General features: G+C 39.8%; 8 protein-coding genes, 2 long non-coding RNA genes and 1 pseudogene across 15 annotated transcripts in view; 5 read left to right on the top strand and 6 right to left on the bottom strand.

Moving 5' to 3' along the window:
- Positions 1–37,671, bottom strand: part of GSL10 (glucan synthase-like 10) — a 110,914-nt gene extending 73,243 nt beyond the window's left edge. The window contains exons 1-14 of the mRNA XM_088717641.1: positions 37,474–37,671; positions 36,788–37,081; positions 32,834–32,931; positions 32,453–32,616; positions 31,958–32,081; positions 31,683–31,793; positions 31,476–31,601; positions 16,238–16,327; positions 11,149–11,246; positions 10,924–11,041; positions 10,209–10,334; positions 7,075–7,151; positions 6,887–6,965; positions 1,073–1,195 (exon numbers count right to left, since the gene is read on the bottom strand). Coding sequence (XP_088573767.1) covers positions 1,073–1,195; positions 6,887–6,965; positions 7,075–7,151; positions 10,209–10,334; positions 10,924–11,041; positions 11,149–11,246; positions 16,238–16,327; positions 31,476–31,601; positions 31,683–31,793; positions 31,958–32,081; positions 32,453–32,616; positions 32,834–32,931; positions 36,788–36,989 — 1,536 coding nt within the window. The 5' untranslated portion in view covers positions 36,990–37,081; positions 37,474–37,671. The remainder of the gene's footprint in view (positions 1–1,072; positions 1,196–6,886; positions 6,966–7,074; positions 7,152–10,208; positions 10,335–10,923; positions 11,042–11,148; positions 11,247–16,237; positions 16,328–31,475; positions 31,602–31,682; positions 31,794–31,957; positions 32,082–32,452; positions 32,617–32,833; positions 32,932–36,787; positions 37,082–37,473) is intronic.
- A 13,101-nt stretch (positions 37,672–50,772) lies between these two features.
- LOC103710536 (axoneme-associated protein MST101(2) protein) lies at positions 50,773–64,918 on the top strand. The gene is made up of 6 exons (XM_008796292.4): positions 50,773–50,950; positions 54,894–55,011; positions 62,239–62,356; positions 64,049–64,119; positions 64,207–64,293; positions 64,377–64,918. Exons 2-6 carry the CDS (start codon positions 54,907–54,909, stop codon positions 64,620–64,622), a joined length of 627 nt encoding a protein of 208 aa, XP_008794514.3. The 5' UTR covers positions 50,773–50,950; positions 54,894–54,906; the 3' UTR covers positions 64,623–64,918.
- Positions 64,919–76,185: 11,267 nt separating this feature from the next.
- LOC103710535 (callose synthase 3-like) lies at positions 76,186–192,349 on the bottom strand. Its single transcript, XM_088717639.1, has 43 exons — positions 192,141–192,349; positions 191,830–192,042; positions 178,788–178,888; positions 166,807–166,931; positions 166,623–166,716; positions 166,299–166,409; positions 166,090–166,206; positions 165,853–165,945; positions 165,661–165,752; positions 165,336–165,462; positions 152,290–152,427; positions 152,120–152,196; positions 151,952–152,039; positions 149,755–149,877; positions 149,535–149,649; positions 141,509–141,843; positions 141,304–141,356; positions 141,139–141,199; positions 131,382–131,463; positions 131,257–131,306; positions 131,083–131,169; positions 129,600–129,737; positions 129,371–129,468; positions 129,176–129,260; positions 128,936–129,096; positions 128,648–128,771; positions 128,454–128,551; positions 123,405–123,546; positions 123,177–123,328; positions 121,772–121,881; positions 121,108–121,230; positions 120,890–120,958; positions 120,589–120,778; positions 119,403–119,550; positions 110,706–110,825; positions 110,522–110,637; positions 110,328–110,411; positions 81,639–81,751; positions 81,284–81,513; positions 80,396–81,193; positions 80,240–80,290; positions 76,817–77,002; positions 76,186–76,712 (listed from the first exon to the last, which is right to left on the bottom strand). Exons 2-43 carry the CDS (start codon positions 192,020–192,022, stop codon positions 76,464–76,466), a joined length of 5,847 nt encoding a protein of 1,948 aa, XP_088573765.1. The 5' UTR covers positions 192,023–192,042; positions 192,141–192,349; the 3' UTR covers positions 76,186–76,463.
- Positions 192,350–206,233: 13,884 nt separating this feature from the next.
- On the bottom strand, positions 206,234–210,284 carry LOC103704959 (uncharacterized). Of its 2 annotated transcripts, none has more exons than XM_008788502.6 (2): positions 209,444–210,274; positions 206,234–206,637 (listed from the first exon to the last, which is right to left on the bottom strand). In XM_008788502.6, exons 1-2 carry the CDS (start codon positions 209,831–209,833, stop codon positions 206,548–206,550), a joined length of 480 nt encoding a protein of 159 aa, XP_008786724.1. In that variant the 5' UTR covers positions 209,834–210,274; the 3' UTR covers positions 206,234–206,547. The 2 variants fall into 2 exon arrangements, with proteins under 2 accessions (XP_008786724.1, XP_088573764.1); XM_088717638.2 differs by lacking the exon at positions 206,234–206,637 and adding an exon at positions 209,236–209,380 and having other exon boundaries at positions 209,444–210,284.
- Positions 210,285–215,380: 5,096 nt separating this feature from the next.
- LOC103704981 (putative E3 ubiquitin-protein ligase LIN) lies at positions 215,381–222,577 on the top strand. The gene is made up of 8 exons (XM_088717635.1): positions 215,381–217,275; positions 217,702–217,902; positions 218,087–218,178; positions 218,360–219,013; positions 219,497–219,641; positions 220,357–220,596; positions 221,533–221,842; positions 222,258–222,577. The coding sequence occupies exons 1-8, from the start codon at positions 215,713–215,715 to the stop codon at positions 222,371–222,373; spliced, it is 3,321 nt and encodes a 1,106-aa protein (XP_088573761.1). The 5' UTR covers positions 215,381–215,712; the 3' UTR covers positions 222,374–222,577.
- On the bottom strand, positions 216,972–248,379 carry LOC103704958 (uncharacterized). 3 transcript variants are annotated; one of them, XM_088717637.1, is made up of 4 exons: positions 248,215–248,379; positions 228,762–228,779; positions 223,787–223,938; positions 216,972–217,072 (listed from the first exon to the last, which is right to left on the bottom strand). In XM_088717637.1, the coding sequence occupies exons 1-4, from the start codon at positions 248,346–248,348 to the stop codon at positions 217,041–217,043; spliced, it is 336 nt and encodes a 111-aa protein (XP_088573763.1). In that variant the 5' UTR covers positions 248,349–248,379; the 3' UTR covers positions 216,972–217,040. The 3 variants fall into 3 exon arrangements, 2 of the variants coding, with proteins under 2 accessions (XP_088573763.1, XP_088573762.1); XM_088717636.1 differs by lacking the exon at positions 216,972–217,072 and having other exon boundaries at positions 223,666–223,938; XR_015976088.1 differs by lacking the exons at positions 216,972–217,072; positions 223,787–223,938 and having other exon boundaries at positions 228,679–229,685; positions 248,215–248,350.
- LOC148714221 (uncharacterized) lies at positions 232,969–244,708 on the top strand. The gene is made up of 4 exons (XR_016399746.1): positions 232,969–233,143; positions 233,264–233,339; positions 244,194–244,367; positions 244,456–244,708. It is a non-coding gene; the product is annotated as an uncharacterized LOC148714221 (long non-coding RNA).
- LOC149767879 (uncharacterized) lies at positions 245,099–246,038 on the top strand. Its single transcript, XR_016399747.1, has 3 exons — positions 245,099–245,177; positions 245,264–245,772; positions 245,887–246,038. It is a non-coding gene; the product is annotated as an uncharacterized LOC149767879 (long non-coding RNA).
- A 6,053-nt stretch (positions 248,380–254,432) lies between the features above and the next one.
- LOC103704957 (calcium-dependent protein kinase 26-like) lies at positions 254,433–264,901 on the top strand. 3 transcript variants are annotated; one of them, XM_008788500.5, is made up of 7 exons: positions 254,433–255,810; positions 257,879–258,022; positions 258,110–258,262; positions 258,881–258,996; positions 261,601–261,768; positions 263,603–263,827; positions 264,601–264,901. In XM_008788500.5, exons 1-7 carry the CDS (start codon positions 255,066–255,068, stop codon positions 264,721–264,723), a joined length of 1,674 nt encoding a protein of 557 aa, XP_008786722.3. In that variant the 5' UTR covers positions 254,433–255,065; the 3' UTR covers positions 264,724–264,901. The 3 variants fall into 3 exon arrangements, with proteins under 3 accessions (XP_008786722.3, XP_088573759.1, XP_026659623.3); XM_026803822.4 differs by having other exon boundaries at positions 254,546–255,810; positions 257,879–258,262; XM_088717633.1 differs by lacking the exon at positions 264,601–264,901 and having other exon boundaries at positions 254,522–255,810; positions 257,879–258,262; positions 263,587–263,713.
- Positions 264,902–274,553: 9,652 nt separating this feature from the next.
- Positions 274,554–276,523, bottom strand: LOC103704956 (putative UDP-glucosyl transferase 73B6). Its single transcript, XM_017842226.3, has one exon. It carries the CDS (start codon positions 276,270–276,272, stop codon positions 274,797–274,799), a length of 1,476 nt encoding a protein of 491 aa, XP_017697715.3. The 5' UTR covers positions 276,273–276,523; the 3' UTR covers positions 274,554–274,796.
- Positions 276,524–285,173: 8,650 nt separating this feature from the next.
- LOC120104770 (putative UDP-glucosyl transferase 73B6 pseudogene) lies at positions 285,174–286,986 on the bottom strand (annotated as a pseudogene).
- Between the last annotated feature and the right edge of the window lie 1,372 nt (positions 286,987–288,358).

Genomic DNA, 288,358 nt, shown 5'->3' with positions numbered 1-288,358 from the left:
TCAAAGGTAAATCTTATTATTTAACATGTCATGGCAAAGAGGTTCCATTATCAATTACATTTGTTATCATGGAAACCACATCAGTCAGCAATGAAAGATCAATAGATCTATAAATTCTATCGAAGCATATCATTAACACGATTATGGAGCCATTATGTCTAGAATGCATTTTCTTAACTAGCAAAAGTAGAATGTCCATGACATTGTTAAACAATGTACAATCCTGAAACATATGGTAGGCACAGAAATTGTTTAAATGAGGGCTGCAAATGTCTGACTGGAATCAAGCATCATTCAGAAAACAGGAAATGGATCTAGAGTTTGTACACAGCCAATTCAGATCCAGCAGAATGGTTTTGCAGTGCCTTTATAGTTTAGTTGAGCAGGACCAGGCCAGGATTAGTTTAACCTAATGCTGCCAACCTAACAGGCTAACACAAATATATCCGATCTTATTTACTGGTTTTGTAGCTTGCTGCTTAACTCTTTCTGTCACCCCAATACATTGTGGCAGTAATCAATTTTGAAGTTTGAACATGTTCCAGAAACAGAATCAGAGGCAAGCTTGGGCATGTGTTACTTGCATTGGCGGTTTAAGTTTAGGTTTAGATAAAAATGGTCCCAACAAACAAGTCCACCACTAGAATTCACAAGTCCAGATTCATTCTGGGTAGGGGCATTCTCACGTTTGTCCTTTTCCTTTTTTACCTTTCTGTTTTGCTGCTAAGAAGACACGAGTTACATAGTTTCAAGTATAGAACAAACAAAAGCAGCATACCTAAACCAGTTCTATTGTTATTCTTAACTTCAGAATCAGATTAAGTTGATCAAGATGCAATACTAACTCATGTTCATTATTATGATATTCACAAAGAAAACCTTGGTGATCAATTGAAAATATAGAACTTTGTAAGTGTCAAGAAGATTATGAAGGAGAACTATGCATATCTAATTGTTTTCTACGCATTACTGAACTTCTATCCTAATGGAAAATGAAGGTGGTTGGCTCATGCAACTTCCAAAGAAAAAAAATGAAATAAGAAGAATACTGCAACCATTAATCATTACTGACCTGGAACATCATAAAAAGAAACATCCACAGGCGATGAAAACTATGGTAAAGGTGAAGAAAAGTTCGGTGCTCCACGAAAGATGTTTTACCATAATGGTTACTTCTACCAACAGATGACAAATTCTGCATAGCAAGCAGCAACAACAAATATAAACCAATAAACATAGAAAAGATTATCATATAAAGCACCGACAGAAAAACTGCCGCTAGTACATCCTACACAGTAAAATGCAAGAGAATCTAAATGGCAACAAGCAAGGTCAATGATCTCACATAGAATTCCACAAACAGCTTATTAGAGGTTTTAGTCATACTCTATTGTCATCCATACTATTATAAGGCATCCCAACAATAAAAATGTAGCAAAATTTAGCAGGCTATTAATTTAATGAGGATTTACTTGTAACGGTGGTAAAAAATAAAAGTGTATCATTTCTGCTTGTCTGCATAGCCCTGACTAGTTTGTTAGTCCAAGGATATCCAGTAGTTGGTAAATCGACACAGGAGACATTTAAATTTTGAACATACACATTTCAAGTTCTGTGAACTTCAAACACTTCAACACATCTGAAGTGCCCCAATTACATGACAAGAGACTTGTTAACACAACAAAAAGCCATTCTATGAATGATACATTGTGTCGCCAAGAACATTTCATTGAGAGCACAAGTCTTAATCAGCTGATTTGTCTTCAGTTAACAAAACTTCATTAATATTTTACTCCAGTAAAAAAAGGATTTAAAAACTAACATCCAACTGCTAAAACAGAGTTGAATTACGTATAGGCCTTATAAATGCTTTGCATAGTGCCATCATTCTTCCTGTTATGCTAACTTATCAGTTCATTTTATAGATTTCTTGAAACACCAGTTGCTTTTTTTACTGAACTAGCATTGAGCATGTGTGATTCACATGAAAGAGATGAATATTTGAGAATAAAAAAGATGTCACACATGCAATGCATGTGAGATGGAGGATGGACAGCTCCAATCCCACCATTGTTTAGAAGATTATTTCTTGGTATATTGAAATTCCAGTATCTAAATAACGCAAATGGTTTTTCCTTGGCTTCTCATCTAGAGTGGAGACATTTAATAGGAGACAGGATCCTTGCTCCTAAACAGTAAGGACTAAAGAACTGCTGAGCTCATTATATAGCCCTTAATCTACATGAAACTGAGCCTAACTCAGTACAAGTAGGGCTAGTGCAGGCAAGAACTGCTTGACCCACATTTGAACCATTTGAACCAAGGTTTGCCATTCTGGTACCCAACCTCATACCAATACCATTCTATTACAGTGTTGGTACACCCCCATACTGTGTACCGGTTCGATCCCGGCACATTATGGTCAGTACACAACGGTATCTTCAGTATGCCTCTTAGCCTGAACCAACTTGGATCAAACAGGTTGAGTGCAGATCAAGGTCGATTTGCCTTGAATCAGCTTCAAACGACTTCCATACCCAGCAATATGCTCAAGTATCACTCCCAAAGCCATTTTGCCATGCTTCTTATTGCCTTCCACCATTTTAAGATGGAAACAAGAGGAACAGCAAAGAAGTAATTAGTTGCACATTGATCATAAAGACTTCAAAAATAAGAGTAAAAATCGATCACAATCTCAATTGATTACACACCATTCTGAAATCAGGCATCAATTCAAAGACATTATTATTGTTGCTTGAACAATATAGTGGTAACAAATACAAGTTCTCTTGAAGATCAAAAAAAAGAAAGAGAAAATAAAATCTAGAGATTAAATAAATGATGCACAATTATAATGAGAAACTTGAAGTCAATTCTAAGTCTCCAAGAGAGAGAATGAGGGGGAAGGAGAAAGAGGGAGGGACAACCAGACCTTGACAATAGAATTTAACATCATAGAGTAAGAGACTAGTTAAAAAAATTTATAGCAAATCAATAAGGTTCCCATAATCTAGCAATGAGTTCAGCACAAGCACAAAATGGAAAAAATTAAAAAACCAATGTTTTGATCCATTTTGATCTATACTGACCAACTCGATCCATCTCAAGTGTCAAGACACAATTGGGAAGATCATGATAGACCAAGAAGGTCGGGGCATCCCGGACCATCAAAGGGTCGTTTCCCCTTAGTGTCCCACTAGTGTCCCAGGGTGCCAACTTGTTAGAATGATACAGTAGCAATGATAATTTCCCATTCTTCAGGACCTATATGGCTAAATCCTAGTTACGAATTCAAATACCGGCACCAACAATACTAGTAATAGTAAGCAAGCAGAAGAGGGGGCTTTGATACACTACTTGCCACAATCGGATTTCAGTGGGATATAACCAAAGGATCTGTGCATACTAAAAGGTTTGTACTTGAATCCTTAATGGAATCTAGTTGAATATACAAATGGACACTGGTATCAAGCTAAAGTTGGAAAGGGAACTGGATCCGGTCAAATAAAATTTGGACCGCTCCCAGCCTTGTAGAATAGTCAAGATCTCACCCAACTAGCCTCGAGCTATACGGGCAATCAGTATAGGAGGGTCACCACAAGGCTATAAGATCATGCAAAAGGAAATTCTGAAAGTTCTGAGGAGCATATCCACTATAACTGATGCTAAAACGATATAGATAAATCAACAGAAGATTTATGCCATAAAAAACAAAAGAAAAGAGAGAGAGGGGGGGGGGGTGGTGGACACTAAAAAAGACAATAAGCAACTAGATGAATGACTATAATCAAACGCAAACTAATCCTCCAAGGACTCCTAATTTTGCCTGGAATACAATAAATGGATTAGTGTAGCTAGAAAAATAAAGGCCCAATTTCATAATGGTTATTTTTGAATGAGATATATGTGCAGCATTATTTTGCAAAAGGAAAAGATAAAACATAACTTTGTATCCCCACTTCAAGCTGTTATCTTAGAAGTTTAACAAAATTTAACAGATAATTTTTAGACAAAAGAACTACAAAGGGAGAGGATGATACTAAAATAATTGATTATATTTGTCAAAATTGCTTAATTAGATCAAAAATCAGACTACAAAAACTTAAATAGTGTAATCTTAATACTTTTCTTCAATCGCTTGTATGAATTTTGTACTTCTACAAAAACATTATTGAATAAACAACTAAGATCGAAAGAATATAAAAAGCTGTCATGTTCTTCCCTCCTATAGAATAGGCTGCACAAACCACATTCAAATTAGAGATCCACCAAGAAATTAAAAGGTTTCACATGCATTCATTAAGCAATATACCAAAAAATATTCAAATCATTGTTGAATAAACTATTAATTCAAACTAACAACAAAAAAATGAGCATATTTATTTTATCCAATATGGTTCTGTTGAACTTATATCCCTAATATGTAACTCTGTAATCCATATGATACTTAAATTTTGTGGAAGACATCCAACGATCTCACAGTTTCAATGTCATTAATGAATTTAGTTGGTAGTTATAAAGCTAAATCCAAATAACATAGAAATCTTGCCCTGGGATGAGGATTACAACATGGTCCTATCACCCCACATGTACTGCACTTTGTAGGTTGACTTGCACAGAGGTATTCCAATCTTTTGCCAATGCATCAGAAATGACAAAGGAAAAGGTTCATCAATTGCATGTCAAATGACATAAATACCCCATGTGAGAAAATCCATAGTACAACAACGGAACATCAATTTGTCATTTTCCAATAGACAAACTAATAAACTTGGTCTGGCTGGAGCAATATATCTCCACCCATATATATAAATATGCAGGAGAGGATGCTTACAAAATTACTTTTATTTTTCATGCCAAAGCCCATGGTTCACTATATCGCCCCAAACCAGCTGATTCGGGGCATATAGAGCCAAACCGACGGGAACCAGAATAGTTCTCCCAGTCGACTCGGAAAATTGGCTGAACTAGCTCTAATTGATTAGAAACCCTCCAGCCATGCTTGGTTTGAATAAACAATCGCACCCCCCCCCCCCCCCCCGGGCCCCTATTCAACTAAGCCACCTACCACCCTGGCTCGCTAAAAACCTCCCTCGCCCCCTTCGACTCATGATGCTAGACCCCTCCTCCCACACCACTCGCGATCGTGGAATAGTTCCCACTAGCACTCGCGACATCTCGTCACCTCATTGAGACTCGACGCTCATCCTCTTTCCCTCCCCGGCATCATAGGTACGCCTCATCCCGCTCTCTCTTGGCCCTAATGCCATAGGGTCTACAATTCCATCCCTCCGACGATGACAAGGGATCCTTCGAGCCCTCTTTCTCTCAACCTCTCCCCCTCTCCCCCTCCCTCTCCCTCCCTTCCTCTTCCTCTCCCTCTCTGACTCTCTCTCTCTCTCTCTCCCCTCCCTCTCCTCCTCCCCCTCCGACTCTCCCTGTGTCGGTATGCCCTAGAATGGCACTACGAACCGGTTGCCGGCCGATACCCCCTCCACTACCGATTCAACGAACATTGCCATAGCCCTTGTCCATACTTGCCCCACCCTCCCCCTTCCACACGCACACCCCCCCCCCCCTCCCCCAAGAAAAAAAAAACCTTAAAATATCCCTGAGGCAATTTTAGTTTTGATCCCTAAATACCACAGTCCCCAACTCCAATCTTCAAAATCCAAACAACTTTCCATAACAGGTTCATAACAATGCCTCTTTAGAATCCTCTTTGGGGCAATATATATTCTTTCCAAAGAAAACATGAAACTAACAGACAGCACAAAATCCCATTCTTGCTATGAATAAATATAAAAACATTATTCAAAGAACCATCAAAATCGAACCAGTTTGCCCTAAGTTCTTTGCTTATATGCCCGCCTCTAATCTTCTCTTTGAAAGAAAAAATTTGCTCCATACCTATTTGTTTTGTTTCTGGGAAGCATTTTTTGGCTGCAATTTTTTTGATGAAAAAGAATGGGATTAAATCAGCAATTATTACTTTTTCTTCTACAAACACAACATAATCGACATTGTAGACTTTTGCAATCTCATCATAAGAATCATGGTTTATTACACCAGTAGATTAATTTTAAGTTAAAAAACGATATCCAAAGTAAAGTAAGTCTACCTCGAAAAAATATTTATGTAAACATGTTGCATGGAATTTTTTGGATCTTATTATATAAATTAGTATTGGTCATTTAGTTCTTAATTTCTGATCCAAATATCCATCTTATTATTCATTTGAAACTATTACACTCGCCTTCAACTTCAACCATGTTAAAGAATATCCAGAAAACCATAATGAAATCTTATGCACTTATGTATTCTTTAACTTTCAACTTTATTATTATTTTATGGGAAAGCTTTATAATCTTTAAGATACTGCTTTCTGGTTTTTGGCAACCCTAGCCAGCAATTTTGGCTCTTCCCTTGCATGTGCAAACATATAGACAACAAATACATATATATATTACACACATACTTGTTTATTTAAAACCTATGAACTGTTAGCCATAACTTCCATAGATGTTTACTCATAAAAAATATATATTAACAAATTTAGCTACCACTCAAGTCCTACCAAGCTTCCCGTCATCAATATCATCATCATGTATTTACCAGTCTTTATTCTTTTTTAAGGTACTTGCTGCAAAAGAACACCCATGAAGGTTTCCACTGAAGTATTTACAAATATGTCACATTTTCTTGGGTCAAGAAAATCTCACATTTTCTCCAAGAAAAGGCAGCGAAGTCTTGGTAAATAAAAAAACTTTAGCATTAAGAGAATGGAAAAAAAATAATTGGAGATACACTGATCAAGAATCAAATGAAAAAGTGGTATGAACCACAAACATACAACAATGCCAGATAAACTACACCAGCCACCAACCTTGGTCCTTTTATTGAACTTGGAAAAAAATGGTGAATTAAGTCGCCAAGGCCAGCTAAGTTGAAAACAGTTAAGAGACCTGTGAAGGGGAAGATTAATCATGACAAACCATAGGAAAAAGGGAAATCCTTTTTTGAGATAAAAAGAAAAATCATTTCAAAACTGAAGAGTTTATCCTTTTAACTTACCAGAAGAACTCATTGAAATCATCATAGTTTCTCCAAGCCGAATGCGGTGCTCGCCCATTGTCATTATTTGCAGCTTCCTGCATTATCAAAAGTTGATCCAATATTGGATTACTGAAACAGATAAAGTAGATGACAACAAATATACAAAGAAAATTGTTACAAGTTATGGTAGCCACATATAGAGACTATTTCAAGTCCTTAAAACTGAAAAAAAGTGAGAGCAAACAGTAACTTCTGTCCAGTATGCGAAGATATGTTGAAATTGCTGCAAGTTCCAATTATATTTTCGGTGAACCATTTAATGTTTCAAAACAGGACATCACTGGTCCATACAGGTGATAGCAATGATGCAGCCAAATACTCCCCTCAGGCTCATCCTTGATGCTGAAAGAAAGGCCAGTCCAAAGAGGTTATATCAGCCGTTCTGCTGCGCCCTAAGAAGATGGAACCAAAATCCTTTAGGGTAATTAGAGAGACATCCCTTCAAATTTAGACGAGGAACACTTTGACCCCAAATTTTTAATTTTTTTCAATTAGACACCATAAGATTTTTTTGGGTTGCAATAATAGCCCAGCCGTCTATTTGTGCCCTAACACTATTGACAGAATATTAAAAACGACAAAAATCCCCATCTTCCATGGAGATTACTGACGGAAGGAAACTGTTTCGGGCTTTCGGCTATGATTTTTTTTGAGAAGGATAGGAGGTGAGGATTTGTGGGAGGGCGGAGAGGAGTCGGAGAGTTTGCAACTCTGGCGGACGGAGACGGTCACAAGAGAGAGAAAATGGGAGAAGGAAAGGGAGAAGAAGAGAGGAATTGAGAGAAATCAGAGAGAAAAGGAAGGGGCTCTTCGTGCGGCTTAGTCAAGGGAAGAAGAGGGAGAGGGAATGGAAGAAAGGAGGGTTCCCGAGAACCATGGTGCAACAGGTGGCAGCAGGTGGCCGTTGGAGGACCGGTGGTCAATGGCAGCGACATGCAATGGTGGGCGGCCGGCAAAAGGAAATAAAACAAAGACGGGACATCAAAGCAAGGGATGGGAGAAGGCTCGATGTTGGTTTAAGCTTCAACACCAGCGGCAGAGCTCCGACATCAGTTCCATAGGACCATCGAGTCAGGGGCATGACTGTTGAGGGAAAAGGGAGGCCGATATTCAGGAATAGACTTAGGAGACCTCTGTTAAGCCTAGTGTAGGCAAAGGGGCAGAAGGAAGAGGTCAAGGATTATTTTATCTCTTAACAACGATCTCACCAAAAGCATAAGAAAACAGCTGATATGTTAGAGTAATCCCAGTCCAAGGTACTTGTAAAAAAAATGATTTGTAAATTGAGATAAATAAAGAAATTGAGAAGGAAGAAGAGAGTCACGTGAGTGCCACGTGATCTCCTTCCAACAAAGTGGGAAGGAAGAAGAGAGTCGCGTAAGTGCCATATGACCTCCTTCCCCTCTCCTTCACTTCCTGTCAAAACTAGAAAGCCCACTACTAATTTAGTGGGAAGGGCATTTATAGAATTGTAGCCCTGTTTTGTTGTCACATGACCATCACATGAACGACATTGCAACGAAAAAATAAGTTATGATATCTAATTGAAACTTTTTAAAAATTTGGGATCGAAGTGTTTCTTGCCCAAACTTAAAGGAGTGTCCCTATACTTTTCCCATTCTATTAATTATTATATTTCCAGTTAGAAATCAGATATTTTATAAGTGATTTTGGGGGCTTTTACATGCCCAACAGTAGGTGGCAATACTTGCTTTCAATTGATATATTTTTCTGTTGTAATACACAGAAAGTGGCCGGCTCTTCCTTGGACAAAGCCACCATTTTGCGTAGGATTTGAAATTACATAAGAAACTTTAGCACAATAATAGGCCCCAGGCCTATTTTCTTCTCCTCTTCCCATTCTTCCTCTATTTTTTCTTGCTCCTCCATTTTCTGTCAATTGGTTCTCATTGTTTTCTAACAGCATTATACGGAACATTTTTCCCTGCCACATGTCGCAATTAAGCTGCCAGAGTAAACTTTTTTACATTTATTTTAGGCATCAAATTTTTTGTTAAGCTGCATATGGGCAAGCTTATTCTGCTGCTTATCCCATAAAAGAGTGAAAAAAGCAAAAAAATTCAAAGAAACTCATATCTGAATCAAGTCCGCTGTCAAAAAGGCCCGAGCAGCCTCCAAAAATATGTGGCCACATCAATCACAGATTCACTAGATCAAAGAAATTAAAGTTAATGGATTCCAAATGCATAGACTAAGCCTGCATCCCCCATAACTTAGACAACTTTACAAATAACATAACAAAATAAAAAAAAGTATATCTCTTACCGGACTAAGTTTGGGTTCAGCTAAGTAATATTAGCAGGAAATTTAACAAGGGAAACTGTGGAGTCAGAATAAAGAGGGTTAGAGGGTTCTTCAAACCTAGGTAGAGCAGCATTAGAGGGACTTCGGACATCTTCTACCAATAAAACCAGGAATTCAAAAGAAGTAGACTTATTTCCCTCTGATTTTAATGTAGGCACGGCCACTTTTGACCCACTGAAGACAACCTTTACTAAGTCATGCGAGAGAATTAAATTACTGAAAACAAAATTAGCTTGAGAATCTGAAGATTAGAACTTGCTTGCAGCAAAATTACTCTATCTCCAAAATATTTAACTGCCACATCTAATGCTACAGGCCTACGGCCGATTTATTTATATGCTCTCTCAAAATATTGAAGGATGAGACCATAAATTGAAAGCAGAGCAATGTAATTGATCTGAAACTGCCTCGGTTTCAGATATCTAGCAAAAATTGAATTATGAAAGCCCAATTTTCTGTTTTATATAGCAGAAATATGCACCATGTTTTTGTCCTTTCTTCGTTTCTTTATGTTTTGAGATGTTTTTACTCAAAATTAAGAATAATATTGGTTTCAAAAGAAATTTTCCAAAAAAAATGTGATACATTGACTGTGTATATTGCGTGTGCTGGGTTAATCCAAAGAAAACAAAAATAATATGCAATAGTCTCTCATATATACAATATATGAATGCTCCAGGTTTGTGTACATATATAATAAAGCTACAGACAGTCCATAACTTCAAAAGCAAACAAAAAAAAAAGTTATTCTGAACAGAGATACTTACAGATGCTATAGCTTCATATAGAGGAGAAATAACTTGATCGAGAAATGATACTCCATTAGGAGAAACACAGCTTTTGGCTGATTGCACAACCTGTTGACGCAATATTTCCTCTAACTCTCTTGCCATCTGGAAAAATATTGAATGACAATAAGCAAATATTAAGCAACTAATATTAAGGGAGGGAATCTAAGCGAGTAGCAGTATAGAGTACAAATGTTATTTAAACAATTCACTTGGATGCACATAATAAGCAGAAGAACTTAATCAGCGCAAATGTGCTGTACAAAGTAAATTGGATCAGTGAAGCTAAACCAGAAAAGAAAAAAGAAAGGGAAAAAAATAAACTTGGACGCTGTAGCAACCTCACCAACAAAATCTAATGAAAATGCAATAAAATTTTTGTATCGAAGGAAACAAAATGAATCGAAGTTGTCACTGACCACATATACACTGACAGTCCTACTATGAGAATCTCCTATAACCAAGAAAACATGAGAATGCCAGTTGGCACCCCTCTCCTTAGTTTTGAACCTAGAAGGTGGCATTCCCATTGATGACATTCAGAAAATATATACAAGGTCTATATTATCTCAATTAGAACATATAAATCTTAAAAATTATTACAAAAAAAAAATTGAAATAATTCATCTCCTTTCTCAAGCACTGAAACACACGTATATATAAAAGTAGAATAAATTTTATCCCGGCAACTTACATGATGAAATATGTAACATAAGCATTCGGGAAGAAATCTAACATTCGCAGCCTCTCCCCATATCAGATAGTATAGACAAACAAACAACAACTTCTTTTCTTTGCTTGCTGATTCCGCACTGTGCCCAATACAATGTGAGTTCTTAGGTGACAGGAAATTCACAAGGAAAACAAGCAAAACTAAAGAAAATGCATATACATACAAAAAACAAAAGAAAATCCATACTTGCTCCAAACTGGGTGGAGAGGAAGATAGTTGCACCACTTTATATAGTTCTCGAGAGACTTCAAAAATACAACATGAACAGCACCTTCATCTATTTTCTGCTTAGAAATAAAGAAAGAGTCATAATTAAAGCATAAAATAACTAGTGTCTTTAAATTTTTGTCAACTCAGGGAAATAGTACATAAAAAAAATACACTAAGAACATAGCATTATATTACACTAAGCATGTAGTTATCAATATGAACCTAGAGAAACAGCCTGAGTTCCACAAACAAACCAAGCAAGTCAAAACTACATAGACCAGATAAAATCAGCAAGAAGAGAGTATTGAAGCATTCCAAAAGAATACTCATTTTCTGATTATATATCTCATGGTATGCCGAACTATCCCAAATTGCCCGTACCCAGTCTAATGCACCATACAGGTGCAAAACTAGAACGGTTCCTAAGTTCGGTTCAGTATATGAGTCGAACCGGTTCCTACCGATCTAAACCAAGTGGAGTCGCCCCACACCTCCCAGCTTCGAGCAGAACCACGGCTTGGAAAAAAAAGTGTTGGGAGTCTTTGTTGATACAGCGTATTGTACCATACCAACCATGCCGTATCATACCAACCATGCTGTTCCTAACCAATAATGTACATGTCCGGTTCCAAGTACTAGTTTTGCAGACCTTGGTATTTGCTTATCCAACCAATTTTCCTTCACTCAAATTGTATGGCAAATATAGTATGGAATCTTCTTCAAGCATTGATATCCAATTTGAGCATATCAAATAAATCAAAGCCAACTAGTGTTCCTCATCTATTTGGGAACATCAAAGCCAATATTTCAAAAGAATTAGAAGTTTGGTTCATACTATTCATTTCATACTACATCTTGCTAGCCCTTCCAAATTAACAAAACTAGTGCATGATCATCCAAAACCCAAGAAATGCTTGATTCTCTCTAAGATGCCCTTACGAAATTACTAGACCAATGACGGGCACATTGACCAACTCCTAGCCCCAAAACCATATCCACCTACCAATTGGTCATTCATCTTCTAACAATTGTTTCACATCTCCTACTCTTTCATATTCCATCTGACCCAACTATTACAACAAAAGAAGGTTATAGCCAACATTTGCCATATCAATCGGTACCGTACCCTACAGTATACTGTACCGAACCGATACACAGTCTTGTACCATACCGGACACTCGGTATGCATCACCATCTCATACCGACACTGTAATAGGATGGTATCGGTACGTAATTCGGTACCAAGATGGCGAACCTTGGTTACAGTGTTCAAAACAATCAAGAGTTAACTGAGTTCTACAATAGCATGCATTAAAACTTCTTAAAGGTTACGGCAGCTTTTACTTGCAACATCTAACTCAATGTGGCGACTAATGCAATCCTTAGCAGTATAACTTCACACTTCAATTCCATATATATTTTTAATTGTATGGCTTAGATAAGGAGGTATTTAAATGGCCGAAAATGTCATCTCATATTCCAGTCTGAGTAAGACTGATATAAACTCATTAATATTGTAGTTCCATCTTATATACAGAGCAATCATAAATAGCCACAAGTTCTGGGTTAAGGCACCTAGACAAATGTAAGGGCTGACATAACCTAGTAAAGATACAGGGCAACCAGTCAACAGTGATAGAGGAGAATAGGCCATATCAAATGGTACAGTTGAATGGTAGTTACTACAACAGGATATCAAGAACTTGACAGATGGTCATTGAAATCAAGATACGAGAAAGATGACAGACAAAAAAAATATGGCAATTGGAGAAGAAATGCATTACTCTATGCTCAGAGAACATGCATAGACAACCTACAGATGATTGGAATTTGGTGAATGCAAGCATTTAGGTTGGATATGCCATTTTCATCTATACATATAAGCTCAAAGGTCAGACAAAAGGTATTTCATTAGATCCATTTTATCTCTATTTTATCTACCAGTCACTCAATGCACTTTGCCACTTTTTGAATTTTAACATAGATCTTTCTATGTTCCCAAGACCTGAAGAGCTCCTTTTGTTTAGAATTCTGGCCTTCTTTCCTTCTAGTACTTCTATTAATCAGGTAACTTAGTTGAGCATTTCTTTTGGTTTCAAGCTAGCTCACACGCCTGCACTTTTGTACTTCCACTTTAGCACATAGTTTCCAAATAGCCTAGGCGACTCCAAGCAATGGAGTTGCCCCACTGCCAAGGTGGTCACAAAGGTGACTAGGTGATAGCCCAAGCGAAAAAATTAGTAAGAAGTCACTCAATTGTTCTTCAAATTAACTATTTCATTTATATGAACAGATTTGTGTGCTCCTCCAAATGAATATAGCATACCTTAACAAAATATATGAATATAAACAACTAAAGACATTTTCAAGATACACTATACTTTAAACTAAACCGACAAATAAATATAAAATAACTATACCTCATATATGATCAGAGTCTAACCTCACGATTACTGAACTCCCCTTGGTCATCAATCTAGCTGAAGGCCAGAACTCAGGTTCAGGGTTTCAAAGAAACCACCTTTTGTAGTCATTTGTTTAAACTTTAGGTGCACTATTTAATAATTTATTACGATCTAAATTTTCTTTATTGTGCAGTCTGATATATTGCACTCCTTTTTAGCATCGATGCATCATTCATAAGAAGAATTTGAAAAAACAAATACTTTAATACTACATACTTGTGTACTTATATGGCATGTATACATACATAAAAATATAATAAATATATGTGTTTCTATAAATATGACAAATCATCTAGCCTTATCCCCCATCTACTTTTTGTCAGCTTTATCAGCCCCCATTTGCCTACAATTCCTTTTAGCGCCATCTCACACATCTCGAGTTTCATGGTATCCTTTCTCACGATCTGCATCCATGTTCCCTCCTACATCCTTATACAAAAATTAGAGCTTGTCCTCTCACAGGAGCTCCCTTAAATCGTCATTGTACCTGCCTGTATCGTTTTATTTTTTTCTCTATTACTTTAACGAGATTTCCAGTACAGGTTTCAGTACTTACATCGGTACCCAACTCATACCATATCAGTACAACTGATTCTAAGCACAGACACTCGTACCGAGTATTGGCTCCCCGGAGGTACGAGTCGGTACACACGGTACAGACTGGTATAGTTCCATACTGAAAATCATGGTCCTTGGATTGTGCAATCTAGTAACTCATTTAATATATACTCATCTCTCAATTTATCCTTTCTAACCTTATAAAAATTCATCTTAACATTCTCTACCAAAAACAATCACTTGATGGTACCTACTGCACAACAACCTTAAATGGGACCTCATCCTCATCTCTACTTTCATTAAAATTTCATTTCGCATATTCTTTTTTACATTTTGCTGATGTTTAAGCCTTTGTCCTCTAAAGCTTTCTTTTAATATTTGATTGATGACAATTTAGTACATAAAAATCAAAATGAATTTTAGACTTAACCTAGGATAGCTAAGCCTACATTAAAATTTGCTTTACATCTACCAGAAAAAAAAGGCCTAAGTCTCCAACTTTCTCCGAAATTGAGTATGAGTATGTTTCCAAATATAAATAAATAAATATATATATATATATATATATATTCACAAACATTGCAAGCTTACTATTAGAAAAATCCTTCACAGACGTGGAAAGCATGATAAAATGAAAAATGATTAGCTAATTTTAGTAAATATGAATCCTAAATCAACTAGGGCTTGTACAGACCTTTTCCCCAACACTTTCCGAGCAAAAAGAATTTCTTAAAACAGCAAAATCCAAATGTGGAACTTCAAATTACAATCCTAATGAGCTTTAAACTTTGTCTTCAAATCACAGTTCTTATAAGTTCCAAGATTTCCTAATGTAGGACTTAAACACTAATTTTTCCTAAAATCAGTCTCCAGAATCCACTAGAGAAATATCCCTAGGATGAAGCACAAAAATTTCAAGAAATACAGAGAATTGAAAGTAAATCAATTAAATATTCCTAAAACTAATCTAAACCTAAACTAAAGATCAGCGTCATAGTTTCAATTGAAACTTCATAATGTACTCCAAACAAAGCAGTTAGTGTCGGCATTCTCAACATGTTTCAACTTTCGGAGATGAGCAATCAGAAGAGTAAGTACTTGGCATATGGGAGCTCTTATGGATGGTTTTATGTTATATAGATGATCGCATCCGACCATCAAGTGGAAATTGGAAAATCTAAGAAAACCAATCCCATGATACCAGCAAACTTCCAAATAAACTTTCCAACTCTTCTGCATAGAAGCTTTTAAACTGAACAAAAGAAATCAGGAAATAAATAGAAGTAGAAAGGATATGATATTATTATTAACATTTACTCTCATACATTCTTATCTAACAGCACAGAAGACACTAACACCAACATCTTCATAATAGTTCCACAATATGTTCCCCTTTTTATCCCATGTTTCCTACTCATGTTGCTTCATTTGTTGTACATTTACGTTCAAAAGTGCTTACTATTCAAAATTCTCCAAGCATGTTTGTGGTGATATTTATAGAAAATAACAATCCTAAACCATGTACGAAGCATGTAACATAAAAGAGAATCCACTATGCCATCAACAAATGATATAACTAGCAAGCATGACAAACAGAAAATTCATCAAAAAGTTTAAATGCATAGAATACTGGAAACTTTCTCATTCACTAGAAGAGGATGGAGGCACGCTTTCACAAAGTTACTTGTTTGTCTTACTATCAGTGAGAATGAAAAAAAGATTGAAAAAGAAATCAATTTATGAAAATTCATTTGTAAAGTGCATTTATCTGCAAAAGCAAGCAGTGAATTCAGAGCAAATAGAGCTTGCAGGAAGCAACATTGTTGGACCAAGAGTAGCTTAAATCTCCATAGCATATAGCATGACAGAAAAACCAGTGTACAGAATTCATCAGTTCACCACTTCATAGTTGCTTAACAATAGTTGCTCGTTGAATTCATAGTATTAGTAAAAAAAATAAACAAAACATAGAGACATGAATGAGCTTCCATGTGAATACAGATGTGCACAAAAGAAGAAAAGGCCAATTAAAGAATACAAACCGGCTCACTGCCCAAAATTCTGCCAAGTCGAGATTGCTCATTAGCAAGAAGATGAACTATATGTTCACGCTGGTTACAGACATTGCCCTTCTGCACCCAGTGGAGAAAATATAAAAAGTTATATCACCTTTTGAAGCAACAGCTTACAGAGAGAAAAGGGCACTTACAACAGCTAAAAACTATATAAAAATGATTTACAAAGGACAATGTCATAATTAGGGAAAGAGGCCTTCTCGAGCAATAGTGGACTGGATTGTAGCATTCACATTTCACATTGACACAAAAAAGGTCTTGAACTAAGTATATCAATGAAAAAAAGTGTGTACAGAGCAGAACTAGTTGAGGAGAAGACAATCAAGTTCTGCGAGAGTTTAAATAAAAGGAGCAGCTAAAATCAGATTGTACAAAATATAGTAAGTTTTATGGCAAGAGTAGTGTGCTCATGCATGCTCGGCTATCTACCAACACTTCCAAAACCAATCCCTTCTTTCTGATTATTTAGTTTGTTCTAAGCAATTCAGGACATTTTTTGATGTAAAGACTAAAGACTAAACAGAAATAAAACACTGACCTAGAGTTCATGGATGATAAGCTGATTATGGTCCCCCAGAAATCCATAACATGTGAGAAGGTGAACTGATTGATGCTTTCTTAGTCTTCGCTGGTATTAAATAATTGGATTTTTGCAGATTAGTCCCTGATATATTCTGCATTTACATATTAACTCTTGACCTCTCTTTATTTGTATTTTAATCCCCGAAATCTTGCAACTAATTGCTTATACATCCTTCAGGTTAAGTTAATCAGATGATAAGAGAATATTCCACTTGAGCTCTCCTAACAGTATTAATTTCATAACTTCTGGATATTTTTACCCTTTAAACCTCACACTTCAGCAACCTCATAACTCATGCCCCTCCACTGTTCCGTAACAGCCAAGCCCTGAGCGAGAAGAGGGCGAAGTGTGCAGGAAGACATCAAGTCCCAAGCCTCATTTGCTGTTAATCCAAGGGCATTTTTGTACTTTTGCAATCCTAGTTAACCTTAAATAGGATTCAATCAATAAAAACTAGCAGAAGGACCATTTTGTACAAATGAAGAACTTTACAAGGAGTTTTATATAAATATGAAAAAGACAGATTTATATACAATGATAAAAGATTTCATGGACTAATATGCAAAAACACTAAATAATTTGGGGCTCTTCAGGATTTACATAGAGCTTTTCGAGATTGTGGACTCAGAAAGAAGATTTACTTCTCTTCTGAAATAAATCTCTCCTTTGCACAAAAAAAAATATTAATAATTATTATTGGATTTACGCTAATATAACAAACATAAAAGCTCCACATGAGTTGACAAATGTGGATTGAGCTCAGATAAGGAAGTTGAATTGTGCTTGATGCCTAGTTTGGAATTTCAATTTCACCCACTTCAAGGGTAGAGTGGGCAGGAGAATTTTCAGTACTATGAATGAGTCTTCAAAGTTCCGAAGGAAAGACTGACTGAGATAGTATCTTATACATCCACATGTCAAAATATATTATAAAGTATTATTGTTGATAGATTCTTAGGATGGTCATTGCCGGTGTTATCTGAACGCTTCAAAATGTGGATCTTTGATGTGTCTGGCACATGGGCACCTAGACAGTTTATGACACTCTTTGACACATCATATGAATAAACAAAGATATCATCACAACTGTATCTGAACTTTAGGCACTTATATCTAGAAGCTTTCAAGAACATTTGGCAAAGGCCTTATGAATTCTATTGAATTACAAAGCAAATTGTCTAACAAATTATTCACTAGCATAGATTCCTATATATATGCAAATAGATTTGTACCCATGGACATGTCACACATCCAATGTTTTGAAGGTTCCTACGTCCAACTATCCTAAATAGTTGGACACATGACCTCTGCGTAATGTGTCTAGGGAACAATGGTCATTGTCCTTTTGGTTGCCCAAAAAAAAGGCCTCCAAGACTAGTCATCAAAATTTCCAGTGTCTTGGAAAGGTAAGATTTGAATGTTCTATAAGCCAGCTGCTTCTATATATGCTTAAAAATTCATGCTAGATAGGTGTAGCAAAAATGACTGGATGAAGAGATGGTATTTCACTCTAATCAATGTTACAAGACTGGTCAATAATCTGATGTCCACTCGAATGTCACACATTACAGAGTAGGAAATCAAGCAATTAATCATGATTCATTTTGCTTGCGCTCACCAAAAGTTGTTCTGGAATTATGGCTTTTTTTCTGGATTGTGGAAGACAGTTCAGGCTAATTATAGGGGTTGCACTTCAAGAAAGTGTAACGACTCTTCTACCCCGAATATACAAAAAAGAGAAAGAGAAGACAGAAGATGAAGATGAAGGAGTGACTAGCGTTTTTCAAGACTAGACGGAAAAGGGAATCATCGTTCATGCCTGCGTTTGGAGAAAGAACCCAAACTATAGTTTGATTTCCGAGCAGACTAAAATTGGTTAAATGTGAATTATTAGGGTACAAAATACAGAGTGAAAGAAATCATGAATGGAGAGAATTTTGGAGTATAGTTTTATATTTTAAGAAGGTTTAGCGAATTTGTTTTAACATAGGTTTGCCAGCAGGCTAGTGAATTGTTAAAATATCAAAAAATTCTAAATTCCATCTTTACATAATAGTAAACCACTTTAACTATATGAGATCTAGATAATTAATATTGTTGCTGGTGGTCCAAACCGAGAACGATTGGCGCTAGAGGAAGGGCCGAATCTCAGAGCGATCGTAATGGCATGGCGAGGTGGTCGTGGAGCTTCCAATGCCTCCGGTCGCGGGGCCTCTCGCGCCTCCGGCCGGGAGGCCGCTGCGTCTCCAACACATTCTCAGCAACACTCCACCGTTCCACCTCCCATTCAGATGGTCGAAGCCGCTCGGTTCGACCAGTTAGCCCAGCAGGTTCGCACCCTCGCGGAGGCAGTGCAGAACCTGCAGGGTGTGATGTCTCGGGCGCCGCAGCGGGCCCAGGAGCCGCTGCTCCCTGAGCGCTCACCTGTCCTCCTCAACCCGCGCTCCTTCCTCTCCCATGGGGAAGAGCGCCGGCGCGAGGAAGATTCTCGAGCACGGTCCATCCTGCCGGGACCTTCCCATCGGAGCTGCGCGGGGTACGAGAGGCGGGCCCGGGCGCGTTCCCAGACCCCCCAGTCCTCCAGGAACCCGCGCTCCAGTCGATCCCCCTCACGCCGCTCCTTGTCTTCCACCCACCGGTCGCGCTCCCTGGACCGGCGGGTGGACGATCTCCACAAGCAACTCCAGGTCCTGAAGGGCCACTCCAAAGATCCCTTCGCCGATTTGGAGATCTCCTCCCAGCCGGCGCTTGCCTCGAGGATCCTGCGGACCCCAAATCCGCCGGGGTTCAAAATGCCGGTGATCGAGCCCTACGACGGGGCGGCGGACCCGCGAGATCACGTCGAGAGTTTCAGGACCCTTATGCTCCTCCACGGAGCATCAGATCCTCTCCTCTGCAAGGCCTTCCCGGCGACCCTCCGTGGCCCGGCAAGGGCGTGGTTCGCCGGCCTGGAGGCTAACTCAATCCAGTCCTTCGACCAGTTTACTCGCCTCTTCATCACCCATTTCGCCGTCAGTAGCCGGCGGCGACTGGTCTCTGACTCCCTCTTTGATGTCCGGCAAAACGAGGGAGAAAGCCTGCGGGATTATCTTACCCGCTTCAACAAGGCTACCCTGGAAGTCCGGAACCTGAGCCAGGAGGTGGCTCTTTCAGCCCTAAGCGTGGCTTCCGAAAGGGCAGACTCACCTTCTCCTTGGACAAACGCCTGCCGCGGAGTTTCCCGGAGCTGTTGTCCCGGGCGAACCAGTATGCCGACGCCGAGGAAGCGGCCGCCCACCGGAGCAAGGAGGCCGCTGAGATCCCTCCAAAGCTCGGAAAGAAAAGGCGAAAAGAGGCACCCCAGAGGAGGAGCCCGACGCCCCAGCGTCGGCGCAGAAGCCCGTCGCCGGCGAGGAACCACGGTGCCCCACGCCCTCATTCTCTGCCCCGACGTTTCAACCGGTACACTCCTCTCCTGACTCCCCGGGCCCAGATCCTCATGGAGATCAAGGGGCGGGAGAACCTCCCGGTCCCGAGACAGATGAAGAAGATCCCTGGGAGGAGGCCCTCTCGGGCGTACTGTGAGTACCACCGGGACCACGGCCACGACACCGAAGACTGCTTCCAGCTTCGGGACGAGATCGAGGCTCTCATCCGCCGAGGGCGTCTCGGTCGATATGTGAACGACCGACGTCCCCCCGCAGACCCGCGTCCGACCGACCCGGCCCCTCAGGAGCCTCGGGAGCAGAATCGACCCGTCGCGGGCGTGATCCACACCATCACTGGGGGCTGCCCCCGACCCGAAAGGAATGCAGGGGGCTCGACTGAGGCGTCCGGAGCAACAGTCGTCGCTAAGAGGCAGAGGGTCGGAAATGTAATCACTTTTTGTGATGAAGATGTAAAGGGGGTTCAGACCCCCCACGATGACGCCATGGTGATCTCCCTCACTATGGCGAACTATGATGTAAGGCGCGTTCTTGTGGATAGTGGAAGCTCAGCTGATATTTTGTTTTACGAGGCCTTCCAAAAGATGAGCTTGTCCCGACAATTGTTGCACAAAACATCCACCCCCCTCATAGGATTCACTGGAGACGCTATCTCGGCCGAAGGTGTCGTTGAGCTGCCTGTGACTGCGGGCGTTGCACCCGCAGAAGCCACGGTGCGGCTCGGGTTCTTGGTCGTCCGTATTCCCTCGGCCTACAACGCTATCCTCGGACGACCCGGGCTGAACGCCCTTCGCGCGGTGGTCTCTACGTACCACTTGCTCATGCGGTTCCCCACGGCGGCCGGGATTGGAGAGGTCCGAGGTGACCAACCGACCGCAAGGCAATGTTTCCTAGCAACTCTCAAAGGGAAGAAGCCCGTAGAAGCCTTAAGCGTCGAGTCCCTCGACGCCAGAGACGAGGTGGCCTTGCGGCACGGGGAGCCGGCCGAGGGTGTGATCGAAGTTCCCCTCGAGGAAGGTCACCCGGACAGGACGATCCGGGTCGGCGCCAATCTCGACCCGGGAGCTCGGGCCCGGTTGGTGGAATTCCTCCGAGCCAATGTCGATGTGTTTGCCTGGTCGGCGGCCGATGTACCTGGGATCGACTCGGAGGTCATTTCTCACGCCCTCAACGTCGACCCGACCCACCGACCGGTAAAACAGAAGAAGAGACACTGTGCCCCGGATCGGATCCGAGTGGTCGATCAGGAGGTAGACAAGCTCTTGGAGGCAGGATTCATAAGGGAGGTCAGCTACCCCGAATGGCTGGCAAACATCGTACTTGTCCGGAAGGCGAGCGGAAAGTGGAGGATGTGCGTCGACTACACCGACCTGAACAAGGCATGCCCCAAGGATAGCTTTCCGCTTCCGCGGATAGACCAACTGGTCGACGCGACTTCCGGATATCAGCTGCTGTCTTTCATGGACGCCTTCTCCGGCTACAACCAGATAATGATGGCTCCACAGGACGAGGAGAAAACTGCCTTTATAACAGACCGGGGGCTGTACTGTTACAAGGTAATGCCCTTCGGTCTGAAGAATGCTGGCGCCACTTACCAGCGCCTCGTCAACAAAATCTTCAAAGAGCAAATCGGCCGGAACATGGAGGTGTACGTGGACGATATGCTGGTGAAGAGCCGCCATGCAGACCAGCACATCGCAGATCTGGAGGAGACTTTCGCCACCCTGCGGAAGTTTCGCATGAAGCTGAACCCAGCGAAGTGCGCCTTTGGCGCTTCGGCCGGAAGGTTCCTCGGTTTCATTGTCAACCAGCGGGGGATCGAAGCCAACCCGGACAAAATCAAGGCCATCCAAGATATGTCCCCTCCGACCAAAGTGAAGGAGGTTCAGGAGCTCGCTGGGAGGGTCGCCGCGCTCGGACGATTTGTGGCAAAGTCGGCCGAACGCTGCCAACCTTTTTTCAAGGTGTTGAAACGCCCGAAAGACTTCCTCTGGACGGCCGAATGTCAAGCAGCATTCGACCAGCTCAAAGAATACTTGGCGTCTCCTCCCCTGCTGTCCAAGCCGCAAGGAGGGGAGATGCTCTACCTGTATCTGGCGGTCTCCCCAACCGCAGTCAGTGCGGTACTGGTTCGGGAAGAGGCAAAGCTCCAGAAGCCTGTGTACTACATCAGCCGGGTCCTACGGGATGCCGAGACGCGGTATACGAAGGCTGAAAAGATCGCCTTCGCGCTGCTGACCGCGACCAGGAGGCTTCGCCCCTATTTCCAGGCCCATTCTGTCACCATCTTAACCGATCAACCACTACGGCAGATCCTCAGCAATCCTGAGAATGCGGGACGGCTGGTGAAGTGGGCAATAGAACTTGGTGAGTTCGACATCCGCTACCAGCCTCGACCCGCCATCAAGGCCCAGGTGCTCGCAGACTTCCTCGCTGAGTGCACGATGCAGGAGGTGGAACCTAGACCGCCGGAAATGCCCAGCCTCGACCTCCCGATCTGGACGCTTCACATCGATGGATCGTCGAACCCAGAAGATGGAGGGGCTGGGCTGGTCCTTACCAGTCCTGATGGAGTGATAGCCGAGTATGCCTTGAGGTTCGGATTTCCGGTGACCAACAACGAGGCGGAGTACGAGGCCCTAGTCACGGGACTCAAACTCACCAAGGAGCTCGGCATCCGGCGCCTGAAGGTCTTCACCGACTCCCAGCTGGTGGTCGGGCAGGTCCGTGGGGAGTTCGAGGCCCGGAACCCGACCATGCAGAATTACGTCCGGAAGGTGCAAGCACTCATTCCCGACCTCGGCAGTGTCGACATCCAGCAGGTCCCAAGAAGTGAAAATGCCAGGGCCGACAGGTTGTCCCGCTTAGTGGGCGCGGACGCGCACAACTTGTCGAGGGCGATCTACCTGGAGACCCTGGATGCCCCGAGCATCGGCGAGGCTGGAGCTGTGATGGCGATGGATCCGGAGCCGTCTTGGATGGACCCGCTCGTCGCCTACCTCGCCGAAGGGATCCTCCCTGAAGACGAAGATCAAGCTCGGCGACTTGTCAAGAAGTCCGCCCACTACGTACTCCATGAAGGGAGGCTGTATCGGACCTCGTTCACCGCCCCCCTCTTAAGATGCCTCCGCCCCTCGGAAGCGGCCTACGTTCTCGGCGAAGTCCACGAAGGCGTTTGCGGATCACACTTAGGGGCTAGGTCCTTGGCGCACAAGATCATGAGGCAAGGCTATTATTGGCCTACCTTGTTGGAGGACTCAAAGGATCATGTACGGAAATGCGACGCCTGCCAGCGCCACGCCAACGTCCAGAGAGTCCCTTCTGTCCCCTTGGCACCAATCACTGCACCCTGGCCCTTCGCCCAGTGGGGAATGGATATCCTCGGACCATTCCCCGTCGCTTCAGCTCAGCGGAAATTTTTGATTGTTGCAATCGACTACTTCACCAAGTGGGTGGAGGCAGAGCCGCTGGCCACTATCACGGAGGCGCAAGTCCGGAAGTTCGTGAAAAAGAACATCATCGTCCGATTTGGGGTACCTCGGGTCCTCATCTCGGATAATGGTCGATAATTCGACAACAAGCATTTCCGTGACTTCTGCGAGGAGTTCGGGATCGAGCATCGGTTCACATCTGTGTCGCATCCCCAAACCAATGGCGAGGCCGAGGTCACGAATAGGACAATCCTCCAAGGAATCAAAGTGCGAATCGGTCGGACGGGGCAAGCTTGGGTCGAAGAGCTCGAGAATGTCCTTTGGGCGTATCGGACCACGCATCGAACTCCTACCGGGGAGACGCCTTTCAGCCTAACCTATGGCACGGAAGCCGTTGTCCCCGTGGAGCTCGGACTCCCCTCACCTCGGGTGGCCGCGCACCGACCCGAGGCCAATTCGGAGCAACTCCGAGGGAACCTGGATCTCTTGGAAGAAGCGAGGGAAATGGCGCAGGTTCGGATGGCGATGTATCAACGGAGGGTGGCCCGATATTACGACTCCAAGGTCCGACCGAAGCTTTTCAGAATCAGAGATCTGGTGCTAAGGCGAGCTAAAGAATCTCAACCTGCGGAAGGTGGGAAGCTAGCGCCAAATTGGGAAGGCCCGTATAGGGTTCGCTGGGTAAACCGACCTGGCTCCTACCAGTTGGAGGCCCTAGATGGTCGAGAAATTCCAAGGAGTTGGAATTCCGCTAACCTGCGGATGTATTACCAGTAGAACGACAATGCCAGAAAGACAGTTCAAAAATGTACAATACTTTTCATTTCAATAATTTCTGGTTACAATGGCGTGCTCGTATGATTACAAGGAATTCCCAGAGGGGAATTAGGGTGTAAAGAAAGTAAAGAAGAGGTGGAGACTCCGAGGGGCTGAAGATCTGGGATCCCGAAACCTCCATCTGAAGCGGTTGCAATCCCGCCGGAAGTGGGTGCTTCCAACCGGAGGCGCCATCGGCGTCTCACGAAAAAGACAAGGAGCCGCCGCAGACGAAGCTCCCGCTGCCTCCAGGGGAACGCCACCTCCAAGGGATATTCCGGTCCTCCCCAGTGTTAGGGGAGAGAAGGAATCCAAGGGAGAAGAGCATATGGAGGCGCGGTCCCGGATCAGGCGCCTGGTGCGGAGCTCAATCGGGAGGCCGAACTTCAAGGAGGGGAGACGTGATCCCGGATGAAACGCCTAGAGCGGAGTTCCGCCGGGGAGAACCTCCTTGTTGATCCCAGATGAAACGGCTAGTTGGCGGAAGTCGTGAAGGGCGCGCCTCCCGTTCCTCCAGCAGGGGTCTCTCAGCCACGCGCCGGAGAGGAGGTCCACGATCCATGGCAACCTAAACAACTCCGGCTTGGCAGGCTCCACCGTACCTGCACCTATATTTATAGCCGAACTGTGGCCCCCCGGTCGTCCTGATGCGGGTGGCACCAATAAATGCGGGCGCATCGAATCCGGAGCCGTTCCAGCTCTCGAGGCGTATCTTCCCGCGATTTCCTAAGCGTCATTCTCCTTAGTCGCATTCTTTGTGCAGGACACTCCGGGTGGCGTGTACCCCTAGGTCCACGTATCTCCGCTCGCGCCCAGGCCGCATCCGCCTCGAAGAACGCGCGTATCGCGGCCGCTTAACTGACACTCCTTGCAAGCAGCAACAGGCGATCCGATTTCCCAGGTAACGCCTCAATTAGCATTTAATGCCCTTCTGGTGTTCCCCAGGCGATGCTTGGAGAGGAGAAACACGATCGCAGCTTGTCACGGAGAAACTCCGTCGAGCGGCAAGCGACAGGCGCGCGACCGGAACGAGCGGAATTTCCCGAGGCTTGACAACCCTCGGATGCCAGGCTAACCCGATGATCATCCCGGGAGCAGACTAGCCTGAAGCCCCGACCGGTCGCCTCGGCTTGCGCCAGCCTTGGCCGACCAACGAGCGGAATTTCTCGAGGCTCGGCCCTCGGATGCCAGGCTAACCCGATGATCATCCCGGGAGCAGACTAGCCTGAAGCCCCGACCGGTCGCCTCGGCTTGCGCCAGCCTTGGCCGACCAACGAGCGGAATTTTCCGAGGCTCGGCCCTCGGATGCCAGGCTAACCCGATGATCATCCCGGGAGCAGACTAGCCTGAAGCCCCGACCGGTCGCCTCGGCTTGCGCCAGCCTTGGCCGACCAACGAGCGGAATTTTCCGAGGCTTGACAACCCTCGGATGCCAGGCTAACCCGATGATCATCCCGGGAGCAGACTAGCCTGAAGCCCCGACCGGTCGCCTCGGCTTGCGCCAGCCTTGGCCGACCAACGAGCGGAATTTTCCGAGGCTCGGCCCTCGGATGCCAGGCTAACCCGATGATCATCCCGGGAGCAGACTAGCCTGAAGCCCCGACCGGTCGCCTCGGCTTGCGCCAGCCTTGGCCGACCAACGAGCGGAATTTTCCGAGGCTTGACAACCCTCGGATGCCAGGCTAACCCGATGATCATCCCGGGAGCAGACTAGCCTGAAGCCCCGACCGGTCGCCTCGGCTTGCGCTAGCCTTGGCCGACCAACGAGCGGAATTTCCCGAGGCTTGACAACCCTCGGATGCCAGGCTAACTCGATGATCATCCCGGGAGCAGACTAGCCTGAAGCCCCGACCGGTCGCCTCGGCTTGCGCCAGCCTTGGCCGACCAACGAGCGGAATTTCCCGAGGCTCGGCCCTCGGATGCCAGGCTAACCCGATGATCATCCCGGGAGCAGACTAGCCTGAAGCCCCGACCGGTCGCCTCGGCTTGCGCCAGCCTTGGCCGACCAACGAGCGGAATTTTCCGAGGCTCGGCCCTCGGATGCCAGGCTAACCCGATGATCATCCCGGGAGCATACTAGCCTGAAGCCCCGACCGGTCGCCTCGGCTTGCGCCAGCCTTGGCCGACCAACGAGCGGAATTTCCTGAGGCCTAGCCCTCGGATGCCTGGCCTAGTGCCGGAAGAATTTCCTGAGGCCTAACCCTCGGATGCCTGGCCTAGTGCCGGAAGAATTTCCTGAGGCCTAACCCTCGGATGCCTGGCCTAGCGCCGGAAGAATTTCCTGAGGCCTAACCCTCGGATGCCTGGCTTAGCGCCGGAAGAATTTCCTGAGGCCTAACCCTCGGATGCCTGGCCTAGTGCCGGAAGAATTTCCTGAGGCCTAACCCTCGGATGCCTGGCTTAGCGCCGGAAGAATTTCCTGAGGCCTAACCCTCGGATGCCTGGCCTAGTGCCGGAAGAATTTCCTGAGGCCTAACCCTCGGATGCCTGGCCTAGCGCCGGAAGAATTTTCTGAGGCCTAACCCTCGGATGCCTGGCCTAGCGCCGGAAGAATTTCCTGAGGCCTAACCCTCGGATGCCTGGCCTAGCGCCGGAAGAATTTCCTGAGGCCTAACCCTCGGATGCCTGGCTTAGCGCCGGAAGAATTTCCTGAGGCCTAACCCTCGGATGCCTGGCCTAGCGCCGGAAGAACTTCAAGAGTCAGGAGTCGGCGAGATGCTACCAAGAGTTAAAAAGAAAAAGGACGAAAGCGAGATGAAGAAACATTCAACTTGCATTAACTTTCGTTGTTTCAGGGCCGAGACCCATACAACTTGGCAAAACGCCGACATACAAAGAAAAGGACAACGGAGGGTACAGAAGGTCAGCTTGGAGGAACCTCCGGGTCGGGAACGACGGGCACGTCCGCAGGAGGTAGGGAGGCGGTTGGAGAGTCAGCAGGCAATGGCGCCGGAGAAGAGTCGAGAAGGGAGATCCCACTCAAGTCAACTTCGGGGTACTTAGCTGACACCCTTGCCAGGCCTTCCTCGAAGCCTAAAACAAAGGAGTCGGACCCCGCGTCCGACATGTCACGGACGAACTCGTCAGACTGACAATAGGCCCGTACCGCCTCCGACATGTCACGGGTGAACTCGGCGGACTGACGATAAGCCTGCACCGCCTGACGCCCGATCTCCGCACTCCTCTCGGCCAGCGCCGCCTCTGCTCGCTCCGTAATCTGAGCTTTAGCCTCCAGGACCTTCGCCACAATCCGGTCGTCAGCCTCGGAGGAGACTCTCAGCAGATTAGCCTGAGCCTCCTTGTGCTTCGCCTCGGCAGCAGTGCGGGCGGCCTCAGCTTCCTCCAGGCGCGAACGAAGCTCTTGGTCGTTCGCGCGGGACTTCTCCAGGGCCGACTCCAATTCGCCCAGTTTGACCTCAAGAGACCGGGTTCGGTTGCGGGCGTTGTCGGCAGACCGCTGGGCCTTCTCCCACCTCTCTCGATAATCCGCAGCCTTCCGAGACTGCTTCTCGGCCCGCTCCTCCGCCTTCTTGATCTCGCCCTCGAGACCCGAGGCAATCTTGAGTTGCTCCTGAGCCTCCAACAGTTGCTTCTCGAGGGTGGCGAAGCCGAGTGCCCGCTCTTCGGCCTCCCGGAGCCTCGCCTCGAGATCTCCGGTCGTCCTCCCCGCCGCAGCTTGGCCTCCCTCTTCCATTGCTTTCAGTCGGTCCTCGGCCTTCGCCAGAAGCCCCGCCTGTTCCTTATAGCACTCCTCCAGACGGATCATATACTGGGCGAGCTAAGAGATAGGAAAAATAAGGGCGTCAGGCGGAGATCAACAGAGCCAATAAATGATGAAAAGCGGCCAGAAGAACACTCACCGACATAAGACAGACGCAGCTGGCAGCCCCGACGTCAGGAACCCTCATCTCCCGGACCCGCCTACGGTCCTTCTCCAGCAGCACCGTTTCGATAAGGTTTCGGGCGCCGTCGGAAGTGAAGGTCGACCCCGACTTCTCCCCGGAGCCGGACGGTGGTTCTGCAGCCTTACCCTTATCCATCGCCTGGGGAAGAGTCCTGCTGATCGTGCTCGGGGCGGGGGTCGCTCCAGGAATTGACAGGGTCCCGCTCGGCTGAGGCCTCGGCGCATCCCTCCTCGTATCATCCGGAGCCGACCGAGTCGAAGGCCGGGCTGGGGACCGATCACGTCCGACCCGTCCGTCTCGAGCGGGCTCGGATGATACCTCCGGAATAGCGGCAGTCTCACCACCGGAGGGCTGATACAGCGTCAGCTGCTGGTCCGCGCCCGCGACGTCCCCCTGATCGGTGGGCCCGGACTCGTTGGTCGACGTCGGAGTCTCCTCCTTGCGGGACTTCTTCGCCGGTGGGGCCCCGCTCGGAGGAGGTCGTTTCTTCCTCCGGACCGCTTCCAGCAGGGACGACCTACCAACAGCCGGTCTCTTGTCCGACCGCATGACGTCGTCAATCTCTGCAACAAGGACGAGATGGTCGGAGGCTGAGAAACCGAAGAACGAGACGAAAGAGTCAAAAAAGAAATGGTGGCGGGCTCATGGTCGGCGGGGACCGAGCTCAGACCGACATTCACCAAGGTATCCTCGGAAATAAGGCGGGCCACCGGGGGGAGCCGGCCCTTGGCAACCAACTCCCTCAAGATGGCGACGCCATTGGATTCCTCCCTCGACAGCCTCGATAGGCCGATCGGGGACTTCATCGGCGTCTCCCAGGTCGCCCTGATTCCCCAAGAGGGATCCACATCAATGAAAAAGAAACGCTCCTTCCAGCCATGAATGGAGGAAGGAGCCTCCTTGACGAGGCCGCACCCTCGCCGCGCCGCAAAGCACCACCACCCTTTGTCCTGGGGGTGGCCACTCAGGCTATAGCATTCCCAAAAGACATTCAGGGTGGCGGGGACCTCGTGCATGCGGCAGAGAACTTGGAAGGCTGTTAGGGCGCGCCACGAGTTCGGCACCAGTTGCGTCGGCGCCACTCTTAAACCCCGAAGCACCTGAACGACTAAGTCCGAGGGGGGAAAACGGAACCCGGCCTGAAGAATGCCCTCGTTAATGGCGACCTTCCCTGGAGGAGGATGGGACATCCTCTCCTCAGGCCCCGGGAGCGTAACATTGCAGGCCTCGGGAAGGTGGTATCGAGCCACGAACCCATCTAGGTCTTCGGCGACCAACTCCGACTTAATGCGGTCAGCTCTCACTTCGCCCATACCTAATGGCCAGTGAATCTACGGTCAGGACAGGGTCAAGAAGGGGAAAGGACCAGAACGACTGGAGTACACTAGTACAAAAGGAGAAAGTATGGAAAGCCCTAAGTAGAAGAATGGGGCAACTCACCGGGAGAGAAGGAAGAACGGCTCCGAGAGCGTCAAAGGAGGAGCAAGCGAACAGTCCGACGGCAACGACGGCAGCGCAAAGGAGAAACTCGAAGATGTCTGTAAAGAGAAAGGCGGACGGAGGGGGACCCTCGGCTAAATAGGCGGAAAGGTGGGTGACACCTCGGTGACGCCAGAGGACGCCTGGCTGTCGAAGGGTCGCTCGCGCCCTAAAGGCGAATCGACGCCATTAAGGAAGGATGTCCGCCGAAATCCTCAGACTGCCAGGTCAGCAACAACCGCCATACGCCATAAAGAAGGGGGGAGCTCGAAGCGCGCGCGCCTCTCCGAGGGATGGCGACAATCTCGAAGCATCACTTCCTTCACCCGTTCCCCTTCTGGTTCCAGGCTCGGAAGTGGGGGGCTACTGTTACGGGGGAACTCAGCCACCATGCCCCACGTGACCGGCACGCGCGCCCTAGAAGATTACAGCTGCCCCTTGATCCAGTAACCCGACCCCAAGTCGGATATCTTCGGCCTCGCAGCCCGACCCCGAGTCGGCTGCCCCTTGATCCAGTAACCCGACCCCGAGTCGGATATCTTCGGCCTCGCAGCCCGACCCCGAGTCGGCTGCCCCTTGATCCAGTAACCCGACCACGAGTCGGATATCTTCGGCCTCGCAGCCCGACCCCGAGTCGGCTGCCCCTTGATCCAGTAACCCGACCCCGAGTCGGATATCTTCGGCCTCGCAGCCCGACCCCGAGTCGGCTGCCCCTTGATCCAGCAATCCGACCCCGAGTCGGCAATCTCTCGACAACGACAGGCTGTTCCCCTGAAGCACGCCGCGACCCTCTGCTCCACTATTCCCTGCAACGGTCGTATCCGGCGCTGCTCCACGATCTCCTGTAACAGCCGTACAAAGCGGAGCTCCACTACGCCCTGTCATGGCCGTACCCAGCGCTACCCCACGACGCCCTGTAACGGCCATGTCAGTGGCAACTCCATCGTGCCACACGATGACCAACCCCCCAGAAGGACCCCCCAGCCTGGTATATATGCGGCTGGGGGGAGAAGGGGGGAGGTAAGCAAGAACTTCCAGTGCATTCTCTTACTTGCTACAGTTATCTCTCCTTCTCCTCCAATCTCCTCTGACTTGATCGTCGGAGGGCCCCCACTACCCCAGTGGTGGTGCGAGGCTTGCTTGCAGGTTTACCGGTGGAAGGTGGAGCGCAATCAACACCAACCAAGGCAACTCAAACGGAACCCCGTTCACACCGCTGTGCCAATCGTTCTCGGTTTGGACCACCAGCAACAAATATAATGGTTTTAGGTTTAAGAATCACCACAACTTTGTGTATCTAATCTTACCCTTTTATACGCTATAGTAAGACTCTGACATAATAATGCCATTTCTAGCCAATTTGAATACTCTCTCACATATTCTGGCAACAAAACTAAAATATAACAGGCATAAGGTCCATGTAAAGTACAGGAATAATTGCTTATGTATAGAATGAAAGAGCTAGCCAATTTGAATACACTTAACATATCTGGCACCAGAAAAAGATTACAAATATTTTTGCTAGGTGCTAAAAATTGAGGATATGAGACCTTCTGAGACACAAACCTGAAATCCAAAAACATATTGCAAAAAGTCAAGCATATCAGCATTTCTTGAAGCAGGAATAGAAAAATCACGAGGCAGCTCAGGCAGGCCGCTGAAGTACTTCAAAGCTGATACTGCAGCTTTCACCTTAAGATAACAATCATTTAGTTAAAAAAATATATGAAATTAAATAAGAAAACATATTCTTCCACAAAAAAAACAATATACCTCTGGGAAAGAGACAATGACATTTGCCATAGATGGTGCATCCAATGGAATAATATTATAAGCAATTATATCCTCTGTCATTGCTGCATCTTTTTCCATCACCCGTTTCATCTGTAGAGGACAAAGATCAAAAAATAATCAGCTTAAGATGCAAGACTTTGATTAATAATGGATATAACGGTTGAAGATAGAACTTTAAGGAACATTGGATGGTAAAGGAAATTTAAAATTGCAACTACAGTAAAAAAGTATCTCATGAAAAATAAAAACAAAACCTCTTCAGATATCAATTTTTCTGCATCTTCAGGAGCAATCTCCTTCGTAAGCTCCTCAACTACTGTTCCCAAAACCTTAAGAGTTGCAAATACTTTCTTTCTTTTCACAGTCTTTCGTTCCAACCTGCAAGAGTTCTGATATTAACATATGTCTAATTGTACACAATACGACACATGACTTGTAATAGTTCTCATAATTGACATGCTTCCTGGTGTAATTTATAATATGATGAAATTCTAGTTTAGGCAAATAATCAAGATGGAGGAAGTAGGCAACTAAGCAAAGGCATAAGCAAAGTCATCAAAGGATGCAACCAGTAAGATTCACTTCGTCAGTGATGACTAAGCTGGGTTGATTCCCATAAGAACAAAGTTGGAAATGCTCGTATTTAATTATTCTTCATGCTGATGCCAATTTTAATTTCTGGTGCAGCAGTAATATGAATTTAGACCATGAACATATTAATTAAGAGTTGTGAGAATCACGGCACATACTCTCTAAGGTTACCGCTGAAAACGCCTGATTCCCTCAGCTTCATTTCATCCTCACGCAACTCATCTACTTTATGCTTCTCCCTGTACAGCTTATAAAATTCTTGCAGGCGAGCAATATCCTGGCTTCGATCTATGCTTCCACCCTCCCTCTTTGCAAGTTTTTGCTGTAGATTTCTCAGTAGTAGCAAGCATAGTAAAATCAGATCAAAATAATAGTTACTTAAATACTATTCAAAAGAAGGCAGATCAAGATTTCTTTAAAACAAATGCAAAATGGAACCATGATGATAGTCAACTCTCAAACATCCTATTGCCATGCATACCATGTTCAAGACCAAACACATTGAGTTCAAAGATTGCTATTGCACTGGAAAATATTACCCTTATGACCGACATCAAACCAGTCTTGAACTGGAGCACACCTCTGCCCTCGCTATTAGGATCCAAGTTTTGGGCGAGCGAGTATGCATGCTCACACACTGCATAGGGGACAACACAGCAGAACAACAATAAACACTATTATTCATAGAAAATCAAAATACATCACAAAGCAGGCCATCTAGATTATTGGTTAAGTATTGTATGCAAGTTAGTTCTCTTTCTTAGAAGTCACGTTATATGAAATGATCCATCATGCAGATAACAAAAAACTGCTGAAGAATTTGGTAAAATGGAAATCTTGTGTCATCTTCTCCATTGGAAGAAGCATAAAGCTTTCAAGAAACCAACAAGAGTGCATTGCACTGATATGTGATTACCTGGCATATACAGCCATTTCATCATCTTTACATTAATTTCCAAGGACCAATCTTCATATGTGATCTAAGCTTGATGTAAAGACAATGTAGTGTCCAAGAAAAATGACAAACAAATCTTTGATATCTACTATAAGTGGTACTCTAAGCATTTAGATCAACCAAGGATTATTGTCCATCGTGTCAATGCCAGTAATGTACATGTATTTCGCTGAAACTTGGCTAGCTCCAGCATCGAAAAATACATAGATCATAAAACAATTCACAACCGTGTTAAAGATATGGCACATTATTCAATATGTTGTTAACATAAGCCAATTTTAACTACTATGTATTGGTGCATGGGTATGTCCTAAGCATATGAACATAGTTTTTCAAGTAATGATGGAACAATGAGAAATTAATCATCAAAAACACCTATGTTGATTGTTTCTTAACATGCATGTCGCGTAGTTTCAAGTAATTTGTTATAAAAACTGACATTAAACAGCTATGCTTTTCATATGATAAGAAATACAGTATCAAAGTAAAAATGAAATATAATGGAGCATTAATGTAATTATATTTACTACACAAAAAAACTATTGACACCAAGGGAAGCTCATATACTGGTAATACTAGCAGAAGCTTATATATTATTGTTTCCTTTGCATTCTGACATTTGACTTGATGTAAAATGATGATTTTTCAATTTACTCGTATTCAATTTGTAGACTGGGTCATCAAATCTTTTCTTTCAAAACAAGAAAAGACAAATGACCCATAAGATTAATAAGAAAAGATTTAAGGATTATCAAATAAAAACAAGACTATTCATGATTGTCGGGCATTACTTCATGAAGGTAGGATATGTGCCTAAAAACCACTACATATTGATTTAGAGTGAACATTTCGATACCCATTAGTCTCAAGGAAAAAACAAGCAGCAGCAAAATGGGGCCTCTGGTGCTCTAGACTACCTCTTTCATTGCAAGAATCTGATCTTTAAAATAGGCTACATCAATGAAGGACCTGCCCATCCACCTTCTCTACTTTACACAGGTTGTTCCACCATTACACCCACTCACTGGGAAACGCCCAAAGGTAGAACTTTTCCAATTGAAGGCATTGATCATTTGTTTCTCGACTACTTGTCGTGCAAAAAATGGAATAACTGAGTTAAAAAGGGAGTGTTTTTAACTTTCTGTTCGTCTTCAGTGCCCCAAACCAGTTTTGAAAGGAATGATTTGTCAAATCCACCTGGTTTGCTTTTTGTCTTTCCCTTCTCTTCTTCCCCTTTCAATTTTTGCTCTTCTTCCTCTTTCCTGTTCTTCTACGTCTTCATCTTACAAAGTTCCAATTAATTTTCATATTGTTTTTATTCTTGTACTTATTCCTTCTTGACTTCTTCCATTCTTTGATCCTTGTATTCTTTTCTTCCTCCACCTTGTATTTGCTTCTTCCTCCACCTCTTTCTTCCAATTTTCCTTCTCTGCTTTCAAATTCATTTCATTCTGTCTTTCATTCTGATTTTTGTTTCCTTACATTTTTCCTACTTCTCTGTGTTTTTGGCTTCATGCCCTTGCTTTTCAGTTCTTCTATGCTTCTAACTCCTCTTATATTTTTTCAATTCCATCTCACTGTTTTGATGTTGTTCTTTTGCTATCAGTTCTATTCTTCATATTTGCTCTTTGCATATCTTCTTTCAATCATTTATTGCTCCTTTTTTCTTCTTGCTACTCTGTTTTTTATTCCTCTTTGTTCTGTCATCTTTCTATTTCAAGAATCATATTCCTCATCATGTTTGTTAAATTACTTTCATGAACCAAACACTAGATATAAATGCATTTATAACGTAAATGCCTTCAGCTTGATAGCCACATATTCACAGATAGTTCAGAGTTTATATCTTTTTAGTCAAATATATTGAAAATTTTATCGCATGGTCTTCATCCTTTTTTATTCAATAGCTTAATTATGTCATCAGATCTAGTAATAACATGCATGCAAAGCCAAACTAAAAGAATTTGTGTCAGAAACATGGGAAATATGTCTATCTAAGTAACATGATATTATTTTTTTGAAGACAAGTAGAGGCAAAAGTATTGCCAACTAGGGTGGCAATAATACAAACAAGTGCAAAGGATTTTGAAAGCCAAGAGGATAATTTAACAGGAGGGGCAAAAATTGATAGAGATCCACGAAACAAAGGTATTAGTTTAGAACGAATGGTTGGAGAAAATAAGAATGGAAGTACTCAAGTAGCTGCTGATTGAAGCAAAATGAAGAAAAGATTCAAGGGGAAACATCACAAAATATCGCAAAGAAACCTAGAGTAACCAGACCTAGGTGACGATTCATTGTGAACTCAAGAAACTGCAGTTGATAGTATTTTAAAGAAGACAGAGGCCGATGTCTTTTTGAACATACCATACCATTTAATCACATTGGAGTTGAAAAGCTTCAAGGACAGGTGTAAAAAAATTAGATGAATCAAACTATTTTCAAGTTGTTAGCATACCATAAAGTGAGAAATCTCATACAAAACAATGATACAAGTTCTATGACTAAACAATTTTGATTAAAAAGACACTACTTATACAATTAGTAACTCCTTCATGTGATTTCATAGTTTCAAATTTGTTTGGGTTGAGATGAACAGAGCAAATAATCAATTGTTTGGTTTTTACTTTTTGGAAACTGTTTCTTAAGTATATTATTGCCCTAAAGAAACATATGCCACTATGGATAATGCCAAGTTAGACAAGGTTTTCGATAGCCTTTGTTGGTTCAACAAAGTTTTAAACAACTCTTCTGTAGGGGCCACAGGAAAACGGCATTAAACAGTCATATTATCTAAATTTTCAAACTAGTTTTCAATCATCAAGTCCTCAACTAGACCAACTCCAAGCTCCTCCGACAATCCTTTTCGAGTTTTGCCAGAAATCTACATCAACACCCTGATCATTGGCATGTTCATCATGTTTTCTCTGGCTCTCTTTGTGCCTGCTATTCTCAACCATATGATGCTTTAGGTGCTGCTATTAATCCAAATATTCATCCCTTATTTCTTGGATTGTCTTTTGCATGCATTACTAGATAATCTCTGCTCGAGTTACTGTAATGCAAGTTGCCAATACATATTCTCTCTTGCATCCAGTAATGTGGATGATGTCATCCTCCATTGCCTAGTTTGGATTAGGTTATCATTACCCACTAAGTTGCATGGGCATCTCATGTATACTTGAGTACAGCTACATCTCTGGCCCAAACCCTTTAACTTGCCTTTCCCCTATTCACAATACTTGCAAGCAATCATGTCCAAAATCTTATGAATACTTTCGACAAACAGTACGCATATCAGCTACCGGGAAAAGGGAGGTTGAGGTTCGTTAATAGAATAAAGCCATTTGTACCTAAACAGCCGATTAGAGCTGTGCTTTAGTCATTTAATTAAGCTTTCAGGAAGAATACCTACAAGCCAGGGAAAGCATAAGTAAAGAAAGAAAAACATAGCAAACTCCAAATGAATGCAGTATGCTTGACAAGGAACAACACCCAGCACTAACGAATAATAAATAGTAAACTTATGGAGGCTTACATATTCTAGAGATATTCGGGTCATCATCTTGGATCTCATCAGCTGCTCTAAGTATCTCCTCGATGTGCAAGTTGTTAGCTAGAGAAGATGGGACATTCCCCGCGATGCCAGTCGCAGGCAACCCTTGCACACCAGCACCTCCACGTTCCCTCCGCAGGGCCGCCCGCACCAGCCGCTCCCAGTTTGCCTCCACCTTCGACATCTTCCGAACAAAATCTTCCGATCCAAATCCCCAGCTCAATACATGAAATCAACGCTCAAACCACCCGTCCACGTCGATCCACTTCCAAGATTCTGAAAAGTTCAAAAAAAAATCCAAAAAAAGAATGGATTTGAGTATCTAAAGTTCAGCTTCAAATGAGTGCCGACAAAATCGAATAAAAGAGACGATTTGGAATTAGATCAAATCAAAGAAATGGGGAAAGATATCAAGACTAAAGTTAAAAATTAAAATTGAACATAAACTCGGATGATTTTAGAGATGAAAAGATGGAAGAAGGAAGAAAAATAAACCCTAGGAGCACAAGGCAAAGCAAGAAGAGATGAAAGTGGAACCAGATCAGGACGGAACCATGCGAATGGGATGGGATTGGGAAAGAGAGCACGGTGCGAGCTGATCCGTGAGGGAAATGCAAGGGGAGAGAAATCTCATGGAAAGGAGAACGGATAAGTACGAAGGTTTCCACCTGGCGCTTGTTCCTTCGACTCGAAGGATTTGCGAAACGAGAACAGAGAAAAGGGAGAGAAGGCGAATTGACTCGTTTATTAGCTTTCTACGAGGGTCTTCCTCTAGGGCAAAAGGCGCATCGGATGCCAGAATCCGCGAATAAGATGGGGTAAGACGTCCCCCAGACACGCGTTAACGTTACCGGGAATTGCTGTCCGGGACGGTTAGCAAATCGGTGGGATGATGCAAATCGGTGGGACGAAGCGGGATAATTCGAAACAAAGGGCTTGTGGTGGAAGAGAAACTCCAAGCTCATCATTGTATGCATATCTTAAGGTTATAAAGGGAAAAAGATAAGTTCTCAGTTGGCACATGAAATGCATGTGCAGGTTGAAAAATGTATTAATTAGTCACTCTAATTAAATAATTTGTAACAATTTTAATTCGTTGTATAAATTCATGATAACCAAAATTTTGATCCAAATATTTTATGGATTTGAAACACACAACTATTTATCATAGTTACAGTCTGTTGTGGGGAGGGGAGGGGGCCTTGAATTTAGTCCCACATCGGCTAGTAGCGGAAATGTTCCATGTCTTAAATGGGGGGTGGAAATCCTTTCCTCTCGAGGCGCCTTTTGAAGGGCAAACCCGTGAGGGCACCAGTCTCCCCCCGTCAGCGCTGGACGCGCGGGCCGGAGCGCCCAAAGCGGACAATACCTCGGGAGGAACGTGGTCCTCTTTCTCTGCTAGCTTAATGTGGGCTATGCTGTTGCGCGAGGCTCCGGCCAAAGCGCCGTCCCCGCAACAGATGGCGCGCCAGGTAGGGGCGCTTCCTCCCTCCATTGACTATCCTTCAGGACTGTGGGGGCCCCCGGCGTTAAAAACCGGCAAGGAACCTTCCCGCTGGGGGGGCTATGTTGTGGGGAGGGGAGGGGGCCTTGAATTTAGTCCCACATCGGCTAGTAGCGGAAAGGTTCCATGCCTTAAATGGGGGGTGGAAATTCTTTCCTCTCGAGGCGCCTTTTGAAGGGCAAACCCATGAGGGCACCAGTCTCCCCCCGTCAACGCTGGACGCGCGGGCCGGAGCGCCCAAAGCGGACAATACCTCGGGAGGAACGTAGTCCTCTTTCTCTGTTAGCTTAATGTGGGCTATGCTGTTGCGCGAGGCTCCGGCCAAAGCGCCGTCCCCGCAACACAGTCCTTATCAACTTGTCTTCTACATGTGCAAAGCACCTGAATTTTTCACCGAACTTTATATGTTATCTAAAGTACTATTTATTTGGATCGTTGTCTCAACTAATTTATCAACTTTGGAAATAAAATCTAATAATGAGTATTATCTGATTCTGATTTATTGTTTTTGTAAAATAAATATGATTTTACAGAATTCTTCTTTTTCTTGAATAAGAAAACTAATTTATAAATTTTATTGACTAATGAAGTGAGACTCATCTATATAACTTTACCCAATCTCATACAAATAATAGTATAACCAAAAATTAGAAACTCGTCTCGATGTGTTTGGTCATATAAACCTAAACAGGCCATTGGTCATTTAATTAAGCTTGTAGCAAGCATGACCAAGTATACCATGAAGTTCAATATCAAATTCCAAATGATTTTTGATGGTTGACATATGGAGCAAGACCTAGCGCTAACAAAAGAACATATGGAGTAAAATCAAGGAGACTCACAAATTTTGGAGATGGTATCTTGGATCTTATCAATTGCTCTATGTATCTCTTCAATGTGCAAATTGTTAGCTATAGAAGATAGGACATTCCCCATAATACCTGTTACAAGCTTCCCTTCAGCATTGGCACCATCAAGTTTTATAGCGCTGCCTTCACTAGCTGCTCCAAATTTTCCTCTACATTTTTTCAACAAAATTTGCAAAGTCAAATCCCCAACTCAGTACATGAAATCAAAGCTTAGAACCGCTCATCCAAGTTGATCCTCCTCCACAATTCTAAAAAAAATCAAAAAAAAAAGGGAACTGATTTTAGGACCCTTCGTTTAGTGCCAATCTGTTGTCACTAGAAACCTGTCTAACAGGCGTCGAGTTGGTAGTCCCTAGAGTTCTCGGCTCATTTATCATCTAGATCGGAGAGATCGGATAGAATCACTTCATGCCTTCGCAATAATGCTCTCATGGAGTTAAATGGCGGAAGAACGGCTTTTGGTGGTACTCTGACATTGACTCCAACCTGAAATAGCAAAAATAAAAAGGCCGACCTACATTATAAGCCACTCTATGATATTTCTTACAAGCCACTCTACATTTGATTTAACAAGAGGAAGAATAACAAGGATCCAAGTTTTCTACTTTTATGATTTCCTTTACTATGTGAAAATTTGTTAGCTATTATTAAATATATAAAAACCAATATTATGGAGGTTCATTATTGCATTCTTATTCGAGCCTTAGATGGTACTTGAGCACCAAAATTTTCTAAGCTTAATCAGCTTTTTTTTTTCCCCTTTTTCTATGTGCAGCATAGTCAAAATTTAATATTGTCTATACCACATCCGAACATCTTGGGATCACTATACACATGGTTGCTCTGTAATAAGATCCAAAAGGAGATCACCAAGGAAGTCTTGAGCTAAATAACACCAAAAGTTATGACATCACTTAGTCTTATCAGAGAGTAAATAAAGGGAAAAACATGCTTTCTAATAGGCCGAGTGAAGAGCTAATTGTTGTATAGGAGAGCTAGCAAGCATCATATAGGAGAATTAACCAAGTCAACTTAAAGGTGCATTAGTTTGCGATGTCGTTCTATATACTAAGTAAAAATAGTGATGACAAGGGTGAACTGTTACATGCAAGTTGAATGAGGCTAATCGAGCATGACTATAAGAAAACCCTTTATCGGTCTGTTATCACCATTTTCGTCCCATTCTCGGCAAGAGAAAAAACTCATGATCCCCAAAAATTTGGTTGGTCAGGGTAGAGGGCGTCCACTAAGTTCGCTTGGGTAAGGGTGCGTAGGCATAACATTAGTGTTGGACTAGCTGGAAAGATGCTGATCGAAGAAAAAATAAAGAGTAGTGGCTCGAGATGCCCTGATCTTCATGGACTTTTCCCACTATCGCACCATTGTTCAAAGAAGATAAAATTGGATAAGGGTATAACATTGGATAGTAGAAGGGTATAGCATTGGGTGCGGTAGTGGTATAAGTTACGCCTACTTCTAGGATAGAGAATAAAAGACTAAGATAAAGATAAAAGTAATATGCTTGGGTTAATTATCGAAGGGTCCTTCTAACAGAATACAATTTCACAACTTATACATAATAACTACCCACACGTAATAATTATAATCATATTTGCTTCCATGCCTGACGGTGCGGTAACTCTTGCCAATTATTCTTCCACTATGCACATCATAAGCATGATTCCCTATAACTATCAGATGGATAATCATATTCTATCAGCTTTTGGCTTGTGATGGTCAGCTCTTTTTACTCGGCCTACAATGTAATCTTCTACACTTGAAAATTTTTAAGACTGGTATGTTTATCTCGACCTTCTCACGGCCATGTTTTATGACCAAGACTTAATCTTTCAACCTGCTTATCTACACTATGGCTGAATTCCATCTATTCAATAAGAATCCTTATCCTTAGTATGATTTTCACAACCAAAATCTATCTAGTCTAAGCAAAAGTCACATAATTTTTACTTGTCTCGATTCTATTAAACTTAATGTATATGGCGCTTGCTTTCAGCCTCCAGCTAAGTTATTAAGATGTGGTGTAAATAATTCCCCCATATCTCGTTGGTTAAGGATCACATGACTAATAGAATACCCATCATCACCTCTTTGATACCTGTAGAATAAAAATCATGCAATCATGGTGTTGATCCATTGATTGAGGGCTGCTCTTTTACCAAAATATCTATCGCCGGTAATTTGCTCATATCTCTTCTAATTCGACTAAGCCTTTCTTTCATACCACATCACCTTATGTGGTATGAATAGGCCTTGCATTTCTTTTTTTGGTACTCGTTCTTTTTCTTCCTTCTGATTTTCCTCATGTGTCACGACCCTCATTCGGCGGGCAGCCGCGACAGTCCTAGGGTGCGGGTAGGCATAAGGCCACCAGCCACCACGTAGAATCCTACTTATTTATCATAATCATCAATAAATTCCTGAAAATTTTGGCATGATATATGCACAAAATGATCACCTTTTTTCTATATTTACCTGTCAGGATATATCAATACATACAACAACTCTACCTGTCATAGCAGTATTCACATAACAATTTTAATAGGATATCGACTATAATCATAACCTGCCATATAATGAACCTGGACAATATATATCAATACATCATCACAGGCATATAACTCATTTGTATATATATAAAAAAAAAATCTGGTTCCCATTCCATTCATGGTCAAACCCATATCCACAACAGGATCTCTGTCTATAACTGCACACTATATACAACTGAGGGTTTATAATACACCAAAATATAAACATCTATTCTCCACTATGCTATGGAGCAACACAGCTAACAGTCAACCTCTACTCTTGTTCTCCTCTATACATCACCTGGTCTGCAACAAAAGCATCAAACTGGGGAGTGAGTATATAATACTCAATGAGTGGAGTAGAGAGCACTATGCACATGAGGCAAACATAAATCATGGCTCGAGGTGAAATCTCAAGAGCATATGAATAGTGATCAATAACAAGATATACATGAACTCAACATATAGAATATGGAGTAAGTCATCACAATATCACCATAATCATAGTCAACTCATCTGGAGCATATATAGAATAATCAAATAAACATGTATGATACTCATGAATATGCTCAACCAGTCATATTGCTGAAATATACAAATCGGGGTGTCAATATGCTGAATCATCAATAAGACAGCTATCGGAAGGTGGGTCTTACGCCCTAGGCGAACCACGCTAACTCCCTACTGTCACATGCATATGTAAAATATGACACCACACTAATAAGACAAATGTTGGCGAGTATCCAGAACAGAAATCCATAGAAAATCGTGAGACTCAACTCACATCTAAATACTGAATGGCACCTCACAGAAATACAACCACCGCGGAAAGCCTACTGCACCTCGCGGGGACTTAATATGCCCGACGGAAAGCAAATGCATGTCGTAGGACCGGCCGATCCTATGCCTAGGGCGTATTCCCCCTAGAAAGGGACTGGGCTGCGTCCACCCAGGGGACAACTATGTGCACATAGGCCGATGTCTAACCCCATCGACTATAGGTGTCCTATAGATACTGTCAAGCCATGCATAAATGACATGATGCACACTCCCTATACTGTACTATAAAAGAGTATCAATTATGACTACCACTCACTCAACCACAACCCAATCATAAGCTGGACATCAGGGTTGGGAGTGAGGAGTCGAGGGAATGCGAATATAACTCAATATACTATGATCATCTCTGAGTGGCACCGTACACTCCCTGAGTGGCGCCACACAAAGGGCACTCTCCCCTTTCTCTCTATCTCACATGATACTAAGTGATAAAATCAAGAATCGTTGGAATGAGAAGGCCCTACAAATATTTGAAATAGAGGAAATGAAATCTATGAACAAAAGAAGTCATTTCACAACTTCGAAGCAACTTAACCTCTCTTTTCTCTCTTATAATATCTCGCAATCTTCCCCAAATGCATGTACAAGATAATCAAGCATGGAGAAACAAGAATATAAAGGAATCTACTATAAATATCAATCAATATGCTCAAGTGGAATCAATCCACACTTGGCAAACATTCATAAAAATGAACTAAGAAATGCTCATGATGCAAAGTACATAACTCCCACTCATCTGTCAATCTGGCACGGTCCCGATATGCCTCCAAAACTTTACAGTAGGAAGTAGGGGACTTCTTCTTCTTGTTCCCTAACTCCTTGCCCAACTGAAACATGCATTAATCATACACTTAGTTTTGTATCATGGGCCCATTATCTATGTATCAATCATAAACATAAAAAGCTTTAGTTGACTCAACTCCCCTCCTCACTAAATCCTTTTCTTTTTTTTATTAATTAACCCGCCATTTATGTGTATTAGGGACTCCCTTGCATGAGTACAAGGTCCTCCTTAGCCTAATCTAGGCTTAATACCCTATTATGGCATGAAATTTCTTACTTTCCCACCCGGATGAACAGTAACCCAGACCAACAGCCGGTTACTTCATCCTGGGTTTGATCTACTTTCCAAACTCCAAACTCTATGAAATTTATACCTAATATTCTACACTTATAGGGGGTTTCCAGAAAGGTAATGCATCACCATCGAAGGTCGATTGACCTCCAAAACATGTAACTGAAGTCAAGACATCGACACAGATTTTCCGCAGTCCCAGAAAAATCTTGTCGAAATCCGACTCCTTCTCTTTTAACCTCCTCTAAAACTATCATCTACCCTTTCTATAGCCTAAATTTTCTAAAATACTAGGTAGGGATGGGGTATTTACTTTTTTTTTCTGAAAATTGAGGTCTTTGTATAGAGGGGAAGGAGACCTACGTTTTTTTCTTTAGCTGGCAGCACAACCGGAGCTCCCTTCCACCACAAACTCCCTTCCTCTCTCTCTTCCCTTCTACTTCTTCTTTTCTTTCTTCACCGCCTAAGACCACTCCATTTTTTTCTCTCTATGTCTCTCTCTGTTTAAATCCCACCGCCATAGCACACCCTCAAAACCCCCTAATTCCATCACATCAAGCACAAAAATCCCCGTTTTGCCCCTGCCACTCAAATGCATTTTCAATTATGCCATTAACTTTTGATTTCTTCCAATACTACCCCTCCTATTAACTTAAGGATTATTCTATTCTTCTTTTTCTTTATAAAAAAAAATTCGGGGTTATTACATTATGCCTCCTTCCATTCTTCTTTGCTTTATCATTATGAGTGAGTCAGAGCATTAGCTAGTGCAACTTATTTGTTTTAACCAACCAACTTCTAACTAGTTTGCCGAATTGGAAAATCATCAGAAATTGGAATGTCATCCCTAACTGGGTGATATTGTCGAATTGGGATACCATTACCAGTAGCTTGCTGCTTGGTTCAAAGCTTCCAAAATAGAAGGTTGATATTCTATTAGCCGGCCTTCAACTAATCCTATGTTTTTACCTTTCTCGGTTGGTTTGGGCAGATCTTTCATGTTTTCGTTCTTATTGATTGTACTCGTATCTAAGTCTGAAACCTGTTGCACTCGATCTATTCAGTTGCAATCAATGAAGTGTGGTGGGTAAAGTGTCAAATCATCTTGAAGCTTTGACAGGCCAACAAAGGGAAAAGACTTATTAGCCTAAGTTAGGAGAGAAGTGACCACTTTGAAAATATTTACTTAATTGGCTTTGCACTCATAGTTATGTAACTATTTTGGCCAAAAGTAATAAAATAACACGGCCTTTTATCTTTGTCATTTCTTGCATACCTCTGTCAATGTAATCTTCCCATGAATACCTCGAGAATCAATATTGTTTATTGGTTGGACTATGCTTGGCAAACCGGGCCAACGATCTTTAGTGTTAATCAAAAGAACTAGAGTCCTTGATATAGAGTTAACCGACATCCACTAAGAAGTACAATTCTTGAAGAAGCTATAAACTAACATCCAAAATCCTTTAATAAAGAGTGAAAGGAACTGAGAAGTTGTAAAGGGCATGTAAAACAAAATTCATGATTATAGAATATTACGATCTATATTAGCCTATTGGCTGAAACTTTTTATGAAATTCTTAACTAAATAATATATATTACTATTACTTATTTCATTTTTAAATTGAATTCATCATTTCTTCGATCTTTCAACAATTTTTGCAAAGCATCGAGGCCCATACTATCCATAATCCACATGAGGGTCTCTGATCGTTCATAACATTGGGTACCAAGCCAAATTGACCATTACATTGTCTTGTTGCCTCCTAGCTTATGGGATATGTCTTATATAGAAAACTTTTGGAAGCTTCTTTCGATAAGGTTGCCCCCAGCCTTTGCGACGCTTATAGCCAGTATATTATAAAGCCATTATATTTTTGCCCTTTACTCCTAAGCAAAAGATCAAAAATTAATGTTAGTAAGAATTTGCTGATGTCACCAGTGTTCCTTTGTACCTTACCATGATCGATAATCTCGGGTTTTGACCAAATATTGATCAAAACATCTCTTGATGGTTCAGTCAACTGTAAATTTGCTGACATGATTTTTATGATACCTGAGTCCGTAGATTCCAATGTTTCCATGGTATCACCCTTGGTTGTTATCTCCTGATGAGTTGAAGTCTCTAACTCTAATTCTTTATACACTGCATTACTTCCACACATTAACTGATAAACCGATTCATCCAAGATGGGCTTAGTTTGTCTTCACCGTAAGACTCGCTGGAATGTATTATGGCTTTGCGTATCGGATTTCAAGTACAAAAATAAATCTTACAAATTGTTTCGCCACCGGAGTTAATGTTCTTACATACCATTCTAAAATTGTCTTAAGTTTTCTGGCTCGCCCAGAATGGGGCAGAAAAAAGGCGCCGACATAGGTACCCTTGGAGGACTTACATAAATATGTAAGAATAGTCATGAGGACCTTGACTATAAGTTTAGGCTAACTCTATCAACTCATAAAATCAAGGTATCAATATAAGGCCATAAGTAATTTGCTTAAAGAACTAATTAATCCATATTGAATGTATGACTTATAAAAATTTGAGTTCAAAGGATCTAATTCAAAGCCTAGTCATTATAGCTTTTTCAGGTCAATACAATTAATGCCAAGTAAGATTTGAGCCTAAGTAATTCCTCATCTATTTATATAGTGCCTTGATAAGATGATATTCATTAATTTTATTATAGCTTTAATGCTTCAACTTTTGCGAGGAATGTTAAGATGACATTAAATTATTTAATATTTTCTATTATTTTAGTTGTAAAAGTTTCACAAAGCATTTATCCATCAACTAGTTTATTAAATTTCAATCCCACATTAAAATATTAATGCAAGTAGATTGTCATTTAGTGCTTCTGGACTCTAGCTAGTTATGTGGGCTTTTGGGTATGCTAACCACAAAAAATATGCGCACTTGGCTTGGTCAGCCATGTCGTGCACCTTCATGATGCATTGTGGGCCAAGTTGGGCCATGCTAGGCCAGTCGCACTTGTGTGGAACCCTATCTATTTGTTGTTAATCATTTTGGTTATTCCAAAATTATTTCGATATTTAAATTATACTTAGTCAAAGGATTTATTCGGCTAGCCATTAAAGGTGCCTTTATGGCTAGGCAACCATTACGAGGGCATTGTTAGTAACCTTTCAAGTGCTTATTATAGCCTTTATGGGCTAACAACTAGCCATTAGATATGTTACTTGATGATTATACTATACCATGCCAATGGTAGAGATACATGGACCGATGTCATAAGCCTTGTGAAGTTACTAATGGTGACTTTGCGGAAAAATGGGGATGGCTAATGTGCCTCATCCTTGGTAATGGAAAATGGAGCAATCATCAAGACAACCCAAGGGACAAGCTAAGTATAGAGGGTGTTGACTAAGTATAGACCTAATATCAGGCAATAGATCGAATATTGATGAAGTGCCAGGGTGTAAACTGAGTGCAAACCAAGTATCGAGAGACAAATTGAGTATAGATCAAATGCTGGGATGTTGATCAAGCATGGATCTAGTACTAGGTGATAAATCAAGCATAGACCAAATACCAACGTGCAAGCCGATTGTAGACCAAGTATCAGGATGTTGGATTTTTTGCACCACATCTAGACCGATTGCCTAGATCCTTGGATCAAATGCAGGCCCGAGACATCACTATAGATAGGCCAATTAGTGGTGACTTTGGAAAAGAATAAGGACAACCAAGTAATGGCCTTATCCCAGATAAAGGAAAGCTAACTAACACCAAGGTACAATCCAAGGTATTGGCTGAGTACCAAGATGTAGATCGAGGCCCTCGATAGCACATTTTGTGTAGATTGAGGGGCGAGAAGCCCTGTAAGATGATGGTCTTAGACCGAGTATGTGAGAAAGGATTGATTTGTAAGGAAACTATCGAGGTGCAGACCAAGATATTATGAGTTGTTGGCTTGAAAAAGATGTTATATGGTGGAGTTTACGAATAGTTGTTGACAGATGATTACTGGTATCGAGAACGTGCGAAGTGGGATATTGCTTAGAAATCAAGAGTAGTGGAAGTAGTGACTGTCATGAGTAATAGTAGTGGTTAATAAGGCATAAACTAGCAAGAATAAACATTAGACAAAATCAATATAGTTGTCTTGATAGTTAAGGAGGCCACATATAAATACAAGCCAGCAGACAGATGTTTACCAGTACCAAGACCCTATGAAGTGGAATGTTGCTTAGAATTTAAGAGCAGTGGAAATAGTGACTATCATGAGCAAGGTTCGCCATACCGGTACCAAACCCCATACCGGTGCCGCACTAGTATAGGCGTACCGAGTGTCGGTACGGTACGGTATGTGGTACGCCAGGCATACCGATATTGGTGTACCGATACCGGTACCCATCGGTATGGGTACGGTACGCTTGGTACCGACCGATACCAACCGGTACAAGGCGTGAATGATTATCATAGGAGATTCCCCCGTTTGTTGGATGGATCGAATTAGTTAGAGTCGCGAACCTTGATCATGAGTAATAGTAGTAGCTAATATGGCATAAACCGGCGAGCATAAACATTAGAGTCAAAGCATGATAGCTTAATTGGTGGCATGCTCGGCTATTTTTGTGAGGCCCAACCTCCTTGGGCCAGCCCGTTGGCTCGGTTCGATGCCAAGTGAGGGCCCGAAGGCCCTCTTTCCATTCAGAACAGGGCAAAGCCCTGGTGAACCATGGCGGTGGAGGAGGAAGAGTCCTCCACCCCCATGAACTCTACCGAAGGCTAGGATAAGCCTAGCTTCCACTCCTATTTAAGCTGTCGAACCCTCCCTAGTTCTTCCTCATTGGAAGATCCTCGCATAAGCGGTCGTCTCCATCTCTTTTCCACCCTTGATTACCGACGGCCTAAGTTCTTTGTGCTTACCGAAAAACTCAACCAAGCATCGCTAGAATTAGAGGTATGACCCTTAATCTCCTTCTCCTTTGTTTCCCCATTCACCAACCTCTCTTCCTCCTCCTCCTCTTCTTCTTCTTCTTATTTCTTCTATTTTTCTTCCCATTTCCCCTATTTGTAATTAACTAAAAAAATGAAAACTCTTTTTTTTTTCTCTACTTGACTTGTCAACCAGATACATTGATGACTAGGATGGCTTGTGCCATCGACGAATCAAACCCAGACCCCTGGCTGAACCCAAGCTAAGATTCTCTCTCCTCTTTCTCTTTTCTCTCTAGATAGGCTCAAAGATTCTAGTATAAGTTTTGTTTTTCTTGTTGCTTAGATCCAAGTTAACCCAATTTGGAGATCTTGAACCATCTTGGTATCCGGATGGTAGACCAGCCCATTACTTTAGCCTAAGCTAATTCTTTTGAAATTTGGCCACTATTGATATTTACCTGACCACTTAAATTCTTCTTGCTCGGATCCACCTAGGCAGTCACGCACTACCACCTAATCGACCTGATTTGCGGGCATGAGGCCGTTTTCTAATAGTATTTTAATTTTTGACTTTGCTTGGCCTCTAAGATGATAATAAAATTAATGGTATTTTAATGAGTTAAAAATAGGTGAACCTGACCCGCCTATCTGAAGAAGGATTGTGAAGCGAGAAAATTTTCATATAAGTAACTTAATGCTTCAAAGTATGTTTTCCAAATTTTTGGTAAAATATTAATTAGTTGACTAAATTTAATTATGATATATATTTTATACTTAGTTAAATGAGTCATGCATGTTAATGTTATGATAATAATCATTTAAATTATATTATATATTATGAAATTTGAAAAATATGACTAGGCAGATTATGAAACTTGTTTTATATGCATGTCTTCTTAACACGACTATGATCTGGCCCTGCCAATAGAGACTATTCGTTGGCTCTGTCGACTTGTAATATAAGAAACTAATTTTGACACCGCACCACCGGTGGTTAATAATAGTGGTGTTTGGCACTTTGTGTATTCTAACCCGTATCACTGAGTTACGTGGCCATAGCCTGATGTTGAATTTCTAGTATTAGTTTATGAAAATAATAGTATACTTCAAAAGAGATATATGTATTATTCGAGAATTGATTTATTTTTCAGTCAATATCTTGCTCTTTAACTTATTATTTGGAATGCTTAGACCTTACTTTGGGGTGTTATGTTGTTTACTGGTCCAGTGTAGCTCATTATTATACTTTCTCTATTTTTTAGATCCAGATGCATGATTGCTTGGAACTGGGAGAGTGCGCTAGATATTCTAAAGATACTTTCAGTTATTGGAGTTTTAGTCGGACTATCTAGACTAATTAGAATATTTTATTTGATTTAAGTAAATGATTAGCATATGTTGACTTCTGTCACTTTGGAACTATTGTAAGAATATTTGAATAAGTTCTTAATTAAATAATTTTTTAGAAATTATTATTACTTTGATATGATCTGTAGCCTTGCATGTTATTTGGTCCGCCATATAGGTATGTGGACGTTCTAGATTCGGGGCATGACAATTCATCCAACTAGTCAATCCACCTTTTTTCATCAGTAAGGGGAATATCTGACCGGCCTCTATATAAAAATCATGGTCCGGTCTCTTGGTGCAACAAAGATCAAATAGCTGGCTTCCCTAGGAGGAGCTTGGCCGACTTAGGATCAGTTGTACCTTCGAGTATTAGAGCCAATCCTACGTGAGAGAGGTAATAACATTTTTGGAGCCGTCTCTAACACGATTTTAATTTAGATTCCCCTATTTTTCCAAAATACTAGTTATGATTTTTTATCCCAGAATTTTCGACCTTTTTGCTATCACAGACGTTCTTAATTTTATGGTTTAAGTAATATTTACGTGCGGATTGCCGGCCTTAACCCCCAACATCTGGATTTTAAAGAAAAAATATATTATATATTGGTAAATATTATATAACGCATAGTGAGCTTTCCCAACTTGCATCTGTTATCTCTAATTAAAGAGTAAGATGACGTAAAGTCCTAGCAATACAATTCCATGGGATTTTTTTTTCTTTCCCAATATTATAATTCTATTAAAAATTTAGTTTCTCATATATGATATATCTCTCTTAATCTAAGTATCCTTTAGTGTATCACACGTGCGCTCAAATCTACACGTGTGTTCGAAGGGTTTAAGTCTGGACTGTCGGCAACGTAGCCCAAAAGAAACCCCTTTAGCCGGACTCAAAATATTCAACACATCGCGAGCCTTACCGGCGAGGGCAGAGAGCCCGCGCTCCACCGACCCGAGCTCCTTCCTCTCTCGCTCCGACCTCCTACTCCGGTGACCGGTTCCGGCGGCTCCCATTCGGCGATTCGGTGCTCGCTCCGGCCTCAAGCGCCGAGGTACCTATCGCTTTCCCTCTCCCTTTTTCCTACCCATCTCACTTCATCGGTGGTAGATCCGGCCGGGTCGGCTCGATGTAGTTTCCTGCAGGCCACGGCAAAACCCTCCTCTCCTTTCCTCTCCTCCACCCGTCACTTTCCTCCAGTACTCCCTCACCGCTCTATCTCTCTCATTCTCCCCCCTTCCCCCCCAATTTCCCGATCCCTTCCTAAACCTAGCGGGAAGGTGATGCGCTTCGTGGATGGCGGCCATCGTTGGGCGGAGAACACCGGTCTACGGTGATTATTACGTTAGCTTTTTCGCTCCCCCTCCTTCTACTCCGGCCGCCCCTCCCTTCTCCACCTCCCCTGATCCGCCTACTTCTCCTCCTCCTTCTGCTTGCCCCGCCTACCCTGCTTTCACCTGCTTCTCATTCATCTTATTTTTCTCACAGAGATAAAATTCATAAGACTTTGCAATTTGTATTGCTTCTCGCAGTCTGGAGATTTGAGAAGATATCTTTGTGATGACAAATTAATTTGTATTTTCTGTTTAATTTTTGAATCTATATATGGAAAACTTGATCATGTTTCATCTGTTGTTGGGAATGCAGCAATGCTTTTTCAACCTGATAGGAAATTTCCTCATCACCATGAATAGATCTTCTAACAACTATCCAGTTTGTGCAGCGATATTTGGTATAAAAAGTAGTTTCACAGTTTATTCCTAGGTTTTCATTTGCACTCTGACCTTGATAGATGGTCTGAAGATGATATTTTTTTGGTGGATTTTGGTGTAACAAGCAGTATGATTTGAAGAATCAACAATAACATAAATTACTGACTTTCATGCATTGTATCCTCTCTTCTCCAACATGTCAATAGTGTGATATGCTGTGCTATGCACTAGATACATGATTGGTCAAAGTCCTTTCAAGTCATAAGACAAGGCTGTATTATTCATGCAGTAGGTTTGTCCAGCAGATGGTATTTAGATATGATTTATCTCAATTCAAATTCGAACTTCTTTTCTTATTGTTTATTCGGTTTAATACATATCTACAAACAGGTAATGTACATGAAGTTTACGTGAAATTTAACAGTGATCTGGAAGTAGTAGGCAGCAAGAATAGTGACTTCTATAGATCCATGCTTTGGTATAGTCATTTATATATTCATAATGCTAGTGTTGATGAACAAAAACTAGATGGCATGAACCGAGGTTCTTTGCATTTAGCATGGGGCTTATTGCGAAGGGCTTGGTTGGGTAGATACTTAATATAAGAAATATTGATTTATTATTTTTTTCTGAGTCAGTTATGTATAAGATTATAATATATTACTTGGAAAGGAGAAGCCTCATGGGTCCCACTTGTAATATAAATATTTCTTTTGACAGAAAATTTCACAATGAAATTGTGCAAAATTTAATGTATATCTCCTAGTATATAAGATAATTTTTTAGATCTCAATATATGTTTTAGAATCTCATATTCTATATCAGGAATCAATAAATTAAGAAACCTTAGAATAGCTTTTCTATAACTCTTTATTCTGATAATCACATATGATACAAAGCAAAAATAAATCTTCTTGGCTATAATAAAGATACCAGAATATGAGAACATTGTACCGAAACCATTAAAATATTAGTCATTCTATTAAGTTTATCAAAATAAAATCCAAGATGACATTCACTTACAAAACCAGCGGGATTTCAATATCTTTAATATTTAAGTTCCTCTAAAACCACAAATTTAATTACAAAGTTTTTCTATATCAACCATTCTGCAGATCTAGTTATACCTGCAAATAGATAATATGAGCCATTAAATAAAATGATTAAATAAATCAATTCACCATAAATAAAGGTGTATTTTGCTTTCTATAAAGTACTATAAAAGCATGAAAATGGAGTTCTTAAGTTTCTTGGATCATCATTTTTTTGTGATTATGTTGAATAAATCAACATATTAATAATCATATATATAGCAGAGTGGAAGAAGAAGAAGGGATGGAAGAGGGAAGAACTAAAAACACAACATGATGTAGCTATGTCTTTTTGAGGGATAGTTGTGGAATTCTATAAATTATTGATCTTTTCTATAGACTCAGGTGGCCTTCGCCAATTGCAAGGTGAGGCAGGTGGCATGACATGCTAGGGCATGGCTCCCTAGCATCCCTCAATATATACTTTAAATAAAATTATCAAATTCATCTTTCCCTTTCATTTTTATCTTCGTTTGTTTCTATTTTTTGAACTCTCTCTTTAACAACTGAACATGTACTAGGACATCTTAAATTTAAAAATTCAAAAATTTTATGTTCATGTGAAAAATAAATTAAGAACCTCCAAATGCAGCCTTAGTGATTTTAAAAGTTCTTTAGCCTCTACCACAATTGAAATTCACAACTATCTTGGTTCAGCTCCTAACCAATAATATATCGTCGTTTTTGATGTATTATCAGGACCATATCATTTACCTATCATTCACGTAAAAGATTAAAGAAATTCTTAGTCTAGCCACTTTGATTTTGCTCCCTACTAGTTTGAACAAATAATGGTTATCTAACAATAACCTCAACAGCCATAATGGTCATCAATTATAGCAAAAAGAAGGTTTGTTATTGTGCAGTGTAGCCTTAAACAGGTTATGTTGGATTAGGTTTGTAATAGTCTGTCATCTAATTTGAATTTATAAAATGATATGTAAAATAAATATAAATAAGTTAGCAGGTTAAACCATTCTTAAATAGGCTAAAATTGTAACCGTGTAAAAATAAGCTAGATAGGTCAAGACCCTAAATTTGAATCCCACCTGTTCAATAAATAGGTTAAGTTGGGTTACTTGTTTATGACCTAAATCTTTTTATGCCACATATGGACCTTCTTGTCATGGATCGTTTGCCATCTAGATTGGTGAGTCGGGGTATGGAACTTCCAGCCACATCCATGTTTTAGATATCATAACTCATTTTAAAGGTGGCTTGTGCTATCTTTAAAAGTTTTGTAGGATCCCACGATCCTTGTGACCTCTTCGCCTTCTCCTTTTCCCTTCCAATGTCTTATCTCTTTTGAGTCGAATGTTCAAGTTATATTTCCCTTCCATGTGCTGGATATTGTTAACATAGCTTAGCTTTCTAGCAAGACAGTACCTTGACTAACGCAACTAGAAACATGTTGGTTGAAGCAAAACAATAATAGTATTGAATCATAATTAATTGTATTCATTTTTGATTGGTCTCTGGCAGACAAGAACCTTTTACCATCTTTATTGGGAACGGTACGGGCATCATTAAGTGTTTGGTCAAGCATAGTTGCTAATCAAAATGTTTTAACAAAAAGCGATTCTTAATAATTTTTTTGCCCATGTTATTGTTATTTACTTGTAGAAAATTACATTTCATTTCAATTTAGTGTGGGAATTTCTGCTCATCTTGTCATCTTTTTTCAATTCATTTTTACTTTATGTGAATGTAAGAGTAATGTATTAATATTTGTGTAGCCTTTTGGTATAATGTCGGTATGCTGAGTACAGGAGTTGGTTTAATGTATTGACACCAAGTATGCCTCCCATATTGCGTACCAATTCGGTACGAGTATGGCACATTATGCTTGGTATGCATCGGTACCGACCGGTATGGCACACCATGATTCTTATTGTTATTACAAGAATGTGTTTTACATTGAGCATTCAATTTTGTACATCCACCCAACCATCAAAATGGTCTATACGTCTATCATTTGTTGCTTGACCTGTTTTTCTTTTGTATTGTTTTACCATTTTTAGTATTCTTTTTGTTTTCCTTGAAAAGGTCACTTGGCTCAAGTTATCTTATAATAATTTTAATTTGTAGTTTTTTGTTTTATTATTTCAAGCAATGGAGTTAAGCTTATTAATACGATTTATGAAATATTAAACTCAATACTTATGCCTCTTTGGCCTTTCCTTTTCTTGGCTAGGGAAACAAAGGAGATGGTGAAATCAGGTGCTGCAGCCAAAGTTGTATATGATCCTTCAAATTCCTACCGTAGTAAATCTCATTCTAGAGCATCTTCTGGTGAATGGCACAACTTCATGGTATTATATCAATGACTTATTCATGTGTAGGATTTTTTGTATTCTAAATATTACCAAGTTAAGATTTATATGTTTCAGCATAAATGGTCATGAGCAAGGTCCGTTGTACCGGTACCGGTCGGCGTACCGGTGGCGGCCCGGACCGGTACATACCGGTTCCGTATCGGTACGTACCGGTTCCGTATCGGTCCGCACCGGTCCCGTATCGGTCCGCACCGGTCCCGTATCGGTCCGCACCGGTCCCGTATCGGTCCGCACCGGTCCCGTATCGATACGGCAGTCGTACCAGCCGATTTTTCACGAAAAGCTTCCGGTACCGGAGCCCTACCTGGACCGGTACGGCATACCCTGGTCATGAGTTTGACCGGATTGTTAAGTTCATCAAAATATTTTTATTTTCATCTTAGCAAAATATTGTGAGAGTTAGTTATAATGAATTTTGAAGATGTAAGCATTTTTCTACTCGAAATGGTCAATGTTCATTTTATTGCATACCCTTATTTTGTTCTTGACATGTTTGAATTTTCTTTGTTTTCCTATCCTATTTCATGCATATGACTTTATGTTTTCTTTTTGTGATGCTAATCAATCTAGGAAGCATGGATACTTCAAATCACGTGTCATGTCTATAGCAGATACCAATACTTGTCAGTTACTTCTCGATATGTATCTGCTACTTGTATAACATATCCTATTTTTGAACATAAAAAACATTCTGAATATTCCCATGATACACTCGATATACTTCCTTATGTCTCCAAATATGAGAGGGACGGTGTATGCTTGCTGTTTTTCTAATACTAACCTTTTAATGTTGAATGGTCAATTTTGTAGTCTATAACTAATATTTAAATGTCAAGTATGAATTGGGTTCTATGGATTTGAATGATGGCCAAATAAGAGCTTGCAAAAGTTGATGTTATCATATAAAGCATGGAATATGTTATTTAAGTAAATTACTGTGCTTTATGGATGATTTTCTACATACATGCATATGCATATATAAATATTTAAATGCGCACATATTTTTTTATATTAAAAACATGCAAATATATACTCATCGATTATCCTAGCCTCATCGTAATCCTACTTTTTCAAGGTCTGCTATAACAACATATTTGTATCGTGTCGTATCCGTATTCCATATTGGTATCTATGCTTCATCGTAATCGATACAAGCAAGTAGAAGCAAGCTGCAAATAAGTTGAATCCTAGTGCTTGTTGCTTCTAGTTAGAATTTTGGACTATGTAATGGTTAGTTCATATTTCATTTATGCATAACATACACCATATCATGGTTGGCTGAATGGTTTCAAACCCGGCGGTTTGGGTCGTACCAAGATGTCCGGTCCGTGACCGGGACGGTTCTGACCATGGAAATGAAATCCGTCGCCGAAGGGGGAGAAGGAGAAGGAAAGAGAGAAAAAGAGAGCAAGCAGGGGAGGGAGGGAGAGGGAGAGGAAGGAAGACAGAGGGAGGCGGAGGCAGGCCAGTGGAGGGTCGGCGGAGGCCGGCAAGCAACGCGGAGGAGGTTTCCGCGGCCGGATCCCCTGTTTCGTTCCTCTTTTGCTCGAGTTGTCAGCCCTCCTCCGACCTTCTGCCAGCTTTCGCTACCCTTCTCTCTCCCTTCTCTCTCTTTCTTTTCTCTCTCCCGTTCATTCTCTCCCCTGCCTTCTCTACTGTGTTGGTACGGGGCCGACACGGAATGGTATGGGGCCGGCACGGAATGGTACGGGGTCTATCATTCCGTGCTGCCAGGCAATTGGTCCGAGCCCCAGCTCCGGCACAGCAGACCCTGCACCAAATGTACTTTTATTGCATACTCATGTGTGATGGACTATGGTCTCTTATAAATGTGTGTTATCTCTGCGATCATCTAATTTGTGGATGTGTTGTATTATCCATATCAGTTCATGTGATTTAAGTTAAATAGTGTAAACTTGTGACATTTTGTGCTTCATCGATAGCTTTGAAGTAAACTATTAGTGTTGCTCATCCTTTACTATCTCTTGTTGTCACTAATTAAAATGTGTTAGATGCTAATTGAGTGATCATGGGTCTGCCTAGTTCCTTGGTCCTACCCTATATCTCACAGGGTAAAGCAATTGGAGAAACCAAACATTTTAGAAAATAAAGAAAACACATCCAAAGAAATTAGTTACAACCAATATAACAAATTTTTGAAAAATCAAAGGAAGGTTCATTCCTTCTTCTCATATTCATTGTTTTTAGCTTCTTTCTATTCTTATTGACCGCTACAAGTGTTGCTGTAGCATATGGCAATGGCAAGAGTTGTTGAAATTGCTCATTGCAACGATTGAATGAAAGGGAAGGAAGATGAATGGAAGAGGAAGAAGAGATTGAATAATTAGAGGAAGGCAGGAAGAGGAGCTAGTATAAGAGGAATTTTGGAAGAAAAGAAGTATCATGCCTTTTGGTTGTTGGATGGGTTTGTTATTGTCACTTGATATTGGTTGGAGTTGTCATAGGATGCCCTATCACTTTATCCTTTCTTGTTTTATTTCTGCTACTCTTTTTATGACTCTCCTGATTTTGGGCATTGTGGAATGATGGATGAAAGATAGTAATTTGGAGCTTGTTTTGTTTTGTGCGTATATTGATACAATCCATTTCAAACTTTTGCCAACATTGATTAAGTAAATATTTGTTTGGGCTTAAATGGTTGATTTTATTGGCTTGATTGACTTCATAAGCAAATGCTTAATGTTTGGGCTGCCTATACTTGTTGTCTAGGCCCATGGCGAGGTGCTTACGAGTTACCCTACCTTTAGATTGCATGTCATGTATATTTGCTTTGAATTTCTCATTGATCTCTATACGATGATACTTTTGCCTGTGAGCTTTGTAGAATTATTCAAGAAGTCAAAAAAAAGGTCCTGGCTATCAATAATATAAGGGCATATTTGCTGTTGCTTAAAAAGTGCTTTTGTAACTTTTAGAACAAAAAGTAGTTCTTAGACAAAGTAAGTGTTTCCCTCCTAAAAAAAGAAAAATAAGCATTTGGTATTAGAATCCAAGGAATGCTTCTACAGGAAGAAAAGTCAAAAAAATGTTTTCAGATGAAGTTAGAAAACATAGTATTTGGCTTTTTCTTTTATAAGAAGAGCTTTTCGAAAAGTACAAGCAGACAATAACATGTGCTAACAAGACCTTGGTTTTGAAATCAACTTCCAGCTATAGCTTGATGAAAGAAATCAGCTTGAGGTATTTTATTCCTTGATCATTCAATTTACAATAATACAATCTTTATCAATCATTGTGGCCATTTTAGCCGGTGAACATACTTTTTTTAAACTTGCATTTTCTTGGTATTTTATCCCTTTGTGACATCAATGGGCTTTGTTTCATGATAGCATTATGGACTTCATAAATTAGTCCATGAGTCCTAAATCATCTAAACTCACTTAATTGGACATAGATTGAATCTAGTTTGCATCATGTTGTTAGCAATTGATTTTTTTTTGGTCCTAAAACATCCAAAAACTATGATGCAAGGTTGTCAAGACAGCTAGGGATTCATGATTCATAGGCTTGATTAAAATTCCATAGTCATTGAAAAAAAGATTGCAACAAGAGAAAATAGATCACAGATAAAAGGAACATATAGGGCAAAACTAATTTTAAGGAAGAAAAAGAAGATGGCTGTAGGGATGAAAAGGAGAAGAAAAGAGGAATAAGAGGAGAAGAAAAGGTATTTTTCAAATGAGAAGGGAAAGAACAGAAGTAAAAAAGGAAGCATCTTCAAAGAAGGATAAGAAGAGGAAAATAGGACAAGAAAAGAGGAAGAACAAATTAAAAGAAAAGGAAGAAGGGGATTATTTGGGGAAAAATCTTACCTTTCCAGGCCCTTTGGGCGATTGAAAGACTGTTCACTGCCAATCAGAGGACTATCGGTGGTCAAATGGCTTTTGAAAGACTTTCGAAGGGCCTTCCTATAGTGGCATATAGGCATATGGGAAGATAGTGGTCAGTGGAGGTAGCTTAGTTGTCCTGACATGAAGGGAAGAGGGGGGCATTTGGTTGGTTGAGATGGGTGAAGGAATAAGGGAAGTGATAATTGGATGTATTTTATGTTATTTTCATTCCCATTTACTTAAAAACAACTTTAGTTTAGTCAAAATAGTGAAAATGAAATGAATGTTGTACCAGATATAAAAATGGTTATGCATATCTCATCAGCAATAGAAATCAGAAAGAGTGCCTAGTTGGTCATTGCTTGGGCAATGTAGGCTCTATACGTGCCTTGGTGGATTGTTTGGTGCCTAGGTGGTGGTTTTGACAACATACCATAAAGATCACAAGGGATATCTTGATGGCTTGATTGGTAACTTGCTTCGTCAATATATTTGAATTCTGTGATATTTAGGGTGTTTGGCTTAATTGTTTAGTAGTCATTTGATATGCCCCAGTATGGGATGCCCTGCAGTGAGGCATATCCAACCATGTACCATATGTCATACTGAAACATATTGACAAGCCATGAGAAGATGCAGGGGCATACTGCAGTATGTATTGTGTCGGTACATGGCTGATATGCCCCTGTATGGTGGTATTTCAAGCTTGTGGTCTAGTAGACCATAGACACCAACAATCCTGACTTATTACTCCATTTAGTTAAGTAGCTATTTTAGTTTGACACGGAAATGTCCATATATTGGTGCAATCACAAAATTTTGGAGCCATTATAGTGTCTTGGACCTCTTGGTCTTACAATAAGCATCAATTCTTTCTTATCAATTTTACTAGTGTTCGATGAAGCATGTATATCAATAAGCTATACAAATAAAGTGCTATGTAGATACACTAGAACTTGAAACCATGGTACCATACTGAATCGGGTAGTATAAGGCATGGTCGGTGGAACCGGTACCGGGCACTGTACCGATTTTCCAGCGGCATGAGTTGGTACGGGCCTGTGCCGTGCTGTGTCGAGCCTGTACTAACAGAGGAGAGGGTGACGCAGACCGTGGGAGAGAGAAAAAGAGAGAGAGATAAGGGGGAGAGAGGGAGGGAGAGAGGAGGCCAGCGGACGGTTGCGGAGGCCGCTGCCGGTTTCCTTGAATTTTAAAAAATTAGTTTAAATTTCCAATTTCATGATTTTAGGGGCTTTGTGAAATTTCATTGCATAACCAACTGTGTAGTATAATAACTTGTAATGTCAGAAAACATATAAAATCATGAAATATCATGATATTGTAGTACATCCAAGTGAACTTTAATTTTCAACAAAAATGGTTAATTTAAGTTATCCTTGCCATATCTGACACATATCAGTCAGTTTGTTACATTTTGATTGGGCCATTTGTGTGTAACTTAAACTCTCTATCCTAGCAAGTTCTTTATGCTCCTTCGCTCACTCTTTTAAGCCAACAACAACTGAAAATTCTTACATTTTCACTCTTCACTAGTTCTTTTATTCTGTATTCGAGTGTCTATTGGATGCTTGCTTTGACATAAGCACCCCTTTACTACCTTCAGCTTCAAAACTATGCTTGTCATTGTTTCTTGCAGGGCATAAGGTTCTTTTGCTTAAGCCCACTATTCTCTTTTTAAGATCATTTAACAAAGTTCGACCACCCTTAGAAAGCTTGTGGAAAGTGGTGAAGGAGGCTTCCACCTCTAGGCCCTGAGCTGCTCATTCTAGACTAGAGAGGTGCTCTCCAAAATCCGTAGCCACTCCCTCACCTCACCCTCCAATTTCTTGGCTTACAAAGCATTTGAGCAGATGCACCAATATCATTTATAAACTCATCAAATCTGGAAAGCATTTTGTACAGTGATGCTTCTTTCATCTTCCTTGCAATGTTCTCCATTAATTCTTCTTTGCTGAAACATGACTGCCACTCATCATATGACGCAAGATTCATCATTCCTTGCACCTTTCTCCATTAATTCTTCTTTAAATAAACACACCAAATGGTAAGTCGCCCCTTTTTGTTGGTTAGCCTATGTTCATTTCCAGTTTGCTTTTATTATCTATGGTTGGATAATGCCTCAAAATTTGATCTACCTCTGAACTTAGCTTTTGTTAGTACGGTAGTTGATTTTTTTTCTTTGCTTCGTTGATATCATTTTTAGCTTCTATATCCATTACTTGGAGCAATTTCTCTTTCTGGAATTTCCATTTTCAGAGGGATGCACCAGTATGAAGGAGTGATTTGATACTTGTAGAAGGAAAGAGGGACAGAGTTTGATGCAAATCGCATGGGATGAAGTAGCAAGGCCTTGATATTGCTGCATCTTTTAGAAAGTGTGGCTCATAACAGAGTGGAATGGAGGAAAAAGTTTATATAGCCAACCCAACTAGTTGGGATTAAGGCTTAGTTGAGTTGAGTTGTTTTAGAAATAGGAAAAATGAAATTGATGCCAAAAGACACCTAACATCATCACATCATCCAACTGTCCAAATTAGAAAGAGTGATTTATCTCCATTTTTACTATATAAACTCATGGAGGGCAATATAATCAATGAAGCTACTAATTAAATTAGATTGCAAGATTATGAAAGTTCTAAGGCGGTTCTCAATCGATGACAATTTTGACAATCTGCAACTTTCTTATGCTTCAAGGAGTCTAGTCTTTTAAACTACCCAAGACGTTTCTTTGGAGCTGTTATGCCATTTACATCTTGAAAAATACTTTGATCTGTGTATATGCTGTGACACATGTGCAACCATCCATATTTTATTTAGAGAAGGGGGGGCTTTTTGGTTGCAAATAAAGTGGACATGTATATCGAGCTCTAAGTAATTCAAGTGTTTTGATGCATGCAAGTAAATTGATCACACATATCTGCCTACTGCTTCTAGGCACTGACTTCAGCTAAAACATCCTATGTCACATTCAGTTCGAAGTTCAAACTCCAGGAGGTGTTTCACCATGTATTTGACCTGGGTGATTCTCCCATCATATCTTTAACGTTGGTGGTGCTCCATCATTATTTTCAAAAAAGACATCCTTCATATCTTTCGTATATGTTGCCTTTCCAGATTCTTATAACATTGAAGTATGCATTTTTCACTTTGTTTGTTGTAACGTTGCCCCACTCATTTTTCATTTTGCTACGTCTGCCATGCTTGCCTTAGAGAAATAGTTTTGATCTTTTAATTCTTGCTGATCATGTTTTCATTCCCATTCTGGTAAATCAGAATAGCTGATAGCTGCTAGTTGTTTAATCAAATTGTCTGTATTTGTTTCATTCTGCAGTCATCCAACATTGCAGATATGTATCAGAAGCCAGTGTCTAGAGAATCTTCTAGTTATCTGGACAGTGAGAATGAGGAAATGGACATGTCAAGAATATTGAAGGATATAGAATACTTGGGTAAAAATCTGTAATTTCCATTGCGTAAAAGTTAATATTTCCATTGATTTTGGCTCTTCCTATACTTGATGCTTGAGATATCCTTTATCTGTTACATGCGATTGTCATCATATACCATTTTTGCTGAGTAGACCAATTCATGTTACTAGTACATTTAATGTATGTGATAATGCTTATTGCTTTACATTTGTATGACCATTAGGTGTTCTTTATTTATACTGCACTAGATTAAGGGAGTGAAAAAAAAATCTGTCTGGATTGTTAATGGTTAGTAACTGAGGGAAATTACCTTTTTTAGTTCAGGGGAATGTTTAGTATTTCAAACAATTGATAGTGTAAAGGCCATACTCTAGGTGCTGGATCAGAAGAATCATGTGCTGTTTGCTGATTCCAAAAAAAATAAAGGGTGAGTCTGAAGTAATTATGATTTTAATTGTGGTGTACTGTTAAGATTTTTCTCCTGCAACTTATTATATCCTCTCTAGCTTTCTAATTAGTGTTGCATGTGTTACTGGAATTATGAAAGTCAGCCAATTTGTATGGCATTATTGGTATTAGTATTGTTAGGGAATGCGCATTTACACCTTTCAAATCAAAAAACACTCTTAGAAAAAGGAAATAGAAATATGGTGTTCGGTAATGCTTAAAATATCAGAAGCCAAAAGGCTTTTCCTAGGAGAATCTGCCTTTTGCTTTTCTTATGTAAGGAATGTTCTTTATTTCCACCCTTATAGTAATGATCTTTCTTTGATTAAAAACAAATATATCGGAGATGCAAGTAGACTAGGTTAACTCAGGTTTAATTGACTCATTCTGGATCATACCCAAACCCAAATAGAATTTTGTGGGCCATGTTGGAGTCCTCAATCTAGACCTACATCTCCATGAAGTTGGATTTTAACTGCCAAACTTGATTCCAACACTAACAAAATAGTTCTTGTGAAAGCACTTCCATGTAAGTTCTTCACAGAAAGCTCCTTTGGAAAATCAGCAGCAGCATCATGCCTTTGGTCAGGCAAGTTCGAATTCTATAAGGACGGAGATCTAGCATTGGTTTTGATACTGTATATGCTTATATCTCCAATGGTTTGGTTTAATCTTTAACATGTTATGTTTAGTCTTTACTAGACTTGGAACTTAGCTGCTTTGGCTAGCACTAATTTATGCATTGTAGCTCATGTTTTGGACTATACAAATTATTTCTTGTCTAATTTACTATTTTCAATTATTGGCTTTAGTTATCTATTTTCCCACTTAATTACTTAATAAGCTATGTGGCACTTTTTTTTTTCATCTAATATTCTTTTGGTTAATGGCTAGCAAGCACCATTAGGTAATATTCTTTTGGTTTGGAGAAATTGTTACCATGGCCAAGACCGACTAATTCTTGTTGCAAAAACATTTGAGACACTTTATCTCTGAATCAGAAAGAAAAAAGTGCGCGTGCCTGCGTGTGTTTGTGTGTGTGTGTGTGTGTGTGTGAGAGAGAGAGAGAGAGAGAGAGAGAGAGAGAGAGCATTTTCATCATCGACAGATGACCCTAGCAAATGATACGCCACTGCATAATTTTGTATTTGGTATTTCCATTTGCAAGTTGTCCTTATTTAAACTTCATTACAGTTTATAGTAGTGAGAAATATGTCCCAGTACATCTTACCCTTTCCGTTCTCCTACACTTTCTGTTTCACTAAGGTGCCTCTAATATGTCCTGGAAGGAGAGGAAAAAGTTGCAGAACCAGAATGTTGTTGCTTTGGGTGGAAAGGTAAGAATCCTTTCAGACCTTTGGCTATGCCTGAAATCAACAATTTCTCCAACTTTTCTGTAACTTTTTACATTCTCTTCTAATCAGCCTCCTAAGAAGCATAGAACACCGCTTAGTGTGGCAAAACCAGCTATAAAAAATCAAAAGCGAAGAGAACAAAAGAAAATAGAAGAGGTAATGTTTCATGGTAGCTATTTTACTATTTCATGCCATCTTTACCGAGCTGATGTCTCAAAGTTTATGGTGTACTATTTTAGGGGTTGGTTCTTGGTCGATTTGTTAAGAATGCTGCAAAAAGCAATAATAAACCACAGAAGCTAAAACCTGAAGACAGAGTGTTGAAGGCAAGTGAAGGTTATTTCAGGAAAGGTGTGCTTAATGTGAATCATCTGTTGGCACCAACTCCGCCGAAAGGTGATGGATCACATATCAAGGTTGGTAAAGGAAAGAAGAAAGGGAAAGGGAAGAAAAAGGGTAAGGGAAATAGGAGAAGGGGGCATTAAGTGCTCCACCTTTTTTTTTTTTCAGTTGCCTTTCTTTGGACTGCTTTATATGAAATTTTGGTATGTATTGACACTTATTGCCGAGGAACATCTCACACAACTTTAAGTTTTCCTCTTTTAATGCTTTTTGAGTAAAAAAGGAAAGTATTCTTTGGAATTAAAGTTACATGAGATGATATTAGTCCAAGAATCGATCTCAAAAGTTTCACGTCATTGTCATGGCACTTGCTGCAGAGTATGTAATAGAGATAAATATATAAATACATTATTTCATCTAGGTTCTTTTGGTTGCTAAATCATTTATATGGATTTGGATTATTTAGATTTACATGCTCCCTATGCAGCCGACTCAATTCTTAGTTCTGAAACACTGATAAAGTCATGGGTTGCAAGGTTGGTTAACCAACTTTTACAGCGAAATCAATAGTTGTCCAAATTGGTCTTTTATCTCTTTTGCCTTTACTGTGTTCAGATTGGATGCTCCGGCAGTATTGGAACTCTTTTACGAGCCAGGAGCAGAACAATTACTTAATGAGGTGATTGTGGTGGTGTCACCTGTTTCAATTTTCTGGATTTTGATGATCCATCTATATTTTGAGGGGGTGGGCAGAAGCTCCATCTCCTTTTTTAAGCGACACGAGTTTTCCAGGCAGTGCTTTATATTCATGAGAAAGAAAGAGAATGCGAGGATGGTGTTATACAGAAGTAGCTTTAGAACTCATTCTTATTGATAAAGAAGAAATAAACATGGTAGCTGTCCATCCATTCAACCCAAAAATAATTTTCTATTAATCGGAGTGGCAAGTGTCATATGCTTCCATTTAAGACTTTACAAGCTCTGTTGGAACTTTTCATTTTCCCTTTTTTCTTTTTTGAAGGGGAAAAGGAAGGTTTTAACTACCAATTTTATTGATGGGAAAAAAAGTTACAAGCAGCAGCAGAAGAAGGAAGAACATAAAACCAGGAGAATGAATGAAAGAAAACAGAGGAAGTAGCAAAAGGAAGTCCCACTTCAGTCCATCACTGGTCCGTTCTTGTGATCGGAAGCAGATGGAAGGAGATCAGAACCTTGATCCCAAAAACAAATCTAAGGCCTAGCTGCACTTCTGTTACTTTCGAAACATTCTCCGGTTTCTCTCTCCAAACGCTCCAACATACTGCAGCCGCTGATTGATCCCATCCAAGCCCCAAACTTTTTCTTGATTCCCTTCGTTTCCCAAACCATTCAGAATGACCGACTAGAGGGCGGGTTCCGTATCTAATTGTCATAAGGACAAGATAAAATATGGTGTTTTAATTTGAGTAACTTAAGAAATTGCATCCATTGTCCCAAAAAAAAAACAAAGCGTCATCCAGGGCTGCCATTGGACTTTTTTTGAAACGGCCTCGGCATGTAATCGGTACCTAACGACCAGTCATAGAAAGATTCTATTTTTGGCAGGAACAGCAGCTTTCCAAGTAGAGTTGTAGCCCGGGCTAGGTCCTCGTGAATTTACAAGAGTAATTATTCTGTGTTATGAGATGGAGCACATTCTTGCTCCTATTGCCGAGGTTGGTTCCAACTGCTCCTTGCGCTCCAGCAGGAGAGATTTTGAGATGCTGAGCTGTTGACATGTAGAATCAACCAGGATCCTCGGGCCACACTTGTGGAGATCAACGGCTTTCTTCAGAGATGGATGGCCGTCTGTGTATGACATGGTATATGTTCATGGTTTGTTTTATGTGGTAGCCATCCACCTTGCCATCTGCGGCTGTATAACCCTCTGCAGAGCCACCCATGCACCACAGGGCATGCAGAATACAATGATGGGAAGAGAGAGCCTACGGGAATGTCAATCACCAAAGAATCCTCCCAAAAACGTATCTTGGCACCATTTCCCTTATAAAAGAAATGCAACACCAGAGAGAGTTGTAGGGCTCTACAAATGTTTTTCCAAATAGTTGATGTTGCCGTTGAGAACTAGTATGACCCAGGAGCAAGGAAAGATGCTGGAGGGCTCGACAATGAGCTGCTTAGATTGTTTAGAGCCACAGTTTATTTGGGGCTGCTTCAAAATCAATGGTTTGCATCCAGGGTCTTGGTCCGCGATCGAGCTCTGACCTGAAATAGCAAAGACAGAGAAATTTTCTTGCCAAAGAGTGTTCGATGGAGTACCTTTTGATGCCTAAGTCAGGACGATACTCAGAAAACAGAGGAGGTTCTTTGGAGGTGATAGCATAATAGTCTATCAGGGCACAAGAGCACTAACTTAGAAGGTCTTCCTAAGAGTGGATTGTATCCGTGAATGTTTGCGCCTATGCCCCAAAAATTCAGGCACATGTGTTGACTGTGATTGATGGGCCTCCGCACACTCCAAGAATTAGGTGTGAGTCTTTTGAAGCATCGTGTATGGCAGGGATGTCAGCACGTTAATTAGATACTTGGAGTCCGACAGCGAGCTCGGAGATCATCTGAGGGCGAACGCTTGAGGGAAGCATGGCTGAAGTAGGCCACTCAAATTTCTATATATAGAGAGAACGACTGTCACGACCCTTCAGTCTCATCCCTTCATGCTTTGAAACTTAGAAAGAAGAGGGTAATCGTGAGGTTCGGTTTGCAGCTGTTCCTCCTATGCTTTCTTATCGAGGTTCAACTTCTCTATCATTTGCTAAGGCTTTTTTTGGATTCTTGGTGGGTAGTTCCTGTACATTCGACTCGTTCTACATCTCCTTCCTTTCTCTCGTCCCATTTTTATTTTTTTTTGTCCGTTACTTATGGATTCACTCACCGGAGGCTGGTCTACCGATGCCAAAGGGGTAGGTCAAGGTTTCTTGATTAGGCCTCTATGGGCTCGAGGGAACCCAATCTGAGGTAGTTTTAGGTCTAGATACTACAAGAAGTACTTTGAGGGAGTCCAACCTTGAGTTACCTGGTCCTTTTTTTTTTTTTTTTTTGCTAATACGAGTGGATCATACCTGTCGGGTACGGATACACCCAATAAAGTCAAAAAATAGGATACCTCGGAGTGCCAAAGGCAACTCCCCATCTCCAGTCCACAATGTGTCTTCGGAATGGCGAGCTACAAATGCAGCCACCCAATCCGCAGCCCCATTGGCTTCACGGTAGATATGCTTGGCCTGAAAGGCCCCTCCATCCCTCGCCATAGCCCATATATCACGAAGCAGAGGGTGGTCACTACCATCACCCTTAGGACCCTCACGGATCCAACTGATAACGGTGGCAGAATCACCCTCTAGGGTGATAGACCTAGCCTGTAGCACGCACCGGGCATGTCGAAGGCCTGCCCAGGCAGTGCTCAGCTCCGCACTCGGAACCGAGGTATCAAATAAGTGACTGCCACCAGCAGCTACAACCCTAGCAAAAGGGTCCCGAATGACGAAACCCGCACCTCCCCTCGTGCCACCATCCAAGACTGACCCGTCAAAGTTGACCTTGAGGAAACTCGGGGGTGGGGGCTCCCAGGTGAAGAACACCGTGTGAGATGCTGCCGAAGCATGGTGGGGGCCCCAGATGTCCCGAGCTGTCAAGGTCCCTCCGGTGGTGGAGGCATAACACATCTCTGCCGCCTGACTACGGGCCCTCTCGACCACAAATCGCGGCGACATACAACGTTCACCAAATATACGAGCATTCCTGGCCAACCAGATCTGGTAGGCAGTGCAGCTCACTCGAGTCACCTCCTGACGAAGAGCCGGGGACACCGAGGCCTGGCGCATGGCCTGTAAGAACTGGTCCCTACAGATCCATACCGGCTGCGGGACCCCTGCCAGACGCCAAGTGTCCCTCGCCCTAGAGCACCGAAACAAGGCATGGTCGACCGTCTCGGCCACACTGCAAACCCCACACTCGAGGGGGATCCTCAATCCTCGTCCACCTACTACTGCTCTCGTTGGAAGACGGTCCCAGACCACCTTCCAGAGGAACAGCGCAACCCTCGGGAGGAGGCCCAATCGTCAGATCCAGGCACAATCAGGACCAGGTTCGTACTCCCGCCTAAGAATGCGAGAAAGGATGCTCATCCTGAGTCTGGGGCTGGTCGAGAAATTCCACACACGTACGTCTGGTCCACCGCTCTGTGGCAGGGGGAGGGAGCGAACCCGCTCCGCCAGATGCTCCCCGAAGAAGCGGGCTAATCGAATCTCGTCCCAACCAGCCTCCCCGGGAATCATAAGATCACAGACCTATAAACCCTCCCCAGCCTCAACACTAACAGTAGTCGGCCAGCGGCACAGGGGGAGGCCATCAACCCATGAGTCCCTGGTCACGTCGATGCTGCGGCCATCGCCTATCAGCCATCGAGTGTGATCCGACACCATGGGCACATATCTCGCAATCTCACGCCATAGAAAAGAACATCCCCGCCCTCCTCGAATCCCGCCCTCCCGGCCTACCCCCCCATAGCGAGCGGTCATAATCCGGCTCCAGAAGCCCTGCGGCTCCAGGATGAAGCGGGAGGCATGCCGGGCGAGGAGCAGCTCTCGTCTCTCCCGGAGAGACAACACCCCAAGGCCACCCTCCCTGAGGGGGAGGCAAATACTCTCCCATGCCACCAGGTGCACCCCACGGCCCCCACCAAGCGAGCCCCATAAGAAACCCCGAATCAGTCGCTCAATCTTTAGTAGGACGGATCTTGGTACCACCGTGCTAGTCATGAGATAGATAGGCATAGAGCCCAAAACAGATCTAATCAGCAAAACTCTACCCATCATAGATAGAGATGCTGCTCGCCAGCCCTCTAGCCTACTCTGGACCCGTTGCACCATCCCGGAGCATTCAGATACACGCAGTCTCCTACCTGTGATTGGAACACCCAGGTATGTCCAGGTCCCGTCCTGCTCAGGCATCTCCAGAATCCTCCGAATCTCACGTCGAACCCCGGGTGGCGAACTCGGGCTAAAGGAGATAGAGGATTTCTGGGCATTCTTTCTCTGACCAGATGCATAGCAATAGGCGGCCAAAGCCCGCCTAATAGCCAGGGCATCTGCTACGCGGGCACGCGTCAGGAGTAGGCAGTCATCAGCAAATAGTAAGTGGGATATCGGCTGGGCCCCTAGAGCTGGGACGTAAGCCTCCAACTCTCCGGCGGCACATGCAGCCCGCAGCAATCGAGACAAAACATCAGAACAAATAATGAATAGGTACGAGGATAGCGGGCATCCCTGCCGAAGCCCCATAGTAGAACTAAAGAATGGGGACGGAGAGCCGTTGATCAAGATGGAGAACCGCGGACTCCGGACACACCCCATGACCCAACCAATCCAGGTCTCATGGAAACCCAGACTCTCCAAAGCTCGCCTAAGAAAACTCCACCTGATTCTATCGTAGGCTCGTTCCATATCCAGCTTGATAGCCATCAGGCTTCGACGCTTCGGGGCCCATCGAAGATCCCACATAATCTCTTGGGCCACCATAACGTTATCGAAAATACTCCTACCTCCAACAAAAGCACCTTGCTCTTGACAAATAATGCCGGAGAGAAAGGGCTTCATACGATCCATCAGTATTCTTGCCACCACTTTGTACAAAGTAGTGCACAAACTAATCGGTCTAAAATGGCTCGGCTCGGACGCATCCGTTCGCTTAGGTATAAGCGTGACAAAAGTGGCCTTCCAGTCGTCAGGCATACCTGACCGACTAAAGAAACACAAGACCGCTTCTACCACTGCGAACCGAACGATACTCCAGTATCTCCGGAAAAAGAAAGGAGGGAAGCCATCTGGGCCCGGAGCCCTGTCCTCGCCCAATGCCCAGACAGCCTCTCGCACCTCCCCCTCCGTCACTGGTCAAACCAATAGTGCATTCGCAGCCACCCCGATTTGGGATTCAGCTCTCGGGAGCAGGCCGGCGAAATCCGACCCACTATCCTCCGTCCAACGGGAGCGAAAGAACTCGAGTAGGATGTGGCTAATCGCCGAATCATCATCCACCCAATGGCCCCGCTCGTCCCGCAAGGAGCGAATGGTGTTCCTCTGCCTCCTAATAACTGTCGAGCGGTGAAAGAAACTAGTGTTCCGGTCACCCTCTCTGACCCACTGAATTCTGGATTTCTGTCTCCAGAAGATCTCATGTTGACGTAGGGTCGAGTGGTGGGTGGCGAGTAATCCCTGAAGGCTCACCATATCAGCCTCGGGGAGCACGCCCACCTGATCCTCCCTACTTTGGAGGTCAGCAATCGCAGCCTCCACATCCTCCAGCTTCCTAAAAATATCACCTACGACCTCCCGATTCCAGCGACGTAGCCGTCGCTTGGTCAATTCCAGTTTTCGTGAAACCCTCTGCATGGCGTCGCCGTGGACCGGCAGACCCCAAGCTCCCCGGACAATGTCCCAGGATTGAGGAAAGGATAGCCAGACTTTCTTGAAACGGAATGGGCTACGGTGACTCGAGCTTGATACCGTCGAGAACAGCAAAGGACAATGATCCGAAGCAATCCGAGCAAGATGGCTGACCCTATAGGACGGGAATCTGATGAGCCAGTCAGTAGAAGCAACAACCCTGTCCAGTCGCTCCCACACCCTAGCTCGTCCGGATTGGTTGTTACACCAAGTGAAGCGCGGACCGGAGAAACCCATATCTACTAGGCCATTCCGCGAGAGGAAATCGCGGAACTCCCTCCTGTCCACAGAGTCAGTGAAGGCTCTGCCTCCTCGTTTCTCACTCTCCTCCAAGATACAATTGAAGTCACCCACCATCGCAGACGGAAGACCCAGAGCAATTAGGTGGGTGAGCTCGTCCCACAGAACCCTCCTGGTTCGATGGTTTGTACTAGCATACACTCCGCACAAGACCCACGGTGCAGCATTGGGTTCCGAGATGGTCATGATGACCTGTTGGGAGCAGTTGTGGAATACGTCAATCGTAGCCACACCCCGCTTCCACAAAGCCACAATGCCCCCCGACAACCCCTGGGAGTCTACTGCATACGACTCCCAGTCAACCTCTAACCGTCGTAAGATACGACTAAGTCCTCTACCGGAAAGTCTTGTTTCATAAAGTAGGCAGATCTCCGGACTATGGATCTGGATCAGCCGCCTAAAGGATGACATAAAGGACGGCTTTGCCGCCCCCCTACAATTCCACGCAAGAATCCTCATGGGGAAAAGTCCGAGAGGTCGGCCACAGGCACATCGACCCTCTGGGCCATAGGGTCTGTCTCCACCTCGCGATCAGGATCAACCTGCTGACCCTCATCCATACTAGTCCCAGACACGACTCGCAACACAGCCGCCTTCACCCGTTGAACGACAGTCGAGTGATCCACGGTCATGCGAGTAGCCACCTCATGACCACTCGGGTCCCCTACCGCTGGCTCCACCAGTGCAAGCGTATCCCGCCCCACCAAAGAGTCACTCATGGGACAGTCAACGCAGGCAGGAGCCTCACTCGACCTAGTCCTATCACCCAGATCCGGTCCACCAGGGGCGCCGTCTCCCTGCCCCATATCCACCTCTAGAGAGCCTAGAATGGTGGGGCTCGCAGAAGGCGGAACCACCCCGGAGGCCTGGGCCCCAAAATGGAACCCACCATCACTGGGCCCGGCCACCTGGGCCGCAGGCCCTATATCAGAGCCCAAAAGGCCCCTTTGGGCCGTGAACAGCGGCAGACCCCCGCCCACGGAGGTCCGTCGCGCACGGACCTCCGCGCGACGGGCCTGGGAACCCGTCGCGCGGGTCACTGTGTGGAACACGCGGGGCACACGTGCCCCGCGGGTCGCCAGCCCCGCCAGGCCGCCCCTGTGGCCCGCCCGACCCCAGCCCAGGGAACGGCCGAGGTCCAGCGAGAGCCCAGGGTTCCTGTGTCTCTTCTTGGGCTGGACCCCGGGCTGGCCCATCGACCCAGAGCTCGGCCCGGCCTGATCCGACGGGCCGGCCCGAGTCCCCAGCGGCCCGATCCCGGTCACCGAGGGCACCGAGTCCACCCGTCCCACGATCGAGTCGCCGGCCGAATCAACTCGGGAGCTCCCCTCATGCCGACCAGGGGCCCGGGCCGCCGCCACCGGCGAGGACTGACGGCGGGCCACCTTAGAGGGCTTTTGCCAACCCTCTAGGTCCGGCGGGGACGCCGGAGAGCCGGATAGGGGAGGCGGCGGAGAGGATCGAGGAAGGGGGGACCCCGTGGGAACCACAGTCACCTTCCCCCGCTCCGGCGGACCATTCTCCCGTGGCTGTCGGGCGCGGGAGGTCACCAGCCACGGGCCGTAGATCCGGCCAGAGCCCACCTCCCCCGATGAACTCGCATCGCTCGGCGCCGAATCCCCAAACCCACACGCCGACTCGAGATGCCCTATTCGACCACATCGGACACAGAGATCCGACACATTCTCGAAGACGAAAGGCTGCCAAATAGCCTTCGTCTTCCCCTGTATCCGAATCCCAGGGAGGAGGGGTTCGGAGGCGTCAATGGCCACCTTAACCCGAGCAAACCCCATGGCTCGGCGACCCTCTGTGACCCCGAGCAAACCCGAGCTTACCTGGTCCTTTAGATCAGGTGATTTTCCTCAGGGAGAACCAGGTAGCCTGAGAAATGTTCGAGACAAAGGAAATAATTGAAATAACACAAACTTGAGGATTTGGCAGGGAAAGCGAGATCTTTGAATACCTCGCCTTCCCCTAAGAATCTCAAAAAGAGGAAATACAAGGACCAAGCTAGTGAATTAAAAGAGAGAGGAGAGATTAAAAGAATTTCTTGAGACATGTAAACTTAGGCTGCGCCTTCGCTCTCGTGTCAATCGAATTGTCCGCACTCTCTTTAGGACTGTCTTAGTTATAACCACCCACAAGATAGGTAATCTTAGTCTTCCTAAGTTTGCTCTTACGACGCTTAGACCTCCTTAGTTGCACTTTTTTCTGGGGACTTCTTTGTTCCTCTCCTATGTTTCGTCTTTTGGGTCTTGGGGGACTTTTTAGAGAGGCTTAGAATAAGTATATTGCATGTGTGACTAAAAGAAAGTAGTGAAAATCTCATGAAAGATTATCAAGATTGACAAAAAATCAACTTAGGGAGCTTGTAGTTCATCATTAGTAGGTTTTGATCTGGTCTGGTGTAAAATTGATGAATGCAATGCATGTATTGGGCTAATGCAATGCATGGTTGGTCCCTTACCCAAAATATTGAATCTCATGCTGTTGTTATTGATACTTTGTTTGCACTTGCATCAAAAACAGACAGTCTATAATTGGTAGCCTCTCCAATTTACAATCGAACATCCTTGCGAATTTAGCTTCCATATCTAGAACGTTCCCTGGGTAAAATAACGGAGCTTTCTGAGAAATTGATCTTTAGGCCAGATATTAATTCAAAGTTGTACAAGATTAGCTTCATTGCAGTGATTTGTAATTCCTCTGCTTGGCAAAAAAATTAGCATGTCATTTGCATAGTGCTACTTACACTCTCTCTGTCAAATCAATTCCTTTAATAATACCATATTCTCTAGCTTGATTGAGAATTTTAGTAAGTACATGATGGGTGCACCTGATCTCGACGGGTCCGGAGGTTGAACCCGCGCTACCTGGTGACCATCAACCATGTTCCAAACGAAGATGCCGGAGCCACAAGAAGTCTATTGGGTCAAGAGGAGTAGGCCGCGAGGGAGTTGGGAGTGGGAGGAAGAACTGCTCGTTGTTCTGCTGCGAAGATGGAGGAGGGAGCGGAAACCATGAATGAGGAGCGGAAACCACGCATGCAGCTTCGTTTTGGGGTGGAGGTGCGGTGGAACGAGGAGAGCAGGCAACAGTTCGCCCGTCTTTCTGCTAGTCAGTTATCAACACGTCATGTAAGGAAAATAAATGAGAGGTTGGAGAGAGGAGGAAGTAGAGTAGTTTTATCATCCCGTGTCCTGTAGTTTGCTCTCACCCGAAGAGAATCCTTAAATATTATATCCCACCTAACTCGTCTTCTTCCATCTCTCTTCGCTCACCTTCTTCCTTTCGGATCGGGACCTATCAATTGGTATCAAAGCCGGTTATGTCGAATAAGGAAAGAAAGGATAGTGTCTGGAAGTTGAGATGAGTTCCATGCAAGAAGAGCTACACAGCTTGAAAGCACGGATGAATATGCATCTCACTGAGATCCTAGAGCTATCCGACACCTCCAAATCTTAGTTCAGTCACCACCGCCGCTTGAACCAACGATAGCATTACCACCATCGCCATGGGAAGGAGCCCTCAGATGAACAGAGGACGTCGTAGGGACCCAACGCCATCCCAGAATGGATTTTCCACGGTTTATTGGGGATAACCCGATCGCCAAGAAGTACTTTGATGGCCAAGAAGTACTAACTAACCGGCAAATATTCATCGCTTTGTTCTACTTAAACGAGGAAGCCAACCATTGGTGGCAGTAATTACGACGGATATACCAAAACGAAGGAGCTGTAATCACCTGAAGGGTGTTCGAGCATGAACTCCTAGCTAATGATTTCTGATCGGGACCTATCAGTTCATCTATGGGAAAAATAAAAAGGAAGGGAGATGAAGGTTCTCCTTAGCTAATGCCTTTATAGCAGTTGATCCAATTTCTGGCTTGTCCTTTTGCAAGAGCTGCTACATGTACAAATAATAGCTTGTATCCATCACATCCAGAGCGTGGTAGCGCCCCATTTCTCCAAGATAGTGCATAGGAAATTGCGATTGATTTTGTGGAGGCTTTCTTTAAGTCAATCTTGAAGACCACCACTTGTTTTCTTGCTATAGGAAAAATTTCATGAGCCCAAAAGGAGTTATCTAAAATAGAACATCCCTTCATGAATGCAGTTTGAGCCAAGCCAATCAGATTATCTATACAAGGCAGGCTGCTAGTGGTGTTGGTATTATTTCGATTAAACTAGGTAATAGATCGATCAGTCTATAATCATTAGGAGAGCTTGCAGATTCTTTCTTCTGTATGATAGCCAGGAAAGCATAAATAAATCGTGAAATAACTAAATTTCTATCATGCAGAGCCTTGAATAGAACCATGAAATCATTCTCAAGTAAAGATGGATATCTCTGAATGAAAAACAATGGAAATCATCTGTTGGAAAATGAAAGATAAATAAATGAGAAAAAGGCTAGCAAGAATAGAAGAGAATAAGGCTCACAGATCGAGGCATGCCCTAAGGCCCTATCTATATTGAGCCAATCAAGTCATCATGTAAATATGGCAACCCCATAGACGCAAAAGAAGTTAAAACCATGTAATAAAATCAGGTCAAATCTCATTGATCAAATGTGCTTAAAGTCGCAAAAAGTAGAATGAACTAAATAAGGCATATGGTGATCAAAACATGAAGAGAGTACATACCCACACATGCCATGATATGCCATTCTCATGGCCACATATGGCTAACTTCACGAAGTCACGCCATATCATGCATAACGCATGCATATATGTTCCGGGTGCAACTCAAATTTTAAAATTTCTAAAACACGTATTTGAAATTTTAAACGGAAGAGAACTGGATGACATTATATGCTATGTTTTCAATGAAAGAGAGTCTTCCAAGCTTGAAGCTTCATCTAGTGTCGGCAGCTTCAACTCATGCAGGCCCAAAGAACATGTGATTGATGATGGTCATCACAAACATTTTATCCAAAATGAAATCATTGGTGCTGTTGTAAGCGCGTTTTTTTTACAGAAGAAAAAGGAATAGAGTCCGCGCTAGTGTGCATAGCATTACCAAATTCACCAGCCACTTCCTCACTGCTCTGCCTATGATTACAAAAGCTGACATTTTTTATTGCAAGAAATACACATGGACATACAAGCATACCAAAATCTACAGAGCAGATGTTACATGTAGGGTAAATGATATGATAAAAATGACCAACTTGACATGATCGAGTGCTGGTCAAGAGGCTAACTTACTCCTTGTTCCGAGATGAGCGATCCTTCTTATGCCCACCAAGGATACGAGAAATCTGCAAACCCCTACTGAAGGCCTGATTAAATAGCATTCGGGTTTGGAACTCAGACACAAAAGGGAACCATGCCAAAAAGGCAATTGGGGTAAACAGGAGCAGGCCCATTATGATTTCATAGCCTCGGGCAAGTGCACGGATAGATCCCCAAAGCCCAGCCCGTCGCACGAGACCTCTACAAGCTTGTGCAATCTGAAGCTCAAAGAAGCATATAATTCATAATGTGAAAACAGATTGAAAAAAATAATGGCAGAAGAAATACGGGATAGATTAGCAGGGAGTATATCTTCACTGACCAAAAGCAATCCCCATCCAGTTGGCATGAAAGCAAGAATGCAAACGATGATGTCTTGCACTGTCATATGCGGAAGGGCAATCAAAGTGATCAAAATGGAAACAAATGTTACAAAAATAAGAAACTTGATCAGCCGAAAGAATAGCTGAAAGTTTGCACTGAATCTCCGCCTCCCCACAGACACAGTCTGAAATATACAAAAGAAAAAAAGGATAAGAAATCCAAACAAGACAGATACACCAACAAATATCAGCTACCACCACATTCATAATGCTGAAAACAACAATTTCAGTTTTCAAAGAGAGTAGCTGGAAAAGATCTTCTTAGATTCGATGTTAACAATCAAACTAACCAAATGAAGTAAATCATATGATTTAGAAAAACCTTCCAGTCAAATAAACCTAAAAATATGTTTAAAGTGGGATGACAACCAAAATGCATAATTCATTAATCCAAAATGTGCATATTGAAACTTTCTTAAGGTTCGCTGAAAAATATAAATACCTCATGCTACAGAACCTCTTGTATAGTTGATGAGTCAACCAATTTGTTAGACATGTAGTATAAACTTGAGAACCATTTTTCACTAAGGTAATATCATTTTGAAGCAAAAGCCTGTTTATTTATCAGAGTCATAAACAATATTGGATCCCGTCGATCTTTGTGTCAGAAAAGAGTCAACAAGTGCAACATAATTTCTCAAGCATCCTTGCAGCTACAGTTTTCTTTTACCATAGGGAGGAAACGATGACTCTAGGCACATGAAACATATTCACAGCTACAGGTAACAGACAACGTATTCATACAGCTGCCATCATGTCTCAACTCTCAATGACTGGGATTTTCTTCGACCATCGTAGTATTACCTCATACTGATATCATTGGATGCTTCATGCCTAACTAGTCAAACATCGAAAACCATATTAAATAACCAATGTTGAGACATGTAAGATGTTGATTGCTGGTGCATTGGTTTCATATGGTCCTTTACTTAAAGGGCATCAATCATTCAATTTGTACTTTGCCTTTTGCATTTCTTTGGCCAATATTATCATAGAACCAAATAACATCGTATGATATTTATTTTTGTAATACATTTTCTTTAGGTTGTTTTTGTATACATGTATTTGACATGATCATATTGGCCATAATTGTTTCTGTTACATTTGGGAGTGCAAATGAGTTGAACATGAGCTAGATAAGGCCAGCCTAAGCGTAAACTCTAGCTAGCTTGAGCTTCGCTTGGTTTGCATCGCCATCACTTCAACAAGGAGGTGAGACTATAAGAAGGAGATAGAGAAAAAGAAAAACAAGCCAACGGAGGTAACAAGACTGCTGCTGTAATAAATGGAGGGCCACATGAAGGATCATATCATGTGGTTGATGCTGCCATGAGAGGCGAAGCCTTAAGGTAGAGTAGTTGGTGCTCAATATAAAGGAGGTGACTGGAAATCAAGATTGCACCGATGAAATAGAATTCAACTAACATATATCTAGTGAGATGGGCGAGCTGCAATTTTTTTCTCCCTTCTCCAACTATTCTTGAATGCAATATAGAATACATATAATTAAATAGATAACAAAAATAGAATAGAATATAAAAGATGTAAGAATCTAATTATTTTCTAAAATAAATTTTTGATTTTAATATGATTATATACTATCACTATACAAAATTATAACGGTCTATGTATATCTATTGATATAGTAAAATCATATATAACTATGAAATAATAAGATCATGATCCAACCTGTGTATAATAAGAAATAGAGAAGTATTGCATCTCAAAGATATTTAAATGCAATATAGTATGGTCATTAGTAGTTGTACTTTCACTTTTAGGTAAGATCATGATCATAAAAATAAAATAGAAATTAAGAAAATATTAGTGTAATCTAATGTCCCACACAGGATATGGGCAGGGTGCAGTATTAAAGTGTCTCATCTTTAGCAAGTATTTTTTATTAACATCACCAAATATTAAGCAAATATGGTTATTAATAATATCATTATTTTTTGTATTTTAATTTAGTAGTACTAATGAAAATTTTTTCATTTAATACGATTTATATGTTAGTTATAAAGAACCATATTAAACAAGAGTTCTACCTATTATCTAAATTAAAGAGCTCTAATAATAACATTATCAATAAATAATTTAGTAGTATTAATAAAAAATTCTTTATTTAATACAGTTTATTTTTCAATAAAGAATCGTATTAAACATGAGTCCTATTTATTAGCTAAATTAAAGAGCTATATTAATAAGTTTATTAATATAGGCGCCCATGTGCTGAATGGAGAGCTCGACAAAAGTAGAGCCTCCATTACATACATACATACATATATTAGATTTGCTTCTTCCTGTTCATTGGGCTATTTATATCTTATTTAATTGTTACTAGGCCATTATTAGAGCCCATATAAGCCCAAGCTTATGTTTAATCTGATCCATCACTTATTTGGGGTATTTCTGTCAATTTATACACTAATTAGTGACTAGCCCCTTCTAATAATAGGAATAGTACCACATGATGTGCGAAGACTATACCGGACACTTCCTTCTCCCACATCTTCTATCTCTCCTTCCAACTTCTCCTCTCTTCTTTATTCTACATATTTCATCCATTTGTTTGCTAATCTCTAGGTAGAATTATCATCAAGGATCACATACTAGGAACTAGCTTATCCATAATTTTTACCATTTTAATTTTTTTTAAAAAATTTTATAGCATGTCCAAAAGAGCAAGGTCATTTTTCCATTTAGGGCATTCAGCTAATTTCATTTGGTGCATCAAAACTTCTCCCATTCTTTTTTGATAATTTAACAATATTTTAAACATAAAGTAGATAACTAATTCGAATTCACGATTATTTCAAGTCTTGGCTTGGATGGAACTTGAGCACGCACAAATTGCACTTGTTATAGATCAAATTTTTGTAGCATGTGCATATCATTAGCACAAAAATGGAAAAATGGTTTTTAGATGGGATGGTCTAGGGTAAAAAACTTTGTACAACTCATCCTTCTTTCTCCCACACCCACCTTCAAATGCTGGAAAAAAAGAGAGAACCACCCTTTAATCCACTTCTTAAGTAGTACCCAGGCATATCATTGGGTTTGAGAGTGATCCCCCAGGGTTGGTCCAGGATGATCCAACCTCAATCCACCCTCAAACCGAACGATTTGACCCTGAACAACTTGATCCTACCCCAAATCACTCGATTTTTCCTTAGTTTAGGCGGTTTGGACATTTTTCATTCGTACCAAGCCTGTCTATATTGAATCAAGCCTCCATGCACCGATGAGGCCTTGGTAGTTGGTACAGTATATACCAAGGTATGCACGAAATTGCTCAGTATTTGAAACCTTGTTTACAAGATCTATAATGCAGATGAAATTCAATATATGTTATTACTTACCTTCATGACCAGCAATACTATTAAGATCACAAGCCATGAAATTCCATAAACCTGCAAAAAAGGAAATGGGATAATGAAAATGAGATTTTCTTTTCCCTTCTGTTAGATGTTTGCAATGTTATTTGCACAAAATAACTATAGAAATGAAAACAATACCAGAACACTTTTGGTCTTTTTTGTTATATTTAAGTGATAGACAAGCCCATATTGGTAGATGAAGAAGCGTAATGCCAGCACCATCTCGACAAATATCCCACGCTTTCCTGAATACTTAAGATGTTCTTGCTCCTTATCCCACCATGATTCCCAGCTTTTCTCGGGGGATACACCAATCCCCCCATGATTGCTGATCCACTTATTCCAATCAGTCCAGTCATCCACAATTTTTTGCCACTCAAATCCCGAAGGATTAAATAGGAAAGGAGAAAAAAGCCATGTGCCCACCATAAACCACATGGAAATAGTGATAAAGATGTATCCAACAGCAGATCTATATGACTGTCCAAAGATTTGGTAAACAACAAGCAATATCATCATCTCAATACCCTTGACAAAATGGCTACGAGAATACAGCCTGTAATTGTCTGCAAATTTGGCATGGAAGACCACAAACCCACGACCTGTACCTCTATATTCTGCACCTCCATGAAGCAAAGTCCTTCCATAGTAGTGGGTCTTAGTTCCAAGAGAAAATGTAAAGAAAACAGAAGCCAATTGTAACTGCATCAATATAAATTCACTCAATGCATTGCGGAATCCTTTTTCCAGGCCAATTTCCATCATCATTGGTAGAGCCATTAGAAATCCAAGCTGTACAAAAGATTGGGAGGCAAGAGCAACCTGAAGGGGCTGGTTATGAATAAACCTTCTACCAGCTGCTAGGCCTTCTTCAAGTCCACTGAGAACAAGATAGAGGCGTCCATACAGGAATACATAAACTGTAAGGACTGTCACCTGCAAGTAAATAACAGTTTCAACCAAAAAATATGATTACACGGTGAAACACAAACTGAAGAATTTCAGTGCAATCAGTATTGTTCATACCAAGGTACTGAAGTAGAATCCAATAGTGGTGAAATAACACGATAGCATCCTAAAAAAATCAAAACGGTGACCAAGCCTGTATATGTCACGACTCAACGTCTGCTCCCCATTTCCATTTGCTATCTTCGCCTCAAACAGCGAGATCTGGTTAAGACCTACATCTCTCCCTTTACCAACTTGCATGTATTCATGATGAGTAACATTGCCTTCACGAAGTGTAGAGTTGAAGCCTGCCATATGGAAGCCAAACATGTAGCAATGTATGGTTATACATGAATAGATTAGCCGAGGCATTTTTGAGTTACAAACATGTAGCCTGCCATATGCAAAGAATGTTCATAAGTTACAACTTTACCTGCAAAAATGTCTTCGCTTAAATTAATAATCTTGGATGCCTTGCTTACACCACCCCTTGTGAGGTGGAAAAGTCTATCAAAAATATCTGGATGACCATAGTGAAAACGAACCCTGGCAAGAAGAAAACAAGAAACTACTGAATGCTTGGCAAGCACTGAACCTAAAGCACATGCTAGCAATTTCTGAAATATCTCAAAGATTTAAATAAAAAAGGGATGGAAAATTGTGTCATATAACAAATTTAGAAATCCATGCATTAAGTGCTATAGTCCTTACTATAGATATGATGCTAATGTGATGTGCAGCATATCATCATAAAATCTCCATCTTAGAACTTCTTTAAGATTAACTATGATTTCATGGTTTTACAACAAATATTCATTCAGAGTGGATAAGTGGCAATGAGTCAAGGGGTGCATGGAGATTGGTTAAGAAGGAAAATAGATATTATGTAAAATAAATGCCTTTACGGGTCAATAATTGGGTCATGATACCCCAGTTGTTAATTATCAATAGTCAACGATCGCTGACTCGACCCAAACCGGGTGGTTTGCCCCATACCAAACCGAATCGACACCAAATTAGAACAGTTCAGTGGATCAAGTTAGTTCGGTAATAAATCTCCCACCACCCCCACATTCGAAGGTTTCAGAGCTCGAAGGCTCTCTTGTTTGCTTCACCACCGGATGTTGTCTCTTTGACATCTCCACCCTCTCTCTTTGATGGTGACCACTCTCCTTCGAATCACCCTCTCCCCAAACCCAACCCTAATGCTAACCCCACGATCCACCTCGGTTCTGCTGGAGCCCTTCAAAAACTCCTCCACTTTCTTCCCTGCTGCCCTCTGCCACTTCCACCGCCGCTCCAGGCCCGAATCCTTGCTCCTTCTCAATGCAAATGCCATCAATATTGGCATCCCATCTATGGAACCCTAGCAAGAGCTAGTGAAGAGCTCATTGGTGCTTCTCGATATTGTGGTTAGCGGTGAAGAGTAGGAGATTGCCATCATCAGAAGGCTCTCCGTCTTCACCGCCCTCCTCGTGGTCCGCCTACCTCCGCTGGTAAGCCTCCCCCCTCTCTCTCTCCCCTTCCTCCCTCCCTATCCCCCTCCCCTTCTCCCTATCCCCCTCCCTCTCCTTGTATTGGTACATCTCGAAACGGCATGGCACGAATCCATTCCATATCGAACCGGTCGCCGATTATGAGCCTCAGTACCGATTTGGCAAACCTTGATCAATACACGTGTAGCACCAGTTACAGAAGATCCAAAATAATTCAGTGCATAAAGCACTATTGCTCTAGTAATTGCAATTGTACTCATACTTTTATTATAGGTCACTAAATAAGAAAGCAATAGGGATGAGGAAGAAACTCATCTCCAAAAGATTAACATCATTTACATCAATTATTGATGTTTTGCAGTATAGAAAATGAAATATATGGTTGAATAACACTGACACACACCAGAGATAGAGAGAACACAGAAACATATAGATCACTTCTAAAATGTTATAATTCAAATTCTTGATTGGCTAAACCAAGGATTCGTATTCTAGTTAAATTTATGAGAAATGTGATTTTGCACTTACATGCATCTAGTAGAAAATAAGTTTCTACACCCTCAACAAGGTTTAGCTACCACCTATAATTAAAAAAAATATGAATTTTAAATAACGATACACCCGAAGTTTAGTTTTTCTTCTTTGTGGAGAAGTAAAACAGAGGATTGCCAACCAACCTAAATCGGACAGTTCGGCCCATATTGAATCATACTGACACCATCCTTAGACAGTTCAGCCACTGGATTATATATTCTCGATTCTTTTGATGGTTCACATCTTTGCTCCCCCCTCGTTCGATTCGGCCAGCTCTCTTCCGAGTTTTGATGGTTCACGTCTTCACCCCCACCCCCCCAATTTGAGAGTTGCTCACCGTTAAGCTACTAGGTGATAGCTCCCCCATCTGACCCATCCATCACGATAAGCCTCCCCCCTTCTCTCTCTTGCTCTGTGATGTAGGGTTTTATAATTTTATTGTCCGATCTTGGATCCACCCCTCTCCGACCGCTAAAAGATAGGACGAAGGCCTCCTCCAGTGAGTCCCTGCTTCTTTCTCCCCCTCTCCCTCTCTCTATTGCTCCACTAGGCTTGGAGTTAGGGTTTCATCGTCTGGTCCTGGATCTGGCCCTTTTCGGCCACTACAAGACAGGATGAAGGCCTCATCCGGTGAGTCCCCGCACCCTCTCTCTCCTTCTCTCTCCCTCCCTTCCTCCCTCTCCTTCCTCTTCGGCCCTCTCCCTCTCCATCTCCCTCCCCGTGGTTTTGATACGCCATGGTTCGGTATGGTAAGAACCAATACCATACCATACCATTCACTAGTTGGCATACCTTTCAAGACTAGATATGCAATACTTGAGTAAAACAAAGATATCAACATAAAATCCATTCAACTTTGTTTTCTGGCAAATATCTAATGAAACAATAATAGACCAAGTCATTAGCATTTTCATGGACGAGTATTATACCATTATAAATTAGAATGGAATAACTGCTGACACAAAGGCCCCAAAATTGCAACTCCACAAGTAAATGATATGTAAACCTTCATAACTATTAGCAAGAAATATTTAATATGTTGTAAAAGCAGCAATAGAAGTTTCATGATGTCATTTCTAGATATTGATAACATGAAATATGGTATTTTGTGTCAAAATTTACAGAAATTCTCATAAAGAGAAGTATAGGAACAAACAGTCACAATTAACTCAAACACAATGAGCCACCATGCAGTGGGTGCAGATAGAGATATTATGCACAAACTATATATATATATATATATGCAATTGATGTATACAGAGAAACAACAAAATAATATGTTTGGCACACAAAATACATAGATGCAATATACTAAAATGTAGGTAGGGATGGCAAACAGATAAGTTACTCATGAGCCAGCTTTTGTTTGTCTCATAATTCAGCTCAAACTTGGCTTGCTCGGTGGTTGAACAATCGAAGCTTGAGTTGGGCTCAGCTTGCTTGTTTTCAGCTTATAATCTAGCTCAAATATTATATTTCTATATTTATATTTATTATAATACATATAAACATATTATACTTATGATTTTAAGTGATAAGTAACTAGACTTTGGATTAAAATCCAACATTTCTAATGGGTGAATATGATAAGGAAGCCCTAATTTTGATTGTGAGGCCAAGATCGATGGCCATGGCGAGGGCAACGTAAGAATTGATCTAATTTTCAAAGAAGAGATCCACATTCATGTCTTGGAGGATGGATCTTATTTCGGGATGGATTACTCAGACACAGCAAGGGAGTTTGGGATTGTAGAGTATGTAGAGTGCTTTGCTTTGGTATCATTTTGGCTCGTGTTATCTGATGATGGTTATTTAGCCTAGGGGCGCAATCGAGCCGAGCCAAGTTGAATAGCTAGAGGCTCAAGCTTGACTCGATTCAAGCACGAAACTTGACTTGAGATCGATCGAGCCAAGGTATGCTGAACTGGGCCGAACGACTCACCTATACCAAAATGAATTGGCACGGTTCAGCTGCTTTTTTTTTTTTTCCAAAAAAGCCCTGAGTCACTCCGAAATAGGCAGTTCAAAGCAGAGCCGGTGCGAACTGCTCGATTTGTATCAGTTTGAACTGGTTCGGCATCAGTTCACACTGGTTGGAACTGGTTCGGCATCCCCTCCTCTTTCAATAATAGAGAGGCCTGCAAAGGCTCAATTCGCACCGGTTTGAACCGGTTCGGCACCTCCCTCTTTCAATAATAGAGAGGCCTGAGAAAGCTCCCTTCTTCCCTTTCGTTTTCAAACCCTCCCCTTTCACCAAAAACTCTATGATTTCAATGATTAAAGAAGGATCCAACCCAAAACACCATGGATGCAGAACAATGAAAAAATCACAACATTCCACGCATGCTTCTAGCTGATCAACTACAGCTATACGGATCATCAAGAGCTGACCATCATATGACTCCAAGTCTGAGACATCCTTCTAGAGATATAACCGAGAGTTGCTTAGACGAGGTCATTATGCTACATGATCGACTTAGTCAGGTGGACGAAATCCATCCTTCTAGCACAGCAAGACAGAGGGGGCCACAAAGGAAAAGAAGGCAATTGCTCAGTGCAGCTTGAAAGAAAAAGAAAAGGCAGTTGCAACCCCGATGGAGAGAGTGGAGGAGTCAGTTCACTCAGATTCAGTGATCAGAAAGAGTAGTAATGATAGTTTTGGTGATCATGGTTCTGGTGGCTAAGGAGGGAATGGAGGACAAGAGACCATCATTTTGAGACAGTCGTAAGATAGTCTTCAATTCACCTATGAGTCCTAGTTTACGCATGTCACAGAATAATTACCACGATACACAAGCTGATAAAACTCACGAGGACACGATTGCATATAAGAGACGAGCTTCTCAAGATCGTTCAGGATACGATGCAACTGCAGATGATCTCGTATGTGAGTAACATTCATAGACTATTAGGTTCCGAATCGTATGCTGGATCCTATTATCTGTAGCCACAAGCAACTATGATCTATACGGATATGGATATAGTGCATCTGAGGCATCGTCTTCTAATGGCTATTACCTATACAACCTAAAGCATCTTACGAGTCGGATTTTGTTGCCCGCATATTTGGATGGGCCCTTCTATATCCATATTATCAGTCAGAGAATGCCTCTTAGAGCCAGAGCTTTAGCGAAAGATCTAAGACGGGTTATAACTCAGAGCACATGCCTTATATGACAAGCATACAAAACAACACCACAAGGTTAGAGGGATGGGCTATGTCTCTTAATTATGCTGATGATCTAGATATCTACAAGAGATATTGCCACTTGAAGAATTCTAGATATCAGTATTGATGTTGTACTTTAAATATATATAATTGATTGTATCATTTTATGTTTTGTATCTTACTAAATAATTTTAGGATATTTTATGTTGCTTCTAGCGTGCAAAGCTAGGATCGCTGGCTTTTTTCTTTACATTTTGGTTTCGGCCTGATGTTAACATAGAAAGCTGGAGGTAGCAAACCCAATGACATATTTGCCAAGCTTTTGCCTTCCTAAGGTAGCATCGTTTTAAAGTAATGCCACGGTAACACACAAAAATCACTCCAAAATGTCAAGAAGCATCATTTAGGGAATACCGAGGTGAGAATCATCAAACTATACCAACAAATATAAAAGTAGACTTAAAAGCATTCAGAAAACCAAAAATAATTAAAAAAATAATAAAAATATTTTTTTCGTACTTTTTCCCATCAGGTCTAACCTTTGCCGGGCTTTCGTCCCTTCGCCTATAGGCGGCGGCTTGGCTTCGCTATCGCTCATGACTTGGTATAGAAACGGGTTCTTATCGGGGGATCAACTAGGCTGACAGACCTGAGTGAGTTTGTTGAGTGCCCGTCCACTGGTAGGCGGTTTGAGCAACTAAATCTGATAGCAGAACAGAGGATGAAGGCACTCCACCATACCCAGGGTTATCAAAGGAGAATTGGCACGCCACATCGTATCGTATGTCGGTATGTACTGAGTCGGTACCATACCGAACCGGAAGCCATCCAATAGGGTCCCGAACCAATTCAGCTAACCTTAGATCGAGCCTTAATATCCAGGCTTAAACTCAACTCGATCAAAAAAAAAAAACAATACTCGAGATCAACTGGACTCGACTTGAATATTAACTGAGCCATACTTAAGCTTGAGTTCGAGCTTGAACTCAAGCTTTGGTCATTCAAAAATATGGTTAGAAGTTAGAAGTTATGTTAGATTAAAAAAATATATAAATATTATTGTTATAACCCAACCCAATTTGGGTTAATAGAAAGCTGGACTTAGTCCATTTGAGCATCCCATATATAGGAAATGGCCTGGACCAAAAAAAACCTTAGCATGGCATGTGCCTAGATAAAGTAAGATACGCAATGGGAGTCTTCTTCCTTGATGGGCTCCTGATGGGAGTCAGAAAGCTATGGCCACCAGAATAAGAAAGGAACCTAGGGGTTCCTCTATTAAAGGTCCTCCCGTCTCCTTCAAGGCATCACCACTGCTAAACACATTGTTGATAGTCCCCTTCTTCCTTTTTCTTCCACGTGACACAATCCCTATTTTTGTTGATTTTTCTCGACCATCCCTATTAAAGGTCCTCCCTGAGGCTGGTTGGGATTGCCTTATGAGATTGCCTAATTTGGCTCCATCCTCTATTTTTGTTTTCTTTCCCTTTATTTGATTTGATGCCAAGTCCTTTGCTGGAGCTTTGGTCGAGCTCCTGGCAACTCCCAGTGACTGTTCAATGGAGCCTTGATTGCTAGTGCGTGGGTCGAGCCCGATGGAAGCTCCATTACCCTTGTTTCAGTCCGATCCCCTATTATAACAACCTAGGATCTCACCCAAAATGGCTAGCCGAAAGTTATTATTTGGGTTCCTTGATCCTGTATAAGTACCCAAGATCTACCCAGCGAATAATCGATGTGGGACTAAACACATGCCCGCACAGGTCCTCACTGTTAGATGTATGCCCTAGAAGCCAATTTTGGCTGACACATTATTAATTCTAGGACATAATTTGTACTTGACTTTATTATTATTAAATAAATGAAAGGCATCTTTTTCATTCATATTATTATTGTGTCTATGAATCGTCCAAGAAATTAATAAGATGATGCATATTCTCAAGAGTTGAGAATTTGAGCCATGTATCATTAGTGATTAATTTCTAAACGCTCCTGATCGATGGATCATCACGAGGACGGTGATCGATCCGATGAGATCAGTGCACAGATTACTTTCCTTATGGATGGACAAGACTCGAGTCCACAGTGTAGCGACACTGAAGTAATAGTGCAGGTGCTTGTTAAGAACAAGGGTACTGAGCGTGACCAATACAAGAAGTCACTTGGATGTCTATCCACTCGTCAGTGACTTGCTTGATGTTGCAGTAGTGTGACTGGTCCTTTGACCTGCGGTGCTTCGGCTACTCACAGTGAGGTTATTGCAGTTTGACTGCACAGATACATGGTCTCTAGCCATATGGATCCATGCAGTGTAGATTGGCTGCAGTAAGTTCACTGTAGGAGTAGGGTATGCACCTATAAGGAATCTATCGACCTTGATAGATAAGCAGAGATCCTATGTGATTTATAAGACTGAGTTCGTAAGACCTCGGCCGGGGCAGTATGCACAGTGGAGAAAGAGTTTTCCACTCTCGAACTTAAGTCGAATAAATCTTCACATATGACAGACGATGGGGTTTGACGAGTTGTCCATGACCTCCGTCCTGTAGGGATCCACGATAGTAGGACTGTATCACATGATAACTGCACCTAGAGGTTCATCATTCTATTCTACTGGGTAGCCACTACATGCTGCTAGGTGTCACTGGTGGATGGTGGGACTCACAGGGATTATCTCGATGATCGATAAATCCTAATGAGTAGAGTTGGAATCGTTCCAATCCATTGAAAGGAGTTTTCAATGATATTATGATAGAGATCATAATATATCTCACTACCAGTCAGAATAGAACCTATGGGGTCACACACACTAGAAGTATTGACCGATCCGATGGTTGAATCGTGATTAGGAATCACAAGTAATCAATTCGATTGATATTCAGTTGAAGAAGGAACAAAGGGAATTAATTAATTGGACTTCAAACAAGAGTCCTACTTCGAGTAGGATTCCTAGAGTTCTAATTGGATTAGGACTGGAAATCCTAATTGGAGTAGGACTGAGATTCCTACTTGGAGTAGGATTCCTACAATCCTAATTAGATTAGGAGTTTTGAATTAAAATTGGATTCCTACTTGGAATAGGATTCCTAGAAGTCCTAATTGGATTAGGACTTCGAATTCAAATAAGAGTCCTAATTGGATTAGGACTAAAAATAAATATGTCCTAATTTGGATTAGGGTTTCTTAAGTCACAATTAATTATTAATCTAATGAATCAATAAGACTCCTAATTGGATTAGGATTGAAGAGTTCAATTGAGTCAAAATTGATTTAAGTTCTAATTGGATTAGGACTTACCTAGATTGGATCCAAATTGGTTCACCCTTGGGCTAAGCCTAATTGGATTAGGGCTTGACCACATTAGGGCATTCCAAACCCTGCTTAATGTGGATTAGGGTTTACCATGAGGAGGGGTGTACGCCCCTCCCCTTTCCATGTGGTGAGGGATGAAGAGAGGGGGGCCGGCGCCCCTTCTTAGGAAATAACTCTAGGGCTCCTAGATTGTAGGAGCCCTAGATGGCTATAAAAGGAGGCAAGGGCCGACGCCTTAAGCAATAGAAGCCCTCCTCCTTTGTGCCGTGGCCACCCTCTCCCCTTCCTTGTTTCAGCCGCAAGCAAGGTGAAAGAAAAGAAGAGGCTTGGCGGCCTCCTCCTCCTCCTCTCTTCCTCCTTCCAACGCAGGGAAATAGGAAAAGGCTGCGAGCAAGCATTGGATCTTCATCCATCTTCATCCTTCTTCTTCCTCCTCCCAAGCACAATCAAGGGTTGATTGAAAGGGAAGAAATCAGCCATCAAAAGAAGTCTTTGCAAAGGAGCTAGCACCCCGGAAAGACTAGAGAGCTTTGATCGGATCTCTGCTTCGTGTGGATACCCATAGAGGCCGGACACTTGAACGGCTTCAAGCGAACCCTCTTCCTAAAACCACGAACTCAGATTTGCGGTGATCATCTACCCGCACAAGGTGAAAATCTGATCTTCTAATATTTTTAAAAGTTTTTAGTCCTTGCCTAACTACGAACGGTTCATGAAACAACGTTCATGCGATGAACGTCGATCCCGCACATGCCTCTTCCGCTGCCAACTGATTTTTGTTTTGAAATATCAGCGGCATGGGCGGGTTCCCAACAGTGGTATAAGAGCCTAGGCTTCGTAGATTAAGGTAAGGATTAATTATTAGTAGGCTTATTAGATCTGAAAATTGAAAGATTATGCATGCTGAAAATTTTCTGCATGCAGATTTTTTCTAGGGTGCTGATTTTTGCATGCTGATTTTTATGTGATAAGATGATGATTCTAATTGCATTGTTAATGAGATTACAAAGTTTAGAATCATGATTAGCATGATCAGCAACCTATGTCATGAGATAATCAGTTAGTTTTCAGATCTGAAAATTATAATTGCTGCATGTGGTGATGATCATAGGATTCAAACCCTTTTGGTATCAAATGTAATGACCTGCGATGTGATCTGTGATGTCATGTAATTTTTCAGATGCTTGCATGCATCTTATTTGATATTTTGAGAGGCCTACGTGCCTCCTAAAAGGAGATGTAATTTATTATTATTTTTATTTTACATCTGGTTGTATTTCTGTGATGTGATGTACGTCAACGATCAAGTTGAAGACAAGGCATGAGATGAACAGGTGATCTAAGCGGTTGATGGCGATTGGATCAAGAGTTGATCAAGGATCGAATCAAGGAGGCTTGAAACCAATTCAAGAGTTGAAGACCAGTTGATCGATTGACGTGCATGTGCTTGTAATACGACCTAACTAGAATCCATGATCATCACCTATTTAAAGTTTAGCTTTAATTATTGCTGCGATTATAACTGCCTGCAATGTGCCGTTTGCATGTGATGTGAATGAGAGTCGGGTAGATAGGTTTACATGTGATGTAGCAAACCCAATTGAGACCTTAATTAAAATCTCCTCAATCAAGTCAAGAGTGAACCAACATGAGCAAGTCATATTAGATTAATTGATCTAATTGGTGTCTAGGAAAGCATGAAAGGTGGTTACTTAATTAGGACCTTACTCTCTGAGTAAGGGGAGCCTCCCACCTGCTTACCTGGCCAATTGTTCGATTACCTCTTATGAAGAGCTCAAGTTGCAAACACTAAGACCTGATTAACCAATATTAAGTCAATAGGTCTTCCACTGTAGTAGAGCTGCTAAGGCCTTTCTGATGTTGATTTGTCTCGGCTGGATACAGTGGTCAAGTTGCATCGGGGGGCTGGACCTCTCTATAGACATGAGATGTTGTAGGGGAAAGGTGGGGTTGGGCACCAATAACTGTTAGGTGAGGACCCAATGACGACTTTATTTCTACGGTTATACGGTGGGTCTGACTTAACTAAGAAATGGGACCAATAACTGTTAGGTGAGGTTTTCATGGCTTAGAGACCAAGTAGCACTGCAACATGTTTGAGAAGCATTGTACAAGAGTTATACATTCATCAATCTATGTGTCACCAATAACTGTTAGGTGAGGTGGCATGTAAATCGATGGGACCGCAGTACCCACTAGAAACCCTAGTCGTGTGGGATTTCCGTTTTCCTACCAGGGGAGTGTGAGGAATTCGAGAAAATAGTGGGAGTTACATTTGTTCTAAAAGACCTTAGAACAGATTAGGATCAAGTACAAAAGTCTAACTAGAATCTTTACTCTCTAAGGATTATAAAGTCAGCTTCAAGACTCTTAACTCATATCCTATAGAACAACTGTTTGACCAAACCCAATTATAAAGATTGGCTCAGCAAATTTCAAAAATAGTTTTAAATTGTAAGAAATTCGGGTATATGCTAGACCATGGAATCCCCATGTTACCAATCCGTCCGATCACTGATCAGCGTAAGACGCTTGTTAAGTGGACGAACAATGACAATAAAGTTAGGTGCTGCACAATGGCATCCATGTCCAATGCATTACAATGCCAGCATGAGAACATGAAGACTGCCAGGGACATATTAAATCACCTGCAAGAGTTGTATGGTGATCAGAGTCGCGCAGCATGTTTTGAAGTGTCCAAGAGGCTCTTTAAGACAAAGATGCGTGAGGGGCAGTCTGTCCACGATCATGGTTTGACCATGATAAAGGACTTAAAGAAGCTTGAGAAGCTCGGTATGACCATGCACAAGGAATTGCAAACGGATTTGATCCCGCAATCCCTTCCAGCTTCATATGAATAGTTTACAGTAAACTACCATATGAACAAGGTTGTATGCACTAAAAATAGAATTGTTAAATAAATTGGTAACTAACTTAGGGACCTTGAAGAAGTTCAAGGGGCATCGTTTTTGCTGTCAAGTTGGTTTCTACTTTCAAGAGAGAGTCTATTTGGAAGAAGAAGCCTGCGAAGAAGCAGAATACTAAGAAAACACCAAGTAAGGAAGTTCCAAGAAAAAGGCCAATTGCAAGGAAAAGTGTTTCCATTGCATAATGGGCGGCCATTGGAAGAGGAACTGTCCTACATACATGGAAAGCATAAAGAACATGAAGGGTGACAGACCTTCAGAAGGTATGTCAGATATGCTCAGGATACTTAGGGACTGTTACCTATTGCTAGCAGAAATTTGATTTCTGTATTTTATTTAGTACAGAAAGATTTTTATTTATTTGAAAAATTAAATTGATTCAAAATGGTTTTATGATTGACAGTCTCTATCACATCCATATGGATGTATCTGTGAATATATCTGAGCAAACAGTGAATACCATAGGATCTAATAGATCCAAAAATGAGATAAATCTAAAGTATTTATGGCACCTCAGGCTTGGCTATATAGGAGAAGACAAAATAAACAAATTGAAGAAACATGAGCTTTTGGGCTCATTGACTTTCGAGTCATATTTGATTTGTGAATTCTGCCTTCAAGGAAAGATGGCCAAATTATCCTTTGTAGGACACAGGGAGGTCCACTGAAATACTTACCCTAGTACACACTGATGTGTGTGGCCCATTCGATGTGCAGGCTAGGGGTTGTAATTTTTTACTTTATTTACCGATGATTACTCACGGTATGGATATGTGTATGAGACACAAATATGAAACTTTTGAAAGGTTCAAAAAGCTTAGATATGAAGTAGAAAAATAAGCACAAAAACTCATTAAGGTTCTTCGATCAGATCGAGGAAGTGAATACCTTAATGGAGAGTTCCGTGATTATCTCAAGGAGAATGGTATAGTTTCATAATGGACTCCTCTTGGTACACCTCAGCTCAATGGAGTGTCAGAGAGGAGGAATCGGACTCTATTGATATGGTCCAGTCCATGATGAGCTTCACTGATTTACCCTTGTTTCTTTAGATGGATGCCCTATTTTCAGCTATTTACTTGTTGAATGGAGTTCCCTCTAAATCCGTTCCTACCACACCGTATGAGATATAGCATGGTAAAAAACCAAGTCTTGGTCATCTCAAGATTTGGGAATGTTCGGCCCACGTCAAGAGACTACAGGCAGACAAACTAGAGGCTAGGACCATAAGTGCTCGTTTTATAGGATATCCTAAAGAGTAATTAGGATACAATTTTTACGTCTCAGAGGAGCACAATGTGTTTGTGAGCCGTCATGCCATCTTCTTGGAAAACCAGTTTATCCTTGATAGAGGCAGTGGGAGGAATATTGAGCTTGAAGAGAAAGTCTCTGAAAAGCAACGAGTCATGGATCCTATCGAACCCGTTAATACAGAGCCAGTACACGATGTCCCTCAACTACCTCGCAGATCAAGTAGGGTCTCCCATCCTCCCGATAGATACTTAGGTATACTAGAAGAGGATACCGAGGAAATGTTCCTAGTGGGAGATAGGGATCACACACAGGATCCCAAAACCTACGACGAGGCGATATCTGATATCGATTCCGAGAAATGGTTGGAAGCTATGAAGTCAGAGTTAGACTCCATGCATTCCAACCAAGTCTGGACCTTAGTAGATCCACCAGAAGGTATTGTACCTATTGGATGCAAATGGATCTACAAAAGAAAAATAGGTTCGGATGGAGAGGTAGAGACCTATAAGGCAAGGCTTGTGGCGAAAGGGTATAGTCAGCGCGAAGGCATTGACTATCAGGATACCTTTTCACCTGTAGCCATGCTAAAATCCATCCGAACATTGCTTGCCATTGCAGCATTTCATGATTATGAAATCTGGCAGATGGATGTGAAAACTGCTTTCCTGAATGGATATCTTGATGAAGATATCTATATGGAACAGCCTTTGGGTTTTACTTCCAGTGATGGAGATCACAAGGTCTGCAAGCTGCAAAGGTCCATCTATGGACTAAAGCAAGCATCTCGGAGTTGGAACACTCGTTTCGATGACGCAATCAAAATGTTTGATTTCATCAACAACGAAGAGGAACCGTGTGTTTACAAAAAGGTTAGTGGGAGCGCTGTCGTATTTCTCGTAATGTACGTGGGCGACATCCTCCTGATAGGGAATGATATTCCCATGCTAACCTCGGTCAAGGTCTGGTTGTCAAAAAGGTTCTCCATGAAAGACCTTGGGGAAGCATCCTATATTTTGGGAATAAAGATCTATAGAGATAGATCTAAAAGGATGCTTGGCCTATCACAGAAGATGTACATAGAGGAAGTGCTGAAAAGGTTCAGCATGGAAAACTCTAAAAGGGATCTCTTACCCCTAAGGCATGGAATTAATCTCTCCAAGAAGATGTGACCCAACACATCTGAAGAGATTCAACGCATGAGCAAGATCCCCTATGCATCAGCAATAGGGAGCCTCATGTATGCCATGCTATGTACATGACTCGATATAGTACATGCTGTGAATGTCACGAGCATATGTCAATCAGATCCAGGCAAAAAGCAGTGGATAACTGTGAAGAACAGTCTTAAGTACTTGAGAAGAACTAAGGACTTGTTCTTGGTCTTTGGAAGAAGATCAGAGTTGAAGGTAGAAGGATGCACACATATTAATGATAGAAAGTCTACATCAGAATATGTGCAATGGTGGTTCAGTAAATTGGAAGAGTTTCAAACAACCGATCATTATAGATTCTACCTTAGAAGCTGAATGTTAAGCCGTCTCTAAGGGTGCAGTGGAAATCTTTTGGTTTAAAAAGTTCATTGCAGAGTTAGGTGTAATGTCATCAGATGTCATAACACTCTACTGCGATAACAAAGGCACCATAGCACTAGCTAAGGAGCCAAAGGTCTCACCAGAAATCGAAGCACATAGAGCGGCAGTTTAACCTAATAAGCGACTATCTCGAAAGAAAATAAGTAGAGGATTAGAGAGTAGACTCCACAGAAAATGTGGCGGACCCATTCACTAAGCAGCTAAGTCGGCAGAAAACTAAAGCGCATCTTGAGAAGATGGGGCTTAGATTTATGACTGATTGGCTTTAGTGCAAGTGGGAGATTGTTAGATGTATGCCCTAGAAGCCAATTTTGGCTGACACATTATTAATTCTAGGACATAATTTGTACTTGACTTTATTATTATTGAATAAATGAAAGGCATCTTTTTCATTCATATTATTATTGTGTCTATGAATCGTCCAAATAATTAATAAGATGATGATGCATATTCTCAAGAGTTGAGAATTTGAGCCATGTATCATTAGTGATTAATTTCTAAACGCTCCTGATCGATGGATCATCATGAGGACGGTGATCGATCCGATGAGATCAGTACACAGATTACTTTCCTTATGGATGGACGAGACTCGAGTCCACAGTGTAGCGACACTGAAGTAATAGTGCAGGTGCTTGTTAAGAACAAGGGTACTGAGCGTGACCAATACAAGAAGTCACTTGGATGTCTATCCACTCGTCAGTGACTTGCTTGATGTTGCAGTAGTGTGACTGGCAAGGTCCGCCGTACCGGTACCGGTCGGCGTACCGGTACCGGTCGGCGTACCGGTGGCCGGCCGGACCGGTACGGTACCGGTCCGGTACGTACCGGCTGGTACCGGTCCCGTACCGGCCGGTACGCGGTGGTTTCAAAAACCACAGCGCGCGGCGCTGTGGTTCTTAAAAAAAAAAATCGCACCGGTACGAGGCTGGTACGCACCCGTACCGGCCGGTTCGGATAAAAAATCGGAAAATACCGGTTTTTTATCCGTTCCGGTACCGGTCCACGGCCGAACCGGTACGTACCAGCCTGAACCGGCCGGTACGGGCGGGTACGGCATTCCATGGTGACTGGTCCTTTAACCTGCGGTGCTTCGGCTACTCACAGTGAGGTTATTGTAGTTTGACTGCACACATACATGGTCTCTAGCCATATGGGTCCATGCAGTGTAGATTGGCTGCAGTAAATTCACTGTAGGAGTAGGGTATGCACCTATAAGGAATCTATCGACCTTGATAGATAAGGAGAGATCCTATGTGATTTATAAGACTGAGTTCGTAAGACCTCGGCCGGGGCAGTATGCACAGTGGAGAAAGAGTTTTCCACTCTCGAACTTAAGTCGAATAAATCTTCACATATGACAGACGATGGGGTTTGACGAGTTGTCCATGACCTCCGTCCTGTAGGGATCCACGATAGTAGGACTGTATCACATGATAACTGCACCTAGAGGTTCATCATTCTATTCTACTGGGTAGCCACTACATGCTGCTAGGTGTCACTGGTGGATGGTGGGACTCACAGGGATTATCTCGATGATCGATAAACCCTAATGAGTAGAGTTGGAATCGTTCCAATCCATTAAAAGGAGTTTTCAATGATATTATGATAGAGATCATAATATATCTTACTACCAGTCAGAATAGAACCTATGGGGTCACACACACTAGAAGTATTGACCGATCCGATGGTTAAATCGTGATTAGGAATCACAAGTAATCAATTCGATTGATATTCAGTTGAAGAAGGAACAAAGGGAATTAATTAATTGGACTTCAAACAAGAGTCCTACTTCGAGTAGGATTCCTAGAGTTCTAATTGGATTAGGACTGGAAATCCTAATTGGAGTAGGACTGGGATTCCTACTTGGAGTAGGATTCCTACAATCCTAATTAGATTAGGAGTTTTGAATTAAAATTGAATTTCTACTTGGAATAGGATTCCTAGAAGTCCTAATTGGATTAGGACTTCGAATTCAAATAAGAGTCCTAATTGGATTAGGACTAAAAATAAATATGTCCTAATTTGGATTAGGGTTTCTTAAGTCACAATTAATTATTAATCTAATGAATCAATAAGACTCCTAATTGGATTAGGATTGAAGAGTTCAATTGAGTCAAAATTGATTTAAGTTCTAATTGGATTAGGACTTACCTAGATTGGATCCAAATTGGTTCACCCTTGGGCTAAGCCTAATTGGATTAGGGCTTGACCACATTAGGGCATTCCAAACCCTGCTTAATGTGGATTAGGGTTTACCATGAGGAGAGGTGTACGCCCCTCCCCTTTCCATGTGGTGAGGGATGAAGAGAGGGGGGCCGGCGCCCCCTCTTAGGAAATAACTCTAGGGCTCCTAGATTGTAGGAGCCCTAGATGGCTATAAAAGGAGGAGGCAAGGGCCGACGCCCTAAGCAATAGAAGCCCTCCTCCTTTGTGCCGTGGCCACCCTCTCCCCTTCCTTGTTTCAGCCGCAAGCAAGGTGAAAGAAAAGAAGAGGCTTGGCGGCCTCCTCCTCCTCTCTTCCTCCTTCCAACGCAGGGAAAAAGGAAAAGGCTGCGAGCAAGCATTGGATCTTCATCCATCTTCATCCTTCTTCTTCCTCCTCCCAAGCACAATCAAGGGTTGATTGAAAGGGAGGAAATCAGCCATCAAAAGAAGTCTTTGCAGGGGAGCTAGCACCCCGGGAAGACTAGAGAGCTTTGATCGGATCTCTGCTTCGTGTGGATACCCGTAGAGGCCGGACACTTGAACGGCTTCAAGCGAACCCTCTTCCTAAAACCACGAACTCAGATTTGCGGTGATCATCTACCCGCACAAGGTGAAGATCTGATCTTCTAATATTTTTAAAAGTTTTTAATCCTTGCCTAACTACGAACGGTTCATGAAACAACGTTCATGCGATGAACGTCGATCCCGCACATGCCTCTTCCGCTGCCATCTGATTTTTGTTTTAAAATATCAGCGGCATGGGCGGGTTCCCAACACTCACATACTCCTCCCATTCAAGCCCTGACGTCCTCGTCCGGCTAAGGGTTCAAATCCATTCAAATCTAATCACAAACATCACGATCAGTCCGTGGTCAATCCCAATGGATCCGTGCTGCAGTGTCCCCTAGTCCACATAAGTTATGGGCCAGGTCCGCTCTGATACCATTTGTAACAACCCAGGATCTCACCCAAAATGGCTAGCCGGAAGTTATTATTTGGGTTCCTTGATCCTGTATAAGTACTCAAGATCTACCCAGCGAATAACCGATGTGGGACTAAACACACGCCCGCACAGGTCCTCACACCTATTTTTTTCTTTCAACCACTAACCACCGGTGTTGATGAAGGGTGGACCTAAGAGGGTCCCACCCCTGTAACTTATGATGACCTCGATAAAAGGGTCTTGATGGTGCGGGCACCAGAATCCAGAAAAGACTCCAATCAATTAACTCAAGGTCACTGTGGCTTTGATTGAGTCCTGTAAATAAATTCAATAAGTCAGAAAGCAAGCCTAAATAAGTCAGAAAGCAAGCCAAGTCAGGACATGTTGCATGTTTCTACCACCACCTTTGCACACCCTTGGAGCACCACCTCGGCATCCACATCAACATCAGCTGGCCACCTCACCACCACTCCAACCAATGGAAGCACGCCAACCAGGATGAAGTCAAGCATAAGGAGCCGACCACATCATCTCATCAAAGAAACCAATGCAACGTCATGCCACCTCATCAGAAGAACCAATCACCATGCCACCTCATACAAGTTGACACGTCACCCAAATTCAAAGTCCAAGAGGTCGGCCACAATTTAAATGCAAGAAAATTTCAAATGGGAGCCAACAACTTTTCAAATCCTCCCCCTTAAAGTCGGCCAACTTTCTTTCCTTTTCTCTAGCAACCAAGCCTTCAAATGTGGAGCGCCATTCATTATGTGTTTAAATTTCAAATCATGAGGAAAGTCTATAAATACCTCCTCATGATATCTTGTAATTTCAATTGATGAATGAATAAAAAGTGCTTCTTTCTTCCTTAGCAATCTTGCTTCGTCACCTTGAGAGAAGGTTGGGCGTGAGGCCCTTGTTCCAAGTTGGGCGTGAGGCCCTAAAGCTACAACCACATCCACCATTGCCCTACCTCCTCTCGCCTCCTTTTTCTTTTGTGATTTCCATTCCCCTCTCACGCCAAAGTTCTAATCCCTGTTTCTTTGCAGGTCCTTAAAGTACTCCATGTCATTGGGTCAATTATCCTTCCAAACCAATAGCAAAAGGGCCCTGTTGCAACGGAAGATGAAGCTTGGTCATCCAATCATCAACCTTCAAGAGTGAGATCAAGGATCCTCCTCCAAAAAAAATTCAGAAGTTCAATGTTTGGTAAACCTCAACTCTAGGTCTGATTTATTGAAGTGTCCTAATCAAGTGGTTTCTCAACCACAACGGTCCATTCTTCTAAGTCCTAAATGAATTAGTACATGCGGGTAACTAGTCTTGAAATTACTATGCTCATGTTAATGTTTTCTTATCCCATATGTGACTGAATTTCCTGCTGCTATTAGGCTAGTTAATCAACATAACTTACTGATAATCCTTATGTTTAAATCCCTCGCATTCATCCCGCATCATTTTTGGTATCAGAGCCAGGTTAATTAGGACACGCACATTGATTATGCTGAAATTCTGCACTTGCTGAAATTTCTGCACTTTCCTAAAATCCATTGATGCCAAAATCCTAGTTTGCATGCCTTATTAAGTTTATGAATTAAATCTGAATATTTCAAATTTTAATTCCGAATTTTAGTTATTAAAGTTGAGATCTGATCTCCACAAATTTAGGATTTGAAGTTAACAATTTCAAAGTTAAATTTGAAATTCTAGGTTTGGGCTCCAAATCTGAAATTTCCAAATCTAAAATTTCCAAATCTGAAATTTCCAATATGACTTTTGCATTCGAATTTCAAAACTTGAAATTTTGAAATATTAGATCTGAAATCCAAATTTGAAATTCAAAATTCGAAATTAAAAATGGGAACTTAAATTGAAACCAAAAAAATTTGAGATTCAAAATTTAAATTTGAAATTTAAACTTGAAATTTGAAATTTGAAATTCAAAAGCTGAAAACTAAAATTCAAATCTGAAATTCAAAATTCAAAAGTTTAAATTCGAAATTTGAAATTTGAAATTTTAAATCTCAACTTGTGTGGACATTTAAAATAGTTGCATCCATCATAAATCATATTAAGGGCACTCTAATTGCAACATAAGGGAAGGATTTCATCACCTTTCCTTAGCCCAAAACAACCACCCTCATAAATCTAGAACCTAAGCCTAATTTAAAACTCAACTAGCCAACTTAACTTAGAAACCACAACGAGTCTTTAGGCTAATTGAATTTGGCTAATTCCTTGCTGTCTAGAAAAGTTCCGATCAGGGTCGTGGCTACCATCTTATCTGCCCAGCCCCGTTAAGCGGTTGGTGTCAGCTAAGTATGGTTAATGGCGGTTACACGAACTCTTGGTCCAACTGGCCTGGGCAAGTGGTGAACCAATTTTGATTAGATAAGTCTTTGATTTAGATTTAGCAAACCCTAGCATAGGCTAGTCATTTTGTTTTGTCTTGAGCCTTGTATGACAACTAGATCAGGATCACCCTACAACCCATCACATACACAACCCATTGAAGCCATGGACCCCAATCTTGAGACCATCCTAAGGACTATGACTGAGCAGTTCAAACAATTGAACAATAGGTTTGATCAAGTTGAGGAGAGGCTAGGAACCCTAGAGGAAAATCAACAGACCCGCGTGGAACCTGAATTGACACCCCAACCCCATCGCCACCTTTTCACTCCTGAACATAATCAGCGACGACCACAACAGGATCATGTAGACCAGGATGAACGAGCCCTTAGGAGTATCAGACTTGATGCACCCTCCTTCGAAGGAAGTCTAGACCCTAAGGTATACATTGATTGGGAAAATGACATGGATCAATATTTTGAGTGGTATGAAATGTCGGAAGAAAGAAAATTCAAATTTGCCAAGCTTAGGTTGACACGACATGCAAGGTTATACTGGGGAAATATTGAGAGGATCACTAGGCAAAGAGAAGAACTACCTATCAATACATGGAGACAGATGAAAATTAAGCTAAGAGAGAAATACGTCCCATTATCCTACGAACAGAGGTTACTAGATCAATGGCAAAGATTAAATCAAGGAGGGAAAACTGTATCTGAATACATTGCCAAATTTGATGAGTTCGCTATGAGGTGCAACATAGTCGAGTCAGAAGCCGTAACCCTATCTAGGTTTAGAGCTGGTCTTAAGGAGGACATTCAAAGGGAACTGTTCTTAAGGGAAATTCATGATTTAGACCAAGCCTACCAGATTGCCAGAGACTGCGAACGATTCCAGAGGGGACCCATTTTTCGACGACCTGAACCCAATAGGATTAGCAACCCTGGAAGCAGGCCAAACCCAAGTTCAAACCCATCACACAGACCCAATCCTATCACTCAACAGGCTCGTAGGGACGACAAAGGAAAAGCCCCTGAAGGTAGAAAGGAAAACAATGTCCCTTGTTTTAGGTGTCATAAAATAGGACATTATGCAAGCCAATGCCCCACTAGAGCGTTACACATAGGAGAAGTAGAAGAAGAAGATCCTGAGACCCTAGAGAATTATGGAGAAGAAGTCTACGAAGCAGAGACCAATTTGGTAGATGAATATGAAGAAGAGGAAGAAATCATTGAGACGTCTGAATTTCTAGGAGTTGTGAGATGTATATTGACCCAGGCTAAAGAACAAGAAGATTGGCGTAGGACCAACATCCTACAAACCTTTATCAAAATAGGAGAAAAAGCCTGCAAAATCATCTTAGATAGTGGAAGCTGTGTCAATGCCATATCAACCAACACCATCAAGAGTTTAGGGTTGCCTACCGTACCCCATCCCAATCCCTATAAGGTATCTTGGATAAATTCGACCTCAATACCCATTAAACTTAGATGCCAAGTCCAGATACAATTCCAATCCTATCAGGAGAAGGTATGGTGTGATGTCCTTCCTATGGGAGTAAGTAGCATTATCCTAGGCAGACCATGGCTATACGATCATGATGCTACCCTGTTTGGACGATCAAATTCATGTTCCTTCAATCATAATGGAAAGAAAATTGTAGTTCACCCTACCCCACCTAAGGACAACATTAAGAGGGGAGCTAGTAGTAGTCTGAAGGAAAAGAAACCTGGATTGAACCTAATCAATGCTAAGGAATTAGAGCAAGAGATTAATGAAGGTTCACCCATTTGGATGTTGGCTGTTAAGGAGACCCTGGACCAAACCCCAGTAGCACACCCTCAAGAAGTGGTTGAAATCTTAGAGGAGTTCAAAGATGTATTTCCTAAAGATCTTCCTGACAACCTACCACCTTTAAGGGACATTCAGCATGCTATAGACCTAGTTCCAGGAGCCACCTTGCCCAATCTACCCCATTATAGGATGAACCCTTCAGAGCACCAAGAATTGCAAAAGCAAGTTGGCGAGTTACTTAGGAAAGGGTTCATTAGGGAGAGTTTAAGTCCTTGTGCAGTACCTGCCCTTCTGACCCCTAAGAAAGATGGCACTTGGAGAATGTGTGTAGATAGTCGTGCCATCAATAAGATTACCGTCAAATACCGTTTCCCTATTCCCCGTCTAGACGACATGTTAGATATGATGGCCGGAGCCACGGTATTCTCCAAAATCGATCTTAAGAGTGGCTATCATCAAGTAAGAATTAGGCCGGGGGATGAATGGAAAACCGCCTTTAAGACTAAGGACGGCTTATTTGAATGGGTAGTGATGCCTTTCGGTTTATCCAACGCACCTAGTACCTTTATGAGGATCATGACCCAAGTTTTAAGGACATTCATTGGAAAGTTTGTAGTGGTCTATTTCGATGACATTCTCATATATAGCAAAACAAAAGATGACCACTTAAATCACCTTAGACAAGTTTGTCAATCACTTAGACAAGATAGCCTCTATGCTAATCGAAAGAAATGTGAATTCATGACACATAGGACTATCTTTTTAGGATTTGTCGTGACCACTGAAGGAGTATCTGCCGATCCCGAAAAAGTCAAATCCATAATCGAGTGGCCAGTACCCAAAAACATTCATGACGTTCGTAGCTTTCATGGTCTAGCCACATTCTATAGGAGATTCATTAGAGGATTCAGCACAATTGTCGCCCCCATTACTGATTGCCTTAAGAGAGGAAATTTTGAGTGGACCAAGGCAGCTGAAAAGGCCTTTAGAGAGATTAAGGACAAGATGACACAAGCACCTATATTGAGATTACCCGACTTTTCCAAAGTTTTCGAGGTTGCCTGTGATGCATCAGGAGTCGGGATTGGAGGCGTTCTAAGTCAGGAAAACCACCCAGTAGCATTCTTTAGTGAGAAATTAAACGACGCCAAGCTAAGGTATTCTACCTACGATAGAGAGTTGTATGCAGTGGTCCAAGCCCTAAGGTACTGGAGACACTACCTTCTGCCACTAGAGTTTGTCCTATACTCCGATCATGAAGCCCTACGTTTCCTCAACTCTCAGAAAAAGTTGAACCCTAGACATGCGAAATGGGTAGAGTACATCCAGGCCTATACCTTCGTCCTGAAACATAAGGCTGGAAAAGAAAATCGTGTTGCCGACGCCCTTAGTAGACGATCTATGCTCCTCACTTCTGTTAGTACCGAAGTCATAGGTTTTGAAAGGCTCAAGGAGGAGTATGAACATTGCCCCGACTTTAAGGAAACCTACCAATCAATCCGTCAAGGACCCTCGAGCTAATTTCCCGATTTTACCATTCACGACGGATTCCTCTTCAAAGGAAATAAGTTGTACATTCCCCGTACCTCCACCCGAGACTTTCTAGTTTGGGAAATCCACGCAGGAGGCCTAGCTGGTCATTTTGGTAGGAACAAAACCATCTTAGAAGTTGAAGACCAGTTCTTTTGGCCAGGTCTAAAGAAAAACGTTGCCCAAATAGTAGCCCGATGTCGAACCTGCACCACAGCAAAGCAACAACGACAAAACACCGGTCTATACACTCCCCTACCAGTCCCCGAATGCCCTTGGCAAGATATTAGCATGGACTTTGTGTTAGGATTACCCAAAACCCTGAGAAAACATGATTCAGTATATGTCGTGGTAGACCGATTCTCCAAAATGGCACATTTCATACCTTGTTCCCAGACTTATGATGCCTCAAAAATAGCTAAACTTTTTCTAAATGAAGTGGTTAGGCTACATGGTTTACCCAAGACCATCGTATCAGATAGAGACGTTAAGTTTACTAGCTATTTCTGGAAGACCCTTTGGCATATGCTAGGAACCAAACTCAAATTCTCCACTGCCTACCACCCTCAAACTGATGGTCAGACCGAAGTCGTTAATCGGAGTCTAGGGAACTTATTGAGATGCCTTGTCGGTGACAACCTAGGAAACTGGGATCTCCTATTATCACGCGCTGAATTCGCTTATAACAGCTCAGTCAATAGATCCACAGGAAAGAGTCCCTTTGAGATTGTCCATGGATATAAACCTAGGAAACCTGTAGATCTTATTCCATTACCCTCACATGCACGAGTCTCAGAGACAGCAGAATCATATGCACAACATGTCAGGGATTTACATAATGAAATCAGTAAGAAAATTGACATGAGTAACAAAGCTTATGCGCAAGCAGCTAATCGTCACAAACGGGCTAAGGAATTCATTGAAGGAGACTATGTAATGATTAGACTAAAACCTGAAAGGTTTCCCCCGGGAACTATGAAAAAATTGCATGCCCGCAGTGCAGGTCCATTTAGGATATTAAAGAAAATTGAACCTAACGCTTATGTGGTTGACTTACCCCTTGATTTTGGTATTAGCTCGACCTTCAACATCTCAGACCTTATAGAGTATAAGGGACCAACATTGATACCTAGTGAGCCTTTTGATCATGCTCCCATTGAGAGTGAACCCACACCTGAGTGCCCTCCAGCCACATTTCCAGAATCGAGAGATAGGGTTGAACATGTTTTGGATGATCAAGCTATCACCACCCGGAACAAAGGGTACCAACGCTATTTGGTTCACTGGGAGGGTCGACCAAAATCTGATGATTCATGGATTACTCGAGAGGACCTACAGAGACTCAACCCAGATCTCCTAGAAAAGTACCACAGCCAAACCAACCCCTATTCGACAGAGTCGAATTCTTCCCACCCCGGGAGAATTGGTGCGGGCACCAGAATCCAGAAAAGACTCCAATCAATTAACTCAAGGTCACTGTGGCTTTGATCGAGTCCTGTAAATAAATTCAATAAGTCAGAAAGCAAGCCTCAATAAGTCAGAAAGCAAGCCAAGTCAGGACATGTTGCATGTTTCTACCACCACCTTTGCACACCCTTGGAGCACCACCTCGGCATTCACATCAACATCAGCTGGCCACCTCACCACCACTCCAACCAATGGAAGCACGCCAACCAGGATGAAGTCAAGCATAAGGAGCCGACCACATCATCTCATCAAAGAAACCAATGCAACGTCATGCCACCTCATCAGAAGAACCAATCACCATGCCACCTCATACAAGTTGACACGTCACCCAAATTCAAAGTCCAAGAGGTCGGCCACAATTTAAATGCAAGAAAATTTCAAATGGGAGCCAACAACTTTTCAAATCCTCCCCCTTAAAGTCGGCCAACTTTCTTTCCTTTTCTCTAGCAACCAAGCCTTCAAATGTGGAGCGCCATTCATTATGTGTTTAAATTTCAAATCATGAGGAAAGTCTATAAATACCTCCTCATGATATCTTGTAATTTCAATTGATGAATGAATAAAAAGTGCTTCTTTCTTCCTTAGCAATCTTGCTTCGTCACCTTGAGAGAAGGTTGGGCGTGAGGCCCTTGTTCCAAGTTGGGCGTGAGGCCCTAAAGCTACAACCACATCCACCATTGCCCTACCTCCTCTCGCCTCCTTTTTCTTTTGTGATTTCCATTCCCCTCTCACGCCAAAGTTCTAATCCCTGTTTCTTTGCAGGTCCTTAAAGTACTCCATGTCATTGGGTCAATTATCCTTCCAAACCAATAGCAAAAGGGCCCTGTTGCAACGGAAGATGAAGCTTGGTCATCCAATCATCAACCTTCAAGAGTGAGATCAAGGATCCTCCTCCAAAAAAAATTCAGAAGTTCAATGTTTGGTAAACCTCAACTCTAGGTCTGATTTATTGAAGGAAGTGTCCTAATCAAGTGGTTTCTCAACCACAACGGTCCATTCTTCTAAGTCCTAAATGAATTAGTACATGCGGGTAACTAGTCTTGAAATTACTATGCTCATGTTAATGTTTTCTTATCCCATATGTGACTGAATTTCCTGCTGCTATTAGGCTAGTTAATCAACATAACTTACTGATAATCCTTATGTTTAAATCCCTCGCATTCATCCCGCATCACTTGACCCCTTGGCCATCATGCAGCGTGCCGGCCTCAAGACGGCTTATGTTCGACACCACTTGATTCCACCATCAATACTTCCTAAGTTCCTATAGTGTTATATATACTCTAATGAGATTCTTGTTCTATGTTTAGACTAGTTAGATTGTCCTGACTGGTATGTTGGGCACTGCCGCTTGGTTAGCCTTATAAGGGTGTTGGGGCTTAGAATTTTGATTCTTAATAATAATCATAGCAAAATTTTGATCAAATATAATTTTTGAATATTAGACTCTGAGAGAGATTTTCGGAATTAATTGGATCTATTGGTTAGTTTCGTTTGCAAGATAAGTAATGTAATCATTTTTCTAAATTTATTGGCAAATTATAAAATTATTTTTAAATTAAATTGTTCATGATTTTTGAATTTGATGCATAGTATTTTAATTATTGAATATGCCATTTTTTGGAATCTTAACAAATTCATGATTAAATGTATTGATTTTGATATGGATTATATCCGATTGATTTCGATGTCATATGGTTTTATGAATTTTTTGATTTGGAACATGAAAGATATTTTTGAGAAAAAAATGATTTGACTCACAATCGATACTTTGCTAGTAGGGGTTGCACGTTGGCATTTTGATATCCTGTCACTGGGGGTTGTGGGTTCGTACTTTGATATCCTGCCAGTGGATGTTTATATGCTGGCACTTTGATTATTACTAAGCATATATTCTGGCCCAGCCGTAGGGTATGTATGTGGTCATAGTTCATGGCTGTCAAGATGAATTTGATGCTTTGAAAGAAATTGAATTATGAATGAAATTTGAATTTGAAATGATTTGATTCATATGCATATTGTTTCTGATAGTGTTGTATATTTAGATTTGATTTTGGATTAATATGCTTTCCATGCTTATTTTCAGTATATTGTTATTTATCTTATTGCTTGATTTATCTATCTAAAGTGTTTATTGCTTAATGGGCCGTCTAGCTCATTATTCTATATTCTACTATTTTTACTGTTTGGAGAACTAGCTTAATCTAAGGATTCGTTATGAGAGACCAACTAGAGATAGAATTTTAACATCTTTATTTAGATTGGGTTTTATTAAAGTTGATGCAAGCCTTTCGAATATTATTGGTTTTATGAGATATTTAATTTTGATTTAGTTATTTAAATTAAAGTTTGAACATTAATTATTTAAATTTATTTCGTTGCTTGTTTATGATATCATGTTAAGATGCCTTGTATGCTTGTGGGGCTAGTTTTCTTTAACTATACGGCGGTTCACACGACCCCGGCTCGCGATCTCGAATTGGAGGCAAGACAATTATATTTTAAAATATTAAATTAATAATATATTATAAACCATGGTCTGCTGTACCGGTCCGTACGGGCCGGTACGTACCGGTCCGTACGGGACCGGTATCGGATTAGCGTGAAATCCGGTACCGGCAATTTATTGTTGAAGAACCGGTACGGGACCGGTTTGGAACCGTACGCCACCGATTCGGACCGGTACGCCACCGATTCGGACCGGTACGAACCTAGTACGGACTGGTACGCCACCGGTACGGAACCGGTTTTGTACCAGTCCGGGACGCCACCGATACAGCGGACCTTAATATAAACAAAATATAATATTATTAGAAATATATTCGACTAGGCTTGTGAGCCTTCAAGCTGAGTATTTTGCTAATGGAGCTCGAGTCAAAAAACTTTTCGAGCTCAACTCAAGCTCAGGAATAGTTGAGTCGAGCTTGGACCTAAGTCGAGCTAGAGCAGCTTGCAGGCTGCTCGGCTTATTTGCACCCCTAAATTAGCCCATGTTGGCAAAGTACACAGATATACATACATATATGTCTATATACGTATACATGCATAAATATACATATATATCTATATATGTATATTGACATATATATTTACATATATATGTACATGTCTATATATATATATATATATATATCTACATACATGTATTTCCACACACGCACACACACACACACATATATATACATGTGCGTGTGTGTACTCCTAGACTTGTCTTGTGCTGAGCCGGAGTGCTCATTGATGCTGGCGCATTTTGGACTCTTTTTTTTTGCCCTATAATGGCAAGCCGGTTTACTATTCTACTCTTATATGTTGACATCTTGTGGACATGCAGACACATTCTACTAACTTATACTTGTGTTGTCATTCCCTGGTATTCATGTTTCAAATGAATACACGTTAGTTTTGGGCAGACATGGAATGTGTAAATGTTCAATTTTCAATCATAGTGATCCTAGAATACGATAACAGCCTGAATCGCCAGATTTGGTCGATATCATATCATATTTACCATGAATCCGGACGGCTTGTGGTCTTGGTACAAAACGGGGCCCAAACCACTTTGTTTTGTTTCTAACTAGCCTGAATCCGAGGTCAGATTATCTCAGCCAAGAAGATGGGAAAATTTGGAAAAATCCGAGGTCTCAGCCAATATGTTAGAAATAAGATATATTGAAACTTGGACAATTGGGTAAATCTGAAATTAGCACTTTTGGACATTGATTTTGAGGTTTATTAATAAAAACATCTATATAAAGAAGTAAACATCTATACAAAAAATAATATTCATTAACAAAGGTAGATAAAGTTACTTGATTTGATTATAGAGCAAGGAGTCAGACACTAGACATGCTGGGCCTGTGCTGGCTGGCATGTGCTGTACCAATAAGGTACCAGAACCTACAAATCCTAGGCAGTGAGCCAATTTGAACAACTCTAAACCGTTCAATAGTGAATCCATAGGTGTGCAAACAAATACTTTTGTTCTCATTTTCATAGTCTAAGCTTCTCTGGAGGGCATTTTTGAAGTTTGAAGCCTAGAATGACCAGGTTTTGCATCTTTTAATAGTCTTGTCTTGAAATTTATCAATATTTTGTCTTTCATATAATCCCCGTGCAATTGCATAGGTAATTGATTGATTGAGACTAGATGATTGCATTTGAATAACATTTTAATGCATTAAGTAGAAAGAAGTTTAAAACAATAAAAAAATTTGAAGAAAAGGCATAAAGCCACATCACAAGCCAAATTGGCAATGCCACATGGCATGCCAGCTTGGGCCCTGTGTTTGCATGGGCACTGGTGCAGGTTTTTAAAGTATTTGCTGCAAACTAGTACTGCAAGAAAGGAGCACATGAAAAAAAATTAATCTCCCAGACCCAAAAACACACAAAAACATTGATGTAGTTAATAAAAGTTGATTGACAGGCATGTGGTTGCTAATTTCATTGAATAACTTTTATTGCTCCAACTACAGTTCACAACAACATCTCCAAAATCAACTGCTGTGCTTCAAATAAAAACTTACTTCAAGGGGTTAGCAAGCAATCTTTGTCCAATTGTCACAAAGCTAGTCTCCTGATTTGACATAAACCATGCAAGAGAAGAAACACTGCAAAAATCACCAAGAAGTAGATCTATAAGCTTTCTTCAACTACAATAGATGTTATAACTACTTCACCAAACCTTTAACTTGTTTGATGTTTATATGAAAGAACCAACCTTCCCGTAAATATATGCTCCCGAACTCCAAGGATAGATGGATATCTTACACCATCGTGCTTCAGAAATTCTTGTAGCAAATTTCTCATTTTCAATGCCTCCTCCATGTAGTTATCCTACAAAAATGGATGCGGTAAGCTACAAATGATAAATCTATTTGAAGGATAAGTAAATTATTAACTACCTGGTTCATGTCTATAGTCTGTAGACCTTCACCACGTGTAAAAATAATCGCATGATTTTGATTTTCAGGTTTCCCTTCACCCAAAATTGCAGGACCAGGGAGCTTTATCTTATATATAACCTGAGAATAGAACATAAACAAGAGCAATGATGAAGTGCTTGCCTACCAAAAGAATGAAGCATGGGGGGGAGAGAGACAAAAATGTAGAAATACAGACTGAAGATCATAATCGAGGAAATTAATGCAAAGCAAGGTAGATGCATATACAGCAAATTCACACAATTAAATTCATAAAACCAAGGATTATGAAACATTTCAATTCATTGGTTCATCTAAATCAAAGACAAAACTCATAATCCCTACAAAAAAGAGAACCATAACCATAAGCATCTGGCATTTTCCCAACTATTTGATGTTGGCTTAACATATCCTCAGCTGCCAAGTATTCCTATGTAAGGCGACATCTAATTTTATTGCAGGCTTCTCTATGTCTTTTCTTACTTCTTCCATCTTAGAAAATAGAAATTTTCAACAATTACTTAAGAGAATCATAGATGTGATGTCTTTCAGATATGCTTAAATACCCAAAATCAGCGACGATGTATAAAAAAGGATGATCAACTTCCCATTTTCTACAAAAGTTGGCTACTCAATAACATCCATAGCTTCTCAATCTGTTGAATCTTCTATTACAGATGAATTCCACATTTTGATGCATGTGTTCAGCATTTTTGAACCCAGGGTTTTGTTATGGGCCTCATTGTCATCAAACTTCCTCAAGAGTTTCTTTGAGCATGTTCCCAACAATAGTTGGTCAAGTAGGTTGTGCAAACTTAAATAATCTGGTTGTAACTAATATCAAAAACTAGAACTCTCTGCCATAACTACCAGGCTTATGTTAATAATTCAGCACTTGCTGAACAACGCCACGAACTAAGGCACCATGTCATCAATTACCGCTACCATACGATTTCCCCTTGAATATCTGCCAAGCTTAAATAAAGCATATAAAAGGCTTGAAATATGAAAAATGTGGAAATGACACTTTGAATATCACCGGCTAGTCACATATCTTCATCTTTAAACAAGACACAGGTGATATGTCACAAATTTCTGCAATAGCAGCATGCTCCTTTTATTATAAACAGATTTTTGTGTCATAATCATTTAGAGAACAAATAACTTGGCCAATATTCTCTTAGAATCATCCAGAAGCAATAAACATTGACCTCACCAATCTTCACAAAAGCAACTCTAGCTTCTGTCTGTTGATGCACTCACAATCCAAATAAGAAGAGATTCCGACATGCTGTGTATTGCATCATTCAGTCGGAATTTGGAAGTTCATCAATCAAAATTTTCAATATAAACAAAACACCCAATATCCAAAGGCGTGTCAAATCTATAATCCCTATCCTCATTCAAAATCTTCTGGAAGCAAAATACTCATCTTTCTTAAGTAGTATTGTCCATGAAAAGAACAGGATATTAACTCGTACACATTACAAATATATGATTGTTTCTTTTCCTTATTGACATGTTCATGCCTTTTGTGCACTTAAGACTATCTCAATATACCATTCATAACTCGCATTTAATATCTTAAATGTATAAGCTGTCAAAATCCACTTTATGTAGGTTCTTCAGCCTAGCTTTATTATGCTTGGGAAACTTCCCCACAATCCTACTCTAAATGTGTTCATCAAAAGCAATTAGATTATGATGCAGTCCACCTTTCTGCAAGGACAACAGTGATTGAACACAAATTATTCACTGCTTAATAAGTTGATAAAGATTTTACAAGGAGATAGATTTCACTTTTCAAAGTAACTAAATGGTTGTATGTGTCAAATAAATATAAGCCACTGAAACATAAGCAATCAAAGGCACAACCTCTATCGCATTCATCACACTACATATTCTAGGATCCATAAATTAGTATGTCAATGTGATCCCAGCCAAGGATCGCCGAACCGGTATCGGTAGGCATACCGGCCGGCCACCGGACTGGTTCGAACCGGTACCAAACCGGTACCATTGGTTCGGCTTCCAAAAGCCCAAAAAATTTTTGGCCCAGCTGGTACGGGCCGGTATGGGGGTTGGTATGGGCCGGTTTGGACTGGTACGGGCCGGTATCGTTTTTTAACACCGAACCGGACCGGTTCGGCACGGGCTGAACCGGCCGGTACGGGCCGGTTCAGCATTCCTTAATCCCAGCATAGCCTCTTTCTAGTCAAGCTCAAGAAACAGCATGCAAGAACCTGGGCCCATGCATTGTTGCATATCTATGTAGATTGTAGATATTCCTATACAGTGGCAAACATGATAAACACAGGATTATATGCAAACAGACCCACCCACAAGGGTGTCAAGGACGGCTTCCAAGTTGAAATTAGGATCTGGGTCCCAAAAATCTCCTCAACTAGCTAGTACTATGAATTACCTAGGCTATACTAGTCCAAGTCCTATTTTCTGTTTCGCAGCCTAAAAAATTACTTCAACTGTTTTGACAAAATATTTGTGCTACAGTTTCATTAGTTCAAGTTGGAAATTGGTAGTTGTCTAATTAGATGGCTACATTCAAGATGCCCTGTAAGAAAAAAAAAAATTAATGGCTAGAGAAGGATTAAAAGCTAATTTTGCAGGATGTGTTGGGGAAAACAGAAAATATTTTTGCTATACTGTTTTGACTAGAAAGAGAGTATAAAAGTATCATATTAAATATGAATCACATTGAGGGCATCCTGGAGTGCTCAGAATGCAACTATGAATGATATATCAGGCTTTAACGAATTTGAAATTTCCAAGTTAGATTTCCTTTATGAACAAACTCATCTGAACTCCTTATGTTTGGTTAACAAGGAACCTCTTCATTATTAGGAGGAAGTCTCTTGTATGATTTCCCACCAAATCTCTTGAAGTATAAAAAACTTTAGCAAGCCAAGGTTATTTTCTAGAAAAATCTTCATTTTGCTTCCATGGTTATCTTTTTCTCAGCCACGCAGTAGTGAGAGTTGTATTAACTGAAGTCAAATCACTATTAAGGTAAAATTAATAAACTGGAAAGATAAAATGCTAAATTTTTCTGTAAATTGAGGAGAAGAAGCATCCAAGCAGTCACAAATTTGGATTTCAATTGCTTAGGCAACCATCAAAAATTGGCTGGCGGGATCAAACATTTGAACATTTAGGAGACGAGATTCTGCTGTTGGCATAAAGACTCACTTTTTCAATTTAGAACTCAATATGGTCAATATAACAGTGGAGATTGTCATCTGTAACGGGCACATTCATCAAGCTGCATATCATGAATTCAGGAATAGCATTGCAAGATGAAATAGACATCCTTCAATTTCCAAGAGCAGTCCATAAGAGAAAATCCTCTGTTGGATTGTGCATCATGGAGGTACCGAGTATAGTCATGGTTGATGAAATTAAAAGGGGCTATTTTGGCATGGTGGAAGCAACATCAAAAAGATATGTGACCAAGAAAGGATAAATTCCTTATCAAAGATGTGAAAGCTAATGAAAGCAAATTTCTAACCCAATAACTATGAAGATCTTTGAAAAATTGAATATTGTGAAGCAAAGTTCTCAAAGAAGCAAGAAGCCAATATTTACTTCATAGTAGTGCAAGAAACTTTCACTTGGCAGAGTAAGAAAGACTACCTCTAAGGTCTGCAATCTTGGTACTAGGTACCTGTGATAACCTAGCCCAAATTAGACAGGCTTGGTCTACTTGACCAGCTCAGATAAAAGGTTTCGACCCAAAAAAAGAGAAAATAAAAATAAAATAAACAATAAAATAATAAATAATAATATAATAAAAATAATAATAGTTAGCACATGAGCCTGTCCGACCTCCCCTTCCATTCATATTGTTACTGCAGCCAATCACTGTCGGAAGTCACAGTCACATAGGATCCGGCCTCCCTAGATCTACTTTTTCTCTCTTTCTTTTGGGGTCCTTGGAGCTCCGATTCCGGCTGATGCTCGCTAGATTTTGGCTTAGAAGGGCGATGCCCTGTTTTTCCTATTTCAGAAGATTGACTCTTCCTTTTTCTGACTGTTTCCACCACTGGTACTTTTCGCCGAGATCTACCCCGATCCCATGCAGCAGCTGGAAGTTATGGCTAGAGCTCCGACTGCTGGGATGCCGTGGATTCCATGATTTAAGAGGTTGAAACCCCTATTTTGATCGGTTTTTCCTCGCCACTAGCCGCCGTCCACAGTGGCCGGTGCCATCGGCCACCGTCCATAGTGGCCGATCGACCATCAGTTCAGTGATCCCTAGCTCCCCACCAGCAGCCACCCTTTCTTCCTCTTCCTTGGTTAGAGAGAGCAGCTTCATTATCTCTCTCTTTTCTCTTTCCCACTTTCTCTCTACCTGGACTTTCTCTCTCTACTCTCTCTAGAGTTGTTGGATCAGTGAGGACTCTTCTTAGTGATTTGGATCGACCTTGGTGAGGGGTCCTGATTTAGGGCCGTTGGGTAGCGTGCCAATCCCTACCTTGACCCTTGCTGGATATCGTTAGATTTGGTCACCCCTTATTTCTGTTGAACTATCTATACCCTAGTTCAACCATGATTAGATGAAATCACCTTGATCAGACCAACTAGGATGTGAAGTACTCCCGCTTGGTCAGCCTGTAAGGGTATTGGAATTTAGAATTTATTTTTAAAATAATCATGGTAAAATTTTGATGAGAATATAATTTTTGAATATTAGGCTCTGAGAGAGATTTTCGGAATTAATTGGATCTGTCATTTGGTTTTGCTTGCAAGTTAAGAAATATAACTCTTTTTCTAGCTTCATCAGCAAATTATAAAATAGTTCATGTATGAAATTATTCACGATTTATGAAATTGATGCATAGTATTTTAAATTATTTAATATGTCTTTGTTGGGAATATTAAATGACTCATGATCGAAAACACTAATTTTGATATGGATATGCCCAATTGATTTTGATGTCGCATAATTTTATGAATTTTTCAGTTTGGAACAGGAAATATATTTTTGAAAAAATAGTTTTGATTCAAAATAGATTTAGACTCGCAGCCAGACTATGTTTTGATACTCTATCAGTAGGGGTTGTATGTTGGTATTTCGATACTCTGCCAGTGGGGGTTGTACGTTGATATTTCGATATTCTGCCAGTGGGGTTGTACATTGATATTTCGATATCTTGCCAGTGGAGGTTATATGTTGGCACTTCGATACCTTGCCATTAGGGTTATGCGGTGGCACTTTGATGTGGTCATAGTTTATGGCTATCAACAAGAACTTGATCTTTTGACAGAAATTGATTTATGAACGAAATTTGAATTTTGAAATAATTGGATGTGTTTAGATTTGGTTTTGATTTGATGTTTGCACGCTTATTTTCAACATATTACTAATTATTTTATTGCTTGATTTATCTAGCTAAAGTATTCATTGCTTGCTAGGCTGTCTAGCTCATTATTTTTTATTCTACTGTTTCAACAGATTTGGAGAACTCATTTCATTTGGAGACTCATTATGGGAGAGCGACTAAGAAAATTTTAACATCTTTAGCTTAGATTAGAATTTTGTTAAAGTTTGATGCAAAACTTTATAATATTGTTGGTTTTGCGAGACATTTAAATTTTGAATTAGTTACTTAAAATTAGTTGGAATGTTATTATTTAAATTTATTCCACTGCTTGTTTATGATATTATTATGAGATGATGGCATGCTTATGGGGAGAATTTCTTATTGCTGCAATTTCCAGCTTGCTATTTCGAATCGAGGGCATGACAGTACCATACCGGCAACTTACTAGTTTGGTACGGTATGGTTAGTAATGGATGGTACATACTGCATACCAAAATAGTCTTCCAACCATTTTTTTAATGTTTTATCTTGGGACGTCATGATATGGGGCGGTACCCTCGGTACTGGGTGATATGGAGCCGTATCGATCTCAACTTGAGTTTTGTATCGATTTCCACCCGATACGGTACGGTTTGTCCTGCACTAGATGGTACAGGACTATATGGCAGACCATGGCTACATCTTGAAATCCTTCTACATTCAAGATTCAAGCAAATGTACATTATAAAGAGCCTCAATATTTGCCAACTCATGTTTAGTCTTCAAAAACTCCTATAAAAAGTTAAGCACCCACTTGCAACATATCTTCATTTTGCCGAGCCAATTTCGTTTGACATAAAAGTTGACTGCAGTAATGGAGATGGCATCCTAATTGGAACATTTGTTCGCATATTTTGAAAATTTTAACAAAGAACCAAGAAATCATGCTATGGATATCAAAAAAAGTGTTAATTGGAGGAATTAATGATATTGCATGATTTACAATTATGATGAAAGAATGGATAGTCAAACTTGCGAAAAACTTTGTCCAATGCACAAGTACTTCTCCTTCAAGTCTATTTTGTCTTTCAAGACCATCACCATGGGCACTTGTCAATTATGATCCATGACCTCACTAACTACTTTGTTTCAAGATTGAACATTAACTAGGAATAACACAATTCTACTTGTAAACTTTTTATTGTTTTCTTCGTCAGACGATGATTACAGAACTGACTATTGTTCGCTGGGAAGCTTGGTGGAGCCATGTTTCTAATATTCTTGGCACATGAGCAGTTAGACTTCAATGTGATATAATTGCCCAAAGCATTCTAAGTTTCTAACTATCCCTGATTGAGGCGAGAAATTTAGACAGTTTAAAATGGTAGTCATTGAATCCTATGCATGGTTTGCCGTACCGGTCGGTACGGGCCGGTACATACCGGTACCGGATCCTACCAGTACGGTACAACTACATATTTCGGTACCGAACCGTACCGGCCCGTACCGACCGGTACCGATGCGTATCGGCCCGAACCGACCAGTCCGTACCGGCTTCAATTTTTTTTTGGTTTTTAGCCCCATCGGTACAGTACCGGTTCGGCTCGGTTTGGTTCGGCATCGTACCGGTACCGATGCCCACCGGTACGTCGGTATTGTCGGTACCGCGTACCTTGGTCCTATGAAGCAAGAAACACAAAAACATGTAATTTCTAAGTGAGAGCTATTAATTTAAGTTCACCCATAAACGCTTAAAAGTGCTACTAAAGGAAGACCTAGACTTCAGATACCTGGATCGACTATAGTTTGGATTCTCAAGTGAAACTCAGCCTGTAGCCACTATTTTCTTGTTTTATACTTCTTTAGTTATCTGGGAGTGTTTCTGGCTAGGTGCTCGAATAAAAGCACTTTATCATTTCATTTTAATTTCTCCTGTATGAGAGCCCTATAACTATAAGGATTTTGTTAGGAAAATCAGCTTCTGTAAGAACTATTTGCAGACTATTTCACAAGGCTTTAGATTTCGATGTTGACTAGAACAATAGTCATGTTACTATAGTTATACAGAATTGTGTGTCATTCCCATACATATTAAAAAAATTCGTTTATTGTGTTTTAGAAGCTTTTCTGTACAGGATCTGAAGAATCAATATTTTACAATTGCAAAGATTTGAAGGACAAAGAAATCACTTGTGAACTACTAAAATGCCCACCCTATATTGGTTAGCAAAAGAACTTTTCTACTAGCGTGCAAGTCATTTATATGTAACATAACCAAATTGAAACAAGCAAGTTGTAGTTTTTCTTTATATTCTTCTTTTCCTTTGTGTGTTCTTCCTCTACCACACCACATCACTTCCAGAATGAAAGCTAAATCAATCAAGAACCTTCATAAAACCAAGAACTTCCATAAAACCAAGAACATCCATTCAAAATTTTTGGCAAATTTAAGTATTTCTATTTTCCAATTCCAGATCTGCCTCCTAGCGATTTGAATGATGAACTTGTTATTGAGCTATGATGCCGGATAGTAATGACTTTATTCATTATCCTTTTAGTAATGCTTTTACTAGTCATCTTCATTTTTTTTTTTGGTAGACAGTCATCCTCAATTTTTCACGAGTCATTTCCATGAATGTCATCTAAATCTCCTCTGGATATTAGAATTCTTACACCTATACTAGGGAGATGTCCAAAAATTTAGTTCCCTATCAAGGACCCAATGGAAATCTAGACTTGTCACCCAATGATTTAAGCTAGAGAGATGAAAGTCTAATTCGAGAATAGCTTGTATACAAGTGCACTTAATACTAATATGATCTTACCTAAAGAAAGATTGAATCTAGAAAAACCATTAGGAATCTGGTAAAGTCATTTCAGGATATGGTAGAAATGATGATTGCTGATAGAAGTTCGAGATTTAGGTGAAGTTAAAATCTTAAAAGAAAGTTCAGATTATCAGATAATAGTGGATTTAGTGAATCTACTTCCATTTCGATATATAAATAAATCCTGCATAAAACTGAGCAAGTATCCTTTCATATTAAAAGGTAAATGTTACTTCTATGCCTTAAATTCTCAGCTTACTTTGAGTGAATTTGGCAGTAAAAAATCTTCTTCTCTACCTTAATGAAAGGAATCTACTACATCATAATGCCGTCCAACTTTGGTTTCATCCATTTTCTGTTCAAATATAGCTTAATATTTAACAGTTTCATAAAACCACCAAATTGTAGTTCCTTCTTTTGGCTACATGGCTAGTTGGCTACTAGTGACTCTATATCTACACATTCTTTTCTGCATCTAATCTCAGGAAAAAAGTGCTCTGATAGATTTTACAAAAGAAATAAGGCATCACCTGGTCTAGATTTTGTTCTGACTCAGCAGAATTATCAGGCTTAGCCAAAGAAGCTTTTACCAAAGAAGAGAAGTAAACCTTCTCTATTTTTTTATCTTTGCTAGGCACTTCAACCTCATCAATATAAGCTACACGAAGAGATGGGTACCTGCCAAATAAACATAGTTAGATTAGAAATTTCAGATATCAGCCAAACAAGTATATTCCCAACATAGTCAGTTGAAAACTTGAAATACACAAAAATCACTGAAAACCCAGAAAATGAATCCCAATAGACAGTAAATAGCTTTATTGTAAACAAAAAAAGGTGAAAAAAAAGGAAAAGAGATACCCTCAACCACAAATTTTTTTTTTAAAAAAATGGTGAATTTATCAAAATTCAAAATATTAACGATATAAAAATGTGTCAAGCAAATGACAAAGTCTATATGGAAAAGTTAAAATTGCCATAATCATAACAAATAACTAGATTGATAAGATATGGTTTACTGTAATAAAACATCATATTATTATCAATCGTCTGCCCAAGGTTTTAAATATTGGTGGGACCGTGGAGCATCCACCATCCCTAGGTGTCGGGACAAGATGAGAGGAAATGGACAGGGATGGGACAGGACATCCACTGTCCCACGTGTCGGTAGATAAGGCACCCCATTCTACAAAAAAACTGTAACAACCCAGGACCTCACCCAAAATGGCTAGCCGGAAAGTTATTATTTGGATTCCTTGATCCTGTATAAGTACCCAAGATCTACCCAGCGAATAACCGATGTGGGACTAAACACACGCCTGCACGGGTCCTCACATACTCCCCCCGTTCAAGCCCTGACGTCCTCGTCAGGCTAAGGGTTCAAATCCATTCAAATTTAATCACAAACACCACGATCGGTCCGTGGTCAACCCCAATGGATCCGTGCTGCAGTGTCCCCTAGTCCACATAAGTTATGTGCCGGGTCCGCTCTGATACCATTTGTAACAACCCAGGACCTCACCCAAAATGGCTAGCCGGAAAGTTATTATTTGGATTCCTTGATCCTGTATAAGTACCCAAGATCTACCCAGCGAATAACCGATGTGGGACTAAACACACGCCCGCACGGGTCCTCACAAAAACCAGAATGGCCCTATCCCACAATATTTAAAACCTTGCATCCACCTAATAATATTAGAAGTTCCTTGTACATACGTTGTCATGAGCTTAAGAATATCTTGTGCATGAGGATCTCCAGACCGTTTGTGAATACCATATTGCTGGCAGGACACCACATATGTGAACTTCATATCAGCTACAGCTTGGCATTGTGCCCATAAAGATCTTTCTAGTTTTGAATGTTCCTCAGACATTAATTCAGCTGCTTTATAGCCTTCCATAAGATCTGAAATATAGCATAAAACAGGAGGCAAAAAGATAAATCATAGCAAAACCTCTTGGGAGCAGCTTATAACATTGATGTCATATAATCAGAACAGTAAATGTATTAGAGTACCTTCATCTTCAGCCATATCTAGAAAAGCTTGAAGTTCCAAAGCTTTGCGATAGTACATCATTCCCCTAACTGGAGATTGCATCAGTAATCAGCAAGTGATAAGAATCTCATATTTAGTCTTAGAGGAAAAAATTGTAGCTACAAGAAGCAAGTAAAGATATTTGATACAGAAAATGAAGGGACATCTCTAGTGAAGCTATATACAAACTGAAGTATACCTGTTCGAGTCAAAGTTTGGCCCCTATAAGATGCCCAAAGACGAAGTTCCTCTTCTAATTCTTCGCTACCTCGAAGTTCTTCTTCTGTTTTGCATATACGCTCGAGGAAGTTGGTCCATTCATCTATAATTTGAAGCAAAATAGATCAATTTCAGATTTGATGCTGTGTTGACTATACAATTAACTTTGTAACAGTCCCAAGCATGGTATGCTGAACCGGCCGTACCGGCCTGTTTAGCCCATACCGAACCAGTCCGGTCCCTGACCGGTCCGGTACAATGGTGGAAAATAGTTTTGGCTCTCGAATTGGACTGATTCGCACCGGTACAATGCAGTACCGGACTTGTACCGGTGGGAACTGGACCGATTTGCACCAGTCCACGCAGAGAAGCACGCCCCGCATGGGGAAACATGCCCGCGCGTGGGCGAGTGGGGATCGCGGGGAAGCGTGCTTGCACGCGAGCGCGTGCAGGGAATAAATTAACCGCGCCCGCACGTGCTGGAAACTGCGTAGGCGTGCGCTCCTGCAGCAGATCGGTTCGGTACGGCCCGAACCAGTACCAAACCGGTCCGGGTCGCCACCAGTATGCCGACCGGTACCGGTTCGGCGTACCTTGGTCCCAAGATAACTTGAGAGAACTAGCAATAAAAAATGTTGATAAACCTGGATAGATTTTCTGCAAATAGAAAAGGATGGAGACTCCATCTTCATTTGGCTCTTCAAGGTTATGTAAGGAGAAAAGAACATCCTCGTTGTAGTAGGGTGTCAAAACACTGCAGAGGTGTTAAGTTACAATGTCAAACAAAATTATTTTCAAAGGAACCATACAGAGAAAGAAAGAAACATTAAACTTAATAAAAAGTAAGATTCCGGTTGCCTAACATCATTGTCATCAAGCTAGATAAACTTCTATAGTTCTGGTCCTTCTGGATGTAAGAAATTGCTATTCCAGACTGTATAACATGGTGGATATTGGAGTATGAAATAAAGCAATAAATGGAAAGTTAAGGAGGTTACAGGTATATCTAGAAACTGGATGTAGAAATTAAAGTGGTCCAAAAAAGTCAAAAGTTTAAAATAGGAGAATTACCTTTTTGATGGTAAGAAGACGGTAGCATAAATTTAATCAATATGTGTGATGACATGAGTATAGCTCAGCTTTACGGATCATTCAATAAGCCATGTTTCAAAATGTTTTATGCTCAGCCCTTGAGTCTCGACCTGACGTGAATTGGTACCACATGCCCAATCAGTAGCTTTTGGACAAAAGAGGGGGTCTGCCATGATATCTATAAGACCTATAACTGGAAGGTGATTCAGCGACCTTTTTTTTTTTTATTAATTGTTTTACCTCATGCTATTAGAGAGCAACCATTCAAGGTTTTTCTAGATTTAGCAAAACTTCACATGAAGAGGATCAAGGCTGGATTTCATATAGGAAAACTGCATTCATCTCTAGATTTTAGATTAGCTAAAGAGCCAAATTAAGCTGCAATCTCATACATAATAATAGGTGAAGATATGGACATTTAGTTTTTACAATCAGAAATGTTGGATCTTTTCATATAAGAAGAGCAATGCCAGATCCAGGATGGTGAAACAGATATACCCTTATCTAGGCCTTTTCACAAAAGGTATTCTCATTTCTCTTCGGCTGAAAGAAGACTTATCCATGTTTGTTATTGCTTCTGTTTTGTGTGGAAAAGGAAAAGCTAAAAGCTAGGCTTTCTAGCTTCTTCTAAAAGTGCTTTTCTAATTCAGAATTTGAGATAATTTTACCAAAAAAGTGCTTAGCTGATTTAAAAGTGACAAAATTACTCTTTTTTTAAGAAATACCTCGACATGACCTTGGCGGACACTTATATTTCGTACATGCAGAGGACGAGCTAAATGACATTCCAGATATTATGGCAAGAGAAAAATAATATATTGAACATATACCCTACTAATCAGAATAAATATGGCTAAAAGCACTGAATTAGCTAATAGCTAAAGAAATTAACACATAGATGCAACTAAGTGCAGAATGCAGTCTAAGTAGCAGGAAACTGATTTCCAGGAAACTTACGAAAATGAAAGCATGTTACGAACTTTTGGGGCATCAGGCATATCCATAAACAAAGAATTACTGAAGAAAGAAATACGCCTTCTCGCTTCTAAGTTAGATGGTACATCCATTGCAGATTCCTTCACAGTAAGCAGAAGATAGAGCCTTTTGATCTGTAATCAACAAACAAAAAGCAACCTTTAACTTAGGAACTAAAGCCTAGATCTTATAAGCTTAAGAAAACAGTACCTTTTCTGTCCAAGCATCTGATTCTGGTGTTGGAAAGTTGATAGCTCCAGCTGATGCAAATAACTGAACCTGGTGCTCCAAAGGGGTCAAGCCCTCGTTCCTTCCATGTGAGCCACCATGGCTGGAATCCAGGAGACTGCCACTGCCAAAGAACAAAGAGGCAAAATTTATAATTGCCACACTATTTTGGATGCAAAATAGGGTTTATTCAACAGGCACTTTAAATTTTAGTTTAAAGACATGCAGTCAACTATAAGCAGTTTGACTAAGGTGATGTTCAGAGAACCAACATGCTACTTGATTCTTCATGTTCTTGCCTGTTCAGTTTGCCAATGACTGTGTGAATACCAGGATAATCATTATGTATAAAGAGTTCTTACAGAACAAAGTCACCATCGCATTGACTAGATTTCACTTCTGTCAAAACTAAAGGTACCTAAAGAGAAGAATCTTTTAGGTAGAGGGATATCCATTTAGAACATGGAAGCTTCCACGTACGGCAGCAGCAACCAAGGCTTTTTTCATCAAGATGGTATTCATTGTGAAACAAAAATCAAGTCAAGAAGGTTCCATAAAAGGATCAAGTTGAACTTTATCACCGTCTTCCAAAATGAAGCCAAATCTTCTGAAAGAAGTTTGGTTAAGATTGCCCAATATTTGCAGCCTTATAGACTGAACTGACTTATAGAAGCCACGAGATGGATACAGACACTCTCAATATTTGTCATATAGACATAATGACAAGGATCTTCCCACAATGAGGTCTAATATTGACACTATATTGGGCATATTGACATTATATCAGTATGGTACCAGTACGAGGTCCAGTACTGAGATTGCGAATTTTGACTAGCCGGGTTATTGACGTAGGGTCCTACTCCAACAATTTCAACCCCTAGGGCTCCAAAAATAAGTTAAAGACATGAGCATACATAATTAAAACTTGAATGAGATATAAGCATGTAAATGGTTATTCCAAATTTTAAGTTGGTAATCAATAGTCAAATCAGATACAAAACTTTATAAAACATAAAATAATCATTTAGCATGACCAAAAAATGGCATGATTAACTCATTAACTAAGCAAGGTCTTATAGATGCTGCTTATCGATCAAAGCTTTAATCAAAATATATCATCCATAAATGCCACCCTTACCTACAATTATGTCTTATGTATCATGTATGTTATAATATATAAGCTAAAAGAAAATATAAACATATCAAATGACTCAATATTATGAAGGATATAAAATCTTTTCTATACATATAAGTTTCTTCATGAGAAAAGAATCTCAAACTATCCTACACAAGATTTGCAGTATCACCACAAACTGCCCGGTCGGAGCGTACCGAGCCGAACCAGAAGAAAAACGACATGGTTTCCTCCTATAATTAGAAAAATGCACTGAACTGGTGCCAACCGCTCCGAACCGAGCGGTTCGGAGCGGAATCGGCGTGAACCGCCTAGTTCGTATCAGTTCGGTCTCGTCTCACCCCTTCCATAATAATTTAAGAGCCTTCACACCCCCCTCTCTTCATTTTTCTCTCAGAAATCCCACAAAAATCAAAATAAAATGCTGATTTTGCCAATAAAATGTGAGATCCAAGCTTATTTAAAGGTATTCTCACTCTCCCCCTCTCTCTACTTCCTTTATTTAAGGCTGAATATCAGCAAAAAAAATGAAAAATTAGAGGTCATAACAAAAATTTTTGATTTTGGCATGACTTCATGATATATTGTAGATCTATGGATTATCCACATAATGATACTAAAATCTTTAACTTTTGTTAAATCTGTGATTTTTAAATTCAAAAATATATCCTCGATTAAAAAAATAAAATAATAAAATAATAGACAAAAAATAATTATTAAATTAGAAGCTTGTTTAGGGGTATGCAAACTGCTCTTGGCCTAAATTTAGTATCCATTATTCAAGTTTGGACGTGATCATGTACATAGTGGCTTAGGTCCGAATTTGAATAGAATTAAGAAAATTAGCATCTATAGTAGAATGCTACATGGATCTGAGCTCAAATTAATTTACTAAATTTTTTATATTTAAAAATTATTTTTTAATATAAACTGATTAAAAATATATAATTAATAAAAATAAAAATTAGTATTATGTATAGGTAATTTAGAAGTATATTTTGAAGTAGAAAACATATTTTTCTGAATTTTTGGAATTTAAAATTATTTTTTGATTTAAAAATTATCAAAATATATAATAATATTAAAATAAGAAAAAATAGCACTATGTGTAGATAATTTAAAAGTATTTTCTGAAGTAGAAAGTATATTTTTTTATTATAGCAAAATTTTACCATTTTTAAATAATTAACTGACATGTACTCGACAATCCTATAAGAATGAATACACCAAGAAGAAAGAATGATTCAAAATATAACATTGGTTGGGACCATGGACAAATACTTCCGGATTAACATCACTGCAGGTGCAACTGGTGCGGCATAGAGTTCAAGAGAGAAAGAGTCACCCGCTTGAAATAGCACTTGGCTGGTGGTTACGCCGATGTACCCATATACCAGAAATGCCCATAAAAGATTCGATAGTTGATGGAGAAGTACTTCGCTAATTTCAGAGCAACAAAGAAAAGAGCTGCCCAAAAGAGGGTGGAGGTGGACTGCCGAGCAGCAGAGCCATCTTTCTATCACTTTAGAAAGCCAAAGGAGGCTTCCATTCCAAATAACAAGGCACAGATTCAAGTTGCCATTTAAGCGAGCTTGGATGATCAATGGCAGTAGAACGAGGTGGCCAGTTATAGAGCTCGGTTTGGGTCCTCATAGTACGAGTTAGGCTCTAGTTTTGGGACTGATGGGGCATATTCAAAGTTCAAGAGGACCTCCTCAATTAGGAAGATTATCAGTAGAGGCAGTGGTTGTATTGCATCAATACTGGAGGCTTTTAGCAGCAGAAAAAAGTCTTCCAGAGAGATTACACCTAGAGCCACCATCCATGACCTAGAACACCCATCCTTCAGTAGAGATTCGAAGCAGTAGAGGATTGACATTATGCTGAAGAAGGATAAGAAGGATATGTTGTGAGCTATTGCATCCTAGTTCCACTTCAGCCATATCCTAGCGAATGTGGCATCAACATGTTCTATAGGTTTGCCATTTCCTCTATACAGGTTGCCGATCCGAGTGTAGATCCTCGGAGACCAAAGGACATCTACCATAAATAACCAGCACCAAGTGGGTTCATAGAAAACTTTTACCACCAAACATATTAAGTTCGAAAATAACCTGCACAACATTCCTTTTGGTTGATTTTCAGATATGATCTCAAGTTAGCCTGATCTAAAATCCTACTGAATGATTTTTTAGTTTGATATATTTTAATTCTAATAATTATTTATTGACCTTAAAAGTAACTTTAAAAGATTGTGGCATCCCTGTAGTAAAAAATGCACATGCAAACACAGTTGCATGTTAATCAGGCCAAATTTTTATGTCTTCGGATAAAATCAAAAACTGCATCTGAAGTTAGTGTAAATCCGAAATCAACCCAACCAAAACTATCTGTTTGGATTACTTCTTCATATATGGTATGCAGGGCTGATCCACAAAAGCTCTCGAGAAAATATAATTCTGGCAACCATCCTGTTTTTTGAAATAAATTTTTGAATTAAATCTTAATAAAAATATCTCAAAAATGAGTCTTTGGAGAGAAACAACAATGGTATATAACTAGTTATACTACTTTTCTTTAATGAGGGGCGAAGCTAGGGATTAAAGCAGGGTATTCTACAACACTAGGTTAAAGCAGTCTTTTCAACTCTAGCATTCCTGGGCGAAGTATGGGACATATTTTCTAACAAGGTAGTATTTGCATCATGCACATGCTTCAGTTATTAATATCAAGTATTTACTTTTATAACTAAACAATATCGTAGATATGCATACGAATGTTTTCAAACAACAAACAAATGAAAATAAATTAAGAAACCTTTCTACATGATAGAGTTGGTTGAACCGTACTGAATTAGACCGGTCGATTACCAGCACAGTTCAGTTCACCTATTATATTCGGTTTGGCAGATAAAATCATCGCTCGACGCTCTGCTTTGTCCCTTTCTCATTTCTTTCGAAACCCTAAACCAAAAAGTTCTCCACGCTAGCCAATTTTCGACGACAGTGACGATGCCACAGGCAGCCAAGTCTCTCTCTCTCTCCCTCTATCCCTCACTCTCCCGGTACCCACAGACCTTGACATCTACTATACTATCTTAAAGAACTCATTTAAAGTAATGCACATTTCCTAACCACTGTTTCACTCTTTTCTTTTCATGGCTCTCTCTACTCTTCAATACAACACCATCCCCAAAACATGCAGTCCAGTAGATACTCAACATAATCTCAGCAGTTCCATTGGTGCAAGAACATGAGATTCAGCTCTGTCCTCCATGTAGCAAGAACTCTCTCAAGGAAATAGTGAAGCAATTGAGTTCTGATATATTACAATGAAATACCTTATCTATAACCTTGAAAACAATGACAGCATTTGTATCATCGCATAGTGCATTGCAATAACCAAATCCATCGTGTACAGGTTGACATTGAATGAGTTAATCTTCAAAACTAAATTTTCCAAAAGCTGCCAATGGCTCAGGGCAAGGTTCGCCGTACCGGTACCGAACCCCGTACCGGTGCCGCACTAGTATAGACGTACCAAGTGTCGGTACGGTATGGTATGCGGTACGCCAGGCGTACCGACATTGGTGTACCGATACCGGTACCCATCGGTACGGGTACGATACGCTTGGTACCGACCGGTACCGATTGGTACAGCGAACCTTGGCTCAGGGGAAATCCCTAACTTTCAGAGCATATTTATCAAGAAGCAAGTTCAGAAAGGCTGCAAATGTGCCATAGCCAACCATACAAAATTAACAAAATACAAACAGTATAGATACACAAAGGCATGGCCCTAAAATATAGAATGCAAATACAAGGTCAGACTAAAATAATGCATTTATTTGATTGAATTTAAAACAAACTAATATGTAAAATGTCGAACTTCCATACCTAGAGAGTTGGTCCTCCATTATATCCCTTGTAAAAACCTCCAACATGTCTTGAAAAAGGAGGACAACCTGACCCTTGTCTTCTTGCTTGTTATCCATCTGCAATGACAAGAATTCGACCACAAAGATAAACCCAAGAAAAATACTACTTAACATATAGGTCAAAATAGAAAAATTGAAGTTAAATATACATACCAAACATCCAAGCAACTTGACAAAAGAATCATAGAGACTCGGCAGAGCACTCAAATTCAAATTTGCTGTCAGTGTATTATCAGCTATACGATCATCAACTATATCAAATATACTTTTTATGACCCTGTAAATAACCGATGAAAAGACAAGAGAAAATGGAAAATTTGAGAATAGCTAAATTCTGATGCGAGAAAGAATAATTTCTAACAGACATGACTAAAACAATAGAAGCCATGAGCACAAAAAAAGAAAAAGAAAACAAAGAGCAGACCAAGTATGATTGCATACTTCTTCTCATTCCGTCCTTCAACCAAGTAATTAATAATGTTCTTAACTGATGCATAGCATTCACGAACAGCATAAGACATATAACTATCTGCATCAAGTCTCTTTTTCAGCTCCCGATCTTTATTTTTGCTATCTGTAGCCATGTCCAGTGCTATCGGGATCTAACATCAAATAAAGATTCAAGAACTTAGTATGTGGACCTAAAAGACTCATCTTTCAATGAAGCTAACCAACAATTACCTTGCTGGCAAGCAAGAAAGGAGGCCACTGAACAAGGTCAAGACCCCTATCTGCCCAATATGGAACAAGCAACAAGTCCATTTCCCTGTATTCAATTTAAGATAGAAATTTTGGTATATTTGACAATCATAATATAAGACCAGAAACACTTTCTCACACACATACAAGATACAACTATGTAGGTCTTCATGCTACCTGTTGCTTATTAGATCTTCTTTTCGGAAACTTGTGATTATTGTGTTCCACATTTGAGCAAATCTCGCTGCCTGCTTCTCCTTAATAACATCTGGCATCTGAAATACTTAACAGTATTCAGTTAATTAGGCACAGCATAGAGGTCTTGAAAATAGTTTAGTGCACTTTAGGAATAACTACCACAGAAAGTGGGGTCTAAAGAGGGAGCGACAGGTATAAGGAACGAGACCTGAGCAAATTTGCGGGACAAACAAGCTTTTAGGCCCTTCTCTTTGTTTGCATCAGATTTTTCCACAGGAACTAAACGCGCATTAAAAGCACCAGGTAGTGACTGAAATCGGGATCTTAACATTCCTAAAGTTCGAATCTGGACCAAGTAAGAAAATAAAAATAGGGCTCATGAAGCTATGTTCAGCCACTGAGGAACAATGTATTCTCAGTACATCATATGCATATGACAAGAATAAAATGCATAACAGGTGAAGTTTTAATCAGTTGAATTCTAAGCATATAATACAGAATGAAGTGTATTTATATAAAAATATATACATATGCATACATATATGTATTATATAAATAGACAAATTTAATATTAACATTAATTACTTGCACATTGTCTTCCCATTGAGCATATGGAACAAATACAATCCACATTACAACATGTTATAATTAGTTTCTGAATAAATATTTTTTTCTTAAAAGGAGATTCTTTTTTAATGCATCGAGTTTCATTTGTCACATAAACTACTGGAACTTTTGGGCTTTAGATATCACGTGACCTTTATCTATCTTGATCTAACAATACCATAACCAGCAGCTTTACTAAAAGCAACAGGAAATTCACTACTAGCAATTCACAATTTTTTACCTCGAAGATTACTTGAAACCTCAATGAAATTCTGAACACAGGGACCAAAAAAATTTAAGTTTGGCATACATATGACACAATGGCAATTGCTCTGAGCTGGTGAGTTTTTAGGTTTGCTGAAAGACTAGAACGATCACTCTAATGTAGAGACAGAAAATAATTGTGGGAAGCAGAATTCTCAGCTTTTTGCCGCATAATATTCATTCTAATTCATCTACCAAGCTGCAAAGCCAGATAAGTTGAAGATGCCATATGTTTGGACTTAATTGTTCACAAGAACAAGACAAGAAACTATTGATCAGATCAGAAATGTAATCATTAACTACTTGACGATAGTAAAATGACTCCAAAAATCCTATATACTTTCTCAATAGGACATCTTTTCTAAGGCTTCAAATTTTCCTGAATATAATAATTGGATACCAAATCACAGACACGTTATATTTTAATTGCACAGAACTTTTCTCATCTCTCAAATTGTACTGCCAGGAGATATTGATATGTTTTATCAAATAGAGCTTACAATCAAATGGAGTACTAATAATAGAATCTAACAAAATATTTGATCAGATGGTCTTTGTGGTGTTATATTCATGACCATTTGGCCAGTACCTTGTTGAGGATAAAAATAAGAACTAAAAATGTCATCATGCTTGCCTGCTTAAACAGAAGTACCCCATTGCCCACCCTGTCATACCAATTCAAATAATACCATACATGATCAGGTAGATATTAAACAAACAGTGATTCAATTTCACGAAGCAAGCAACAACATGATAGAGTTTATAGGAAGGAACTTCAAAACAAAAAGAAAAAAAGTTTCAACCAGAAGTTATTCACCAACCTCACCAAGACGACGGCACGCACCATAGACACCACCAAGTAAGGTGGAGAATATTGCATACCAGATTTGCGTATCCATGAAATAAACCTGCGAGGCACAAAAAAGGAAAAAACTTGATAAAACTGAAAAGGAAAAAGGAAAAATGATTAGACCAGGCTGGTAAAAGAAGCATACAAGAATGATTGGGGCCCAAAGTGCAATCACAACGCCGATATTATTCTTTGCTGCCAAAACAAAAAAAAGGGAAAAAAATATATGTTTGCAGAAACAGCAAAATATGAACCATTTTGTTATTTTACCTTGGGGAAAAAACTCGTGCCACTGAAAAGTTGTTATTGGTGTTCTCATGATATCTTTTGTGGGACCTACAAGAGGCTTGATCTGCAATTAACTATGGCTGTAAGAATCATTTTCGAAAATGAAGTGTCGAAATAACGTTGAAATAAAATCTTCAATATTCACTTAACAAGTGCAACAAATAGAGGATAAGCTGGGGCACAAAAACATGTATTCATATGACAGTATCTGAGTTCTCATAGATCATATATTACCAAGGAATGCTGAACCGGCCCGTACCGGCCGGCTCAGCTCGTACCGCACCGGACCGGTTGGTACGGGCCGGTTCAGCCGTACCGAACCGGTGTCGACCAGTCTGGTTCGGCGTTATAAAATGGTTCCGGCCCTATGGGGCCGAAACTATAGTGGTACCGGATCTAAACCGGCCAAAATCGGCCGATACCATATGCGTACAAGACAGAACCAAACCTTCAGGTATGGCTAGAAACCAATGCGAACCGCACCGATTCCGGTGCCACAGCGCGCCGCATGGATGTGGCTTCACAGCGCGAGCGTTAAGACGACCGGTTCGGTACTGGTCCGAACCGGTACCTAACCGGTATCGGTGCCGACCCGTACGTTGATCGATACCGGTTCGGCGATCCTTGTATATTACACAATCATATCTAACGTCCTCCGAATCGGTACCATGACCCGCACTGGTCGGCGTCTGCTATGATTCGATACCAATTCGGTGCCGAACCGAACCAGTAGAGCGTGCCGGTTCACGGATCAGCATGTCCTAATTTTTTTGGAGTTTTCAAAAAAATTTAATTGGTAATCACGCTTTTCGAACTTTTCTATGAATTTAAGTCAAATTTGATTTTTTTTTATTTTTTTTGTTTTATAATGTTTCTATGATCCCGATTTAACCTAAATAATGCATCGTATTGCTTTAAAATGATACAAATTATAAAATGAACAACATAAAATATTCTTAAATTAAGTGGTGATGTGAAAATTAAAAAATAATACAATCAATTACATACTTTTAAATTTCTACATGCCGATATCTAAAATCGGATCGAGTGACAATACCTCTCGTAGATATCTGGATCATCAGCATAATCAGAAGACACACCAACCCACCCCTCTAACCAAGCGGTATTGTAATATTATACATTCATCCCATAAAGAATGCGCGTCGGATTATAAGCACTCTCGGATCTCTCACTGAAGCTGTGGCTCGGAGAGGTGTCGTCTAGCTGATAATACGGCTGTGAAGGAGCCCATCCGAATATGCCGACGGCAAAATCCAACCCGTAAGATGCTTTCGAGTTGCGTAGGTTAGTAGGGTAGCCACCGGAAGATACCTCAAACGCACTATATCTATATTCATATGGGTTATAGGTTTTCTATGGCAGCAGGTAATTGGATCCAGTATACGACTCGGAACTGGATAGCCTATGGATTCTACTCCACGTACGATGATGCCGAAAAAAATAAAAAGGGGAAGACCAACTCCATGAGCAATCCAAAACCACCCAGGACTTTGAGAATACTAATAATCCCAAATACCCAAGGACAAGGACAAGGACAATGGATAGATAAAAACTCACCACCCAAAGAAATCCAGTCAAGGGATACAGAGTTTGATAGAAAAAAACTCAACAGGATGTCGGGCTATGATCACGATGAAAAGGATTGTTCTCTTCGTCCTCATGTGAATCTTCTTCCTCTGATTCATGATTTGGGAAATTATGTCTCAAAGTTTGAAGACGCGCCAAATTTTGTTGAAGCCGCTGCACTTCCCTCCGTAATTCTTCATTCTCAGCATCACGAAGATCCTGCTCGTGGTTTGGTCCTTCAACTTGCTGCCCTCTTCGACCACGACCTCGAGTAGCCATGACGACCTGGGAGGCTTTGAGATCAAATTTGATGTCGGGAAAAATAAAAAAGAGAAGACCAACTCCACAAGCAATCCAAAACACCCAAAAATTTGAGAATCATGGTAATCCAAAATTTCCAAGGACAAGAACAATGGATAGATAAAAACTTACCACCCAAAGGAATCCACCCAAAAGATCAGAGTTTGATAGTAAAGAAAACTCACCACCCAAAGAAATCCACCATAGGGATATAGAGTTCTAGTGATCACCACTCAGACAATATCCCTGAGATAGAGAGCATGAACACGCTCACCACCTAAAATAACACCTAGAGATACAGAACACCCAAAAGAACAAGGAACTCACCAAGCCAAAGACTTAATCCTTAATTCACTGAAACTTCAAATTAAATTTTGAAAACATAACATAGGGCATGCCTTTATATAGGCACGTTTGGAGTGCTCTTCAAGCAATACAATATATAATTCTAAACTTAGGGTGAAAGACAAAATACCATAAATAGGTGTTTTCTAAGTAGGCGTCCCATAAAAAACATACCATATATTGGCGTCCCAAAATTAGCCTTTGCTTAGGCATTAACTAAAAAACAAATTGCCATAAAAAAATTTTCTTTTTGGCTCCCCCGTGTCATGCGAGGTCATCTGCAGCTGAATCGTGTCCTCCTAAATGATCGCAAGGAATCGTATCCTCGCAGACTCTACCAAATCGTGCATCGTGGTCCTTATCCTGTGTAGTATGCATAAACTAGAACTTACCGGTGAATCAAAAACCATCCTACGGCTATCTCATAAATAGTGGTCTCCTGTCCTCCACTTCCTCCTTGGCCAACAGATCCATGACCACCAGAATTGTCATCACTGCTTTCTCAGAACTCCTCAACGCTTTTCATTGGGGCTGTGCCCTTTGTTTTTCTTTTTTGGTGTGCTGGGCAGCTACTTTCTTTCCTTTTTGCCTCTATCTAGCTTTGTCGCCCCCCTGACCGAGTCGATTGAATAGCGTAGTGACCTCGTCTAAGCATCTTTCGATCATATCTATGAGAAGATGTCTCAAACGAAGAGTCATATAGTGACTTGCTCTCCTATCTGTGGCTGATCAACAGAAAGAACATGTGAAATATTGCGCTCAGCCCATTGTCGTGGAGGCATTCCTGCCTCGTCATGCTCCAGCTCTTGCTGATGGCCTATAAGCCATCCGATCAAAGGATCATCCTCATCATTAACGAAAGTACTATGGATCAGATTTGTATATTTGAGCTCTAGTTTCTCTTGAATGCACTTTAGCCTCAACCTCAAATTGTAGTGAACATATACAAGATCGTTGAGACCAAGGTACATTGAACCAATATCGGTAGGCGAACCGGTCGCCTACCAAACCGGTTCGAGACCGGTTTGTACTAGAACCGATCCGGTACTAACCAATCTTTGTTTATTTTTTATTTTTGGTTCACGGACGCGCCAGAGCTGGCCACGGAGTGGCATTAAATGCCACTGTGGCATTTATGGCCCGCGCAGGGCGATTCCCCCGCCCGTGGAATTGCGCCCGCGCGTGGTGGAACAGCGTGCAGAAACACGCGATGGAACCGCACGTCCTAGGGGGATCCGTGCGCGGGTGCATGGCCCCGCGACTGCACGGGGCGCTATGCCCCGAGGGAGCGCGTGGCCTGAAAAGGCCACGCGTTCTCACACCACAGCGCGTGCGCGCTGTGGTTTAAAATCTACAGCGCGCATTGTGGTTAAAAAAAAGGTACCGATGCTAACCGGCCGGTTCGCACCGGTACGGGCCGGTACGAGACCGGTATGCAGCTGGTTCGCATGCGCACCGGTCGGTACCAGTCCGAAAACAGCTGAAACCGGTACCCAGACTGCTAGAACCGAATTTTGGTCTGTGAAAAAGGACTAAATTTTGGTCTGTGAAAATTCTGTGCTAATAATAGAATATACCAGTTAACTTACACATCACTTAAGTTAAATTATTTCTTTTAGACATAGGGCCACGACTTCTGGATCATGCTCCATTTTGTAAATAATATTATGCAGAGCGTCCAAAAGTTCGTCATCCATACCAATTTTAGTTATATTGTACTGGAACCGAGGGTTCAGGTTGTATGCTGCATATAGGAGAGACCGTCTTAGTAAAATTATATAAGTATAGAAGCAATCTAATTTTTAATGTTCTTGCTTACCTGCTAGATGCAAGTTCCTACCCATTTGGTAGTCCCACCACTGCTCAATGATGCCGATGTATTCCTGGGCATGGGCTGGATCTTTCTCCATGATCTAAGCCTTTACCCTCTCCATCATGTGATACAGAAAGCCCATCTAAGGATACCACTCAGTATCTACGGCCCAAAGCACTTCATATAATGGTATGATAGCCTTCAATATCGCAGTGGCCCGCTGCCAGATTGTCTACCTCGTCACCAAGTCTTCGACATTACTCCTTTCAATGTCGTGCTGGGCATATCTAATTTTCTGCCACTCGAGACTGACAAACATCTGACATGGAGACGCTTTCTTCTTAAGAAGGCTATAAAATACAACGTAGTTGGTAGCAAACTGTGTGAATTCTAATCTCAAAATCTCTTCTCCTGCATCGAGTCGGCATAGAACCGGTCGGTTCTAGCTCGAAAAGGACTAGTTCCGGCCGGTCCCTTTGCGGTTCCGGCCCCTACGGGCTAGAACCGAATTTAAATAGCATATCGACCCGGTTTCGCATAGGGTCGGCTCGGTACTACCTGAGCTGGGCGGTTCGGCCTGATTTGGTAGACCTTGATCATATCTTTTCATCGTAAGACAAACAATCATTGGACACAAGGTCCGCCGTACCGTTACCGGTCAGCGTACCGGTGGCAGCCTAGAGCAGTACGTACCGGTCTCATACCGGGCTCGTACCGGTCTCGATTGAATGGCCGGATTTTAGATTCCGACGGTTTTTTTTTCTTGAAGTTGTCTCTGTTGGATCTTATTGTGTGAAATTAAGTGAAGTTTGATGTTTTTTTAGTGCATTTTTTATGATTTTTGATGTTTCTATGTTTAGGTTTAGGATTGAAAATAAATGATGCATCTTATTACTTCCATTCTAAATGATACAAATGATAAAATAATACACAAAATATCTTCAAATTAAGATGCACAACATTTTAAAAAAGAAGTGGCCGTTGTCGGCCACTTCTTTTTTAAACATGCTGTGGCCTTTCGGCCATAGTAAAAGAAGTGGCCGTCAACGGCCACTTCGTTTGAAAAACCATAGCACGCCATACTGTGGTTTAAAAAAATTTGAAAATCTGACGTACCGGTTCGCACCGGTACGTCACCGATACATGGCCGGTATCGACTGGTACAGAAGATGTACAGGTCGGTTCTCCAAAAAAATCAACCCGATACCGGATTCCACGGTGATTCAGTACCGATTCGGGGCGGTACCGGTACGTACCGGCCGGTACAGGCCGGTACGGTAGACCCTGATTAGACATGTTAAAAATACAATGCAATAGGGCAGTCAATAAATAACTTAAGTTACCAAACAAATACATTGCATATCCAATAGACTCTACCTCCTCTTCTCAATGTTCTTATTGTCATAGAAAATTCTCTTTAAATAATAGTATATTACACTATTAGAGATTGTTAGAGCTTAATGACTAAATTTTTTAATAATTCTCTGACCTCCAAGATATCCATTCTCTATTAAGTGTTCAAATTTTTGAAAACTGTTGGAATTTTTATCTCCTTATATTCCTATTTTTTCTCTTCAATTATTTCCTTCTTTCCTAGATTTAATTATAACTTCAAAAATCTCTGCATTTTCTTGAACTTTTTATATGTTCACATAATTCTTTTGTCAGTTTGAATATCAAATTTTTCATTCTTTCTCCTTGAGCTGCACAACATACTTGGAGCACCCTGGCCCGCTATCACCATCTGTCCTATTCAATTCCAAAACTTGGATTCCAGCAAGATTTTTCCACATTTTACTCATTACACTCCAACTATTAAGGCGAGGACCTGTGTAATTGTATGTTTAGTCCCAAACCTTGAGCATTGAGAGGTTCTAAATACTTAATCAAGGTTGAAGATCCTAATTAATAACTTCTGGCTAGCCTTTTAGGGTAAGATTGGGGATCATTACAAATGGTATCAAAGCCGACCCAACCTATAACCAACATGAACTTGGGGATACTGCAGTTCAGGCTTTTCAGGTTCTAACTACAAGCCATTGTAGTATTTATGTTTTCGATTGGAACATTCCTCGACAAGGATGGCAAGATTTAAAGTGGAGCATGATAGGAATAATATAGAAATGTTCTTGGTCTCACATCGGTTGCATATTGATGAGATTGTGGATACTTAAGCAAGGCCTAGTACCCAAAGTAATATGTTTTACCATCCTTTTTTAGGTGAGGACCTAGGTTGTTATAGTTAACAACTCAAGTACCTTACCATCTCAAACTCATTAAACTTCTCATATTCTCAGACTTCTCATTTCAACCTTCCTCCTAAATCCTAATATCTCACTATGGTAATTAGTCCCTGTAATCAACACGCACTAGTAGTTGATTTTGCTCAACAGTCTTCTCGAGGTCATTATTGTGGTCATGGACTAGAGAATTTTATGAAAACATGATATACAAAAAATACACACCGAGATACAAGATTGATACAATGCAAGCAAAACTTTCACCTCGATTAATCATACAAAGGTTAAGAATATAGCTTACATGGATAGTTAGATTGCACAAATTAGTGGAGCCGCACTCCCGACGGATGCAAAAGTACAACCTCTAACTTTTATACCAATGCTAAATTCCACTTGGATCCGATTCACTCTCTAGAAGACCTTGATCTAAACTCGCTCTATCATACAAACTCAAGAGAGCATGGAATGTGGTACCACCTTGGATTGCCTCGTTCGAGGCATCATGAACTACCAGGTTCAAGGCGTAACGAACCGAACCATAGAAGAATCAGGACGGTTCCACCCTTCGATTCAGAACACAGCTACAACCACTCCGAATAGAGCGGTTTAGAGCGGTACTAGTGCAAACCATCTGATTCGCATAGGTACTGAGCAATTCGACCCCTCCCTTTAGTAATAGTAGAGAGATGCCTCGGAGGGCCTCCCATGCCTTCTCATGCCTCTTCTTCTCTTTTTCTTAAGAAAACCCCAAAAATCAGGAGATTTCCATGATTAAATGCCAGATCCAAGCCAAAATAATGTAATCTGGCTCTCCACCTCTTCATATCTTCATTTTTCTCCTTTTTGAGACCGAAAAACAAAAATAAAATGAAAAAATAGAAGGTAGTCATGCCAAATTTTTTGATTTTGGCAAAATTTCATGATATAATGTAGAACTATGGATTATCTACACAATCCCATTAAAATCATTAATTTTCATCCAATTTTTAATTTTTAAAATAAAAATATATTTTTGCATTAACAACAAAAAAATAATAGTCAAAAAAATTGGTGCCAATTTGTTCAAATTTGGGTACAATCATGTGCATGGTGGCGTAGGCCTAAAAATTTAAATAAAATTGAGAAATAAGTGACTTTCCATGCATTCCAACTGGATGAGAAAAATATATGTAGCATCAATGGTAGATGCTACACATATCTGAGTTCAAATTAATTTTCTAAATTTTTGATATTTAAAATTTATTTTTTTAATTTTAAAAATTATTAAAAATATATAATTAACATATATAATTAACATATAAAATAAAAAATTAGTACAATGTATAGATAATTCAGAAGTATTTTCTAAATTAGAAAATATATTTTTGTATCCCAACAAAATCTCTGTTTTAAAATAAATAATAAAATGACATGCCCAATAAACTTGCTGGAATGGATCCATATAGGAACAATATTTCGGAGCATGGGTAGATGCTTTTAGGTCAACATTATTGGAAGTGCAATTGGCACAACACATTATTCGAGGGAGGAATAATCAGGTTGAAGCCACATCTAGTTGGTGGTTACCCCAATCATGGTACGCCGTACCCGTACCGGTAGGCATATCGGTCGCCTATCGGACCAGTACGGTTTCGGTTCGGACCGATTTGAATCGGTCCGAACCGACAACGTGCTCGCGGAAAAAATTCTGCGAAGCGCATAGCGCGCGTAGGCACGCGCGGACGTGCTCCCGCTATGTTAAATGCCACATAGTGGTATTAAATGCCCCGCACGAGCGCGCGCTGTGCAGGGAACCGCGCCCAGACATGGTGTCCAGTGCGGGAAACCATGCCCAGGCGCGAGGCGCTCTGCCTTGCACGCGCGTACTAGTGCGAACCGGTCCAATTTGCACCGATATCAGGCTGGTATGGGTGCGAACCGGTCCAAATCGCACTAGTATCGGGCTTGACCGCTCAGTTCCGGCCTCTTTAGGGCCGGAACCATTTTCCACGCTGGAACCGGACCGGTCAGGGACCGAACTGGTCCGATACAGGCTAAACTGGCCGATACGGGCCGATTCAGCATATCATGACTCCAATGTATCCATATGCCAAAAATACTCATAGAAGGTCCAACTGATGAAGAAGCACTTCGTTGATTTCAATACAATGAAGAAGTAAGCTACCTAGAAGAGGGCGAAGGTAGATCACCGAGCAACAAAGCCACTTTCTTACCACTCCAGAGAGTTAGAGACATGCATTCCAGTTGGCAAGCAGAACATGCATTTCATTTTCTTTCTTATTCTGCTCATTTTTCTTCTCTCTTTTTTTCACCAGAACAAGCAAAAGTATCTCTCTCTTCTGTTACCTGTTGATATTAATCTTATATAGTCTTATTCCAATTGTTTGAACATTTTAAAACAAGGTTATACCAGATCTGATTGAAAAATAAATTTAGACCTATCTAGTCATTGTGTTCAGTATTTGGCTATTTCTACCTACAAATTTAAGTAGAAGGCAAAAGATTTCATTCAATTTCTCTAATGGAATGTAAGATCATGTATCTTGACCATGCTAGTCACAGGCTGAAGGGTATGCATTCTCTATCAATACTATGTAAAATTCTATAAAAACTTCCACAAATCCCTGATAACATTCTGCACTACTATACTTAATTTATTATTTTAAGATATATTTATTGTTCTAACTTCTAAGGTATACTAAATTAATTCCTTTATACCAATGTGTAGACATTTTAAGTTCATAAATATTCCTGAATGTCTATGTTGATTTGTTGGTTATGGGCATCGCATAGTTTAGTCTGAAATAGTTTATAGTTCAGCGCAAGGGCGCAAGTGCCTACTCCCAAACATTAGCAACCTACTATAGGTGTTCTCTTTAGGTGTATTTACAGCATACGGTAGGTTTTATAAACACAACATAGGCACAGTTGGAAGCCCATATACCACCCATATGGTAAGAAGCTTAAGGATGTGAAAAACCTTTTTCTAACCACTGCCCAACATAGAATTTTTTTCTTTTCATTACTGGTTCAATCTGTACATCAGGGCTTCTCTCTCACATAGAGAGAAATCAGAATCATTCTTAAATTGACTCGAATCATATTGTAAGAATATATAGAACTATTTAAAACACCCAACAACATATAAGCCTGCCCATCATTAAGCATGGACTACTTAAACGCTCATTAATGATCTAAACTCATTTTTTGCATGTTAAAACTTGTGTAATTTGATATTCTACACAATCATTGGCAAAATGTGACTTCCAAATCTTTTAAATATTCTGTAGAAATTGAATGTACAAAAACATTTTCTGCAGGAATTCCAAGAATTTTGTATTATTATTATTATTATTAATATTATGAAATTATCAAAGGAATTCAATAAATTAATTACCAAAAAATACAGTAGCATCAACTATGAGAAAAAGTAAATAAAGCAAGAACAGATTACCTCAATATAGTAACTAGATATCAACTTTGTCAGTATAAGAACCAGCCAGAACATTGTGTACCTGACAACATAAGAAAAAATATACCCCCGAAAATCAATATTTCAGCCTGGGTTTATTGGTTCAAAACTAATATGGGATGACAATGAGAAAAACGATTTGCTTACATAAAAAGTGAGAAAGAGCTTTCATGCATTCCTCTTCCCACATAGAGCCGAGGCTGCCATTTTTCAAAATAAGCACTTCAGTTAACCATAAACAAATATACACATAATGAGGTTCACAAGAAGAAATAGCACAGATATTTATATCAATAATGGGAACATTGGAGACACTATGATGTACAAGAAGACGGTAAGTAGTTCAAGATACCTGAGACCACCACATCATAAGCATTACAACTTTATAGTTTGAACTCTCAAGAAACCGTCGCAGGAATGGAAAAAGAAACAGCAAAGCTGCAAGCATATTCGGTGATAAGTATATAACCACTGCCAAAATGAATAGTGATGGTTGATTCTGTCCACTCCCAACCCAGCCCTTTATAGTCCTTGCTAGTCCAGTAGGATTGTCCCAGGTATAGGCATATGTCACCGGTAAAATGACCACCCATGCAGCAGCAGAAACAACCTTTAAAATATATCTCAGCTTAACTGCAAAAGACATGCTCCTTCTTGCCTTCCAGCTAAGAATTATATCAAGGATAGCTGCAAAGTGATATTATAAAAGCATATAAATGAGTGGATCTATTTTTCTCTTCTAGAAGACTCTATGCATACCCATGCAAAATAACATATCAAAAAAGTACAGCTGCAACAGAAGTAGTAATATGATGAGAAAAACAACAGATGGTATTGGAAGAAATCGAGGAAGTGATTCTTTTTGAAGCAAAAATATTTTTGGATGATTATGTGAATACCAAAAACTGAAGCTGAATACCTTTCTAAACAGCAAATTACACAGAAGGTTGCATCAGAAATAAGAAACAGCAAAAATATAGTATGCATTAGTTTGAAGGATTACCGAAGCATCATTCGGAAAAACAATAATTCATTTTCTTCAAAGGTCTATCATATTGGAAAGATTTTTCTACACATCTCATAAATTCTTTGAAAGCATTTCAAAAGATCCAAGTCTTTGTAATCTCAGCCCCTTTGTCAGAAATACCTATTTACATGAATACCTTCAAGAGTTGGCTCTCTCCTTGATCAACAAGTCATGAGGTCCAAGTCTTCATGTTGACCCGTCAGATTTGGCATGCATTTCATAATTCCTTTCAAAAGCATTTCAAAAGATTCAAGTCTTTGTAAACCCAGCCCCTTTATTAGAAATATCTAGTTATATGAATCCCTTCAAGGGTTCACTCTCTCGTTTAAGAAGTCTTCAGGTCTAAGTCTTCATCTCGACCCGTCACTGCTAAGGCTTGAACCAAAACTTATGGCTCAAGAACTCAGCAGAACTGGCTGAAGCTTTATTCTTTTTATGCTGAGAAGTTCTTAAAGGAAGAACAGAAATAACGACGAAAACAATGTCCAAAACAACTGAAATGAAATGTGTTGGATTCTAGGAGGACAATAATGAGGAGGACAACAGATAGACCACAATCCAAAATAAGGGGATGCTGTAGTTCAAATCCAAATTTTTACTTTGAACATCTAACTCGATAATAAAATTTTGTTGAAATATATAACATATTTCAGAAAACAACAAAATAGCATTATTTCAGACTTTCAGTCAAAACAATAGAAATAGGAACAGTCAAGCACATGCATTTTGCGCATGGGTTAAGCCCTAGTTGATCCTTGTTTTTCCCAACCATCATGAATCAGATTGGTGAGTAGCCAGGTCCTGGGATGGCTATGGGACACCAGGTCTACCTAAACCAGGTGTCTTGGTCTATATTGGGTGGATTGGCCAAGACCACCAGGAGGATTGGGTCAGCCGCTACCAACGACTTCAGATCTGGTCGGCTTGTACCAATCAGCACTGACCTAGGACCCATGAACAATAGAGTTTGAGGTTCTTTGTTGTTTTCTCACACACAAGCGAGAGAAAGAGATAAAAGGAGGAGATAAGGGGCACGAATGGGAGAGGAAGAGCCATTGATCTGGCAAAACTCCCTCCAATCTAGTCCCTTCTAACACAAAAATCTCTTAATGTACTATCATCTCCTATCCACTTTTCTTTTTTCCACTTAGCATAACATCTGATATGTTGTAGGTTGAACAACCTACAACATCAATTTTTCCAGATGCATATTTTATTTTTCATGAAATTATACTATTTTTTGAATAAAAATAGTTATTAAAAATATAACTATAATTTCATGAAAAATGGCATCTTTGCACTTTAAGTGCACAAATTCTATCACATTACTACTGAAGTAGATCAGCATTTGGCACATCCAGGAGCATCCAAACCGAGCCAAAAGTTTGCATCAGTTTAAAATATTGCAACCAAAATGCCTTTGCGTATGTAAGGAAAAATATATGCAGTCCTATGTGACGTATATGCAAAAGCCCCTAACTAATTTTTGTTATCCAATTCCCTAAATTTTCTAACAAAATTTTATAATTAATAACTATTGAAAAATAAAAAAAATAAATTAGATGGTAAAAAAAATTCACTATGTTTATAATTTAGAAATATGTTTTGATGTAGTTAGCTTGCATTTTGGTAGTTATTCAGATTAATCATATTAAATCATAATTATTATTTAAGTAATTGATTAGACATGGAAAAGTATTTTTAAATAATTTTATAATTTCCAAAAAATAATGCAACTTTTTACGTAACTTGATGGTATGAACAAAGTGTGTGCAGTGGACATGCCCCTCATTCATATCAATTTACAGTTTTTCAAAAGCAAAAAGCTTTGACAAAGTAAAAATAATATTAAAATGATATAGATATGATTTACAAAATGTATGTTTCATTCTTATGATGACATGATCTATATGTGGTGTTTCACTTAAATTTATTGTTATAACCACGAATTGCATAAATTAGAAGTGGTCCATTTAACAGATGAGGTTTTACTTTGCACTTATGGTCCAGCAAAGAAACAGAAAACGATTCCCAAGCATTTTTTGGACAAGATTCAAATCCAGTCTTTCAACAAGACTAGTTAGTCTGGATTTTCAATCTCCTCTGGTGGTATCAATTACTTATAACATTTATTATATGAAACCGTTATGAGACAAGTGTCAGTTACAACGAGGTAATATCAACGTGATCGATAATGAACTACACTATATATCTTCAGCATTTTCTATGGAATACTTGAAGGGCAGCTATCTCAGCACAAATAAAACAAGGAGAAAGAAAAAGAGTGACAGAGAGAGGAAAGATTTAACAGAAAAGAGAAAAAAAAATTTATTCTTTCACTGCATTCCCAACAATAAAGGCAGAACAATCACACCAAAAGAATTCCTGTACCATGTAGATAAGTGTACCTACATGTCCAATATAATATTACAGAATACAGACAATTCTCTGACACTGAAACATCAAGAAATTATCCATATATGATTTTCAAAAACTTGCATATAAGACAATTCTCGTGTAGATTATTGCTCCTGAAATATAATATGTGCCTTTTTAACTCATAAAAAAATATATCATTATAATCATGTCTTAGCATTCAATTAAATATTAGGGAAAATATTCTTCCTAGTTTTAGTCATGACTATATCATAATAATTTTAATAAAATTGTTTTAATGCAAATAATCAATGAATTGGACCTAAAACCCTCCTAACACAATCTAGGTACTTATGTCAATTCACAGATTCCTTGTTGAGCACCTTATATGTACTTCATGGTAATCATGAAGACCCAATAGGTCACGTAATATGTAATCTCCTCTCTCGGACAATGGATGCCAACCACCAAAGTGTCAAGCACTAAAGCAAGTACACATAAATTTCTCAGCTCTAGATTCTTGTCATTATCAAATAAACACTACCAAGCCAAGATGTTTGTATCAACTTTATAATGAATGTGTTTATAGGTTGGCTATTTAAAAGTTGAATATTCTCCACTTCGATGACTGAGAACAGTCACTACCATCATATGGTCACAACCAAGGTTCGTGGTACCAAACGTACCGACGTACCGATCGGCTCCGGTAACGGTACGGTACCGGTGCCGAACCGATACTGTACCGATAGGGCACATTCGGCCTGGTTTCGACCCCATCATCGTTTTTTTTTTTTGGAGTTCTTTCACTTTTGGATTTTTTTTGATGTTTTTATGTTTAGGTTTAAGATTAAAACTAGATGATGCAACTTATTACTTCCAAATGATTCAAATAATGAGATGAAGAACATAAAATATCTTCAAATTAAGATACAAACAATTACATACATTTAAAGCACTCTCGGATATCTAAAATCGGGTCGAGTGGCGATGCTTCTCGTCAATATCTGGATCATCAGCATAATATGTGTCACGCCCCCGCCTCTGCGAGGCACGTGAGGCACCTAGTGCCCACGTGGGAGCCACATGAGGGGGGAACACGGGGCTCCCCTGCCAGATATTGTCCAGTTCTGGGGCTTCACGCAAGCGTCCTTCACCCCTCTCCGGTTTTGTTTTCCACCCAAAACGCGTCTGCAGGATTTGGAGACACCCGCCTCATATGCCCAGGCTCTGGAACGAGTCTTTCCGATGTGGGACTATTGGGCCTCACACCCTTCCCACCATCGGACAAGAGCCGTCCTCGGCTCTGATACCACTAAATGTCACGCCCCGGATCCGGACATGATTTTTTTTTAATTTATATTATGCGCCCCAAATCCGGTTTATGACACGGCCGTGCTATTGTAGGTTGCTGCCCATAATAGCACGAAGCCCATGATAACAATTTTACTTCATGAAATAAGACCAAATCTGATCAAATTTATTTATTAATCATAAAGAAGCAAGTACAGAGCATCTAAATCAAATATTTGAGTTTGCAATATTACAACCCAAACTTATTAACATAGATACTTCTAAGAATCCCTGTAACTATGCTTCAACTCCAATTTTCATTTACTCTTTCCCGCTCTTAATCGCCTTAATTATCTGAAATAAAAAAAAACAACAGGAGGGGTATGAGCTTGCGGCTCAGTAAGTAACCATGTACTATCTTATTAGATCAAGCATAATCTTTCTCATGCCAATGCATCATTTGAAGAATATAACAGTTATAGCAAAATAAAGCATTTCAGAGATGATATATTCAAATCGGGTCATAAACCAATGTATGCTCCAACCATACAAGTTCATAAACATGATAATGCAAGTCATATAAAAATGTTGCCATTCATCCATACTTTATAAATCTTACTCTCAGACGGATGTGCTGCTATGGTCACTATAATCCCGTGACGGTTCGTATTCGTAGTCGACAAGTTTTATAACTTATTCTTATTCGTTACCAACTTTAACCCGTTGGCAGAGGGCCATATTCGTTGGATGCTAGCTCCAGGGGGGGGTCGACTGACCTCTATTTCTAGAGGTGGGCATAGCTATCTGAGAGTTCATAAATCATTATTCTTTTTCATTAGTCATACTTTCATACATAGGTTGGAAAATGACAAATGGCATCGTAATGTATAAAATTCATGATCATGCCACAAATCTCATTTTCATGCGATTTATCATAACCATAATTCATCGTAATGTATAAAATTCATAATCATGCCACAAATCTCATTTTCATGCAATTTATCATAACCATAATTTATACTGAAATATTTATGAAGGATGCAATTTAATCAAACTTATGAATCACATGCAATCATATGCTTGATCCTACTTTTAAGAAAATACATCATAACAAATATATTTTTTTTTATTTTATTCTTACAATTAAACAGTAATTTTTTAAATTAATAAGATCAGTGCCAGGGTTACTTACCTCAATTCGTCCACACAATCCTAATCTCGTCCGTCAAATTCTCTGTACCTATCAAACAGTTCCAGATGCATTATTAAATTAAAACTCTAACATGGACCTGAATAAATCTCAAGTCCCAACCGGATAATTTGGACTAAAATCCTACTTATTCACTATTTATTTACGTATTTTCTTTTTTTTCTTTTCTTTTTCTTTTCTTTTCTTTTCCTTCTTTTCTTTTTCCTTCTTCTCTTTTTCTTTTCCTTTTCCTTCTCTTCTTCTTTTTTTTTCTTTTCTCCTTTTCTTTATTTTTTTCCTTCCCGAAACTTCTTCTCCTTCTTTCTTCTTTCTTTTTTTCTTCTCCTCCTCTTCTCTTCTCCCGACTTCTTCTCCTCCTCCCTTTCTTGTTCTTTCTTCGCTCGTGAAGGGAGGAGGGCGAGCTCGTCGGAATGCTCGGGAGGAACGGGCAGCGGCTGGCGGCACCCCCGGCGGGCCAACGGCACCCGCAGTGCCTGCGGCGCCCGTGGCCACAGCCGCTCCTGGGGCCGCGCTCGCAGCCCGTGGCCATGGCGTGCGGCCGGCGGCCGGCGCCTGCAGAAGCATGGTCGTGCCTGCGGCCGGCGCCCACGGTGAGTCTCCCCCTTCCCTTTCTTCTTTCTTTCTTTCTTTCTTTCTTTCTTTCTTTCTTTCTTCCTTTCTTCTTCTATTTGATCTATCCTCCCGAGTGGATCGAGAGGAGGAAAGGCAGTAAAGAAAAGGAGGAATGGATGGATCTTACCTCACTAATGAGAGCAGGGGCGCGGGTGGTGAAGTCCGACGAGGAGAGGCGCCGGTGGAGGATACCGGAGGTAGAACCCAGCATGAGCGAGGACGGTGGCAAACATCAGGCTGCCAGAGTGTCCAGATCTGGCAACATCCTGGTCCGAGGGCAAGGAGAAAATAGGGAGGAGGGGCTTCTCGAATCGGATGAGCTATTGGGGGCTTTTGTAGCCCTCCCCAGGGAAGGAAGAAAATGGCCGTGGCTCGTTCACCGCCGTGATGCTTACGGCGGTTGAGCGGGATCGGAGGCCATTCAAGAGGCCACGGCATTTCCGCTACATTCTCGCCTCCGTTACCCCGAGGAAGAAGACCAGAGGATCGCGTTGCGATCCCTGTCTTGGTCTCTTCTTCAGCCATGAGCTACAATCGGTTGGGTCCGCCGGCTTCGGTCCGATTGGTCCATTTTGGGCCGGTTATTATAATATGGAGGCAGATCAACCCATCCCTCTAACCAAACGGTATTGTAGTCTTGTATGCTCAATCCTCGAGGAATGTGCGTCGGGTCATAAGAACTCTCGGATCTCTCGCTGAAGCTCTGGCTCTGAGAGGTGTCTTGATAAGGGGCCCATCCGAATATGCCGGCACCAAAATCCGACCCGTAAGACCCTCCGGGCTGCGCAGGATAGTAGCCACCGGAAGATGACTCTAATGCACCATATCCATAGGCTGGCTGAGGCCGCGGATAATAGAAAGACTCAGAACTTGATACATCAATGGATCCGACTCCACATGGGAGGTCATCTGCAGCTGCATCCTGGCCTCCTGAACGACCTCGAGGAGCTCTTCTTCGATATGCAATGGTATCCGACCGGCCTATATCAGACGGCCTACCGTGGTCCGTATCTTATGTAGCATGCGTAAACTGAAAGTGCCGGTCGACTCCACATGACCTAACGTGCCACACAAAGTGCTGCACCGGCACTTTGAAAGTGCTGCACAAAGTGGCACTTTGAAAGTGCCCCAGTGTGGCACTTTTGAAAGTGTCACAGCGCTGGCACTAATTTTAAGCAGCGAACTGGCTCGGTTCGCACCGGTACGAAGCTCAAACCGAACGGTTCCGACCCAAATCGGGTCGGAACCGTTTTATACCCCTGTACGGGACCGGTGCCAGTCGGTACCGGTCCGGTACGGGCTGAACTAACGGTACAGGTTGGTTCAGCAGACCATGGTCACAACACACAATTTGTAACCATCTATTCGGGTCACCCTTAATAACATAGTTACGGAATTTCAGGAAGAAGAAACCAGATTCCCAGTTCTCCCATATGATTTCATAGCAATCGCCTAAGTTCCCTAAACCATATTATATCAAGCCTATACAGAATATATAAACCCACTGCATGGACTAAAAAATAAATCTGCTTATATATGTCATGTGAATGCATCTCACTGGTATTATTTGTGGCTAGAAATCTAATAGTATATACACTTATATGCATGCATGCACATGTGCATACACGCACACACATAAAGGGGGGGAGGCGGGAGAGAAAGAGAGATAGATAGAGAGAGAGAGAGATGTCATGGAAACAAAAATTGGAGTATCTACTTGGACCGCTAAAACTAAATAATGCAGAAAAGCAAGATAGAAAATTACACAAAAGGTGGAAGTCGAAAATTCAGTATATGAAAAATAAAAAAATAAATTGAGAAAATAAGAAAGAAGTCTATGTCTATAGATAATGACAGCCTTACCTTGTCCTAACTTAAGTATAGCTGCAGTTATAAAGATGCTCAAAACTTTCTTGAATACTTCAGAATCAAAAACTGCACTTGGTGAGCCACCATTCCAAGCAAGAATTATCATGACCTGATAAATTAGATCAACAAAATTATTTAGGAAAAAAAAAATCAAGATCTCAGCGGGCAATTCCATTTAGTGAAAGATGTAAACAATATAAAGAAAATGAATAACCTGTAATGATAAGATAAAGAAGCTCCACATTCTATCAAAACTTCGAAAAATATGCCAAAATGAACGAATCTCAACGAAATTGACTTTCCCGATCCATTGATCCCCTTTGATTGGCTTGTTCTCCTACACAAAAAATTTACACATTCATTATGTTTTTAAAAATAACTAAAAGGAAAGCAAATTCGAAGGGGACCATTGCTTGGTAGTGGTAAAAGGCTTCAACTAACAAGCATAATGGTGTGGGTTCAACTTAAGGTTTGCCATACCGGTCGGATGTACGGTGAACCTTGGTCCAAATCCTAAGGAAGCCACTTTGTACAAAAGAAAAATGCCAAATATTAAGTCTGCCCCTAGTCCACATCTCTTCGGACCCCAGATTACCGGGATCATGGCTGAGTAATGGCCTTTTTAACTAAAAGGCAAGCAAATTCGACATAGGAGTATATTTTTGCAGAATTTTATATCATGATACCTTGTTAAATAAGAAATCCTGATTCCATCATATGGAATAGGAAACATTGTAAGAAGCCAAGACAAAAGGGATAACACAACACTGATATTGAGAATGGTTATCTAACACAATTGCCTTCCTAAATGCAAATGATCAGAGATCCAGACAGATTTGTTCTCTTTAATGCGTGTTTATGTACATTCGAAACGAAGACTGCAATAATGCAATAAACAAATTATTTTCAACAATAGCAGATTATCCAAAATGTACCAGCTAACAAGCAGAATTAGAACATGCAATGGTTAATAATAATGACCCAAATCTTTTAGATGTCTGATTCAGCTAATTATGCATGGAATAAGGCTACGACTAGGGGGTCTGATCTATCATTTATTATCACATCCAACCCATTACAGTTTTACTAGTTTGTGAGTTAGAAAGCAAAAATTTTGGCTCTATACACTAGATAAGGCCTGATATGTTAGTTTCAAGTGGAAATTGAAACTTAGGAGGGAAAAATTATCTTCTTAAAGACAGAACCTTGTATCTCAAAAATTGTTGTGAAGGACAACCAAGCATAAGTATATTTAGTTGAAAATAAAAGTTATTAAAAATTTTTCCGACAGTATTCAAGTTTTTTGTCAATGACTACTTGATAAGATTTTGCCACAATAAAGAAGCATATTTACTCATTTGTCAGGATTACTGAATGGAATTAATAAAAAGTTGGCATCCTTATAGAACCAGTCACAAGAAGAGGAAATAGTTAAACATTGAAATGGAAGGAATAACTACTGGTAAGTATGGGGAGAATGCAGGTAGGCATCTTCAAATGCATAAATGAAGGGTCTCCACTGAAAAACATGCAGAAAGCACATATATAACGTACAAATATGACATATATATATAATTATTTAGAAATTTCCAAAATATGGAAAACAGTGTTTTTTCTTCTTAATTTATTAAGTTAAGAAAAGGATCAGACAGAGAGAAGTGACAATGAGATATCCACACTAGGGCTGATTTGAAGAGGCCATAGGAAATATATTACCATGAGGAAGAATAATCAAAAAAAAAAATTAATACTTCAGCTTTTCGCCTCATCTATTTTCTCCACCTCAATATAATTAGGCACAAATCATTATACATTGTAAACAAGAAAATAAAATTAAGACAGAAAAAGCAAATAGAGTTCCAAATGGAATTAGAGGTGGCAAAGGTAGATGGTAGGAATCACGAATAATCCATCTATAATGGAATTAGTGGTGGCAAGTATGGAAAAGCTTGAAATAATAGCTGAGGTTACCTTAATGCTTTGCATATGAGGATCTAAAAAGTTGACCCTAGAACATAGCCTACCGTACTACCCCGTACTGCCCGGCACGGGGCATACCATACTGTATTGGGAGGAAATTGGTACGAAACTTAACTTTGAGTCGGTACAAGCCCTGTATCGAGATGTACCGGGGTACGTACCGACCCATACCAAAGCATACCGAACTATGTCGAGACGTACCGAGATAAAAATTGAGAAAAATTGTTAAATTGCTATTTCGATACAGGATGCGTACTGAATCGTATCGACTGTGTCGTACCGAACCGTATCGACCATGTCATAGCGAACCGGTAAGGTACTAGGCTTGATGGTTATGTTTATGGTAATAGTTAATTATGATGGCTTGGATATAATGCATAATTTTAGGAAACCAATAACATAACTTTGAGGGGAGAAATAAAGAAGCTTACTCCATTTTTCCCATTAGTTGGATTTCTAGGCTGAAAGAAATCAGCATCATCCTGCATTGGCCAACCCAAGTGAAAACATTCAACTGACCTGCATTTTTATGAAAACAGGTCCTGTAAGATAATGATAATATAGTGAGAACATTTCGCAGATTTTTGCTTTAGTTGTACCAGAAATATTCATTTAAGTCATCATAGTTTCTCCATTGAGAATGTTTAGATTTTTCCAACTTGCTCCTTTCAGCTTCCTGCATTCTGATAGTTACATCAAAATCCACACAAACAAATAATCACAAAATTCAACAGAACAAATCTTAATAGACGATCGGCAGTTCCAACACCTCTTTTATTGTCTTGTATATTGGAGTGACTACTTTTCTTAGAAAGGCTTCCTCATCACCCCCATACGCTGGCTTTATGTTCTCACCAGTCATCGGGCTTACATTCCCAGCTAGCATACCGTACAATTCAAATGCCATCTAGAAAACAAACAAACAAAACTATTTATAGAAAAGAAATTGTGAACTATTAACAGAGGTGGCAGAAACAGTTTACCTTGCAGTCTAGTATAGGAATAAATATTGCATCAATTGAATCTGCTACTCCAGAAACCCCTTGAGGTTGTTTGGATACTGGAAGATCTGATTGCCCAATAAGATCTTCCCAGCAAGGTTTCCACATTAAAAAGTGGGTAGTTGAGTGAGATCAGAAAGCCAAATAAGAGTTTACACAAGCAACTAATTCTAGTTTTCTATGACAATTAACCCAAGTCACAAGGTGACTGTCATATTGTTTGAAGCTGGGATCTAAGTTTCTGTGGAAAAACTCTCCTACTGACACTCTTGGGCAAACATCTTCCGGGCTTCCACCAGAAATGGTAATACTCAGAGGAAAGTTCCTCAGGACATCCAAACAGGCCCTTAAGATCTAAATATCCCCCCTGTTTCAACCAATGCAGTGACTATTGAGGACTGTCTGCTTAATAAAAAGATGATGTAACAAGCTCTAGAACTCAATCATCATCAAGAGAAATTTAAGACTTTAAATTTCCAATTAGGAGACGTAAAGGAACTTTTGGGGTGGGGGCTGTATTCCTGCTACCAGTGGCTTCTGTGGACAGGATGACAGCCAAAAACACCTTAGAGAACCATGAATAAAATTTAAATTTGTCATTTTTAGGTTCCAAATCAATGATTCATATTTTCGGTATTTCCAATGTCTTTAAGAGTCCTTTTTTATTTTTAAAGTTGATCCAACACTTTCAGTGGATACTTGGAAACCCATGATGCAGGAAATTCCTGCAACTTGGATATATGGCAGGTTTTAATCAACTAAAAAGGAATCAAGGTGAAAAACACCACAAATTTGCTGCATATCCCTACAGAAATTTCCTATAACTATAGTTGTAAAGAATTCATACTCCCCGAACTTTCTCACCTGTTCTATTCTAAATCTCCTAAGCGGGCTAATTTGCCAGCTTAGGAGATCATATATATCTTTTAAGCAGCTGTCACAGAAATGGATTAATTGCCACTTTCTTAGGGGGATTTTGCAAATTAAAACAAGAGTATTCTAGGCACCCCATATAATGATCATGAGTCCTTGACAGACTCGAATTAGGAAGGACTGACCAGCTAGCTATTATACTTACAGGATTGGCCAGCTGAAAGAGCTTGCTATTGGAGCTGCATTTTATGTGGACTAAGAAAACAAGTTCATCAATGTTTGGTTGTTCTTCATCTCCCTTTTATTTTACTCTGTTTCTTCTCTACTCCTTGCCTAATAATCTAAGCTTTTGTGCTGTTCATCTCACTTTTAAAGCATCATTGCTGGCCTCTCCTTTAAGGATTCTTCTCTTTCTTCTTTAATTGTTTCTCTCAACTTATTTTGTGTGTTTAGTCTGAATACAAATACTATATTTTACTAGAATTACAATTTTAGGACATTTTTAAGCCCTACAAAGACTCTAGAATAAATCCAGCTTGAGATTTAACCTAGATCTCATCTAACACTATTGCTTTCTAAAATTTCAACGTGACTTTCTGCTGAAAACCATTTGCTGTGAATTAATTTTTGGTTACAAGTCAGTAATCGATCATTATTGATCATCCGATCAGCCATATATCCCTTTACTCTGGACTCGTGCCTCTGTTTAAAGCCTAAAATAGAAAAAACATACCCTCACAATTTTTTTGTTCTTTCCCATTCCTGTAATAGGACAGAAAGACAAGCTATCAACCTAAACCCTAGTTTGATAGCTCCACCAGTGCTACAGCAGACATTCCCAGAAGTCATGTGCCATAAACTAACATCTATGATGATGTCTCTGCACTCACAGCATCTCTTTTTTAATATCCATGCATGCCATTCAGATTGAAACCTTAAATGATCCTGAGATGATCTATATACATAATCTGCTCTACCAAGATTAGAGTCAAGGTTCAACATTATGGTTAATTTTTTTTAAAAAAAAACTCATTTCGGTTAAAATGGTTTCATTTTGATGGGAAGCAACCAAAACTGACTCCCAAAATTCAGTTTCTGCAGAAACCTACCAGTTTTGGTAGTTTCAATCTATTCCAGACCAAGCAACAGAAACTATCTATGTTATGCTTATTCATTATATTGAAAGTTAGTAACATTCCAAGACCATTCTTCATTGGCTTAGTATTTGACTTGGGTCAACTTCTGGGGTTTGAACCATATTACGTAAAGAAGAGGAGATACTTACTCATGGAAAATAATTTTAATCTCTATGAAGTATTTTATGAATATTTAAGTTAGATTTTTTTATCTTTTTGCTAAACTAGAAAGACTTGGATGTTCAGTTCTAAGAAATTCAATAAAAAGAAATGGTAGCTATTATTGAATACTAGGACCTTCTAGGTCTAAGAGGAAGGAAAGGGGACAAAAGGAGTCTATTATTTGATAGAACCCCTAATTGGATCTTAGTTAACAATAACTATTTAGATGAGTTATATCGAAATGTAGTCACCTTCATTCTTTGTAGACTATAAGTTATAAATTGATGCTTGATATATTGCTTATCCTTGTACCAAATCAATTTTAATATATATTTTCCAACTACTATATTTGTATCAAACATGGTATAAAATACTAGACCGAATAGCCCAGTTTGGTGGGTCTTGTACTCTACCGACCATGATCCAGGACAATTTGGCAGTCTTGGTATAAAATGGGGACCAAACTGCCGGGTTCCAACTCTTATCAAGCTAAACCGCTCAGAATCGAGAAGTTCTGGGTGGTTTAGCCCAGCAAGATCTTGGTTCAAGCCCTTACCCCGCGCTCGATAATTGAGGGAGAAAAGGCCACCACACCCTTTACTCCCCCTCTGTTTCACCTATGAGCAATGGGCGAGAGGAGAATCAGAGGAGAAAGCAAGGAGGAGGAGCGGCGGATGAGAGGAGAAAGAGAGAAGTGGAGGAGGAGAGGAAAAGAGTGGATGGGCTAGTAGGGAGGGCTTACAGCTTAAGTCACCAAGATATTTTTGATATTCACTCTTACATTTTTCTTTTTCTACATCCCACAAAAGAGCAAAAATTGAAAAAGTGGAATAGATCTTAGTTAGATCCATATAATTGGATAACTTTTTAATTTTTCTATATCTATTTTTATTTTTTATTATAAATAATTTTTGGATAAAATTTAATAAAAAATAAAGGAACTATTAGTATCATGCTCAAGGCCTCGCATGCTATCTAATGTCTTTTTTCTGAAGCAATTTGATTAATTTTCAATATATTAATTACTTCTCGAATAAAAGCCCAATTTTAAGATAATTCCTCAATTAATTAGGTTATTCATGCTTAATATGGGCTGGAAAAATATATGTGGTACCTCCTATTGGAGATTAACCATAATTAAACTTTAATTTTTAAGATTTTGTTTAAACTAAATATTATTTTTAAGAAAAAAAAGTAAAGCATCGCTAATTTTTCAAAAATTCAAGAAATTTCAGTAGCATATAAAGATATTTCTGACGTGTTTTTAAGAGAATGTATCATACTTTACCAATAGTTATGCATTTTATACATATTTTTTGCAAATTTAATATAAAATATTAATCCAACAAAATTTTTTGAAAATTTAAAAAGTCATATAAATTTTGTTCAAAGTAATTTTTGAGGCAATTAGCAATTTTTAAGAATTTTTGAAAATTATTCTAAATTTTAATAGGCTAAAATATACCCTTTGCACTTTGCATGAAATTGCAAATACCCTCTGCAAGTCGAATTTCTGCAACATCAACCCTACATTTTTCACATTATTGCAATGTGGTCCACCCTCCTCCTAATTCGGGTCAAGGCTCACCGAAGGTGCCTCTGTTAGTTGCATGGAGGAAGTTGGGGACCTTTTGTTTAAAGAAGGAAATCTGATTTAGACCAAGATCCCAAGAGCCAAAACATCCACCTAGCAAAAAAAAGAAAAATATTCAAAAATTCAAAGGTTAGGGCTTATCTCTAAGAACGAAAGCCAAGCCAGTGGCAACCTTCGCCCCTCTCTGAGCAGCCTACGGTTTTACGCTGGCGGCTCCCATGATGACACCACCACCATAACCTTCTCCTCCTCCATTGTCACTGTCTCTACAGTGGCGATGGGTTCCTCAACCTCGCTAGAGAACTAATGGTTGAAATTGAACCGATCATGACATAGCCGAGAATGCAATATAGCACCTCCACCCATCCGGCTAAGTTGGTGTTGCACAACCCTACGCCATTTAGGCAGTTCATCTAGCCCATCAACATCCGAGTTGCAGCCACCGCCGCGTGCCGCCTGCCGACATCGCGAAAGTTAGCCAAGATGCTTGGGAGGATGAGGTCACTTGCCTCGTTTGTCTAAAAGGTGCCATAACTGTGGCAGTTGATATCAAACGATGGGGAGAGGGTGGAGCATGCCGTCACCAAGCAAAGGAGGGTTGAAGTATACTATCTCTGCCGAAGAAATAGCAAGCTTGTGGGGGATGTAATGGAGTTTGGGCCCACTGCAAATGTAGGAGCCATGGGCAAGGTTACAGGGGATGCAACAGGGGCTTGGTTGATAGGACATTGTGGGGATCAAAGGAGGGGTAGTGGTTGAGCACTGGGTCAATGAACTGGTTGATGAAGTCCTCTAGGGCATTGCACAAGGTCACAAGAGGGACAATCGCATGGCCACACCAATTGTGACCGCTTGGCTAGAGGCAATGGAGGCGAAGAGCTTCTCTCTGTGACTCCCCACCTCCGCCCGATTTCCATGTCCACTTTCAATGCTCTTGGACTCTTACCTCACCTTCTAAAGCTCCACTTCTCTTCCCCTTGAAGGGCGTAGAGCTGGGCAACACCAACTTAGCCCAATGCGGTGGAGGCAATTTTCAAAATCTATCACCCGAAAAAGAGGGGGATTTCTCCCAATGAGACTTGAAGACAATGGTGTCGTAGCCGAAAGCACGGAGGGCATTGCTGAATCAAGGAAAAAATCCTCTTTCAATCAAGGCAAAAATAGTCGAATAAGTTGAAGCGGTCCCTATTGCAATCCCCGAAGGTGCTGAAGTAGCCGTAATGTGTTGGCGCCTGACGGTTATTTTGGCATGTGGATTAAACTGAGTTCACGTCAACCAACTTCCTCCATGCCAGCTGCCACCAGTGCACCTCTGGTGGGCCATGATCTAAATTGGGAGGGTGGACCACATTGCAACAATGTGAAAAATGTAGACATTGCAGCAATTCGATAAGAACAGGGTATTTGCAATTCCATAGAAAATGCAAAGAAGCATTTTTTAGCCTTTAACTTAAAAACTTTAATCTATAAAAAACCATGGATAATTGTAGATGCACAATAATTATTGATGCAAACTTTTTCTAGGGTTGATGATGACTAGTTTTAAGAGTTTCAAGATTAGGCAGTCAACAATGAATCTATAGAATAGAATATCAGATGGTGGCACGACAAGGTAGTAAGTGGCAATAGAATATCAGTGCAACTGATGTCCCTCCAAGTGGAGAGGGTCGAGTAACCAAATTGAAGCAACACTTGGCTGATGGATACCTCAATGTTATGGCTTGCAAGAAATGTCCTCAGGAGGCCTATCAACTTTTTAGACGGGCTCTTCGAGACTTCAAGAAAGGGAAGAGAACCACTAGAAAAACAGGGCGAGTTAGATAAGAAGATGGCAGGACCATCCGACCATGGCTCGCCGAACCATGCCGAATCAACCAATTCGTCACGTACTGCACTTGACAATCGAATACCAGCACGGTTTGATATCTTTGGTTCGGTTTATTAAAGCCTCACTTGGTCACCTACATTCGATATCTTAGCAGCTTCGCCCTTCCCCCTCCCTTGAAACCCAAAAGCCTCTGTCCTCAGTAGATCGACGATGACATCGAACAATGATGTCGTTGCTGCCAACAAGGTCCCCATGTAAGTCCCTCTCTCTCCACAACTACTCCCCCTCTCTCTCTCCCTCCCCCCCTCTCTCTCTCTCCCTCTCTCTCCTCCTGGACGAGATTGATGGCATGTCCCTCTTGATCTCTCTCGGCCTCTCTAATCCTCCCCCTCCCTCTCTTATCTCCCTCCTTCCTCTCCCTCTCTCTCCCTCTCTTTTTTCCTCTCTCCTCCCCCTCCATCTCCGACTCTCCCTATTTTGATACACCCCAAAACGGCATGGTGCAAACATGCATCCTATTGAATAGGTCGTGAACTTGTATGCCCTCCAATACTAGTTCAACGAACCTGGGGCAGGACTACTTTCCCATTACTCCAAGGATCCAACAAATTACAAGGTCTCCAACTTTGATGACATGGAAGCCCAAATTCAGGCTACCATCCGGGCCAGTAGAGAGAAGCAATATTGACTACATCCTCAACTTGATGGAGGAGGTTATCAACAGCATAAAGAAGCAGCATATCACGCAAGTGGTGATTGGTAATGATGCATAATATAAGAGGGCTGGTGAGCTATTGATGATAAGAAGGCCATGTATTTTTTGGACCCCATATGCCACCCGCTGCATTAATCTTATTTTTTAGGACATTGGTAGATTTCAAAAAGTGAAGTAGACAAGGTTTTAAATCCCGTGAGACAGGACTGTCCCAATTTTTCAATGAAACGAGACGTGCAGCCGTCCCACCCCATCCTAACAATAAGGATAAGGGGCATCCTAAAATATGTCGATCGGGATATTGGGAATAGTCCCGTCCGAACACTTAGGATGGTACCCCATCTCGGTGTCCTACGAGATGTCCCACTAGGGCTTGAGTCCTTCGAAGCAGATATTGGAGACAACCCAGGCCATCACCAAATTTGTGTATAATCACACATGGGTGCTAGCACTAGTGAAAATGTATACCGGGGCAAATATACTGAAATAAGGTGTTATCCGCTTCATCATAACCTACATTGCCCTCAACAACTAGATCGTGTTCCTCAACAAGGAGTGGATGCAGCGCCAATATGCACGTGAGGGCATGGATGGGCATCATGCAAAGGAGATAGTTACATGCTAGCAATTCTAGAAACAAGCTAAGGAAATAGTTGGCCATTACACCACTTTATCGAGTACTTAAGGCTATTGACAATGCAAAATACCCCTAGATGGGCTTCCTCTACCCCATGATGATGTCGCGAAGGAAGAGATCAGATAGGCTAGTCCAATGCATGCTGATGATTACAACAACATCATTTAGGATAGATTGGATGCTCAGATGGCCAAGGACTTGTGTCCAGCTGGTAAGCCAATATTACTTAATAAGTGTTACTAATATAATTCCAATCAAATTGAATACAACTATTGGCAGCTTACTACCTCAAATCAAAGTACATCTATATGGTCCCTAGGATGGACATTGCTGAGGGGCTCCTGGGTGCGTTGAGGAATGTTATCTATAAGACGGAGGATGATGCATTGATCACTACTTGAACGATAGAAGCGGTAAGCATTACTTAGATGTTAGTCACCTATGATAATATATCTTTGATTTACGAATTCTGCATTATAATACCTTGACTTATGTACAACATGGACAAAAGAATATAAGGAAGGCAATTCTACAATCTCAGAGAGCGGTGCACTTGCTAATAAAGGAGAAATTTGTCCAGGTACTATTCTATAATAGATCCTGTTCACCTAATGTATCAATGCAATGGCAAAGTTTGTATTTATGTTTGCAGCTCAATGGTGGTTTCACTATGGTGAGATAGCCACACACTTAAGAAAATGTGCAACTAGTCTCGGATAATGAGTGCAAGCGCAAGTAGTTCACATTTGCAGTGATCCAAGGCAAGCAAAGAAACCATTGACTGAGAAGAGACTAAATGCGCTGGTTTATGTGCACGTTTGATTGAGGTTGAGATGTCTTCAACAAGACCTCAATCTAAACTCTAAAGTATTAGGACCCATTCTACAATAATTTTAATATGACCAGAAGGATAATATGATAGGTTAGCCCAAAGGCCAACAAGCTCAGTTGGAGCTTGATGAGCCAGGATGACCCATCAATACATGTACATGATGATCAGCTAGTCTCATAGCTGAGCAAGCTAAGTCGAATGCAAATAACTGGGCAAATCAATACATGCCACATCTACAGCTAGCCAATGCCTAGTAGCAGCTACTGCAAAGTTCAGAAAGTTGATTTGAAGTATTAGGAGTTTAGGACCCACTCTAAAATGACTTTGTATGTGCCGAGAAGGACCATATGATAGATTGGCTCGAAGGCTAGCAAACCTGACCAGAGCCTGATGAGCCAAGATCACCCCCTTGGCTACCCAGTCTCATAGCCAAGCAAATGGGGTGAATGCAAAGAACTGAGGTTGCAAAAGCAAATGGATTAAGGATGCCTTCAAATGTCATACCATTTTTCATCCAAGAGGTACAATATCGGCATGGTACCAGCACCAATGGTATGTATCCATAGTTCCATACTAACAATTTCAAAAAATTCAAAAACCATTGGTGTCAATTAGTATGGTCGGTACAACACCACTAGTATGGACCTGTACGACCTTTATGTGTTGTTACAGTTGTTTTAGGTGTCCTAGCACCTATATCGATGCTGATTTCATGCTGGAATGGTATGGTACCAGTCGCACCATCGCATTCTAGTAATTTTTTAATCACACTAGCAAGTAAGAGACAACTGGGGTATACCAAGCACTGGGATAAACCTAGGAAAACCCAAACAAGACCTCTAACACCTCAAAAGGGAATTGAGTTTTTTTACTAACACGGACAAAATTGTAATATTTTTTGAATTTTACAATAATTATGAAATCCAAGAAAATAAAGAGAAATACTAGAAACTAGTTCTAGCTAGAAGCTTGAACTAAAAAATTATGAAAGCTAATTTAAACCTAGAATAACTAGAAGATCTAGACAAGATTCTAACCAAATCGTCAGATTCTTGCTAACCAAATTGTCAGATTCTTACTAACCAAATCATCGATTGGACCAAAGTCCCACCAGTAGACACTCGAGCTTCCTAAGTCTCCACTGACATTGAACCAATTTGCATAAGGCCTTTGGAGTCCCACCAAAAGAAGGATTTCGAGTTGTACAAAGGTTTCTAAGTTTCACATTATAGTGAGGTGGAGTGACACCACCAATTACTCAGAAGAGCTTCAAAAAACTCTAAGTCAATTTTACAATCATAAACAAGTATATGGGGTATTTATAGTATTCGATGTCCTATTGACAAAGACGTGAAATATCCTAGAACTTGACTAGGACTCGAGACACAACCAAAAGAAGGCTTCCAAAAACAAATCCATGCTTCTAGATGCTAAAAAGTATCGTCGACAATATATGTGATGCCAATCCTAACTAGGCTTCGAACCAAACCAAGCCATGCCCCTGCCTGAGCCCGACCCAAAATTTTTTCAAGCTTCAAGCCAAGCTTAGGGCTGAAGATTTTTCAAAATCCCATCTTGAGCCTAAGCCAAGCCTAAGCCAAGCCTGAGCCCAAGCCCAGCTCGAAACCCAATCAGACCGTAATAGAGTAGAATCCAACCCCTCGGTGAAACCCCTGCCCCACCCCCCCCACCCCCAACAATCCCAATCCTAACCCTAGCTCGTCCGATCCCCAAAACCCCTCGCCCCTCCTCACCAGCACCTTGATCCTTGACTCCAAACCTTCCAAATTAGCCAACGACAACTCGATCCCCTCCTTCCCGTGGTAGTTGGAGCTCAAATCGGAGGGCAAAGAAGCCCATTCCATTGCCGCTGCTAGAGGATTCGACACTGACACCTGCACTGCAAAAGTGGTATTAACCAGCAAAGACGGCATGCATGTACTACTATGGGAGCTCCCTAGCAGCCCCAGTTATTCCATACTGAACTAGCACATTGGCGATCCTTGAAAACACGACGGTCGCCGCTATGACATCGAAGGCGGACTATATGCCCTTGAGCCCCTTCTAGGAAATCCATGACAGGGATGATAAGGAGGGAGAGGACGAAGAGGGTGAGGCCAACATTGACGTAGGGAGGCATCATTCTTATGGGCCCACCCAATGAAGACGAGGAGGCCAGCCAGGAAGTTGGCCACATAGAAGTGTGGTCGATCGACAACAATGCACGGGTATAGGTAGCTAAAGTAATCCATAGCAGTGATGAAGGCATCCATGGAGGTAGGAATCCAACACCTAGGGTGAAGTAGGTCAGGGATGCTAGGTGGAAGGCATCCTTTGGGTAGAGGCGACGATCTACTCGTCAACGCTGTCGTGCGATGGTGGCAACGTGTAGACTATCATAGGCGTCGATACCATGGACTTTGATAGTTCGAATCGGACCTTAGGCTAGGTTTGGGCTTGGTTTCATGGTGGCTTCAGGCATAATTCTAGACTCGACCTTCGAGTATGATCTAGGCTCGAGCTTCCGCCAAGCTCGAACCTAGCCAAGCAACAAACTGAGCCTGGCCCCAAGTTTTCTCCGAACACTATCTTTAGGCCCAAACCAAACTGCCTTAGGCCTAGCCCGTTACCTGATGCGAAGCCGGCCCAGGCCCACTTCAGACCCAAAACCTAACTATTGTCCAATGCAAGATTAGTGAAACGATACCGGAAGATGTACCAGTTGTCAAAGGGTATGGTATGGTACAGTTCCATGCTGTGCCGACTCTTAGCGTACTAACAAAGAGGAGCTGAAGAGGGAAAAAGAGAGGGAGAAAGAAAGAGAGGAACAAAGAGGGAGGGAAGGAGAGGGAGAGGGTGGAAGGGAGGGAGAGGGAGAGGGAGGAGGGGGGAGAGGGAGGAGGGGGGAGAGAGAGGCCGAGAGAGGGAGGGGGAGACGGCTTTCGAGCCCCCTCTCCTCCGGAGGCAACGTAATAGAAGAGAAGAAAAGAGAGAGAACGGAGGGAAGGAGACAGAGAGGAGGAAAGGAGGGAGAGAGAGGGAGAGGGAGGCTAAGAGAGAGGGCTTCGGCTTTCAAGCCCCCTCTCCTCCAACGCTGCATAACATAGGCAGAGCCCCTTTTTCGAAATGGAACAGGATCTCCATCCACCTTATTTTAAAAAAAAAAATTAAGGGAAGTCAGCAAAAAAATTTCAAAAAAAAAGGGATGAAGCCCCTATTCCATTGCAAAATAGAGGCTTCGCCCCTATTATGGAGTGCCAAAGGAGAGGGAGCTCAAAAGACCTCTCCCTCCCTCCCTCTCCCTCTGTCTTCCTCCCTCTCTCTCTTTTTCTCTTTCCTTCTCCCTCTCCCCCTCCCTTGCTGGTGTCTCGAACTGTGTCAGTCCACTCCCGGTATGGCTCGGTACACCCCAAACCAGGCGGCTTGGGTTGGTCCAACAAACCATGGTCTAATGACTCTCAAATTGACCAGGACTCTGATAACTTGCTGATGGAAAATTTTCGCCATCCAGAACCATCCAATGGGTTTTTTGCCATCGGATAACAAACTCGAACCGCACAGATACAATTTCTGCAACTCTCAACTAACCTCTGATTGATACAATTCAAATTCTGATGGAAAGCTTACTCCATGCTGAACTGGTTAGAAGTAGTCCCATCCTGAAATTCTTCCTAAGCTATTTTAGCTGAATCTTCACAATTGTTGGTACTTGGTACTGACAACACATCCTAACAAATGCAAAAGTTTGAGCTCTTTGAGCACCGGAGTCAAGTGCCACTACATGTTCATGCTTAATCCCTTAATTTAAGGCTCCTTGATGTTGCCCATGATGCATTTGTGCTGCTCCTTTGCCCCTAGCATGAATATTGAGGCAAGCATATTTCCGGCCTACATCGCTACCAAGCATGGTTTTAAGTGCCAAATCATACTAGTCTCATTAGAACAGGAAGAACACCAGGCACTAAATTGGCATGACATTTAAGTCATTTTTCTAACTTCATACCTAAAGATGGTTTTTAAGTCCTTTCCTTTATTTATTTTTTGGTTTTCAGCATGGCTCTGCATGTGTTATCATAGCATAGCATGTCACAGCACATATCACACAGCCAATGTTGACAAGAGTACAAATGTCTGAAATTTCATTTCAAACCTAATATTGTCTTCTAAATTCACCAGCTCATGTATAGGCCATATGGGACAAGTTAATTCTGAATTTATTTGATGCCAGTAATTCTATGAGTAGGAGTCTCGATCCTAATAGCACATCCAAGGAGAAACAACAAGAGTTGATTTTTCAAAACTCACTTGAAGGATAGGCCAGAAGCCCCAGAATCGAACTCAAAGAAAATAAAAATATGCAAGTTGTAGCTCCAAATTAGACAGAAATAATCATTAGAAAACCTAATGAAGCAAAAAATACCACAGGAAAAATCCATTCTGTTCTTTATTGAGAAAACAGAGAGCCTAAATGCAATCATATAACCATGTGTGGATTCTTTTAGAAAGATACTGCAATCAATGAGGGGAAAATAACAAGATATAATTTCTCCCTCCTTTCTGGATTTTATTCAGCAAAAAACCTTTGAATCTGTGCTTGACTTCCTGCACTATGAAACTAGTTGTGAACATATAATGCAATATCATTTCATATTGGTGTAAAATGAATCTGCTACACCTTATACTGTACAAGACTAAAACAGATATTTTTCATAGTCAAAAACATGGAAGTACAATAAAGAGTCCATCTGATCTGTTACTTCATGAAGATACTGTGGATAACTGTGGCTACACTTGATATTTGTGATTCTCCAATTTTATGCTAATATAAGAAAAGCAAATAAGTGCCATACATTAACTGAAGTACAGAAGCAATTGACACCAGCAGGTAAATTAAAATTATTCAAGATAGAAGATATATAACAGCAATCATGATCCTAAAATCAATAGACTGACAAATATCATTTTGTGTTAATCAGGAACATGGGGAGACTCTGTATGGAAATGAAGTAGTAAGATCTATATTGCTTGACAACATACATGATGATAGATGTAGCAAAGGCATTCAGGCATAAATCGCAAATTTGCAGCTTCTCCCCATATAAGCAGGTAGAGGCCCATATATAGCAGCTTGCGCTGTTGCACTTCCTGCTGAATTGTGGGCAACCTGGATTTCAAGGGAAAAAAACTATCAAAAAATGAGGAAAAAATGATGCAAAATTTTCAATTTGTAAAGCACATTTAAGAAAACAAGGTCAAAGAAAGAATGTGTATTAAGAACTAAACAATGATAAATGGACAAAAAAAATAAAAAGGAAAAAAAACATGGCAAATATCATGGTGAGTAAAACCCCATAATCCTCACCAGAGACTACTCTTGCGACCCAAGTATTTGCACCACTTCCTGTAGTTCTTGAATAGTTTCTTCATGACATCATTTAATGCACGTTCATCCAACTTTACACACAATACAACAAGTTCGTTCATCACCATGGGAAAATGAAGAACGACGATGATTTAAACTTATAGTGAAAATGACATAAAAAACAAATAAAACCTTGGGTTGTTGGTCAGGCTTTGGGAATTGACGAATGTGGACATTTGCAAGTAACAAGATCAAATGTTCCCTCTGATTAGCAACATTATCCTTCTGCGAATCCAGAAAATGCAAAATGTATCCAAAAACTTACTAAATGAGGAACAATACAAGAAGGGCACACTTCATCCACAGTGAATATAAAAACAATCAGCATGCAAAAGCATAAGAGTGATCATTTCTTGTCAATTTATTTACCTGAAACCCAAACATAGCTTGTAGCCAGTCAAGGAGGTCTTCATCAACCTTCCTCTTATGATCCTTAGGCCATGGTAGGCCCCTTGTGTTGCGAAGAGCATTAACAGCAGCTTGAATCTGCAGAAGTCAGCAAAAAATGTCAGAGAATCCTTTCACGAGGATTTCCACAAACCAGGAATTTCATTCAGCTCAAAGGTTGGAGAGAAAACCTCAGGATATCGCATGATAGCCTGATTTGCACTGTCAGGATCAAGTGGCAGAATATTGTATGGACCACAAAACTTTGCCTTTTCCTCAACCTTATTGTGAGCTTCCAAAATCTATACTAAGAAAAAAGTCAGTGCAAAGCCACTAAACCATGCCCCAATGCCAAATGTGTTGAAGAAACAGATCAAAACTTGGAAATAAAAAGAAACATATTTAATATAGTAAGTAATTAAGTCAACAAAAAGATATCAGACAAACAAACTGAGCAATTAATTATCCGCATGTAGAAAGAGCCAATTATTTGAATGGAAAAACAACGAAATTACCTCATGATCAACTTCAACAGATTGTGTCAAATTGACAGCTTTTAAAACCTCAAATAAGACATTAGCAGTTTGGTATGCTTTGGTAAGTCGGGCACTGAATAAATCAAAAAATGAATAAAGTAGCAACTAAAAAAATATATACCAGAGCAAAGCAGTCACCCACTATGAATGTTATAGAGCTTACCGATCAGCTTTATCAGCAGCATTTTGGAGTGCTTGGATATATTTTTTGTAGTACTGTTGATAGAAGCTCTGCATTTCTCGTGCATCACTCTTTTTAACCCTTCCCATTCGTGTGGGATCATTCTCCTAAACAAATCACATTATGGTTACAAATAAACATAATCACCCAGATGTTTAAAGTCCTTATATATCTCCAGTATTTTGATCCATAAAATTTTCTATTCTTTAACAAGAAAATAGCACAATATGCTTTGTAATAAAAATATATGATCAAGACAGGACAAATTATGCAATAGAAATAAGTAATATGCCAACTATACAAAACATTGAACTGGAATCACATGTATTACCCAGTAAATGACATCAGTGGTTCAACATTAATAATACCAGATAGATTGAGAGATATATTGGCCAATACAGTAAAGATCACTCTTTTGTTTCTTCGATTATCATAAATCAAACAAGGTCGATCTGCCATCTTTTTTTTGCTTAAACACAAATTACATCATTCATGTGAATCACTCAATACAAATCAAGTAACGTGCCATCCATACAACACAGAAAACTGAAATCACAAGTATTACCCAAAATACAACATCAGGGATTCTCCAAAATTGATAATACCAGATAGATTAGGAGGCATATTATTAATGTAAGAAATGGCATTTCTTAGGCAGTATAACTTTAGTGCCCATAATTTGTCAACACTGAACAATATGAAAAGATAGATTCGTACCATGCATCCTTTACCATCAAATATCCACATTTCCATCACCTTCAATACTTTGACCAACAATACTTGATGTGGTCTAAATCTAATATGCCCATCACGGGTCGACACATGGTGAGCATTTTGAAAAGATTTAAATTTGAAAAATATGAATCCTTGGTGGGGTCCAAACAATGAAGAGATTACAGAAGATTTGAATCATGATAGGGAAGTTACAACAATCTCTTGATTTTTGCCTCCAAATCATAAAGGATCAACACTCCCTCCTTTATATAAGGCCAAGAGACTCCAAAAGCGGGAGGAGAGAGAGGAACGACTAGAGGCTCCTAAGGAGAGGCTTTCAAGCTCGCATGGCAAGAGGCTCCCACGGAGAGGCTTTCAAGCTCTCATAGCTAACTCTGCGCCCGACTCCTCTTCCACGGCTGTCCCCGCATGCTATCTTCTCTCCAGACGGGATGCATGTCTTTGGAGACTGGGGTGCATATCCTTGGAGGCTGCCCTTCTATGCCAACCAAGATTGAAGCACCGTGCATACAGGACCCACGTCCTTAAATATTAGGATGCGAGCCATTGGAGATTGGGATGCGCGACCGCCAACAAGAGCCATGCCGAGCTCCCATTCCGCGCATCCTTGGAGACGTGATGCAAATACCTAAAGATCGAGATGCGCATGCACCGGCCAGAGGTATGCCGAGCTCCTAGGCCACACTTACATGCCAAGCACTCTAGGCCGAGTACTCCAATCTAGGCACTCAAAGTCTAACAATCCAGGGAGATCACTATATTCTGATGCTTTTCGTTATATTTTCTCTTGCTATTTCATGCTACTATTCCAAAGCACTACCTGCCTTAAACATCGGAGGAAGTCCGACTGGAGCCACCCCAGTGTGCCTTTATCTTCTCTTTGTGTGCAGATCCGCAACTCTCCACTGCAGTTGGTGCTCCGTCTTCCACCACCGTGAACCGAGCAAGTTGATCTGCACCCTCCATGCCTCCAAATCATTAGAACTTGGTTGGGAAGGATTTGGGAATCAATAGATTAGCACTAAAAAAAGGGCTTGAACCTTCGAACTTGTAGGAAATGAGAGCACATCCCACTTTCTTTCTTTGCCAGATCCGAGTGCCTTCGGCAACGATCTTGCCAGTCAGATGTGCCCCACTACGACCACCGTCGAAGACACTGTCAAGCGTAACAGATTAGGCGAGCCATTTAATAACCCCGCGGAGGAAATACTACCGTTTGTCGGACGAGTTATTCAACAGTCCCAATTTGCAAGCCTTCGCGGCTACAAAGTTTCCGAGGAAGCCTCCACGAGGGCCTATACCTCTCTTTTACTCACCCACGAGCCAAAGACTTAGCGAGATAACCGATCTTTTTCAAATCGGGACGGCCTAAGTGTAGATACTGACCCTTGAGCTGAAGAGTTGGCAAGCTAACCAACCTCCCTAGGTTAAGACAACTCAGTGGAGATACCGGCCCTCGAGTCGAAAATTTGGCGAGCTTATCAACCTCCCCAGTTTAGGATGGCCCAACTGGAATTACCGGCTCTCGAGCCAAAGATTTGACAAGCTAACCGATCTCTCTAGATCGAGACGACCCAAGTGGAGATACCAACTACCGAGCCAAAGACTTAGCGAGCTAATCGACCTCCCCAAGTCGAGATGGCCCAAGTTGAGATACCAACCCTCAAGCTAAAAACTTGGCATACTAACCGACCTCTTCAAATCAGGATAGGGCCAGAACTAGGTAGTTTAGGCTCATATCGAGCTGTACAACCCCGAATCGAGCTGAACCGCCCGGTTTAGCTCAGTTCAAGGTGGTTTGGTCCCCTCACCCCGTTAAATGACTAAGAGAGAGGTAGAGAAGACCTCCCATGTGTCCTCTACCTTACCTCTGCTACGTTTTTTCAACCCCAACAAAAAAACATCGAGGGGTTGATTTCACGGATTTCAGCTTAGATCCAACCCTAGAATAGGTAAAGGGCCTTCCACTCTTTCCTATCTTCTCTTTTCTTTTTTCATGCTAAAAATTAGCATAAGAGAAGATTATGCCAAAATTTTTGATTTTGGCATGATTTTATTTTGGCATGATCTCATGATATGTTATATCTATCAATGATGTACACAAGCAGCCAAAATCATAACTTTTCATTAAGATTACAAATTTTTAGATTAAAGCTATCATTTTTGGAATAAAAATAATAATAAATAAAATAATGATCAAAAAATTTCTGTAAAATACTATCATGTTTGAGGTATGCATCCTACTTTCTATCTAAATTTGGTAGCAGTATATTTAAATTTGCGTGTGATCATGCGTGCAAAGGCCTAGATTCAAATTTAAATAAAATTTAAAAATATGTGATTATCTGTACATACCCATGGCCTAAGAAAAATATACATAGCATCCCTGATAGGGTGCTATACTGATCCCAAAAAAAATTAATTTTTTGGATATTTTATACTCAAAAAATATATTTTAAATAAAAATTATTCATAAATATCTAAATTATATAAAAATAGAACAAATTAGTATTATATATGGATAATTCAGAAGTATTTTCTAAGGTGAAAATTTGTTAAATAATTAATTAAATGTCGATCAATTGAGATAGAAATATATGTAGCATCCTTGATAGAGTTCTACACTAATTTGAATTAAAACTAATTTTCTAGATATTTTATAATTAAATATCAATTTATGATATAAAAATTAATTAAAAATATTCAATTAACTATAAAATTTATTTAAAAATGTATTATTTATGGCAAGGTATGCCAAAGCGGGCCAAACCGCCCGGTTCATCCCATACTGAACTGAACCGGTGGGGAACGGGTTTGGGCCTCCACCTCTTTAAAAGGCTTAAATCTTGATCTATTGAATTGAGTAAACCACCTGGTTCGCTACATACCGAATCGGCAGCCTATTGGAACAGGTCCCGATACCGATTCGACTAACCTTGATTCATAGATACTGTAGAAGTATTTTCTAAACTAATTTGGTATTTTACTATGATGTAATTTTACTAATTTGAAATAATTACTTAATTTCAATTGATTAAAATGCATGATGTATTTGTTAAACTTGAAAGAATAGATTTAGGAAGAATGGAACCATAGCATGAAATTTGTTGAGATCATGGGATCATGCTTTCAACCGGCACCATTAGAGGTGCAAGTTGTGACACGGAGTACAAGGGAGGAGTGACAAGGTTGAAGCCAATGTTGGCTAAACCAACTCGAACCGGGCGGTTTCGCCCGTTTCGAACTGTACAGTGGCTCACCGGTACAGTTTCGGCTTTGAAAACGAGACACGTTCCTGAAGCCGGAGAAGAAGGAAAGAGAGCGAACGGGGTAGGGAGAGGGAGAAGAAGAGGACGCCGGCGGAGGCCGTGAGGAGGCCGACGTCGGAGAAGAAAGGCCGCTTAAGGCCCCATTTGGGGGATCTTTTGGAGGACTAAAAAGCACTTTTTGGCTTTTCAAAAGTACTTTTAGATGAAAAAGGGATGTTTGGTAAAAATTTTGAAAAGCTATTTTAACTTTTACAGAAAGCTAAAAACAGCTTTTTGGAAGAAGCTCAATGGAGCTTTTCAAAAAAGCACTTTTAGGCCCGGTCGAAAAGCTCTTTTTTTACCAAAATATCCTGATAAAATATAAAAATTACACAAAATGTTCCTTTAATAATTGTTTAACCAATTTTATCACCTAGCTAGAAAATTTGTTATATTATGATATATTAATTTACGCTAATAATTATAATATTTTATATCTTTATTATTGTACTATACTATAAATATAATATTCTATTGCATTATATCATAATATATTGATATGTTACGTTAAATAATTTAATATTATATTAAATTATTATGCTATAGTATACAAATATTATATTACTATATTATAATAATATTTTATTACATTTCAGTAATATTATACTATATCATGTATTTTTGTATTAATACATATTATATTTTATTATACTCTGTTGTATAATACTATGCAATTTCTTTTATGGTCATTTTGTCGTACCAAAAGTACTTTCTCAGTTTGTTTACCAAACACATATTAAAGTGGCACAGCACTTTAGAAATGTAGTTACCAAACAGCAAACAGCTTTTTATAAAAGCTCTACTTCCAAAAGCACTACTGCCAACAGCTCTCCCAAACGGGGCCTGAGCAGCCGACCCCTATTTCGAACCGCTGGCCTCCGTCGGGCTCTGTCGGGCTTCGTCGGCCCTTCGCCGACATTCCACCCTCCCCCGCTCTCTCTTTTCCTATCTTGTTTTCCCTCTCCTCCATCTATTCCACTGTGTCGGTACAGGCCCAGCGCGGCAAAACGCGGGCCCATACCAAGCCATTCCACCGGAGAACCGATACGAAGTCTGGTACCAGTTTCTTCGACCTTGGTTGAAGCAGCATGTGGCTAGTGGTTACCCCAAATTTCTAATACTGGAAATACCCTTAGAAAGTCCGCCAGTAATAAAAAGGCACTTTACTAATTTCAAGATGGCCAAATAAAATTATGGTAAGAAAAGGATAGAGGTCAGACCAAGGTCGGAGGAACCGATACCGGGCAACAAACAGATTTTCCGACGGCACGAGCCAATACAGCTCGTGCCAAGCCTGTACCGACGAGTGAGGGCACGGTACCATAGGAGAGAGGAAAAGAGAGAGAAGGAAAGAGGGAGGAAAGCGGACACCGATGGAGGGCCGACGGAGACCACGAGCCATGGCCTCCACCAGCCCTCCCGACCCTCTGCTCGCTCTCTCTTTCCTTCTCCTCTTGCTCCGACAATGGATCTCGTTTTCGTTGTCAAAACCATACCGGTGAGCCACCGGTACGGCTTGGATCGGCCGAAACCGCCCGATTCGGTACGATTCCGCCGACCTTGGGTTAAACACCGAGAAGAAAAGCCACCATACCCTTTGAGGGATCTAAAAACCTATGAAACATCCATTCCGAATGATGAGGCATAGATTTTTGGTTGCCATCTAGAAGAGCCTGAATGATCAGCGGCAAAGAGAGCAACTTGCTAGGCATACAACTCAGTTTGGGCTCTCATAATATGAGTCAAGCTCTAGTTCTGGATCTGCTAGGGTAGATCTAGGCTATAGAAGGACATCTTCAGTCAAAAAGGGCAGTAAAAAGACGAAGAAGTCCAAGGAGATACCCGCACAGGCTATTCATGATGTATATCTACATGCCTTTCCCAACAGAGATTCCAAGCAACAAAAATTTGACACCATGCAAGTGAATGATAAGAAAAGGATACAGAGAGCTATTATATCTTGGTTCCACTTTAGCCACATCTCTGCAAATACAACAGACAACACATACAATCAATATACTATCACCATTATCCAAAGAGCAGATCAGTATGCAGATACTCCTGGATAGAAAAACATGTATAGTAAGCTAGTAAATAATGAGTCAGAGAAGTAAATAGCCTCCTATTAGAGCAAGTGGTATATTCACGAATTGACTCTGATATGTGATCATTGGACGGATCCCAACAAACGAAGCATCATCAATTTCCTAATTTATTGTGACATAAAGATCTCTTTCCACAAGTTAGTCGATGTTTTGGATCAAGTGCACAACAGTCACTACATCCTCAGTTTGGTGGAGGTTATAGACCAGGTAGGGGAGCTAAATGTCATGCAGGTGGTCACTGATAATGGGCTATAGTATGACCGTTGAGAAGATTTCGATAGACAGGCAGCCACACATTTTCTAGACACCATGTGCTACACACTATCTCAATCTCATGTTGATGGACCTCGGGAAGATTTATGGGGTGAAGCATGTTGTCAGGACAATCCATTCCATTACTAGACTTACATATAGCCACACATGGATGCTATCTCTGATAAGCATCCAGGTGCAGGATCATCACTTTGTCAGCTCATATAAACAATTGACAATGTCAATTTGATATCATATAATGTCTTTTTCGCAAACAAAAATATTTAGAGAGGGCTCCCGCAACTTTAACGACAAGCCAACTCTGGCAAGCAAAGGAAATATGAATCTAGGTATTTTCAGACACCAACTGTAACTGCTCCTCTAATGTTTTATAATCAGTAGTGTCGAATATGCAATTCTCTTGAATACATTTGCAGTCATATGGTGATTCCACTCCAGACAGTCATTCCGAAACCTTAGGAGGCTAGTGATCTAGATTGTCTAGCAAACGGTCTCCTCCAGTGGGTATGAGTGAAACTGATCTACTTTCATCCTTATCCACAGCAAACAGAGAAATCACTGCATGTCAATGCACATGAATAATATTATATATGTTCTGCACCTCATATTAAAGTGCAATGAAAAGAAAGTAAAGTTAAAGTACAATGATCCTCATCATAGTGCCTTGCATGTGATGAGGAGGATTCGACAGCAGCAGCCAAAGCTAGATGAGCCAAGATCGCCTCTTCGATTGGCTAAATTCGTAGCAAGAGAGGCTAGGGTAGATGCAGAATAGTAGGCAAAACAACACATACCATGTTCACATCCATCCGAGCAGCCACAAACGTGGCGAGGGGTGGGAGGGCGATCGTTGCAGAGCTCCAAGTCCAAGACATTCTCCTATATCATCCCTCAATAGTGGAGAAAAGCTGAGAAGAGGCCATCACAGTAACCGATCTACTCAGGGTAGTGGGCACATTCAATCCACCCAACAAAGCTAGGCAGAGAGAAGTGTCAAAGGAAAGAAAATTGTTCCTCGAGTTAGTAAGAAAGGGAAAGGAAAGAGAGCTGCAATTTCATTAGCGAGAGACAAGGAGAAGTTTGTTTACTTAGATTCGGAGGCCAACGGGCCCTCAAATAACCGGTCTCCTATATCATCCCTTGATACCAACAATGATGACAGGTCAAGCGACAATGCATCTAGTGGCTAGAGAGGTAGTAGGGGACATGGAACAATAGTATGACCTACAGACCTAGTATCTTCGATTCACTAGTGAGCCCTAATTTACTCATGCCACATATGATAAGGACCACAGTGCATGACTTGGTAATGCCCGCAAAGACGGGTCCCTCAAGGTCGTTCGGGACATGACACTATTGCAACAGATAATCTCACATGTAGAATAGGGTCCCTAGATGTATGCGGATCCAGGTCGTACACTAAATCTTATTCAACACAATCAGGTTATGACCCGTATAAATATACTTCATCTAAGGTATCGTATTCAAGTAGGCACTATCCTCCACAGTCTTAGGTAACTTATAGGTTGGATTTCAATATCGCAATCTTCAGATGCCAACCCCATATCAAATAGATGTGCACATTATGGGAGGATGCAGGAATATAGGGCAACCCTCTTGAAATCTTAGAGTAGTAATTCAGGCTCGGACTATGATCGTGATCCCAACGTCTACAAAAGACATTGATACTCCATAAAATTCTAGATCTCGGTACGCATTTTGTACTTTAAATACATTAAGAATTCTTTGAGTGTATACCCTCCTAAATAAGCGAAATTGCATAAATACACTCGTAAAGTTGCTATTCATATGTATACCCTCGTAAAACACTTGTTTTGCATGAATACCCTTCTTTTCTTCTTTTTTTGCATATATACCCATGCCATCTAACATCATTAAAAAAAATGAGCATTTAAAACTGAAATGACTGAAATACCCCTAATTAGTAGATGCACAAAAAAAAAATAAGAGTATACATGCAAATAGCAGCATTGCGAGGATATTCACACAATGTCATAAATTTTGAAAGGTACACACTCAAAAAATCTATTAAAAAATGATCAAATCTAAGTTGAGACTTGCCAAGTTTTTCATGACTTGGTTGACTCGACAAGTCAAAAAAAAAGAGAGGCAAAGCCATATTGTTAATTTTTCTTTGTTTAAGATCTTAACTCAGTCAAGTTAAAATATCAAATGACCATTTTGATAATGCTATTCTTCCATTTGATTTTGATGTAATTATTATTATTGAGTCTATGACATCTATATATATTTAATTATCTTTAGAAGATTAAAGCATATTGAATTTAAATTAATTATAGATATTTCAATTAGTGAAATATCTTTTAGTAATTTATAAATGGTGAGTTGTTCATTTATTGAGGCAAGAATTTCACAAAGGCATCATTATTTATTCCATAAAAATTGATGTCAATGTGGGATTATGCAGCATGATAATCCTAATCTTTTTTTGTCATGTGCCTTAATTAAGAGTGACTAAATTATCTTCACTAGAATTGACTTATATAATTTGAGCATGCACTCCAAAGCATGTTAGATTAATTGTTTAATTCGAAAATGGATGTGGATTTGGCCCATGTATTCCTAGTTCAAATTAAAGTAAACAAGTCACATGATCAATCTAACAAGCTTTGAGGCTCATGCTCAAATGGTAGAAGTAAATTATAGTGAACATAATTTAGTCACACTTAATTGAGGAAGATGACCAAATAAGATCAATATTATCATGTTGCATGATCCTATGTTGACATCAATTCTTATGGAATAAATTCTGATGTCTTTGTGAAATCTTGCCTCAACAAATGCATAATAACTCAAAATATATAAATCACTAAAAAGTATTTTATAGATTGAAGCATCTATAATTAATCTAAATTTAATAAACTTTGATCTTCTAAAAATAATGAATAATATATAGATGTTATAAACTCAATAATGATAATTACATCAAAATCAAATGGGAGAATAGCATTATCAAAATAGTCATCCAATATTCTAACTTAACCGAGTTAAGATCTTAAACAAAGAAAATTTAACAATGTGACTTGGCTATTTTTCTTTTTATGACTTGTCGATTCAATCAAGTCATAAAAAACTTAGCAAGTCTCAAATGAGTTTTGATTTTCTTTTAAATAGATTGTTTGAGTATATCCTCCTAAATATGTGAAATTGTATGAATACCCTTACAAAGTTGCTATTTATATGCATACCCTTATAAAAGAAAAAAAGCTTGCCATAGCAGCTCAAACCTCCAATCGGTTCTTTTTTGCACATCTACCCACTAAGGGTATTTAAGTCATTTAATTTTAAACCGCTCATTTTTTAATGATAGTAGATGGCATGGGTACCTATGCAAAAAAAAGAAAAAGAAGGTATTAATGCAAAATAAGTGTTTTATGTAGGCAATACATGCAAATAGCAACTTTGCAAGAATATTTGTGCAATTTCACATATTTAGGAGGGTCTACATGCAAAAAAAAACCATACATTAAATCGATTCCATTTGTTATACGGTATGTAAATTCACTTATAAATAGTTTAATTGTACTTTATTTCCACTTTATGACCAAAAACGATATCAAAACAACATCAAAATTATAAATTAAATGACCATAGTCATCAAAATAATAAATGAAAAGAAAACGATTGAAAAATTAAAAATTAAAAAAAAAAGATAATGGTATATCAATCAGATGACTGATAAGCCACCCTATACCGTGTGGCGGTGTGGTAGTGAACCGATATCGTACTATGCTAGTGGCCAACTGATACGAGAGAAACATTTTGATCCAAGCAAAATGGTAGCCAAATTGATGTAAAACTGCCAAAGTTCTAGCAGCTTCAGCTACTATCAGCTAAAAGTAACAAGTTTTGCTCAAACTTCAGAAAAAATTGATTGAAACCAACCACCAATATTGATTTTAGTGAATGATTATGCATAACATTTTCGATGCTATCTTCTTTGTTTTCCCAATATTATATTTAACTTAATAGCATGGTTTCAAATCCATGTCGGACATCTTGCAGGTTGCCAGGATGGATATATCCGGAGTGTCGAGATGAGCCCATCCCACCATCATCCCAACATCCCAATTGATGTGTCCTAGGATATCACCCATCCCATGTATTGGGAGAGGTTGGGATGGCAATTCATCATGTTTCCTATAAAAACCAGGACAACCCCATCCCACAGATTTAAAACCTTAATGGTATCAGAGTCATTTGTTCATTTTAAGTCAAGAAAACAAGGGAAGTTATTTAAGAGTGATAAACTAGCATATGGAAAAAAGCATTTTATTAAGATTAAACTTAAACATTATGATCTCTGGAAAAACAAGGGAATTGGTTTGTTTTAATAAAATCAAGAAAAAAGAAAGCCTTTTCTTTCTAGATCAAAAAGAAATTCTGGAGATTTCAAGAGACTCCTGAGATGGAGGAGAAAGGGGGCTTATGGAGTCGGTCAACTTGATTGAGTTGCAGATTTGAAAAATCTGAGCTCTGATCTTAGGTATTTTTACTATCTGATCTTAGGTATTGCCATGTGTTAGATTGTCATCAGTGATAGCTGATATGGTTTAAATGATAAGAAACATGTATCTTTAATATCCTATATATATACATATATATTTACAGATACACACTGATAGTTTTGACTCCAAATAACAAAGTTGCATGCAGAAGGAACCCAAACAGTACAACATACTCCGACGTGACCTCAAATATATATTCTTGGCTTAGTCTATTTTCTATCTTTTGATTTTTCTAATCTTTCTTTGGTTGTACTTCTCTACTGAAGCTTCTAGAAGTAGAACCAAAACTAATAATATCAAAACCAAAATCAAGTTTTCAAACCTTGTCACTCCTTCCAATTGTAATTAATTGGAACACAAATACTTCTTAAAGATATTTTTAACATAATTTGTAAACAAGAAGGACTACATGTGCATGACTGAATTACATTAACAACAGAAGATGCTATCTGTGACAAGAAAAAAAAAAAGCATTTGTAGTTAGGCACAAATACGGAAAGTAGCTTTCCACTTTATCAACTTTCTTCCAACAATGCTAGCAGATTTTAACTTATGTGGAAAAGTTAATTGCAAAGAAGAAAGAAAATTTGATACATACTATGTTTGTTAGCAAAAGACAATTACTTTGTATTCACACAAAAGGGATCATCATTATTATACAAAACTATATCTGCCAAAAAGTTTACTAATATATTTAGAAAAGAACAAGATTTATTCTAATTTACATGTCTACAAAAAGATAATCAACATTTGTTGTCTCGGTACCGAACCTTATATCGGTACCATGATGCTATAGCATCAGTACGTATGGTACAGAGATCAGTTCAGCATACCAAGACTTGGTACGCCCCCCGTACCGAGTCTTGGTCCAATACTAATACGGTATGCTATGCCCAATACGTGGTGGTATGCACCGAAACAACGAACCTTGCTCCTAACAATATTGCCGATAATCTAGACTTAAGTTAAGTAAGAATTGATTAAAAAAGTACCCTTTCTAGCCGTTGTAGAAGTGCAGTCTTAAATTGACGAACACCACGCCCACTTGATGTTGGATCCAATCTATGTGCCTTTTCAAATGCATAGAATCGACCTATCCCATAAGAATATATAAACACAGTAAGGAACAAGAATTACAAATTTGCATAAAGCACCATGGAGAATAACACTAATCTACCAACAATAACAAATTGGCGAGAAATTCAACATATATGACAACATAGCACAATAGAAGTAACCAAAATTTAAAATAAAGAATAAGCGGATGCATGAACCAATACAAGACTAATTGAATCTGCCGGTGCACCTATAGCCTCAAAGAGTTAATGAATCCAGGCCATTTAACTTAACTTTCCATAGCTGAAGACTTTAATCTCAATTTTACAGGCTATATATTTGACGCACTGACTTAGTAAATAATACAACAATATTTAACTATTATGGAGAAAAATTAATACAATATTAAGCAATGGCCAAAAAAATGGTAATATGGCTTTTAACAGCAAGGTTAAATATGTCGTACATGTATAATCTTTGAAGTTTACCAATGAAAAGGAACCCTTTATCATGAGCTTTTTATGTTTCCTATACCAAGGAAAGTGGAAGAACTCCACATACAACTTTTCACTGTGAAAAAGAAACAAGGTCCTATTCATATAAGAAGCACTATGAAATTATAAAAAATACACACTGAAATATCCTTCCACAAAAATTCGAACACCAAAATTTTATGATTAATAAAAATTTTAATTGATTAAAATTGACAAGCAGTGAATATGGTAAGTAATCCAGGGTGTTGATGAGAAAAAAGCATCAACCAAATATCTCAAGTCAACTAATTGTCATGGAGTAGAAATCAACTTTTCAACTGGACCTGCTCAAGCCAAAGGCCCCTGATCCACTCAAAACTACCTCCTGCCAATTGTCTCCTTCGTTCTTCCTCTCTCCAGTAAGCTCTTCAGGCAAGCTGAGATCGATATACTTAACCTTGAAGAAACCTTCGTCTCTCCTTTGACCCTAGCCTTACCTCTGCATCATGCTGCAATTCCAGTGAAGCCCCATAGAAGCTAATGCAAGATCAAGTTGATTATAGCTTAATCAAGCCATAGTAATCCACAATCTAATGGTCAAAGAGCTAAAATATTTTAATAAAGCATAAACACTTCTAGAATTTTCTTCAATCAAGTCTTGTTGACATTAAGTTGCTATAGTCACTATTACCACAATGTTTTTGGTGCCACTTACCGATTAAAAGGTGTTCCTTTAAGAGATTATCCTATATCAACTGCCTCAGCATTTTGCCCACGCTCCTAATTTGAAAGTATAATGACTATGAAGGGATGTAACAATGTTGTTACTATTACCTTTATTTTGTTTAGGCTGTTTAGTTCCTCCATTTCTCGCTCAAGCTCATAACTAGGCTAGGAGAGTCATCAATCACTTACCAGTGCAGGCATTGAACTTTTGGTGCATTAATTATTTGGAAAATAGAATGTGGCACATGTGGTGCACATGTTATTTTATTTTTAATTAAAAATTTTATATAAATAAATAATATACCCTAGGACTTGGGTGGTTGATCTTGTGGTTAAGAGCCACATGGTGAAGGGCAAACATGCAAACAGAATGTGAGAAAGGGAGAGGCAGGGTGAGAAAACACATGAGAAGGGAAGAGCAAGGTGGGGAAATGCGATTGATCAAACATGCCTCATGCACAAATATTGGAGTTGGTGTTATCTAATTGAATAGATCCATAATGTTGCATTCATCCTATTTTGGCTTTGTGAGAATACTGGGCTGAAGCTGGCAGTCCCAACCGACTTCAGCCCATGGCCCATTAACGAGCGTTCGGCTTCTTTGGGCGAGATGGAAGCGGAGGCGCCAAAGCCGTTCCGCAGCAGCCCCGCAGCCGCTTGAGCGGCCGCCGATCATGCTCAACCGCCGCGAGAATCGCGGTAGTAAGCCGTTCAAAACCCACTATAAAAGCCCCTCTTTCCCTGCGTTGGACCACCACTGAGCCTCCTCTCTCTCCTCCCTCCTCCGGCGGCCGGCGTGCCACCCCGACAAAGCGCCACCACCCAAAGCTCCTTTTTTCTTCCTCTATTTTGTCCGTGTGCCCCGTTTTCTTTGAGTCTTCCCTATTTCGAGAGCCGCCGCCGCGAGCCCGCCGGCCGAGCTGTCCTCAGCCGAGGTCCTTCTCCGGTGGTCGGCGTGCCACCCGGCCAAGCGCCACCGCCTGAAGACCTCTCTCTTCCTCTTGATCACTTATTTTTTCATCGCCTTGTTTCTTGGACCAAGCATCGCCGTCCTCCTTCCATTGGAAGCCATCAACGCCACGAGATCCACCGTTGTCACCGTCTGCCAGTGAGTCCTCTACCTTGCCGTGCTTCCTCCTTGGCCGAGGGACCTGCCACCTTGGGTAGCTACGGGCCCTTCCCCTCCTTTCTCTACTCGTTCATGGCCGAGCCATGGCGGCACCATGCCACGGGCCGCACCACGGTGCCGTAGGCCACGCCCCGCTCCGCAAGCCGCACCATCACAAGCCGCCAGCCGGGCCACCCCAGGCCATCGACCACTCTCAGCCTTCTCTTCCCTCTTCCTTCTTTTCCTTCTTCTCCCCCCATTTCTTAGCTCAACGAGATGAAGAACATTTTGGACCCTATTGGGCCATGGTCATCCACCTAAGCCTTGATCAAATTTGGGCCCAGTTTAGTCATTTTGAGGCCCTATTAGGCCGTGCCCATTATGGGCCATGCCCATTGTGGGCCAAGTTCGAAGCATATTCACCCTATTGGGCCGTATCCATTGTGGGCCAAGTTTGGGCCCCATTCATCCTGTTGGGCTGTGTCCATTGTGGACTAAGTTCGGGCCCTATTCATCCATTGTGGGTCGTATTCCTCTTGTGCCCTGTTTATCCATTGTCGGTCATATTTCTTTTGGGCTTTGTTGGGCCCTGTTCATCCATTGTGGGTCGTATTCATTTTGGGCTCTGTTCATCCATTGTGGGTCGTATTCCTTTTGGGCTCTACTCATCCATTATGGGTCCTATTGGGCCCTGTACATCCATTGTGGGCCAAGTCCATTCATTTTGGGCCAAAAAAAAGAGAGAGAATGAAAACTCTCTTTTTCTCTCCCTACTTGACTCCTGGACCAGATACATGGACTGAATAGGCCAAGCTTTTGATTGGACCTAACCAAGTGGATTAAGCCCGAAACTAAATGGATTAGGCATAAAAGCTCAATTAGCCTTAGATTGTGGATCTCTTTTTCTCTCTAAACAAGCCCACTTCTGACTAGATCTAGACCTTTTTCTTAATGGTCGATCCAAACCACTTAGACCGAACCCAAGGCCAGGATCAAACCAAATCCAGACCTGAGCTAAGATTCTCTCTCTTCTTTTTCTCTCTCTAGACATGCTCGGACATCCTAGTATAAGCCATGTTCTTGTTGTTCGAATCCAAGTTGACCCAGTTTAGAGTCCCTAAATTGCCACGGTATCCGGGCGGTAGACCGGTCATTACTTCAATCCCAACTAGATTTGGCCACTTTCAATCTTCACCTTTGACCCATTGAATCCTCCTTGCTCGGACCGAACTGATCTGGGGGCATGAGACCGTAGTATTTAATTTTAACTTCTGAAATTATGTTAAAACTAATAATATTTTAATGATATTAAATAGGTGTATCTGACGTGTTTGCCTAAAGTGAAATTTAAAGCGAAAAAAGGTTAGTAACATAATGCTTCCAAGTGTGTTTTTCAAATTATTTGGTAAAATAATTATTAGTGGATAAAATTTTGATTTATGATTTGTGCTTAGTCAAACGGGTTAAGCATGTTAATAATCATTTTAAAATTATGTTATATGTTATAAAATCTGAAAATATTACTGGACAAATTATGAAAAATCTATTTTGTATGTATGTATTCGCAGCATGGCTATGATCTGCTCTGGCTCCGCCAATGAAAATTATTCGTTGGCCCTGTCGACTTGTAATTTGTGAGAAACTGGTTTCGACACCGCACCACCGATGATTAGAATAGTGGTATGTGGACACCGTTGCCACCGATGGTTAATAACAGTGGATTTGGCATTTTGTGCAAAACATAGCTTATTGATGTTGGAATTCTGGTATCAAAGTTTTATGAAAATGATAATAAATTTCAAAAGAAACATATGTTTATTGGTGATTTATTTTTCAGTCATTATTTTGTATTTTAATTAAATATCTGGCATGCTTTGACCCCACTCTAGAATATTATGTTGCTTACTGGGCTAGTATGGCTCATTATCATATTTTTTCTATTTTTCATATCCGGAGGCATGATCGCACGGGACTGAAGAGTGCGCTAGATTTCAAAGATTTTTTTTCTAGTTTTTAGCATTTTAGTTAGATTAGCCAGATTATTTGATTTATGTTAGCACATGTTACTTGAAACTATCGCAAGATTACTTTGAATAAATCAATGCTTAAATAAATTTTAAGGAGTTGTCATTGCTTTGATATGTTTCGTAGCCTTGCATGCCTGTATGGTCCGCCATATAGTGCGGCATCTGTCGCGCTCCGGGTTCGAAGCATAACATGCTTCAACCAAAAATCACCACTCTCACGACAATCATCCACAAGGAGCTTTACAATACAATAAAGTGTGCCAATAACATGCATCAAGATTTCTCTTCCTAGCCTTGTTCAAGTATATACTAGTCAAGCTTTAAAAAAAGTTCTATATGGGGCCTTTGTCAGCCTCTATCAACCAAAAAAAAAGAAAAAGAAAAGAAAGAAAAATATTATTTCTTCAAGGGTTTTTTGCATGGATACCTTTCTAAATATCGGATTTTGCATGAATACCCTTCCAAAATTGATATTTGCATGTATACCCTCGTAAAACTCTGTTATTGTACAAATGCCCCTATTATAACTTTTGTCCTAACAATGTTAAAAAAAATCATGTTTATATTAATTAAAAATAAAATATTTTTTTGAAATTATGAAATTGTCCCTCTCTTTTTCTCCTGCTATCGGGATCCTGTTCATAATCCCACGGGCATTCGCAATCGCGAGATCGCGATCCCGCAAGCGTTCGCGATAGGGCGATCGCGATCCCGATCCAGCGGAGGTTCACGATTGAGCGGGATCGGGATCGCGAGCAGGCTCGCGATCGTGATCTCCTTCACCGCGATCGCTATGCAGCTCGCGGTCGCGATCTCCTTCCTCCCTATTTCGGAACCAAATACAGAATATGCAGCAACTAAGTGCATTCCCCTTGGTGTTAAGAGCTCGGACAGCTAAAGAAGTGGGGGAAGGAATTATTTAATATAAAGAGGATTATTTTCATATTCCTTAAAAATGCAGCCTTCCACATCAAGATCCACATGAAATTTCACTAATCTATACAAAAATAAAAAGAAAAAAAATGATGATGGTACCAAATAGGTTTTAAATAATTATTCCTATTTCAAAGTGTTTTATACGGAGGATGCGCATGATGAAGTTTCTTCTAAAGCCTAGAGAGAAGATATTAACTAATAAATATAAGATTATGAAGGTTATCACATTAATTCATGTATCTAAATTCTTTCTATCTACTAGAATTTTTTTTGCATATATACCCTTCTAAATATAGAAAATTGCATGAATATTCTTTCAAAATTGCTATTTGATTGTATACCATTATAAAATGTTTCTATTTGCACGTCTACCCATTAAGGGTATTTTAGTCATTTTAATTTAAAACCGTTAATTTTTTAACGGCGTTAGATGGTATGGATACATATGCCAAAAAAAACATAAAAAAGGGTAAAATAGCAACACGTATTTTCAGAGGGTATACATGCAAATATCAATTTTGAAAGGATATTCATGCAAAATTCGATATTTAGGAGGGTATTCATGCAAAAACTTTTTCTTCAATGTTGTGGCACAACTGTAAAGAGCACCCAGAATATGACCCAGTTTTGGTGAGAATAATAGTTTGATATGCAATCTCCATTAAGTCATGTGCATGTGGTCCAATTATCATGGGAAATGAGCAAGGGTTAGGTTTACACCATCAAAAGCAAAACATTGCAGTGCAAGAAAGCAACTCATAAATTTAATAAGGTGAGGTTAAATTAATTCGTTGGAGAAGAAGTTCTTCACTGAGAATAATTTTGTGAGACAACAACATCAATTGTGTAGGAGGTTTTTGAAATTTGAGAAGAACGATTATGAAACCGTCTCTCATTTCTTACGTTTTGAAACTGATCCTTGAATGACCTGCCCGTTGAAAAACTCAACGGACGACCGTTATTAAAACCTCTCGAAGAGGGAGACATTGGGCTCCAACGTTTCTTGATGTGAAGCCTAAAAAAAGGCCTCACCGAGAGGGAGAGATGAGAGAGTTATTTCTTATTTTTTCAGCTTTGTTTTCTTCACAGTTTCATGCACAGTAATCCTTTCAAGCTCTGTTTTCTTTCTTTTCTCTATCCTCTCTTCATCGTCCACCCACTATCGTGTACGAGCATACAGAAAAGATCTTGCTGAGTTCAAGAGAATTTGTAGTACTGTGCACGTCTATAAATTCAACAGTCCGTTGTATCTTGAGGAGGGATCGCCAGAATCCGGTGCACGTAAGGAGGCGAATCTCTTTCAAAGACAATAACTATACGCCTCGAACCGACTACAGGTACTATTTATTTTATTGTGGATCGAAAGAAAACGACGTCGAAGAGGTACATATCGAAACTGGTTGTTTCAGTGAAATTAATTACTTGTGGTTTATTTGAGTATTTTTGAGGTGATATTTCCAACAATTTTTGAAAGAGATTTGTTTTCGAAACACAAAAATGGACAAATTTAAGAACTCATTAAACGATATCCTGAAACCCGAGCCATTTGATGGAAAGAATTTTGTTAGATGGCAAACAAAGATGAAGTCTTGGTTAGACACATTAGGTTTATATTATGTGATTTCAAAAGATCCTTCAAATAAGGACCCAATGAATCATGAACCCGACAGATCATCTGCTAAATACAAATTTGAAAGAGATGATCATTTGTGCAAAAGTTTGATACTTAGTGCACTAAATGATAACTTATATGACATATACTCTAGAGCTGAAGGTACAGCTAAAACATTGTGGGATAAACTTGAGTCGAAATATGGTAAAGAAGCCGAATCAGAAGAAAAGTTCATCATAGGAGAATATTTTTCTTATAAAATGGTAGATCACAAATCATTAATTGATCAAGCACATGAAGTCCAGAATATAGTGGCAAAGATCATCGCAATGGAAATCTCCACTGATGAGAGAATTCAGGCGGCAGCCCTCATAGAAAAGATCCCATCTTCCTGGACGAATTTTAAAGTCTCTTTGAAGCGTAAGAGACACACCCTCTCTTTGGATCAAGTACTAGTGTCCCTTCAAATAGAAGAAAAATATAGGAATAACCATAAATAGGATTTGGGTAATGACTCAGAAGTTAGAGCAAAGGCAAACTTAGTGGAAACGAAGAAAACTAACTTCTCGAGAAATAAACCCAAGAAGCACTTTGAGAAGCCAAAACCGAAGATTCAAAAGGAAGAGCAAGAGAACATATTATGTCTGTGGAAAACCAGGACACTATGCCAAATAATGTAGGCATAGAAAGGACAAGGTCAAGGGGCAAGATGACAAAGTGACTCCTTAGGCAAACATAATAACCAGTTCTGGCTCTACTGGAACCGAGGACAGGTTAGTAATATCAAAATTTGAGTTAAATCTGGCCTACAATCCAACTGAATGGTGGATTGATACAGGAGCTACTGTTCATATTTGTTCTGATATTTTCTCTCTCTTTTTCTACCAGGAGGTTAAAGGAAGAACTGTAACCATGGGCAACTCTAGTGTTGCATAAGTAATTGGAGAAGGAGAAGTAAAATTGAAGTTTACATCTAAAAAATTTTTTACTCTTACTCTCCATAACGAGCAACATGTGCCAGATATTCACAAGAATCTTGTTAGTGGTTTCCTTTTGAGTCAGTTAGGCTTTAAATTAGTGTTTGAATCAAACAAGGTTGTAATTACCAAGGGTGGGACATTTGTAGGGAGGGGTTATGTTGCTGATGGATTATTTAAATTGAGTGTACTACCATGCAACAGTATGAATAAAAATATTTTTTCTCCACTTGTTATGCATATTGACTCCTTAGAGATGTGGCATAATAGACTTGGACACGTGAATAACAATACCCTCAAAAGAATGATGAGTTTAGATTTAATTCCTAAATATAATTTAGAGAGAACAAACAATGTGAAATTTATATTCAAGCTAAACAACCTACGAAACCATTTAAATCAACAAGTAGAAGTTCTAACCTACTTAATTTAATACATAGTGATATTTGCCAAATGAGTGGTATTTTGACGAGAGGAGAAAAAAGATACTTTATTACCTTTATAGATGATATATCAAAATAATGCTATGTATTTTTAATAAAAACTTAGGATGAAACCTTAGAAAAATGTAAAATTTATAAATCAGAGGTTGAAAATCAAACCCAGAAAACAATAAAAAGACTTAGGTCAAACAGAGGAGGAGAATATAGTTTAACGGTACTTGAAAAATTTTGTGAAGAACATGGGATTATACATGAGACTACTGCCCCTTATTTTACTCAGTCAAATAAAGTTGCTAAAAGAAAAAATAAAACTTTTATTGACATGATTAACTCAATGCTTACTAGTTCTGGTCTTTCCAACAATTTGTGGGGTGAAGCTCTAATTTCAGCATATAAAATACTTAACCGTATACCATTTAAAGATAATCAGAAAAAACCATATGAGTTATGGTGGGGTAGGAAACCTAGTCTAAAATATTTCAAAGTTTGAGGTTGCCTTGCAAAAGTTAAAATTAACTCTAGCAAGATGACTAAATGGTCTCCTAATACTTTCGATGCAGCTTTCATAGGGTACGCAAAAAATAATAACGCATACCGATTCTTGGTAGTACGATCAGATTTACCGGACATTATACCGAACACTATTAAAGAATCGGATGATGCAATATTTTTTGAGAATGTGTTTCCTATGAAAGAAAAGAGAAAGTTAGAAATAGGAGAATCCTTTAAATCAAGGTTCGCCGTACCGGTACAGGTTGGCGTACCGGTGGTCGGCCGGACTGGTACGGTACCGGTACGGTACCGGTCCGGTACGTACCAGCTGGTACCGTACCGACCGGTACCGGTACGCGGTGGTTTCAAAAACCACAGCGCCTCGCGTTGTGGTTCTTAAAAAAAAAATCGTACCGGTGCGAATCGGCCGGTACGCACCCGTACGAGGCCGGTACCGGCCGGTACGAGCTCCGAAACCGGCCGGTACGGGTAAAAAATCGAAAAATACCGATTTTTTAGTGATTCTGGTACTGGTCTAGGACCGGACCGGTACGGCATTCCATGCTTTAAATCACAAAATAATAATATTGAACTAGAACCCCAAGTCAAACTTAGAAGGAGCAAGAAACTTAGAATAGAGAAAAACCTAGGAGATGACTTTTACACATTCCTTGTTGAAGATGAACCTTTGACATATACTGAAGTGATGAAATCTAGTGATGCACCTCTATGAGAGGAAGCCATTAAAAGTGAGATGGAATCAATCTTTTTACACAATACATGGATGTTAACCGATTTATCTCCAGGGTCTAGACCACTAGGATCAGGGTATGCCTTACCGGCCTGTATGGGCTGATACGGACCGGTATCGGATCAGCGTGGGATCCGGTACCGAAAGTTTTTATTAAAAACTGGCTGATATGATTGTCGTACAGGTACGAGGCCGTATGAAGCCGGTACGTACCGGTCCAGGCCGCCATCAGTACCGGTATGGCAGACCTTGACTAGGATGCAAATGGATCTTTAAAAGAAAACAAAATCCTGATGGATCCATTAAAAAATACAAAGCTAGATTAGTTGCTAAAGGTTTTAGTCAAAGAGAAGGAATGGACTATTTTGACACTTAGTCTTCAGTCACTAGGATAACTACAATTCGAGTGCTTATAGCATTGGCAGCATTATATAAATTTGAAATCCACCAGATGGTTGTGAAAACCATCTTTCTTAATGACGAGTTAAATGAAGAAATTTATATGGAGCAGCCAGAAGATTTTGTAGTTTTTGATCAAGAGAATAAAGTGTGTAAGCTAGTCAAATCTTTATATGGACTAAAACAAGCTCCTAGACAGTGGCATGAAAAGTTTAACTTATCATATGGGTTTAACATCTGAGACTTCGATAAATGTGTATATTAGAAAATATTTGATAGGTCTATTATTTCCTATGTTTATACGTAGATGATATTTTAATTTTTGGTAGTGAACATGTCATAATTTTAGAAGTGAAGAAATACTTAAGTGACAATTTTGAGATGAAAGATTTAGGGTTAGCTAAAGTAATCTTAGGAATCAGAATTATAAGGACACAAAATGAAATTGTTTAGAGTCAATCTCATTATGTTGAAAAGGTGTTAAAGAAATTTGGATACGAAAATTACAAGCCGGTTAGCACCCTATATGATCCTAGCATAAAATTAAAGAAAATGGTGGGGACAGTGTTTCCCAATTAAAGTATTCTCAATTAACTGAAAGTCTTATGTATTTATCTAACTGTACAAGACTAGATATCTCCTATGCTGTAGGAAGACTGAGTAGATACACCAGTAACCCCAATAAAACACATTGGGATGCAATAGAAAGGCTTCTTAAATATTTGAAGTGCACTATTAACTATAGGGTATGCTATTCTGTTTTTTTCACTGTACTAGAAAGATATAGTGATGCTAACTGGATCTCTGATTCCGAAGACACTAAGGCCACTAGTGGATTTGTTTTTACACTAGGTGGTGGTGCAGTCGCTTGGAAATCTTCCAAGCAGACTTTGATTACTAAATTAATCATGGAGGTTGAGATGGTAGCCTTAGAGTTAGCTAGTGGAAAAGCAGATTGGCTTAGGGGTATGTTATCAGATATTCCCATAATGGATAAGCCTATTCCTGCTATTCTAATTAACTGTGATAATCAGACGACTATAGCAAAAGTAAAAAGTAAAAAATCACAACCGTCAGCGGCAACCCAACCTATCTGACTGGAGATCCCAAGATATAGGTTCAATGGGACAAACAAGCTGACTAAGTGGCTGGTAGGAGCACCAAATTTAAAGTGAACTAAGTTCTCTACCCATCTCTATGGAGCAGGTGCTCAACTGCACTAGACGGGAGGATGGGGTAATGCCTTAATGATATCAAGGCTATTATAGCAGGGTACAAAGTTGCAGTATACCCTTAAAGATATCACCGATGTGAGTATGATTGTGGAGCCACAGTCAAATAGAGAATTAAGGCTTGTTCTCTAAGAGACACTCACAAAATAAGATACCTATGCATGGCCGTAATACGCTACCCCAATGGAACTCATATGCAGGGTCAACTCTTAGTTGTTCAGTATTCTCAAAATCTATACATAAGTCCAAGTTCAAGACTTTGTTCATTTCGGACCAGTGTGGATGGCGAAATATCAACTAGATGAAGATTCAAGTCCGGAAGACACCTTTCATCGAAAGCTAAGTGTACCGATTGCTCGTACTTTGAATTTTCAAAATTTCTGTCATTTTCAAAATTATCTCAAAATTTTTAAAATTTCAAAAATGGTGGGGAAATGTAAGAGGTTTTTGAAATTTGAGAAGAACGGTTATAAAACCGTCTCTCATTTCTTACGTTTTGAAATTGATCCTTGAATGATCTGCCCGTTGAAAAACTCAACGGACGACCGTTATTAAAACCTTTTGAATAGGGAGACGTTGGGCTCCAAAGTTTCTTGATGTGAAGCCTAAAAAAAGGCCTCACCGAAAGGGAGAGATAAGAGAGTTCTCTCATCTCTTATTTCTTTTTTTTTCAGCTTTGTTTTCTTCACGGTTTCATGCACAGTGATCCTTTCAAGCCCTATTTTCTTTCTTTTCTCTATCCTCTCTTCATCGTCCACCCACTATCGTGTACGAGCACACAGAAAAGATCCTTTCGAGTTCAAAAGAATTTGTAGCACTGTGCACGTCTACAAATTCAACGGTCTATTGTATCTTGGAAAGGGATCGCCAGAATCTGGTGCACGTAAGGAGATGAATCTCTTTCAAATACAGTGACTACATGCCTCAGATCGAGTACAGGTACTATTTATTTTATTATGGATCGAAAGAAAACGACGTTGAAGAGGTACGCATCGGAACTGGTTGTTTTAGTGAAATTAAATTACTTGTGGTTTATTTGAGCTCTTTAGAGGTGATATTCCCAACATTTTGAACCTTTGCATTAGAAGCTATATTGTGAATGCTTGTAAGTCACGTTGATGTTGCTGTAACTAAAGTAAGCTCATTGGATAAAGCAATTTTACTTCATTCTACTTGCTTGTACGAGACATAACCAGAAATATGCAAGACCTAAGCAGACTTGTGAATCAATATACATTTGTGCATGTGAAGAAAAAGATGATACAAGAAAATAGAAATAGAATTATGATACTGAGCTGGCATACAATAATTTGGTGGATAATATTTTTGTATGAAAGAACAAGCGGAGGGCCAAGCACAGTTCAAAATTGCGATTAACTAAGGTGGGAGATAAGTGAAATGGATCTGCACAGTAACAGAACAGGAGAAAAAAGTGGAATTAGAACTAAATCAGAGGTGCAGCACTAGCGATAACCGTATTATGCGACACGATGAATGGTTGAGACATGTCGTTAAGAAGAGAGATGAGCATTATCAGGCCCAAGCACCCAAACTACTGGAGATCACAAAGAGTTTCAATCACTAAAATATCAGGTCAAATCAACAGCATTGCACAAAAATCAGACCAGAATCACAGTGCAACAAAATAATGACAGCATATACATATAAGTGACCATTTTACATTAGAGTGTTGAGTATATGAACCCACACGCAAAACAAAGTAGCCATGTGGGAAATAAGCTGAAAAAAGAAAGGAGTGCAAGGAGTGCAAAGGGCATGAAGAAAGCAAAGTTGGAACTCACAAAGATACGCGACCCGGCGGTTTTGGGACTCAACCTCATTGGCCACACGGAGAATGGGTGCGATCTCGCCAAGCGACGACGGGACGATCTCGCTGTTGAAGATCGACGACTCCCCCAAATTCCCCGTCGTCTGAGTCCGGCGTATCCGCCCCTGCGGCGGCTGATCCGGCCCCCCTCTCGAAGAAGAAGACATCCCTTCGTAACTTCAAAAACCTGGCTTTTCCGCAAGAAAATAGTCAGAAAACAGCAGTTAGAAGCCCAATCCGACGGATTAAGCTGATAAAGAGGAGTAGGAGGAGGAGGAGGGGAACCGGTTTTTCTTTTCAGAGGTCAGATTTGAGAGCTCGGCATGGGAGGAGTTGGAGAGGAGAGATTGGAGAGGCTTGCGTGGGGAGGAGTGGAAGAATGAGAAATCCCAGGTCGGAGTGGCAGATAAAAGAACTAACAGAAAAAATGTAGAATGGTGGGAGGAGGGAAAGGAGGGTGCAAAGCGCTACTTGAAGCAACAAAGAAGCAGAGGGAGGAGAGTGGATGCGTAAAAAAGAAAATAGAAGCGAGGGAGGGTACCGGCCGAGGAGTGGGATCCAGAGAGAAAGTGGGATGACCTGTCGTAAATGGATGAGACCATTTTTTTTACTACGAGATTGCCATCCATGACCCGAATTCCATAGATATGGGCAGAGTTCGCCGAATAAAATCTTAACTGGCAAATAAATTTTCTTCATTTTACATGTGCTTTATGCAAGATATTAAAATATTAAGCTATTATTTATTTATTTATTTATTTATATACATTAAATCATTTTTTCATACCAATTTATATATTGATATTATATTATATTGTATTAAGTACTCTAACATTTATATTGTATGTTCGGTGTTGTTTGGAGTGCAAAGGGATGCATACTCCTATTGTCAGGGATATAAAAATATAGTCAGCAGAAATGAGGCCGTAAGTGCAATTTTCAGTCTAACAAAAGCATGGAAGGTATTATACTGACTCGTGAAAAAATGCTAGAATACAAAATAGCTAGGTTTCAATTTTTTCATCTGCATATATGCTAAAGAAAAATTCAACTTTGAAGGGATTGTTTGGGTTGATGGGTTCCATGCACTGGTTTGAGATTTTGATTGTTCCCGCAGCGTAATCCTCCCACTGAGGGTATTTTGGATATTTCGAGAAAGCAGAGGGGTCAGTTGGCGAAAGAATTTAAAAATCCCGGGAGAATGCCAGAGCTTCCTTTGGCGTGGGGCCCACAGCGACGGCGACGCAAGACGGTGGTCGCACCTGCCTGGCCACCGACCCGCAACGTGGCACGGGAACCATGGCAGAGCTTTCTCTTTCTCTCGTTCCCCTGGCTTTCGGCACCCTCCCGGAAAAAGGACACGTGTCGTAACGGATGGTAGTATTATTTCGACTTCACCCAAGTTTTCGCTAATCGCAGAGCATCCAAACTAGTGCCGGCTGGGTCGGCAGATCTTTGATATGTCCATAATATATATATACCATACGAGGCATATAATGAGGGCAAATCATATTCTTCATCAGAAAGAGTCGGCCACGATCATCAATTGATTGAATTTGTAGTCAGAGATTTTCCTAGTAAATTTTTAGATTAATATATTTTTAAAAAAAATATCATATAGTACTGATGATTGGATAGCCTTTTATATTCTCGTATCATATTTTTTTTTAATTTTATTGGCTGCAGCCGAATATTATCTACAGTTGTATAAAAAAAAAAAAAAATCCTCTTCCCGTTGCGCAGGTAGGTACTTTCAGAGTCGCTTATTGTCAAAAGGATGGCGCTTTGACGGTGAGTGCGATGCATATTAATATGAACTTGATTCCGTGCCTAAAGTATGTTACCCAGCTTTCTCTCTCTTTATGTCGTCCAAGAATTTCGAACAAGGGTAAAACCGGAAAGGAAAAAGTAAACCGGTAATGCCTTAAGCCTTAAGCCTTAAGCCTTCCCACCCTGGTTATGGTTTAAAATTAAGAATTTTAAAGCAACGTGACCCGCCTTCCCATCAATTCAAGCTCTTTCGCGTCCCATTCGTTTCAGTCCGTTCGGGGGAAAAAAAAAATGCAGCATCGTCGGGAATGCTTTGAGATATGTGCTTTTTTTTTCCATCCTATCCGTTTGAGTAAAAACACGCATTGCTTTGATATGTGCTCGTTCCCATTTAAAGACGTCTGACGGTCTGAGGCCCTGCTTGGAGGAGCTGTTGGTAGTAAAGCTATTGAAAATAGAGCGATTGGAAGTAGTGCTTTCTGAAGTAGAGCTTTTATAAAAAGCTGTTTGCTGTTTGGTAACTATATTTCTAAAATGTTGTAGCACTTTAATATGTGTTTGGTAAACAAATTGAGAAAATACTTTTGTATAACAAAATGATCATAAAGGATATTATATAGTATTATACAACAGAACATAATAAAATATAATATGTATTAATACATAAATATATAATATAGTATAATATTATTGTAATGTAATATAATATCATTATAATATAGTATTATAGCATTGTATACTATAGGATAATAATTTAATATAATATTAAATTATTTAACATAACATATCAATATATTATGATATAATGTAATATAATATTATATTTATAGTATAATACAATAATAAAGATATAAAATATTATAATTATTAGCATAAATTAATTTTTTATAATATAACATAATATTAAATTATTTAACATAATATATTAATATATTATGATATAATGTAATATAATATTATATTTATAGTATAATACAATAATAAAGATATAAATATTATAATTATTAGCGTAAATTAATTTTTCATAATATAACATAAAAGACAGTCATTTGGAGTGTGAATTTCACTTGCATGGTGTTGAAAACTGCAGTTATTTTTTATGTGTTCAAATACTATCGATATTTAAAAACTATAGCCATAAATTCTTAAATTTGGTTCCTCTGGTATAAGTTATGGCATACTGATGGAACAGTCATCTTTGTTGAAAATATTATTTCTTGAAACTTAGAAACAATATGCTTTCGAATTTCTTAAACCATTTCTCAAATTATTCTTTTCTTTTCTTTTTCTTTCTTTTCTTTTCTTTTCTTTTCTTTTTCTTTCTTTTCTTTTCTTTTTCTTCTCTTCTTCCCAATTTTTTCTTTCCTTTTCCTCTTCTTCTCTTCTCCTGACTTCTTCTCCCTTTCCCCTCTTCTCCGATGAGGTAAGTGTTAGCATCCCTCATATGCCATGAAAATTTTGAAATAATTTTCAGATTGCAGCGGAAAAATATATGCGGGATCCGTTCATCGCATGAACGTATTTTAAAACCTTTCGTTTGTAGATAGATTAGAATTAAATTATTTTAAACCATTTTAAAATCATTAAGAAGATCAGATCTTCACCTTGTGCAGGTAGATAGTCTCCGCAAATCTGATTTACGTGGTATTTGATTAAGGCTCAGTGGAAGCCGCACATGCGTCCAGCCTCGACGGGTATCCACACGAAGTAATGAGTCGATCGAAGCCTTTGGATCTTCCCGGGGTGCTAGCTCCCTTGCAGAGAAGGCTATTGATGGCTGAAGTCCTCTCCTTTGAATCAACCTTTGATTGCCTTGAGAGGAGGAAGAAGAAGGAAGTGCCAAGGAAGAAGAAACGAAGGCTTTTCGCAGCCTTTTACTTTTCCTTGCGCTAGAACCAAAAGAAGAGGAGGAAGGAGATCACGTCGCCCTTGGTTTCTTCCCTTGTTCTTGTGGCTGAAGAGAGGAATGAGAGGAGGTTCCTTGCTGCCAAAAATCCTAAGGAAAAACCATGAAAAATTCGTAGCCCCTTTGAACCCCTCTTTTATGGTGTGTGGATAGAGATGAGCTCCTAAATTCAAAATAGGATTATGTACACCCATTTTAGGAGCTCATCTTTATCCCTTTGTGAATTCAAAATAGGAGGGGCATGGCCTCTCCTTTTTCCTTCACGCCACTAGCCAAGGGAGAGGCGTGGGCCCCTCCCTCTTCTCCCATATGGTCAGCCCCTAGTTGATCAAATCAAGTAGGGAGGGTTGGGTCCAAAGGATGGGTCCAATCCTATTCAAAATAGGATTATGTACACCCATTTTAATTTTTCCAAATTCTAATCCAATTAGAATTTAATTGAACCATGACTCAATTGAACTCTTCAATCCTAATCTAATTAGGAGTCATTTAATTAATTAGATTAAAATTAAAATTAATTAGGACTTGAGAAAATTCTAATCTAATCAGGACTTGTTCAAATTTCAGCCCTAAGACAATTAGGACTTTAGAAATCCTATTCCAAGTAGGACTCTAATTTAATTTGAAAAAATCCTAATCCAATTAGGACTTCATGAATCCTACTCCAAGTAGGACTCATGATCAAGTCCAATTAATTAAATTAAATTGCAATCCGATTGCAATTATTCCTTCTTCTAACCACTAACTCTTAGCGGGTTTTCAATTTATCAATCTAATTGATCATATGTGATTCTTAATCACAATTCAACCATCGGATCGGTCAATACTTCTAATGTGTGTGACCCCATAGGTTCTATTCTGACTGGTAGTGAGATATATTGCGATCTCTATCACAATATCATTGAAAACGCCTTTCAATGGGTTGAAACAATTCCAACTCAACTTGCCAGGGATCATCGACCATCAAGATGATCTATGTGAGTCTCACCATCCACCAGTGACACCTAGCAGTATGTAGTGGCTACCCAGCAGAATAGAATGATGAACCTCCAGGTGCAATTATCATATGATATAGTCCTTCTATCGTGGATCCCTACAGACCGGAGGTCATGGATAACTCGTCAAACCCCATCGTCTGTCATATGTCTAGATTTATTTGACTTGAGTTCGAGAGTAGAAAACTCTTTTCCACTATATATTCTACCCTGGCCAAGGTCTTAGAACTCAGTCTTATAAATCACATAGGATCTCTCCTCATCTATCAAGATCGATAGATTCCATGTAAGTGCATACCCTACTCCTACAATGAACCTACTGCAGCCAATCTACACAACAAGGACCCATATGACTAGAGACCATGTATATGTGCAGTCAAACTACAATAACCTCACTGTGAATAGCGAAGCACCGCAGGTCAAAGGACCAGTCACACTACTGCAACATCAAGCAAGTCACTGACGAGTGGATAGACATCCAAGTGACTTCTTGTCTTGGTCACGCTCAGTACCCTTGTTCTCTAACAAGCACCTGCACTATCATTTCAGCGTCCCTACACTGTGGACTCGAGTCTCGTCCATCCATAAGGAAAACGATCTGTGCACTGATCGGATCGATCACCGTCCTCGTGATGATCTATCGATCAGGAGCATTTAGAAATTAATCACCAATGATACATGGCTCAAATTCTCAACTCTTGAGAATATGTATCATCATCTTATTAATTTCTTGGACGATTTATAGACACATAAACAATATGAATGAAAAGATGCCCATTTATTATTCAATAATAATAAAGTCAAGTACAAATTTATGTCCCAGAATTAATAATGTGTCCGCCAGATTGGCTTCTAGGGCATACATCTAACAGTAAGGAGGCGATCAGAGCTCGAGAGAGGGCCATCCCGAGGCCGGCAGCGCCTGCGGCGGTCAGCCCTCTCCTCCGCAGAGGAAACACACGCTGAGAGAAGCCGGCTGAGGCCAGCGGCATCGCGGGATGCCCGCAGCCGAGCCTGCGGCCGCTCCCCTCCTCCCATCCCAGCCCCTCCGCCCGCCTCCTCCTATCCTAGCCCCTCTGCCAAGCCACCGCTGGCGACAACCCCGAGTTCGACCATGATCCCCCCCGCCCCCTCCTCCTCTGTCTATCCGTCTACCCAGGTGGCATCCTCCGCCTACAGATCGACGATGACCCATGCGGCTTCGCGGCGGTTGTGCGGGATCTGTCCGTTTTCTCCCTTTCTTCCCCGGAGAAGGCTATGAAAACCCCCGATAGCTCACTCATTTCGAGAACCCCCTCCTCTCTGTTTCCTCCTTGCCCTCGGACCGGGATGTTACTAGATCTGGGCACTCCGGTGGCCTGATGTTCGCCGCCATCCTCGCTCATGCTGGTTTCTACCTCCGGTATCCTCCGTCGGCACCTCTCCTCATCGGACTTTGGCGTTGAGAAGAAGAAGGAGATAGAGAGGGAGAGAAAGAGGAATGGTGAGAGAGGAAGAGGCGGTGGGATGGAGGATTTTGGGAGAAACAAGAAACTTTTAAATAAGGATATTTGGGTCACAAATATAGCTTCCCGACAAAGTTGAAAACAGCATTTTCGGAAAGCTCCAAAATGGCGCTTTTTCCAAAAAGCTATTTTCAGCTTTCTCGAAAAGCTAAAACAGCTTCCCGAAATTTTTACCAAATATCCTTTTTTTATCCAAAAGTATCTTTGGAGGGCCAGAAAATATTTTTTGGCCAGAAAGTACTTTTTGGCCAGAAAGTACATTTTGGCCCTTCAAAAGCTCCCCCAAACAAGGCCTGAGTCCGTCTGAAAATGGGGGGAAAAATTCGAGATGCTTCCAGTTATATATGTTCGCTCTCTTCCGGTCACTTAAAAGCCTACCATGTTAAACATCGTGGGAACAATTTGGCATAACATTTTTATTTCTTATTTTGTACTTATAGCATTTCTTTGTAATTCCTTCATATTTAATGTTTAATAATTAATTACTTCAAGGAAAATTTGATTGCTGGAACTAGGGATCCATGACTCAAGGCCCTATCACCTTAAAAAGCATGGCAACACCTTAATACAATGATTTTGTTTCTTTTTTTATATTTATAGCATCTATTTGTAATTTATTCATTTAATGAAGAATATGGCCATTTCAAATATCTTATAGTATTTAATATGTTAATAGAAATTTGTTTGGATGGATGATCCAATTCCTTGGTTAACTTGGTCTCTCTGCAAGTGTAATATCTACGTATTAAACCATTTTCCAGTTATAACATATCATTTACGATGTTAATAGTGGATTTTATTTCCATCATTTTATGACTATATTATTTTTATAGTTTTAAACATTGAATTCTAGTAAACAGCCGAGTTAATTAGTTTGGAATAATATTCGACTGTTATTACAAAAAAAAAAAGATATTGCTAACGCTTTTAATTGCCTATACCGATACTTATAAGCGTCGTTAGTTTTATTACCGATGTTTTATAAAACATCATAAAAGCATCGACAAGGTAAGTATAGAAAAAAAAAATCTGCCAATGTTTTTAGAAAGCGTCGCTAGTTACCAATACTTATGAGCGTCGTCTTAGTTTGATCCCTGCCAACACTACTTAGAAGCGTCGACAAATTTTGGTGTCGGAGCCAAATTACCGACACTTTTATCTAGCGTCGGTATATATAAGTCAGCATTTCCCCCTTTTTTTGTAGTGTGTGGTTATGGGAAGGCCTCAAATACATGAAAATCATTTTGAAATCTAGTCACATCCTCCCTTGAAGAAGACTCCTGCACTGTAATTGGTTGGCTTTTGACGGGCGCTCAGCTTGCAGATAATCATCCTTTACTAATTATGGCGGTACCATATAAGCTAGTCATATTCTAGCATTGAGAAAGCACCTATGCATGATTTGGTGATAGGAAATGGCGTACAAAGTGAATTCGGATCTCCTAGAATGAGCATGACACCTTGTATAACTTTGATTCCAATTCTATATTTGGTGTTCCTGCCTCTTGAATTTTGTTAATGTTGAAGGATGAAGTCTGTAGCTTTGTGGATGTTTTTAAACAATAATAATTGTTTTAGTTGCATAATGTTGTAACATATTTAATAGAACATTTATATGTAGCGGTATGTTACGTACACTAATCATAATTTTAAATTCTTAAGTGTAATGAATAAAGTGCTATTATTTTATACTATAATTGGATTGTTATTCAATACTTAGCAACGTAATTTTATCATTATAAAATAACTTGATATTATGATATAAGTAGATATAATGTCATGATATCTCTTACCATAATAAGTAGTACTTATTATGCAATAATTATTATAAATGTTTAAGCTTTTAATTACTTTATATATGGTAAAGCATGATAACTAATTTGATATTACTTTTATTATTATTTATACTATTTTAAATTTTGTGCTCTCATTATTGTCGTAAATAAGCAAAATTGTAATATTCTATAATAACAAGTGAAAATTACAATGAAATGGTCATTATGTAGGACGTGTGTTCAATTATCATGCAATAAAATTTTTACCAATGTATGGATGTTCAATTATGCAGGACGTGTGTTCAATTATCATGCAATGAAATTTTTACCTACACTATGTCTATGAATGTTCAATTATGTAGTGATAATATTATGTTCACTTATGCAATGATAATATTATGTTCAAATATAGGATACATGTGTTCGATTACCATGCACCTATCTTCATGGCCAATTTATTTTACTATTAAATTGGATTCGTACACTTTGTTAATTGACAATGTAGTTGACAATTTGGGGTCGCACGACTTGTGTACTCGGTAACTGATGCTTAGAGGTGACCAATGAGAGATGGGTTTCATATGCTTTTTGCACATACCCGAGCTTTATGTAAGATTTCTTTAGCAAAAAAAAATACGTTAAGATTTTGTTCCCTGCTCAAAAAGTAATCACAATAAACGATGTTGAGGTCATGACAACCCCTGAGGATTTGTGCATGATTCTAGGTTTGCCCAATCGAGGAGTGAGGGTAGATTTTACTACAGCTCCACGCATCAGTATAGACGTTGCTCATCGATACAGAGGTGGTAGAAAGGCAGTGGTCATGAAGAAGGTGAAAGATGATATTGCTGAGGACGTGGCTGGTGGTGACACATAGATACTCTTGTAATCTAATTTAGATATATGGATTTGATTGGCCACTTTCCTATTGGGAAAGAAAGATGAGAGAGACATCCACAAAGAGACGCCTTCCTACCTTCTTTCTTATTCTTTTGGCTCGGCAGCTGTTGGATTCCAATCTAAAGCTTTTTTAGAAGAATAAACTAGATTGTATCTTACTCGCTAAGCATGGAAGAACTGCCTCTCTTTCTGACCAATAATATCATCTTTTTTTCTTTTTTGTTAGGATGGGTGGTTCACACCATTCTAGTATGAACACATTAAAAAAAATTAAAAAGCAAGATGTCCTCAAATGCCCTGGGTATTGGCACCAAGTGGATCCACAACACATCACCCGAATGCTCTGCCGTATAGAAGGCTACCTAATTCACAGCTCTATTTATCTTTCGCTAGACTTGCTTCAAAAGAAAAAGGAGTGACCTCCCTTGCTAGTCTCTAGATGTTCTTCAAGAGGGGATTTGTATCAGATCCTTTGCCTTGCCTTCGGATCCAACCAATTTTTTGAGCACCACTTTATTTTGTTACAATATAAGGGATAACTTGGAGGGTTATCCCCTCTAGTGTAGAAGAGAAATAAATTACTTGCTGACATTCGGTTATAGAGATAAGTGGAAGAATAACTTGGAGGGTTATTTGAACAGATAACTCTCCACTTACTCTGTCCACCTAATGCACCTTTAAAGCCATGATCTAGGAATGTGCATAGAAATATGCTCCACCCAGCCACTAGATTACGTGTTTATTTTTTGAAGGATTGTTAAATATAAAGTTGTTTCAGTACCGTCCCTCTTTTTTTTGATTCAAAGGAATGCATTACCACCAAGTACTTTATTGAAATGAGTAGTCATATATAGAAAGAGCCATGGGAGTGCATGGTCACGTTGACGAAGAGCCAGAGGAGTGCATGCATTGGCTCGGGGTAAAGAGGAAAAAGTATGATCGAAATAAAAAAAGACCAGTGGCAGACTATGATGAAATAGAAAGGTGGTCCCAGAGGGGAAGAAAAGGAAGCCCTCGTCCAAATCCAGGGCGGTGGAGCGAAGGCCGCCTCTCTTCGCAATTTCATGTCTCGGGATTTAGTTTTCCCAGCATCTCTGCAAATGGCGGATTCGTATTTGCCATGATAATATGCAGTCCAGCATTTCAATAAGAAAACTGCTTGCTGGGAAACCATGCTTGGAGAGGTAGCTTCCCTGTGAGAGACTCTTTGGTTCCTTTGTTTCCAAACTTTGCTTCCGTAGGGTCCACCATGCATGTCGATGGAATCAGACACGATAAGGCCACCTTTCCGGCTTTCCCATTTGCTTTTTTTCTCCCGGTGGTCCAGAGACTCTCCATTGACGCCTCGTCAGTGGGCAGGCATAGGATCTTTGTGATGAAGGATGTTTTGCCCCCGTGACTAAGGAAAATATAATTTTTTTTTGACAGTGAATACGTTGGAGGAGCTCTCCACCTCCAAATGACTCTGTCCTGTTCATTCCCTATCAAAATTCCATTTAGCATATCGGTCATGCGTAATAGTTCTTCATTGCCTTTTTGGGCTCATGGTAGAAGAAAACCGAATCCCCTTCATTATAAAACTTGCCAAAGAAGCTTGCTATCGATTCAGAGGGGTGCCTTAACATAGCCAAAATGTAACAACCCAAAATCTCTCCCAAAATAGCTAGTCGGAAAGTATTATTTGGATTTTTCGATCATGTATAAGTATCGAGGATTTACCTAGCAAATAATTGATGTAGGATTAAACACACGCCCGCACGGATTCTCACATACTCTCTCCGTTTAAGTCCTGACGTACTCGTCAGGCTAAGGGTTCAAATTCATTCAAATCTAATCACAAACACGACGATCGGTCCATGGTCAGCCTTAATGGATCCACGCTACATGCATTGTCCCATAGTCTACATAAGTTATGGGCCGAGTCCGCTCTGATGTCATTTGTAACAATTCAGGACCTCACCTAAAATGGCTAACCGAAAGGAATTATTTATGTTCCTTGATCCTGTATAAGTATCCAAGATCTATTCAGCGAATAACCAATGTGAGACTAAACATACGTCCGCACATATCCTCCCACAAAAGCAGTGGGAAGGGACTCTTGAGAGGTTGGTTCCGTAGCCAAGTGTGTCGTGTCAGAAGGAAATTTCCTTTACTGTTCAGCGGCCATGGGTCAAATCCCCTTCACTAGTGTCAGCCAAAGTCATTGAGAAGGAGCCCGTCTCTAGGATCCAACAAAACCCAAGAAAGACAAAAGAGAGAGACACCATGAAGGGAGAAAGTTGGAAAGAGAGAGAACCAAACCTCTCTCTCTCTCTCTCTCCAATAGAGGAAGGGGAAGCTCATGGGTGGTGACTACTAGCCGGAGGACCAGCTATTAGCCACCATGAGCAACGGCCGGCAATAACAAATGGCCGGCGGTGAGGAAATCAGCCAGAAAATGGTCTATCCGGATAGGATTTTCAGTTCGAAACTAGAGGATCCAAGGTTTCCAATGGCTGGGACTCTAGCCACCGCCTCCTACCAGCACAGAAGATCTGTCGAGGGCTCCAGCAATGGGCGCTGGTGGGGAATATGGCCTAAAAAGAAGATGCAGGTTAGATCTTTATGAATAAGGAAAGAGGACATCATATCTCTCAATAAAAATCTGATGATTTAGTCAGAATTCAAGCTCCAAAGACCAAGAAATTGGCGGAGGAGGATTAATTAAGAGATATGTTGTGGTTGAAATCTGGCCTGAGGGTGACCACGCCAGAGAAGTAAGGGGAGCCTTCGGCCGAGACAGAGAAAGGATAGCGCCTCCTGCACTCTGGGGACCCTGTACAAAGCCTTAACGGCTGATTTCGGTCAGACCCTCCGATGTTTAAGTTAGAGTGGATCTTAATTGGTTCAAATGTCTTTAGAAGTTACTTGATGTGGGCTATTTATAGTTCTTGCAAAGGTGCCTAGGTGGCGGAGGTATGGTCCGTCCTCATCATGGGAGGAGATGGCATTGGCCAGGTAGCGTGCAATCAAGGCTTGCTTGAGGCACACGATTTGAGCAGTCCTTGTGGACAGCATGGCATTAACAGGTGTGGCAGGGTATAGCTGGGGCAGCAAAGCAAGGTCCCTAGTTGACACGTCTAGTATGGTCAGCAAGCAAAGCATGGTACAGTGAGGTTGCGATGTATGTGGGCACGCACGTAGATACGGCCGCGGGCGAGGTCAGGGAGGCTTAGAGGCTGCAGTATACGCTTGACGAGGTCAGCTTGGTAAGCGCTGAGGTCGGCTCGGCGCTTGGGCGAGTTCGGCTCGGTCTTTCTCTGGCCGAGGTCAGCTCGTCCTTTGGTGGGGTCCGAGGTCGGCCTTGCCTGTGGTTGAGGGGGCCGATGTCATTATAGATACATGCGGTCGCAGGGGCCTCTTCGGCTCTTGATGGATTCAACAGGGCGCTTCAAGCTTGAGCCCGAGACGTCATTTTTGGTGAACGGTCGACGGGGCCTCTTCAGCTCTTGGTCGACTCTGCAGGGGGCCCCAAGCTCGAGCCCAGGACGTCATTTCTTGCAAACGGTCGATGGGGCCTTTTCGGCTCTTGGTCAACACTGTAGGGCACTCCGAGCTCGAGTTCGGAATGTCATTTCCTGCAAACGATCGACGAGGCCTCTTCGGCTCTTGGTCGATACTGCATGGCGCCCCAAGCTCAGGCCCAGGACATCATTACTTGCTCGGGGGGCCGTTCGGCTCTGGGGTCTGCTCGTCAGGAATTGGGTGGTTCCATGCTAGAGCAGGACAATCTATTTTGCCTTCCATCAAGATCTTTGGGATCTTTCTTGGCTCTCGGAAGCGTTCAGCCATGGCATCCAGCGGTGGTGGACTGTGATCGAGATGAAGAAGAGGGAGGACACCATTAATTTCCCATCGGGAGTCAGCCTTCTCCCCACACATGCTAAGTTTAAGACTATTTTTTTTTGTGTGGAAATAGGCCTTTGGGCTCTAATCTAGACACCAGGTCGGGCTATGAATGCTAGGCCATGCCCAAAATAAACTCGTTCAAATGACCACGCTTGGTCATTTACACACCAAAAGGGCTAGGCTTTCACAGACCAGCCACATGTTGGATAGTTATGTTACTCGATTGGCAAACATATGTTCATGATCAATAACATCCCTTTTTCCAAATCACTATCACATAAAGCTTTACGAAAATGTGCTGCAATAACGTTGATTGCTCAATCATTAGATGCCATATACAATAATGGAGATGACCATGTAATGCGCGGATAAAATTAAGGGAAGAAACATAAATATAATTTTATTTAATCAAAAAATTATTTCTTGCATTTAAATGCCCTGTACTGTATTCATGAAAAATATCCTCCCTTACTCATGCTTACAGGATGATCCAGGAAAATCCATAATGATTTAAATAACTAAGATAAAGCCTGATTGATAAACTTACCATCAGTATGAAAAGACAACTTGTTCTATGTTTTGGCTTAGTTTTTATTTAGAAAAGCTGCATATCAACTTAATATTTTCATATGATTCCCTAAGGGTTATGCTTACATAAGTGAGCAAAGAGGTAATGGAGCTAACAAATATAGTGTTCTATTTGAATTATTATGGATTTCCTACATCATTATATAAATATTAATAACATAATGTGTTTTTCGCAAATATATGACAATTCATGATGTTATATGAAGAAAAACACTCAGAAAAAAAAAACAATCATAAACTCTAAATCAAGATAAACAAAGTTGAGGGTTCAGTCGTATTCCTGTATTAATAGTAAAGAACTGTGAATCAGAAAATGAACTGTGAGCAAAGTTGTTTTAATGCGTAGTTTGTGCTCTTATAACTTCATTTACTAACCCACCAAGCAAAGAAGAGTTTTGCTAGGCCTCTGTGACTCTAGACCTAACAAGTTCCACAAACTTATATGCTCAATCCCGATCCAAAGGACAAATCAAGCCTATAAATTTTCATCTGTGAACCATTATGGCTCAATCAAGGGGAGGGTTTGACTTGACCTTAGAATCAATTCTCAATAGCGATCAATCCTCAATTTTCTTCAACCATCACAAATCCTAAAGAAATAGAGAAGATTACCTGCCACAACTTATGAATCAGAAAATGAACTGTGAGCAAAGTTGTAGGTATGTAGTCAGCCAATTTAGTTTGTGCTCTTAATGTGTAGTTTGTGCTCTTATAACTTCATTTACTAACCCACCAAGCAAAGAAGAGTTTTGCTAGGCCTCTGTGACTCTAGACCTAACAAGTTCCACAAACTTATATGCTCAATCCTGATCCAAAGGACAAATCAAACCTACAAATTTTCATCTGTGAACAACAAGGGGAGGGTTTGACTTGACCTTAGAATCAATTCTCAAGCCCCTTTGTTTAAAGCAATCAAAACTTGAACATTAGTTGTCCAGTTTTATTATGTGATACACTCGTGTTGCTGTTGTACCACTCTTTCACAATTGTTCTTGTAGCATGTACATCATATGTTCATTTTTAAGATTAGGTGACATAGCAATCTTATGAATGCATAGATGATAATAGCTAGGAAATTAATAATGAATCCAATAAATAAGTAATTACAAGATACCTTTTTTTTGGTTACAGAATTACATATGCTCTTTGATGATGTTTGGAAGAGTGGCTATCCAGAAAAAAAATGACAATAAGAAGAGCCTATATTTCTCGAAATCATGCATCAATAGGCTACAAACTGTCGTAGAATTTTCACACTCTATTTATGTCTAAAGGGTAGGTTTACCAATTTACCTATTGCTTTGTTTTATTTGAAAAATTCGTAATGAATGTGGGGAAGATAGGGAAGGCAACAGCTTTGCTCTTCTACACGATATCACTTATCAGGCGAACATGCTTATTACAATGCTTCTCGACAAACATCTTTGATGCACCTTCCATCGTCTTACACCATGTCTGAAAATAAAAATGAAGAAAGCATATGATCATATTAGAAAACTGGTGAAGATGTAAAGAGTTTATGCATAGAAATGGTAAAAAATAAATGCAAAGATAATTTTCTTGTAAGCATATGATATAATGAGGCATTATTTGTGGTATTCTGCAGGAATAGCACCAACCTTCCTAATTGACTAAGATTTAAGAATCACAAAGCCAGTAGTTATTTTCATATCATATAGGAATCACATAAGTAGTGTGCATCTATTTTTTACCGGATGGTTTAGATGTTGCTTTACACAGCTTTGTTGAATCCACAAATTAAAACTTTCTTTCCGAATTCTAGAAGAGTGTTTCCAACTCACTTTTGTTAATTAATATTTTAAAAAAAAATAATTTAAAATCAAATAGACGAGGCATGATTCTGTTCTGACTCTATGAAACTAATTGCATAGAGCCCATAGGGCATTGCTTTTGCTTTGCTTCTATTTTCAGAAAACTAAGAAGAAAAATTAATCAGACAGAACGAACATGTGAAATGAAAATATTTTGTTTTTAAAATTGTTTATAGAATCTATGAACCTTTTGTAGCAAACTTACCAAGAAGAATGAAATTCAAAGGAATGAACAATAGAGGCTTAGCGCAAATACTATCTTCAACATTAAACTCTATGTGGGATTTCGTTAATTTGTGGAGAAACAAAAACAAAAAACAACAACAATGCAAAACAAGCCATTAGTAACTAAATTTGTCATGTAGTCATTGACTCTAGTCTCGAGATCAGAGGGTGCAAATTTGGTTCATCTAGGGATCAAACTATACCACTATTGTTAGGCACTGAATCTAATTATTTCCTACTCCCTAACTTGAAAAGTTTTCCTTTGTTGATTCTTTCAAGGTCCTAGCTAATGCCCAGGGTGCATCCACGTAGAGACTGTAATTTTCTTGTAGTTTGTCCCAATTTTCCTACCAAAAATTAAAAAGAAAGAATCTGACCATTTCTATTGAGCAGACCTTCAAGAATTCATGTAATCATATTCCAAATAAAATGTAAATTGATTTAAACATAAATAAGTAGGTCTGGCTTGGCTTGAAACCACAGTTCTTCTTGTATTAAAAAGGTCTGGGCACTCTTTTCACTAGAAAACAATCTGGATTGGTCAATGAAGATCGTGCTATGATCGATGAGAGAAGTGGTGGGTTTTCCTCCATTAACTTCGATAAATTCTTTAACATCTTGTTATAATTTTCACTCACATATCAAAATCATCACTCATATAAGAGTAATCACCTCTAAAATAAGAACTGCCATCACCTACAGAAAATAACCATCATCATAGTCATAATTATCATAATAATAGCTATCCTTGCACAAGAATAATGGTTGATATAGAAACAAGGGGAAGGATATATGATACAATATATCCATTACACAAGGAATGAATGCTAAATATTTATAATACAAACTAATTGAGCGCTAAGATAAAAAATTTAAGAGAACCAAAAGATGATCCATAGTAGGTTTTTTAAAATTTGGATGCTTAATCCTAATCCTAGAATACATGGTTGCAATAGTTGGGTTTTATAATCGTTGTTGTAGAGAGTAAGAGATCCCAATGAAGTCCTTTTCTTGAGTTACTACAAGAAAAGAAGTTATTTCGGTGGTTGTTCCTACGAATGGGTTCCCTGTGTCTTGATAATTTTCTTTAAAGTGTTACTTCTAACAATAAACTACCCACAAATAGCCTCTTGTATAAATAATAAGTAATCAATTTTTATTTCTATATATATTCATGCATAAATTGTTCCCACAATCGTGGTCAATGCAACATAGTTAATCATAAGTTGAATTTAGGATGTGAACAGGTACCAAATGATGTACCAGATTGGTAGTGAAATTGATATTTAATATGCTCTATGGGTACTGAAAATTACGTATGGTATTGACATTCCAAATATATGCAAATGAGATTCTAGGATGAATATCACTGTCAATATTCATAACCTTTAGAGCTTGATTGGAAAATCTAGCAGGATTAGGCTAGATTTTCTATAGAAATCGAGCTTATTAGTCTGCTCAACCCTTTTTTTTTCTAAAGATTTTTTTTCTAGATTTGTCTAAATTCCATCCATCTATGAGTTTGTTAGACTGCAAGATGAAAATAAAAGACCTTAGATGGGATTTTTTTTTTTTCTTTTTCTCGCAATTATTGAGTTGGAGAAGGATTGGGTCAATTAGATCTTAGTTAAATAGATTGTATAATTTATGATCCAATAGAAAATCTACTTCAATCTTACAGAATTATTCAAATAAGTTCTCAGAATTAAAACTATCTAATCTTATCCAATCCAAACATACCATTAAGGTTAACAAAGTAATTTGCAAAAGTTCAGCAAGTCTAAAGTCATACAAGTCAGAGAAATTATATCCTACATGGCATACACTATACGGCCGTAAATGCCATCAATCACAGCTGCTTATTTTTTTAAATTTTATTTATCAAATATTTATCTTGATGCACTGTTAGGAACAACCAGCTATGATTGGCCACCTGTTGTGCCGTGGGATATAATTTTTCTGGAAGTAGACCAAGCCTGGAAGACTGTACCCTGCCTGACAGAAACTCATGAAGCCTACGGGTCCCGTCCGGCTCTGCGTTCAATCCTCCATGGCTTACCTGACCTGGTGCTCCTCTCTTCGAGATGATAGCAAAGTAGAGGGACCTATCGGATGGCGATAATCTGCTGCGACTCGCCATCCTGACCGTTTAATCAGCTACTGAAAAAGAAATAAATAAATCGCACGAGATGCACTGAGCTCACCTTCTCCAACGCGGCCAGGAGGAGCTTTAGTCCGACGGCGTCCCCCGGCCCGATCTCCGACCGCCCGATCCCCATTCGCCGGAGCAGCGACGCCGACCGTCGGGAGGAAGCGGTTGGGGGTAGGAGGGCCTTCCACTCGGCCAGGCCTCCGCTCCTCCTCCTCCTCGTGCTGGGGGTTTCGGCGCCGCCGGTAGCGAGGTCCCTGGCGGCGAGGCCGGACATCACCCGCCTCGACCGATTCCGGCGGACGATGGGGAGGCGGACCGACGGGCGGGATGAGCGCACCGGCGGGTCGGCGTCCAGCTCGGCGAACTTGCGGAGGAGCTCGTCGGAGGACGCCCTGGTGACGTTCTCGACCGTCGTACACGAGGTTTTGGCCTCAGTCTCCATGAGGGTTACAGATTTGGAAAGAGTCGGAGAAAGAGAGGGACGACAAAGGGGATGGATTCGAGATAACGGAGACAGAGGGCGGGGTGTTGCGGATTTGTAGGAGTTAGATCCGAGGCGACCGTTGGAGCGTGTCGGGGGGCGACTGTGAGGGAATATTTTTTTCTTGATGACACTTGAGGAATTATTTTGGCCGGAGGCGGCGAATGTAGCCGTTGGGACACTCTGGGTGGAGGGGCGGTGGGGCTCACTCCCACGTGTTGAACTTCGTTAGCTCGTGTCTCCCGTGTTCTCATTGATCACAGTGTGTGGGCCCCAGTTTCCGCAGGGGAAGCTGATTGCTATTGAGGCACTCGACATCTTTGAGAGTCGTGAACAAACGGCAGTGATCGCCTTCCTTCAGTGCATACGTAGATTTGGAGCAGAAGTCATATGAAGCAGCCACCATAGAAAAAAAATTATTGGACAGAATTTTTATTTTATCATATTTCATCTAGTACAAATAAAAGTTATTTTTTTTTTCAGAATATTTTTTTTATCGGTACATACTGCATAGCTAGATAATGCATACTAAGCAAATTAATTATCTAGCAAGCTAATACACGTATCTAGATAAATTAATGTATAGTTTTTAGAATACAGTATTTACTAGTACATACTACACGACCAGATAATACATACTTAGCAAATTAGTTATTTAGTAACTTAATGCACATCTTCAAACAAATTGATATGTAATTTCCGAAAATCATATTCACTAGTGCACACTATATAAATACCCATTGACTTCCTGATATATATTATAAGCCTCTTTGATATATGCTTAGTAGTGATCTGATACACATTTTTAAATAAATTGATACACAATTTCTAAAATATACTTTTTGGCAGTATACACTATATAGCTACGTGATATACATTAAGCGAATTAATCACCTAACAAGTCAATAGATACTTCTAAGTAAATCAGTATATAGTTTTTAGAACATAGTATTCATCTGTACTAGTATGCAGCAGATAGTTTTCATGCTTTGTCTAATTTGTTAAATATATATCACTAGGTCGTATACTGTGTAATTTTTAAAATTTAATTTTTTTAAATTAAAAACTTCAATAATTTCTCACGAAAAATTCAAACTAGCAATGATTAATGCACAGTTTTTAAAGCTGCTGTAAATTTTTGCACAGATTTTGAAGTTGTAGAAAATTCAAACTACCATGCTGGCTGTGAAACATAAAGATAGTATTAGAAGAGCTTTTTTGGTGTTATGCAAATAAAAAGAGGAGGGATCATAGGCATCGAGAATATCAAAGTACTTAAACAAGCACTACTAATAAAATGGAGTTGGAAATAACATTCACACAAAGAAGCTTTTGGCAGAGAGCAATAAAAAAGGTCTTATAACAGACAAAGATTTAAGATGAGGCATCAACAATTTTAGATCCTTGCCACCTTGCGGAAGGATATTTGTAGAATCCTTTAACCATTCTGGTGTAGTATAACTTTTCTTTTGGACAAGGAAAATGTATCAGATTTTGAGAAGACTCTTACTTGGATGACTACCCTATTGTAAAACCCAGCCTTCTAGTGAACTGGGCCTGGTCTATTTAACCAGCCCAATTGGAAAGAGTGTGGCCCAAAAGAGAAGAAAAAACAAAAATAAAATTGCATGCGCTTGGCATGTGTTCTTCCTCCCGACCTCATCAGAAGGAATCCAACCAAGGGGCAGATTCCAACCTTCTATGGTCCCATTTAGAGCCCCTCTAATCCTCTCTTTGATCTCACTGGATAACCCAGGTCCCTCGATCGAAGTGGTCGCTAGAATTCTTCGGTTTTTCTCTCGAAATGCCGACCACCACCAACGCTTGGAGCCGCAGGAGATTATCGCCAAAAGCCAGGGAAGGAACCGAAATAATTGGATCTACCTTCTTCTCCTTCTTCCGTGACTTTTGGAAGCTCGATTTCAGCTAGCAATCGCCGGATTTTTGGCAGAAAAAAGCGATACCCTGTTCCCCTATTTTCGGAAAACCGATCCATTCTTCCTATTATGGCTGCCTCCGTTGCTGGCGCTTGTCGCTGGAGGCTTTCCTCAATTCTCTACAGTGGCTTGAAGCCATGGCCAGAGCTCCGGCCACCAAGATGTATAGGTTCCATGGTTAAAGGGGTTGAAACCTTATTTTTTGGTGGATTTTTACATCACCAACCGCCTGTGACCGTCAGCCGTCTGTTAGTCGGCTGTGGGTCCTCTAGCCCCAGGCACCACTTGCAGCCACCCTCTTCTTTTCTTCTTCCTTGGTTAGAGAGAGAGAAGCTTCTTATCTCTTTCTCTCTCTTTTCTCTCTTCCTCAACCTTTCTTCCTCTTGTTTCTCTCTTTACCTAGACTGTCTCTCTCTACTCTCTCTCTAGAATTATTGGATCTGGTAAGAACGTCTCTCAGTGACTTTTGGAGCGACTCTGATGAAAGGTCATGATCTAGGATAATCGAACGGCATGCCAGCCCCCACCCTGGCCTTATCAAACACCGTTAGATATAGCACCCCAATTTTTGTTGAACCATCTGTACTCTAATTCGAACATGATCGGATAAATTTTGCATTGATTAGACTAACCGGGGTATCGAGCACTCCCTCTTGATCAGCCTTATGAAAGTGTTGGAACTAGGACTTTTACTTTTAAAATAATTATAATAAAATTTTAATAAAAAATATAATTTTTGAATATTAGGCTATGAGAAGAATTTTTGGGATTAATTGGATCTGTTAGTTGGATTGCGCTTGCAAGGTAAGTAATGTGATCCTTTTTCTAAATTTATTAACAAATTATAAATATTTTCTAAATCAAATTATTCTTGATTTATGAACTTAATGCATGGTGTTTTATTATTATATATGTCTTTTCTAGAATATTGTATGATTCTTGATTGAATGTATTGGTTTTGATATGAATTATGCTTAATTGATTTCGATGTCATATGATTTTACGTATCTTATAATTTGTAACACTGAACATGTTTTTGAGAAAAAGAGTTTTGATTCGAAATAGATTCGGACTTGCAAGTAGATTATGTTTCGATATCCTGCTAGTGGGGGTTGTATGTTGGTAATTTGATACCTTGTTAGTGGGAGTTATACGTTATCATTTCGATACCCTATTAGTGAGGGTTATACATTGGCATTTCGATAGCCTGCTAGTAGAGATTGTACGTTGGCACTTTGATACCCTGCCAGTGGTGGTTGTATATTAGCACTTCGATATCCTACCAATTGGGATTATGTGGTGACACTTTAATATGGTCATAATTCTTGGTTGTCGAGATAAACTCGTTTTAGAAGAAATTAATTTTTGAATGAAATTTGAATTTTAAATTGATTGGATATTTATTGATTTTACAATTCGAAGAATTAGTTTGCTTTGAGAATTTGTTGTGGGAGAGACTAGATAAGATTTTGACATTTTTATTTAGACTATATTTTTGTTAGAGTTGATGCAAAGTTTTAGAATATTATTTGGTTTTATGAGACATTTAATTTTAAATTAGTTATTTAGAATAATATTTGAATATTATTATTTTAATTTTTTCACTTACTGTTTATAATATCGTGCTGAGATGTCTTACATTCTCGTAGAGGGAGTTTCCTATGAGTATGCAACGATTGCCACAACCATCGGCTCGCGACCTCGGGTCAGGGGGTGACATCTCTACATTCTTATTCCCTAGCCTAGATCAAGCAGCCATTCAGCAGAGTGCAGCCATATATGACAGTTGTGGAACTGGTGAACCAATTCTTGGAATATTGCTACTAGAGGGCCATTAAGCTGCGAGGAAAGTGAGGAAAGGGAATGGCTAATGAAATCCTACATCTCATTGGGCCCGGGACAGGTCCAGATCTTCCATCTTGCAGATGAACTGTTCAGGCTTTCTTTGTAGAGATAGGTGGGCTCCAAAGTTCTCTCTCTCACACCTTTGAAAAGCAGCAACACATGAAAGGTGAGAATTTTCATGTGGTTAGCTATCAGAAATAAATTACATACAAGGAGGCATTGGCAAAAGAATGTTGGAGCATCAGCACTTGTTGCAGTTTTTATTTGTATCAGGATGAAACCATGAACCATATACTGCTACACTGCCCAGCCGTAAAGCAAATCTGGAGGAAATTAATATGAAGGAAAATTAAAAGAAAGGTTAAGTTTTAGAGTTTATCCACCAACTCTGCTATCCCAAGAAGAGCTCATAATATAGCTGGGATAAGCTTGTATTATCACTCTCTTAGACATGGTGAAAGGAGCAGAACAAAATGTTTTGTGAAAAAGGAAAGAACACTTGAGGCTATGCTAATGCTGCTATTCATCTCTCATGACTGGGCCAGTTTGGAAAAGCTTAAGGAGCTGCATGCCTATCTCCAGCTTTAAACTCTATATCTGCACTGCTTCCTGATTTTTCTATCTTTTGTTCCATTTTTCTTTTCTGCTATCTTTTGCAACTCTCTTCTCTATATACACATCTTTCTGTAACAAATCAGATGGGCTATGCGAGCCTCTTTCATGAAATAACAATTTGGATTATTTGTTTATTTACACTTTGGCTTGGGTTGGATTGGGTCAGGTCAACTTAAATCGGAGTTAGATCCAGTTTGGGTTAAAGGTCGACCCTAATCCAACATTAGTTGAGATTGGTTGAGGTCTTTGAGCTTAAATTCAACCCAAGTTTATAATACCTCGACCTATCTGTATCTAATAAGCAGATAGAGTGGACAGATTTGAGCTGAGCCCAACTAAATCTTAAATTTTAGGGTTTAAAATGAAGAACCAGAAATTTAGGGATGCAAGTGTAAATCTAGCTCCATTTGAAAACTTGAAAACTTGGAATTGAGGAGAAAGGAATGGAATGGAAGGGAAAGTTAAAAATTTTGATGTTTGGGAGTTTTTTAGTGGAGGGAAAGGAAAAGATAAGGGGGGAATAAAAGGGAATAGGAGGAAAAATTTGGGCTCCAATTCTTTCTTTCTTTCCTCTCATAAGTGGGAGGATTTGGAGAGAAAGGAATTAAAACTTAATAAAAATTTTATAATACCTATTTTACCCTTAAATTAAAGAAGCACCAAATTAAAAAGACAAGTACATCCTAGGGCATCTTTTGTTTTAATCTTTCATATGTCATCTCCATCTCCATATACCCATTTGCTGCACCTCTACGGAGCTCCATCTTCCGGTCACTCATGATCCAGTCCGATCCGATCTATTTGCATCTCTACTCATAAGCATGCCCTTTTTATAATAAGGATAATTTAGTAAAAGTGTTAAAAAGGTATAATTTTTTTTTATTTTCTTTCTAAACTTTCAAATAAGAGGAAGGTAAGTAGTTTCCCTTTTCTTCTAAAACTTCTAAATAAAAGAAAAGAAAAGTTTATTTTATTTATTTTTCTTTTTTAATTTTTTTTTTTTCTTTTCTCCTCAAAACTCCCAAATGGAGGGTAAAAATTGAAGGAAAGTTGAAGGGTGTCGCTGTAATTTAGAAAAAAATATCAACTCGTCCCCGCGTGTGCCAGAACTGGCCAAACTAACGTTGGAATTGAGGGGAAAGCGCCGGCGATTCGAACTCCATAGAAAACAAGCTGCCGGCCAAGGAGGAGGAATGCCTCCTCGTCTCCCCATTTGTCACCGTCTCTCTTGTCCTCTCTCTCGCCCTCTTTCCCCCTGGCATCTCTATTCTTGGATTCTCCTCTCCACGCCACTCCCCTCCCCAACTCCTCCACCTCCTCCGATTCCCCGAAACTCTTGAATTTTTTCCTTGTGTGGGCTTCTGAAACTATAATCCAACGAACACGAGGTGATCGGTCGCGAGCTGCAGCATCAACAAGACTAGCTCTTTCTTTGCAGTGGCAATGGAATCGCTGGAGGAGCTTCTTGCGGAAGAAGGGTTCAAGAAGGGGAAGATGAAGCATGGGCCAAGGGGCTACGCCACGTCCAGAGCTGTAAGTATGCCGTCGGCCCACACAGCTCATGAATGGAATCCTTCGTTTCGTCATGCAGATTACGGGCTTCAGAGGGGGAGGGCCAGGTCTGATGTATTTTGTCGGCGATCGCAATCCATTCGGTCGGAAGATGGAGGAATCAGAGGTGGGAGGTCGAAGAATTCTCGCATGCAAAGGGAGACCTCGGAGGATGGACATGAAGAAGAATCATTTAATGGAAGACTCCGAGCTCGTCGTGGAAATGGTGTCGAGGATTTTAAAATGCATGAATGTGACAAAATTCAAGACAGAGGGAGACTGAGGTTTCAAAATTCTGGCAAAAAGGTTCAGGAGAAACAGATATATGAATGTAGTTATGACAATGACTTGTATGAGGATGAGAACCTTCACAAGGCGGGGGATTTTCGCTCGAGACCAAGCTTTAATCATGGTCTTCAGGATAGAAGGGATGATGATCTTGAGATTCCTGGTTCCAAACCGGCACTTAGTGATGCTGCAATCCGGGCCATTGTTTCGATCTTAACTGGTTATATCAGTTGCTTCTTCCAAGATGAAAACTTCCGTGCATCGATTCGTCATAGTTGTGCAACTTACCTTGGATTTGGCTTAGCAGAAGAGAACCATCAAAAAGGTAGTGGAGTGTTTGCCGGTCTCGCAGAGGCCATTGGCACTGTAGAAAGAGTTGTTAAAGAGGGTCGAGATGCAAAGGAATTAAAGAAAGCTTCACTAAAGCTTAGTGTTGTCACAGGGTTAAACTCGATCGATTTGAAGGACAAATTTACTTCTGGAGTTCCCAATTCGCTTCTCGCAGCATGTGCACATCTCTACCTTAGTGTGATCTATAAGCTTCAGAAGAAGAACACGGTTTCAGCCAAACATCTCCTCCAGGTTTTCTGCAATTCTCCGTATCAGGCACGGACAATTTTGTTGCCAGGTTTGTGGGAGCACCTTTTCCTTCCACATTTATCTCATTTGAGGGAATGGTATGAGAAAGAAGCAGAATTCATACCAAGAACATCGAGTAGGGTAAAGAAAACAAAGCTTCTGGAAAAAGTCTACAATGACATACTGGATATGGGTACTTACCAAATTGCAGATTATTACAAAGAATGGCTTATGGAGGAAAATGGAGCTCCTGCACTTCCTTCAATTCCAGTGCCTTCATCTTATCCACCACGAAAAGGTTCTAATGCAGCTGATTTAGACGTAGCTTCTAGTGCAGGAAGTCCTGCTTCATCTCAGCCAATGGTGAGCAGAAGATTGTATGAATCTGTTTTCAGTCAATCGAAGAAAATGGAAGAATCTGAAGAATTGAAAGAAAGAGAGGAGGAGATCGAAGAGGAACATTGCATTGTTCATACAAGAAGCTCTGAAAGCCTAATACAAGAATATGAGGAATACTCTCCTAATTCGTTTATACAAACACAAGAACATAACAGCACTAGCTCTCAAGAGCCAAAGGAATCATCTAATGTAAGGGATATAAAATAAATTCTTCCTTCATCTTCTCGTATTTGTTGTTCCCTAAAATTCTCTAAGCAGTGCAAAACATATGTGAAGAACTATCAAGCATTTCGGTTTCATGGGTATTTTGATTTTTTTCCAAGTATAAACACCATGTCGGCAAAGAACTTCATGTAAAAGCCATTTTCTAGACTATACTGGTGTTGCTGTCTTGCCATCTTGTGGCCTTTGTCTAACCTTTGATCATGAGCTCCTAGGGATATTTTATATACATATTTGAGAGGAAGGATATTATACATACTTTTGGAAGCTTGAAATATTTATGGGTTACATTTCGAATTGACCTCCTGAATCTTGTTCACTATTTTGTTTCCTTTGGTCTTTTCTATCTAGATTGAGCATCTTTTATTTTTCAAAATATTTCTAACCTTGCAGGGAAATGAACGGACAACTAAAGAGTCTTGCAATCTATGCAAAGTGGACGATTTTCAGGTAAAAGATCCCAATGTTGAATGCCATGGCATCCAGTCTAGGCCTGCCATCTTGGGATGCACTTGTTTCCCCTATCTTGCTCCACAGGCAAAAGAGAATAAGCTTATTCTTAGAAAATTGGCACAAGCGGTCTTCAAACCACAGGTGATTGATTACTTTCATTATATAATGATTCTATTCTTCTTAAGTATGCTAAGAACTTTCCAGTTTATGATATGTGCCAAAATAATGTAATTACATTTTGAAAACCTTTAGTTTTCTTTTTCATCTGTGTGCAATGTCGTGGATTCTTACAAGTTGATCTCTATACTGCCTACTTCTAGTGCAGATGGGCAATGTAGAAAGTACAGGATCCGAGGTGAAGAATTCTGGGTTGTTGTCTAAGAATTCTGATAGAAACTCAGAGGCATTAAGCTCTAGGTACAGAGCCCATGACCATTCTCTTCATGAACTCCTTCTAGTGTGTTTCATTTATCATATGCTCTGATGTTGTATTCATTAAAGTTCATAGGTTTATTATTGTTGTTATTCCTGGACTTTGCATGGTCTAGCGTTTCTTCTTCATAGGAAGCTGTTAAATGACTCAGGATCTGTTTCTCAGTGCAGAATCAATTGAAGATTATGAAGCTGCTGACAGAAGCTCTTTTTTCTCTAGTATTCCAAGGGATTTTATGTGTCCTTTAACGGGGCAGCTTTTCAAGGATCCTGTGACACTAGAGACTGGGCAGACCTTTGAGCGAGCAGCCATTAAAGAATGGTTTGATCGAGGGAATAGAACATGTCCTGTTACTGGACGAGAGCTGAAATATTTGTCTGTCCCAGTTATGAATTTTGTGTTGAAGCGCTTAATTGACTCCTGGAAATCGGAACATTGTAAAAACCTCCTCATTTTTGCCACCCAAATAGCGGGGGATCCAACAAAGCAAGATTGCAAATCCAAAGATGAGTCAGCTTTATACATAATAGAGCAGCTTCTTACTGGTTTTAGCACAGAGGAACAAATGGAAAATGCCAGACACCTTATCACTCTTGGTGGTTTAGATTTTCTTATACATAGGTTTGAACTGGGAAATTTAAAGGAAAAATCATGCGTTGCTGGACTTCTGTTATGCTGTATCAAGGCAGATGGCTGTTGCAGGAGCTATTTGGCAATGAATTTAAAAAGTTCATGTTTTCTTGAGCTTCTCTACAGTAACCATTTTACTTCAAGAACAAATGCTGTGCTGCTGTTGATTGAACTGATTTGCCTAGAAAGGTTTGTGCGGTATACTAAGCTTTTTTTTTTTTCTTGCTGATATTTATTACAGTATTTTTATGGGTTATAGTTCCCAAAATTTGTAACTTGCAAAAATACATGGTAATATTTTCTTATAAATTTTATAATAGTGCCCTTGCCTTTGTTATAGATGGAGACTTACGCTGTGTTCATTTCTTAACTATATTCCATTAGACCAGGAGATATATCCTATGTTAATTGTTCGGTTGAGGTGGAGAAATATGTCCACTAAACTTTTCAAATATACAATTTGAAGTGTTTGTTTCTTCTCCAGGTTTTATGGTTATCACTAGATCAAAGAACATAAATTCATGCAATGTATATTTTCAGAATGACATTCTTACTTTGTTCCCTCGTGCATTATCGTACAAATATACAAATCAACATATATTATCATACAATAACATTGCTTGCATTTTACCTCCACATATTACTAACTGCTGCTTGTTTTGGTTGCCACAGAAGGACAGCAATCACAATGTTCTTAAGTGGGTTGCAAACAGAAGCAATTGTGGATACAATGAAGGCACTGCTTGTGTATCTTCAGACCTCCCCACCTGAAGAACGAGTTCTAGTTGCTGTTCTTCTTTTACAATTTGATCTTGTGGTATTCTTCTTCCTGTCTATTCTGGTATATTCAACTAGATTTACCCTCTTGAACCACATCTATCACTTTGCCCCTAATTACTCTTCCATATCTGTCGTATGTGCTATACATACCATATACCGAGCAGTAATCGAAGTCGAAAAGAGCTAATTTGCAGATAGTTACCACCCCTGCTAAGCCAGTGTTCCATGTAAATTAAGTTTGGCATTCAGTTAAACTCAAAATATAACCTTTATATCAATACCTTCCCATCTTTCTAAATCTCCCACAAACTGAAGTTGATCCTATGCTTGGAACTCTTTATTTTACATTATTCAGATTTTCACATTTTTCAGAATATAAAATGTTTATGCAATATTATAGAAATATTTAGTTGCAGTATGTTATTCTTTTAACACATCTATTGCCTTCCAAAGCAAAATATTTGTTTGTTGGTTGTCTCTGCAGTTGAATGCTTTTAAGACTATGGAATATTATTTTCCTCTGGTAGCATTTTTTGCAAATACAAAAAGAATTTGCCGGAAAGTACTGACACACTTTATATACCAAATTTTTTTTATTAGGATTGCTTATAAAAGCCATGTAGCCATTGATTTAATTATCTTATTAGTTCTTTCAATCATGCTTATACACAACCTTATGTACCATTTTGTCCAAGATATCATATTCAGATTTACATTATGATATTCAAACTTCTAAGACATTTGTGTTGCAGGTAGAGCCCTGCAGGTATAGTATATACAGAGAAGAGGCTCTGGATAGCATAACGCTAGCTCTGAATTGCTGTTCCTTTGACCAGAAAGTCATACCAAATTCTCGGAGGGCTCTTCTCATGCTGGGGGGTTACTTCTCCTTATCTGGAGAAATATTGGCAGAGGCCCGGTTGCTGCAGCAAGCAGGATACTCTGATGTTGGCTTTGCGAACTCTGATGGTGGGGTAGAGGAAAGTACATCGGTATGTTAATTTCTTATGAAGCCATATTTTTCTCTTATCTGTTATTTATATCCTTCATGTAGTAATTGAATCAAGTTGGCTACTACTTCCTTCAGAAAGTGTTTGAGGATTAGTCTTTTACGCATTTGGATTCATCTGTTCAATGAAAATTCCTATATTGCTGCTCAGCATGCATTTTTCTTTTGGAGGTCGGAACCATGGAGCTTAGAATGGCTTTTTATATGACGCTTAAGTACAGATCCTCAATCGTAATGGTTCTATCATAGAAATACAAACATAATGACATTCAAAATCACCATAACAAATCACCCTACTGTTTTCTGATCTGTGTTTGACATCAAGTTGATCATACAGATGACACATTGCTGATTGCATCATTGATTTTACCTACACAGCTGAATGCATGATCCTTGATTTGTTTTGTACTTGAATGGATTTTCTTATCTGAAGCACTCCGAGCATTTTCTTACATTATCCAGGCCATTGATAAGATTTTTAGTCTCATTAGTCTCTTTGCTTTTGCATCATCGTAATGTTTGAGTCATCATGCATAGCAAGTTTTGTTCCCAAGAAAGCGGGATGAATGAATTGTGTATAGCATGCAATGTTCCATTGTCCTGAATCTCTATGTGAGCTCTTTCTTGCATTATCTTTCATTTTTCTCTTTATTTTTTGATCTTTCCTTGTAATATGATGTTCACATGAACAAGTCCTATATTTATGAACTTTTCCCCAGCCAGCAGTTGGAAATACTCACAATTTGGCAAGATTATATGGATATAGGAATTTGGTAGGGCATCTCTTGGTCATCAGATACAACCTATATTGTTCATTGAAATACAAAATGTTTTAATTTGTCTTCCCCTCTTTTTCTTGTAGTTAGACATTTTTCATGAATACTGTTTCAGTTGAAAAGTTTCAGTTTACTGTTTTCAGGAAGAAGAAGCAAACGAAAAGGAAAAATGGTTGAAAAATGTGACTTTGGCCCTTCTTCGTAGTGGAAAGAGATCATTTCTAGAGACTCTCTCAAAGTGTTTAGGTTATGGGAACCTAGAATTAGTGAGGGCATGCCTAGCTACAGTTGCTTGGTTGAGCCATGTACTTGTATCCCTGTCTGCTGCTGGGCACCAGCTCTCTGCATTCTCAGCACTCATCCCTCGGTTGAAGGAAAGTTTAGAGAACTGTGAGCAGATTGAGCACAGGGTTCTAGCTTCAATGTCTTTGTTCAATTTTAGCAAGATTACAGGTAAGCTTAGCTAAATCCAAAGCTGAATACATGTCTCCAGTTGATGGACTAAATATGAAGTTATCTTTTGAAGTTTTCAGAGAACCACATCACCGTAGAAATATGTAAAACTGTTTTTTCCACTCTCTGTGTAGAACTGCCTATGATGCAATTCTCTTGATCAAAATTCAAGTAGTTTTATTTTGATAAGGACAAATAGTTCATTGATGAAAGAATCTGTATTCAATTTCTTGTTACACTATCAACCCTTCTTAAAACAATTTGGGTTTAATTTTCTACACTATTGTGGCAACCTATGCATATCTTTTCTCAACAAGCCAACAGGACATGTAAAAGTTTTTACATGCATATTAATGCATGAAAAATTATTCTGTCATTAGAATTGAGCTTTTCTGATTTTTTTGGATAACTGCAGAATGCAGAGTCCTCCTCATGAGTTTTGCAGAAGAGTTGCAGAATCCTCTGAAAGACCTTTTGGACATAACATGGACCGCGAAGCAGCTTTATGCTACCATCTTTGGAGAACTGTAAAATCTGCAGGCATCATAGAGCGCATAGAGCTCATGCTATTTACTGGAGATTGCCATTTGTCTGAATTCAATCAAATGAAACCTTCATCTTCATTCACTTGCTTATGTGAATATTTGCAATTTAGTGATAGTTAATTGTAACAATACAAGATATGTAGAATGATTCATTATAAGCAGTTAAATATTCTTTCATATTTTACATAACCATTCAATTCTGTTGATATAGTTGGTTAAGTACTGAAGGAATCATCAATATTGTCAAAATTTATGTGCTTTTCTAGGGTATGCAACAAATTCATCTGAGATGAGCATATTCCAGAGATACGCAAAAAATTCTCTATATCTTTGTTGTAAGCATCTTCTTGATGTTATTCTTTTGAAAAGCCAAAGAAATTGCATATCTGAAATCCTTATATAAATGTGAAATCTGGCATATGTAATGCAGTATAAGCTAGAGCAAATAAGTGGACCATCTTCAGAGATGTGGAAGCACTCTAGATAGAAGCTTTAGGGACCAAATGGAGACCAAGGCATAAGGCACTTCAAAGTGTAAGCCTATAAATTTAACTGGGATGCTTGTATATGATGACAAAATGCCTAGGCAATCATAGAGTTGAAGTACATGATAGATATCAACGTTACATCTTTGTTTAAAAGAAAAAGAAAGATCGATGATTGGTTATCCAAATTGGATGTCACCACTACTTATCATGATATACTCAAAAAAAAAGGCTTGAAATCATAATTCATAGATTTTGGTTCTCTTATCTATACATCAAGTGGGTGCAAGAACAAACAACTCTGATGGCATGATAAGATATTCTGCTATGCTCTAAGCAACATTGTCACAAGTTTGGTATGTGGGAAAAATTTGAGTACATCTCTATTAATTAAGCTCGTACTTAAGAGATAGCAAGAGTGCACCAGCGGAAAGTGAGTACATATATAGATGGCATTACAGCCCTCAACACTCAGTGCTTTCAATCATGCATCAAATGCATCCCATACTATATATTTTATGCTCAACAAGCACTTCCCAAAGTTAAGATAATTTAAACTACAACGTCTTCTAGTGTTTTGAGTAACTATCATGGTAAAAGAGGATTTTAACTATAGTTTATGAAATGTCTTTAGCACCATCCTTTTTGTGGTGCTAGCCATGTAGCAGATTACCAACTGCATGGCTGCATAAGCAGACAATTTAAATTTCACCACATAATTTTACTGTTACATCACCTAAAGAGATCCAATAGACAGAAAGCACTATAATTGGGGATGGCAGTAGCAAGCATATAATAAACATAGGGAATTATGCACCATTAGTATATCTACTTAGGTACATTGACAATCAGTCCAACAAGCCACATGGCAATAGACCCAACAACCCAACACACAAGTAGGAAAACAAAAAGACCTGCCAAGATGGTGAGGAGTGGAGGGCCGCCCGCCACACCTGAGCTGCTTTTATCAGCTTTGTCCTTGGAAGTAGTTTCTGGATTAGAAGCTCCTAAAGAAAGAACTACTGGCAGCCTGCGCTTCACAGGCAAGCTAACAGCATTCCCAAGCCTGAAAAGAGATTTTAACATTGATAAACCTTATGACTGAATGAAGAAAAAGAAAAATGGCAGGAATGGCTGGATTGAAGAGCACACAGCTGGTCGACTGTAAGGAATTGAGTGAGCCGAGCAAATGTGCACCCAGAGCTACTACAGAACATGCAGTTGTAGGTTAGCTCCAATCTAAAAAGAATATTTTCTTGGCAACATCGAAAAGAACCATTTAATTGAATTTTAACAAGAAATTAACTTTAAAAAAGTATTCGCATATTGGTTCTATTATACACTGCATATATCGATGAAAATATAGATGATGAAACACATTTTCACGTTCATGCAATAGTAAGATATTTGGTGGTCATTAGAATGCGACAGGTCAAGCTTGGACAAATATAGTCACTTGCTAGGCATGGAACTCACTTAGGGCTGGAAATGGGCTCGGGTCGGGGCGACTTCAGGACAGGCTACCAGCTAGGCCCGAAAGAGTTCAGGCCGGGTTTGGGCTTAAATGTAGAGCCCATTTATTTTTTGGGCTGAGCTAGGATATGTCATTGGCCCGGCCCGGGCCCGACCCAAGCTCGAGCTAAGCCCGAACAAGGCCCGAAGCAGAGCCTAAAATCCAGCCCAGATCAATTTGTTTTTTGTATATTGTTATTTAGAGAGAATAATGAGGAAGTAAATAATAAACTAAAATGAATTTGGCTGAGAATAATGTACCATGTATCATTTACTTGTGTTATAGGAGAGAACCCAATTTTTAGCTAGCTCATTTACTTGTGAAGCAATATTATGAAATATTAAACTTCAATCGGATTCAGGCCAAACCTATTTTTGGCCCAATCGGATAGTGGGCCAGCCCAATCGGGTTTGGGTTAGGCCTGGGCTGGGCTTGGGTCGGGCTTAGGCCTGGATTATCCAAAAATTTTCGAGCCTAAGCCCGGCCCGAAGACCAAAAAAAAAATCACGCCATATTCGAGTAGGGGCAGGGCCTAGCCCACTTCCAGCCCTAAACTCACTGCAAGCATCATCTAATGAAAATGTCTATTGCCTACCCATCACATTATTTTACTGTATAAACAAGTGGAACTTCAAACTTCACCATGCATCATATGCGGCCACAACTTCAAATTCTACAATTTCCACCAAGAAATGTTTGACGCTATGAGAAGAACTTAATAGTTTTCAGGACCAGCAACACAGGTTCACACCAAGCAAGAGTAGGTATGGCGGACTTGTCAACAATAGTCATTATGTCGAGAACTGGGAGAGATCCCTTTAGTATGCAGGTATCGGAAAAAATATACCAACGTACACACTGCAGCAAAATTTGGAAAGCTACTCTCATACAATAACCATGCTAAATGTACATGCTCATGTTGGCAACAAGACCTCACATGCCCTATGAACTAACTGTATTTAGGGTACACACTATAGTCAAAATTTGGAAAGCTGCTCTCGCACACTAACCATACTAAGTCTACATGCTCACGTAGGCAACAAGAGCTTACATGCCCTATGAAACTGACTGACTGTACTTAATTTTGGGTTCGCACTCCTGCTTACATGCATGTATATATGATTGTAATTTCATAACTTCAGAATAAATAGAAATCAAATCAACAACTCAAACCTCCATCTTCTGATTATTCAATAACATCATAATGATTTTCATGCTACCCAAAAAAGAGCATTTTACTAAAGCATCTATGTCACAGAACTTTGTACCAAACTGATCAGACCCCGACCAAACATCAACCTGGCCAATGGGTTAGGCCACCGGTTTAACTGTCTGGTCACTCGATTGAGATATCATGCTAAAAAAAATCAAAAGAAAAATCTAAACTAGAAGACAAAAATCTTAGAAATTGTTTGAGGCAGAAGCGCTGGGCATTGAGTGATAGAACTCGATCCCTCCACCAAATTGTTGAATAACAATAATGAAGATGGGAACAGGAGACCATCATTAGAAATTGTAGTGAACCATGAGGGGACACAATAGAAGGGAAGGGGCGGTGCCTCTCTCTCTCTCTCTCTCTCTCTCTCTCTCTGTGTGTGTGTGTGCGTGCGCGCTTCATTTTAAGCAGCGACCAAGTCATCCAGCTCCATTTTAGTTTTCCTTTTCTTGTTTTTATTTAACATTTGAAAAGACCTAATTGTCCATAAAAATTATAAAAAATTGCACGAAAATAAGTAAGGACAAGCTAGCCTTTCTGGGGAACCAACTAGTTTCTAAAACACATTCAGGTTACCAGTTCAGCAAAAAGTCGATCAGTTTGGATGGTCTTAAATGGATAAAAAGCATAAACAATCTAATCACTTGACAAGGGGCCAGTAGAGCGGTTTCACCAGTCCATGTTTGATAACAATGCCTGATATATTCTTGCTTCATTTTTCAGAACTAGAAAAAGTATTCTGATAACTTAAATTTTTCAAAAGATATTTGGGAAAAAACTAAATAGAAACACTAAAAATTGATATTATGATGTAAGCATTTGCTTAGGAGAACAGCTAGTATAGCACAGAAGTTTCCTACAATATGTACCCTTTTCAACTGGCATATTACAGGATACCAAACTAAGGAACAATAGGAGGCCTGCAAATCAACTGTGGAAGTTCTCTGAGATTATTGTCTTAGTTACACTTTTTCTTTGCTTAGACCTTGTAGTCTTATTAAAGCTAGTCAGTGATTGAAATTATTAGCTTTTTCTGTTTCTTTCTGCGCACATACACTTTCTTTTCCATCGTTGAAAGATCACCAAAGGTTGAGACAATATTAGCTACAGTATAACTTTACTGGTCTCCTTTTGCTTCCTGTTCTTACACTTCAATGTCCCAGAAAATCAGCCAACTGATCAACTTCTTGATCCACCATGATCACTACCTTCAGTGGAAAGACATAATCCCACTTCATCGCTACCCATTTTATAGCTAATTGGTCAATCTAGAAATAAAAACATGAACTTCCATCCAAGTTTTTTTTTTGGCATGACTGAGGCAAAGAATCTTCAGGGATGGCTGAATACCAAATAAAGAGACACATGATCAGATTTTCTGAAGCAATTAATCAAAAATGGGAAGGTGAAAGAAGAAAGCCCTAATGCTCTAACTATTGCTCTTCCGTATGCAATTAACTCCTTCACTTTTTTTTTTCCAAATAAAATGCATGATAATGGCCAGATAGATTTTGTCTATATATGTCAATTAATTGGTATGATCTACATAACGTTGATTAATTTGTCTTTTTTTTTTGTTTGAATCATATATAAAAAAAATGAGTCATTTCATTTCATAGTTCGATATGCTTTTCACACCTGGATGGCAACTCAACCTTAATTCTCCACCTTTTCCATTAGATTTTGGGACAGGCATCAGTGGTATTCTACAGCAATAAAGGGTAATATAACAATAAGATTCTGCAAAGTATTGTGATTCCCATCTATAAGAATAAAGGAAATAAGAAAAACTGTTGTTGTTAATTTGTTATAGTGGAAGTGAACTCATAAACTACTCTGTTAAGTTAGACAAAAGATGGTAAGACAGATTATGAAAAATTACAAGAACTTTCAAAAATCAATTTAGCTTTATGCCAGACAAATCAAAATAGTGTTATCTTTTTAGGCAACTGATAAGAAAATACAAAAAGATAAATGATCTTTACTAATTTGGATAAAGCATATGATAGGGTACCAAGAGAGGAATTTGGTGGGCTTTAACACATAAGGGCCTTCGTAAACAATACATTAAAAATATTGACAACATATGCCAAAAAAATAACAAGTGGTGGAAGGCTAAACTAGATTTATGGAGGAAATCCTTACAGCATAATATCTTAAAACAGTAGAACGAGACATGGAAAAAACATAAATAGCATGAGTTTTAGCAAAACGAGATGTGAAGATAAGGCCCCAGTCATGATTGACGGACAATTGACACCACAAAGTGATAGCTTTGAGATTTATTATGCAAAATAATGGAAAGTTAAAGGAAGACTTATAGAATTAGAGCTAGCTAGATGAAATTGATAGGTACTTCAAGTGATTAGATGATTCATGCACATCTTGACAACTCAAGGGAAAAATTGGTAGAATAGCAATCACCTACTATGTTTTATAGCTCAAATTGCTCAGTTCAGAAAAGGTCCAAGATAATATGATGAACATGACAAAAATGAGCATTTAGATGCATATTTGATAAATGAAGAAGAGCAAAAGGAATGAAGATATTGAAAGAAATCTAGAAGTTTCTCTAATTAAGGATGAAGTGATAGAAAACCAATTGAGATGACGTGGTCATGTAGTATACATGTCTTAAGAAGCTCCATTAAGGTGGAAACTTAAAGCTTTATTAAAGGAATTAGAACAAGAGGAGAAGATCTAAGGTAACAATAATGGAAGTTTTAAGATAGGATATTGAAAAGCTTCAAACAACATCAATAAGAATTCTTCCAAATGAGGATTTGAGAAGTTTAAAAAAATAGTTGGAACAAGACTTGATGTTTATGGTTATTAAACAAAAACTTGCATTTATCATCATCTTAGCTGCTTTCTCTCTTGATCCATTCATTCTAGAGTCTTGTTGCACCATCCTAGTTTACCACCCTTTGCCACTTTCAGCAATGTATTGTTAGACATATTTTAGCTATTGAGAGAAGGAATAGAGAGATTATTGAGACTTAGCAGGCAGAAACTTCTACTTTGGCTGACTTACCTGCTTTTGAAACTCATCCAGCCACTCACTTCCTAAGTGTTCCTTCTGTTTTTTTTTTGTTTTTTTTTTTTGTGTGTGTGAGAGAGAGAGACAGACTGTCTGACAGAGAGAAATGCTTCCCCATACCTATGCCTGAATCCATTCCTGCATTTGACAATCTAAAGATTCAGGGTTCTCAAATAAAATTCTTGACATTTTTTTATTAAAAAAAGATGTGGAGGTCATGAATCTAAGGTAATGAGAATATTTAAGTGAATATTATATTCCTTAACTTCATAGCTAGAGCATCCTTGAAGAAATAATTCATAAGCAAAGCAACATATGCAGTATGTTTCAGATTGTCTGAACTAGGCGGCATGGAGTATACCATATCGTACCAATTTGGTACTGGTATCTTGTATCGGAGGCATGCCGAAAAGTTTTCATACCGTACCATACCAACAAAGTGCTAGTGTAGCACCAGTACGGGGTTCAGTATCGAGATGACAAACTTTGGTTACGGGTTTTCTTGCTTCGCCATTATTAATTTCCACTAGATGGATTCCACTTCCAAATTTATCAACTTTCCTCTAAATTTGCCTTTACAATTAATGCACATTGGAAATTCCTGAATTAGTGTTTTAGAGTTGTCTACACACTTTCAATGGGTGAAATTATTTCACTGACGATTTAGAGCAGACAAAAGAGAATCCTGACTCAAAAGGCAAGGCGAATGGGGTTCCTGACCAATGAGCAGCGAGCAAAGAATCCGGGGAAATCAAGCGTGCTAGCCGCTGCTTCATTTCGTATAGCGATAACGCTTTCTCTTTCTTAGCGCTCCACCCCGCGGAGAACTCTGGTTGCGCTTTGGTTGGCTTTCTCTTATAGTCTATTTTCTCGGACTTGACTCAGCTTGACCGCCCGGGATAAGACAGCGAGGTCTTCGTCTTCTTCGTGAGCTGAACTGAGCCTATGCATTGAGGAAAAACCGCTTTCTTCGCTCTCATCCCTTGACTCGCTAGACTGCAAAGCTTGCCGATACGGCGAACCATGCCCGTGACTCTTCCAAACCTTAAAAAACAAGGGTTTTCGATAGACTTGCCATCAGATGTAGCATTAACCTAATCAATTACATTTACATCAACTCATACTACCCATTATGCTGACCTGAAGGTTCACCAATTAATCATGCATCGCTATCTCTACCATAGTCCATAATAATTTCCTTTACTAGAAAGACTTATAGAATGCATGACTTGATTGGTTTTTGATAGGATTTTGATCACATTATAGTGAAATCCTACTACTTTCTTAGCCTCTACATTGCAACTTAGGCCAGGGAATTAACCATCAAACACTGCAAAGTATTGAAATACAAGGCCGAAATTTAAGAGAGAAATATTAGCATGGTGAAAAAGTGAAATTGATATAAGAAGATGAAGCAAAAGGCATTAGACATGCATACACATATTAATCAAAAGTGAGAATGTGGCACAGCTATAATGTTGTACTGCCATCCATATATATTTTCTCCAGAATCAATTAACATTTCACCAAACAAAATGTCTAGGAATGCTTAGATATACTAGGCTAACCAAATTACAAAACATGAGAAAGGAAAATCAAGCTTATATTTATATTCCAAAGGATTAGGACACCTTGTGCTTGCCAGCCTATGCTTATCCCTCAAAATGCCACCTTATGCTTGTCATCTCATACTTATCCATTGAAGAGACACCATGTGCTTGCCACCTTATACGTATGCACTAAACTGCACCTCATGTTTCCCAGCTTATACCTTTTTATGAACTACCAACTCATGGTTTACACCTTATATTTATCTATTGAACTGGCACCTCATGCTAGCCACCTCAAAGAGAAAGAGAAGAAAGAAGAGGAAAGGGGAAGGAGGGATTTGTAGCCCTTCCACCCATTTTTTGCACCTCCTCCATCCCTAAGAACCCACCAGATCTAGTGAGCTTTCACCTCACACTTTCTTTTTGCCCACTAGATAGGAAATAAAAACAGAGAGAAAAATAGAAGAAATCATGCCAAAACTTTTTCTATTTGGCATGAAATTCAAATATGTTGTATGGTGGATATCAACCTATATAGCATATTAGTTTTTTGTTTCTTTCAACATAAATTTATTTTTTATAAAATTGTATTATTTTTGGAGGAAATTAATCTTAAAATTATAAAAAATAATTTCAAGGAGCAAAAATTTGTGGCATGTGTGCATTATTAATGCACATAGTACAAATTCTTTGCACAATTTGGAAAAAAATTGAGCATGTCCGGGAGCACCAAAGCCTAATCCCGAATTTGGGATCACTATGAAATTATACAACCAAAAAAGACTTCTTCTATTCATCCATAGAGGTAGTGCTTGCTTGTGGAATTAATTTTGAAGGAATAAGGGAAAGCTATTTCGATAAGTTTGGAGGGATAAGACAATTCATTGAATAGGAAGCTACTATGTTTGGTCGTTAGGGGGTTATGTTGTCATCATGTTGCTTGGTTGGAGGAATAAGTTAATGGGATAAGTGACATTTTTTAGGTCCTATTTGGCTATTCCTACAGGATTAGTCTGAAAATCTTGTAAAATTTGCAGATTGGGCCATCCACTTAAGCATGCCCTGTTCAACCAAACTCGACCCAGCCCAAATCTTGCGGGAACAAAAAAAAAGATCTCCATATGTCACAATAAAGCAACCTTACCATCATGCCAAGGCCCATCCTTCTCAATACAGGAACAAAGAACATGAAAAGTTGGTGTTTTCATTGTCTATTGACATCCACTTTAAAACACAGATCAAGCAACTCATGGGCATTGGGAGCCATACGCTAGCAATGGAGGAAATGAAGAGCAAAACAAAGACAACCAAGCATCATGCAGGCACGATGCACCTTGGTGCCAAAGCAGACTACCTATGGTGTGTTAAGCAGCTAATATAAGCAAAGAACAAGTGAGGAGAAAGATTATTCAGTTCCAAAGAGTCATCCACTCTCGATCTCCAAGAACAAACCCAAATGTGCCAATCGGATGAGTGGGTCAGGTTGTTACCTACATGAATGGCTCGCTAGTAGTTGGAAGACTAGGAGAGGCCTTGGATTTGGTGAGGGAACAACAACAATGCAAGGCAAGAGTGAGGAGTGTGTGAAAGGAAGAGTCGAATTGAATGAGAGGGGCAATATGGAAATAGAGATGCATAAGGCCCCAAAATAGGAGCAATGGACTAAAAGCTATTCTGCCTCCTCCCCTCCACAGGATAAAGTTATGCTGTCTATCAAGGTATAAGCCTATGATGAACCCCCCATTTGGTGTTTGGCAAGAATACCACAAAGTAAGTCCCTTATTCCATGGTTATAACCCCTAGTAAACACAATCTGTAAGTTATATGTAGTACCAAAGGGAGGTGCATCCAAAATGCTGAAAAACTAGCTATAAAATTTCTATAATTTTCAATTAAAATTTTACATAAATTTATTAAAAAATATAAAAATTTAGATTAAGTGTAAAAGATAGATTGAGAATAGCAAGTACCTAAGGTCCTAATTACAAACAAAACCTAGATGTATAAGAGTGCCTTAGACACTACTTGGAATTGAAAGTGAATTGGATGACTTACTCAAAGTCACTATTGTATTACAATATTATGAATGATTTCTCCTATTTCACTTCTATTTGTTGCTAGTTTCTTAAACCCTTAGGAAACCATGAGTTTGATACCAATACAAACACTATGCATTACATGCATACCCATCAAAACCCACTTGTACATAAAAAAAAAAAAAACCAAACAAAAATGACTTATATTTATTTTAGACATCAAAAAGGTAAAAAAAATGAAAAAGTAAAAAGGGTGCATTGTAGTGATATCTAACGTTGTACTATGAGTTGGTACACTATGAATCGGTACCATATGGTACTATCACTACAACAAATATTGGTTTTCCCGACTAACTTTTCCCGACGCTAGGGGAAAGCGTCGGTAAAGTTTGGCTCAGCGCCAACCTTTCCCGACGCCTTGGGTTAGCGTTGGAAAAGCGAAACAAACAACGACGCTCTAAAGCGTCGTTATAAGTTTGAGAAACAACGACGCTTATAAGCGTCGTTAGAAAACTTAAAACCCCAGCACCTCGCTCGATCGGTCCCCTCTTCTCATCTCCTATCTGCAACGACGCTCTAAAGCGTCGTTGTAAGTTTAAGAAACAACGACGCTTATAAGCGTCGTTAGAAAACTTAAAACCCCAACACCTCGCTCGATCGGCCCCCTCTCCTCATTTCCTATCTGCGAGCCCTAGCCCCTCTCCTCATTTCCTATCTGCGAGCCCTAGCCCCTCTCCTCATTTCCTATCTGCAAGCGCGCCGACTTCCCCACTGCCGTCGACCTCTCCTTCTGAGGTAAGCCCTAGCTCGATCGGCCCCCTCTCCTTCTGAGCCCTAATCTCACCTCCATCCCTAGCCCCGATCGGCGATCGAAGACTCCGCTACTCCGCCGCCGTCGACCTTGCCGTCGTCTGAGGTAAGCCTCCTACTCCTTCTCTTCCTTCTCCTCCTCCTCCTCCTCCTCCTCTTTGTTTTCTTCTTGTCTTTAACTCTCGCCCGGCCCCGTCTCCTCATCCTCTGCCGGTCAATGCCCTAGCTGCGCGCCGACATCTCACCTCCATCCCGAGCGAGCCGTAGCTACTCCGCCGCCGTCGACATCGCCGTCGTCTGAGGTAAGTGATCCTCATACTCTCCGTAAAGAAATTTTCGGATAAATAATTCCAGTTTTCATGTTACTAGCAGAAATTCATTGCTATTTGTATGGTATTTCTGATGATTCTGTCATAATAATGGAGTCTATTTCATTCCTTAGCATCAGGTAGTCTATTTTATCTAATTATTTCATTGACAGTCTGATTTGCGTCATTATTGCTGTTTATATTTCTCGACAATTAATCTTGAAGATAGCATTTGCATAGTATTCCTTGCTTTTGTTTATTACTTTTATTTGCTTTATTTGAAAGCAAAATCCTTGCTACCAAATGCTCCAAAAGTTTTACAATAATAATAATAGTAATAATAAAGGGTTTCATTGTACATGTTGCTCAGTCTTGTCATTTTTTCTTGGATTACAACATAAGCAATACCTCAAGGATTCTTAGATTTATTTCTAAGCTCAAACCCAGTTCATACTGTTCAGGCTTCTATCTTCGACCCAAGCTCGGTGCTGCGGTCTTTTATTGAGTCAAGGGGCCGCCATTTGGAGAAGTCTTCTGGTCTTTAAATAGACTCCTCTGTTTTGGATTTTGAGAGAAAAAAATTGAAGTACAGCAGGAAGATATATAAACATAGAGGAGCCATCTAGTGTTTTTTGGCTGTTAGTGACAAGATTTGATCTGGCTAGAATTTGATTACAAACTTATGTGACACCAAACAGGTCATGGTAATGACTTTAGACTTCATTTTGTAAGTTTGATCAAAATGACGTTTTGGATTCTAACCAAAACCTAGCGTTTATAAAGGCGGGCTGAGCCGATAGGATGAACAGGAGCAGCAATATAGGTGGCAATAATCTTATGATTAAATATTTTAAATTTTATATTTGAAGATAAATATACTTGTATTTTTGATGGTTGCACTCATCTAATTTCTTTTTTTAATTGAAAGCTAAGAAGAGTTAGGTAAGCTAGGTAAAGTGAGTGCATTTATTATACTGGTTGAACATCTAGTTTGTCAAAATGTGAACATTCCACTGGATTTTCCTTATAATTGTAGAGATTTGCATGATTATGAAAAATCCTAAATAGGTTACCTTAGGTTAGGTTGAGTCAGGATAAAAGTAATACCACTTTACTCTCATAAGTTTCTTGTTTTGTAATGCCTGATAGTCATGAGACAATTCAGTTTTCGAATACAAGTTAATGTTAAATAGTATTTCATAAATTACGGACCTGAAATCCCTCATTGAAAATATGCAAAGCTATGATGGAGGTAGCTTGACATCAAGAGTAGATGGCAAACAAGTATTGATAAAGAAGATAATCCGTATTCAGGGAATGTGCACTGCCTTCCAGATGTTAGAAAATCTATACAGCCTTATTACTACTAGTAAATGAGTCCCATTATTCATTCATCTTTTACTGCTATACACTTATATCCGTTGCTATGTATTAAATATGACAAGTGAAGGCATTTTCTCTATCAAGAGTTGCTTCCATGCTGTGAAAATACTATTCAGATTTTACATTTGGATTCTGGAGGCGATTGGATTATTAGTGTGATATTCAAACTGTGCCAGGCGTTGAATTTTGCAACATAGTATGGCATGTAGGAAGCAATACATGTTACATGACCGGGTAGCTGAAATTGGTTTGGAGCTTGTGACTTATTTCATGCTATAGTTGTCTAAGAGCAATTCAGTAGGCAGGGATAGCATCAGATTTGGTTATGTTGTTCTGTGCATTTTTTTTCATGGATGTTTTTACTTTATGTGCATATCTTCGTAGTAATCTGGCTCGAAGTTTGAGCAGCCAGCAAGTTCATCTATAAATTGTCGTAAAGCATGGATTTGGATTGGGATTGCTGGTGCATCATCGAGGAGCTGCCATGAACTTAAAGAGTTACCTAGAAAACTTTAAAAATCCAGGCTGCGATTCTTGCTGCTACTTTGAAAGTGGTGTCATCACACTACTCCCAAATCATACCACTTTACCAGTAAGGCTACTCTGAATTTGGACTTGTATCTCCTATTATTAGTCTTCTTCTTGAAGATAAGTCAGCATTTATAAAGTTTGTCTACACTCAATCTGAAAAATAAATAAATATAAACAAGAAAGAGAACAGGGATTGTGATAATGGATTTGTGGGTGAACCACATGTTTTAGCAAATCTAATAGTTATGCTGCATCATATATAAACATTACTCACGCATAGATTGTTCAGAAACCCTGGTATATTATGTTTGTCCCATACATATGTGCAATAATGGTGCGGGCACCAGAATCCAGAAAAGACTCCAATCAATTAACTCAAGGTCACTGTGGCTTTGATCGAGTCCTGTAAATAAATTCAATAAGTCAGAAAGCAAGCCTCAATAAGTCAGAAAGCAAGCCAAGTCAGGACATGTTGCATGTTTCTACCACCACCTTTGCACACCCTTGGAGCACCACCTCGGCATCCACATCAACATCAGCTGGCCACCTCACCACCACTCCAACCAATGGAAGCACGCCAACCAGGATGAAGTCAAGCATAAGGAGCCGACCACATCATCTCATCAAAGAAACCAATGCAACGTCATGCCACCTCATCAGAAGAACCAATCACCATGCCACCTCATACAAGTTGACACGTCACCCAAATTCAAAGTCCAAGAGGTCGGCCACAATTTAAATGCAAGAAAATTTCAAATGGGAGCCAACAACTTTTCAAATCCTCCCCCTTAAAGCCGGCCAACTTTCTTTCCTTTTCTCTAGCAACCAAGCCTTCAAATGTGGAGCGCCATTCATTATGTGTTTAAATTTCAAATCATGAGGAAAGTCTATAAATACCTCCTCATGATATCTTGTAATTGGAATTGATGAATGAATAAAAAGTGCTTCTTTCTTCCTTAACAATCTTGCTTTGTCACCTTGAGAGAAGGTTGGGCGTGAGGCCCTTGTTCCAAGTTGGGCGTGAGGCCCTAAAGCCACTACCACATCCACCGCTGCCCTACCTCCTCTCGCCTCCTTTTTCTTTTGTGATTTCCATTCCCCTCTCACGCCAAAGTTCTAATCCCTATTTCTTTGCAGGTCCTTAAAGTACTCCATGTCATTGGGTCAATTATCCTTCCAAACCAATAGCAAAAGGGCCCTGTTGCAACGGAAGATGAAGCTTGGTCATCCAATCATCAACCTTCGAGAGTGAGATCAAGGATCCTCCTCCAAAAAAATTTCAGAAGTTCAATGTTTGGTAAACCTCAACTCTAGGTCTGATTTATTGAAGGAAGTGTCCTAATCAAGTGGTTTCTCAACCACAACGGTCCATTCTTCTAAGTCCTAAATGAATTAGTACATGCGGATAACTAGTCTTGAAATTACTATGCTCATGTTAATGTTTTCTTATCCCATATGTGACTGAATTTTCTGCTGCTATTAGGCTAGTTAATCAACATAACTTACTGATAATCCTTATGTTTAAATCCCTCGCATTCATCCCGCATCATTTTTGGTATCAGAGCAAGGTTAATTAGGACACGCACATTGATTATGCTGAAATTCTGCACTTGCTGAAATTTCTGCACTTTTCTGAAATCCATTGATGCCAAAATCCTAGTTTGCATGCCTTATTAAGTTTATGAATTAAATCTGAATATTTCAAATTTTAATTCCGAATTTTAGTTATTAAAGTTGAGATCTGATCTCCACAAATTTAGGATTTGAAGTTAACAATTTCAAAGTTAAATTTGAAATTCTAGGTTTGGGCTCCAAATCTGAAATTTCCAAATCTAAAATTTCCAAATCTGAAATTTCCAATATGACTTTTGCATTCGAATTTCAAAACTTGAATTTTGAAATATTAGATCTGAAATCCAAATTTGAAATTCAAAATTCGAAATTAAAAATGGGAACTTAAATTGAAACAAAAAAAAATTTGAGATTCAAAATTTAAATTTGAAATTTAAACTTGAAATTTGAAATTTGAAATTCAAAAGCTGAAAACTAAAATTCAAATCTGAAATTCAAAATTCAAAAATTTAAATTCGAAATTTGAAATTTGAAATTTTAAATCTCAACTTGTGTGGACATTTAAAATAGTTGCATCCATCATAAATCATATTAAGGGCACTCTAATTGCAACATAAGGGAAGGATTTCATCACCTTTCCTTAGCCCAAAACAACCACCCTCATAAATCTAGAACCTAAGCCTAATTTAAAACTCAACTAGCCAACTTAACTTAGAAACCACAACGAGTCTTTAGGCTAATTGAATTTGGCTAATTCCTTGCTGTCTAGAAAAGTTCCGATCAGGGTCGTGGCTACCATCTTATCTGCCCAGCCCCGTTAAGCGGTTGGTGTCAGCTAAGTATGGTTAATGGCGGTTACACGAACTCTTGGTCCAACTGGCCTGGGCAAGTGGTGAACCAATTTTGATTAGATAAGTCTTTGATTTAGATTTAGCAAACCCTAGCATAGGCTAGTCATTTTGTTTTGTCTTGAGCCTTGTATGACAACTAGATCAGGATCACCCTACAACCCATCACATACACAACCCATTGAAGCCATGGACCCCAATCTTGAGACCATCCTAAGGACTATGACTGAGCAGTTCAAACAATTGAACAATAGGTTTGATCAAGTTGAGGAGAGGCTAGGAACCCTAGAGGAAAATCAACAGACCCGCGTGGAACCTGAATTGACACCCCAACCCCATCGCCACCTTTTCACTCCTGAACATAATCAGCGACGACCACAACAGGATCATGTAGACCAGGATGAACGAGCCCTTAGGAGTATCAGACTTGATGCACCCTCCTTCGAAGGAAGTCTAGACCCTAAGGTATACATTGATTGGGAAAATGACATGGATCAATATTTTGAGTGGTATGAAATGTCGGAAGAAAGAAAATTCAAATTTGCCAAGCTTAGGTTGACACGACATGCAAGGTTATACTGGGGAAATATTGAGAGGATCACTAGGCAAAGAGAAGAACTACCTATCAATACATGGAGACAGATGAAAATTAAGCTAAGAGAGAAATACGTCCCATTATCCTACGAACAGAGGTTACTAGATCAATGGCAAAGATTAAATCAAGGAGGGAAAACTGTATCTGAATACATTGCCAAATTTGATGAGTTCGCTATGAGGTGCAACATAGTCGAGTCAGAAGCCGTAACCCTATCTAGGTTTAGAGCTGGTCTTAAGGAGGACATTCAAAGGGAATTGTTCTTAAGGGAAATTCATGATTTAGACCAAGCCTACCAGATTGCCAGAGACTGCGAACGATTCCAGAGGGGACCCATTTTTCGACGACCTGAACCCAATAGGATTAGCAACCCTGGAAGCAGGCCAAACCCAAGTTCAAACCCATCACACAGACCCAATCCTATCACTCCACAGGCTCGTAGGGACGACAAAGGAAAAGCCCCTGAAGGTAGAAAGGAAAACAATGTCCCTTGTTTTAGGTGTCATAAAATAGGACATTATGCAAGCCAATGCCCCACTAGAGCGTTACACATAGGAGAAGTAGAAGAAGAAGATCCTGAGACCCTAGAGAATTATGGAGAAGAAGTCTACGAAGCAGAGACCAATTTGGTAGATGAATATGAAGAAGAGGAAGAAATCATTGAGACGTCTGAATTTCTAGGAGTTGTGAGATGTATATTGACCCAGGCTAAAGAACAAGAAGATTGGCGTAGGACCAACATCCTACAAACCTTTATCAAAATAGGAGAAAAAGCCTGCAAAATCATCTTAGATAGTGGAAGCTGTGTCAATGCCATATCAACCAACACCATCAAGAGTTTAGGGTTGCCTACCGTACCCCATCCCAATCCCTATAAGGTATCTTGGATAAATTCGACCTCAATACCCATTAAACTTAGATGCCAAGTCCAGATACAATTCCAATCCTATCAGGAGAAGGTATGGTGTGATGTCCTTCCTATGGGAGTAAGTAGCATTATCCTAGGCAGACCATGGCTATACGATCATGATGCTACCCTGTTTGGACGATCAAATTCATGTTCCTTCAATCATAATGGAAAGAAAATTGTAGTTCACCCTACCCCACCTAAGGACAACATTAAGAGGGGAGCTAGTAGTAGTCTGAAGGAAAAGAAACCTGGATTGAACCTAATCAATGCTAAGGAATTAGAGCAAGAGATCAATGAAGGTTCACCCATTTGGATGTTGGCTGTTAAGGAGACCCTGGACCAAACCCCAGTAGCACACCCTCAAGAAGTGGTTGAAATCTTAGAGGAGTTCAAAGATGTATTTCCTAAAGATCTTCCTGACAACCTACCACCTTTAAGGGACATTCAGCATGCCATAGACCTAGTTCCAGGAGCCACCTTGCCCAATCTACCCCATTATAGGATGAATCCTTCAGAGCACCAAGAATTGCAAAAGCAAGTTGGCGAGTTACTTAGGAAAGGGTTCATTAGGGAGAGTTTAAGTCCTTGTGCAGTACCTGCCCTTCTGACCCCTAAGAAAGATGGCACTTGGAGAATGTGTGTAAATAGTCGTGCCATCAATAAGATTACCGTCAAATACCGTTTTCCTATTCCCCGTCTAGACGACATGTTAGATATGATGGCCGGAGCCACGGTATTCTCCAAAATCGATCTTAAGAGTGGCTATCATCAAGTAAGAATTAGGCCGGGGGATGAATGGAAAACCGCCTTTAAGACTAAGGACGGCTTATTTGAATGGGTAGTGATGCCTTTCGGTTTATCCAACGCACCTAGTACCTTTATGAGGATCATGACCCAAGTTTTAAGGACATTCATTGGAAAGTTTGTAGTGGTCTATTTCGATGACATTCTTATATATAGCAAAACAAAAGATGACCACTTAAATCACCTTAGACAAGTTTGTCAATCACTTAGACAAGATAGCCTCTATGCTAATCGAAAGAAATGTGAATTCATGACACATAGGACTATCTTTTTAGGATTTGTCGTGACCACTGAAGGAGTATCTGCCGATCCCGAAAAAGTCAAATCCATAATCGAGTGGCCAGTACCCAAAAACATTCATGACGTTCGTAGCTTTCATGGTCTAGCCACATTCTACAGGAGATTCATTAGAGGATTCAGCACAATTGTCGCCCCCATTACTGATTGCCTTAAGAGAGGAAATTTTGAGTGGACCAAGGCAGCTGAAAAGGCCTTTAGAGAGATTAAGGACAAGATGACACAAGCACCTATATTGAGATTACCCGACTTTTCCAAAGTTTTCGAGGTTGCCTGTGATGCATCAGGAGTCGGGATTGGAGGCGTTCTAAGTCAGGAAAACCACCCAGTAGCATTCTTTAGTGAGAAATTAAACGATGCCAAGCTAAGGTATTCTACCTACGATAGAGAGTTGTATGCAGTGGTCCAAGCCCTAAGGTACTGGAGACACTACCTTCTGCCACTAGAGTTTGTCCTATACTCCGATCATGAAGCCCTACGTTTCCTCAACTCTCAGAAAAAGTTGAACCCTAGACATGCGAAATGGGTAGAGTACATCCAGGCCTATACCTTCGTCCTGAAACATAAGGCTGGAAAAGAAAATCGTGTTGCCGACGCCCTTAGTAGACGATCTATGCTCCTCACTTCTGTTAGTACCGAAGTCATAGGTTTTGAAAGGCTCAAGGAGGAGTATGAACATTGCCCCGACTTTAAGGAAACCTACCAATCAATCCGTCAAGGACCCTCGAGCCAATTTTCCGATTTTACCATTCACGACGGTTTCCTCTTCAAAGGAAATAAGTTGTGCATTCCCCGTACCTCCACCCGAGACTTTCTAGTTTGGGAAATCCACGCAGGAGGCCTAGCTGGTCATTTTGGTAGGAACAAAACCATCTTAGAAGTTGAAGACCAGTTCTTTTGGCCAGGTCTAAAGAAAAACGTTGCCCAAATAGTAGCCCGATGTCGAACCTGCACCACAGCAAAGCAACAACGACAAAACACCGGTCTATACACTCCCCTACCAGTCCCCGAATGCCCTTGGCAAGATATTAGCATGGACTTTGTGTTAGGATTACCCAAAACCCTGAGAAAACATGATTCAGTATATGTCGTGGTAGACCGATTCTCCAAAATGGCACATTTCATACCTTGTTCCCAGACTTATGATGCCTCAAAAATAGCTAAACTTTTTCTAAATGAAGTGGTTAGGCTACATGGTTTACCCAAGACCATCGTATCAGATAGAGACGTTAAGTTCACTAGCTATTTCTGGAAGACCCTTTGGCATATGCTAGGAACCAAACTCAAATTCTCCACTGCCTACCACCCTCAAACTGATGGTCAGACCGAAGTCGTTAATCGGAGTCTAGGGAACTTATTGAGATGCCTTGTCGGTGACAACCTAGGAAACTGGGATCTCCTATTATCACGCGCTGAATTCGCTTATAACAGCTCAGTCAATAGATCCACAGGAAAGAGTCCCTTTGAGATTGTCCATGGATATAAACCTAGGAAACCTGTAGATCTTATTCCATTACCCTCACATGCACGAGTCTCAGAGACAGCAGAATCATATGCACAACATGTCAGGGATTTACATAATGAAATCAGTAAGAAAATTGACATGAGTAACAAAGCTTATGCGCAAGCAGCTAATCGTCACAAACGGGCTAAGGAATTCATTGAAGGAGACTATGTAATGATTAGACTAAAACTTGAAAGGTTTCCCCCGGAAACTATGAAAAAATTGCATGCCCGCAGTGCAGGTCCATTTAGGATATTAAAGAAAATTGAACCTAACGCTTATGTGGTTGACTTACCCCTTGATTTTGGTATTAGCTCGACCTTCAACATCTCAGACCTTATAGAGTATAAGGGACCAACATTGATACCTAGTGAGCCTTTTGATCATGCTCCCATTGAGAGTGAACCCACACCTGAGTGCCCTCCAGCCACATTTCCAGAATCGAGAGATAGGGTTGAACATGTTTTGGATGATCAAGCTATCACCACCCGGAACAAAGGGTACCAACGCTATTTGGTTCACTGGGAGGGTCGACCAAAATCTGATGATTCATGGATTACTCGAGAGGACCTACAGAGACTTAACCCAGATCTCCTAGAAAAGTACCACAGCCAAACCAACCCCTGTTCGACAGAGTCGAATTCTTCCCACCCCGGGAGAATTGGTGCGGGCACCAGAATCCAGAAAAGACTCCAATCAATTAACTCAAGGTCACTGTGGCTTTGATCGAGTCCTGTAAATAAATTCAATAAGTCAGAAAGCAAGCCTCAATAAGTCAGAAAGCAAGCCAAGTCAGGACATGTTGCATGTTTCTACCACCACCTTTGCACACCCTTGGAGCACCACCTCGGCATCCACATCAACATCAGCTGGCCACCTCACCACCACTCCAACCAATGGAAGCACGCCAACCAGGATGAAGTCAAGCATAAGGAGCCGACCACATCATCTCATCAAAGAAACCAATGCAACGTCATGCCACCTCATCAGAAGAACCAATCACCATGCCACCTCATACAAGTTGACACGTCACCCAAATTCAAAGTCCAAGAGGTCGGCCACAATTTAAATGCAAGAAAATTTCAAATGGGAGCCAACAACTTTTCAAATCCTCCCCCTTAAAGCCGGCCAACTTTCTTTCCTTTTCTCTAGCAACCAAGCCTTCAAATGTGGAGCGCCATTCATTATGTGTTTAAATTTCAAATCATGAGGAAAGTCTATAAATACCTCCTCATGATATCTTGTAATTGGAATTGATGAATGAATAAAAAGTGCTTCTTTCTTCCTTAGCAATCTTGCTTTGTCACCTTGAGAGAAGGTTGGGCGTGAGGCCCTTGTTCCAAGTTGGGCGTGAGGCCCTAAAGCCACTACCACATCCACCGCTGCCCTACCTCCTCTCGCCTCCTTTTTCTTTTGTGATTTCCATTCCCCTCTCACGCCAAAGTTCTAATCCCTATTTCTTTGCAGGTCCTTAAAGTACTCCATATCATTGGGTCAATTATCCTTCCAAACCAATAGCAAAAGGGCCCTGTTGCAACGGAAGATGAAGCTTGGTCATCCAATCATCAACCTTCGAGAGTGAGATCAAGGATCCTCCTCCAAAAAAATTTCAGAAGTTCAATGTTTGGTAAACCTCAACTCTAGGTCTGATTTATTGAAGGAAGTGTCCTAATCAAGTGGTTTCTCAACCACAACGGTCCATTCTTCTAAGTCCTAAATGAATTAGTACATGCGGGTAACTAGTCTTGAAATTACTATGCTCATGTTAATGTTTTCTTATCCCATATGTGACTGAATTTTCTGCTGCTATTAGGCTAGTTAATCAACATAACTTACTGATAATCCTTATGTTTAAATCCCTCGCATTCATCCCGCATCAAATAAGTTCTGGTTTCATCGTATATTAGTTCTCCCACAAATCAACAGCTTTAAGTGTGTTTCCTATCTTCACCTCTAAATGTTTTTTGGCATCAGATTCATAGCTCCTGTTTGCAATTAGAACTCCATATCTTACTATTCTGTATCAGGATAATGCTCGTGTGTTTGCATTGACAGTCGGTCTCTGCTCCAAGTAAGGTTTGCATGCTTCATTTAAATTTTTCAAACTTCCAACAGGTGCTTAGTGACTCATTATTGTTGCAGGCTGGGGAACTGGTCATGTATTTAAAATCTGTTGCTTTAAGAGCTAATATTTGGACCAGCTTAGATGATCATGTAGAAGTAATGTACTTTTAATATTTATTAATTGTGAGAGAATAAGGAGTTTGGTGCGGGAATACAATATAATTGAGAAGACTATCTTAAATATTCTCAATTCAGAAGAGGATGGTGGCAGTTATAAGAATATTAAAAGTAATGTACTTTTAATATTTAACTAATATTGATTCTTTTTTGTGCATACTAGATTACAATATGCCGCGAGGAAAACGTTTCAGAAATATTGAGTTTCAGCACACATCCGTGGGATCTACTTCTGATCGTTCCCAGCAGCCCGATGAGCCCCATACTCAGTCCGGGTCCCAGTCTGAGCATGCCCCACCTGCTGATCGTCCAGACACGGATGATGTGGACGTCCTGGGTAATTTGATTTATAGTTTTTATATTAATTTCTCTTACAATCTAACTATTTTAAATCATTTACCTTTAATGGACTTGTTATTTTATAGATGGACTGGGGAGAGTGAGGAGAACACGAGGGCCCACTCGAGCACGGGACGTATGGAGCCTACCTGAGGATGAGAAGATTGTCGTCCATTGCAACGAACTGGGGCAGCCCATCAAGAATGCTGCAAGCATTTTATCCACTTTTTTAGGATCAGTTGCGCGGAAGGGACAATTGTGTCCGCTCAACTATACGAAATGGAATGAAATGCTTCCTTCGTATAAGATTGAGCTTCTTAGAATTGTTGAGGTAAAGAATTGAAGTTGCTTACTATTTTCAATTATTTTTTGATTTAACATTGATATAACATTTTTGACTTTGATGTAGACAAAGTTTTTCCTTCCTGCAAATAGCCATGATTGGGTGCTGAAGTCCATCAACCGCAAATGGAAAGAATATAAGGCAAAGCTAAAGGCGGATTGGAAGCACGAGGGCATGACTGAAGAGGAGGTGGCCCGTGTTTGTCCTCCAGATGTAATCTCTCATCAGTGGAGGGAGCTTGTCCACTACTGGTTTTCCGAGAGAGCTCAGGTTGTGTATATTTTTTCAATACCTTAGATTGTATTTAATATTATTATAGATTAGAAATTTATACATTGTATAAATTACATTGTTTATTGTTTTTCGGGGAAGACATATTCTAATATTGGTAGAGCTGCTCGAGCATCGCAGACTGTTCCTCACACTTCAGGCTCCATGAGTTATGCGAGGCGTAGAGCTGAATTCGTAAGTTTTTTTGAAACTCTTTAAATTTATCTTAAATTATTCTATCATATAGCATGTATACTCGGGAAATATACTTTTTGTTGTAGGTGGATGATAATGGGAGGGAGCCTGGTAGGGTGGAGTTTTATAGGAGGACTCACACCCACCGAGATGGCAGCTTTGTCCGGAAAGAGTCAAGAGATATAGTTGTATGTATTCATCTTTGACTTGTGCTGTATTTTTTTTTGGTTCTATTATTCGCATACATTAATTTGATTTTTTTTTTTGAGAGATATTGGATAGGGCAACAAATCTTATTTCAGAGCGCGCCGGGGGGTCATCATCATCCGACGCGAACAATCATATTGAAGCTCAAGTGCTTACTGAATTGATGGGCCCAGAGCGTTATGGTCGAGTGCGGGGTTACGGCGTTGGAGTTACCCCCACTCAGTTGTCTTCAGTGGGCACATATATAAGAAATGCCAGAGAAGGTAGTAACACTGCAGAAGTTCGTCATCTTCAAGCAACTATTGAAGAGCTGAAGCAAAACCAAGCAAATTTGCAGTCTCAGCTTACGAATATTACATCCATGTTACAACGATTTCTACCTTCTCAGGTAATTAACTTTATTATATTTCAATACTTTACATATTATCAATTATGATATATGAGTTAATGTATCACATTATTCCTAACTTTTATGTTTTCTCTTTTTTTTTTTTTTTTGTAGATTCCTGATTCTTCAAACGCTTGTAGACATGATGATGATGGAGCTGAATCCCGTCCCTGATGCATTCTAGATTATCTTTTATGAGTTTGATATGTATATGTTTCTTATTTTTCAGAGTACATTGTAATTTGCTTTTTCAGAGTACATTGTAATTTGTATGGCAGTTTTTCTGATACATGAGTTAAAAACATGGAGTTTTAATCAGATATATCAATATTCATATTTTGAATGATCTGAATATTTGTGTCAATGTATCAATGTAATACAGGTTCATATTGTTATAATATATGTTTTGTAATTTGTATTTTATAATACTGATTATTATTTTATTTTTTTTTAAAAAAGATAATTCCCGACGCTTTTAAGCGTCGGTAAAAAAGGTCGTGCTACCACCGGCAAAAAAAGGTCTAATTCCCGGCGCTTCAAAAGCATCGGCAATTGAGCAATTTCCGACGCTTAAAAGCGTCGGGGAAAAGTTAATGCCGACGCTATACAAGCGTCGGTAAATCAGGAATTGCCGACGCAAAAAAGCGTCGGGGAAAACGCCTTGTCGGTTTATCGCCGACGCTATATAAGCGTCGGTAAATCCATGTTTTTGCCGACGCTTTACTCCAGCGTCGGCAAAAACTTTTGCCACACCGCTATATCCGACGCTTTGCCGGCGCTTGGCTTTGCGTCGGGGGTATTTTAGCCGACGCTAATTAGCGTCGCCAAAGCTCCACGAAAGCGTCGGGATAGGTCCTTTTTCCTGTAGTGTATGGTTGGTACTGGTATTTTAAACCTTGGTAAAACCTCATAGCTTCTGTCTTAAATAATATTGAGGCCCAAATATGCGGAACTATCATCTTAATGATGGTTGGGAAACCAACCCCCCCCCCAAAAAAAAAAAAGACTCTTGCATGCCCCCTTTTTCTTTTCTTGTTGTGGAATTTTCGATATTTAGAGATAGGCCCCAACACCCCCTCTTCTCTTGTGAGAAAAGAGGAGCATAAAAAACCTTTTCTTCTCTTTTAAGTAATCCATAAATGCTAATTAGACTGGTATAATTCAACACCCACAAGTTAAAAAATGGATAAATACTATGAATCAAGACCATGTTAAACTCTTAAGGTCAGATTTCATCAATCAGATCCCTATTTTTATCAAATAACCCATCTAAACCACCTAAAATCACCCCAAATCCTCTTAGAAAGAGATAATAAAATATATTAAATAAAATAAAAAATCTAAACTGTACAAAGAAAGCTAAGGACTGAAATTTAACCCCACAAACAATTAAAAAATACAAACCTCATTAAACCTATGATACATTACAAGTTATGCTTGTAGGTACTTAAAGGATGCTTGAAAGTTCCTCCAAGAACAAGAGTGTGGCTTTCCAAAGGACAAGAATTTGGAGTTACTTTATAGTAGGTGTTTAGCTATAGTAGGTTAAACCCAAAAATCTAATTAAAAAAATAAATAACAAACTCATCTGTCAACAGACTGCATTTAAATTACTCCCTCTATAGCTTGGAGGAAACTTGAATATTGCTTCAAGAACCAGGAAAGGGCAATTCAAACGGCAAGAATTTGGAGCTCTTGTTTTGTCATTGATTTCCTAAATTAGAAGTTAGATTTCATGGGCGTGCTATAACACAAACACTTTATTTGAAACTTGATAATATTCACATATAATGTATCTTAGTAGTTTTAAGTTTTCCTCATTGTATTCCTTTTGGACAGTTTTCCAAAGAAATTTAGATATTTTGGTAAAAAAAATGGCATCGGAAATCTGACAAAAACAGGGATTAACTGTTCTACATAAAATTATACACTAACAAATTCACCATTCTTTTCCTTGGATGATCGAGTAATAGCACAAACACTTGATTTAGCATCCACCTCGAAAAAAAAAAGCTCATGAAAAAGCTTTACAAGTGGTGAATTTTTTCAGAAAAAGAAAGGCAAGCAAAGGAAACACTCACATGATCCAATGTCAAAGTAGAAATATAATATCAAAATTAAGTGGTTCACCGAAGCCGGAATGCTAGCCCCAGTCATCACCATAAAATATGACAAAAAACGATAGAAAGGCTCGAGGGACGCACAAAGCGTTATTCCTGAGGTACAATTTTCACCTGCATTCACCTATTGGCAGCCAACTCCATTCCCCTTGGATCCAATTCAATGGCTCTCAAGAAACTCAGCGTCAGAGACTTCTTAGATTGTATTGTAATTTTCTATTATTTCAAACATTTGAAAACATTTCGAAGCTGGTATCCAGGGATTTTAAAGGGGCAAAAACTTATAGAAGATTAACAGATTTGATGAGAACGAGGGAAGTACCTGAAGCCGAGACCAATAGGACGAGCGGTGGCAGGAGACCGGATGGGAGCGGTGGCGGGAAATTCGCTTCGGAAGCCGCCGGGGCGTCGAGGCCCTAAAGCAAAGGTGGTGGAAATGGAGAACATTGTGGCCATGGGGAGTAAAGAGGGGAGACGAGCGCCACCAGAAATAATATAATAGAATAATAAAGATTAAATTGAAATTATATAATAATGGAAAAAAAAAATCCGAACGCTAACTGACACGTGTTCTGGTATGAGGAGATGAGTCGATTAGGATCAGAGTTAGAAACCGAGTCACGGGATCAGGTAACCGGGCAAGTGCTCTGTCCGCTGGATCAACCGGTTGGATATGATTTAAAATATTTAATAATTTGTAAAATATTTAAAAATTAAATGTAGTAATATCTTATTGAAATTAAATACGTACATTAGTGATATTTTTTAATCTTATCCTTTGTCAATATTTCCAGCCCTCTTTATTTGCAGCCAATGTAAAATAATCATGAACCATCCCCTATTTTATTAAAAAATATTATATAAAATGTATAAAGACATGTAGAACTTAGTGATATTATATGTGTCTATTCATTTTTTTGATTTGGATGATAGATAAAAGAATTTATTTTTTATATAAAGAATTGTACAACTTATTCATTTTGTAAATTATGTTAGATAGTAAGGTTTATGAAAATATCTAAAAGAATAATAATTATTTTTTGATTTTATATCAAAGAGAAAAAATAATTTGTTGAGTGAATTTATTATGAAAAATGGTAATGTGCAAGAAAGATTCTTGTATATATTTTTAAAGTATATACAAATTTGAATTCTTTCACGATGGTGCAGTGGTTTGTGTAGGTTTTGAACAGGCACAAGTTTGAATCTAGGATTAACATATTTAGTTGTCAGAAAATTTTTTTTAAACTGGCTAACTTGGTTTAGACGTCTGGGTCACCAAGTGTTTTTAATAAAATTATGATACCTTGTCCGCGGTGGTTTAGTAGTTTGTGTACTTTTTGAACAAGAAAAGATTAAATCCCGAAATTTACATATTTAGTTGTTTGATACAATTTTCTGAACTAGCTAACTTAGTTTAGACCACCCATGGTTTTCTAAAAATATATGATATCTAGTGTTGTGGAGTTTATTAAAAAATTAATTAACTAAAAATGATTTTATAGGACCAAAGAATTACTTAAGAGGACACCTTAGTCTCGACTTCTAAGGTGTAATGTGTACATATATATATATATATATATATGTAAAACATTTTGGCACATATTTTGTAAGAACGTTGCAATGCCATCAACCTTTTGTTGATAAACCCCTCCCAAAAGTGCTATTGGTTGCTATTTGCCTAGATTTGTTAGGTTGGAACATGTTTGAATTAAAATAGGTGACCCTTATAAACATATTATTTTGCAGTTATAATAGAAATAATGGTCAATAATGAAAAGTAATGATTTTTTTCAACAAAGTAATAACTTGAGAAAAATATGTCCTAAAATACTTAGAACAAAATCATTATTAATGTATAAAAATTAGTCCTCCCTAAAACAGTTACGAGGCTATCATAATGTTGTGGAGGACTAGAAAATATTATAGAGGAGTGCTTGGTAGATCAAATTTTGAATCTTAAACCCGTAACCAATTATATATATATATATATATATATATATATATATATATATATATATATATATATATATATAAGTGTATATATATATACATATCATATATATATATACACACATATAATATATATATATATACATAATATATATATACATATAATATATATATACACATATAATATATATATATATATGTGTGTGTGTGTGTGTATGTATGTATGTATGTATGTATGTACATTATATTATTTACTTCTTGGAAGAAAGGTCCATCTAAATTTTGAATTAGATTGTGTTGAGCCTGGGATAGGCTCAAAAAAGATTTTGATTGATTATCTGAAAAATCAACTAGGTTGATTGTGAACCTAGAAAACAATTAGTAAAGATTTTGGTTGATTGATCTTAAAAAATCAACTAGATTTGATTGTGAATCCGAAAAACAACTATGATGTAATCTAGATTTTTGATTATAGTAAAATTTTCAATAAATCTTAAAAAATAGATGTAGGCGCAGGATGGCACCGAACCACTTTAAATTTTTTGTATCTGCATTGCTTATTCTGCTTAGATTTATTAATTTACTGCTCAAGTATATATTTATCTATTTAGCTTTTAATTATGCTGTATTATTAGTCAAAGATTTTGAAAAATCCTCTTCGACTGCATAGTTGGGCAACATTGATCATTGCTTTTCATGGCCCAACGCATCTCGACAAAATGAGAATTTGGAGGCAAACATTGCCAATATAAGTAAGCCTTGCCCTTCTTGCCCAATTTAATCTTTCTTTAAACTTTAGGTACGACCTTTGAAATGACTAATTTTATTATTAAATTTTTACCCACACTCACATTACATTTTACTTAGCCTTGTGAAAAATTGTATAATATAAATCTAGATTAGAATCTTCTTCATGTTTATAGCTTCATTCCTATAATAAACATAAATTAGAACATGATTCTCTTTGTGTGTCTTTCTTGATTATCTCATAGGTTCCCATGGGTATCGATGTTGTCATCCTCTTTCTTGGTGCATTTTCATATCCTATAATGTTATCTTCGATGAAACAATGTTTCCATATTCATGGCACTCTTTAATGACACTCCTGAGCAAATCAGTAGCTCTCCTAATACCTGTTCTCTATCATGGTTTGCACTCAAGCTTAATGATCAGTCATCATCAGCCCACAACAATTCATTATATCTTCAGCCCCATGTCCTCAAATTCAGCACATTTCTTTATAAACACATGACCACGAACCGACCTAACATACCTAAGAAGCTACTATTGAATCCTCCTCACCAGAACATTATCCTGCCTCCTCTACATCTAACCAACCTTCTATGGCCATTGCCGAACTTGCTACTCCTTATTCTCATATGATCAAATGTTCCAAGGATGGCATGCTTAAGCCCTGTTGCTTGAGCACAAAATATCCCTTGGCGTTTGTGGCTTACACTATCCCTAGCGACCCTACTTGTTTTACTTAAGCTCAATGTGATCCTCAATGGCATGAAGACATAGTATGCAAGTGCGATGCTTTGCTCTCTCATGGTACCTAGTTGCTAGTTTCACCCTCTCCTTTGCAGCATGTTATTTGGCTGCAAACAGGTGTAGATCGTCCAGTAAAGACATAAAAAAATGACCCGGTGTCAAAATGGCGATTGAAGCGTCGGAAATAGCCAATGCGCTCATATCCTCGAATTGCACGGAACCCACGTTCAAAATCAAAAAGCAATCTGATGACTCTAAAAAACATTATAAAGCTTGTCAGGTTGAAAAAAAGGTTTCAATCAATTTGAGGGCATTGTTTTGATGAGATGTTCAACTCAGTTATCAAGCTTGTTACAATTTGCATTATTTTTTCTTTTTTCCTTTTTGGAGGTTGGCCCGTCTAGTAGCTAGATGATAAAAATGCATTTCTCCATGGACATCTTACTGAGAATGTTTGTATGAAACTATCTCCTAGTTTCACTGATGCGGACCATCCGGCTTATGTTTGCAAGCTACACGTATTCTTTTTATGGTCTTAAATAGGGACTACATGCTTGGTTTCAGCGGTTGAGCTCTCACTTATATACTCTTGGCTTTTGTGGGTCTAAGGTCAAGGTCTCACTCCTTACCAAGAGCACCAAAGAATAGGTGGCAGTCATTTTGATTTATGTTGATGAAATTATGCTTATGTTGCCATAAAGGATCTAAACCCTCTTCACTACTTGGGCATTGAAGCCAAGACCACTACTTTTGAACTTTATCTAACCCAATCAAAGCATACTTTTGATCTTCTTCTTAAAACCAACATGGATGGTTCTAAGCTTGTCTCTACATCTGTACCTACAAAGGCAATTCTCTCTTGTTGATAGTTTGTCACTTTCTGATCTAGTCCAATATTGCATTATGGTGGGTGCACTTTAGTATCTTACTGTTACGTGCTCTGACATTATTTTTGCAATCAAATAAGTATGTTAGTTTATGACTAGGCCCACTTCCACGCATTGGCCTACGGTCAAGAGTATTTTTTACTACACGGAGGATACAATTTACGGTGATCTTTATCTAACTAAAGGCTCATTAACTTTTTTATGCCTACTTTAATGCCAATTGGGCTGGTGATCCTTATAATCGATGTTGTGTAAATGGTTTTAATATTTTTCTTAGTCCCAATCTCGTATCATCTGAGACAAGATCTTACCATTCTAGCCATCTACAAAGAACCAAAAAAAGCACCGACTCACATAAATGCCACATTGTCAAACATACATCAATATGCCATGTCGTTTGCTTATGAGGGGGTGTCTGAGTCCTTTTTTTTGGTAACTGGCATCTTACTACACTCGGGTGTGAGTATACCCCGAGTAATTAGAGTGCAAAACATGAGCCAGTCCATACAGAATGGAGTTAGTGTCGTCCCATGAGAAGGCCCCGAAATGATGTGCTGCAAAGGAGGCGACCCAGTTCACCGCACTGTTCGCTTCCCAAAATACATGTACGACCCCAAGACTCTCCAAAAGATGGCAAACATCCTAGACTAGTGGCTGTAGATCTGGCCTGGCATGCCCGCACCTGATTCAATCAATCACTGTAGCCGAATCACCCTACAAAAGTATCCTCTGAGCCCCCAAATGCACTCTAACATGAACGAGGCCCTCCCACACCGCGTGCAACTCCGTCGCTTGGACAGACTCATCAAATATGCGTCATTCCCCTGCCACAATTAGCCTGAGCTCCTGATCTTTGATCACAAAGCCCACACCACACCTGCTGCCACCTTCTAAGATACTGCTATCGAAATTCACCTTGAAAAAACTAGGGGGTGGGGGCTCCCAGGATGCCATGGGTATCATCGCATGCCTGGGCACTGCAAGAGCCAAAAGGGGGCCCTAGATGTCCCTATCATCTCTAGGTGAGATCTTAATTGCAGTGCTCGCTAGCTCAGCTACATGTGCAAATGTTCTATCCACCACTGATCTCAGGTAGAATCGTTTGCCCTTGAATATTCTTGCGTTCCTATCCAACTATATGTGCTATGCCATGTAAGCCATACAACCCCTCTCTCTGCCCCGCTAGGTTTCCATCCTGAGTCCCTCAACTGACTCAGAAATGTATCTGTGGAGGTGAAAGTTTGCCGGTGGATCAAGGCCAAGCCCCATACCTGAAGTGCCCGCGGGCACGTGAATAAGACATGGCTGATGGTCTCCTTCTTCCCCAGGCACCCCTCACAGCCGGCAGGAATCCAAACCCCTCTCCTAATCAGGATCCCTTTGGTCGGTAAGATACCCCACGCTACTTTCTACAAGAAGAGAGCCATAGGTGGATGTACCCGTAGCCGCCAGATCCAATGCGCCCCCAGCCGACGAGCTAATCCCGAGTCCACTATGGCCTAAAGATCGTTAGCTGTAGCTCTCGCTCTTTCTGTGAGGCTCCAAATCCTCCTATCTATCGTCCCATTGATGATAGAGACATGGCAGGACTCTCTCAGAAAGGACATCATCAAAAAAACCTGTGAACCCCGGCAGCATCCCAACTGCTCTCCCGGGATGAGAAGATTGCTCACTCTACTTCCAGCCAACGCAATTAGGTCGAAAAAGGTCTTTTTCACTATTGACCGAAAAGAGTGGATCACATGTCCAGATCAAATAGTTACTTCAAAGAACCATTGTTGTACGCAAGCCACTTGAACCTCATCCAATTCTTCCATTTATGAACCTACAAGGCTGTGGACCAATGTCTTTTCTCCGGTCAGCTATATACTTGACCAATTTTCTCCAAATTGACCAAAATAACCCTTCTTAATCTATACAACCTTCCATGTTAACAAGAGCATATATTAATCTTAGCCGCATGGAGGCTAGCGGCTCAACAAAGATGCCCGCATAGAACTTGGACTGGGAGAAAGCGACCTGAGCTTTCTTAGGAACCACTCTTCGTAGTCCCCTACCTACTTTTCCATCTTCTCTGGTCAAAACTCAACTATTGCCATGAGCAATTAATTAACTAAACCTAATGATGATCTGACCAATTGAACGGCCCTGATCAAAGAAAGTCAAGATATTTATAAAACATTCAATTGTGTATAAGACTCACACCCAAACCCGCCGCCCTCGATCCCCAAAATGCCAGCTGGCACCGCGTCATATTGTAACACGAGCGGACCTTCTTTCTTTCCTTCCCACCTCCATTTAAAACATTAATTAATTGGAAAATTTAAATTTATATTTATAAACTTTTCTCGCAAGAAATGGTGGCCGGAGAAGCCGCCATGAAGGATCCTTAGATCGAATACCACCATTCCTTAAATCCGGTTCACCCTCCTAAATTCCCCAGTTCTTTCTTCGATTCGTTTTGAGATCTCTTCTTTTCTCCAAAGTTCTTTTCAAATTCCAGCTAAAAACCCAGCTTTTGATAATATTCATCACGAATTCCTTTTTCTCTAGCTCTCTTCTCCCTCCTCAATTTCCTAGTTCTCTCTTCGATATCTTTTGATATTTCGTCTTTTCTCCAAATTTCTGCTCAAATCCCACCTAAAAACCTAGCTTTTGATCCAAGTCATAATAATATTCATTTTTCTTGAGCTCGGTTGAGCTGCTGGAGGTGTTGGTGAAGGAATTTTGGTGTTTTTCCTCCGAATTATGCTAGGAAAACTTCGAATCTGAGTTTCTCTTCTTCTTGGCGGTCGATCTTTCGATCGATGCCATATAGTTGGGGTTTTTTGGTCGTTTGATGGGCAACACATGCCGGGGATCTTTTGGAATCAAGTATCCCTACAGCTTCGGCAAGTCGTCGGACCGATCGGCGGCCTCTAAGCGGAATCCCTCCTCCTCCAACGGCTCTCACTCCTGCTCCAGCTACGAGACACCCAAGAAGCCCGACCGTGAGGCCGCCGTGAGCCCCAGAGAGGCCCATTCCCCCCCCGCCGCCGCCGCCGCCGTCATGAGGCGCGGCGTCGACCCCAACCCCAACTACGTCCTCGGCCACAAGACCCCCAATCTCCGGGACATCTACACCCTCGGCCGCAAGCTCGGGCAGGGCCAGTTCGGCATCACGTACCTCTGCACCGAGATCTCCACGGGGATCGAGTACGCCTGCAAGTCGATTTCCAAGCGGAAATTGATCTCCAAAGAGGACGTGGAGGATGTCAGGAGGGAGATCCAGATCATGCACCATCTCGCGGGCTACAAGAACGTGGTCACGATCAAGGGGGCGTACGAGGATTCGCTCTCCGTGCACATCGTGATGGAGCTGTGCGCCGGCGGGGAGCTCTTCGACCGGATCATCGAGAAGGGGCATTTCAGCGAACGCAAGGCGGCCGAGCTCACGAGGATCATCGTCGGGGTTGTGGAGGCGTGCCACTCCCTTGGAGTCATGCACCGGGACCTCAAGCCGGAAAATTTCTTGCTTGTTAATAAGGATGACGTTACCTCGCTCAAAGCCATCGATTTTGGCCTCTCAGTGTTCTTCAAGCCAGGTAAAATAATTTTTTTTTCTTTCTCCAATTTTGGCAGTCTGGGTTAGCGCCAAAGCTGTTGTCGATGAATTTTGTCTGCTGTGTTTTTTAGTTGTCTCCTTTTTCTTTTTCCTTTTAAGATATCTCATGCATATTAATTGCATAATTATGTGTTCTACTGGCTTTTTCGATATCTCTTTATTCAGGGATTATCTATCATGCTTTACCTGTGGGTATATTCTTGGCATGGTTGGATAGATGCAGATTATTTATTAAATGATGGGTATCTGTCATGATAAAGTACTCGAGGCAATAAAACACTAAGGAATGCTACTGTAGGATGCTTTAAAGAAGTTAATAATTGCAGGACTGTTGTACTTTGTACCCATATATTATGCTAAATTAGGACAGTATAGATAGAACTATTGCCACATAACTGCGACAGATATACTTGTCAATGTTATCAAGTGGGCAATGTGTACCTTTTGCTCTGTCTAGCTCGTGAAACTTTTAATCTTGGTGGCTAAATTGTTCTTGTTTCTTCATTTCATTTTTTGTCATCTCTAAAAATATGCTCTAGAACTCTGAAGATAAATGACTGAAATCTGATAAAGATTAGCAGCTACACCCCCAAATCCAAATCTTATCATTCCAAAAGTTTGGGATACTTGAATAGTTTTCTGGAATGCAGATAGACATGCATCTAAAAGATGATTTCTTTAGATAGTTGCAGTTTAATTTCCTTCTTGATTTAATCTTCTTTCTGAAGAAACAAAGGATCATTAAATAACTAATTTAACACCACAAAAAAGGGAAGTGGAAGCAGATCGATGATATAATACTTACTAATGAGTGTATCTGTTATTTACTTGACTGATAACAGTCGCCACTTTACTTTGTGTCTGTTACTGCAGGTAGTACAGTAGTAGTGTGATAAAAAGAAATTTGATTTTCATGTTAATGTTTTCACCCTTATAGCTGTACCCATCAGCTTTAGCTACTTAATAAACTAAGGTCAATGTTTAATGATTTCAAAATGGCAATAAGTGGTGCTGTATAATCCTGTATCAGCCCGTATCAATACAGGTACTTTCCCTGTCTGGCTGAACTGATTGTGTAAAAGGGCCTGTAGTGTGATACATGCTGTGTGACCTGTGACCTGTACCATCCTGTACAATGATAGTATTCATCTTATAGAGCATGTGCCATCCTGTACAATGATAGTATTTATCTTATAGAGCACCAATTGACTTGGCTGAACTAGCTTTCTTAGTTCTAAAAAATAATCAAATGCACAGTTGCTATGTCATGAAATGCAAATTGAAAATGAAAACAAAATGGAAAGATGAGGACACATTTGGTATTGCTTTCATTTTCTGTTTTTGTTTACAAAAACCCAAGAAGAAAAATGTACTGGACCTGACCCCTGCATGATGAAACCATTTTGCTTTTTCAAATTGCTTTTTTTTTTAATTGAAATCTTCAAGGCTTTGGAAGCAAAGGTTTGTTGTTTTCAGAAACGAGATAAATGTGAAATTGGAGTAGCAGAAGATGTTTTTGTGTTTCTACACTAATTTCATGTATATTTCTGATGCATGATTCCGTATTTTGCAAAATAATATTCAAATCCACACAGATGTTTAAACATTTGCTTTAATACTGAAAGGAAGAAAGGTTACCTTCTTCTTTTTGTTGTGTAAAAAAAAATAACGTGGAAACTAATATGATAGTTTATCTATATTACTTATGGACATTAGTTGTTGTAAGGATTATTATATTTAGAGCAAAAATTTGTTGTACGTTGGAAATACTGTTCTGTATGAATAAAATAGGGATATTTTTAAATGCATAATGGTTTTTGAGTCTCGATAACTATGTTACAATGGTACAAGGTGTGGTTCATCATGTATCATCTTCTTGTAGCATTTACACTCTACTGATTAGAGCACTCTAAGATGATACTTTGAGAGACTTCCTTGTAAAGATCCTATTCTTGTTATATACTTTCTCTTCACTCTTGTAATGGTTTAGTATATAATTTGATTAACATAACAGTCTTTACCTCTACTTGGTTATTGTGCAACTCCAGGTCAGGTCTTCGCTGATGTGGTTGGAAGCCCGTACTATGTTGCTCCTGAGGTACTCCTGAAGCATTATGGACCAGAGGCTGATGTCTGGACAGCTGGTGTTATACTTTACATATTGTTGAGTGGTGTACCACCTTTTTGGGCGGGTATGACTTTTATGTACACTTGTTTACACTGCTTCATGATTCACGGCAAATTGGCAATCACTAAATTTGAAATTTCACTTTTTGCAGAAACACAGCAAGGAATATTTGATGCAATTCTGAAGGGAGTAATAGATTTTGCCTCAGATCCATGGCCATTAATATCTGATAGTGCCAAGGATCTTATCAGAAAAATGCTCTGTTCTAGTCCTTCAGAACGCTTGACAGCGCATGCAGTACTATGTACATTTCTCTTTCATCTCATAAGTGTGTGAAAATATATACTCATTTATGCATTATATATGTATGGCATCCCTTATGAGAGGATGGACTGCTTACCTTTATCTTGTCGGACCCTTATAAAATGGTGACTATGGAATGTGTGGTCTTTTTGTGACCTCAATCTCCATGCATTCCAGAGTTGTTCAGGGTAATACATTTGAGGTATTAGGAGACATTTTTTATAAATGCAACAGGATGACTTCATCCGAGTTTTTACTTTCATTAGTTTAAACATATAAAAAATCGAAGATATGTAATAAGATACTAGAAAGTTGAGAAGAAGATACATAATAAAGATTTGATTTTCTTTTCTTTTAGTGTTCTTGGTGTTTACTCAATTAAAAATTCTAAAGCAAAGCTTTTAGCACAGTTCTGAACCTTCTCCAGTTCTAGAGCTTTTTGTTAATGGGTTACAGGAGAGTTAATTTCCAGGTTAATTTACCATTTTTAACAAGAATTAGGAAGGAGTAGATGATCTGATATTTTGACTGCATTGGTATGATTAAACTGCCAAAAATATTGCTTCCAATATATCAAAATGGTTTTTTGACATTTGTATATTCTTTCCCCTTTGCTCAGGTCATCCCTGGATATGTGAAAATGGAGTTGCTCCTGACAGAGCTCTTGATCCTGCAGTCCTTTCTCGCCTCAAACAATTTTCTGCAATGAATAAATTAAAGAAGATGGCTTTACTAGTGAGTGCACTATTTTAATGTGAAGTTAGCTATACATTAATTTCCTGAGCAGTTAGGCAGCTTTAATCCCTATAATAAAGCACGATAATATTGAGAAAACATTGCTCTTCTATATATGCTGACATTATGATAAGATCTCTTTTTTATGAATGATTCATGGCACTTTAAAAATGGTTCCATTTTCTTTCCCATTTGTAAATGATGGTTGCATAAATTCACTTCTAAATTGAAAATTTTCCCTTTATGTAGGATGTAATCATATAGCAGGTAATTTTTTTTTTAGCAGTCAGTTCGGTGACACTTCATTGTTGGGATGTCTCCCTTGCAATATTTTAAAAAAGGGACTTTTGCATGTATGCCCTTCAGTAATTTCTTATTCACTTATTTACCCATCTAAAAGTGCAATCCACATATATACCATCCAGAAGTCGAATACTTGCAAACATATATATCCATGGTATGCCGTACCGGCTCGAACCGGGTAGTACAGGGTGTACCATACCGTACCAGTTTGGTATCGATATTCGGTACAGGTGGTATACCGACACTCAGTATGCTAAAAAAATTTTGTACCGTACTATATCGATACTGTTCTGGTGTGGCACCGGTACGGGGTCCGGTATTGAGACGGTGAACCTTGTATATATCCCTTCAAAATTCTGAAGGTCACATATAATACATCGCCAAGATTATGAAACTTTTGATCCATTCCCCTACTCTTAAACTAAAACAATGTCACTTATAATTTTCCTTTACTTCCTAATGGTTTTTACCTAGTTATATTCTCGACAATCCAAGATCCTAGGAGGGGAGATTGCATTTGTCAGCCCAAGCTTTTGCCATGGCACCAAGCAATGACCCCATTGTGACCTGATTGTTACGGGTTTGAAACATGAAAACAACCTCTCTGCATGCAGGATAAGGCTGTGTACATTTGACCTTCTTGGACCCCATAGTGGCGGGAGCCTTGTGCACTGGGCTGCCTCTTTTTTCCCTAATGGATGCCTGCATATATTCAGTTTAAATGGTTCTTAGTTTCTTATTTATTCTAATCATCAAAACATATAGGACATTGACATGTAATTTCAAATATGCTCCTTAAAAGTTTCAAAAATCATAAATAATATAGGGAAAAAATAGTCGATGCCAAGTTCAGCTAACTTGGTCCCATTCAGAATAAGCTTATAATTTCAAGAGTGTAACGCAAGATGCAAAAGACATACATACTAATTTAAGACTTCTAGAGGGCACATACATGCTTTCACCTTTTTGAAGTAAATTAGCAAATAAGGGGTTTTTGACTGGTATATATGCAAAAATCCTAAATATTAATAATGTTAGATCATATATGTGTATCTGCTTGCTTACGGATGATGGGTGAAATGCGGGATTACATTATTCAAGTCTAAAAAATAATTGCCTGATCCTCATATGATATCTACAATCTATTCTGTGTAGGTGATATAAATCATGGAGACTGTTCATTATGTGAGAGTTTGCTATGTTCCGTCAATTCAAGGCTCCAATAAAATGTTCCAAGAATAACAGCCATTGTCCTTGTTAAGTTTGTGAATGATCCTAATTGCTTCTCTATTCTTTAAAAAGAAAATTTTTCTTTTAAGGACTTCATATCCTTTTTCTTGAATGGAATGTGTGGATGAAAACCTCTAACATATATGTTTCATTATTATTGCTCAAAACTCATCTGATACTATGAAGTATGTGGCATGGGACATACACTTAGCATAACGTGTACTAAGTTCTGAGTTAAGTTTCCCATATCAACCTTTGCAGTTTGCCTCCATTGACTACAAAACTGTGTTTTTTTAAAAAAAAACTTTATGTACCTTAATGTTTTCATGATGTGTCCCAGGTGCTGATTTATTTTCGATGCAATCCTTGTGAATTTGTATGCATGTATTCTACTAGCCTCTTCTAATTATAATGAGGAGATGCCTTTGAGTATGGATTCATAATAATAATATGAGAATTTTGCAGAAATAGTGCATCTTATTTTCACTTTTGCAGATTCCACCAACTTTTATGTTATTTTGCATTAACTGAGAATTTTTGAAATTTTCAAATGCTTTTGCCCTTGACTTATCAGACATATTCCAGCCTACAAATGTCATGACATGCTCCAAAAAAAACTGTAAATTAATTACTAAAAATATGTGCATTCGTATAAAAACCATGTGCATCCATTAACAATTTAACATTGATAAGTTCATTTACCTCTTCTTAAACATATCATTCGGTTGTATCGATTAAGGCCATGCTCAAAAATGTCATTTTGAATCTGGGCCATCCCTGCCATCCCCAACCAAAAAAAGAAGAGAATTCAAATTTTCAAATTGAAAAAAAATTTGAGTTGTTTTAGAAAAATTTCCTTATAATATTGACCAGGGAGAATTGGATCTTCTTCTTCATTTTACATGATGCTACTAATTTATTTTGTGAATACTGTGTGAGCTTGATGTAGTTCTGGTTGCACTGCTATTTTACTGTCACGTTATCAAGGTTTCTATATATTGTATTTTGCACTCCAGAATGAAAGAACTATGTGTTTATGATTGTTTGATGGCTTGTTTTGCATCTTGTTAGGTAATAGCTGAAAGCCTTTCAGAGGAGGAGATTGCTGGATTGAGAGAAATGTTCAAGGCAATGGACACGGACAATAGTGGTGCTATTACGTATGATGAGCTGAAAGCGGGTCTGAGAAGATATGGTTCTACTTTGAAGGATACAGAGATTCGTGATCTTATGGAAGCAGTAAGTCAAGCAATAAAGACTGCTATCTTGTTTTCATGATTATTTAGTATCTGAATAAAAGGATGATGGACATGGGCACAATTGATCATACTATACTTTTTTTTGTGAGAAACATCAGTTCCAGCAGTCTATTACTTCATTTTCCATGATATCCTTCTAAGTGGACATGTTAATGATTCTGGGTCTTGCTCGGTCTTTTTTCAATTAAGAACTCTTAAAATATTTCCTCTTGATAGGCTTATTTGCATGATGGTTTCTGTTTTTTGTGTGGTTTTAATAAGTCTGAATATATGCAGAATAAATTTGAAATAGGTAAATAAGATTATACAAAACCCTTTTTTAACTATTTTTATTGATAATTATTGGACATTTAAATGGGCATATGATAGCCATGTGATGAGTTTGGATTAAAATAAACCAGCTAGTCTTTTGTCTGCTGGTTGGCACATCTCTCCTGAGTATATATATTCTGGGGAGAGGTTCTGAGTTTGACTTGGGAAGAGGGCTCTCTGACTGAAATCTGTGCGCATGTCTGTGCGCGCGCACACATGTGTGTGTGTGAGAGAGAGAGAGAATGGACAAACAGGTATTTACTACATACTTGCGTGACTGCTACGTATTTTCTTGACCGGACAGTACACCATTTGCATAGTCTCTAGATATTGCTCAGTTAATTCTTGTGAGTATTAATAAAAAAGTTGTATAATTAGGTTTGGTTGCATAGGAAAAGCTATGGAATAGGGTGTCATTTAAGGCTCTTATGAGGTTGGAAAGTATAATATCTTGGAAAAAAGTTGGGAAAATTGATATTGAAGGACATGAAAATATGAGTATGATGGATAATTAGTTTGTCATTTATCAGTACTGAAAGCCGAATATGGCCAATCTTGTTTGGATTCAGCTAACTTACAGTAAAGAAACCTCTAGATTTGAATAGTTTTCTGGGAAATGTTGAAACAGCAATAGTCCTGTGGCATAAAAATAAATTTTTCTATAGAGGTCTGTCAGAATTTGAAAATATTATGGCAGGCTGCACTGTTCTAAATTTCACAAAAAAAGAAAACTTTGCAAATTCATTAGCTAGTTTCTTAAAAATGGCTTTGCCCAAGAACCTGTCAACTAATACTTCTCTTTCATGCTGTATCTTGGCTATAAAATAAGCTAGAAATAAATTTCTTTTCTAAATGTATTGCTTGGATGTGTGAATCTGAAGTTCCAAAATATGTCATCATTCCTTGTAACGTACTAATCTAAAGATTATCATTGTATTGATCTAAACTGGTCAACTTATATATGTTCGCTGAGGCATGATATGGAATAAATAACTGGTTGCTTGCTGAAACTTGTTCCTTTTCATTTTAACTAGCATGCAAAGAGACTCATGTCTCATTGTCTCATTTTTGGGAAAGGAATTGATTGGTATTGATTGCATAACTTGATCTGGTGCTAGGTTTATATCTCAATTATCATTATCAACAAATTTTGTTATGTCCTCCTCTAATTATTCTGTTTCACAAATATTCAAGAACACTGTCATGTGGATTTTGTATGCGGTGCTCTAAAATTAGGCCACTTTTCTGCACATCAGAAAGTTTTAGAAATTTATGCTCACATTTATTCACCTAGCTGAAATAATAATCTGGTCATTTGTATGTAGGAGATACTCTTGGAATCTAAAACTACTCTACACTGCTAGATTTATTTCTAATATTCCTTTCACAGCTCTTTGGTTGTATGTATAACTAATTTTCTGTTTTAAGGATTATTTTGTCCATAATGCAAGGAATGTGATTCCATTTGCCTGGTTTGTCTGACTAGTTAAAATAAATTTTAGGCTGATGTGGACAACAGTGGTACCATAGACTATGGGGAATTCATTGCTGCAACATTGCATCTCAACAAGTTAGAGCGTGAAGAACATTTGGTGGCAGCTTTTTCGTATTTTGATAAGGATGGAAGTGGTTATATTACAGTTGATGAGCTTCAGCAAGCTTGTAAAGAGCATAACATGACTGATGTTTTTGTTGAAGACGTTATCAAGGAAGTTGACCAGGATAATGTAAGTTTCATATTTTAAAATCTTTTTGATATAGAGTACACCTTTTTGTGGCTATAATTTAATGCTGTCTAATGCTTTTAATAGCTGAAAACTGTAATGTTGCACACATTGCTGGTGCATGTGACTAGGTGTGCCATGTCTATCAAATTTATTATTTTTCTTCACTGAAGAAAAGCTCTTGAAATTGTCTCAGAATTTGAAATTATGTCGGTTTGTGTTGGCTAACATGATGCTTCAGTTAACATTCTATTTCTTCAGTATTAGCTCCATATAAGATGGCAGATTCTTGTATTGATTCAGAGCTTTACATAACTCTAGAGCATATAATCAACAGCTGAATGATTTATACAATTTCCACCAGTACGAACAAAGTTTATTTTATTTTACCATGATTGTTTTTTTAAAGTTGCTAATGTACCTTTTTGTTCTGAAAGCTTCTTATTGCATCAACTTGTTATTTTTACATGATGGGGTTCATTTAAAGTGTTGTAGATCTTTGGAAAAACAAACTCTGTTGTTGTATAATGTTTGTGTCATATTTTCGCCTCTTTAACTTTTCAGTGACATTTAATATTTCATGCAATGCAACCGGATGTTTAATTAGTATAGTTGATTAATTTCATTCCATTTTAGTTCAAGTCCTTACGGAATATATTTGTAGGTTACTACTACTACAAAGTTCGGCATAACTCGCAAAATAAAAGAAGCAGCGTAGGTGCTTAAAGATTATCTTTGTTATGAAAACCTAATGTCCTGTTGTTGTGTTGTTTCAGGATGGTCGTATTGACTATGGCGAGTTTGTTGCTATGATGCAAAAGGGCAACATGGGAGTTGGAAGACGGACAATGCGGAACAGTTTGAATATAAGCATGAGGGATGTGTCAGGGGCTTGCTGAACTTTTATTTATGTACAGCTTCTCTTCGACGAGCTGATTGTTTCCAGTGTTCCTTTCCTTCCCTTTTTGTATCTGGGCTGTGAAATGAATATGGAAAAATAGTGGTGTTTGCCTTGTTTGGTATGAAGTTTTTTGACAGAAACATGGAAATTGATGTAGGAAACATCTTTGGTGTTCATCTTTGTGATTTCTTCTTTTAATTAACTTCTATTATTTCTGAAAACAGTGGAAGTAAAATTTTCACTTCCCTTTTATTGCTCCCAAAACTCGATCTGAAGATACGTGGAGCACCAATCTGCACACACAAAGAAGAACGAATAGGAGTCTTTGAGTTGTGTCCAGTGGGGGAGTCTGCGAAAAGGGGTTTGGCATGCCAGGTATGAAAGACTTTTTTATGTGATCTATTATTTATTAGATCTTAATATCCTCCATTCTACAAAATCCCTAGCCTTAACTCGTGCAATAACAAATGGTTGTTAGTTACCATGGATCCGGTTTAGCTCAGACTAGCATTCATTAGAGTATGGTTGGCCAAGAGTTTCTACACACTCGGAACTTCAGCTTGGCATAGAGGAAAGCTTTTTGCTCATCGTCACGCTTGGACTGGGCTAGTGGTTCAAAGACTTCTTGTGCAGTCCCAAAATCGTGCTAAAGCTCTACGACTGCTTGGACAAGATAGAATAATCGATCCAGAAGAAGGGTTGCTCTTAATCAATTTGTATCTTTTTTGAGTTGAGAAGTACCACCAGCTATGCTCTAAGGATTCTTCTTTCTGATCCATTATTCAGATCTTATTCTTCTTGTATGTCAGAAATAAAGAACCTTGAAACATGAAGTCGAAAAGAAACAACAATCCGAAGAGTAGCAGATAATCTCAGCAAGACAATCGGCCTGCGTCGCATGATTCCTAGACTCCTAGTACGTCCCAGATCCTCAGCCTTTTCAACCCATGGTGGCACTTATATCTGCTGAGTAATTGAATTTAGTCGTTCAATGGGTATGACAATGATGGTGTAGAATTTACTCCAGCAGGGAGCAAATCCCCAACTCAACACATAGAATCAACCTAGCTGTCCGGCACAAAACAATAGCAGGTTTTGCTCGAGAAATGAAAAAACTCACCAAGACAACTAAGCTTTGATCTGTTCAAAGATGGGCTCAAGTCTTGGCTAGTCTTTGTTAGGCTGACCTAAGAAGACCTCTATCAAGGAGGCTAACCTCGAGAGAAGAATCGAGGAGATAAGAACTATGATGAAAGACTTGAAGGGGAAGAGGACAAAAGCACTAGAAGATCTAGAGCTCAACAATGAACCCAGATCATAATGGAGCTATTACCTTTGAGGTTCAAGATACTACAGTTTGAGCAGTATAATGGTACCTCGGACCCTATAGATTATTTCAAGCTTCAAGCTTTGATGTTGTTGCATGGTGCGTCGGACGCTATCATGTGCCAAACTTTCCCTGCCACTCTTAAGAAAGGCAGCTTGATCATAGTATTCGGGCCTATAACTTGGCTTGATCAGTTCATTTGATTAGTTTACCTGGCAGTTTGTTAGTCCCTTCATTAGCAGCAGGAGGTGCAAAAGACCTTAGCAAATTTGATGGTGATCAAGTAGAAGAAAGATGAGTTGCTTAGGTAATACATTAATTGCTATAATGCTGAGGTACTGGAGGTATGTGACTTGAATTGGGCCATAGTTGTAGCCGCGATAATGAATGACCTGAGGAACTTGTGCTTTTGTTTCTCCCTTTCAAAGAAGCCCCCAAAAGACCAATCTTAGCTCGTGGTACATCAACACAGAAGAGGTGATGTCAACTTGGAAGGAAGCAGTTGAAGATTGGGCGGACAAGAAGCGCTAGGGCCATTGTGAGCATAGATCCAGGAAGAGCATGAAGAAAAAGCATAGGTGTGAAGAAGGGACTTCTAGGCGAGCTAGGAGACCACCTTGGGAACTTGAGAGATATACTTAACTCAATACCTTGAGGAGTTTGATTTTGATGGAGATTAGAAATCGGGAGTATGTGTGGTGGCCCGAAAGGATGCTCATCCCAAACTGGGTATATGGTGAGGATGGTGACAAATTGTGCAAGTTGGATCCCTCTTGGATGAGGGGACAAAGATCCAGATCGCTAGAGGCAACGCCGATGTATTTCCTTGGACAAATACTGACATGCTAAGTATAGACCTATATATTATGGTCTATAAGTTGAATGTGGATCCGAACTATAGATCTGTCCAATAGAAGATGAGGAACTTTGCCCTTAAGAGGCAACGAGCAATCAATAAAGAGGTGGATGAGCTCCTTGGAGCTGACTTCATTTAACAGGTGGACTACCTGACTTGACTTGTCAATGTCGCCTTGGTGAAGAAGGCCAATAGGAAGTGGAGAGTATGCATCGATTTTATTAACCTAAATAAGATCTATCCCGAAGATAGTTTTCCCCTATCAAGGATAGATCAGCTTGTTTATGCTACCTTAGGGCATGAGTTATAAAGATTCATGGATGCCCTTTTAGACTATAACCAGATTAAGATGCACCTAGCGAGACGGGAGGCCTTAGCTATCTACTATTGGATGACCTAACTTACTTTCTTAGTCAGCGTTGGAGGAATGGCTCGGATATAGAAGTAGGAAGCATGTGATGTGGCCCAAATTTGATCTTCAATCACGAGCTAACATGTGCTATTAAAGAGGAAAGAGAACTTATTTTAGTTGAACTAGTCCTTACGGTCTAAATTGGATAAGAATGACCAATTGGTTTTTTTCCACGTGGCTTATAACTCAGGAGCCCAATATCGGTTGGACAAGGACTCCGTATCTACAAAAAGAGGCTTCATATACCAGGTACAAAAGACTTTCCTTTCTGATCTATTATTGAGATATTATTCTCTTATATTCTCCAAAATCCTTTTCGCCGACTTAAGCATTAGAGAATCCTCCGCCATACACAACTCCGATGATTGCTGCTCTTTCTTCTTTGTGTGTGTAGATTGGTGCTCTTTAAGTTTTTAGATCGGATTTTGGCAACAATATACTTTTTTTAAAAGTGGGTCTTTTCTTATCATCCCCTTCTTGTCTCCTCTCCTTTTGTCTCCTCTCTCGATGCTTCGAGCCTTAGATCTATCACCACCGCAGCGCCTCCATGGGCAACCGCTCCCCCTTCAATACACTGGTGGGACTTTAACGGCACTGGGCAATGTCGGGTTCCGTCTCCATGCCATAAATTTGTTGGACTTCGACTTGAGAGTGCAGGAGCATGAGACTTAGCATATCTCTATCTTCCAATTGATGAGGCTGAGGGGTGGAGAAGGAGGAGAAGGTGGGGGAGGAGAAGAAAAAAGTGACATCAAACTTGATATCTTGAAAACAAATACAAATAAATTATTTGTTTCTAATTTTCTTTTTTAAAAAATTGAAAACGATGCTAAACAAAATCTAAATAATCCATAATTATCCTAATATATTCTATGAATATGGAAATCTAGAAAGTTGTTTGCAGAATGTCATGTCAACAGTGAAATCAAACTTATACGTTATCAAGATGGTGCAAAGACCGTGTCAAAGATGGCGCTTAGCCAGAAAGGGCTGACAAAAGAAAATTGGGATACTTTTAGGCTCATTTGGATTGATATTTTTCGTCAAGCCGGTTGCGGACAAGCGAAAAGTGCCATTCGTCGTTACTGATGTCTCACAGAAAAGTTGGGTCATCGTTGTATAACCCTTTCCAGCTTTAGCTTTTGATGGCAGCTGCATGCTTTTCCTCTAACTTGTGTCTGAAGGAATAAAACACTAGTTCACTCAATACTCGATCACATCTCTGGATTGGATATAGACTATTGAAAGAAAGCATGCAGACCGAGTGAAAAATAACGACGATAACTAATTCCATGTTTTTCTCACAGTGCAAAACGTTTATAAAAAAATATCAATCCAATCAAAATCCATATTTATGATTTCTCAACATTTGATTGATTCAAGAAGACTTGTAATGAATGGATTATTTGGACATGTACATTTCATTAGTTCATAGAAGAAGTATGTTAACTTCATTGTGAATATAATCAACAAATATACCAAATAATCTTCATTGTGAATAAAACCATTCACAAACTACGTGCCAAATCAATTTTCATTGAGGAAACTGTAATGCACACATGTGCATGCAGGTGCTTACATGCATAATCATATGTAGGTATATATTTATGCAAGTATATATATTTAAAGAAACCAAAAACGGTCACTCCCTGTTCTCTTGAATATTGAATGCTTATTATTTATTTATTTATTTATTATTCACTTTTTCCATAAGATTGTCCTCGCTCTTACTGTTCCAAAGATGTATGGAAAGGATAAACGGCAATCTTCCGCCATATTTTCATATTTTATTTTGTTAAGGAACTTATCTTTTCTTTCAAATAAAAAAAATTACGGAACTCTACTGTGATTTGAGAGGTTGGGTTGCTAAATTTTTGTGTTTTAATAGAAAGAATAGGCTCAGAAGACTCTAATTAATATAGTTGGGTGGTTAACTATTCGGGTTTATCACGAGCATATGACCTGAAGATAATTGCCTAGGATCCAAATTGACGCAAGGGCAGTGGTGTTCTAGTTATCTCAACATATTGTAATTGGGTGGGCCAGCAATCACACCTGTATCGTTTACCATCAAGTAACCCATGGTATGCGGTGGAATTTAATAAATAATAGAAAAAATTAACAGAAATATTGTGATGAAAAGAAGCTCCCCGCCAATGAAGAATATTTGTTGGCCTTATCGACTTATAATCTATGAGAAACTAGTTTCAACACCGTACTATCGGTGATTAGAATAGTGTTATTTGGACACCATTGCCACCGATGGTTAATAATAGTAGTTTTTGGCGCTTTATGCAACCCATGCCACTGGCTTACGTGGCTATAACCTATTGATGTTGGGATTCTGGTATCAAAGTTTTTTTTATGAAAATAATAATATATTTTTTAAAAAATATTTATTGATGATTTATTTTTCAGTCATTATTTTATGTTTTAATTAAATATCTAGCATGCTTTGACCCCACTCTAGGGTATTATGTTGCTTACTGGGTTAATATAGCTCATTACTATATGTCTCTGTTTTTACATTCAGATGCATAGATATATGATCGCTTGGGACTTAGAGGATGCGCTAGATTCCGAAAATTCTTGCAGTTATTAACATTTATATTAGCATATGTTGCATTGTAATTATTGTCAGTATAAATTAAATAAATTATTGATTAAATAAATTTGTTATTACTTTGATATGATATGTAGCCTTGAATATTTGTATAGTCTGCCGTACAGGTGTGCAGCGTTTGTCGAGTTTCGAGAGCGCGACAAGTCTTTTCAATGAAAGGATTCTGTGATTTCTCTTATGATGGAATAGATGCTTTTGGCTTCAAACTGCATGCTGGGCTATCATTGGTATCTGATGAGAAAGATGTAATAGCGGTCAGGAGGCTCTTCAAGAAGATTAGAGAGAGGCTTTGTAGAGAGTTGATGCTTTGGTTAGGGATGCCTGTTACCACACCTTTGCTGTGTTTAAATCCCTAAAGCTCAACTTAATCTCATGCGCTGTGCTTGGTGTGTTGCCACGCCAATTACACATGCACTATTTGTTACCAATATATTACCTAACTAAGTAAATAAATCTAATAATTGCAATTCTTAAAAATTTTATATATATATATATATATATATATATATATTATTCGGTAACAAAATAAATCTATTTTATCATAAAAAAAATCAATTCTAGCACAAAATAAATATGTTCATTTAATAAATTCAAATCATAAAATTGCAAATCCTACAGCTCCACTAATATTAAATTTAAAATAAAAGTAAGAGAAAATAGCTAATTGAAAGTAGGTCGAAGCGCGTAGACGTTGTCCTAAAGAAGTGTTTGCCCCTACGTACGGGTCTCCCGGCAATCCTCCTCAAAGATACGACGACCCTAAACTTCTTCTTCGGTACGTCTTGGAAAAACTAAATCGAATCCGATCGGACTTGCAGATCTAGTAAAGAACGAAATAAAAAAAATAAAATAAATTGAATAAAATTGTAAAAATAAAAATCAGAAGTGGCTAAGAGGAAGAAATTTTTTTCAAATTTTTTTTGGTATTTTTCTCTAATTTTTCGTGTCCCGAAAGAGATGAAATCAAGGAGTATTTATAAGGGTGTTTAGAGGGGCTTTTTGCAGGCGTGTCCGCATAAGCGCGGACACGCCCGCGGTGATTTCGCGGACACGCCCCAACGGGCGTTTCGCAAAATTCAAACATGCACGTGGCCGAATCTTGGGCCGCATGCATATTTAAATTTTTCCAACAATCTCCCACAAAAATTAATTTTTAAATAATTTTAAAATTAAAACAAAATGCTGGATATCTTATATAATGTAATAGGTGTAGGTACCTTTCGGTTTGAACCTTTACTTAGTAACAATTGATTACATATGTAAAGCCAAGGTGGTCTTAACCTTAAACCTCGGTCTATGGCTCAGATTAAATCAACAGCACACATACATAATATAGCCCGATCTGGGTTCTAAGCGGGTTGCGTTAATATGGCCATGCGCAGATATCTGTCACGTACTTTTTAGAAAATTGCCCATTTTTCATAATCGCGGCCTCATGACTGCACATATAGGTAAGTCCTAAAAAGGAAACTAGCAAAGAATCTCTTGCCTCTTGAGTCTCGGACTCATTAAGAATTATACAAACAAACTCATCCTACCGATTCTATAAGTCCAGATTAATCTTATAAGTCATTAAATTGATATTTTATAACTCATTAAGAGTTATTCTAATAAGCTAGCAAGGAAACTCCTGCCTCTTGGCGCCTTCACTAACACCTGCGAGTTTTGGTGTAATGGTAGCACTTGATCCTGACAAAATCAATTATTGTAATTGAAATCTAAAATATCAATTTAATGACTTATAAAATTTATTATGCTATTAGAATAATTGATTACTAATTTTATGGTAGCAAATCAATTATTGTAATTGAGATCTAAATTATCAATTCAATGAATTATATGATTTATTACCTTATTAGAATAATTGATTACTAATTTTATGGTAGCAAATCAATTATTGTAGTTAAGATCTAAAATGTCAATTCAATAAATTATATGATTTATTATCTTATTAAAATAATTGATTGAAATCTAATAAGTCAATTCAATGAATTAATTATTATACATTAACCAATTTCCAAATTTTTCATTTGAATGGGATCTAGAAATTACTCCTTAAGGAGTCCAAATGGAGGTATGATAAACCTCTTGGAGGTTAAACAAATTATTACCTTTTTAGAATAATTTACTGAATTATATATTACTAATAAAAAATAAATAAATACTTCTTTGGATTGTTGGCAATATATTCCCTAACTAAGCAAATAAATCTAATAATTGCAATTAATAGAAATTCTTGAAAAAATAATAATATATATATATATTATATTCGGTATCAAAATGAATCTATTTTATCACAAAAAAAATATTCTAGCACAAAATAAATCTGTTCATTTAATAAATTCAAATCATAAAATTGCAAATCCTCCAGATCCACTAATATTAAATTTAAAACAAAAGTAAGAGGACATAGTCCGATTGAAGGCAGGTCGAAACGCGTAGACACTATCCTAAAGAAGTGTTTACCTTCACATACGGATCTCGCGACAATCCTTTTTAAAGATACGACGACCCTAAATTTCTTTTTCGGTATGTCTCGGAAGAAGCTAAATCGAATTCGATCGGACTTGCAGATCCAGCGAAGAACGAAATAAAAAGAATAAAATAAACTAAATAGAATTGTAAAATAAAAATCAGAAGTGGCTAAGAGGAAAACTTTTTTTCAAAATTTTTTTGGTATTTTTTTAAATTTTTATAGAGAAATATTTATAGAGATGTTTAGAGAAGTTTTTTTTTATCTTTTTGCGTATGCGCCCAAGATGATTTCGCGAACGTCCTAATGGGCGTTTTACAAAATTCAAACATGCATGCGGCCGAATCTCGGGCCGGTGTGCATTTAATTTTTTCCAACACCATTTGCCCATGCGCAAACGCCCATGCAATGATTGGCACGTCAATGGGCCCGCGCATGTACAGCGTTCACTGTGATCATAAAATGCATGAGCCACTAGTATAATGCATGGCAATTACCATCCTTTCTTTTTTATATTTTGGGCAGTGCTCCCACTTTCCCCACATTCTTTATAATCGTAAAATAGGTGCCAATACGCATTATTAATACTTGTTCTTGTTGATTTGTGCCACTTGGAGCATTATCGTGATGCATGATAATTACCTCCATTCCACTACTCCTATATTGTGGGTGTGCTATCATTTCTCCATATTCTTAATAATGGTAACTGTTAACTAGCCAATTAACAGTTAAAGGTTCATACTCCTGTTAACTCTCCAACCCCCACGAGATCATTCCATTGAAGGTTTCTTTCTAGGCCAATAGTTCTCTTTTCTCTCATTTCATACTCTAGTTACTTGATCTATACCCTGATGCTTCTGCATGCACTCTTGGTATTTTCACCTGCACCTTTGGTATTTCAATCTGTACCATTGCTATATTGGCTTGTATCTTTGGTGTATCAATTATATTTCTTGGTGTTTCAGGCTACACTCTTGGAGCATTTGCCTACATCCCTTGTTATTTTAGCAGGCGCCCTTTATTTAACGGCCTGCATTCGATCCTTAGTGTTTTGGCCCGCTTCTTTGATATTTGGTCAGAGATTGGCATTCTTTCAGTAGTAGTTAGCTTGTTAGCCATATATGTCACCTTGCTATGTACAACTTGGCCTACTGTCTAAGTGTAACTTTAGCTTATTGGCCTAGTACTTTAGTCTGTAAATATTCTTTTTGAAGGTTTACTGTTGCGACTGAATGAGCTTCCGAATCCTGTTGCTGATTAGTCTATAGATCACTTCATCAATCTAGATGTGGTGTAAACAACTATGCATAGCTCAATAGGTGTTATAGATATGTGTTTGATGCATGCAAGAAAATCTACAAGGATTATCTATAAGATTCATAATGATCCCATAGTAGAACAAGATCCAAAGAGTGGAGTAACGCGTAATACTATCATGTTGGTGCAGCCGACAAGATGAAAGAGGAACAGGAAGGGAAAGGGGAGATGAGTGGGACGTATTTGTTTCTCACCTTAATCCTCTACCGTTGACAAAGAATGATGCTGTTTGTGGTTGGATCTCGTCTAAACGTTTTCCATATTATCTTTTAATTTTTTTTCCACGAGCTACAATATTAAATGATTCTCACTTGATTAATAGCACGTGCTACATGTCCTGTCTGCCGTAGCATTAAAATAAACCATACCAAAAGGAATTTTTTATGATGATTATCTTAAAAACTAATATTAAATTATTATCACACAGTCTGGCAGGATTTTTTTAAAAAAATATGATAGATCATGATTCTCAAGATTCAAGTTGTATCTTTCCAAAGATTGGTTGATCTTTCTTTTCACAACATCAATTGTTAGATCGCATAATAGGCATTTTGAGATCCATGCAAATGGATGAAAGGAAGAGGTCAGAGTGCGATCTAATCGGTCGATGTCAGTAAAGAAAGATCAATCATTTTTTTAATACAATCTAAACCCTAATTCGCATCAGCAAGGAAATCAGGCTTGCAACAATATCTCCTTTTGTTAATTAGTGGATTTCTAACAAATTTGTAGGAGTGCATCAACAAGCTGGAAGCAGTGGCGACAGTACACCATTTTATTTTTACCACAACCTGTTATTTCTATTCAAGCCACCAGATCATCCAAAATGTAGCAGCATTATTTATTAGCATAAAAATAAAGTCACTTATAACCAATAAGAATGATGGACTACAGAACCGTCAACAATAACTAGGGGTCCTAAGACTTCCAACTTTTTTTGATGAAAAAACAGTACATAACATTGCACTCTATGTTATTTTCAAAAAACCTATGGTTCACTAAGAACTCAGGACTCTTTGAGGAATTGCAATTAGGAACATCATACCTGTAAAAGATTCGCCAATCAAACATCACTAGAGACTACCTCTGGCTTCTTCCCCTTGTCCTCTCGGCATGCCATCAGCTCATCTATCAGCCGGTCCAAGTCCCCATGGGATGACCCCCCTTCCTCCATCGCCGCGCTCGCCTTCTTTCCAAACTCTCTCGCCCTCCTCCGCATCCCCTCCGCCTCCTCCCCTTTCCCCATCACCCTCTCCAGCGCCCTCGCGACCTCCTCCGCCTTCACTACGTCATTCTTCCATCCCATTAGCAACATGTTCCCTCCCACCCCCGGCACCCTCACCCCGATCTTGAGCACATCCGTGATTAGCCTCTGATTTATGTACTGCTCGTAGAACAGCGGCCATGCAACCATCGCCACCCCTGCACACACCGCCTCCAGCGTCGAGTTCCACCCGCAATGAGTCATGAATCCTCCGACCGCTGGGTGGCCCAGTACCGCCACCTGCGGAGCCCATCCATGGACTATTATTCCCCTTATCCCCACCCTCCTCTTGATCTCTTCAATTCGTGGTGAGAAGCTCTCACCCGGATTCCTCCTCACCACCCATATGAATGGGTGGCCGGAAGCCTCGAGGCCGGCGCCGATCTCATTCAATTGATCATCACCAAACTCGCAGAGGCTTCCGAAGCAGACGTATAACACGGAGCTGGCTGGCTTTGCGTCCAGCCAGCTTAGCAACCGGGCGGGATCCGCGTCGGGATCCCGACCTCGGTTGCTCAGGTCGTTCTTGTCCTTGTGGACGAGGGACACCGGGCCGATTAGCCATGTTCTTCGGCCCGGTTCTTTCATGTAGATCTCAGCATATTCTGGCTCGAGATCGAAGAAGGTGTTGACGATGATGCCGAAGCTGTTCTTCTCGGCATCTCTCTTCGTGTCAAGTGACTGCGGAACGAGGAAGGGCTCCGGGAGCTCGGACTTGGTAAGCTCCACGCGGTGTGGGAGGCCGGGGACGAGGAAGGGTTCGGAATCGGATGAGACGCTGAGGTGGGGAGATTGGAGGTGGATGGTGTCGTGGACTGTGAGAGCGAAGAGGCCGGGGCCATGGAAGACGAGGCGAGGTATGCCGAGTTCTCGGGCAACATCGGCGGACCATGAGAAGATGGAGTCGGAGATGAGGGCATCAGGGGGGCTGGGGCGGAGGAGGTCAAGAAGGGGGAGGTGGAGAGCGAAGGTCGCGTCATAGAGGCCATGGAAGCTGGAGGAGGAGATGGAGGCGAGGTTTTCTTGGCCGTCCTGGGGGAGGAGGTGGTGGACGGAGGAGGGGAAGGGGAGGAGGAGGAGACGGATGGGGTGGGGAAGGGAGGCGGAGCGGTGGAGGGTGGGGAGGACAAGGGGCTCGTTGGCTGGGGTGGTGATGATGGTGACGGCGACGCCGCGGAGGGCCAGGAGGGTGGCCAAGTCGAGGAGGGGGATCATGTGGCCGGGGCATATGAAGGGAAGGATGTACACTCGGAGAGGGCCTTCTTCTTGAGCCATGAGAGAGAGGGAGAGCGAGGACCGAGGAGGGTGGAAATCGGAGGAAAGGTAAGAGAGAGAAGGATTGGTCGGCGCAGAGATGGGTTATGGAGCCAAAGCCAGCCTCTGCCAGGCGTGGAATACGCGAGACGGAGCGGAGGCAGCCGGCTCGTTGTTATTTATTTATTGGAACCATACCTCAGAAAGTCACTGAAGAAAATGACTGGAAAGCTTTTGTAACGTCAAAAAATACTTTCTGATCCCCAAAAATATTTGTAAATAAAAAATAATATTTGATAAATTTTTTGAAAAGCTATTTTAGCTTTTACGGAAAGTTGAAAACAACTTTTGGGGGAAGCTTTAATTTGAAGCTTTTCCTGTTTTCAGCATTATTGGAAAGCTGTATTTTTGACAAAAATGCCCATATTAAAATATAATAATTACATAATTTGTTCCTTTATAAATCTAAAAATCTGCTGGAACAAAGAACCCTAACCGTCAGACTTCCTTCCGTAGAAAAGATATTTTTCTTTTCTATTTTTGTATGCATCTCTTGAACCACATTTTAGAAGAAAAAAAATTTTTATTCCTTCTCCGTACCTTCCAAAATCAATCTATTATTTTTTTTTAATCATCGACCTCGCGCGCTGTGGTCCTCCTCGAGCGTAGACCGCGAAGAAGAGCACCAGGACCGCGGCATCGCGGTCCAGGCTCTAGCTGCGACATCGTGGACCGCAGCACCGCGGTCCACGATGCCTCCCCTCTCGCGGTCCACGGGTGACCGCGATCCTCTGTTACAGAGAGAGCCGCAGTCCATGCTCTAGCCGCGACACCGTGGACCGCAGTACCGCGGTCCACGGTGCCTCCCCTTACTGATCTCACGGTCCCCGGGTGACCGCGAGATCTCCCTCTGTTACAGAGAGAGGATCTCTCTGTGTTATAGAGAGAGATCCTCTCTCTGTACGCTTCTGATTGTTTAGAGATTAATGAACCAAAGGAAGAACTGAGTGCAGAGCAAAGCCAAATATTGGGTACCGTGAGATGGATATTCTGCATGATTATATTGCTTCTCAACTTATAGCTCGTTGACTTCTGAGTGCAGTGCAATTCCAAATGTTGTTTTGTTTTGTATTTGACCAAACATGAATGTTTGTTGTATTTTTGTTGCTACTACGTTAACAATGTAAAAAAGTATGAATAAGGTAAAGTTAGAGAGGATGGATATTAACTATGTGCAAGCCTTGATTAACTATGTGCTAAGATATATTATGTGTATACCATGCTAGATTAATTGTGTTCGATTCTTATGTAACTGTATACGAAAATTACTTAACTATGTACCAGAAAGACGTAACTATGTGTCAGAAAGGCTAAACTGTGTGCCACGAAGACGTAACTATGTGCTAGGCTATATGAAGTGTATTCCAAGCCTTATTAAAGTACGCACGTAGAATATGCTAAATAATTCTTCATCTATGTGATTCTCGTCTAAACATCTAGTAATCATTTAATCAATTTTATCACCTAGCTAGAAAAATTGTTAGAGAGATAAATGGTCATTCGGAGGATAAAAAATTAATTTACACTAATAATTAAAATATTTTATACCTTTATTATTGTATTATACTATAAATATAATATTATAATACGTTATATCATAATACATTAATATGTTATTTTAAATAATTTAATATAATGTTATATTATGAAAAATAAATTTATACTAATAATTATAATATTTTATACCTTTATTTTTGTATTATTCTATAAATATAATATATATTACATTATATCATAATACATTAATATGTTATGTAAAATAATTTAATATTATGTTATATTACCAAATATTAATTTACTCTAATAATTATATTACTATTATGCTATATTATAATAATATTATTTTATATTACAATAATATTATACTATATCGTATATTTATGTATTAATATATGTTATGTTTTATTATGTTCTGTTGTATAACATTATGCAATATACTTTATGGTAACTTTGTCATACAAAAGTACTTTTTCAGTTTGTTTACCAAACACAAAACAAAGTACCACAATACTTTAAGAATGTAGTTATCAAACAGCAACAGCTTTTTATAACAGCTCTACTTCAGACAGCTCTACTTCCAATGGAGCACCTCCCCTGACTCAAATCAGATCATTGCCCACTCTTGATCAAAATTGGCCTTAAAAGCGCCGCCTTCCGGCCGTTTAAAAAAGAGAGATTTACTGCCAATAGCTCCTAAGTGCCCTCCATACTTCGTTCGTGGCACAAGTCAATGGCGCAAAGACAACTGAAGCAAAATGAGAGTACAATATGAGATGAGATTTTTGAGTTTTGTTTAGGTGTATTTTTGGAAGAAATGGGACCAGGAGAAAAAAAAGAAAAAGAATGTGCCTTTTATTTTATCATGTTTCTCATGGGAAACATTCCAAAGTAAAAATCTAAAAGCCAATTTTTTTTTTACTAATGAAACCGTGAGTCATACTATTAAAACAAATATAATAATTTTTATTTTTATAATATACTTTATATATACATGTACTACATAGTCAGGTGATATATACGAAATAATTTAATTATCTAACAAATTAATATACAATTTTAGATAAATTGATATACAGTTTCTAAAACATGATGTTTATTAGTATACAATATATAATCAAATGATACGCACTTAATAAATTAGTTATCTAATGACTCTACATATATCCAAACAAATTTATATATAATTTTTAGAATATCATATTCACCAATACATATTGCATAGCCAGGTGAGATGTATTCATCGACTTTCTAGTACATATTATAAGCCTCTTTGATGTACACTAAGCAGTGATCCAATACATACCTTCAGCATATATTTTATCAGTACACACTACTAGCCAAATAGTACACATCAAGCAAATTAGTCATCTAGCAAGCTAGTACATACTTCTAAATAAATTGATACACAGTTTCTAAAACATCGTGTTCATCACAATCAGTACATAATATACAATACACAATATTAGAATATAGTTTGCCGCTATGGCAGGTGAAGGCGAAGCAATGGTGTAGGAGCCTAAAATGTGGATTGCAGTTTTTTGCAGGGTTAGTCAATATACTTATTGGAGAAATAATTCACAATATCGATATGTTAGTTGACATTAAAATGGTAAAGAAAAAGGAAAAATACTACAGTTACTAATAGGGTTGTTAACGGATTAATTATCAACCCATGTATGGGCCTGATAGGTAGCTAAAAGCGGCAAAAAGTGATTTGATCCATCAATCATGTTAGAATCCATTGATTGATTGATTATGCCCAACTTAGTCGGCCTTACCAAACTTCATCAGCCTCCTACTCTATGTAAAGGCTACTCTAGTACATTGTAATAGATAGGCAAAAATATAATCCTCTTCTCTTATTCTTCTTTTTTCAACAAATCTGACCCATCATTCCAATTCACATATATATGACCAGCAATAAATAGATTGGATTCGAACTAAATAGATTCGAATTTAAAAAAGGTCGATCTGCACCTAGTTTAATCTACTTATTAGATGGATTGGATTTGAATTTCGGACTCTTAACTCATTTAATAATTGGATCAAGTTGGCTTAACCCATTTGTATCGCATCCACTTACTGCTTTAAATGCCACTTACCTCTTTTAGAGAGTTTTAAGAGCACCCTTTTATTCTTTGCTCTTCTTTCTCTCCGTCTCCTTCCCATCTTCCCTTCTTATCTTGTGCGACTCTGACCGCCGCACCCTCCTCCGATGTGTTCTCCGTTGTCCATGGCCAATGATATAAGGAGCTGGTGTTCTGCGACCAACAATATCGCTAGGATCCAGGGCCTTTCAACTAGTACGTACCATAAGTACAAAACTATTTCCCACCATCTCCTCTCATCAGTTGTGGCAACTAAGGTCGATTGGTCTCTTTGGATTTTGATTCCATCCTTTCTTTTCGCATCGCTCTCATTCGCATGAGCTAAAAGATTTATTCCTTGATGGACGAATGGATTAGGTTCGAGATCTTAGTTTTTTTTTTCCTTACCATGTTCCAAGAGCAATGGATCACTTTTCTTTTGTTTGAGGGGCGAATTCCAGATAATTACTTGAATAGCCTTGCTAACAATGTCTAAGGCAGCTTCAACCATCCATGGTTGGCATGGCCCCATTATCCAAGTCCACCGTCGTGCTTGCTAGCCTTGTGTGCCTAGTCAAGCTGTTAAACAAGTTAGGAGAGTCTATCAGGTTATTTGATTATTATACGTTTAGGTTTGAAATCCTGTCCTATTTAATATACAAGTCAATTTCAAGTTTGGGATTGTCTGCCCTAATCTGTATCTGACCCGACCTGGCATGATTGCCATCCCTAAGCTCCAAGCTCATCTTATCCTATAACGAGCAAATCAATCAATTTATTTGATGCAAAACCAATCTCAATTTTTTCTTATAGATCAAATATATTCTATTGGGGCGTGGCCATCAATATCCAATCCTTATCTACATTTAAAAAAAATCTGGTATCAAGCTGAGTTTGCAAATTTATTCAGTTTGATATAGCTGTCTTCAATTCAAAAGATAAATAAGTGATAATAATAACATATTATGCTTCCTATACAATATCATTTTTGATTTGGTGGATTATATCCTTAATAATCAAAGTAACAGTTATTAGCATTCACTAAAAATATGAGTAAATGGATGCAATTATATCTTTATCAACTTTCTATATGATTATGTAGCTCTTTGAAATAACAACAAAGGTGGGAGATTTATATACTCATGAGATAATATTTTGACCACAAAATTTTAGTATATGGTTTATATCCATAAAGTATCCATATTTGTCAATATTTGAAACATGCCTGAATCGATCTAAAACAAATACAAATACAAGTAATATTTGATTAATATCCAAATTCAAACACATATTCATCCAAGAAGAATAGACATAAATTTTGGATATATTGATGTTTGATCTGTCTAATTTATTTCAACCGTACATGTTATTAAAGTTTGAGGTCCTTTAAAATTATTATAAATTTGGTTATTATTTCTACTTATATTTTATATAGTTGAAATAACTTTAATTATTTATATATTGTACTAATTTAGGCAAGCATATTTCTTCTTCTAAGTTTGGGAAGGCACAATAGCTTCATACGTCTTTGTATTTCTGGGTGGATGAAATCGAATCCATAGGATTTGATTATCAGAAACCTCTTGGCATGTTAGCCTCTTCTCGTCCAATTTCATCATGCTCCATTGCCCTAGCTTGGTCGATGCTCTTTGGACCCTTCACCAAATAAGCCTCCCCCACTTTGCCGACACACGCTAAGAAAAAACAGAAAAAAACAAAAAATAAATCTTTGACCCTGTTTTTTTCTCTATTAACCTCTTACTTTGCCGTTCACCACCACCAGAAGCAAGTTTTGCCCATTTCTCTACCACCACTCCTCACTACTATGCTATCTTCGTCCATCACCACTCCAATATCACCAACCCACCCATCTCTCCATATGAATCAACACTCCCATCCTTTTCTCCACCATGTCTAAAGTTGATAGCATGTTGTCCTTCCTCCTCCTCTCTCTTAGCACCAATCCTTACCCTTTCTCTCTTTTCACGCTCTCCATCCTCCATTAATTTGGAACTATTTGATGCACAGGAAAGTGGTATCCAAATGCTATGGTTTTTTGTTTATAAGCATTTTCCACCTAGGAGACAAAATCTTGATGCTTAGATTTTCATTTGCAGCCCCCCCACCTTTGAATTTCTGAGTGTCTAAACAATGTTCTGAACATGATGGACCAGACCAACCCATTGCGGTTGTTTGTCATGACTTCCCGGTTCAATCATGCTTAACCCATGGTTGGACTGGCCCTTTGGTACTTTCTTGCAACCTGTTCTATCTTCTCCCAACTAGTTGTATCTTAACCTAGTCACTCTCTTCCTCATCCTAGTTTCCAATAGCTCACCTCACTTTCCTATGCCCTAAATGTGGCCTTGCCTCAAGAAAATGAAGAAAAGGAAAAAGAGGAGGAGATGGAATCTTGCTCTTGGCACCAACAAAATATATACGATGAAGAAGAAAGAGGAAAAAGTAAGAGATTTGACTGCGCCGTCATGATTTCCACCATATACAGCCTTAGGTCCTCCTCTTTCCGCAAACTTGGCTGTCATTAGATTTGGCCTTGTCGTCATCTAACAACTATGCCCCTACGGTTGACAAACCTTCTCACCTCAGTGGCAATGGCAATGGTGCTATTAGAAGAAACAAACTGTTGGAAGTCTCCTTCCTTTTGATAGTTGGTAATGTTGAGAGGGATTTTAGTCCCACATTGCTTGTGTAGAGTCTTTTAAATAGCTTTATAGGCATTCATATCCTACACATGTTAAAGTAATTTTTTGGTGGGAATTTGTGGAGGAAAAGCCAATATTATATTAATCAAAGATTGGCACTTGGCAGTTTTTATCTGTTTTGCACAAAATAATTGCACGAGCAATTATGTTTTGATCCAATAGTTGTGTTGGTTCAGAGTTTAGTTCAGAGTTATAAATAGCCAATGTCCTTCACAGATTAACTTCACTTCTTCTACAAAATCTTTCATTCAGTTGTTATGGGGAATCCTAGTTTTGCTGGCTAGGATTCTATTTCGGTTTTGTTGTATCCTGGAGCGAATTTGCTGGATCACCAACAGCAATATAGTGAAGGTAAAATTCACTTAAAGACAGTATTAATTCACGCTTCAAGACCGGTTTCAAATACTAGAGATCCTTCTGTTTTAATAGAAACACCATGTGGCATCAGAGAGAAGTACGAGTGCTCATAGTTACAAAACAACCCAAAAAACAAACCAAATCAACCTCCTTGGGTCACTTTGGTTTGGGTTTTAGCACATGTTGGTTTGGTTCTAGTTCTCATGTCAAAAAACTCAATTGGATCAACTCGAATTCAGGTCAAGACATCAGCTAACTTGATCGACCCTGAACGAAACCAATCTATATTGTATAATATTATACATTAAGCTTACAATATAATATCTAAAATTTCTTATATAGTATATATTACCTCATAGTCCATTAAATCCTGACTCAAAGTTTATGTTAACTTGTGTTTTGTTAAATAGGATGATTGGTTGTTCTAATCATGATTGTGACATGGTATATATGTTCTTTGAATATATTATTGGATGTTAGTGTTTGATAGATTGTTTGTTGATTTATATTGCCCATTACTTGTTCTGGATGGATTTTCTTGAAAAGAATCAATAAATTATTACACTAGAATTTATTTTTATTTTGTTTTTGGATAACCCAAGAACCAACCAAATATTTAGTTTGCTTCCAACATTAATCAGGCTAATTCTGGTTCCGAAAAATAGAAAACTAGTTGTTGGGATTGGGTGGGTTTGACTTGACCCCTATGTTGAACCAACCTGACCCAGAAGTGCATGGAAGATCGTGATATACGTACATGCATATGTTGACATTTTCTTTTTGACCTTTCCATTCAGATGGATCGACTCTAGTTCAACCCGAATGGTTCAAGCTGTTGAATCGTCCAGAATACTAGTCTAATCTCCTTACTTTCCACCCTATATACATTGCAATTATACATATCAATTACATAGTTTCATAATTTAGAAAGCGTAAATTTAGTTATTTATAGTTTAATGCCAATGCCATATACATTTTGCACAAACAGTCAAGAAGTTCAGCCACTTTCCAAATAACAACCTCATAACCCTATGCTTGACGGTCAATACCAATTTTAATTATTCTTAGAACCTAAATCAAATGGTTTATGACATGGTTGTTTTGATTAAAATTAAATGTTTTGTCAATGGTTGGTTGATTGCATTGGATTTCTGTTCCAAGCATGAATTGCCAAACTGACCTAAATCGCCCAGTTGGGGGTGTACCAAGCCGAACCAATACGGAACTGGGTTAACTTGACTTATAGTTTGGAGCTCATGCAAAATGACCTGAACTAAACTGGTACTGCTCAGTTCGAGTCAGTTTGGGCCATCCTTGACCAAAGACACGGGACAAGGGATATTATTCTCCTGTCTTTTCTTCAAAAATAGTGAACAGAATGGTGGGTTTTGTGGAAAAAAATCAAGAGAGACTCATTGATTTTGAACCCAAGTCCAAGCCAAATCAGGTATAATTCCCTCCATCTTCATTCATCACTTTTTTCGTTTTTATGCCTAACATAGGCCAAAAATTGGTAAAATCAAGGAAAATCATGCCAAAATTTTATTTTTTCACCGATAACAATGCTTTAAAGAACCATCAAAAAAGCCAGTAACAATGCTTAAAAATGTTGCTCCTTAGCGATCATTAAATGTGTCGTTAATGATGTGCCACAATGTAGGTCAGAAAGCAGCTTAACCTCATGACCTTTTAAAATGCATCGTTAGTTAGCAATTGTTAAAACTGTTGCTCGCTAAAAAAAAATGATGCAAACAGTAAGCATTGTAATTTTATTTTTCATACTTGCAATGCCGACACTTCTTTGATGCTTTTTATAATGTCAGGGCATCTTCTTGTAATACTTATAAGCGTTGGCAAATTACTTTAAAACTACCGAATTTTTAATTTTTTCTTGTAGTGTTTGTATTGCATGAGCTACTAGCATAATGCATGGCAATTACCATCCTTCCATTTTTATATTTTGGGCAGCGCTACCATTTTCCCCATATTGTTTGTAGTCGTAAAATAGGTGCCAATGCTCATTATTAATACTTGTTCTTGTTGATTTGTGCCACATGGAGCATTATTGTCATGCATAATAATTACCTCCATTCCAATACTCCTATATTCTGGGTGTGTTATCATTCCTTCGTATTCCTAATAGTGGTAACTGTTAACTAGCCAGTGAACAGTTAAAAGGTTCATACTCTAGTTACTTCTCCAACCCCTACGATACCATTCCATTAAAGGTGTCTTTCTAGGCCAATTTCTCTTTCCTCTCATTTCATACTCTAGTTACTTGATCTATAAATCACCAAGAACTCGGGACTCCGAGGAATAGCAATTAGGAACATCATACTTGTAAAAGATTCGCCAATCAAACATCACTAGAGACAACCTCTGCCTTCTTCCCCTTGTCCTCCCGGCATGCCATCAGCTCATCTATCAACCGGTCCAAGTCCCCGTGCGATGACCCCCCTTCCTCCATCGCCGCGCTCGCCTTCTTTCCAAACTCTCTCGCCCTTCTCCGCATCCCCTCCGCCTCCTCACCTTTCCCCATCACCCTCTCGAGCGCCCCCGCGACCTCCTGCGCCTTCACTACGTCATGCTTCCATCCCACTAGCAACATGTTCCCTCCCACCCCCGGCACCCTCACCCCGATCTTGAGCACATCCGTGATTAGCCTCTCATTTATGAACTGCTCGTAGAACAGCGGCCATGCAACCATCGCCACCCCTGCACACACTGCCTCCAGCGTCGAGTTCCACCCGCAATGAGTCATGAATCCTCCAACCGCTGGGTGGCCCAGTACGACCACCTGCGGAGCCCATCCATGGACTATTATTCCCCTTACCCCCACCCTCTTCTTGATCTCTTCAATTCGTGGTGACAAGCTCTCACCCGGAATCCTCCTCACCACCCATATGAATGGGTGGCCGGAAGCCTCGAGCCCGGCGCCGATCTCATTTAATTGATCATCGCCAAACTCGCAGAGGCTTCCGAAGCAGACGTATAACACGGAGCTGGCTGGCTTTGTGTCCAGCCAGCTTAGCAACAGGGCGGGATCCGCGTCGGGATCCTGACCTCGGTTGCTCAGGTCGTTCTTGTCCTTGTGGACGAGGGACACCGGGCCGATCAGCCACGTTCTTCGGCCCGGTTCTTTCATGTAAATCTCAGCATATTCTGGCTCGAGATCGAAGAAGGTGTTGACGATGATGCCGAAGCTGTTCTTCTCGGCATCTCTCTTCGTGTCAAGTGACTGCGGAAAGAGGAAGGTCTCCGGGAGCTCGGACTTGATGAGCTCCACGCGGTGTGGGAGGCCGGGGACGAGGAAGGGTTCGGAATCGGATGAGACGCTGAGGTGGGGAGATTGGAGGTGGATGGTGTCGTGGACTGTGAGAGCGAAGAGGCCGAGGACATGGAAGACGAGGCGAGGGATGCCGAGTTCTCGGGCAACATCGGCGGACCATGAGAAGATGGAGTCGGAGATGAGGGCATCAGGGGGGCTGGGGCGGAGGAGGTCAAGAAGGGGGAGGTGGAGAGCGAAGGTCGCGTCATAGAGGCCATGGAAGCTGGAGGACGAGATGGAGGCGAGGTTTTCTTGGCCGTCCTGGGGGAGGAGGTGGTGGACGGAGGAGGGGAAGGGGAGGAGGAGGAGACGGATGGGGTGGGGAAGGGAGGCGGAGCGGTGGAGGGTGGGGAGGATAAGGGGCTCGTTGGCTGGGGTGGTGATGATGGTGACGGCGACGCCGCGGAGGGCCAGGAGGGTGGCCAAGTCGAGGAGGGGGATCATGTGGCCGGGGCATATGAAGGGAAGGATGTACACGCGCAGAGGGCCTTCTTCTTGAGCCATGAGAGAGAGGTAGGGCGAGGAGGGTGGAAATCGGAGGAAAGGTGAGAGAAGGATTGATTGGCGCAGAGATGGGTTATGGAGCTAAAACCAGTCTCTGCCAGGAGTGGAATGCGAGAGACTGCCGGCTCGTAGCTACTTATTTATTGGAACCATAGGTCAGCAAATCACTGGAAAATAGCCATTCTAAGTAGGGGTAGCAAAATATGACCCGATCCGTCAATCCGATCCGTATTCGACCCGCCATAAACAGGTTTGGGTTTGGCCTAAACAGGTTCGGGTCGTAAACAGGTCGACCCGTTTAACCTGTTTATTAATTGGATCGGATACGGATTTTAGATGTCTGACCCGTTTAAACCGTTTAACCCGTTTAACTGTTGGGCAGGTTAAACAGGTCTAAACAGGTTAAACGGGTTAAACAGGTTAAACAGGTCTAAACAGGTTACACGGGTCTAAACAGGTCTAAACAGGTCGGGTTGGACAGGTTAAACAGGTTGGGTTGGACAGATTAAACAGGTCTAAACAGGTTAAACGGGTCAGGTTGGGCAAACAGGTTAAACAGGTCGGGTCGGGTTGGGTAAACAGGTTAAACAGGTCGGGTCGGGTTACCTGTTTAATAAACAGGTCAGGTTCAGATTTGTAATTCCTGACCCGTTTAATAAACAAGTCGGGTTCAGATTTATAGTTTTCTGATCCGATCTGTATTTGACCCGACCTGTTTATGCCTGATCCGACCCGATTGCCACCCCTAATTCTAAGTGCCTTCCATACTTAATTTGTGGCACAAGTCACGGCACAAAGTCAACCGAAGCAAAATGAGCGTACAATAAGGGAAGGGATTTTTGACCAGAAAAATGGACCAGAAAAAAAAAAAAGTGGCTTTTTATTTTACATGTTTCTCCCAGAAAACATCTCAAACAAAAAAAAATCTAAAAGCCAAAAACTCTTTTTACTAATGAAATCATCGATTCTATGATTAAAAAAAATATGATATTCTTTTTCTTCCTTATTTTCAAAACATACTCTATATATATATACTACATAGTTAGATAATATACAGCAAATAAATTAATTATCTAGCAAATTAATACACACCTTTAGATAAATTGATATATAGTTTTTAAAACATGATATTCATTAGTATACAGTACACAATCAATGATATACACTTAACAAATTAGTTATCTAATAACTCAATACACATCTCTAAATAAACTGATACATAATTTTTAGAACATCATATTTACCAGTACATGCTACTACATAGCTAGGTCACATGCATTTATCGACTTTTGGATATATATTATAAACCTCTTTGATATACACCTAGTAATAATCCAATATATACCTTTAGGTAAATTGATATACAATTTCAAAATATACTTTTATTGGTACATACAACTAGCCGAATGATACACTTCAAGCAAAATAGTCATCTAGTAAACTAGTACATACTTTTAAATAAATTGATACACAATTTCCAAAACATCGTGTTCATCACTACCAATATATAGTACAGAGTACACAATATTAGAACATAGTTTGCAGCTA

This window comes from Phoenix dactylifera, chromosome 3 (assembly GCF_051530095.1).
Source record: "Phoenix dactylifera cultivar Ajwa chromosome 3, Ajwa_hap1_PhDact_Kaust_v1.1, whole genome shotgun sequence".
NCBI lineage: Eukaryota > Viridiplantae > Streptophyta > Magnoliopsida > Arecales > Arecaceae > Phoenix > Phoenix dactylifera.
This window is presented reverse-complemented; position numbering and strand designations above follow the sequence as displayed.

Coding starts and splice junctions, on each gene's coding strand:
- LOC103710535 (XM_088717639.1), bottom strand. CDS start 192,022: ATGTCTTCTTCTTCGAGAGGGGGGCCGGATCAGCCGCCGCAGGGGCGG. Junction 152,428..165,335: donor TTTGCTACATCTATCATCAT/GTATGTTGTCAA, acceptor TTTGTTTTCTAG/ATGGCATTTGAATTGTACGG. Junction 120,959..121,107: donor CCAAACTTTGACTCGAACAG/GTATACTTCAGT, acceptor TGCAATCTCCAG/TTAGGGGAATGATGTACTAT.
- LOC103704957 (XM_026803822.4), top strand. CDS start 255,066: ATGGGCAACACATGCCGGGGATCTTTTGGAATCAAGTATCCCTACAGC. Junction 258,263..258,880: donor GACAGCGCATGCAGTACTAT/GTACATTTCTCT, acceptor CCCTTTGCTCAG/GTCATCCCTGGATATGTGAA. Junction 263,828..264,600: donor AGGAAGTTGACCAGGATAAT/GTAAGTTTCATA, acceptor GTGTTGTTTCAG/GATGGTCGTATTGACTATGG.
- LOC103704981 (XM_088717635.1), top strand. CDS start 215,713: ATGGAATCGCTGGAGGAGCTTCTTGCGGAAGAAGGGTTCAAGAAGGGG. Junction 217,276..217,701: donor AGCCAAAGGAATCATCTAAT/GTAAGGGATATA, acceptor CTAACCTTGCAG/GGAAATGAACGGACAACTAA. Junction 221,843..222,257: donor CAATTTTAGCAAGATTACAG/GTAAGCTTAGCT, acceptor GGATAACTGCAG/AATGCAGAGTCCTCCTCATG.
- LOC103704956 (XM_017842226.3), bottom strand. CDS start 276,272: ATGGCTCAAGAAGAAGGCCCTCTCCGAGTGTACATCCTTCCCTTCATA.
- LOC103710536 (XM_008796292.4), top strand. CDS start 54,907: ATGGTGAAATCAGGTGCTGCAGCCAAAGTTGTATATGATCCTTCAAAT. Junction 62,357..64,048: donor GAAGGATATAGAATACTTGG/GTAAAAATCTGT, acceptor TGTTTCACTAAG/GTGCCTCTAATATGTCCTGG. Junction 64,294..64,376: donor AACAAAAGAAAATAGAAGAG/GTAATGTTTCAT, acceptor GTACTATTTTAG/GGGTTGGTTCTTGGTCGATT.
- LOC103704959 (XM_008788502.6), bottom strand. CDS start 209,833: ATGGAGACTGAGGCCAAAACCTCGTGTACGACGGTCGAGAACGTCACC. Junction 206,638..209,443: donor TCCTGGCCGCGTTGGAGAAG/GTGAGCTCAGTG, acceptor TTTTATTTTCAG/ACATGGTGTAAGACGATGGA.
- LOC103704958 (XM_088717636.1), bottom strand. CDS start 248,348: ATGGCCACAATGTTCTCCATTTCCACCACCTTTGCTTTAGGGCCTCGA.